The 288,358-nt window shown below is 41.1% G+C and overlaps 3 protein-coding genes and 1 long non-coding RNA gene across 13 annotated transcripts in view; 3 read left to right on the forward strand and 1 right to left on the reverse strand.

Annotated features, from left to right (window-relative positions):
- Nucleotides 1-2,747: 2,747 nt before the first annotated feature.
- Nucleotides 2,748-65,594, forward strand: ACSL6 (acyl-CoA synthetase long chain family member 6). Of its 9 annotated transcripts, XM_030927886.1 has the most exons (22): nt 3,140-3,290; nt 20,939-21,159; nt 24,219-24,333; nt 25,017-25,081; nt 25,663-25,764; nt 26,267-26,366; nt 26,925-27,103; nt 28,298-28,330; nt 29,687-29,738; nt 38,558-38,631; nt 40,296-40,373; nt 40,431-40,508; nt 41,864-41,998; nt 42,419-42,553; nt 43,631-43,726; nt 45,079-45,151; nt 47,256-47,344; nt 48,743-48,859; nt 52,596-52,739; nt 54,982-55,083; nt 55,998-56,069; nt 61,215-61,686. In XM_030927886.1, exons 1-22 carry the CDS (start codon nt 3,242-3,244, stop codon nt 61,350-61,352), a joined length of 2,247 nt encoding a protein of 748 aa, XP_030783746.1. In that variant the 5' UTR covers nt 3,140-3,241; the 3' UTR covers nt 61,353-61,686. The 9 variants fall into 9 exon arrangements, with proteins under 9 accessions (XP_010358318.1, XP_010358321.1, XP_010358319.1 ...); XM_010360016.2 differs by lacking the exons at nt 3,140-3,290; nt 40,431-40,508 and adding an exon at nt 2,748-2,902 and having other exon boundaries at nt 61,215-65,594; XM_010360017.2 differs by lacking the exons at nt 3,140-3,290; nt 40,296-40,373 and adding an exon at nt 2,998-3,035 and having other exon boundaries at nt 61,215-65,594.
- Nucleotides 7,785-11,236, reverse strand: LOC104659850. Its single transcript, XR_747642.1, has 2 exons — nt 11,017-11,236; nt 7,785-8,483 (listed from the first exon to the last, which is right to left on the reverse strand). It is a non-coding gene; the product is annotated as an uncharacterized LOC104659850 (long non-coding RNA).
- Nucleotides 65,595-69,972: 4,378 nt separating the features above from the next.
- MEIKIN (meiotic kinetochore factor) lies at nt 69,973-211,893 on the forward strand. The gene is made up of 13 exons (XM_030927588.1): nt 69,973-70,236; nt 70,387-70,480; nt 70,883-70,970; nt 72,933-72,993; nt 82,307-82,435; nt 93,725-93,844; nt 98,748-98,787; nt 104,067-104,131; nt 132,728-132,798; nt 157,405-157,485; nt 160,994-161,113; nt 200,575-200,701; nt 211,624-211,893. The coding sequence occupies exons 1-13, from the start codon at nt 70,131-70,133 to the stop codon at nt 211,644-211,646; spliced, it is 1,125 nt and encodes a 374-aa protein (XP_030783448.1). The 5' UTR covers nt 69,973-70,130; the 3' UTR covers nt 211,647-211,893.
- Nucleotides 211,894-229,329: 17,436 nt separating this feature from the next.
- The window catches only part of FNIP1 (folliculin interacting protein 1), a 161,491-nt gene continuing 102,462 nt past the window's right edge, over nt 229,330-288,358 (forward strand). For both annotated transcript variants that reach the window (XM_030926751.1, XM_030926752.1), the window contains exon 1: nt 229,330-229,606. In XM_030926751.1, the coding sequence (XP_030782611.1) occupies nt 229,515-229,606 (92 nt within the window). In that variant the 5' untranslated portion in view covers nt 229,330-229,514. The remainder of the gene's footprint in view (nt 229,607-288,358) is intronic.

The raw sequence follows: 288,358 nt of genomic DNA on the forward strand, positions 1-288,358 counted from the left end.
GGTTGTTAGAATACAGAGAAGCAAAGACCTGGCTCAGCTCACCCAGCCCCATCAGCCAGAGCTTCCACTAGGAGATGCAGTAATGGGGACGGAGGATGCATCATGCTGTGTGCCAGCCCCATAGCCACACCCTCTGGAGGGCAGGAAAGACCTTCAGCAGTGGGATGGTGAGTGGATCAGTTTGAGTTCTTGGCTCCAAACTGACTAAACAAAGTCTGGACTGACTATTTTAATCAGAAAAAGAGTACATTAAAGAATATGTTCACTTCTAAAAGGCTCAACTTTGGGGGCAGTTCAAGAAACAGGCTCAAATTTCAGTTTCTGAAATGACTCCCAGAATCATCTACCATCCATGGCTTCTGTTACCACCCTTGTGCCAGCAAGGTAGATGCCATGTGCATGACTTTCTCTCACTCATTTCTGGCTTTTATATCAAAGGCTCATGAGAGTGTTTCATTGGTACCGTCTGAGTCACTTATCCACTCCTAGCTGCAAAGGAAGCTGGAAAAGTGAGTTTTCTGGATTCTACCAGAGACACTTGCAACTTGGGAAACTATCAAAATGTAGGACAGAATGAATGAAAAATGAATAAATGGAAGTCAGGAACCCAGAACTGCTGTGTGACCTTAGACAGTTGTTCGCCTTTCCTGACATCAGTCTTCTGCTCTGTCAAATGGGATAATATCCTCTGCATTCTTTGGGCCAGACCCCGTGCCAGGGCTGCAAATAGATGATTAGGCTCCTATCTGCCAGCCCTCTCAGAGATGCTGGTCTGGGAGGAGATGTGTGTGAACATGGCTGGCCACTATGGTGGCTGGATTTGCTGTCTAAGGACTAAGAGGGATATCCAAGGGCTCCTCAGCCTGGCCTGGGCATTTCTGGGCCCTGGGTTCCATGGATGCCACACCCATGCAATCTAGGGCCTGAGTCACAGTGTCTACCCATGCCTGCAGATGGTTCACAGATGGAGACTCACAGAGAAGGAAGAAGACCTTGGGAACTCAGGACAGGAAAGAACAAGTCCCATTACTCAGTGGAAGCAATACGCCTAGAGAGGAGAGAGACCTGGCCATGATCCCACAACCAGGCTAGGGCCTTTCTGTCCCCATCCCTCAGGGGAAACCAAGCCATGCTCAGAGGAAAACAGAAAAATACTTGGCTAAGCTAGAATCAGTCACAGCTCCAGTACTGGTTTTTGAATTAAAATATTCACAAGTAGCAGAGACATCTGTAGGGAGAGTAACAGGATGCGACATCCTGCTGGAGGCCAAGCTAAATGTGTCCCATGACATCACTCTGAAGAGGAGGCTGCCAGAGCCGCATAGTGCCTGGAGTGCTCCTGCAGCTGAGTGCCGCAGAGGCCTGAGGCTTGCAGCCTGGCTCCTGGCCCCCTTCTCTGTGAAGAAATGCTCTGTTGGCCCCCTGGCCTATGGGGAAATTACCTGACCACCTCCCTAGGCCAATTTGGTCTGGGGAGATATGTTCTTTCTGCCCAGCCTTCTGGTTCCCCTGGGTCTCCTCCTCCGTACCAGCAGATCTCCAGTTACTCTGCTGCCAGTGGGAGTGCAGGGGTGGGGGGATTCTGAAAGCCATGTTACTTGCTGGGAGGAGTCCTGCCACACAGCCTCTGTCACACCCTCTTGGAGGAGCCCTGCCAAGCTTGAGATCCCAGCAAAGTCCCTGCCAGGCTATGGCTGAGTTCAAGCTGGAGCAGCTCTCCCAGGAGTCCAGATCCTGTGATGGAGAAGGTATAAGATCCTATTGTAAAGATTGGAAGTGACTCAGAGGCACATATCTGCACACTTGCACCACTACAAGGTACATACAGGCCTGGGCACATACATGCCATGTACTCGTACTACAGATACAGGCCCCCACACACTCACACCCAGCTGTTGAGCTGTGAGCAAACATGCACTCATGGCTGATGGTCTCTAGTGGGCCTGAAGAGATCTCGTGCTCTTCCACTCTCTGCTTCCTGACTTCTGCTCTCTGGTTTTCTATCCTCTTCTTCCTGGGCTGTGGCTTAGCCAGTTCCTGGCCTGGGAGGGCTGCATATAGAGAAGGCCGGGCTGCCTGAGCGCTGTCCTCGGTGCTGGAGTCCTGGTGGGCTCTGCATGCTTGAGGAAAACAAGCAAGGGCATTGGGAGGAGGTGATCTTGCATGGAGGTGTAGATGTTCATGGGGTGCCCACCAGGATGTCTACCCTTATTATTTCAGAAAATGTGCAACTGGGCTTCCTCCTTTAAATAGCAGACACTGAAACAGGTGTCCAAGCCCTCAGCCCAGCAGTGTGGCCATCTGTGGCTGTGTGTGGCTATATGGCCATTCATTGTGACTATGAGGGGCTTCTTGAGACCTCATGTGCCACATACAGTTGTGTATGAAGACCATGATCGTCTGTTTCCTTAGGAGACACCTGTGATTCCATGTGACTGCCTGTGACCATGTTACTACTGGTGAACACATATGGCAGCCTGTGACCACACTGAGTCTCCTGTGACCTTGTGTAGCCTCAGACCTGAACTCGTGCGTCCCCAGATGATCTGGGCACTATCTGGTCTAGCTGCCCGATTTGTCAGAGCCTAGATGAACCCTTGCCACTCCCTCTCCTCACTGGTTTGCAGAGGTTGCACCCGGAGGCTCCCCATGTCTGCAAACTCGGGTTCTAGGGGGCGTTGGTGTCAACGGGCACCGGCCCACAGGAGTGTGCACCTCCTAGGACAGGTAACCGCGACCCAGCTGCCATTCGAGCCTGCCCAGCCATAAAACCTAGGCTGCGAGTCGCGCGGGGGCAGGGTCGCTCGTTGATGGGGTGGGTGGCGGCGGGGTGGGCTCAATGTCACGCTCTAGCGCTCGTCGCCCGTGCTCCACCTTCCAGCCGGTTTCCCCAGAACGCCAGGTATTGACGTTGGGGCCGGAGAGGGCTGGTTCGCTCTGCGGCCGGGCCCCTCCCCCGCCCGGGAGCTCGGCGGTTCCGACACCGCGGTCAGCGCGGGGCAAGCCCCAGACCCGGCCCGGTTGCTGGGCAGGGAGTAAGGCTCGGGTGCGAGCGTGCGCCGCGCCCTCCCCCTTCAGCCGTCTCCGCAGCGGCGCGGGGAGGCGGGAGCTGCGGAGCCGGAGGGCGGGGGCTAAAAATACCCGGCAGCGGCGGCGGCGGCGCGGCTACTGCTGGGGCTGCTGGGCTGCGGGGCTGCGGGGCTGCGGGCCGGGGAGGCCGGGCCGGGCCCCGCTGACCGCCATGCTGACCTTCTTCCTCGTGTCGGGGGGCTCCCTCTGGCTGTTCGTAGGTAAGTGCCCGTCCTGTCCGCGTCCCGGACTCCCATCTCCCGCAGGCTATGAGGTCTTCGCCTGAGGTGGGGGTGTTACATCTCCGCGGCCGCCAAGTCCCCATCCCCGGCTGCTGAGCTGTCCCGTCAAGGTCCCCAGGGCCGCCTAGGTACACCCTCCACCCCCAGTTCTCGCGGGCTCCGGGTCGGGTTTGGGGAGCGCCTGGGTCTGCGGAGGGAGATAGGGGGCTTGCTCACTGCGACCCACTACAAACCCCCGCCAAGTTCTTGCGTCCCCCTTCCCTGATGGCAAGGACCATCCGCGGATCAGATTAGGCCCTGAGCCAAGGCCAGGGACAGACATTGCGTCCTTGTCCATCTCCTGGGACCAGGAACCGAGGGTATTGGTCCCCGAGGTCCCACAGCAGGTCAGCTGTGTAACCCGGACTGACCTGGGCTTCCTGATCCCAGCGAGGGGCTTCCTCACGACCCTTCCCTGCCCGTCCTTCAGCCAGAGTACAAGATTTCTGTAAAGTAGGATTCACCTGACTCCTCTGCTCTGCCCAGGGCTGCTGTGTCTCCACTGTTTCCAGACCCCTCCCCTCCACCTCACAGGAGTCAGCCTCATCACTGCACTTCTTAGGGGGCTAAGAGGAGCCCTGCTGGATCCCGCCTCCGCACTTACCTCCCCCAAACCCCCATACACCCACACCTGGAATCTCACCACAGGCCCTTTTATCTGCCAGTTCTACTACCCGCACCGGCTACTTCCCTTCTCTGAGCCTGGGGTCCTCCAGAATATAATACCACTAAAGGATCTCCACCTCCACCCCCACCTCCATGTGCAGATTCAGCCAGATAATTTATGTGCAGTGCTTGATCCTTAAATTGGCCTTAAACCTGTCCTAGGCCACAGCAAATGCTCTATGAATGTTAGTGTTTATTATGATCTCACATTCAAACAGCACCATCAGAAGTGGTAATAAAGCTCTTTATGAGCCAAGTAAGGGGAGGAAGTTGACCCTTTTGAAATCCTTACCTGAGACTTTGTACGTGTTATTTAATATTCACGGAAAATCCTAGGAGGTTGGTGGCACCATCCCTCTTTTTACCGAGTTCAGAGGTCAATTGACTTGCCTAATGTCACATGGATATCTGGCAGACTGGGATTCCATTCGAGATTTTAATTGATCAACCAATGCTAAGTGCTTGGCTGGCTCAGGCCTGAACCTGGAGGGTTGGTGGGCCAGGTAATCACTTCCTCCACCCCTACCATTGCCTTGAGTTAGGCCACAGGGACACTTCCTCTGAGCTGAGGGAGTGAGTGAAGCCTCCCTAATCCCCTCACCTCCCTAAGCTCCTTCTGTCTGCCAGTGTCTGTGACCGGCTGTGCAGGGGCACTCTGGTCCTGAGGCACATCCAGCAGGCAAGGACAGGGCTAGAGCTGGGGTTGGAGGTAAAGGGCAAGGATAATTAAAATAATGGTGATGGTGGTTATGACAGCCACCATTTAATGCCTGCGTGATAGATGGTCTCAGAACCTCTCCCCACTGCCAGGACCCCTTTGCCCTACTGTCAGGAAGCCCCCACTCAGCCATGGGTCCAAGGTCAGCTCTCTGAAGACTTGGTCTTCTGTGGCTGCAGGGAGGTGTCTAGGAGCTGCAGGACCACTTGTGACCGGGGTCATCAGCAGCCTGTGAGAAAAAGTCCCTCACTGTGTGGGGTCCTTGTCTGTGGGCAGGGTTAGCTGGCACTGACCCAAAGTGGAGTCCTGTTTCCTTGTGGAGCATTTCCTAAAGTGGTCAGCTGCCTCCTCTAATAGGAAACTGGGGGCTGCCTTGCTGAGAGACTATACAGGCCTCAGAACCGTGAAGCAGGAGTGATTCTTGGGGCAGGTAGTGGCTGCTTCCACAGAGGCCAAGCTTCTCAATGCAAAAAGCAAGAGGCTGAGGCTGGTCTATGGTGCTCATTGGATAAAATACCCCAGACAAACGCTGGGGCATTTTAAGTTATGTGTCCATCCTCCTTGAGACTTCACCTGGCCCCCAGCCTTTCTCTGGGGGCAGAAGAGACTCCTGAGTTAAGAGCCGTAGTTCTGTGAGCACACCTGAGAACATGCTCCGCCTTGTCATCTCCAGGGTCCCATGGTCCCATGGCAGCTGCCAGATCCCTTCCACTCAGCCAGTAACAGGAGGCAATGTCTCTCTTTAGTAGAGTTATGTGCTTTCTGCCACCTAACCTGGTCCCTAGGGAGATGAGGTAGGGCCAGGCAAGGGCTTCCCTCAAGGGCCCTCAGGGAGAGATGACATAAAGTTGGGGATGGGGGTGTGGCATGTACCAGGAGGAGGAGCTGATTGTCTGGGGGAGATAGCCATCTGTTCTGGGCTGTGTCTGTCCTGTTGCCTGCTAGAGAGGCCAGCAGAGTCCTGAGCCAGTCCAGATCTCACCTGTGTGCTGAATACTAAACAAGGAGACAAGTAAAATAAGTCCAGTATGAGTCAGATGCTAGGTCTGGTTTGGGGAAGCATGCCCTCAGTGCCATAAACACCTAGAGGACAATGGGAGCAGTGGATTGGAGCTTCTGCCTGCCTATACAGCACCTTCGTGCAAAGTAGAAAGAAGTCCCACTCTTGGTGGATAACTTTATAAAAGGGCACACCTTCCTCTAGGCTAAGGCAGTCCCATGCTGCAGGATCCAATCTGTTCCATCATATACCCAACCATCAGTGACCTCTGAGTGGGCTTCTGCAGTATTCAGGGGAATTTGTTAGAGATAGGGAGGCCAATTTCCTAGTGGAGGAAGCCAAACCAGCAGAGTTTGTGGAAAAACTGCAATGAGGGATGAGTCTTCAGGGTCTTGTGTCTGAGCAATGTGGGTTGTGGGAGAGGATTCTGGAGAAGGTTTTATTTGGGTGACAGAAGAGCCCTCCATTTAGCTGCTGAGTCAAGAGGAAGAGAGTGGAATCCAGGAGGATAGTAGGAGGTCATTATGATGTTATGGATAAGAATAGATGTGGCCCAAGGATGGCTTGAGTTGAGGCTGGGCTCCAGTAAGGAGAAGAGATAAGCCCCTACCCCTAGTCTTTGCCTTAGGAGAAGTGGGGCTGGCCCTGGTGGGGTGAGACAAGGTTGCCGGTCTAAAGAATGGTTTGGCATGCTCCTGGTTATAGATGCCTAGGACAAGCATAGACTTGCATACTTTGGCGTAGTTCAGGCCCATGAGATCCTTCCCTTACGCCTTTCTGGGCTCCCATTAGGGTAGAGAACTGACTTGAGGTCTAGGGCCACCCCAGGGGTTTGGAGATGGCAGTTATGAATTGGGACAGATGGTGGAGCTCCAGGCAGAACAGGTGGCTCTGTGGCCAGCTGGGGACATGCCTCACAAACGAAGCCTGAATTTGTACAGGGTGCACCAGCGTGGAGCAGGATTTTGCCCTCAGCACCTTCTCACAGCTCTCCAGCCTGTGTGGTAGGAGCATACTGACACCAGGGGGCAGCAGAACCCAGTCATTATGCTCTCTAGCTGGTGTTCTGCTCCTTATGATTATAAAGATTCACAGGTTGACCTTCAGAAGGCTGAATGTGGCTCGGCTACAGCCTCAGATGGGACTCAGGACTGTCCCATACATGGAGTGAGTGATCATGAGGCTCTGGCTTGTTTGTAAAACTGGGCAAAAGTTACAGGCTTTTGTATAACAGAAGCTACACTGTGTATCCAGCTAGCACTGGGCACATAGTAGGCACTCAAATACTCATTAAGTACTAGGTGTGTGTGGAGGGGTGTTTTTATGGGATTAACTGCTGCAAACAGGCTGACTTGGCTCCTGTTTCACTGAGCACCTACCATGTGTCAAGCACCCTGTCTATGATTCTCCGAGCTTTCCTTCCATCCTCCCACAACACTGTAGGCTGTTTTCCCCATTACCTAGGCGAGGCCCTGAGACTCAGAGAGGTTCAGTGGTGAAGCAACTTATAAAAGCTGTGAGTCAGGCCACATTCTCAGATTTTCAGTCCAGGAAGGGACCACCAGGCATGATCAGCCAGCCATGTTAGCTAAAATTATAATAACTTGTGTTAGGCTTTCCTTAAAGAGGGTCCAGGATTCTGACATCAGAAAGGGAGTAGGGAAAGAAAAGGCATTCCAGGCCAAGGGACCTGTGTAAGGGAAGATTGGAAATAGGAATCTGAATGAATCTGAATGAAGTTGAAGGACAAATTCTGCTCGGCCAGTGAGGTTGCCAGAGCTGGACTCTGTAGGCCTAGGATAACAGGCCAAGCAGCGTTGGCTGTATTCTGTGCAGTGGCTGTGTCAAGGAGGTATGGGTAGAACTGGGCATGTGGATGACCAAGGTGACACTATTCCTGTGCTCCACAAGCCTCCTTCACAAGTCCCATGGTCTCCTTGAGGGCAGGGCCAGGTGTCTCATGTCTATGTCCCCAACCCAGAGTTGGGCACACAGGGTACCTAAGTGTTTATTGCATAAACTAATGATATAAAGAATTCCCTGAGAGTAATTTATTTTAATAATGTGTTTTATAAGCTGTTTCATTACCACAAGTCAATCAGTGAACAACAGATTTTGAGTGTGCTCCTGCTAGGATGCTAGGCTTTGTGCCCAGCTGGGGGATGACGCTAATATGTTAGAAGCAGTAGGGAAAAGCAGGTGTAAACTCCTTGCAGTCAGGGCCAGGTTACCCTTCACTGGAGAACCCTGAGTGCTGAGAATCAGTGCAGCCTGGAACAGAAGGAGGTGCTCCAGAAGTGTTTACTGAATGAATGAATGAACTAGTGAACCCACAGCTTCTGGGTGACCGGTTTTGTGGAAGAGAGTCTTCTCTGAGGGCTATTGCTTCCTTAGAGCTCCAAGGTTCCAGTCTCCTGATAGATGGGGATCTTGAGCCACTCTGCCAAGCCTAGATGAGAGGAATTCCCAGTCAAGGTCCTCACCTCACTGGATGGTCTGGTGTGATGGCCCCATTCCTTGCATTGGCCTCGCCAGAGTTCCCACTAACCATCCACTGGGTCCCCGGATTGGTGGGGTTAGGGGAGTGCTGTGGATGAGATGCTGCTTTGAGCCCTTGGGGTTGTCCTTCAGGATGCCCAGGGGTGGTTCCTCATCATTTGCTCGGCTGCCCCAGGAGATCCGTGGTAGGCGTGGTTATTCCCGGGCCTACTTCCTTTGTGTAGCTCCTAATTCATGTGAATCTTGGGGCCTGGGACAGGCAGAAATGGGAAGATGGGAAGTGGATTGGAACAGAAATTCCAAGCCAAGCCGAGCTATCTATTCTGAGACCCAACCAATACTCTCAGAGCTGGAAGGATTTCAAATCCCAAGAAGTCCCACCTGACCCTATTTGCCAGCTCTTCCCAGAGACACGCTTCCTCTCCCCGCACCTAATCCAGGTATTTAGTAGGGGTTGTCCGGGGGAGTTGGGAATGGCTTCTGATTTGCCATCTGCCCATTTAAGCCTGTGTTCTGAGGTCACTGTCTCCTGGGAATTTAGAGCAGGAAGCCAGACCAGTGAGGGAACAATCAGCATCTTAGTATTCAGCCCCTGCTATAAGCAAATGTGGGCTGGCACCTATTAGGGCCAGGAAGAGACTTAGTAATTGATAGCTATTGGATAAATGAGTGAGTAGACAGGCCCAGGTTGACTGGGCAGCTCTGAGACAGACCCTATTGACCAGTGCCTGGGACCCACCTCACTCTCAGCATAGCCTGGCCTAGCAGTGCAGGATGTGGATTCCAAGTGACTGATCAAGACTCAGTCCTGCTACAAAGCCCTGCTTTTCCCTCCAACTCATGGACTATTGTAGGGGCTGAGACTCCCCTGTGGGACTCCTCCTGCCCACGCACCCCTGTGTCAGCCTTAGCTTTGCGGCAGACCATTCTAGACACTGACTGCGGATCCTGCTTGATAAATAGGCAGAAACGTCACTGGGAGAGACAGTGAGGTCAACCAGATATTGGATAGAAAGGGCAGCGGGAGGCTGCACAGCAAGGACAGTCAGAGCTGGGACAGAGAGCAGCAAGGTGGGATGTGAGCTGGCCAGTGAGATTGGACAGGGAGGTTGGCTGGAGGCTGGATGGCAAGGCCTTTTGGCCAGTGAGAGGAAGGCAACTGTCAGTATGGAGAAAGTGGACTCAGTGGAGACCCATCCAGGCCTGCAGTGACCCCTTTGCTTTGGAAGGGACAAAAGCTCTGGCCACTCTGCCCTGCCACTAGAGCTGATGCTGCATGAAGCCACCTAGACCCTAGGACCTGGCTTAGTGGCTGGAGAACTTTAGTGTTCATGGTGACTGTGCTTTCCAGCAGATGGGCTGGATGTAATTCTCTGGGGACACCTTCAACTCATGCATATATATATATATATATATATATAAACTTTTTTTTTGAGACAGAGTTTTGTTGTTGTTGCCCAGGCTGGAGTGCAATGGCGTGGTCGCGGCTCACTGCAACCTCTGCCTCCTGGGTACAAGTGATTCTTCTGCTTCAGCCTCCCATGTAGGTGGGATTACAGGTACCTGCCACCACGCCCGGTTAATTTTTTTGTATTTTTAGTAGAGACGGGGTTTCACCACATTGGCCAGGCTGTTCTCAAACTCCTGACCTCAGGTGATCTAAGTGATCCACCCACCTCAAAATCCCAGCCTCCCAAAGTGCTGGGATTACAAGTATGAGCCACCACGCCCAGCCAACTCATGCATATTCTACAGGCCAACTCCCCTAAGCCTAAGTCTGTCTGTGGTGGCAGGGAGGGTTTAGAGAAAAATGGAGGGTGGGCCTTCCCCCATCCAGTAGGCTGGTAGGGGATTTGGGTGCATGTGTCCCTGATCTCCTTGCTGCAGACCAGATATGGAAGGCTATGACCTGTGGGGCCAACTTTTCCAGATCACTCTGAAGTGTCCTGTCTCCTCTGCCTCCCGCTTCTGATCCCTGGACAGTTCCATGACCTCTCACAGAGACATGCCTGGCACCTTGGCTTCATGAAGATACTGTGTGGCCCAAAGGAATAGTAGTTGCCTTTGGCCCCAGAGGCTGACAAGACATATCTCCCTTGGATTTCAGGAGATCTATGGAGCATCCACCAACCCACCTATTGGAATTCAAAATCAATTCCAAAGTGGTTTTGTTCTAGATGTCCTCTCAGGCTCAATGGCCACATATGTGCTTGAGATCTTGCTGTGCTATTTCTCCTGATAGTGGGAGTCCGAGTGGCATCCATGCTCCACAGGGCACAAGGTCTGTGCTGTGGCTAATGGGCAACTCCTGGTGACCATGGGGTGTCACAGAAGCAGTGTTTTGTCTGCTGAAAGTCAGCCAAAAAAAGGAAAAGATTGAAGCCTGACCTTGGCTTGGAGCCTTGGTTGAAGAAGGAGCCCGAGCCCTGGAAGCTATTGATCACACACACGGGGCTCTGGGCCGCCCTCATCCCCACCCCCAGCTTGAGGGCACTTGCGGCAGCAGGACCGTGGGTACCAGGCAGAGGACACACGTGACCTCCATTCTTAAAAGTCCACTCTGTGCACTGCAGGGTCTTCTCATGTACCAGCACTTTTTTCTTCCCATTTCTTTCTCCATGTTTACCGTCAACACTGTGAGAATGACTGAAGTTTCCTTATACAAAAAAAACAGGTGCTACTTCAGACTCAGCCACTACTATTTCTGAAAAGCACAAAACCAACAGAGCCTCAGAGGGGGCTGACCCTCTTTCTGGATCCCACCTCCATCCCCCCGACCTTACATAGTGCTTTCCTCAGCAGCCACTGAGGCCCCCAGCTCCCTCTCCAAAGATGGTGGGTTCCTTCCAGTGGGTGCAAAGTGAGAGCCCCAGTGATGGGTGTTCACAGTGGGTCAGTGTGAACAACACCCGAGGACCTGCCTGGGCCAGCTGGGGCCTCGTTTTGCTTTGGTCTGAAAGACATTTTTGTTTTCTGGTGAGAACAGCCCCAGCCTGGCCAGGAGCCGGCCAGCGGCAGGAATACAAAGCCTTTCATGTGACAGACCCAAGTGGAGTGATGCCCTCCTGCCAGCAGCAGGCCCTCCCCTGCCGCTCCTGGGAGGTGGCCATTTGCATTTTTCCCATTCATCCTGGCCTTGAAAAGGAGGCCTGAGTTCCCAGTGCTCCCTGCCCACTGAGGGCTGGGCTGCTCCAGTCTAGTGTTAACTCTGTGGACACTGTAGGCTCTCACAGGCCAACAGCAGAACTTGACTGCTTGCTGCCAGAGGGAGGGCAGCTTAAGGCTGCAGCTGCTGTGCCGCCTGACCTCCAGAGCGGAGATTCAGGAGGTGGCAGATTCCTGTTGACCAGCACAGCCTTTTGCTAAACTGGAGAAAATTCAGATTTGTTTCTTCTTGTGGCATTCAGAAGAGGAATTTTGTCAGACTATGGGGATGCCAGAATATTCAGCTATTTACCAAATTTGCCAGAAAATGCACCCTTAACCAAAGGCAAAACTCTTTTTGGCTTGCTCACTTTCTAGTCTACAAAAACATTCAGTGACTCTTTAATGGTAGGTGAAGGAACCATGCCGGATCCCGGCTGCAGCAGCAATCCCTTTGCCAAGTGTGCCTGGGGCACTTTTGCATACCAAACCCCCAGGGCTGAGTGCCATTAGCTTATGGGCTGTGACTCTGAAGGCATGAGGCAGATATACAGTACCCATCACCATCTTTTTCCTTTCTCCCCACAGCTAAGTGCCATCCTGCCAGCCTCAGCTTCTTGGCCCCGTCCTCAATGCAGCCAGACCTCTGCCTCCTTCCCGCCACTGTGTGAGGGCTCCTGCCAGGGGCCCCAACATCTTACAGGCTCTTCCTGTGACTTACCAACACACTTCTGTCACTCTGCTATAGCCTGGTTCTCCTCCCTTTCCCAGCCAGCTCGGATCCTCTCCTTGCTCTCTCTCCCTGGCTAAGGATGACTCAGGTTCTATCTTTTGTGCATTTATCCCCTAGCACATGTCCACAGGAGACCAACAGGGCTCCTAAGTGAACAAGCAGGCAAGCAAATCCCTCTCTTTCTCCCCCCACCTCAGTGACCCCCAGCCATATCTTGGCAGGACCCTTCCTACTTCAAGGAGCTTCCCTCTAGCTGGAGGAGGTTGCATCCCATCCTGCTTGTACCCCAGCCAGCTGCAGTTGAGCTCTGAGTGCATGGCCTCGCCATGAGCAGCCCATATGCCCTTTACTGGTTCAGGCTTAGTTTGCAGTGTGTCCTAAGTTTGAGCCAGTGACAGAAATGGATCATTGCTCCTGAGGCCAGGACACCAGCAGTCCTAACGTGGACATGGCCGGGAAGGCAAAGGATCATGTTACAGCCACAGGACTTGGCTTCCTGCACAGAAGGACTTGGCCAGGGAGTGTTCCTCTGCCTGTGAGGTGATCGTGGCCTTGGTCAGTATTCATAGGGTCCTGCCTGCTGTCCCAGGGCTTGGAGTGGAAGGAACTGAACTCGTCCACACCATCAGTCCTGGTTGTCATACCCTGTAAATATTTCCAAAGGGACCACTGCTGTTGTTTTAGCTCCTGCTGTCCCTCTTTGTCCTGAGAACTTTGTCCTGCCTGATTCATAGTGAGGACAACCTTTATCTCAGAGCGTGTGAAAGACACTGTGTATCTGTTTGCTCCTCTGTTCTCAAGGCTATTCGTATTTTAAAGTTCCTGAAAGCATTGTTTGTGCCTGGCTTCCTGGTGTTAGCATCAGGAATGTGGACCCAGATTCCCTGAGCAGGGCTTAGCATAAGTGAGATTTTTGAGAGGTACTGTCATGAAGATGGGGAGGCCAGCAGGCGGTAGAGGCCGCTAAAGGGAGGCATGTTCATAGTGAGCTTGGGCTAGTTGCAACAGGTGGCTCTGTAAAATGCTCAGTCACAGCCAGCCTTAGTTGGGCCTTTCTACATTCAAGGGGCTTAATTGAACCATCAGAGCTATGATCAGGCTCCTTGGGGAGGCTTGACAGGTGATACACCATGTAACCTGGCAATCCCATATCGTATCCTGGACCTCTGTCTCATGGGGGATGCACAGTGGGTCTCACTTGGCAATTCCCAAGTCAGGGAGGCTCTTTGCTCTATTTCTGCCCTGGTCTTATGTGGTTCTGCGAATCTAATTAAAACCCAAGAGGAAAATGGAGAGCAAGCCCCTCTCTCACAGCAGAGACAAGCTTGAATCCCTGTGTGGAGAGGGTAGGTGTTAGGCAAGTGTGGGTTACTGTGTTTGCACCTCTGCAGGTCAGGGTTGCACATGTGTAACAGTGAAGGCTGTGCATTTCTTAACCTGGCAACTGGGCTGCACACTGCCTAGTGCAAAACTACTCCCTCAGCTCTATGCCTCTGGCACTCTGTGGGATTTCCCACCAACCACTGGATTTCCTGCCCCAGAGACTGCCTTGAGAAGCATTAAAGGAAGCTTTCATATTAAAAACATCTCTGAAGATATCTGGAGAAAAGTAAGGGTCCTGCCTAGAAGAAAGGGGAAGTGACTTTGTGGGCTGATCGGGGGTCCTCAGATATTTGTTCATTTTAATCGGGGTGGGTTGGGGGAAGCTAGGGCCAAGTTCCAGATGAGGGTGGCTGAGGCAGGAAGCTCTCCTCATGGCTCACCCAGATGGTAGGGTGAGTAGTAGAAGCCGTTATCAGCTCCAGGAAAGGTGTTGCAAGCCTGTGGGCTCCCAAGTTGCCAGGCAATTAGGCAAACAGCTTTCAAGAGGTAGCTCAGAGCACTGGGTCCTGTCCTGGGACATTCTTGCAGCAAGGGAGCAGGGTTAAATTTGGGTGGACAGTGGCCCAGTGCAGGCAGACTCATAATTGCCCAGAAGCACCTGATGTGAGTAGGGCCTGGGGGCAGTGGTAAGCTGGGTCCTGTGGCCTGGACTTGTCTTTTACTTATTAGCAGGTGCCACCATGAGTCTAGCTGTCTGTCTTATGATCAGAATGAATGTCCAATTCCAAATACGCAGTAATCATATTTGTGTGCTCAGCCGCATGTTAGCCATGGAAATAGTAGTGAAAATGCTATGGAAGTAGCCACCCACACCCGTAAGCCTCACAGATCTTGCAGTAGTGAGACCCCCAGGAGTCCCTGGGACCTCAGTCTCTCAGTCTGGCAGAGGTGCTGCAGGACTTCAGAGCTCAGCTTTGGTCCTAATAGGCAAGGGTGTGAGTTCTGGCTCCAGGGTGACCATTCCTGTGCAAGCCAGGCAACAATATTTCTTAGTGCAGGCCTCACAGCAGGGCTGGTGTGCTGCCCTGGGGTCTTGTGGTGGAGATCAGCCACTATCTTCCACCTGCTGGCTCTGATCCTTGGTCCAGAGTGTCCTCACTCCCCAGAGCATCCCTAAGCAGATGTTTTCTCTGAAACTGTGTTGTTTCTTTCCTCTTCCCAAGTAGGTTGGCTGTGACTGTGACCTTGTGGGGGTAGGGAGCAGAGGCAGCCCCTGGGAGCGGCTGGAGGCAGAATATCCCGGGTGGATGGTGCAGTCGCCCTCGGTGCCAGAGAGCTGGCATCCCCACCCCCTACTCCCCACTACTTCCTGTCACCCCCCCACCACCCCCTACACACATAAACTTATGCTCACTGCAGTCCCAAGACCATCGCAAAGGCCTGGCCCTAATCGTTGTCTCAAATGGATGTGTAAGGAGCCTTTGTTTTTAAGAAACCCGCTTGGCAAACTCCCTTTCAGAACTGCAAACAGGGTAAGGTGAGGGGAAAAACGGGGGTGCAAGCTGAGGCTCTGGCACACTGGCAGGGTGAGGGTTAAGGCTGGGTTGCTTGGCTCTGAGCTGATCTGAGCCAGCACCGCCCTGCATGCCGATGGAGGTGGGGCTGGCGGGGGCCTTGAGGGGCCAGCAACTCCTTACAGAACTGCTCTGTGCCCTGGTCCCTGCCAGACCTGCTCCCACAGCCACCAGGGAGCCTGCGCCACCACTGCTAGCGCCTCTACCACCACCCAGCTTCTCAGAGCAGGCGGCTGTTGCCATCGGCTGTCCCCAGGAGGGCAGACTCGGGGCAGGGCCTTCACCACTTTGTGCTTTGATCAAGATGTGGTAACTTCTTTCCCTGGGCCCCATAGGCCCTATAAAGGGAGGCTGGTTCTAGTGGGACGAGCTCAGCCGTCTCCCCAGTGCCAGGAGCCTGCTGGAAAGGTAGGGTGTGAATGCATCTACTTGTGCAAGTTGTCTTTGAGCCCCTTTGGCTTGCAAAGAGATGGAGTAACTGCTTCAGCTACTTACTATCTACTAAGTGTTTCCCTTACTACATTCCTGGCACTGCACTCTTGGTCCACAAGCTTGTTTGAGATGAGGCCCAGAGGGGCAAAGTGACCTGCCCAAGGCCACACAGCTATCAAGAGACTGAGTCAAGATTTGGACCCAGGTCAGTTCAGCACCGGAATACCCCCTTTGGGCCCTCTCCCAAGCTTGTTTGCTAGGGTCCCTGGGCCCTGGGAGAGGTTGTAGTTTTCTTTTAGAGTTCTTCACTTGGAGTTGAAGAGATTCTTAAATGATTTGGTGGCTGGGCTTGAGCTTCTCCACCCTTTTTGAAGACCTCAGAGGTTTTCAGAGGCCCAGAACTCCATAATATGAAGCCCTATTAGAGAGGCTGATACAGAGGAAGCTGGAGTGATTCTAAGGGGAGGGAAGAATCTGAGGATCATGGAGAGCCTCAGTGTGATCATTAGTTTGGACTCTGGTCCTAAGGCAATAGGAAGCCAGATAAGATTTTTGAGCAGTGGCATGACATGATCCTACCTACATATCAGGAAATAACTTTGGTAACAGCGCAAGCACCTGTTAGAGCAAGGAGACCTATGGAGAGGGTGGTATGGGAGAATGGGCTTTGCTTGGTGGTGGCTGTCAGGCCAGGGGCTATTGGGGTAGAGAGGAGCGGTTGGGTATCCAGCTAGACAGTGAAGCCTAGAGTATTGAGGTTAGGAGGCTGGACCAGCAGAGGGTTCTTGGAGCCACGCCAGGGTCCCCAGGGCCATTTCCACAGTGACTGTGCTCTGGGGCTTTGCTTCTGCCACCCCACCACCTTGCAACCAACATATTTCCCCCCGGGGCCCCTTTCTTCCTGTTCTCTCCCGTGCTGGATTGCCCTAAATCAGCAGAGGGCATGCTGAGGTGGGAGGAAGTTCCAGTTTCCTCAGCCTTAGATACTACTTGGTATTCTGAACTGGTCTGTGCTCAAGAAAAAGATGTCGGATATTCCAGGAAGAGAGGAGGAGGCGGCTAGTTCATGTCAAGTGGCTTGTTCATGCCTGGGTTCTCCTGCCAGGTGAATATTTACAAACACAGCCACTCATCTGGCAACACCAGCACCACTGATTCCCTTGAGTACTGTCCGCACTGCCCTTGCCCCCGACACACACACAATACACATCTCTGCTGCAGCCAAGAGAGTCTCTTGGGGTATGGAAGGAGGCAGCACAACTGGGACCCTAGAGACCACCAAGCCCTACCCCAGGTCAAAAGAGAGGTGTGGAGGTCAGAGGAGGCCAAGGCCCTGTGAAATAATGAGATGAGACCAGACTCCAAGTCTGAGGGTCTGCCCTCCCCATGCCAAAGGCTTGGTGGCTTGGGCTGACTGTGAGGCCCATGTCCTCAGGGGACCTGGACTCACAACTCTGCCTTGCAGTGGCTCACGGGTCTGAAGGGAACCTCAGTGTAAATGCAGGCAGTTCTGACTGACTGAGAGGATTGGTAAGCCTGAAAGAACGAGATCCTCTGGTTGCTGCCCAGCCAAGGAGGGGTGCCGGCCCAGCCTCAAGGCCAGAGGAGCTGCCACTGCTGCAAATACCTCCTTTGGGGTGAACACCTAAGTAGAAGTTGTAAGGAGGAGTGGGCAGCCAAACCCTTTGTGCACTGCCTTCCATCACCCCAGGTAGGAGGAGAAGGACTCAGCCAGGAGAAGTTGGTGAGTTCTTGATGTGAGACCAGGAAGAAGCCCACCCATGTGGGCTTGGCGAAAAATAGCAAATGACTGGCCTGACTGGCTTGTCCCCTCACACAGGCTCTGGTGGCCTTGCACTTCCCCCAGCCCCTGAACCTGGGCCTGGGTTCTTCCAAGCAGCTGGAGCTGGTTGTCTGTGGGCTCAGTGCCAATGCAAAGGAAAGGATGGATTGTGAGAGTGGGCCGAGTGTTGGCAGGGGCTGGGGTGGCCATACCACATGAGGGGCTGGCATTGAGACTGCAGTCTTGGGCTTGAGTCCATGCTCTACTACTTCTTTACTGTGTGCCTCGCTTGCTGAACAAGGTGGCTTCTCCAGTGGAGTCTCTGTGCTCCCACCTTAGAGGGAGTACCTGCAGCTGTCGTGAGGGTCAAACAGTACAGTGTGTAGGAAAGGGCTGCCCAGGCATCAGGAATTCAGGAATTTTAGGTCAAGTCCCCTTCTTCCTCCCACTGAGGACCATGGTAATATGGTGACTGCTGAAAGCTCAGCATATCCAAGAGGCCAGCCCCGCAGACTTGTAGCACTGATCTTTGCATGAGATTTTGTGGGCTCAGTGTTTTATTTTCTGCACAGAATATTCTGTTCCCTAAGTGTCCCATGTGTTCTTTCAACTCCAGCCTTTGTATATTTACTTTCCTCTGCCAGGCCACCCTTTCGTCTTTATCTTTCATTCTCAGGATCAATATCACTTCCTGCCAGAAGCCTGCCCTGACTCCCTCGTATCTGAGTCAGGCAGCTTTTCTGGCTCCCCATGTCTGATCATAAGCACTGCCCATTTCCTCATGTGTCCTCCCCATGGGACCGAGGGCAGGCCCAACTCTGAGCGAGATGACAACAGGGACCGTGTGAGGGTCTGCTAGATGGGTAGAAGGACAGATGGATGACTTGGCTAATCTGGGCTGTGCTCTGTAAAAACTCTAGCATTGCACCAAATGCCACAATACACAAAGCTTAGAGTCCGTGAGCAACTGCCAGGGACCAGGGACTGGTGGTAATGAGGTATCCTTCCAGAGTTCCCTTTAAAACTTTTGGGATATACAGCTGAGCCCTCGTGCTAGGCATGAGTTTTTTGGTTCTTGGCTTTTCAGATCATTGAGGCAGTTCATCTCCTTTAAGAAAAATGTCTATCAGCTCAGAACCCACCCTAAGAGCTGGCGAGCATGTCTGGATTTTCTACTAAGTAGTGAGTCATTTATCTGATAGGCCTGACTGTGATTTTATCTTCCCATCTGCAGCTTAGGGAAGTAAATGTCCCAAGAAGGCCAGCAGGTCACCTACCCAGAGTCTTCTCCAGAGTGATTTTCCCTGGTGAATCCACTGTGGTCCGTAGCTTGTCCTCTGCTTTATTATGCAGAAGCTGAATTGGATGGATATGCTAGGAGTGGGTTGTTCCTCCAGGATGGTCTCATAACTGACCCAGCTCAAGGAAGCTCCTATTAAAACTGGATTTCCAGCTCAGGAGCGCAGTGAAAATACCACACTTGGCTGGAGGCTCACCCAGAGCCTATGGGTGGCTGATAAGTGTTCCCAGGACTCAGCCTGCTGTGCCGTCTGCAGAGCATAAACTCCTTCTGTGGGGCCACAGTGTCCAGGCCAAATCACCTCTGCCCAGTGCTTGAACCAGTCCTGCTCCTGACCTCTTTTCATGTGTCCTGGGCTGAGCAGTCCTCTTGATTTGATGAGTATATTCTTTAGCCATCTCTTTAGTCCTCCGAACATGCCAGATGCAGTGCAAGAGGCTTTATATGTCTAAATTGTACTGCCCTCATTTTAAAGTTGGGGAAGTGGAAGTTCAGAGAGGAAGGATAGGCTCAGCTTTGCATTGCTCATAAGAGAAGGAGAAGGAATTATAACTGAAGAGTTTTTTGACTGTCTCTGCAATGACTTTGCACATCACTGACTTCATCTCTGGTGTTTTGATGTTATGGTTTAGCACAAATGCCATTTATTGGGAGTTTAGCAGATCTCCCCTCTCTCAGAGGTCAAGCAATTGTTTGACTCATATCCCACAGCGGCAGAGTAGCCGCTATTGCATTCTCCTTGTTTCCCTTCTTGGAAGCACAGCCATGCTTCCAAAGGCCAAGGGCCTGTGAGGAGGGTGCCTGTGGATGGTGCAGGGCAGCCTCAAGCCCATCCTGCCATCTCTGGGCTGGCAGACCTGTAGGTGCCTCTAGCCTCAGGTCCTACTAGGCAGTGACATGAGGGGGTCCCATTGGGGATGCCATTACCCATCACCTTGCCCACCCTTGATAGTTTCCTCAGTTCCAAGCAATGTGCAGAACCCTGAGCCAGGCTGGCTGTGTATTTGCTCTGCCAACACTGCCTCACTTTGTGGCTGAGAGGAGGATGCAGGAGGCCCCTGGGGCCTGCTTCTCTTTCAACCATTTGCCAGTGCTTCTCACACAGAGACCTTCCTTCTGTGTACCCTAAGGCATCTCCCATGTCTCCCTGATGGGCCCACTGTACCCGCTTGGGCTGTAGTGGGTGAGGGTGACTCCCTGGCCGCCATCTGTGACATGGCAGGAGATGTTGGTCCCCCGGGGAGCGCACACAGCACTCCGCTGAGCCATTTCGCTCTAAGCGGTGGTTTCTCTTCCTACCAGTTTAACACCTTCTCTCCTTTGCCACCTGCCTTGCTTCTGAACACTTGCTGATGGGATCAGGGAGGACAGCACAGGGCCCAGTTATGGTGGGGCCAGCTGTCCTCTTTTTTAATTTTTATTTATTTTTATTTATTTTTTTTAAATTTTATTTATTTATTTATTTGTTTATTTATTTATTTATTTTTGGAGATGGAGTCTCGCTCTGTCGCCCAGGCTGGAGTGCAGTGGCGCAATCTCAGCTCACTGCAACCTCTGCCTCCTGGGTTCATGCCATTCTCCTGCCTCAGCCTCCCAAGTAGCTGGGACTACAGGCGCCCGCCACCTCACCCGGCTAATTTTTTGTATTTTTTAGTAGAGATGGGGTTTCACCGTGTTAGCCAGGTTGGTCTTGATCTCCTGACCTTGTGATCCGCCCGTCTCAGCCTCCCAAAGTGCTGGGATTACAGGCTTGAGCCACCGTGCCTGGCAGCTGTCCTCTTGGTACTCGGTCAGGGACAGTGCAGAGCCATCGTGCTCATACAGTCAGATAGGTCTTCACTTTCACATCATGAGGGCTGGAGTATTTGTCAGGGCTGATCTGCAGTCTGCCCTGCCCCGCTTCAGTCTCAGTCTCGCTCAGGGTCATGGCCTGGAGTTGGGAGATTAGAAGTAGAGTGGGAGGAGCCTGGATTCCTTCACCCCTGGGCACTGTGCTGAGCACTTCTACTGCCCTTCCCTCTTCTCCACACCCCAGGAGCAAAGATAAGTAAAACGCTATGACAGCAGTCACACAGGAGAACAGAGCACCCAGGCCCTGAGGCCCGGGAGGCATCATTCCCAGAGCTGCCAGAGCAGTGGTCTTGGAAAATATGGAAGCAGCTGTCAGCCATGGCCCAGGGCCTGAGCATGTGGTTCTCAGGAAAACTGGGCAGGATGTGTGACGGCAGAAGGTTCTGGCCTCTTCCTGGGAAAAGCCCTTCTAGGTAGCCAGCTTCTGGGGTGCACTCTGTACATCCGAACTCCGCCAGGGCCTGCCCTGTGGTGTATCAGACCAGATATCAGGTCCTGTGACCCAGGACCGCTCCCTAACCTGCCCGTCAGGTCTGTTGCCTCATCTGACTCTTGTTTTCAACAGAGTTTGTCCTCTCACTTCTGGAGAAGATGCAGACACAGGAGATCCTGAGGATACTGCGACTGCCTGAGCTAGGCGACTTAGGCCAGTTTTTCCGCAGCCTCTCGGCCACCACCCTCGTGAGTATGGGTGCCCTGGCTGCCATCCTCGCCTACTGGTTCACTCACCGGCCAAAGGCCTTGCAGCCGCCATGCAACCTCCTGATGCAGTCAGAAGAAGTAGAGGTGAGCAGGGTAGGAGACGTTCCACGGCGGAAAGTAGGGGGCAGAAGACAGGCATCTTGGAAGTTGAAACCAGACTTGTGGCTTATTTGACCTCACATGGCCCAGAGAAGCTCTGTCTCTCCTGGCAGTCAGTCACCTAGCTCTGCAGCAGCCTTGGGCAGGGTCTCCTACCAAGCACTCCTTCTGCCTCTCCCAGCAACTGCCTCTGGGCAGAGCCTGACCTGGGCCTTCCACTGGGCCTCTGGTTTGCCTGCTTCTCGGGTAGGAGGGCCTTGGCTCTTTGGTATTGCAGTAGGAAGCCTAAGCAGGTTCATGAGGAGCTGCCTGGTAGATTCCCTCCCAGACTCTCCCGGTCTGGTACTGGGACCCAGGATTCAGCCTACCCCTGGCCCTGCTCTCCCTGAGCACGTGGACTCACACATGGTGCCACCAAGGGGAAGACGATACAGGGCCAGTGGACAAGGGTGTTCTAGGCTAAGCCTGGAAGGACTGGTGAGGTGTGTTTCATTATTAAGTTTATGGAATTTATTTTTGCCTTTTAAAAATTTGCTCCTCTTTAATTCTGTTCATTTGGAATAGATAATGTATTCACATAGTCCAAAAGAAACAAATGGAATGTACTGAAAAGCTTCTGTCTTCTTTCCTGCTCTCCCAGTTCTCTTTCCCTGAGGCAACCTGCTAATGCTGTGTCCTGGCCATGAGCAGATGTGTAGAGACACTCACCGTGTTTTTACTCATATCCACCACATACTCTGTTGTGCACCTTGCCTTTTGCTCTTGACAATGCACCTTGGCTATCATAAGCATATTTTGCCTTGTAGGGGAGAGTGCAGGTTGAGGTAGGGGCTGGGATCTTCAGGGCATTTTTCCAGCAGAAGAATGGTATGTGCAAAGGTGCAGGTGTGTGCTGAAGCACATGGGGCCTTTGTGTGGGATGCTGGGTAGAGGGGCTGGAGATGGACCGGCCGAGTGCTGTGGAGAATGGCTTTTGGTGACTGGCAGTCCTGGGTTTGAAGCCTGCCTATGCCTCTGAGTTGTATGGCCCTGGGCAGTTTCTTAACTCTCTGAGACTCAGGGCCCTCAGTTGTAAAGGGTGTAATAAAAAGAGCATCTGCTTTCTAAGGTGTGGTAAAGATAGGGTGTGATGACCCAGAGAAGTCACTAAGGACAGCTGTTTTTGGTTAAGCTTGTGATTGTATCACATCTGGAGAGGTCAGCAAGGACAGAGCTTTGTGAACTGTGCAGGGACCGGCAGGGGGAACAGCGTGGAGCTATTAGAGGTTTTCAGTAGGGAGAGACATGACCAGTTTGTGCCATAGAAGGGTGGGTGTGACAGGGGCAAGCGTAAGAAAGCAGCTGCAGGCACATGGGTTGGAGGTGACAGTGGTCTGGATGGTGTCAGAATGGTGAGATGGATGACCCTGGCTCATGTGTAGGGGCCACTGAGTGAGTCACCTTGTGGGTCTGGAAGACAGGATATGGGATGAAGCTAATGCCTCCCTTCCTGGAATGACTGTACCCTCCCTTGCCTCATCCCCCAGGAGCACAGAAAGCCAGAGTGGCTGCACCAGAGTAGGCAAAGGAGACAGTGGTAGGAAACGAGATGGGAGAGGCAAGAGGGGCCCAGATCAGACAAGGCCTGGCAGCATTGACTGTGCCTGCTATGTGGTGAGAAACAATTCAGATCATGTCACTCCCCCTGCCCTAAAACCTTCTCCTGGCTCCCCATTACCTCAACCTCAAGTCTATATTCTTTGCCTTGATCTGCAGCCTCTCTGGCCTCTTCCCCCTGATCATTGCCATCTGGAGCTCCATGAATTGCCTACAATTCCCCAAATGCACCTGTGCCTCTGCCGGTGCATTTGCATGTGATGCTGCCTATGCCCAGGTTGCTGTTCCTTCCTTCTCACTCTGCCTGGCAACCCCTGTGCATCCTTCGAAGCCCAGCTTGGCAGCTGATCGCTAACACACATGCCCAGTTGTTGAGCCTCTTCTGTCCCTGGCATACAGTCTTTCCTTGTACCATATCTATTGCCCAGGTGCCAACTGGGTCTGATTGGATGTGTCCCAGCTTCTCTTGCAGGTCTTAGGTGGGCTTGGTTCTTGAAAGCACTGGCCAAGCAGAACTTTCCGCTCCAAAACAGTCAAGAGCTCCCTGTGGTTTTGAGTTTGGCTGTTTGCTTTCTGGTTCTCACAGATGTTTTTTTCCTTAGACCTGCTGTTCCAAGAGGTGGCAGGTTCTGGCCCAGCCCAGGGTAGCTCAAATAGTGCTTGAAGGAGAGGTGGAGCTGTGATACTGGAGAGCTGTGAAACTCTCGCCCCTGGGGAGGGGTGACAGGGTGGAAGGGGAGGAGGCAGGAAAAGGCTGGCTCTTCGCCCTACTCACCAGCACAGAGGGGGTTTGCCACCTTCCCACTCTGCAGCCGTGCCTCTTTGGGCCCAGGAACTTGCTGCCTGCCTCTCCTCCCTCATTGCACATAAACATAATTCAGCCTGTCCTCCCTTCCTAGCCTCCTAGGCCTCTGTGTCTGGGACAGAACCTTCAGCACAGTCCTCTAACTCACATCATTAAGTGAATGATGGGTGGCAGCCTTCTTAGCTAACACCACACCCAACTGATCCTTAACTGTGGCATAGCAGTAGATGATGGGATGGGAGATACCTTGGCAGGTTGTTCCTGAATCCAGCCAATACTCCCCACTGTGTTGTATGAATGAGCCATGGGTGTGTATGAACAGTAACTGAAAACTCCAGACATTCTGTATATGCTGACCTGCTGTGTGAATGCTGTATGTGTGTGTGGAGTTTGTATGTAAGGACACTGGTATACCCGGCCTTCATGCATGAGCCAACTATGTTGGAGTGTGGCTACGTGCAGATCGAGTGTGTACAGTCCAGGTGTGTGTAGTCCATGTGTACGTGAGCACACAGATGCCACAGTGCTAACTGCATGCACGGGTTGTACATCTGAGCTGTGTACAGCCTTGTGCATGCTGCGGCCCTCTCCTGGCACCCCTACCTGCCTCAGCCAACTTCTCTGGCCGGTGCTTGGCTTGTAGGACAGTGGCGGGGCACGGCGATCTGTGATTGGGTCTGGCCCTCAGCTACTTACCCACTACTATGATGATGCCCGGACCATGTACCAGGTGTTCCGCCGTGGGCTTAGCATCTCAGGTGAGAAGGGTTGTGGGGGTGTGGAGGGGCTGTGTGACAGGGGTTGAGTGGGTGCGAGGATGGGTATGCAAGCATGATACCAGGGATGTGGCCAGTGAGCTATCCCCAGGTTCAGTGGAGAGAAGCTACTCCTGGCCTTCCTCCTACGAGTCAGAGAAGCAGCTGCATTATATGGCTAAAGGGCTGACCTCAGCTTTGTTCCAGCCCTTGGGACAGCTTGACCTTAGGCCATCTCTTGGCCCACACTCTACACTCCTGGGGAGCCTTGAGCTGTCAGGCCACTGGCTGGCATGGTTCTGAACCCGAACCTCTGAGATGTCTGGGTGCTCTCAGGGTAAGAAGCAAAGAGAGGCAGCCTACCACCTCTTCCCAGTGGCCCCTAGGTGTCTGTATCCTTTGGGTCTGTAACAGGAATCACCACACAAGTTATGGTGGGGACTGGGCACTGCATCATTCCCCATTTCAGACCTCCCTGATCCCTGGGGTGATGCCATACTTGTGTGCTTTAGGCCCTCTTGGGCTTCAGCAGATTAGACAGGTAGCTGGCAGTGCAGGAGGGAAGTTCACTTGGCCCGTGGACACACTACAGTATGGGATGTCCATCCAGGTTTCTGATGGGCGGATGCAGGTGGCACATCCACTCTGACCCCTCCCTGGCACAAGGCTTTCTTATCTCTCTGCAGGGAATGGGCCCTGTCTTGGTTTCAGGAAGCCCAACCAGCCTTACCAGTGGCTGTCCTACCAGGAGGTGAGTGATAGAGGACAGGCCCCACCCTGGCCACCCATACAGATCTGGCACTCAGGGCGGGTAGGGAGGGATGCGGGCACCTGCTGGGTCTCGGAGAGTCATTTATTTCCCTGGCCTGTCTGCCAAACTCCTGGCAACAGCCTTGAAGGGCTTCCAGCATACCTGGGTTGGGAGTCAGGGAGATCCCTCAGATCTATAAGAATCCTGGCCGGGCATGATGGCCCATGCCTGTAATCCTAGCACTTTGGGAGGCCAAGGCAGGTGGATTGCCGGAGCTCAGGAGTTTGAGACCAGCCTGGGCAATGCAGTGAAACCCCGTATCTACTAAAATATGAAGAATTAGCCAGGCGTGGTGGCATGCACCTGTAATCCCAGCTACTCGGGAGGCTGAGACAGGAGAATTGCTTGAACCCGGGAGGCAGAGGTTGCAGTGAGCAGAGATTGTGCTACTGCACTCCAGCCTGGGTGACAGATTGAGACTCCATTTCAAAAAAAAAAAAAAAAAAGAATGCCTCCTGGGGATCTCCTTCCCCTGTTGAGGAGTCCTTGTTTTCTCATCACTTCCCCACATCTGTGTGTAGGTGGCCGACCGGGCTGAATTTCTGGGGTCTGGACTTCTCCAGCACAATTGTAAAGCATGCACCGATCAGTTTATTGGTGTTTTTGCACAAAATCGGCCAGAGGTGAGCATCTACCTTGACTGGTTTAGAGGGATTCGTGGGGTAGGGCTTGGCTACCATGGAATAGTCCTGCTTTCACTGTTTGTAGGGCCCAGGACAAAAGAAAAAACAGAGACCCTTGGGCTATGCCACCACTCCTCTTCCCACCCTGGCTCTACCCCTCATCAGCACTGGCCACTCCAGTCACACTCCATCCACACCCCACCCAGCTCTACCAACAGCTGCCCCTTGAGCCAGTGGGGAGGAAAGACCTGAGGAATAGGCTCATGCGGGCCGTGGAGCTGTCCTTGGGGCAGTTTGGACATGAAATCCGGGAGTTAACAGAATTCCCTGGGACAGGCCTGATCCACAAGGCTGTGGGTAAGCAGACACAACCCATTAACCTCATGGATTCCTTGCCACAGGCATAGGGCTTAGAGCAGGGACCCTGGTTACCTGGGCCTAAGGGCAGGACAGCCCTCTAACTTCCCTCTTTCCCCACCCGCTGCCTTGTGTGTCTCCATAGTGGATCATTGCAGAGCTGGCCTGCTACACATATTCCATGGTGGTGGTCCCGCTCTATGACACCCTGGGCCCTGGAGCTATCCGCTACATCATCAATACAGGTAAGCCCACTGCCACCCCACCCTGCCACTGGCAGCTGGCCCCTAGCCTCCAGCTTCTCAGGTTATGCTGATTGTCTGACACTCGTAAGAGGCACTTTGCTCTCAAAAAATACTAGGGTCTTACACTGTGGGTCCTGAGTTGGCTTCCTGAGTCAAGCTGTCCCCAGTCAGACTTCACCTGTAGGTTCCTTCCACAGGGCTCAGCTGCCAAGAAGGAACCTCTGCAGCACCCTCCACACAGGGTACAACCCTCTGAAGTTCATGACAGCTTTGCACAGATGCAGGGGGGTGGTAAATATCTCAAGCAGACCTGGGATGATGGGGGCAGAACCTGGAACAAAGGGAAGCTTGGAATCTGCTTGAAGAGGTTCCCTAGACTTCTGCCCTTGGTTCCGCCTAGGGCCCATGGCACATTCCTCTGTACATGAGGTCTGTCTTATGTATGTGTTTACACATAAGCTGTGGGCACACAGCCCATGGAAGTGCTGCCTGGCACATGCTGCCTGCACTCATGGCCTGGGCCCACATGGTCTGACTCTCCTTGATGGCCCCCTGCAGCAGACATCAGCACCGTGATTGTGGACAAACCTCAGAAGGCTGTGCTTCTGTTAGAGCATGTGGAGAGGAAGGAGACTGCAGGCCTCAAGCTGATTATCCTCATGGACCCATTCGAAGAAGCCCTGAAAGAGAGAGGGCAGAAGTGCGGGGTGGTCATTAAGTCCATGCAGGCCGTGGAGGTGAGGGTCTGCTTCTGGGCTGTTTGCTGGGCTACTGCTGGCTGGTCACCAAGTCAGAACTTCTGGTTATCTGTCCCTCTAATGCCCTGGAGTGGCTGTTTTGGGCCCTCAGGGTATATCAGTGTCCAGACAGGGCAGGCTTTGCAAGGGCTGGTGGTGGGTGGTGGGGTTGGTGCCCACAGGCATCCTCTGGGAGATAGGCTCTATGGCTGGATCAGTTAATCCAGCCTGGCACTAGGTGCTGACTGGTGGACCATGGTGCCAGCTTACCTCAGAGGTACTCAGCAGCCCCTGGAGCTTCCTCATTTCCAGCTAGCCTCAGCCTGTCTGTGTCTGAGGACTAGAGACATAGGTCCAGGAGTCTGGGAGAGGTTCTTGCAAATGTGATCCAGACCCCCAGCGGCCAGCAGAATGGATGTTTCTGTGCCGGGCCTCCCCAGAGACATCAGGTTGGTGGCAGCTTGTGGTCTGCTGGAGTGACACAGGACATTCTGGCCTCCAAGGCCTCAGGCCCTGCCCAGCAGCTGCTGACCCCCCACTATGCCCTACTGGATCTAGGCCCCAGGCCCTCCTTCTCCTCCTGCCTCCCTGTGTGCTCCCCACTGTACTGGTAATGCCTATGCATTGTACCCCTCCCGGGCACTGGCAGCTGACCTACACTGGCAGCCCCCACCTGCCCTACCAGCACTGACTGCTCATCCAGAAGCCTAGTCCACCCAGCTGCTGCATCCTGAGCATGTGCCCGGCTGTGCCAAGAGCACTTTAAGCCCAACATGCTCACACCCAGATTGCCATCGCACAGTTGGCATGTGCACACTGCTTAGCCTCTCCCTGGGGCTCAGGCTCCCTGTCTGTAATGTGTGGGGTGGCCTAGAACCTCTAGTCACCCTCCCTGTCTCCCAGAAGCCTCAGGCTTAACGTTTGTCTGAGAAGAGGCCACTGAGGTCATGTCTGCCATGACCACCTCAGTGACCTCTTTGGAATCTTAAACTCTGGGCTTGGTGCAGGAGTGAGGCCTACTAAGCTGTTTATTCTGATTTTGTGTGTGTGTGGTGTGTGTGTGTGTATGTATGTGTGTGTGACAGAGACAGACAGAGACAGACAGAGGGACAGAGAGAGAGAGAGAGAGAGAGAGAGAGAGAGAGAGAGAGAGAGAACTTTTGAGCGTTTAAAAACAACATTTTCTTCTTTCAGGACTGTGGCCAAGAGAATCACCATGCTCCTGTGGTAAGCTAATCCGCCTTCAGGTCTTTACTGAGCAAGATGGTGTGCAGGGCTTGTCCTTACAGAGTCCCTCACTGTGCACAGACCAGCACCTCTGTGTTAATAAGCAACTCCTGTGTGCAAGCCAGGAAATGCCCACTTGGGTGTCCAGGACTTCTGTGGGCCAAGGACCCAGGGAAGGACCTGGAACAGGAGTCAGGTATTTGGGAGGGAGAAAAAAGAGCTGCCAATCCTGGCCACCCTTGGTTCTTCAAGTAACTTATTTGGGAAGTCTTATTTTCTCCCTATGAATATGGCAAACTCTCCAGAAGATGCAGTAGACAGAAGCAGCAACAGAACCAGAAATGGACTCTTGTGCCAAATGGCCTTGTGGCATCTGCTGTCTTTGTTCATCTTTGCTTCGTGAACTTTTCTGTGCGTCATCCCCATGTGATACTTCCTGGGGTTGAGCCACAGTGAGGACAGCTGCCCCTGGGATGGGCCATGTGGGGGTTTTCAACTTTCTAAAAGCCATCTGGCCTCCAGACCTCCCTCTAGCTCAATCCTTCCCTCTCCCTTCACACAGGCCTGAGCAGGTCACCCCAGGCTTCCCAGGGCACTGCATGGGTAGCCCCTGGTGTTTGCCCATCTCCCACACATCAGGGCTCAGTCTTAAGAGAACCACTCTCCCATCCCTCAGCACCCTTTGTCTCTTGTGCCTCTGCCTGTGCCCAGGCTGGTTCCTCTCCCCAAAACACCCACCCACACTTCATCTGGAGAAATCTTGCTTCCCTTCCATCTCAACTGTCACCTCCTCTGGGAAACCATCCTCTACGTGCAATCAGACTTGGTGGGCTCCTTCTGGTGACCCCAGACTGTGTGCCCAGTGCCAGGGCAAGGGCTGATGCAGAGCAGCCTTGGTGACACAGTGAGCAGCTCAGTGACTGAGCCACACGTGCTCCCAAGCTTAACCCCAGATACTTGGGAGAACATGGGAAGGAGGGAGAAAACTGGGTCACATCCACTAGAAAGGTCAGAGCTTTGATAGAGACTGAGATGTGGCTACTGCAACCCAATCCCACCTAGGATAATTCAGCCCAGACTGAAGTAGGGGAGGCAGTGGGACCAGATGTGAAGTTGGTGGGACAGATTAGTGTTCACACCCCAGTTAGGTTTCCTCAGCTTCTTTTTCTTTTTCCTGAGCGCTCACCTGCCCACCTTTCTGAGTGCAGCACACAGGAGCATGCAGGCATGACCAATACATGCTGACACCCACATACAGCATACACATGGGCCTGGCTGGTGGGGGAGCTCAGGCATCTTGGGCCCTGGCTGGCCACACTGGGTCTCCCTAACACACTCCTCTTCTCACCCCTGCAGCCCCCACAGCCTGATGACCTCTCCATTGTGTGTTTCACAAGCGGCACGACAGGTAAGCAGAGGCACGCAGATCCCCAGCCACGGCTACCTGCACCCTTCCCTGGTGGCCTAGCAGGTGACTGCTGGAGTCTTTGATGCCCTGTTTGAAATGGGCTGAGCCTTGTCTGGTGCCTGGCTCTAGACACTGGGTCCCTCCTGCACCTCCCAGTGCCCGGCATAAGAGTGGCCAGATGGACAGTGTGCATTGGGACGTCTAGTGTGAGAGCTTGGCACCTCCCAGAGCTGAGTCAGCAGAGTCATGGGCAGCTGGATCATGTGCTGAGGGAGGTCCTTTCTCACTGGGGTCATTTCTCTCTGGGAAACAGCTCTCACTCCCCTGCTTTCTGCCTCTACCTGGCCTTTGTGTTGGGGACTGGGGAGAGAGTATGAGGTTTGGCGTCTGAGAGCCTTGGTTTGAGTCCTACCTCTGCCGCTTGCTGGGGGACTGTGAGCCAGTCATTTAACTTCTCTGCCACCAGTGTCCCCAGTTTCTCATCTGCCATGAGGGTGGCTAAAGGTGCCAAGTGGGAGATGGGACAGTGTGTGAAAGGACACTACAGATACTCCACAGGCTAGAGCTGGTGTGCCATGAGCAAGGCTGTCAGGCAAAGCACACAAGCAGAAATGACACCCTCTGTGCTTGGAGTTGACAGAGGAGCACACACATCAACAGTGGCAGGAATAATCAAGGAAGGCTTCCTGGGGGAGGCAGAATGTGCAAGAGGGCACAGCACAGGCACAACCCTCTGCATTTCTATAGCATGCTATCCACCCTTTCTCTGCACCACTGTGGCCTCAGCACAGCCTGTGAGGTGAGCAGCATTGTCACCAAGCCTGCTTGCTCCAAGGGGACACCGTCAGCAAGTAGAAGCACCAAGACTTGTGCCCTGTTCTCATAATTCCCAGGCCAGGGCCCTTCCCAGTGCTGCCTTTCCATCTCATTTGATGACGTGGATGTCACTTGCCTTGCCCTGAATGGGCAGGAAGTCTCCAGCCTTCTTATTCCAAACTGAGGATTGGCCCATCTTGATGACAGCTCTCAGTGGGCAGTGAACCGGGGCTCTGCATGCCTTCTGCAGATGCAGCCTCTAAGGCATTTGGCAGATCTGTGACCAGCCCTATAACCAGGATTATTCATGTCAGTGGATCATGATAAACACGCTTTATTGAATATCGATTTTTACCGTTAACTCATATGGGTTCAAGGATTTCCACCATATTCTACTAAACTCTGTCAGAAAAATAACAACACAGCCCTTCCTCCCCAGAGGCTGACATCCAGAACCAACCCAGAATTCAAAAATGCCCTTCAGGTTTATGTTGCTTTTTAAATAGCACTTTCCAATGTCTTTTTGTCTTGAGTTTTACAATGTGAATTTTTGCTGACATGGTTTTGGGGAGCAGGTCACTGCTATGGCCTTATCTTTGGACCTGCCTTCAAAGTGTGCCTTCAGGCTTTTAACAGGTCACTTGGTCATAAACATCGCCCTTGGATCTGGAGAAAAACTTCATGATGCAGAAATGTGCTATTGCCTGGCTGGGGAGGGCAGACATCCTGTCCAGTGCTTTTCCAGACTGTAGGAAGCTAAGCCATCCTGCTCAAGCTCTGTGTGGCGGAAGCAGAATGTGTGGGCCTCGAAACACAGGCTGTGACTTACTTTCCCAGACTTCCCACTCCAAAGCTATGGCTGGTGCCTGGGCAGAGCTGGGGGAGTGAGCAGGGCTCTGGCCTGATAACACCCTGCCTGGCTGTGCACTTGGATTTCCTTGGCTTTAGGCTAAGCCTGTGCTGTGCCTCTTGTACTCATCCTCTTGTCGGGCACATCAGCCTTGTGTGTCCTCAGCGTCACAGCCCAGATACAGCTTCCCTTAAATGTAAGCTAAATGTCCTGGCTCCCAGCCTCATTAAGGGCCACATTGTTCTTTTCGTGGGGAAAGATGGAAAATACAATCTGAACCTGACACTTGGCCCGTGATTCTGGTGCAATCATTCCAGGAAGATTTCCTTCTTGGCATGCGGTGGAAAACTCTGTGGAGATTCCTAGAATAAGTCAGTACTTTGAAGTCCCTATTCAGGCCAAGAAGGTCTGGGAGGTGGAGAGAGCTTGTGGTCTTCCTGTACCCAGTGATGGCTGAGGGGTGGGCATGTGGTTTGCTATTCATTTCAAAATAACTGTTAGCTGAACTGAAATCTGAACCCACTCCCACATCTGAAAAAAAGACAATATGTGGGTGTAGCACAGCCCAGTTTGGGAAATTGTGTCCCTTGAATGATAGGATGTTTTATCCTTGTGAGCTCATATACCTTGTCTTCACAGCGAAGAAAATACAGTGTTTTTTAAAAACATAACTTCCAGTCTATGTGTTTTTAGCAGTCTTTTTCTAATTCATCTATATTTATTCATTCAGCTCATTTTTGTGAGTACCCACTATGCATCAGACCTAGCATTAGGGGCTGAGGGCATAGGGATGAAGAAGACATAGGTTTGCACCCATGAACTCCCAGCTTGTGTCATCAGGCAGTTACAATATGGTGTGGTCGCTGCCTTGAGGTCTGCATCCCTGGTGCATGGGGTACCTGGCCACCGAGAGGTGAGTAAGAGCAGGACAGAAAGGATTTTCAGAGCAAGTCAGTCTAAGCAGAGTCCTGAAGGATCGGTAGCTGTAGAAACCAGGGAAGGGCATTCCCGGCAGGAGAAAGAGCATGTGCGGAGGCATTGTGGTAGCACAGAACACGCTGCTTTGAGGGAGTTTTGAGAGGAAAAGAGAGGGCCCCAGGCAGGGCTTGAGGGCACGAGCATGAGGGAGATGATGGGACAGGAGTTCCCAATAGAGGTCAGGCAGGAGGGGTTGGAGAGGCTAGAGGAGAACAGGATCTGTCAGCATCATCTGTGGCTAAGTTGTAACTGGAGGATGTCACCATGAAATGACCTGCTGGTGCTCTTGACAAAGGTTGGTCCTCCCAGCACTTTGGGAGGCCAAGGTGGCTGGATCACGAGGTCAGGAGATCGAGCCCATCCTAATATGGTGAAACTCCATCTGTACTGAAAATACAAAAAATTAACTGAGTGTGGTGGCGGGCACCTGTAGTCCCAGCTACCCGGGAGCAGAGGCAGGAGAATCGCTTGAACCCGGGAGGTGGAGGTTGCAGTGAGCCGAAATTGCACCACTTCACTCCAGTCTGGGCAACAGAGCGAGACTCCATCTCAAAAAAAAAAAAAAAAAAGAGTGGTCCTGGGGCATGGGGTGGAGGACTTGGTTGCTGTGGACTAAGGACTGAGGAGTGAATGGGAAGTAAAGATATTGATTCAGTACAAGCATGTGTGCACTTCTTTCAAGAAGCTTGGCCATGCCACCAAAAGGCATGCTCCATCATGTTCATAGCAACACTATTTGTAACAGTCAAAATCTGGAAATAATTCAAATGCTTATTTGCTTACAGTAGAACATTATGTCACAATGTTGAGCAAAAGAAACCAGACACAAAAGATTGTATGATTTCTTTCATATAAAATTATAAAACATCATAAATTACCCTGTGGTTTTACAAATCAGGATAGGGGATGTCTTCTGGGATAATGGCACCCTGGAAGGGTGATACGGGAGCCTCTGGGACGCTGGTGATGTTCTATGTCTTGATCTGGGTGCTGGTTGTACAGCCAAGTTCACTTTGGAAAACTCCATTGACCTTTACACTTATTTGGGCACTTGTCCATGTGTGTATTATACTTGAGGAGAAAGTTGGTGGGGTTTTTTTTTAATAGTTGACTATGAAGATATGGCAGAGAGTGAGATTGGCAGCTGGTGGAGTCAAGGGCTTTGGGGGAGGTTTGTTGCTCCTCTGGAGATCCTGAAATTGTTTCTTATGGCTGAGAAGGGGCCACTGGAGACAGGAAAGGAAGAGGATGCTCAAGCACCAAAGTCCCCAAAGCTTTGGTGTGGGTTGGGAAGAGAGGAGGCCTCCAAGCACCAGGGAGGAGATGGCCCTGCTAGGAAGGAAGGGGTAAGAGCAGAGTCTGGGAGGCCAGGAAGATGTGGGGAATCCTCTGACGGCTTCTGCCTGCTTTGTGGAGTGGGAGTCAGAGTCCTGGCTGAGGGTGAGAGGAGTCTAAAGGGGGCATGTGTTGACAGTTTCTGGGAAGAGAGCACCTCTGGGACAGAGGCTATGAGCCTCAGGGGCTGTGCTGTGGAGGGAGCGGGAAGGTTGGCAGCTGGATTGACTTGGTGGGGTTTTCAGAATGGGATCCTTGGGGAGCCCCAAGAGCTGAAGCACTTGACGGGAGAGTGTCTGAAGGGAGGGACACGGGAGTTAGCGTGGGAGGAAGGGAGGAAGGGGTGAGAGGGAAGATAGGAGGGGAGGTGCCACAGGTCTGGAGTCATATGAAAGTGTCTCAAAGCATGAGGGATCCATTCTAAGCACTGGCTATGGGCCTGGGAGGCTGAGGGGGTGGAGGCCATTCAAATTGGGGCATCCCTTCTGTTCCGAGGATGTCCATGAAAGCCCAGGCATCTGCAGTCATTTAGCTGAGCATGTAAATGCCCATCAGCCCCAGAACTGTGGCTACTCAGAGGTGGGCTTTCTGGGGAAAATGTTCACCATGACCTATTCGTTTTGTGCTATTTGGTTCAAGACCTGTATGAATGTAGACATAAAATTACATTTCAGCACTCCTGCTGTATAGCTTTAGAATTACTCAACCTCTCTTAAGCTTGTTTTCTTGGGTATTAGATGAATACACTTAACTTACTGCGTAGAGTTGTTTCAAGAAATAACTGATTTACCATGTATGAAGTTCCCAGCACAGTGCCAACATTAGTGGGTGTTGAATACTTGGCTACTATTATAGTTATTATTTCTATTCTTACTAGCCCTCAAGTCTGATTTTTTAAAAATTGGTGGATATGGGATTGATAAAAGTAAGACTCAGACCTAAAGATTTGAGAGCCTTTAGCAGGAAGATGAACACTCTACCTGCATTATGAAACTTCCAGAGAATTTCAGTCACCAGTAACTATTATAACCCACCTTTGACTATTTAAAAGCAGAAACAAGCAGCCAGAATCCCCCAGCTGGGTGGCCCAGAACTGTCCCCAAACCCACTTCCACCCCTACGGGAGAAACCTTGAGCTCAACTCTATCTGCAGCTGCTGTCACTTGGAACCAACATCCAACCAGGGCAGATCGTCACCCAGCAAAATTCTTTTCTACATAATAGCCATGGGAGGCCTGCCCAGGAACACTGACCAAAGCCAAAATGTCATTGGCAGAATCTAACACTTGGAGAGTTTTTCTTCAGTGGCTAGAGAGAAAAATAAATACAAGAATGGTCAGCTTATGAGGGGATGATGGGAAATACAGTGGGTCTCATATTGCTGAGACATTGGTGGCCTGGATAGCCAGCATCTCTTACTGACATTGCACCAGAAAAAGAGAAAACCAGGGAAAATTCTGCAATTTGATTCTGCAGCCTTTCAGTCTTCCCCCACAATTTGTTGCCAACATTCACTTCTTCTTCATCCTTTGGGACCACATGTAGAGACAACTTAAAGAAATAATTTGGGCATGTCTGGGAATGTTTTAAAATTCTGCCGGGCGCGGTGGCTCAAGCCTGTAATCCCAGCACTTTGGGAGGCCGAGACGGGCGGATCACGAGGTCAGGAGATCGAGACCATCCTGGCTGACACTGTGAAACCCCGTCTCTACTAAAAAATACAAAAAACTAGCCGGGCGAGGTGGCGGGTGCCTGTAGTCCCAGCTACTCAGGAGGCTGAGGCAGGAGAATGGCGTAAACCCGGGAGGTGGAGCTTGCAGTGAGCTGAGATCCGGCCACTGCACTCCAGCCCGAGCGACAGAGCGAGACTCCGTCTCAAAAAAAAAAAAAAAAAAAAAAAAAAATTCTGTAGGCCATTAGACATGTATAAAATGGTATTCATATCCACAAGAAAACTAAAGGACATGAACTTTTCTCATCATGTTAGAGAAGAAAAGGGCTTATCTAACCAAGTGGAGTTGAATAACTACTGCTGTTATATGTGTTTTGGCTTGAACTGAATGGAGGCTTTAGGATATATTTTTTTTTTAATCAATGAAGACAGTTTTCCCTTGAGATTCTTATACCATTCACCCTGAGTTCTATCAAGCATGAACAAGTCAGCCAACCTTGCAAATCCAAAGCTCTGTAACACAGAACTCTATTTCATGACACTTACGATTTCATACCTAGTGTTTGGGAGATATTCTTTAGAAACTTCCAGATCCTAAGAGTCAATGGGAAGAAATTACTAGGTGACACTCGGAATACTCTGTGGGCCTAGGTACTCTGTGGGATTTGTATATGAGACAACTTGGATATTTCTTAATCTGGGCCTGGGTTTGAGGAAAGATGTTAGTATGAAAGAAGGATAGGCAGAGATAAAATTAGACCCCATGGCAATTTTTCTTTTCAAAAGGAAGATATTTTGACAGCTATTTATTAGAGAAATATAACTTTTTAAATCATGTCATAATCTTCTGTGTCCCCAGAATCACCTCTGTGATTTGCAATATGGGTGGAAGTGCCAGAGCATAGGTTAAAATCCCATCCACCATACATTTCAGTCAAACAGATGTGTCTTGTCTCTTGAATTCAAAGATTGGGCCATGCCTGATGCTCTTATCTCTGACAAATGGGTCACCAGTAAGTTGAACAAGTAGGCCTCCTGGGACATAATTATGAGAGCAACTTTATTTTTATCTCCATTCGTGCCTTTAAATTTGTGCCGTGGGGGTAGGTCTTTTTCTGCTCCTGGGCAAAAACTCAGGCATCTTGTGCCTTTTCTGGTCGCTCTCAGGTAATAAAAAGTCCTATGGACATTGCAAGTCACAAACGCAGTCTTAATTCAGAATTACAAGTGTCTGTCCAAAATAGGAATCAGTACACTTCACGGAGACTCCTTCCTCTCCCAAGCGAGGGCTGGCTGCAGGCTTGGTAAGGAGGGCACGGTCCTCCTCTCCTCTGTTCCTCTCTGATGTTTTTCCTTCTCCCCCAGCTTGCTAACAGAGGTTTCTGCCCTCTCTTACCAGGTTTGAAGTGGGGTAGCAGAATAAATAAGTGCAATATGAAAGTTGAAAGATGGTTTTGGGCAAATATCTAAAACTCCCTCTGCTTGATAGCTGCCTTCATAAGCACTCTTGATCTAGGCAGTGCCCTTCCTTGGGTTGTCTGCTGCCTTCTCCACTTCAGCTTCTGCCTCTGGTGTACTCTTGATTGTCTCCCCTCATGGGCGATGGTCCTTTTGCCCTGGCAAACTGGTCTCGTGGATAAGATTTATTGCACCCCACCATTCCCACCACTGCTCTCTGAGACTGATGTTCCTTCTGTAGACTCCATATCCAGACTCCCTGGGATTAATTTTTTTTTTTTTTTTTTTTTTTTACAACCACAGTCTTCTTCATCTTTCTCATTGGCCCCCCAGCTTCAGGGAGCACAATCAGGCACTTTGAGTGGTCCCATTAGGGGCTGAGTTAGCCTGGGTGTTAGGCTGGGATTGGGAGAGAGGACCCTTCATTCCTCCCCTTTTGATGGGCTATGACTCAGTGTAGCTGTCTCCAAAGATAAAAAATTCTCTCTCTCTCTCTCTCTCTCTGTCTGTCTGTCTCTCCCCCCACCCTCTCTTTGAGGCAAATTTCACATAGCATAAAATCAACCATTTTAAAGTGAGCAATTCAGGGGCATTGAGTACAACACTCTCTTAATCTCTACTCAGCCCTTTTATTGCCTCATTTAGGGTGAGGGTTGCAAAGTTAACATGTTGGCTTATTTGATGTTTCCTGGATAGATTCTGCATGTAGTCTGGCCCCTCACTTTCGTGTTTTGCAGCTATTGTATCTGCTGCCTCAGTGGAAACGTCTGATTTAACATCTTTGGCTGCCTCAGTGGAAACTAATTTAACATCTTTCATACCTAGATTATATCTTTAGATCTTATAGAAGCCTGTGAGGTTGGCATTACTGTCCCTATCTTACAGATAAGGAAACAGAGAGGAACAGTGGCTTGCCAGTGTTACGCTGGCAGTGAGTGGCAAGGCTAGGATTTGAGCCCTGTCAGATCTGTCCAGCAGGAACTTTGGGATTGTATCCACTCTGACAGGAAATGGTGGCCAAGCTGGCCACCCTTCCCAGCCTTCTGTGCCTGGGATCCCTAGCCACTTCTATCCTCTGAGTCATCCTAGCAGTCCCTGGCTTCCTCAAGGGCCCAGAGAACCAGGCCTTACGAGCAGTCGTGAAAGGTCATATCAAAACAAAGCAAGAATATTTGTGTCCCATTTCTGCCAAGGAGCAGGCAGGGAGGGCTGCCCAGCCCTCTGGATCTCCAGCCTGGCCTGAGCCTGGGGCCTTTTCAGGTGCCAAATGCAGCAGAGAAGTCCTCTGCCATCAGAGTTGGCTGCTGGACTCAGGAGATCAGCCCCGCTCAGGCCCAGGGAGTAGTACAGAGCCCCTGCTGTACATAAGGGGACTGGGGGCTGAGAGCCTCTTCTCCTGAAGGGAGACCGGAAAGGATAAGGCACAGACCACAAGCAGTTCACCCTTCAGGCCTTGAGGCACCCCACCTGTGCAGCCATGTCACCTGCCTCCTGGTCCCATGCTGCTGGGAGCCTAATGGTAGGCTATGTCTATAGGATGGCGGTCCCTGAAGCAGCATTCATCTGCCTGTAAGTCTAAAGGTAGCTGAAGACAAAGGCCAGAGGCTTGGGTGGACAGCCTGGGTGTCTGGGACTGCCAACTTGGGCACTGTTTTCAAGAAGTGGCCCTTGAGCTTCCAACTAATTTGACTTCTTGCTTTCTTTTTATAGGGAACCCAAAAGGTGCGATGCTCACCCATGGGAACGTGGTGGCTGATTTCTCAGGCTTTCTGAAAGTGACAGAGGTGAATAAAGTAGAATTACTGTTGCAGGTGTCTCTTGAGGACAACCTCAAGCCTCAGAGGATTTTTTTTATTTGTTTGTTTTCTTTTTATTTTTTTCGTGATGTAATCTGTGCTGCCATTCACAGGCAGGAGTTTCTGTTATTATTAGAGCAACCCCACTTTTACCATCACTTTTCACTCCAAACACTGAAATGATCCATATTTGATAAATATTCAGTTGATTTCTGGGAGTACTAAGATCCCAGAAAGAAAAGCATGCAAACCTATTTTTCCTTTCTAACTTCAAATAACTTAGAAAATTGATATAGCTATGGTTTTGTGTGTACCTTTATTTAGAAAGTAATCCTTAATAACTTGTTTTTCGAAGATCAGGGTTTAATTCAGTCATTTTGTGTTTAAGGACTACTAGAGTCTGAGAAACAACGGCAACTGCTAATTTATAAGGCTGTACTTAAAGGTAAATCTAAAATTAAAAAAGCTTTGATATCTTGGCCTGACTAAAACATGTTAGCATTTTATAACTGGCTAACAAAGGAGGACTTTTCCCACAAGTGGTGAGTATGTCCTGCAGTTTCCTTCAGCATAAAGGAGTGTATCTTTTCAAAAAAGTTTGGCTCTTTCTCCACTGTGGAGAAAGTCACTCTCCACGTTCATGGTAGATGACATTATGGAGTGTGTGCCCCAAACACTTAGTAGAAAACTGTGAAAGACAATTTATTTTAGTAGAAAACTGTGAGAGACAGTTGCTGGCTGAGCCCAGGTCGGGAGCAAGGTTTGCCCAAGCTGGCCCAAAAGCCAGCACAGGAGACTGAAGGCCTCTGCAAAGGGATGGAGAGCAGGGAAGTCCAGCAGAGGAGAGTGCCTGGAGGCACAGCCCACCCGGATCCCAAGCCTTGTGCAGGGCTCCCCTGGCTGGAGTAGCCCCTGTCCCTAGGGTCAGTCCCATCTGTGAGATGTGTCCTGGGCCCTGGCGGGGCACAGCAGGGCTCCCTGTCAGTATTCTCCTTTAAGGCCCTGGTTCCAGGGATGGCTTGTGAGGCCAGGCTCAGCCACTGTTTGGGGTTTGGCCTTGTCTCCTCTTCTGGCTGGGGCTCGTACCCCAGCCACAGTTGCATAGACTTGGGAGTCTCTGGGCCCCTTTCTCTGCAAGGACTAGAAAGTGCTGACTAGCCAAGACCTTCTGAATCCCTGCCCAGGTGTCCCAGGGAGCCTGGAGAAATGTGGTGTGGGGCAGGTCCTGCAGGTGTGGGGAGGAAGGGGAGAGAGCCGGGCTGGCATCAACTGACTGCAAGTGAGGGGCAGGCCCTCTGAGAGGAGACTTCCCTGAGGAGCCCATTCTGCTGGTTTCTGTGTGCTTCATTTGGCTCTTTGCTTCTGCAGATAACCTAGACCCACTGACGCTGCGACCTAATACTCCGCTTCCTATGCTGCCCTGTCTCTCTGTCTCTCTTCTTTCTGCACCTTCCCCCTCCCTCTCTCTCTCCCTCTCTCTCTCATTTCTTCTCTTTTTCATCTCACCTCTCTCTGTCCTCACCACTCCCATTCCCCTCCCCCTCTTCCTGTTTGCCCTCCAGGACCATTTTCTCTTTATTGTTTTATGGTTCTCTTGTCGTCTTCCTGTCAGTGTTTCTTTCCTTTCTGTCTCCCATGCCCGTCGCCTGCAGAAAGTGATCTTTCCGAGACAGGACGATGTGCTCATCTCCTTCCTGCCTCTGGCTCACATGTTTGAGAGAGTAATCCAGGTAAGACGCCCACCTGACTGACGGGGCCTTGCCTGGGCTCCTTCTTTTTTCTTACAGAGTCAGTGGGCTCCCACTTGTGCGGATGTGCACATTTCCTATTTGCCTTTAGCACACATGTTTGAGCGAATGGTGCAGGTAAGGCCCTGGCATCAGGGAGGCACACTCTGTGCCTAGAACCCATAACCCTAGCGGGTGTCACTTGTCACTGGTGGCATGAAGTAGGACCAAACTGCCCTGTCCTCAGAAGGTACCATAGGGGTCCGAGGGCTCAGAGGACCTTAGCCACCCCACCTGTCCCTCCTGGGAGCATTGTTCCAGGGAAGCCCCCAGGCCTGCCCTGTCTTACCCATGGACACACTCAGCTGAGAGACACCCCAGCTGATAGCATCTTCTCAGAGAGCACTGCAGCTTTGCAGAAGCGCTTTACCATTCAAGCTCTGTGCAGTACAGCTCCATTTATGACCAAAACACTTATGTTCCATAACTTTTACAATTCACAGACTCCTAAAAGAGAAAACAATAGAGTAAAGTTGGGGAATGAAACTGGCATGGCTCCTCAGGCTGCAGATGGGGACTGACCTGAGGCTGGCCCTGAGACAGGCCTTGTGGAAGTACAGAGGGAGCGGGAGGAGGAATCCATATGTGATTGTAGAGACAAGGAATTCTCCATATATGTGTCACTCAAGGGACCAGCGTATGAAAAAACTGTGTCTTCTAGGACTTTCCCATTTTGCCTTGGAAGAGATCTTATATAATAGTGCAGGTAAGGCCCTGGCATCTGGATAGCATGCTTTGCAGCTTTCCAGACCTGGATTCAATGCCAGCAATTACTGTAAATTAGTTTTGTGACCCTGGGCAAGTCATGTAACCTCTCTGAGCTTTGTGTTCCTCACCTGTAGAAATGCCACTTCCCTTATAGGGCTGTTGTGAGCATTAAAGAAAGGGGCATATATAAGGCTCCTGGCATACTCCTAGTCCCATTAGGAACCAGTCAGGGGCTCCCCCTTGGCCTCCCACTGAACAGCACCCACAGCCAACTTCAGCAGCATCTCCAGTACTCATGGGACCTACACACATTCACCTTCCCAGAATTCCCTGGAGAAATCCAACGCCTCTAAGACCTAGAGCAGACCCATTAGTAGGCTGTAGTTCATCTCAAAGACCTGAGTCTCCAGGGAGGCCCATGTCCAGGGTTTGGGAGTAGGTGAGGGGGCACATAACAGTGAGAATGGCTGCTTTGGCATCTCCCAGAGGCTCAGGATTCCTCTCCATCTTCTGCTTCAGCTCCCTGTGCCTGAGTGGGACTTAGTTGGAAGGTAGGGGGTGGGGGTCACCTCAGATAGCATTCTTCAGTGTCTCATGGCAGTGACCAGAGCTGGGTCAGGGGGTCATGGGTGCCCTCCATGTAGGGCAGCACTTTGGACAGCTTTGGACTATAGCCAGTAGTGACCACCCTAAGAGACTCCTCCCTTCCTGTCCTATCCTTCCAGTCTGTCGTCTATTGCCATGGAGGGCGCGTTGGCTTCTTCCAGGGAGACATCCGCCTCCTCTCAGATGACATGAAGGCTCTATGCCCCACCATCTTCCCTGTGGTCCCACGACTGCTGAACCGGATGTATGACAAGGTGAGCTCTGCAGGGAGTCTTCAGCCAGGCTGAGGGGCTGCATATGTGCTTGTTTGGACAGGGTCTGGAGCCCCAGGCAGGCTTTCAAAGCCTCCACCACCAGGTCCTAGAACTTGCTTCCTCTCTTGTAGTTCCTGACTCTTTCTCATTCTTCCTTCTCCTGTTTTCTTCCTATTCTCCAAAAACCCCTGTGGGAGAGATTTTTTTTTTTTTTTTTTTTTCAGGAACTTCCATCTTCACAGCATGCCTGGACCCTGGCAGTGTTAACCTTCAGCTCAATGTCACACATTCAGTGACCTCCTGCAGGGGCAAAATGGAACATAGCTTCTCTGCTGGCCAGTCTGGGCCTTATTCCTGGGGGATATGTGTAGAAGTGAGACATTCAGGCCCTGACAGCTGCTTCCAACTTGTGTTCCTCAGATCTTCAGCCAGGCAAACACACCGTTAAAGCGCTGGCTCCTGGAGTTTGCAGCAAAGCGTAAGCAGGCCGAGGTGCGGAGTGGAATCATCAGGAATGATAGTATCTGGGATGAACTCTTCTTTAATAAGATTCAGGTAAGAAAATGAACAAGTGATTGTAGAGGGCCACCTAAGTATCCAACGGGTGACTTTACAGGAGAACTGGAGAAGTTCATCCCAGTGCCCTGTAATCATGTGAAATAATAACTCATTTGCTCATGAAATCAAAGCTTAAGCTATGATTGAAATTTTAAACTTAAACATTTTTGATTTTTGGAGATACATTACATTTGAGATGAGCAAGAAGAAAACCTACTGTGGATAGTAGGTCCCTTGATCTCCACAGGCAACAATGTGGCTTTGCCGTTGGGTAGTCAGGTTAGTGCTCCACTGAGAAGCTCCTGGGCCCTGAAGGTTCTCTTGCCCCTCCCTGTAATCCTGGCCATGGTGGCTTTCCAGCAGCATGGTTCTAGCCAAATGGTTCAAAATCTTCTTTTTCTTTCCTGTGTTCTGTCCCTTTAATATCTCCCACACCAGACCAATCTTGAATTACTCATTTCTGTACCTCCTCAAAAGTTTTCAAGCTCTGCATTATCCAAGGAATCTGCAGTTAATTAGTAGCATTATTCATTTTTTATTGCTACTCTATTTTTAGTTTTGAAAATTAATATTTAAAATATCTTGGCTCAACTTACGTAAACAAAGTGTTTCAAGTATTCTGTGTCCTCAGCAGTACGTAGTAAATAAAGCATGGTATTGATTTATACGTGAAAAAAGGCAATGCCATTAAAATGGAAATTGGAAGAAATTGTCCTAAGTAATTGTTTTGGATTCTTGTCAATGATGGGAGAGTGAGGGAATAGCTGTGTATTTTAAGGAAGGGAGAAGAACCAATATTATAGAATGCCACCCAGACTAATGGTACTTATCTCAAAAGGCATAAAATATTGGTCATATGGTGGATTGAGTTACAGAGCTGATTGTGTTTATCATTAGGAAAGGGAAGGAATTTCCTCAGCTCATGTGTTGTACAACCTCAGGCCTTCTTTCTGATCCCAGCCCTAGCATCCAGGTAGGACCCAATTGTTGGATATTGACCTTGGATGAAACCCAAATGGACTGGACACCATCTCAGACATCACAAAATTTGGCAGCTCTTCTCTCTTCCCACAGGCCAGTCTTGGTGGGTGTGTGCGGATGATTGTTACTGGAGCAGCCCCAGCATCACCAACAGTTCTGGGATTTCTCCGGGCAGCTCTAGGGTGCCAGGTATTGTCATTGTATGTCCTCCCTTGGGAACAGCAGGAAGTACGTCAAGGCAGGAAAACTACTATACCCTCTACTGCTCAGAGAAAGAATGAACCAGGGGGCAAGATTTTTGTGCGACAAAAGCTCCCTCCTCTGAGGAGGAAAAAACTCAGAGCCAGTGAAAGCCAGGATGGCATTGCCATATTCTGGAAAGCCCAAGTTTATCCACTCTGGGAAATTCTTTTATCTGGACCTTTGGAAGTTTTTCACAAAGGGCAAAAGAGATTAGACAAACCATAGATAGATCATCAATGTGTTGGAGAATCTGTACCACACCTATGCTGCATCTCTACCTTCTTCAGCCCGCAAAATATCTTGCAACCCAGAAAAGGAGAACAAGGGAGAAAGCCCATTTATATGTTATTTGATCTGTTATGTTTTGTCATCTCTAAACATTTATTTTTTCATTTTCCATTCAACTTATATTTATTAAGTTTCTACATATGTAGCGTATCATAATGTGGTTGTGGCTGACAGATTTTAAGTAAAGTAGACCCATCTTTTTCATAATTGTGCATGCTTAAATTTTTCTGCTCTAGAAGCCTTAGTCTTTATTCACCGTACTCCTATTCCACATCAGCATGGCCTGACCACTTCTAAAGGCAGACACTTCCACATGGTGTATTCATGCAGACAGGTGGGGCTCTGGAGGGGAATAGCTTATGGAGCCAAAATAAAACACAGAGTAGATTTTAAAATGTTTATCTTTAATTCATTATTATCCAGATGAAAAGTAGATCCAGTGGTTGAAAATAGGTCAGAAATCTTTACCCTAAACTATATAACCTTATCTACTAAGTGTCTGTGATAAAAATGGCACTTCTCACGCCTGTAATCCCAGCACTTTGGGAGGCCGAGGTGGGTGGATCACGAGGTCAGGAGATTGAGACCATCCTGGCTAATACAATGAAATCCCATCTCTACTAAAAATACAAAAAATTAGCTGGGCATGGTGGTGGGTGCCCATAGTCCCAGTTACTCGGGAGGCTGAGGCAGGAGAATGGCATGAACCCGGGAGGCAGAGCTTATAGTGAGTCGAGATCGTGCCATTGCACTCCAGCCTGGGCGACAGAGTGAGACTCCATCTCAAAAGAAAAAAAAAAGAAAAATAGCACTTCTTCCAAGAGAATGTGGCCATGCTTCTTGTCTGGTTCACCTGGAGTTATCTACCGCCAGAGCACCTCCCTCCCTCCACCTCCCTGATCATGAAGCAGTCAGATGCTCTCAGTGGGAGGTTAGCTGTCTGAAAGGGGCGGCCAGTCAGCTCTTGGAGGGTGTGTGCCCACAGTGTGGCTTCTGTGTTTTGTTTGAAGGTTTATGAAGGTTATGGCCAAACTGAGTGCACAGCTGGATGTACCTTCACCACACCTGGCGACTGGACCTCAGGTAGGACAGGCTAGAGATGTGAGACTGGCTCGCAAGGCACTGCGGAGTAAAAGCAGCCAGCTCTAAAACTCCCTCATGGAAAGTAAATTTGCACGGGTACTTAGGAAAAAAGCAGAAGAGAGAGAAGAAAAACATTAATGGGGGTTATGTCTGGGTTGTGGCATTGTGAATCTGTAACCACTTTTGAGGTTTTTCCCTTTTTTATTCATCCTTAGCATACTAGAAGAATCTGGTGTAAATTTGGTGAGTAATCCATGGGCTACCCACTACAGCCATGCTTCCACTTGGCCCTGAAGGATGAATCTCCTCAGAATGAGGGCGTGGATGAGAACTGTTCCTTTTTGAGGTTGCCGCTACCTTTGAGACATTGATATCACAGGAGAACATAGGTTTCAAAGGGTCTCTAAAATAGCCCTTTAAGAAACAGTATCCTGGCCAATATGAACCTGCCTCTCCTTTACACCATGTCCAATTCATAGCCTGCTTCCTTCTTTCTAAAATACTGTAAGCAAGGCCATGTAGTATCTAGAATCTATAAAAATCCAATATACTGATATTATAAACATTTTTCCATCCAGAATTGTATCTTGTGATCTATTACTTCTTTTGTGCATGATTTCTATTTGTCTATAAAAGAAATAGGAAAATACTAAAACCTGTGACCAAAAAAAAAAAAAACAACAACAAAAAAACAATGATCTCCAAAGCTGGTTCCTGTGGGATCTGCCAGCAGCAAAATGATTAAATAATTTATTTACAAAATAGGTTTTATTCAACTACAATTTTAAAAGACAGGACTAAGGAAAAAATGCTTCTATACTTAGCTTGGCCAAATATGATTTCAGTTTAAAATCCACCTATCCGGTTTCTGCTGACTATCTCAAGGTACTCTGAAAATAATATTGCATTAAACAGCATATTTCTTTCACATGCACATCATCCTAAAATTTTCCAGTTTGTAGTTGAGCAAACTTAAGTACAAAGAGTGGCGCCAGTCTTGGAGAGGAAGTCAGTATCCTGAAGGATTCTTTTGCTGAGTGGTTTTCAGCAAAAGGGGAAGCAGGTCTGTAGTAGGCAGCCCATGGATTACCCACCAGATTTAGAGCAGATTCTTCCAGTATCTACCCTCATGTATCCCTTCCTTTTGGACATGTATCTCTTCCCTCTCAAGTCATCCTTTACATTTTCCTATGTAAACACTGCTGAGGTTTTTCCATTTTTCACTTGACTCTTACCATAAGACTTGAAAAGGCTTTTGTGTATGAGGATAGATATATTTGATTAGTATTGTCAAAGATTTGATAGCCTGTCTTTTAAAAGAGAAACCAAGGTGGTAAGTCTCATTTTTCATATAGGTGGCTCAATTTTCTTTCAGGACCTTGGCTAGCATCTGCTTAAAACCTCTCCAACTTGCCTGTGAATTATCTAACAACCACAGTCACTAGAAAAATGTCTTAGATGTAATTTTGTGATAAATTTGACCAAGAGAATTTGGAGTCTTATATTCATGGGGCAAGTTTCTTTATCCCAGCTTTCCATTCGTTTGTTATTCAACATGTGGTGTGGGACCAGCAGCAGCATCACCTTGGTGCCTGTAAGAAATGTTGAATCTCAGGTCCCATTCCAAACCCACTGAATCAGAATCCACAGCTTACAATTTCTAGATTTCCAGCACATTAATCAACACTCTGGTGGCTAGAGGAAAAGCAGTGATTGCTATATTTTATGATCCCCAAACCAAGACGTGTGATCTGACAATGGGGAAAATGATTTAATGTGGGCACTGTTGTCAAAAATCTTGACCCTGTGGTTGGTGCCTCCCTACCCCACCCAGGACCCTGTGCATGTTGGTGCTGGGCCAGGTGTGCCTGCTCTGCTCATTAAGAATCAGATGTAAAACAAATGCCTTTGTTTGCCTTTGCTTTCTCCAGAACTTTGTTTTATTACCAACGCTTGCCAGTAACAAATGCCCCTTTAAAGGTGTGTTATTTTCCATCCATAATTCCCCACTTTGGCCACTCAGAGATTTTAAGGGGCTTGGAACATCTTCAGTGCTAAAACGGATCTGAACACTAACAAATGCCATCTTGCTCCGGTGTTCCAGGGCACGTAGGGGCACCGCTTCCCTGCAATCATATCAAGCTCGTTGATGTTGAGGAACTGAACTATTGGGCCTGCAAAGCAGAGGGAGAGGTAAACAAGGATTTAGCCATTCATGCCTGTGGCTGCTACGTGTAGTGAGTAAAAACAAACAAGAACAGTAGGGATGGAATGATTTTCCTTTTGCCTTGTGTATAAAGTCATTTTAAACTACTGATTAATTTGACTCAGCTCAACTCAGTATCTCCTCTCCTGTTTATGAGGCAACCAAGAGCCAGTGCTGTGACTGAGCTGGTCTAAATCAAGATTTGGAATTCCCAGACTTTTAAATTAATTCATTTTTTTTTTTTTTTTTTGAGATGGAGTCTCGCTCTGTCGTCCAGGCTGGAGTGCAGTGGCGTGATCTCGGCTCACTGCAACCTCTGCCTCTTAGGTTCACGCCATTCTCCTGCCTCAGCCTCCTGAGTAGGTGGGACTACAGGCACCACCACCATGCCTGGCTATTTTTTTTCATATTTTTAGTAGAGACGGGGTTTCACTGTGTTAGCCAGGATGGTCTCCATCTCCTGACCTCGTGATCCACCCACCTCGGCCTCCCAAAGTGCTGGGATAATAGGCGCGAGCCACCGTGTCCGGCTCTTAATTAATTAATTTTTTAGTAGAGATGTCAGGCCTTGCTCTGTCACCCAGGCCGGAGCGCAGTGGTGTGGACATAGTCCACTGAACTCGAGACCATAACCTCAAACCCCTGGGCTCAAGCAACTCTCCTGCTTCAGTCTCTCAAGTAGCTAGGACCACAGGCATGTGTCACCATGCCAAGATAACTTTTTAATTTTTTTTGTAGAGACTGGGTCTTGCTGTGTTGCCCAGGCTGGTCTTAAACTCCTGGCCTCAAGCAATCCTTCCTGCCTCAGCTTCCCAAAGCACTGGGATTACAGGTGCTAGCCATCATGCCCAGCCCCAAACTTTTGTAAAAATTCATTTTTTCCCCCTAACTATGTCATGGCCTACTGCTGTGTGATCTGTCCCAGCAGAAATATGACCTTTTACAAATAGGCCAGATGGAGTAGATAGACCTGGCCTGTACTTGTTCATTCCATGGAAGTGAGTGGGAATGACTGCCTGCTAATGGAGCAGGGGGCTGAAGCATCCCTGGTAGAATCAGCCAGCCATCAATATCTGTGATGAGTCCCATCAAGTGTCACAGAGCAGCATGTGGCCAAGGCCAGAGGGCTCCTGAGGGAAAAGAGATGACAAAGGCCTAGGGTGGCCAGGGCAGCGGGGAAAGATGGGGAGGATGTTGCTTGACAGAAGGCAGGAGACAGTTCAGACAGCTGCAGGCTGTTCCTCGTCCTCTGTTTCCATCCCTGCCATATCCACAGTGGCTTTCCTGATGGATAGTGCACCTTATCTCCATATGCCTGGAGACAGCCTCCCATCTCCTCATTCCTCATGCTGTGGCTGAGAGAAGCCATGGTTTTTGTCCCATAGATATGTGTGAGAGGACCAAATGTGTTCAAAGGCTACTTGAAAGATCCAGACAGGACGAAGGAGGCCCTGGACAGCGATGGCTGGCTTCACACTGGAGACATCGGAAAATGGCTGCCGGTGTGTACGTTTGGAACCATGGAGCTCCAAACATTTTGGCGGTGGGAGGGTGTGTGGTCCAGGTCACTGAGACAGGAGTCTTCTCCAAATCCCTCCTGAAAATGAGTCGTTCAGGAGCACCTCTGGGACCTGCAGGGAGGCTCTTCCTTCCCTGAGCCCCAGAGCTTCTTTCTCTTCTCACTCCATCTCATGAAGGTGATGAGGGACCTGTGCAGGTAGGTGTGACTGAGGTCTTGGAGACTGAATTCCTATCCTTAATGGTTTCCAGAAAGACCTCTGACAGTGTGTGGAATCCGATGTGAAGTAGGAGGAACAGGGGGTACATGTCTCTGGGACGTCTGAGAAGGGCAAGGCCTGCAAACCCACCAATGCTGGCCCCCAGCCAAAAGGTGGCACTGAGGGAAGGGGAAAGCTTGGAGACAGGCGGGAGGATGCCTTAGTTCCTGTGGCTTTGCCAGCAGTTGCTCATGTAACCTTGAGCAGAGCCTCATCCCCATCTGTGGCTTCACCTGGACTCACTTATAGAACAGGAGAACAAGCCTTCATGGCATTCCTTGGCCATGGCCTCCAGCTTTTAGCCAAAACCACTTTGCCTAATTCTCTCATTTTTAAAATAGGTATCATAATGTTGCTTACCTCTGAAGTTATTGTTGTGTTGTGCAAGATCTGGACTTTATCCTTTATTATTTATTTATGAAATGGAGTCTCATTCTGTCACCCAGACTGGAGTGCAGTGACGAGATCTTGGCTCACTGCAACCTCCACCGCCCAGGTTCAAGCGATTTCTCCTGCCTCAGCCTCTCCAGTAGCTGGGACTACAGGTGCCCACCATCACATCTGGCTAACTTTTTGTATTTTTGGTAGAGATAGGGTTTCAACACGTTGGCCAGGCTGACCTCAAACCCCTGACCTCAAGTGATCTGCCCATCTCAGCCTCCCAAAGTGCTGGGATTACAGGCATGAGCCACTGCACCCAGCTTGGATTTTATCCTTTAAAAATGTTTTAATAAAAGAAAGAAAAATAAAGTTATTTTTGTGAGGAACAAATGAGATTATGCCTGCAAAGCACTTAGCACAATGCCGGGCACATAGGAGATGCTTAGATGAATTCTTTGACCAGAAAACGGCTGTCACTGACACTGAGAACCCTTGCCTGGTGCAGCCCACTCCAGGAACCTCTCCTGTGTCTTTGGGAAGTGCTAAGTTTGGGTGGACATTTTGAGGTGTTGAGTTAATCAAGCACATGAATGATGTTGAGCCCATGGGGGGCCGAGTGGGCTGGTGAATGGATCTGCCCCTGCTTGGGCCTGTGTACTTCCCTTTAAGAAACCCTCATGCCTGCCCCAGACAAAGATGTATCTCCAGTGAGTGCCCTGGCCCAGGGACTCTGCTTAGGGAAGATATGCATGATTAGACAGTTCCCAACCCAATGTGATGGGTATGAGCTGGGGGCACACTGGGGGCACACTCACCTTGGGAGAGGCAGAGGAGGACAGGCACCTACTGCATCCAAGTCTTAGGATATGAGTCATGTTCCAAGAAGAGGGAGTGGGAAGGACAATCAGGGCGTGATAGTAATATATGCTGAGTAGAGGCACTAGACATGTGAAGCAACTAATTCCAACTGAAGACCCACAGGTGTGGGAGAGAGAGGCTAGAGAGGTCAGCAGGCCCTAAACACCTGCAGAAGGTGGACTGTCCTGTCAGCTCAGGGAACTTAGGCTTCAAGCCCGCTCACTTGCATCAGCCCCTTCCAAGGCCCTGCACTTCATTTTACCTGGTTTTTCTTAAAGAGGGCCCTCAATATTGTAAAAGCTTGAAGTCTCAGAAATCCCTGGATCTGCTGCTGATGCCCTGTAACTTGAATGAAACCATCCACCATTTAGAGGGTAATATGAAGCAAATAAATGGATTCATGTAAAGCACTTAGTGTTGTGCTTGAGCACAGAGCCTAAAGTTGCAGGCAGGTAGTTCTGTGAGAGTCCATTATTTAAATTATTATTTTTAAATGATTTTTGAAATTTAATTAAAACTTATTGCAGTTATTGAGATACTTATTTTTCTATATTTCTCATGTAAAGCAAATCATGCATTCTTGACATAATTCAACTTAACCATGATGTGACTTTTAAAATAATATTTTTCCTAAAAATTGTGTTTGATCTTTCCATTTATATTCACAAATGAGATTGATCTGTAATTTTCCTTTTATATACATCCCTATTATGGTTTTGTTGTCAGCTTATTGAATGAGTTGGTAAGTGGGTTTTTTCCCTGTTTTTTAGAAGAGTATGTTCAAGCTTTGAATGATTCATTCTTGAAATTTAGGTAGAGATCATCTATAAAGACATTTGTGCTTTAAAAAATATTATTTTGAAATCATGTTAAATAGATCAAGGAATAAGCATAGTCTTCTGGTCCAGAAGGATCGGGATTCAAATCCTGTTCCCCTACCTCCTAGCTGTGTGGCTTTGGAGGATTTAACTAACCTTTTTGATCCTTATTTTCCTCATCTGTCAAACAGAGGGGACAACACTCAGCTTAATGGACCATGAGGACCAAATAAGCTGGGGTAGGGAAAGCGCCTGATGTCCAGCCCGGGTTTTGAGCAAAACAGAGTCTGCTCATTTTTTCCTTTTGGAGAGATTGCTCTGGCACTGGCAGATCAAGCAGATGGAGTGGAGACAGTGTGTGTGCCGAAGTCCAGTCAGGAAGTGGTTTTGCTGGGAGGAGTTGGATTTGAGATGAATTTGTGAGCAAGGACAGGTGAGCCTGACCGCTGGAGATCCCAGGAGAGGCAAACAACAAGGTCATCTCCAGGTTTGGGGCTTGGAGGCTGGGGCAGGCTTGAGAAGCTTGGTCATGAGTTTCATATAGGAGCATGTTACATCCTCTGAGACAAACAGCCTAGTTTTTGAAGCATTCCAAGGGTATTTGGGTTCTGGATCTGGAGCTCAGTGAAGAGCTGGAAGCTTGGATTGACTTGGGAGTGACCAATGAAAATAAAACGGTATTTACTCCAAGGTGCATTGTCAGTGGAGGTGAGGGGCAAGAGGCCCACCTAATCACCTTGGAAGCTCAAAAAGGTGGAGGAAAGTCAGGGAGGTGAGAACAGGTCCTGGAAGCCAGTGGCACCAGCACTCCCTGTCCAAGGAGGTAACCTGCCTGCTGCAGAAGTCCTGCAGGGGCCTGTGCACATAGTGCCATCTGGCATGTCAGGTGGGAGTCACAGGGGCTCTGTCAGGTCTGTGCTACATGCCAGGGGATGCAGAGGCTGCTCTTTAGGGGCGGAGACAGTAGCTGCGCAAGAGACCTGAGTTTGGTCTAAGGGAGTGAACCAAAGATGCTGGGAGAAAAAGGGCAGCTGGAGCGAGAGTGTGTGCAAGAAGGGTGCCCCGATGGAAGGGCGGTGGGCCTCCAAGAAGGAGGAGGTGAGGATACCCCCTGCTAGGCATGAGGATGGCAGTGGTGGGAGGACTGTGTGGGTGGCTAACTGCTGAGGGGAAAGGACAGTGGATGCTCATGGCCCAACAGAGCTTGGATGCCATCAACCTGCGGTGCACAGTGGTTCTCTCCAGGAGCCTTGCAGCTCCCTAAGAGCAGACACAACAGATGGAAAAGAAATTGGGGCAGGGTCTGCAGGGTGGGGTAGGGCAGAGGGTTACGGCACTGAGGAGCGAAGGCTTCAGGCTTGAGAGTGCCATGTTCTTATAAAGCCGTTTGTCCAACTCTACAGGCAGGAACTCTTAAAGTTATTGATCGGAAGAAGCACATATTTAAACTTGCTCAGGGAGAATATGTTGCACCCGAGAAGATTGAGAACATCTACATCCGGAGCCAACCTGTGGCGCAAATCTATGTCCATGGGGACAGCTTAAAGGTGAGGCCTCTGGGCTTCAGCCCTCCCACATATCCTGGGCATGCTGAAAAACCCAGATTAAACATTAATCTCCAATCAGACACCAGGATTCTCCTCTGCATTTTAAAACATGAGAGAAAACTCCTTTTTAAAGGAGAAATCTTACTTAAAGTTTGCTAAAATGTAATTAGGTCAAGTAAGTTGTCTGAAGTAGTACTAATGAACATTCCCATTCCTTTTCACTTATGCTCTACCTACTTCCAAGGATTTTTGAGATAAAATACTAGAGCAAGATTCAGGGTTTCTGCTGTTATTTTTTATTTTAAAAATTATTACTATTATTATTATTGAGACAGGGTCTCGCTCTTTCACCCAGGCTGGAGTGCAGTGGCATAATTATGGCTCACTGCAGCCTCAACCTCCCTCCTGGGCTCTAGCCATCTTCCCACCTCATCCCTTTCCCCCTCCTTCCCCATCCCCAATAGCTGGGACTACAGGTACACACCACTATGCCCAGCTGTTTTTTTTTTTTTTTTTTACATTTTCAGTAGAGACGAGGTCTCGCTATGTTGCCCAGGCTAGTCTCGAATTCCTGAGCTCGAGTGATTCTCCTCCTGCCTCAGCCTTCCAAAGTGCTGGGATTAAAGGCATGAACCATCACACTTGGCCTGTTTTGATTTTTTTAAATATGCAAATGAACTTTACAAATTAATGAATACTGCAAAAAAATGTACTAATGGTACTAGTCCTAATATAGGTTACTAGGATTCAGTTATTTGGAGGAGTTTTATACTTATTTTCCTTTCAATAGTATTTAGATTTAAAGTGAGAAAGATTATGAATAGGCCGGGCGCAGTGGTTCAAGCCTGTAATCCCAGCACTTTGGGAGGCTGAGACGGGCGGATCACGAGGTCAGGAGATCGAGACCATCCTGGCTAACACGGTGAAACCCCGTCTCTACTAAAAAAATACAAAAAACTAGCTGGGTGTGGTGGCGGGCCCTGTAGTCCCAGCTACTCGGGAGGCTGAGATAGGAGAATGGCGTAAACCCGGGAGGCGGAGCTTGCAGTGAGCTGAGATCTGGCCACTGCACTCCAGCCTAGGCGACAGAGTGAGACTCTGTGTCAAAAAAAAAAAAAAAGAATCATGAATATATTCTATGATATCTAAGATATCAAATATATTCGCTCCGTTACCCAGGCTGGAGTGCAGTGGCACAATCTCGGCTCACTGCAGCCTCTACACCCAGGGTTCAAGTGATTCCCTTGCCTCAGACTTCCGAGTAGCTGGGACTACAGGTGCCCACTACCATGCCTGGCTATTTTTTTGTTTTTGTTTTTTTTTTTGTATTTTTAGTAGAGACATGGTTTCACCATGTTGGCCAGGCTGGTCTTGAACTCCTGACCTCAAGTGATCTGCCCGCCTCGGCCTCCCAAAGTGCTGGGATTACAGGTGTGAGCCACCATGCCCCACCTGATATCAAATATATTCTATACTATCATTGCATTTCTATAAATATTATGAAATTATTTTCGAAGAAATGCTTTAAAAATTAAAATAGGCCTGGCATGGTGGTTCACGCCTGTAATCCCAGCACTTTGGGAGACCGAGGCAGGAGGATTGCTTGAGCCCACAAGTTCAAGACCAGCCTGGGTAATATGATGAAACCCTATCTCTACAAAAAATACAAAAATTAGCGTGCACCTGTAGTCCCAGGTACTCGGGAGGTTGAGATGGGAGGATCACTTGAGCTCAGGAGGTTGAGGCTGCAGTGAGCTATGATCATACCACTGAACTCCTGCCTAGGCAACAGAGTGAAACCTTGTCTCAAAAGAAAAAATAAACAAAATGAAGAAGTCTTTCATGAATGAAAATCGTATTAATGAAACCATTTCAACGTGGTTTGGTAATGCTGGGAAACATTTGGTTTTTGCTTCATAGAATTTGGATCAGAGAGTTGTTTGATCAGCCTCCTAAAGATGTGCTGATCTGAGATTTGCATGAGAATCAAAGGTACATATCAGTCTAACTTTACTGATTCTTAATGTCCTTAAACTTATTTTTTATATAAAACTAGGGGAATATATCAGAAAATGAGTAGTGTGATATATTGGCAGAAATGTTTTATGACATGAACAAATGTTTTATAAGCATATACTTAGTTTTTGAAAAAGGTGGAGTCTGAGAATTTTAATGCTGGACCACAAATAACCACTTTAAATGCGTTTATCATGCCCGTGTTCTCCTTTGGTGAGCACTACAGGCCTTTTTGGTAGGCATTGTTGTGCCTGACCCTGAAGTTATGCCCTCCTGGGCCCAGAAGAGAGGAATTGAAGGAACATATGCAGATCTCTGCACAAGTAAGGTTGGTATCTTGGGGCTGTCTCCTGAAAGGTTACTGAATGTTTTATGATACCACATAATGAGAAGACAGAAAAGCTGTAGAGCAGTGAAATTCAAGCTCGTACAGAATTTCTAACATTACTTTATACATGGTGGGGAGTCTAAACCAGAGATTTGTCTTTTTTTGTTACTGAAGAAACTCATATTTCTTCTTAGAAAGATTGACAAACGTTTGGATTTTAAGCCAGGAGACATCACAGAAAGCTTATCCAGCCCTGTTGCTTTGTGGCTTAGAGGAGAGTCCAGGGAGGGTGGTAACTTGCCCAAGGTCACACAGCTGGTTAGCAGCAGAGTCAGATGTGAACATAGGCTTTCTGACTCACCTACCATGCTCCTTCAGATGGAAGGTGGATTTTGTGTCTACTGGATATAGATAGCTAGTCATGGAATAGAAAATGTAGCACAATTCTTCCTGCTTAGAGTATTAGCTATTCACACCTTCCTGAAACCTTCTAATGGCACGTGTAGAACTCTGTGGAGGAGGTCACTGTGCTCTGACTCAGTGTAGCCCCTTGAGTCACACGGTCCATTTCTTAGCAGTAGCCATAGACCCTCCCTCTCCTACTGGTCCCTGGGCCTTGGGCTCATCTGGGGGTAGCAAGATTCACCAGGCTGACCAAAAGGCTGCTTTAAAAAAAATTGAGTGGTCCATTAGCCCATTCATGGTCACTCCTTTGGCCATTTCAGGTACTTACTTGCCCGATGAGAGGTGGTAATTGGAGTGCTGCCAGGGAGTATCAGCCTCTGTTGTGGGCTGTGGGTTAGCATATGTTGGCACAATCACAGTTGCACTTTACTCAAAAGTGTTGTTTCCTCTACCTCCATTTTGAAAAATGTGTTCTTGTCTTGTAATTTTTCTCATATGGTTTGATTCAGGATCTGAAGAAAGCCATTTTGGAAGATATGGTGAGGTTAGGAAAAGAAAGTGGACTCCATTCTTTTGAGCAGGTAACTGTTACCCTCCCCATACTTGTTACAGCCCTTTAGGCAGTGATGAAAATTAAATTAACCCATGGTGACCCTGACCTAGATTCCTGACTTTTCATGGTGTGGCCCGCCAGCAGGCTGTGCACCAATGGACCCCTGAAGGCCTGTTCCAAGCTGCCTCCTGAACCAAAATAGGCCACATGTCAAAAGAGATTGTACTCATCTTTATAATTACAAACTTTCTTAAGGCTAAAATAATACCCTAGCTATCACTAGTAAATCATATGTACATTATCTGTCTTACAAACTTCGTGCATTAACGAAGACGACAGTCCTATCTTATTTTTATTTTTATTTTTATGGGGACTGTTTTCTTGGCTTCAGCAGACAAGGTTACTTTTTAGGAGGACATTGGAAAGATTGGTCTCCTCGGGCCAGTGATCTGTCAGCCCAGAATGCCCTCTGAAAAGAGGAGGAAACAGAATGCTTTGGGAGAGGACACAGCAGTCCTCCAAGAATTTTTTTTTTTTGTCTGCAAGGTTGGGTTCTTATTGTAACTGAGCTCATAAGCATACTTAATCTGACTTACATATACCATTTATACATCCTCTTTTGTCAAAAATTCAAAGAGAAAAATGCTTCAAATGGAAAAATATTAATATACTGATTTTTAAAATTTCCTTATATTTAAAATAATTGTTTTTGATACAAGTTTGTATCCCCAAATTTAATGACAGGGGTCTTCAAGTTTGACAAGAATCTTTAAATTTTGTATATTCACTTAATAACCTAAAAACATTTAAAACCAGTTTAAAATATAAAACTCTTACAGTGCTTTAATTTTCAATTTAAAAAAATTTTCATGGATTAAAATTTTAATTTTTTAGTTTCAAACTAAGGAAATCTAAGCATAGTTTCAGGGTCTAAAAATACTGTTTTTCTTTTAAAATAGATATTTACATTAATCCATTTTGAGAAACACTGCTTTACCCTCATCTGTCAGTATGTTTTAGGGCAATTTAGGCCTGGGTAAATAAATATTTTTTAAAAGTATGGAATCTGAGGCATTCAGGCAAGTTATATTTATCTTTCTAAAAGATAAAGGTCAATTTTGGCATACTAATTATTTAAATTTCCAAATATGCTAGAACTGACTTCATTGCCCTTCCTCAGTGGTGAGTTATGTGATGGGATCCTCTGTGATCATGTAGACCAGGGATCACAAATGAGTGGTCATAAGCCTGGTTGGTCTGGGCCTGCGTGGATTTGAAGGGCTGGCTGCAGCCTAAGCTTCAGTTCCCGCCGACATCCTGGTGCATTCACAAGGCCTGCACGCCCCCTGCTGGTGTTTGGATGCGGGACCTGCCCCAGGGCACACAGAGTATATGACTCCCAGATTCCTCTTCATGGAAAAAAATACCAACTCTTAAGATTATGCTTAAAAGGGACCTTTGGTTAAGTTTCCAGTGTTAACCATTGCTCTGGTTAGAGCTTTCACTGAGAGGAGACATGTTCTTGACTTTCCACATGCCTTTCGTAGAGTTTCTGCTCTAATAATCTGCCCTCACCATGGTAACCTCAAATACAGGGAAGTCATGTGGGATCTCAGAGGCCTTTAGTTTTATTGCCAAGGCTGTGGGCTTTTGATTTTCTCTGTTCTCATTCTCCTCTTTGTTGGTCTATGGCATTCTCCCCACAACAGCCAGTGTGTGCCCTCAGCTGACCACAGGAAAGCAAAAACCAGGCCTCATGCCTGAGGAGGGTGTGCTCTCAGTTGTGATCCAAAGCCTAACATAAATTATTTCAGTTAATCCATAATCCATTGTCATCTTGTCCTTTTCCCTCTTCCTCAAAAATGAATGGCCAATTAAAGCATAATTCTAATTAAACACACACACACACACACACACAAATAACAAAAGTTAAGTCATTTACCAAAACTTTAGGAGTTCAGACTTACTGGACTTGGTTGATCTGAATTAAACTTTGAATTAGAAAAACAATTGATGTAATTTAATTTCCAAGAACAGACAATTCCTAGAACTAGGCCAACCATTATTAATTTATGGAGATCTTTGGAAGATATGTTTTAATGAGTAGACAGGTGGCTGGGAAGTATTTGAGCATACTTAACCATGATTAACCATTTGTTTGACATTGATATGCCTTATTAATTTGCATAGGCAATATAATGTGAACTTTGACACTTGATAGATTTTTTAATTTCTGACTAATTAAGCACTTACTAAAAATATTTTATTGTATTTCCTGTCATTGAAATGAACACTTACCTAACCAATTTGCCTTTAAATAAAAAATGAACATTTCCTTAACTCATGTAATTTTTTTTATTTTATCTCTCCTGTCCTAAATTATTCATTCTATATTTATTATCTATAAGCAGTATTGTGTTAAAGGATTTCATTAAGACCATTGAAAAACTTAAAACACTATGTCTTTCTAAAATTATGAAAGTTTGTGCTTTTATGAGTTGGCATAAATGGACAATTTTGAGAAATTTTATTCCAATGCCATATTTAAATGTTACAATATTTCTGAATTATTTTTAAAAATCCTGTAACATCTCTTGTCAGTGAAAAGAGTATGGTTTCAGGAAGGCAAGCTAACATTAGCCATCTCCTTTTTTCTTTTCCCAACAAAAACTTTGCTAATTAAAAAATGGAAATTCCAGTTGCATGAAGTGTTTGGCATAAAGAGAGAATAAGGACTCTCACACCTGTTTTTTACAAGTTCACAATTGGACAGTTTGGCTTTATGAGAAAATAATAATTATAAAAAATGAACATGTGCTTTATCATTGATTCACTTCTGAAAGAAACTATAGGTTTGTGGCCCATAGTTAAAGTCACTGTCAGTTAAACAACTGGCTGACTCATTTTTTTTCCACTTACTGCCTATAGTTTTTAGTCACTCAAGCAGGTCGTATAGGTATTTTCATAGAAGGATTTAAATAGTCCAAGGGCCGTAGGTCAGATCAGACCAGGGACTGGCAGCCTAGCAGCAGTGCCGCTCTGACCTGCTCACTAAGGGACTGAAAGGTGATCCTAGAGCAGGCTGCCATATTGCTTGATCTTCTGCAAGGCTGTATTTAATGATACAGCCTCTTCTCAGGCAGAACTAGTTTGCAGACAGCCACATGGAGCTGCAGATGTCCCACTCAGCCATTTAGGTTTGAAGAGGTAGCTGGCTCGGCAGATATTCCAAAGCTACCTGTTGATGCAGTTCTTTCTTCCAAAGATCATAATGTTTTCTTTTACATTTCTACTTAACCATATAAATGACATTATATACCTCTCCTTATGAAATCTATATTTCCAGTACTGTATTTTTTTAGTAGTTTCTGCTTGTCACTGCTGGCTTTTCAAAGATATTCACCCCAAGTTCTCATACTGAACATAGACTCTTGTCCCAATTACACAATGTTCTCCACATGCTGTTAGGAATGCAGACAAGCTGAAACCCAGGCTACAACACTGATAAATTATATCTTGGCATTTGTATCTCCTTTTTAAAAGCATAGTATTAATTTTAATAACAAAAGAAGTTGGATAGATGGTTTGCACTTACCAGAAGTCTTTGTGTGATAGTGCTTCTACAGAAAGAGAAATTTTTTTTTGAAAATTTAAGGATATTAGCACTGTCAATTTTTCAGTTTTTCATTTTGACAGTAAAGGTTAGTTACTACTACATTAAATCCCTGTAACTGAGATTAAATTTGATTTCGATTGTGTTAATGTTTTCTTTAGACTAATTAATTTTGTCATCAAATGGTGATTTCTAAACTAACTTAAGTAGAACTTAGATGACATCTTATATAAAAATTGAGCATGCACAAAACATAAGAGCAGTGCTACTCAGGTTGGTTTAGGGCTTGAGCCAGAGCTTCTACACACACACTCTTACTCCTAAGCACCTCACCTCATCCTCCCACCCTTCTCCATCTCCTTTCCACCCTTCCCTATCTAAACCCCACTTCACCATCCCCGGCAGTGGCCTCTGCAGATCACCTAGTTCTCAGCGCACTATGGTTTGAAAACGTCTCCCCTGGGATCTGTTTCCAATAAATATTGGGTCTCCTAGGATGGTTTATGTTTGGTAACAACAAATTCGGAAAAAAGTATATTCTATAGGATACAAAGAACAGCAGCCCTATTCCTTACTGAATCTGTGCTTCTTTGAATACCAAGCACACCGAGAGAGTTTTCAAACAAAACCCTTTTTACAATAACCATATCTGATTTTGAAACACTTGATGATACATATCTCTAGCCAAGATTTCCAACTATTTAAGGTGATACCTATCTTTAGCCATAGATGATACCATAAAGATGATGCCCATCTTTAGGCAAGATTTCCAGCTATTTAAATTGGATATCAAAGTAGAAATCCCCTCAAAAACAATCTTCCCATTTCTCTTGGAGAGATCTTTCCAAAATGTGTATTCAGTCATACCACTGCCCTAACTAAAAATCTTCAGTATCTTACTGTTGTATTTGGAATAAAATTTGAGCTCCTCCATAAATTGGCTCATCTACCACTTTAGCTTCATCCCTCACACTCTTTGCCTCTTATGTAACCAGAAACCACTTAGAGTTCCTTTTTCACACTCTGCCATTTCTCACTCCCATGGCTTTGTTTCGGGGTTGCCTCTGCCTATAATGCCCTTCTCCACCCACTTTTTCCCCTTTGCTGGTTAACTATAACCCATTATTTAACATCCATCTGATTTGGGAAGTCTTCCTTGACTGCCTCTCCCTCTCCCCTCCTATGCCTGAGATGGGTGCCCTTTATCCCATGCATACCATACTGATAATTGCCCAGTGTTTCTTTGTCTCCACTACTGAATGTGAATGTGCACTCCCTAAGGGCAGAGGCATTCATGGTTCCTCTTTGTATCCTCAGTGCCTGGCATAGAGTAAGCAACTAATTCATTTCTGTTGACTGGCTAAATGAATGAATAGGAAGGAAAAAAGTTGGCTTTTAGATACGTAAAATGGGTTGAAGTGTTCTCAACATAATTTTGACTTAGCATAATGTCTGTATGTCAATATATCTATTCTCATATGCCTGTTTGCTTTTTACCATGTATACTATAAATACAGTGTTCTATTCCTGTTAAAGATGTATTCTGCATTTGGTTTTTAGGTTAAAGCCATTCACATCCATTCTGACATGTTCTCAGTTCAAAATGGCTTGCTGACACCAACACTAAAAGCTAAGAGACCTGAGCTGAGAGAATACTTCAAAAAACAAATAGAAGAGCTTTACTCAATCTCCATGTGAAGTTCAAGGAAAGTTCTTCTCAGTATAATGGACTGTGTAGCAATATTATAGTTATTCTTGAAAGTAATGAGTCAAAATGACACATCTGAAAATGAATAAGCATCTGATTTTATGACTGAGCCTTTTCCTGTCCCAAGAGGTCTTTAACAATATTTTCTCTATCATCAATGAGTACACTTTATTTTTATTATTAAAATGATATTGTAGCGGGCTGCTAAAAATATCACAAATGGCAATGTAAAAATCAAGACATTGTCTCAAGAACTGTGTACCACTAAAAGTAATATATTCTCAATGTTCACAGAACTCCTATTAAACATAAAGGAAAAACGTAAGTGATATATTGTACTTAATTATTTGTGAAATAGTAACCAGATGCAGTAAATATCTAGGCAGTGTGGACTACCTCATTCAATAACTGATTGTCAAAATCACAATTAAATCAGACTTCAAAAATTAAAGCTAGGTGTACAGAATCATGCTAAAACAAAACATGATAACTCATAGTCTATGTAACTTCAGATTCTTTAAACATGACAATCCATATTGTCATATGTGAAAGTTTTCTCTCTGGTTTTTACTTTCATTCATTAAAAATGCAAATTCAGAAATTCTTTTTTTTTTTTCTTTTTGTTTTGAGACAGGGTCTGCTCTGTCTCAAAGGAGTGCAGTGGCTCAATCATGGCTCATTGCAGTCTCCATCTCCTGGGTTCAAGCAATCCTCCTGTCTCACCTCCCAAGTAGCTGAGACTACAGGTGCATGCCACCACACCTGGCTAATAGAAAATCTTTTTTTTAGAGATTTTGTTCAGGCTGGTCTCAAGCTCCTGAGCTCAAGGGATCCTCCCGCCTTGGCCTCCCTAAGTGCTAGGATTACAGGCATGAGCCACTGTTCACAGCCAAATTCAGATATTATTAAAACACATGTCATATTTATATAGTAACTTACAAAGACTTTTCAATACATTTTCTCATTTATTAAGCTCATTAAAATATTCAGGAACTATCTAGAAAAAATATAATGGAAAACTATTCAAGGATAGTATGTATATGTTCATGGACTTCTTATCATAATGAATTCTAAAAGACATCTGTTGACTCTACAATGAATGGATCCTTGAGGAAGACTTGGGAGAAGAAACTCAGAGTTATTTCTCAGGGTAGGCAGCAATTAATGTACCTATATTCCTTGCTGGGGTCTTCTAGTTTTCCATTCCCAATGTGCTCACGCTATGCCTGGAAACCCTATATGGTTGTAATTCTGAACAATTTCACTTTTTTCCAGTAAGAATATCAAGGCAGAAGGTGGGAAGGAGGGGATATTATTTCCAGGGAAAATAGTTTTTCAACAATATAACTTTGATAAACCTCTTTAAAATGCCCCAAGAAAACTTTTTAAGTCCATAGACAAAGAAATACCACCTAATGGCATAATTCCATTCTTAAAATCTTTAGAAGTGCCCAAGTTTACCCACTAAAACCTCCTTTCTTGCATTATGTATTTAGACCCACCCTGTATTGGGGTGTCAACAATTTCATATAACTAAAGTCCAGATATCATGGACAGCAATTAAGTTCCAAGCTATAGTTTGTGCCTCTGAAAAAGGAATGGATCCCAGGAAGGTGTTTTTCTTCTGTAGAGACAGGACTCTAACAGCATATGAACGATCCATATGCAATTCATATGTTAATTTAAAATATATGTGCTCAGTGTTTGTAGTCTAGAAGCTCCTTTCCCTTGGAACAGTGCCAAGCAGTTTGCAAAAATAAATGCTGTTAGTTAAAAACCACATAATCTCATGGGCCTATTGAATAAATATGCATCAGTGATTATATACTTCTATTTCAGTCTTGTCAAAAGTGAATCACAGTTTCATTTGATGTATTTACTCAGTCTTTTTATCCAGTCTTTCTTGGGCACATTCTCTCTGAAGACCCACTGTTGCACTTCTAAATTTGACATTTAAGAAATGAGCTAGTTCTATACACACTGATTTTTAAAGGCGTTTCTGAATAAGCTAATACTTAAAATGTCCAAAGTCACATCTGTATAGCATTAGATTTTTATATTTAATATATATTTGACTAATTAAAAGTGAAAATTGTTACCTGAACTGGATATTCATACTATTTTAAGGGCAAGTTGCTTACATTCCAATAACAAGAAAAAAAGAAGCTGTTTCTCATTGTCCTCCTACTCAACTAAAATTTCATAGTTGACTTTAAGCCCAAAAGAATTTTAGACAATGTGACATAAACAATTTAAAACTTATTTTGTTTTATTTATACTTTATAATAAATATGACTGATTATGGACAACTTAAGATTTCTTCTTTTTGGCCAGGCACAGTGGCTCACGCCTGTAATCCCAGCACTTTGGGAGGCCAAGGCGGGCAGATCACAAGGTCAGGAGATTGAGACCATCCTGGCTAACACGGTGAAACCCCGTCTCTACTAAAAAAATACAAAAATTAGCCAGTTGTGGTGGTAGGTGCCTGTAGTCCCAGCTACTCAGGAGGCTGAGGCAGGAGAATGGTGTGAACCCGGGAGGCGGAGCTTGCAGTAAGTCGAGATCGTGCCACTGCACTCCAGCCTGGGCCACAGAACGATACTCCATCTCAAAAAAAAAAAAAAAAAAAAAAGATTTCTTCTTTTTGCCACTTAAAAGACCTTATATTTCTAGATTTCCAGGTCTATGTGGAAATCATCACACTTGGGCCAATAAATGGGTTAGTTGAGATGTGCTGAGAAAAGTAAATAGTGTACCCTAAATATATTGCATGTACATTTATCTATTTCTCTGTTTAATGCCACTTAATTTTGTAAGAAATGAGAAATGAAACCCTATGTATCAATGGAAAAATCCTTCTTGCTTCAGATTTCCCAACTTTATTCTGGAGGAGAAAAAAATTTATATTTCTCATTAACAAAGATAGAAAAAGGTGTTGTACTTGTGATAGTCACATTCATATTGGGCATCGGATCCTATTTAAGCCAGAAGTATAATAGAGAATCAGTTCCTTAAGTGTAAATACGTTCTTAAATGTTTGGCCTTTTTATCTGTTATTTAAATGTATTAGTAATTCTCATATTATGCAAACAGATCTTTTTGTGTATATTATAAAATATATACCAAATCTGTTTTTCCTTTTGCTGTGGAAGATGTCTTTATATAATATTGAGACTTTCCTTGCAAATGGGAGAGGAGACTCTGGTCAGGTATAGTATGTAGGCCTAACCCCATGTATTAGGAACTCACAAACTCAGAAATCCAAGGATTAAACATTTTATGTCTCCTTCATTTACACAAGTCATGCTTTCATTCTAAATGTAGTTAAAACTACAAGTATGAGAAAAAAATAGAACTTTCCATTGGAATTTTTTACAATCAGATAATGTTTTAGCAATTTGAAATCAGCACTTAATTTGATTGTATTACCTATTAAAGAACCAATAACCTTTCCTTTTTCTGCAGTAAAGAAAATGAAATATCCTTTATTTTCCAAATGTATGAAGCACAAATGTGATATAGTTATTTAAAATATAAAATACTTTAAAATGAATGTAAAGAATGGGAAAATATATTTTTGCATGAAAACAGACTACTTACAAATGTGCTTAATATCTCAGGAAAAAAAAATAATGAATAACTATATATAAAATTGGTAAACTATAAATTGGCTGTATTTCCTTGCCAGTTTTAATTTTAAGGAAGCATTTACATGAAAAGAAAAAGGGATCCTAGTAGTCTGAATTTCCTCTCAAGTATGCTAGAAAACACTTTCTGTGAATTTACAATTAACTGCAATAAGAAGTGGGTTAGCATTCAAGTAAGGTCAGTACCCCAAATGAGAAACTCTTCAGTTAGAACACATTATTGGTTGTAACACAGAAGCAGTAGATAAATATTTGAAATATGAGCATTTCTAAACTTGGTCCCAAATGGAAAGGGTTTCATGTGGTGACAGTGGCTTTTAAACATTCATTTGACTGATTATTCTAATTTACCTTGTTAAATCACTGCAACAGTTGCATGGGGGAAAATGGATATTTTTTGAAGAATTACTTATTCTACTTTCAATTTTTAAAAATTGAGGGGATTAAAATATTACTTTTTAAATATGCATAAAAGTACCTTAACTGTAATTACATTTTCAGTTGCTTTGTTATAGCATGTATATTAAATATAAAATGCATTTATGAAAATTTTTGTAAAAAATAAAAGATTTTTCATTTCTCAAAGTTGCTTATAATTACTATTTTATATATTTATATAATATAATCCCCTTATGTGAATACATTTGGTAATTATCAATCACAGTTAGTGCTTATGATAAACATAGTATCAAGCTACATTACCAATCAGTATACTTTACATCCGTATTCTACGTCCTCTGTTAACATTCCACAAACTCCAAGAACTTATGGTCCATCCAGAGAAGAGCTCCTTTGCCCAAGCCACTGTTGGAATTTTTGCTATTGTCAGATATCGCCTGGATTTAAATCATTTTTATGAATACATAACAAATAACTGTCTTCAAATTTTCCATTATGGTGGCCTTTAAAATACCATTTCCATGTCTTTTACTCATATTCAGAATAATGGATACGATTTCTTAAAATGATGAATTCTGCTGTGTCCAAGATATGCAGATTCTGCCTTCTCCATATGTTTGCTATCATCCATTCCTCCCTATTGTCACAGCTATTAGTGTAGTTTGTGCCACCCTTATCTCTTGTCTGGAATATTACAATGCTTTATTAACTAGCCTTCATGTTTCCACTCCAGCATCCTCAAATTTCGCCATCCACATTTCAGCCAGGGCAATCTTTCTAAATTGAAAATCTAGTTATGCCACTTTCCTGCTTAATAGTCCTTCAGTGACTTCCCATAGTTTCCAGGATAAACTTCAAACTCGCTGGTTCAGCACACAAGGACTAGCATCTCTTCTATTCCCATCTCTTCTATTCCTTCTAAAATCTAGTTATGCCACTTTCCTGCTTAATAGTCCTTCAGTGACTTCCCATAGTTTCCAGGATAAACTTCAAACTCGCTGGTCCAGCACACAAGGACTAGCATCTCTTCTATTCCCTCGTCCATGGAGCCTCGGCTCCAATCATACTACTTTTTGTAGTTTCCTAAAAGCATCATACTTTCTTGTGCCTACATGCCTTTACACATATAGTCCCTTTCTCCTAGAATGCCCTTTCCTCTAAGTCCCCTAACTCCTACCACTCATCTTTTAAAACTCAGATTCCAGCATCCTTTGCTCTGAGAAGCTTTCCACGTGGTTGATTGGTTGATGGTCCTTTTGCCCCACCCCCCACTTAGACTGAGTTGCTTGAAGTTTTAGGCCCAGTGCAGCTCTGGCTGATAGCAGATGCTAAAGAAATGCGTATTGAAGGAAAATCCCCTTGGTCCTTTTTCATATGTTGCATAGCATTAAGACTGCAATACCTGAAGGTACATTTCCTCTATCACTGTAATTTATTCCATTCTTGTCATCCAAGCAAAAATAAACTCATTTGCAGTTGGACTCCCATAGTTCATGGATAGCACCATAAAGATGCTCAGTGGGTTACTCCATAAGAAAACATCATTCAAAAAGATTTCCTTGGGGCTCCGGGGAATCTCAAACCCACAAACTGGCTGTTTTCCCAAAAGATTTATTCAGAAATCTCTTTGACATTTGTTTTCCCATGGAAGTTAATATCTCCATGACTGTTCTAAGCCTAGTCACATCCACCATGTGTTGAACTGAAATGCTGATTACTGAGTTCTGGGTCTAGGTATGGAAGCAGTGCAATGGGGAAATGGAAGAAGTTTGAACACTCATGACTGAACGCTTGCACTGTGTTTGCAGCTTTGGAACTGGAGTAGGGGGAGATAGACAACTGAATTTGAGATATGTCTGCCCTACCTCATCCTTTTGTAGAAGACACGTTTCTTCCCCCTTTATAGTTTGACTCCAGGTGAAGTATCAAAGAGACCAAGTCTGTCTCTAGTTCCTTCACTTCCCCTTGCTACCAAGGAATTCAAGCTCCTGTCTTTGCTCCCCCTACTTTTCTCCTAGCCATGTGTTAGGAAGAACGGGAGTATGACAGGTGCAGCAGCCAGATGCCAGGAGAACCATGTTCCCTATGCCAATCATCTGTTTTAAATAGCTTCCCTACACTCTGGTTTCCTCAGTGGCAAAATGAGAGGGCATCTAGATCATCTCTAAGGACCCTTTTGGCTAAAGAAATCATATCAAAGTTTATTTCTGGTTTTGAAACCCGATATATTAATTCCCACAAACCTATGGGAATTACTTGATGACACATCAGTGAATGTAATTGAGTATAGTGAGACAGAGTTCTAGGGACCAGGACCACCAAATGGCAGACCAGCTTTTGGTTTAACCTATTTTCATTTTGCAATGTTTCTTCCATTTCTGGGCCTAAGGCACCCCAGACTCTAGACCTCCCAAATGTCATTTAAGAACTCTGAGTTTTTTCACAACAGCCCCCAAAGGGAGAGGGGGGAGCATAAAGGCCTGGCTTTAAACTAGAGACTGCCTGCCAGCATATTATGGACATGACTAAAGACAGGATGTTGAAAGACGATAATTGCTTTATACTGCAGCAAGGCTGTGAGATCCTTAACTGAAGGGCCATTTCTGATTCACTTCTGTATCTCCAGGACCTACCACAGTGCTTAATACAGATTAAGGTGTTCAGTAAATATTGATTCAGCAACTCAAAACACTAGGTAAAACCAGGAAAGAATGCCTACCATCTGTTCTTTAGAAAGCTAGATTTTGATTATTAATTATCTAGTAAATTGATTATCACAAATGTTTCTATGAGCAGATTTTAAATAAAATATTCGGAGTGATTATATTACAAAAATACTGTGGATATATATGTGCTTATATTTGCACATACAATATTGAGGTGTTACAGAAAAATCTTTGAGCTTTTCACAGTTTTATCTCTTCAAACTGCATTTTAAATGTTATGAAATATTTCCACTTTTTAGAGTAAAAAGATGGTTATTGTTACATGCATAGTATGCTCATCTGATGTTGCCAGATGGTTCAGCCTAGGGTATGGAGAGAAAGGGAGGTAATTCCAACATGTCTCTAATTGTCAGAGCAGAAGAGTTTGTTACCGAGCAATCAATGGGCTCATGGCCTGATGAATGTAGAGGCTAATACCATGGCACTGACTTTTGGGAAAAGAAAAGCTTTATTGCAAGTGGGTTGGCAAGGAGACAGGAGGAAATCCTCAAATCTGTCTTCCTAAGCTGGGGTTTGGGTTGGTTTTTATAAGCATAGGGTAATGAGACGTGATCTGATTGGATCTTGTAATGAGGTGATGCTGGGAGGCATGATCTGACTGGATCCTGCTATGCGATGAAGCCAGAGCTCAACCTGGTTGGATCCTGACATGGCATATCTGCTTCTTAATTCAGTCCCTCCTCCTTGATCTGAGCACTTGGTTTCCCCTGTGGCTGCATGCTTGGTTCATCTAGGCATGCTCAGGTTACATGACCTGAGGGTTCATGGCAACTGAAAAACAACTCACAATTTTGTTACATAAAAGTTGAACCAAGGCTGGGCAAGGTGGCTCACACCTGTAGTCCCAACACTTTGGGAGGCCAAGGCAGGAAGATCATGTGAGGCCAAGAGTTCAAGACCAGCTGGGATAACATAGCAAGATCCCATCTCTTCAAAAAAATTAAAAAATTAGCTGGGCATGGTGGCATGTGCCTGTAGTCTTAGCTACTCAGGAGACTGAGGTGGGAGGATCACTTGAGCCCAGAGTTTGAGGCTGCATTGAGCTGTGATTGTACCACTCCCTCCAGCCTGGGTGCCAAGCCAGACCCTGTCTCAAAAGAAAAAAAAAAAAAAAGAAGAAGAAGAAGAAACTGATTGGTCTGGTGCAGCAACAAGTTGAGGCCCAGGGCACAAGGAGGAGAGTCCCTATGGAATCTTCTACCTTAACAATAAGGATGCCCAAATGTCTAGAGATGGCTCCTGGACACAGGTTAAGGGACTCTGTCGTCCGGAAGCAGCCTCCTAGAGCCCGGGATCTTCAGAGGCTTGGTTAGACTCTTAATTACCACAGCCTCCCAGTAAGTTGGAGGCCCAGGGGACTGAAGTTGATACCTCGGGGAGAAGCTCCTCCTTACTTTAAGGTGCATTCAGTCCTCTTTGTGACCTTCCTGCACCGAGGCTGACCCCTCACAAGACTGCCTGTGCTGGCGGTCTAAAACTCCATTACTAAGGCCTTATGCAGTGGTGATAGGGAGAGTTCGCTCAGAGGAAGTGTTGGGCCCACCCAAAGGAGGGAAGGCCTTTACTCCTTCATGCCCAATTGAATTAAGCATGCAGCCACAGGGGAAACTTAAGTGCTCAGACCGAGGAGGGGCTGAATTAAACCTTTTTCAGGACGAGAAAGAAGTTTTTTTCAAAAAATTCCCGTTTCGCTAGAGTTCAGGGAGCCTGCGCCAGCGGCCCAGTAACCACGGCGCCCCTACAGGAGGGCTGGACGGCTGCCGCGTTCCTCCGTTTTCCCAGAAGCCTCTGCGCGGCCTCACAGAGCTAAAAAGGCGGGAGCGAGGCCCAGCGGCTCCAGCTCTGGGGCTTTTGCTTTCGCTGGGTTAGTTGCTGTGGGGCTGCTCTGCCGGCCTCGCCTGGACGCTGACTCCCTGCGACTTAGCCCTGATCCTCAGGAAGGCAGGCCATCGAGGGTCCAGAGGCACCCGAGGCCTGGGGGTAGGGTGGGATAGCAATGTGGCCGCTACGGGTCTATACCCGCAAAAAGCGGGCGGGTCAGAGGCTCAATCTCACCCCGACGCCAGACCTAGGCTCTCCCGCGAAGGCGGAGGCCCCACCAGGTACAGGCTCAAGGCTCGCCCACCGTAAGCTCAGCCAAGCTGCTCTGCGGGATGGTACCTGGGGCGGGCGGCGGTGCTAGGCCTCGGGCCCAGGACCCCCTCAAGACGGTGGGTGGGTGTCTTGCCCTGAAACGTGCCGCCCTCTCTCAGGTTCGACGAGAAAAGGCAAGGTGCACGGCTTGTCGAAGATTGCAGAGAAAGCAGAGTGGAGCAGGCAGGGAAGTAGTGGCTCTGGGCTGCCCAGGTATGTAGGCTCCAATAACAGCCCCACCCTCGCTGGCTGCCTCAGAAAACTTCCAGCCGGATTTTCTGCTAGTAGCCTTTTATTCTAACAGTCAATGAACAAAACAAATACAGTACTCTGATTTTGCTCTTCTAAGAACATGGACCCCAAAATTTGACTTCAGGAAGATTTATTTTTAAAAAGGGGAAGGCTCGCCAATTTACGTAAAAGGAAGTGAGATAAATTGGTCGCTGAGCTGTAAGATTATTACACTGCATTTGGGTTTTGGTGCAAGTCACCACTCTGGTCCTTACTTCTTCCTAAAGATGTCCCTGAAGAGCCTTTCAGATTCTAAATAGTCTGAACTGTTTAGATGTGGAGAGCCAAATCCAGACGGTGCAAACTAATTATGTTGTTTGTTAGCCCTCGCTTAAGAGTTACAGGAGAGAAAAGTCTGCAAGAAAATAGGTCTAGTGAAGACACCCAGGATGAGAAGATTGCACCGTTGAGTGTATGTATGTTTCTCTTTTATTCCTTGGATACACTTAGTGTAGAGACTATCAGTACCTGATGTTATCTCCGGATGAAATAATAAAATGGGCCTTGTTCAGTGGATGTTAGATAGCTCGCCAATATTTTTACAAACACTGATGTGTATTTAGACAGGGCCTTGAATTTCTGACTTGGGTAGATTCATAGTCATGCATTTTTGTTTTTCTCTTTCCCTTAACACGTTTTTGGAGAAACGTCCATAATTGGTGAATTTTCTGTATGACAAATACAAAATGTTACTTAATAACTCCTTTTTTTCATGTTTTCCATTTGATTTTCTGTTAACATCTGGAAACATTCATTACTAAGGGTTTAATATGTTACAGAGCATTCTAATGTTTATTCATTAGAATAGTTTATAACTTCTTGATATGCTGTATTTAATATGAATTCTGTACTATATTTTAAAGCTGTACAGCACTAATTTAGGGAAACTCAGATTTTAAAAATTGCTTGTAACTCATCTGACTTTAACATTAAACTTCATAGTCAAGTTCCTTTTTTTTTTCTGGAGACATAGTCTTGCTCTGTCACCCAGGCTGGAGTGCGGTGGCACAGTCTTGGCTCACTGACTGCAGCCTCCGCCTCTTGGGTTCAAGCGATTCTCCTGCTCCAACCTCCTGAGTAGCTGTGATTACAGGCGCGTATCACCACCCAGCTAATTTTTGTATAGAGGGGATTTCTCCAGGTTGGCCAGGCTGGTCTCAAACTCCTGACCTCAAGTGATCCACCCACCTAGGCCTCCCAGAGTGCTGGGATTACAGGCATGAGCCATCGCACCTGGCCAAGTTCTATTTTTTTTTTAACTTAATATTTCTTTATAACATGTTTTTGGGGGAAGGCAGTTTCAACACAAGACATTTTTTAAAAAGGCTTTTAGCCCATGTTTTAACAGTGTAAAGTAGTCCTTGTAGAGTATTTATACTATGAAAAAATAGAGCTTTGAAAGTTTCTTCAAATTGTTATATGTTTCTGTTCCTTTTTTTCCTGTGCTTGAAAAAAAATTACAAGTTGTCTTATTGTATATTCCCATACATTAGTCTTCAAAAATATGACTTTTAGTGTCTTCATAGTGTTTTGTCTTGTAGATAGATATACTGTAATTTGTATTACTGTTTCCCTGTGGTTGGGAAATTGAGATTGTTTCCTAGGTTTTGCTGTTATTGATATCCAGACATTCTGTTACAGAAATTTTTTGTGTACCTCACATTGTTACCCTAAGATAAATACTTTGTAGTGGATCACAGGAGATCATGCTTCAAGTTTTTTATTCATGTTGATAAATCAGCACCATCTTACCTGAGACTTTTATATATATGTGTGTGTGTATATGTGAAATAGATAGATAGATAGATGAAAAGTAACATGGTTTTTACTTTTCATTTCTTGAATGCTGGGGAAGTTGATACTTTTTTTCTCAAATTATTGGCCATTTGTACTTTTTTGTTAAATGTCCATTAAATATTAAAGATAGTTATTCTTTTCTACACACATATATAATCAGTGTTTCCATATTTGTTTACTTGCCTTTAATTTTATTTCTAGTATTTTAGACTTACTAGTCTTTTCTTTTGATTTATATATTTGCCTCTATAGATGGAAAAAAAGCCCCTCCCCACTAGGCAACCAGAAAAACATTCACCTCTGTCTTCTATTTGCTGTCATCCCACAGTAGTTAGTTGACTAGCGTATTGTTGATTACAAGATATGTTCATAGTATTATAGTTTAATATTTATTTTTAGGTTTAATATTAAATATCAGATTACATCTGAACAATAAACTGAATGAATGTATTATATATATGAAACAAATACAAAGTTGATGTTTTCATTTTTCTAAAATAAATCAATGTACAAGATTATAATATAGAAATGGTCAATCTCATAATTTTGCTATAGCTTTAATTCTTATTTCACTTAGGAATCAGTTACTGATGACCTCCAGGTTGATAGTAGTTCATCAAATAGTGAACTAGTATCAGGTAAGACTGTCAGATGTGAACTCCCTCAGCTTTCTGTCTTTCCTCCAAACATAAGCATCCATCTGTATCTGTCCTCATCTTCCCATCTCAGTGGAAGAGGTGTCTTTTTCCTACTCCAAAGTGAATCCTTCTCACTGTGCTATAGATCTCATCCTTAAAGCCTTTAAGCACATGCCAGTAAATGTGAAATTACTTGTGATAAGTACTATAAAAGGGATTGACTTGAGTGTGATTAATTTGAGTTTATTGAGAGAAATTAGGGAAGACTTCCATGAGGAAATGGTAATTGAATTGAGATCTGAAGGAGAGTAGAAATTAACTATGCAGAGATGAGTAGAGAGAAATTCAGGCAGAGGGAAGCTCTAACATGGGACTAAGCATTATGCATTGAGTAACTGAAGAAGGCCGGTATGACTGCAGTACAGAGAGTAGGAGGAAATGTGAGTATAAGACAGGATTAGACAACCAGTTTGAGGCCCTGAATAGCTTTGTCTTCCATATCAGATATATTAATGTTTATATTTGGAGCAGCAGAAAGTCATTGAAGTCATTTTAATAGAGAATGATATGATCACTTTAGCTGCAGTGTGGAAGAAGGACTGGAAAGAATCAGGAGTGTAGTTAATAGGCTGTTCAAGTAGTTTAGTGGAGAAATAATGGCGCCTTCTAGGGTGGTGACATTGGAGATGGAAAAAAGGGTGCTGATGTGATGACTATTTGAGGTAATGAGACAGGATTTGGCAAATGAAGAGTGAAGGAGATGGAGGTGTCAAAGATGACTACTATTTCTGGCTTGTATAACTGGATACAAGGTAGTGTCATTCACTGAAAGAAAAACTGGTTTGAGGAAAAGACTAAAAATTCAGTTTTTAGTATATTAAGTTATGAGTGCATTTAAGATGGCTAAGTAGCAATATCCACCAGGTAGTTGGATATGGAGGGCTGGAGATAGAAATTGGTGAGCCATCTACATCTTGGCATAATCAAAGTTATTTTGAAAACAAGGATGCCACCAGCACATTGGAAATACAGAGGAATTCTTAAAAGCAAATGAGACAAAATTGATGAACATATCAAGAGCAAAAAAATAAAATAAAATAAAAAAACACTGCAGAGATAAAAGTATCCTAGAAATACTCTAAATCCTTGATCAGTAAATACAAAAGACTGTAATAAAAGAGATCTTGGCCAGGCGCCGTGGCTCACGCCTGTAATCCCAGCACTTTGAGAGGCCGAGGCAGGTGGATGACTTGAGGTCAGGAGTTCTACACCAGCCTGGCCAAAATGTTGAAACCCCGTCTCTACTAATAATACAAAAATTAGCTGGGCATGGTGGCAGGCGCCTGTAATCCCAGCTACTTGGGAGGCTGAGACAAGATAATCACTTGAACCCGGGAGGCGGAGGTTACAGTGAGCCAAGATTGTGCCATTGCACTCCAGCCTGGGGGACAAGAGCGAGACTTCGTCTCAAAAAAAAACAAAAAGAGAGATCTTGAAGGAATTGTCAAGGTGATGGATTAAGAACTACATTTGAAATATCTGGTCCCTTTGTCATTGTCCCCTTCTTATACTGGAAACTCTGGCAGCTACCAGTGCCTGCTGCCAGGAGAAAACCCTGAGAATTACTCCTAAGCAAAGTGAACTATCAGGGGGGCTGGCTCTTAAGAGTCAAATGTTGGGGCAGAGTTGATAAACAGAGGAGAGTCTGAAGTAACTGCATATTGCCACAAGGATAGCAGAGGAAGAAAAAAGTAAAACAGGTAGTCAGTTCTTCTGTTTGTTAACTCCATAATAAAGTTAGTATGGCTCTCTGAACCATGAGACTTCTGATACAGCAGACTTCCACTGTGGACACTGGCCAGACAGGGCAGTGCCCCCATGTAACCTACAGTATGTAAAAAATACAGGACATCCCTACCTAGAACACAAGTTCCCAGAATGTCTCATCACTCTTCCGAAATCTCCAGAAGCAAGCCACTGTTTCAGAATTTTTACTTACTGCCATATAAACAGATTCTCAGAGACATGAATAAGGCAACCAGGAATATCCAGACTTTTGAAGAAAACCAGTTCCATGGAAAAGAGGCAACAAATGCAACAAACAGAACTAACATTTGAGGAAATGGCACAAAACTAAGTATCTCTAGATACAAGAGGCCACTGAATCCATAATATAGCAGGCTGCTATGAAAAAAATTATAGTCCCTGGGAACAAAAATATTATCAAATTAAAAACTTAACCAAGGAGTCTAATTGGAATTAATTCAACTAAAATTAGTGAGCTAGAAAATAGACTAGAGGAATATTTCCTAGAATGCAGTGCAAAAGAACATAGGAGGTGCTCAGGAAATGCTTTTCTCTCCTTCTTCCTCTCCCTTCTTTGCCTTATTAACTTTTTCAAAAATAAATTCAAGAGCCATTTCTCCTGGGAAGCCTCTTCTGACTTCTCTTTTTCTAGGTGACTTGTTCTATCCTGGTAGTTCTGTGGCACTCTGTATACTTCTGTCAAAAGACTCAAAACCACAGTGTAATTGTTTTTGTCTGTCTTTAACTCTTGAAAAAGAGGAAAATGACTCTAAAGCCATTGAAAATTAGCACTATCTTTTATCTTCCTCTCTCATGCTTGGAATACAGTTTCAAAGATAATACAGGTTCAAATAATTGTTGAATGTCTCAAATGCTTGTTGGATGGGTTTTGTACTCTATTTAGAGAAAATACCATTTAACCATAATCAGCATTTTCTAAAATCATAGTTTAAATATATGAGAAATGTCCTTGATTACTAGGTTTATCAAGTTGACATGTGAAAGGTATAAGGAAATAGAAAATAAATTGTCTCTAACTTACAAACTGCTTGTATTCTAAAAGTTCATTTGCTGATATTTGAAATTTGAAATACTTTTTCCCATAATAAAACACTGTGATGGGCCAAGTTTTGAGCAGCCCACAGAATTCTAGTTAACCTATGATTTGTTGTTTTAATTCTACCTTGGAATCTAGTAACTTTATAACACATTGAAAAATTAATTATGGACTTTATATTTAATGTTGAAGATTGAATACACATTTCTCTTTTCTGAAACCCTACTAAAATATTAATAAAGGCATAAAAATGTTGTAAAGCCATAGGTTCAAAGAAGAGACCTCAGCTGCCAAGAGATAATTAATGAAAGTTTGGAATCTGGAAGGTAGATTAATGAATTATAATTGACCTAACAGATCTTAAAAAAAAAAAAAAAAAAAAAAAAAGCTGAAAACTAGGTGTCTAGAGACAAACCAAGAAACAAACTAATTCAGGCTAAAGGTTCAGGAATTAGAGGTATTACATATTCCTGGAGGAAATATGTAAAATAAGATGTTTTGGAATCTTCAAAAGTAACAGTTAGATGCTTTCTTTGACCCTTTCCTTAACACACTGTGGCCAGGAAACTGCTTCTTCCCACCCTGGTAGTCTAAGACATTGAAGCAGAGGGTCTGGATTCAAGGATACTGTACTGAAAACTATCAGTGGCCGGGGAGGAAAGGGAATTAAGTGAAAGTCTGTATATTTTGATGTGAAATCCCCAGACCCATTATGCATTCAGGCAAATACACTCCAACTAGAAGATTAAAGGATTCCTCTTTTGGAAACTTCTGTGCCCAGGAGAAGACTGTGGAATCTGCGTTCTGTTAGTATGGCCTGGTCCCCGTCTAAATACTCTTCAGTGAAATCCACTTCTTCCTATGCCCCAGTTATGATGCCATTTTGGTACCTCATTCTTGAACATTCAAGAATTACCAGACATTTTAAGTAAACATTTAAAGTAATAGATACTAAATAAAAGAAACTTGAAGGGCAACAATACAAGAAAAAGAAATCTTTTAAAAAGCCAGTTTCATTAATATCCTCAGGATGATGAAAAAATATTGTGTCCATGAAACAAGTGCAGTCTCCTATAAAAAGCATTCAGAACAAAAAATTCATTAAAAAATAAAAATATGAAATCAGAAAACATTCTGTAGAATTGGATGATAAATTTAAGGAAATATTCCAAAAAGTTGAACAAACATGAAAGAGAAGATAAAGGATAGAAATAGTGTCAGTCGGGACACAACTCCATAAGTCTACAAAAAAACCCACTGATTGTACACTTTAAAAGGGTACGTTTTTGCCAGGCACGGTGGCTTGTGCCTGTAATCCTAGCACTTTGGGAGGCCGAGGTGGGTGGATTGCCTAAGCCTAAGAGATCGAGACCAGCCTGGGCAACATGGTGAAACCCTGTCTCTACTAAAATACAAAAAATTAGCCGGGCTTGGTGGTGTGCACCTCTAATCCCAGCTACTCGGAATTTTTGAGGCAGGAGAATTGCTTGAACCTGGGAGGCAGAGGCTGTAGTGAGCCAAGATCGCACTATTGCACTCTAGCCTAGGCGAGAGAACGAGACTCCGTCTCAAAAAAAAAAGGGGGTGAGTTTTATGGCATGTGAATTATATCTCAATAAAGTTGTTATTTTAACAAGAAAAATAATTAGAAGATGAGTCCAATGATTCTAACATCTAAAAAACAGTAGTTCAGACATTATAAACAGAAGGAAAATTATTAAACACACAAAGCTAGAAATTTTCCTGGAATTAAAAATGTTCATGAGTATATTTACTGAAAGAGCCATTCAAATTCTGAATATGAACAGAGATACTGAGAGCCAAATTTGGACAGTGCAAACTGCGCTCACCCCAATAAATGAAAAAAAACCACACCAAGTTACAACATTATATAATTTTTAAATCCTCAAGATAGAGAAATTTATTAGTTTTCCAGAGAAAAAAAATCAGTTGCAATAAGCAATCAAGAATATCAATGGCATTGGACTTCTGAAGAACAACTACAGAAGGTAGAATGTGGTGGGGAGAAAAATATATTCAGAATTCTGGAGAACACTGATTTTGCAGAGTCAAAATGGACTCCCATTCAAGAGTTGTCCTGGGTTTCAACACTGATTATGCCATCCACGTACCAAGAAGGTATGGAAAGGTATATTACTCATATTACTCATATATTACTCATATAAAGTCATCTTTCTCCCGCCTTTCTCGGGAGAAAGATGACTCCAAGCAGGACTGCAAATGACTTGAGAATGAAGGGGAAGGAGACCTGGCCTGGAGTTTTCATGATGTTTAGAGGATTGGACCAGGTTGAGGTTTCCTGTGCATGGTTTGAACTTGCTACCATTGCCAAAAGATGGACCACCAAGGCTCTCTTGTCACCCAGATGTGAGGTGGGAAGGGGAAGAGGGAACAGTGAGATTTAAAAGCTGTCACACATCAAAAAAATTGAATCAGTCTCTTAAATATACTAACCTAGAATTCTTACCCAGCCAAACTGTCACTCAAGTGTTAGGATAAAGGAATTTTTAGACACATCTTCTTTGTACCTTTTCTCGGAAATGAAGCAGATGTTCCAAGAAAACCAGGAAATAAATCAATAAAGAAGAAATCATGGGATCTAGGAATCAAAGGCTCTTATCTAATACAGGAAATATGTGAATTTCTTAGGATAATGGTAAAGGGAAATCCTAAGAAGACAACTGTGTAGGATGTATAGAGGACTAACAGTCCAAATTTGAGCAAATGGATTGAGATCTCCAATAGCTATACTTTTTTAAAAAAGAAGAAAAGAAAGAAGAGGGAGAGAGGGAGGAAAATAAAAAATAGATAACCTGGCGTTTTCTTTTTTTTAAGTATTTTAAAGTATTTTTAAAGTATTGAAATTTAAACTCTTGGAAAAAGTTGGAACAAGGCCGGTTGCCGTGGTTCACGCCTGTAATCCCAGTACTTTGGGAGGCCAAGGTGGGTGGATTACTTGAGGTCAGGAGTTCCAGACCAGCCTGGCCAACATGACAAAATCCCATCTGTACTAAAAGTACAAAAAATTAGCCAGGCTTAGCAGCTTAGCAGTAGTAATCCCAGCTACTCAGGAGGCTGAGGTGGGAGGATCAGTTGAGCTTGGGAGGCAGAGGTTGCGGTGACCCAAGATCCTGCCACTATACTCCAGCCTGAGTGACAGAGTGAGACTCTGTCTCAAAAAGAAATAAAAAAAAAGTTGGAACAAAATAGTACTTAGTATTAATAATAAAGTACTTAGAAAACAAATTTTAAAATTAGGTAACAACTCAAAAGAAAAGAAATTGTAGGAAAAAGGTGATGAATGTGGCTCACGGTATAGGGCTTGGCTACAAGTATATTTGAATAGTCATAATAATAGAAACATTGAATGCATTTAATTTAGAAATGTAAAGGAGGTGCCTATCAAAAGAAACCATTAATAGAGTTGAAAGGAATTGTCTCTAGAGGGTAGAAAATTATGATGGGGTGATATGAGACAAGAGATTGCAGTTTTTGCTATAAGCTTTGTAGAACTATTTGTCAGTTTGACAATGAACAATTTGATAAAAATATATTTTTAAATCGCATTTACATTTCTAACTTGTGACACCAGGGACAGCCTCCCACTGATACAACATTAACATTTATTATTTTTTCTACTCAACTACCTAGATGGTGGGCTTTCCTTATTTCTGAGCCCAGCTTGAGTTCTGGGGCTTAGTGTTAAGGATAGCTCAGCTATGAGGGGTATTCATTAAATTTTGAGGAATGGAAGGCAGGATAGATATAACATGTGGATGGGAAGGATGAAGACAGTGTGAGAAGGATAAAAGCTAGGACAGGGACAGGACACTCTAGGGCAGTTGGAGAAGGGAAAGCAAAGGATGCTCAGAGAGACAGCCTACTACTCTTGACAGTGGAGGATATGGAGAAGGATGGTAGATTGAGTCAGTCAATTTAAGTGTTGCAGTGGCAGCTGGAAAAGATGTCCAGGTAGAAAACAGTTCTCATTTTTAACAAGGGAGTTGGCATAGGAGAAAAAGTTGCAGTGAGGTCTTGGGAGGAAGGACAAAGAGTTAGTTGTCTGAGGTAGGTAATGGATGAGCAGAGATAGGTGTAAGTTAGTTCCAGGGCAGGAAATAATAGGTTTTCAGAACAATGCTCCCGTTTGATCTCTTATTCACCACCCCTGACCCCCACAACTAGTTTCTATCAGTGTTGATCTCTATCTTGTCATATTGGAAATGTTTAATAAATGCAGAGCACATTTTCCCTTTTCTTACCAAATCTCTGGTTCTCCTCAACTTTTAGTACTATGTTCTGTCACCATCATTTGTTGGACAGTTCTTCATTCTAGTCCACTCCCATAGGAATGACTTTAAGACCTCTGAGTCTGGGAAGATTCTCTGTTCAAATATATTGTTCATTTTCTTATTGAGGATTTGTTTTCTTATTGAGTTTTCACAGTTCTTTATATTCTGGTTTTTCATGTTTTTTTTTTTTTTTTTTTTTTTTTGTAGAGACAGGGTTCCACTGTGTTGTTCAGGCTGGTCTCAAAACTCCTGGGCTCATATGATCTTCTCACCTTGGCATACCAAAGTGCTGTCTTTACAGGCATGAGCCACTGTGCCGAGCCAGTTCTTTACATTCTGGATTTCAGTCCATTTGCAAATGTTTTCTCCCTATCTGTAGCTTGTCTTTTTTTTTTTTTTTTTGAGACGGAGTCTCACTCTGTCGCCAGGCTGGAGTTCAGTGGCCAATCTTGATCTTGGTTCACTGCAACCTCCACCTTCTGGGTTCAAACGGTTCCCCTGCCTCAGGCTCCCAAGTAGCTGAGACTACAGGCACATGACACCACGCCCAGCTAATTTTTGTATTTTTGGTAGAGATGGGATTTCACCATGTTGGCCAGGATGGTCTCTATCTCTTGACCTCGTGATCTGCCTGCCTCGGTCTCCCAAAGTGCTGAGATTACAGGCATGAGCCACTGCACCCAGCCTATAGCTTGTCTTTTAATAGTTTCTTTTGAAGGGAAGTTTTAAATGTTGCTAAAGTCCAAATTATCGGTGCTATTGTTTTATGAATCTTTTTTAGTGTTAAATAAAAAAATTCTTCACATAACTCGGTGTTACAATTTTCTCCTTTTTTTTTTTTGAGATGGAGTTTCACTCTGTCACCAAGGCTGGAGTGCAATGGTGCAATCTGGCTCACTGCAAGCTCCGCCTCCCGGGTTCATGCCATTCTCCTGCCTCAGCCTCCTGAGTAGCTGGGACTAAAGGCACCCGCCACCACACCCGACTAATTTCTTTTTGTATTTTTACTAGAGATGGGGTTTCACCATGTTAGCCAGGATGGTCTCGATCTCCTGACTTCACGATCCACCCGCCTCAGCCTCCCAAAGTGCTGGGATTACAGGCTTGAGCCACTGCACCCGGCTTCTCCCTTTTTTTTTTTTAAAGAAGTTTTAGAGTTTTAGGAGTTACATTTAGATCTATGATGCATTTAGAGTTAATTTCTTTCCATGATGGAAGGTATGAGTGCAAGTTTTATTTTTTTGTTTTTTTCATACGGGTACCTAATTGTTCCAGCACATTTTGTTTAAAAGACTATCCTTTGTCCACTGAATTGCCTTTACATATTGGTCAAAAATCAGTTGCTTATCTATGTGTGAGTCTATTTCCATGCTCTCTTATTAAATTATTTTAATCTATTTGTGTATGTGTAGGCTCATTGTTTTTTAGATGAAATAACTAGAATCACACTTTCCTCGGCTAGTTAGCTTACAATTAATTAGTGGGTTGCTTATATATAAAACTTAAATTTTGCCTGGGCATGGTGGCTCATGCCTGTAATCCTAGCACTTTGGGAGGCCGAGGCAGGTGGATCATGAAGTCAGGAGTTCAAGACCAGCCTGGCCAACATGGTGAAACCCCATCTCTACTAAAAATACAAAAAAAAAAAAGAAAAAAAATTAGCCAGAATGGTGGCACATTCCTGTAATCCCAGCTACTTGGGAGGCTGAGGCAGGAGAATTGCTTGAACCAGGACCCAGGAGGCGGAGGTTTCAGTGAGCCGAGATCACACTACTGCACTCCAGCCTCGGCTATAGAGTGAGACTTGGTCTCAAAAAAAAAAAAAAAAAACTTAAATTTTTGAACCAAAAATCACAACTGACCCCAAAGTAGAGAAAAGGAGTAAGTTGTAAAACTTTGAAAAACAACAAAAGAGGATTATAACAAATTTATCACCATCAAAAATAGAATGATTGTCCAAGATCAAATTAAAATAGTTAAAAATATTATGCCTTTTTAGTGGTATGTAGAAGCAGTTTTATGTTCTAGTAATAATATATAACTAAGTATGTACATTTCCATACATTTCAATTTTTAGGATTCACATCTGTTTTGTATCAAAACATTTATCCATTTTGTTTGTTCCTTTATTCTACAGGATTAAGTTTGCACCATGGTATGGCCAGTTCTCCTCTGAGCTATTCAGTAACAGACTCTTATGCAGAATACAAGAGTTTTGAAGAGAGCTTTCCATCACCTGAACTGTTCAGAAAATCAGATTATTTAGGTGAGAAAGTAATTCCAACCTTAAATTGCTCTACTATAGAAATTACTCCTTTGTCCACAAATCCTCCAATGAATAAACGTCCCTTTCGAGAAGGCATACTCCTCTTCCTCACCAACACCTCACTTCCCTGACCATTACCCGTTGTGTTTCATTCCTAGTCACATATGACTAATACAGCAAAAGCCCTCAGATCAAGGAAGAATGAAGAAATGTCATTTAGCATTTATATGTAATGCACATCCAATTATTAATCAATTTTGCACCTAATGAATGTATACTTATTCCCTTGAACCATATGTTATCTTTTTTTTCCTGTTCTTATCTTACTTTTCAGCAAATAACTTAAGTGTTAGCTAGGCCAAGTCCCTGCTTGAATTTTGTCCACAAATTAAGAGTTATTTACATTTATTATACATATAAATATAGCCTTTGGTTAATGATGGCAGATCAAATACATGCCTTACTGTACAATCTTACAATGGCAGAAAACAGCTTTTTCTTTAAAGTAATACATTCATAAGGACAAAGATAATTGGAAAAAAGAAAAGTACGAAGTTTGGAAGGTTAATCAGATGGTCTGATACAGCAGACCTAAGAAGGCGGAGTCCTAAACCAACAATGTGAATACCCCAGAAACAAGCCAATTTGCACTATAGTGTCACAGAAAAGCTCATAATTTGATTGTGCCAAATACTTGTAAATAGATGTCAAAAACATGAAAGATGTGGTTAACTGCTCCTTTCCTGCTCAAAGGGAGCCTGTAGAGTTATACTTTAGAATATTTTGAAACAGGGACTCCAGACTGGAGAATACTAGGTACTGTTAATAGCAGGGATACTGTGGTATTTTGAAATGTCAGTCCCAATTATTCATTTCTCTGTAGTATTATATTTATACCCTCATAATGGGTGGAGTGTACTTTTCTACTCTCTGGCTTTGGGATTGGCCATGTCACTTGCTTTCTGCAACAAACACAATTTAAGAAAAGCTTTCAAATTGCTTAAGTGGTTGGGCTTGTCTTCTTGCACTTTTGCCATTATCATGAGAATGTATCCTAATTAGCTTCTGCCTCTCTCGTGGAACCCCAGAATGAGAATTACAGAGTGGAACAGCCCAGGCAACCAACTCACTTTAGAGAGCTGCCCCAGCTGATCTGCAGACTTGTAATCTGAGTTACCTGAGCCAACTAATAGACATGGAAACAAAAAATAAATGCTTTTCATTTTGTGCCACTGAGATTTTGTGGTTGTTTATTAAACAGCCAAAGCTGACTGCTGCAGATAATGTACTGGATTTGGAAGAGGAAATTAAGTAAAAGTGTACATCCTAAATTATGGGATCTGCTCACCCAATGCTTATTTCCACCCTACCCCAGCAGCCCATTTTTCTTGTCAGCTTCCCAGACTTGAACCTTCTGTTGAGAAAATGACCGATTATTTTCTCAGGAACTGAGTACCCCAGAAGAAAATATCTAAAGATACTGACCTCAGGAGTCCTCAGTGAAACTGACCAGGCAGAAGACCCTACAGTGAAGCCAACTACGTGACAAGCCCCCCCTAGGCCATAGGGATACCACTTAGCCTTTTAGGACCCACTTTTAAATATGAACAGAGAGCCAAGGATCACCAGACTTCTGAGTAAAGCCTCTAACATTAAAAAGAGATATCAAAACAAAACAAAGTGTGAGAATGCTGTTGGCAAGATGTTGAAACAGGAAGCCATGGCTCTGCCTACTCCTTATGGGCACACCAACAGCAGTATATGGACCAGTTTCCTTTGTGAAAAATTCAGAAAACAGTAGACAGGCGCCTGCATCCTGGCAAGCATGGGGCCAGCCACATCAAAGCCAGTAGGACAATTTGAGACATCCTCACCATAATTCCTACTCCTAGCACAACATTATACAATTGAGAGGAAACCCATACCACAGTTTTCAGCTTCTCCCTGAGGGGAAGAGCAAGATAAGGGACTTGACAATACATCCAGTGTTCTGAATTCTCTGAGGAATGCCTGAGGGAACTGACTTCTGTCTTGCCTGTCTCAGAGTGCTGATAGGACCCAGCATACCCAAGGTGACTGGTGACTGCTGAGAATAAAGATGACAATTTGCTCTAGGACACAAACATTTGCCACATGCCCTCCACCTGGCTTAGTGCAGAGTGAGTTGGGGGGTGGGGGGAACAGATTCTGGCTTCTCCCTCGGGAGAGGAGTTGGACTGTGTGTCCATTGCAGCTTTTCAAGGGATGTTCTTGGGACTAGCTTCTGTCACACCTGTCTTAAAATGTTGACAGGATCTGACATATTCTAAATGCCTGGAGGCTGATAACAACAAAGATGGTGGTTTGGACTAGCACAAAGATTTGAGAGATCTCTGGGTAGGTTTATTTATAAGGGTCTTCTGTACAATGCCAGTCTGCAAGATTGGGAGAAGTGGATGTTTTTTCTAATGTATAGATGCTGATACCAAGAGTCAAGGAAAATTAAGAAGCAGGGAAACATGGTCCAAACAAAGGAACAAGATAAATCCCCAGAAACTGACCCTAATGAAATGGAGATATACAAATTTTCTGACAACTAGTTCAAAATAATCATTATGAAGATGCTCAACAAGCTGAGAAGAACAATACATGAACAAAATAAGAATTTCAACAAAAAGAAAGTTTTAAAAAGAACAAAATAGGTAATTTTGGTGCTGAATAATACTATCACTGAACTGAGGCCAGGCACAGTGGCTCATGCCTATAATCCCAATGCTTTAGGAGGCTGAGGTGGGAGGATCATTTGAGCCAAGGAGTTTGACGTTACAGTGAGCTGTGATTATGCTACTGTACTCCAGCCTGGGTGACAGAGCAAGACAGCTCTAAAAAAAAAATAAAAGAAAAATTCAGTAGAGCAATATAACAGCACACTAGCTCAAGAAGAATAAAGAATGAGTGAGCTTGAGGACAGGTCATTTTTAAAGACTCCAAAAGCAATTGCAAGAAAACAAAAATTGACAAATGGGACCTAATTAAACTGAAGAGCTTCTGCACAGCAAAATAAACTATCAACACAGTAAACAGACAACCTACAGAATGGGAGAAAATATTTGCAAACTATGCATCCAATAAAGATCTAATATCCAGAATCTATAAAGAATTTAAATCAGCAAGCAAAAACCAATCCTATTAAAAAATGGGCAGAGGGCATGAATATAAAGAAGACTAAAGAAGTATGTCTTCTTCTCATTAGAGAAATGCAAATCAAAACCACAATGAGATACCATCTCATACCAGTCAAGGTGGCTATTATTAAAAAGTCAACAAATAACATGTTTGTGAGATTGTAGAGAAAAGGGAAAGCTTATACACTGCTGGTACACAGAGGGAATGGGAATGTAAATTAGTTTAGCCAATATGGAAAGAAGTTTGCAGATTTCTCAAAGAACCTAGAACTATCATTTGACCCAGCAATCCTATTACTGGATATATTTCCAAAGGAATCATTCTATAAAGACACATGAACACATATGTTTGTTGCAACACTTTTCACAATAGCAGAGACATGGAATCAACCTAAATGCCCATCAGTGGTAGACTGGATAAAGAAAGTATAGTACATGTACACCATGGAATACTACACAGACATAAAAAAGAATGAAATCATATATTTTGCATCAACATGGATGCAGCTGCAGACTGTTATCCTAAGCAAATTAATGCAGGAACAGAAAACCAAATACGGTGTGTTCTAATTTATAAGTGGGAGCTAAACATTGAGTACACATGGACACAAAGAAGGGAACAGTAGACACTCGGGCTTACTTGAGGTTGGAGGGTGGAAAGAGGGTGAAGATTGAAAAACTACCTATTGAATACTGTGCTCACTATCTGGGTGACAAATCATTTGTACACCAAGCCCCAGTGACACACAGTTTACCCATGTAACAAACCTGCATGTGTACCTCCTATATCTAAAGTAAAATTTGGAAGAAAAATAAAGGTCATTTAGTATTATGCCATTAGTGAAGAAAAAAGAATGAAAAGATTGAAGAAATCCTAAGAGACTTGTGAGCCACTATCAATTAGACCAACATTTGCAATACGGGAGTCCCAGAGAAGAAGAGAGAAAGGACTTGAAAGTGTAATCAAAGAAATAGTGGCTAAAATCATCCCAAATCTGGGGAATTAAATGGACGTTTAGATCCAGGAAGCCCAAGGGATCCAAGTAGAAGGAATCCAAGAAATCCACACTGAGAAACATTATAATTGAATTGTCAAAAGCCATATACAAAGAAAAATTTGAAAGCAGCAAGTAAAAAGTGACTTGACATGTACAGGGGAGCCGCCATAAAACTATGAGTGGATTTCTCAGCAGAAACTTTACAGATCAGAGAGAATGGGATGATATATTCAAAGTGCTGAAAGAAAAATCAACCAAGAACAGTACACCCAGGAAAACAGTCTTTCAAAAATGGAGAGACAAGGAGTTTCCCAGACAAACAAAAGCTGAGGGAATTTACTACGACTAGACCTGCCTTACGAGAAATGCTGAAAGGAGTTATTTAAGTTGAAACTCAAGGATGCTAAACAGTAACATGAAAGTATAAAACTCATTGGTAAAGGTTAATATATAGATAAATACAGAATACAGTAATATTGTAATAGTAGTTTACTATTAAGCTCTTCAATTTAATTAGGTCCCATTTGTCAATTTTTGTTTTTGTTGCAATTGCTTTTAGAGTCTTAAAAAATGACCTGTCCTCAAGCTCACTAATTCTTTATAGTAGTTTACTATTACAATAGTAATGTAATAGTAATTGTAATACTGTACAGAATACAGTAATATTGTTATAGTAGTATACCAGAATTAAATCACTTTTAGTTCTAATATACGAGTTAAAAGATAAAAATGTCAAAAACTAACTGAAAATGTTAATAATACAACTAAAATATATAAATTGTGACATGAATAAAGTGCGGGAGAGGGAGAAGTATAAGTGTAGTTTTTGTATGCAATTGAAATTAAGTTATCAGCTTAGACAGTTACTATATAAGATTTTACATAAGCCCCATGGTCAACACAAACAGAATTCCTATGGAAGAATCATAAAAGAAGAAAAAGAAAACCTTTATCGATATATACAAAAAGCAATGGAACACAAAGGAAGACAGCACTAAAGGAAAAAGGGACAAAAGAATTACAAGACAGAAACAATTAGTGAATGACAATAGTTAAGTCTCTACCTACCAATAATTACTTTAAATAAGTTAAACTTCCCAATCAAAACACAGAGTGACTGAATGGATAAAAGAACAAGATCTAATGATGTGATGTCTACAGATGACCCTCTTTAGATTTGAGGATACATACACTAAAAATGGAGAGATGGAAAAAGATATTCCATACAAATGGTAACCAAAAGAGAGCAGGGGTGGCTATATTTGTGTCAGACAAGATAGACTTCAAATCAAAAACAGTCATGAGAGACAAAGAAGAACAAAAATAATAATAAAAAGGTCAATTCACCAGGAAGATGTACAGTTATAAATATGTATGCACCCAACATCAGCATCTAAATATATAAAACAGACATTGACAGAACTGAAGGGAAAAATAGTAATACAATAATCGTGGGATAATTCAATATAACCCACTTTTAGCAATGGATAGAACATTCAGACAGAAAACAGGTAAGCAAACGGCAGACTTGAACAGCGCTATAGACAACATGGACCTAATATGTATACAAAGCATTCTACCCAACAGTGGCAGAATATATATTTCTCTCATGCACAGATAGGACAGTCTCCATAATAGATCATGTTATGTCACAAAACAAGTCTTAACAAATGGATGATTGAAAACATACCAAGTATCTTTTCTGACCACAATGGAACAAAACTAGAAATCAGTAGTAGAAGGAATACTGGAAAATTCACAAATATGTGGAAATTTAACATACTCTTGAATAACCAGTGAGTCAAAGAAGAAATCAAAAGGGAAATTAGAAAATATCTTTGGACAAAAGCACAATATATTAAAACGTGGAATATAGCAAAAGCAGTACTGAGGGAATTTTATAGCAATAACTACATTTAAAAAGAAACATTTCAAATAAGCTAATGTTACACCTCAAGGAACTAGAAAAAAGAATGAACAGCCAAAAATTATCAGAAGGAAATAAAGTTTAGAGCAGAAATAAATGGAACAGAGAATCGAAAAAAATAGAAATCAGTGGAACTAAGAGTTGGTTTGTTGAAAGGACAAATTTGACAAACCTTTAGTTAGATTAAGAAAAAAAGAAGACTCAATAAAATTCAAAGTGCAAGATGAAACTTTATACCTGATGCCACAGAAACAAAAATAATCATGAGACTACCATGCCCAATTATAGGACAATAAATTGAATAACCTAGAAGGAAAGAAGAAATTCCTAGAAACATATAACCTATTAAGACTGAGTCACGAAGAAATATAAAATCTGGGCAGACCTATAACTAGTAAGGAGATTGAACAAGCAATCAAAAACCTTCCAACAAAGACAAGTTCAGGACCAGATGGCTTCACTGGTGAATTCTACCAAACATTTAAAGAATATTTAATTCCAGTTCTTATATATGGTCTTTATTAAACTATTCTTAAACTTAAACTCTTCTTAAAAATTAAAGAGGAGAAAACACTTTCAAACTAATTCTTTGAGGCCAGCATTACCCTCATATTAAAGTGAGGTAAATACTACAAGCAAAGACAATTATAAGACAATATCCCTGATAAACATAGATGTAAAAATCCTCAACAAAATACTAGCAATTCAAATTCATCTCTACATTAAAAGGATCATACACCATGACCAAGTGGCATTTATCCCTGGAATGGAAGGATGGTTCCAAATACAAAAATCAACTAAAGTGTAACACTACTTTAACAGAACAAAGGGTAACAATTACACAGTAATTTCAATAGATACAGTGAAAGGATTTGACAAAATTTAACATCTTTTATGATGAAAACTCTCAAACTAGGAACAGAAGGCAATTACCTCAACATAATAAAGACAGTATATGAGAAGCCCATAGCTAACATCATACTCAGTAGTAAAAAACTGAAAGCTGTTCCTCTAAGATCAGGAAGTATGCTGAATACTTTTATTCAGCATAGTCCTAGTCACAGCAATTAGGCAACAAAAAAATAAAAAGCGTCTAAATTGAAGTAAAATAATCTGTTTGTGCAGATGACATGATCTTATATGTAAAACACTCTAAAGACACCACAAGGCCGGATGTGGTGGCTCACACCTGTAATTCCAGCAGTTTAGGAGGCCGAGGCGGGCAGATCACATGAGATCAGGAGTTCAAGACCAGCCTGGCCAACATGGTGAAACCCCTTCTATACTAAAAATACAAAAATGAGCTGGGCGTGGTGGCAGGCGCCTGTAGTCCCAGCTACTCAGGAGGTTGAGGCAGGAGAATTGCTTTAATCAGGAGGTGGAGGTTGCAGTGGACCGGGTTCATGCCACTGCACTCCAGCCTGGGTGACAGAGCGAGACTCTGTCTAAAACACACACACACACACACACACACACACACACGCACACACACACACACATATTTGAATGATTAAATTAATTCAGTAAAATTGTAGATTATAAAATCAACATACGAAAATCAGTTGTGTTTCTATATACTAGCAATAAACTACCTGAAAAGGAAATAATCTCATTTACAATATCATCAAAAAGTATAAAATATTTACGAATAAACTTAAGAAGTAGAAGATATATATGCTGAAAAACAATGATGAATAAAATTTAAAAAGAAACGGACACACATCCCATGTTTATGAGTTGGAAGACTTAATATTGTTAAAATATCCATACACCCAAAGCAGTCTACAAATTGGATGCAATCTTTATCAAAATCTCAATGGCATTTTTTAATAGAAATAGTAAAGCAACCCTGAAGTGTATATGGAACTACAAAGAAGCTCAAATAGCCAAAATAATCTTGAGAAGAACAAAGTAGGAACATCATACTTCCTGATTTCAAAATACATTGTGATGCTATAGTAATTCAAACAGTATGGTACTGTCATAAGATAAATGAATCCATACGTATATGGCCAACTTATCTTTGACAGGATAGAGTGCCAAGAATACAAAATGAGGAAAGGATACTTTCTTCAACAAATGCTGTTGGGAAAACTGAATATCCACATACAAAGTAATGAAATTGGACATTGACACCTATACACAAGAATTAATTCAAAATGAATTAAATACTTAAATATAAAACTCCTAGAAGAAAACATAGGGGAAAAGCTTCATAACATTAGTCTTAGCAGTGATTTCATGGATATGATACCAAAAGTGTAGGCAACAACAACAGTAACAAGTGAGACATCATCACTTCTGCACAGCAAAAGCTTCTGAACAGCAAAAGAAACAATCAACAGAGTAAAGAGACAACATACCAAAATGGAAGAAAATATTTGTAAATCATATATCTGATAAAGGAGTAAATAACTAAAATGCATAAGGAACTCAAAACTGAATAGCAAAACTAAACAAAAAAGACAACCTGATTTAAAAAATAGACAAATAACTTGAATAGATATTTCTCCAAAGCAGCAGCAGCAATAGCCAACAAGTATATGCAAAAATGCTCAACATCATTAATCATCAGGAACAGGCAAATCAAAACCACAGTATCACCTCACACTTGTTAAAAGGGCTATTACCAAAAAACAAAAACAAAAGATAACAAATGTTGGCAAGGGTGTGGATAATTTAGAACCCTTGTACACTGTTGGTGGGAATGTAAAATGGCACAGCAGCTATAGAAACAGTATGGAGGTGTCTCTAAAAATTGAAAACAGAATGACCATGTGTTCCGTCAGTCCCTGTGTGAATATCCAAAATAATTAAAATCAGGATCTCAAAGAGATATTCGCACTCCCTTATTCACTGCAGCATTATTCATAGTAGCTGAGATGTGGAAAAAACCTTAATGTTTGTTGATAGATGAATGGATAAAGAAAATGTGATGTATAAATGCAATGGAATATTATTCAGCCTTAAGAAAGAAATCCTGCAATTTGTGATAGCACAGATGAACCTTGAGGACGTTATGTTAAATGAAATAAGCCAGTCACAGAAGGTCGAATACTTGATATTTCCACTTATATAAATTATCTAAAATAGCCAAACTCATAGAAGCAGAGAGTAGGATGATGTTTGACAGGATCTGGCAGGAAGGGAAAATTGGGAGTTGCTATCAATCCGTATTAAGTTTCACTTACACATGTAGGAGTGAGCTCTAGAGAGCTGCTATAGAATGCTGTGCCTTTAGTTAACAACACTGGATTGTACACTTAAAAGTTGGAGTGTAGATCTCATGTTAACTGCTCTAACTGTAAAAGGAATTTTAAAAATTAAAATGTTTAAACTTTTAAAATTTAAAAATCTCGAAACAAGGAAATTAAGTAGGAGGAAAAAGAATCAAAGAGAAATAGGAACAAGGAGAGGAAAATATTTTTTAAAATCTTCATTGAGATAAGAAAATATATATTTTATCCATTAAATAAGAATAGGATGCTATAAAAAAAGAGGCTGTTCTAAGAACAATGAAATGCAATAGCAGAATGGAAAACTCAGTAAAAGGATTAAAATATTAAGTTGAGATATACCAGAAAAAAAAATCGTAAGAAAAAAAGGAGGGAAAAAGAGGAGAAAATAAAGAAAAAAAGATTAAAATTTAGAGAAAAAAATATAAGAACAGTATATGAAATCCAACATCAAATAATAGGAGATCCAGGAAAAGATAATGGAAAAAAGGGAAGAAAATTATCAACAAATATTCAAGAACATTTTTTGAGCTATAAATTGTGAGTTTCTGGGTTAAAAGGACCATAGTGTGCCTAGTACAGTAGATGAAAAACACCAAGGCACAGCATTATGAAATTCTAAAACACCAGGGAGTGGAATAAATGGAATGGATTTATGCAATTTGGTAGTGTTTGAGATTAAATAGATTAAAAAATGTATACAGACCAGGAGTGGTGGCACACGCCTGTAATCAGCACTTTGGGAGGCTGAGGCGGGCGAATCACTTGAGGTCAGGAGTGTGAGACAAGCCTGGCCAACATGGCGAAACTCTGTCTCTACAAAAATACAAAAATTAGCCGGGCATGGTGGTGGGTGCCTGTAATCCCAGCTACTCAGGTGTCTGAGGCAGGAGAATCACTTGAACCTAGGAGGCGGAGGTTGCAATGAGCCGAGATCACACCACTGCACTCTAGCCTGGGCGACAGAGCAAGACTCTGTCTCAAAAGAGTGTGTGTGTGTATGTGTGTGTGTATGTATAAAACTAAACAGATGAGGAAAGGGACTTGTATTGACTCCAGGAAAAACAAAAGGTGGTTTTGATATACCACCAGAGTAAACAGCATTTTTATAACATTTTATCATCATATGTCTATATGAATATTGTTCTAACTTAATATATGATATAACACTATAGAGACAATGGGAGGGGTAGGAAAGGTGGGGATGGGCGAATATACAGGGAATAGTCTTATTGTTCCATAGTGGGAAATCACTAGAAAGCTTAAAACTGATATTAAGTAATAGCAGCTTATGTACAGTTTGTCCCTTGGTATCCATGGAGGTTGGTTCTAAAACCTCCCTTGGATACCAAAATCTGTGGATGCTGAAGTCCCTGATATAAAATGGCATGGTATTTACATGTAACCTATGCACATGCTGCTATATAGTTTAAATAATCTTTAGATTACTTATAATAATACAATGTAAATGCTATGTAAATAGTTGCTATACTGTATTGTTTAGAGAATAATGACAAGAAAAAAAAAGACTGTGTATGTTGAGTATGGATGCAATTTTTTCCTGAATATTTTCAGTCCATGGTTGGTTGAATCCACAAATGTGGAACTCATAGATACAAAGGGCTGACTGTATGTTATTTAGTGATGTGATTTTTAATGGTACATAGGTATAACATATATAAAACATAACAGGCAGCTCACATGTGTGCTACCTGTCTCTTAGATCAATAATCCTTATGGTGGAAAAGTCTAGAAAGGAAGGCAGGGTAAGAGAACCAGAATAAACCATAGATTATTTAGTATATTGATCTGTCAAAGCTTATTTTTTTTCTGTCTCATCCAAAACCTTCAGTTATAGTACCATCATTTGGTATGGGCTGGGGACCTAAGGTGGGGTAGGAAGGAACCTATCATTTGTAGGCTGTTGTTCAAAGTCTTACGCTATTTCTTCTCTGCTGTTTTAGACTGGGAGTGTCCTAACTTGGAAGAACACATGCAGTGGAAGAATTCTACTCTTCTGGATACCAGTAAAGCAGTAGCGATAGAGAAGGCAACACAGTTTTCAAATGTCTCTGCAATTTTAAGTGAGTTGCACACATGGGGGAACATTTCTTATCTATGTTGGAAAAGCAAAGGATTTTTTCTCTTGAATGATTTCTAAGCTAAGTTTCTCAGTTGGATTGCTTTTGGCTACAGATAATATCTAATAATAGCAGAAGTATGTTTAGTTTACTTTTTAAATTTATTTATTTTGAGACAGAATCTCACTGTTTTGCCCAGGCTGGAGTGCAGTGGCACAATTTAGGCTCACTGCAACCTCTGTCTCCCAGGTTCAAGCAATTCTCCTGCCTCAGCCTCCCTAGTAGCTAGGGTTACAGGTGCGTGCCACCACACCCAGTATATTTTTGTATTTTTGTAGAGATGGGGTTTTACCATGTTGGCCAGGCTGGTCTTGAACTCCTGACCTCAGGTGATCTGCCTGCCTTGGCTTCCCAAAGTGCTGGGATTACAGGTGTGAGCCACTGCTCCCAGGCACAAGTAATTTAAACAATTTTTTGTAGAGATGGAATCTCGCTATGTTGCCCAGGCTGGTCTCAAACTCCTGGCCTCAAGCAATTCTTCTACCTTGGCCTTCCAAAGTGCTGAGATAATAGGCATGAGCCATTGCACTTTTAGACTTTTCATTTAGTCTTTCCTTTTTTCTGTTTCATGATCCATCCTGGATCCCATGTCACATTTAATTGTTACTTCTCCCTAGTCTCCTGCAGTTTGTAATAGTTCCTCAGTCTTTCAGATTACTGATGAGTTATTTTGTAGAATGTCCCTTGGTTGGGATTTGTCTTGATGTTTCTTCATGATAGGAATGAAGTTATGGCTGGGTGCAGTGGCTGACACCTGTAATCCCAGCACTTTGGGAGACTGAGGTGGGAGGACTGCTTGAGGCCAGGAGTTCGAGACCAGCCTGGGCAACATAGTGAGACCTCTATCTCTACAAAAAATAAAAAATGAACCAGATGTGGTGGTGCACGCCTGTAGTCCCAGCTACTCAGGAGGCTGAGGTGGGAGAATGAGAGGATCGCTTGAGCACAGGAGGTCAAGGCTATAGTGAACCATGTTTATACCACTGAACTTCTGCCTGGGTGACAGAATATGGATCTTCTGAAAAAAACAAACAAACAAAAAAAAAAAAACAAAGGAATGAAGTTATGCAATTTTTGGTAAGAGTACCACAGAAATTATGTTGTGCCTTTGCAGTGTATCATATCATATCAAAGGGTTCATGCTGTCCTCTCATTTTTATTTGAAGAATATTATGTCTTATTACTGGTGATGTTAAATTTCATCATTTGGTTAAGGTGGTATCTGATGAATTTCTCCAATTAAAAATTGCTGTTTTCTCTTTGTAATTTTTGAATATCTACAAAAAGATAGTTTGAGACTGTAAACTCTCTTTCTTCTGAAACAGTATTTCACTAATTTTAGCAGCCATCAGAGGAGCCAGTTGACTTCAACCTTTATTACTGTGGTGTTTGTCCAATGGTGATTTTTTATTCTATTCTTGACTACTACTTTTATTAATTGGAATTCTACTATAAAAGAAGAACTTTCTCTTTTCTGCCATTTGTTTATTTATTTGATTACTAATTCAGTGTAGACTCATGGATATTTATTCTATGGTTTGAAATCCAATACTTTCATCATACATTCATTCATTTATTTATTTATTTGTATATTTATTTATTTATTTATTTCTAGTATATATAGAGTAGTTTCAGAAGTGTTAACCCAGGCCCCTGTAATAAATACATTTAAGTAAATAAATTACAGCATTTGCATACAGTTCTTTTTGTCTTTAGCATTACAGCATCTAGTCAAAATACTAATTTTCCAAAGTTATGTAAGTTCATTTTCTCCCCACCTCCCTTAGCATATGAGAAGTTATTCACTTGTAATACTTATAGCTATACTCATTTGTTATTGATTCACTTTTGCACTCGCCTGTCCTGTTTGGTTTTGTGTATGTATTTAGGAATATGAAATATTATTATGGTTTTAGAGTCATAGCTATATAAAAAGATATTCTCAGAAAATTATCACTTTCACCTTCTTCCAGCTACCATTCTTCTCTTCTTTCTACCCCTTTCTCACTTACCCACTGTGGGTAACTGGTCTTTTTAGTTTTTGACTTATCCTTCCTGTGTTTCTTTTGTACAAATGAGGAGATATCAATGTATTTCTTTATATCCTCTTCTTTGTTACATGAAGGGTACCGTGCTATATAGCTACTCTTCTTTCACTTTGATTTTTCCACCTAACATTATGTACTAGAAATCACTCCACATCAGTTTACATAGAGATCTTCCTCTTATTTTTTACAGCTGCATAGTACTCCACTCTGTGGATGTACTTTTGTTTATTCAAAAATACCTATATATTGGGTATTTAGGTTTTTCCCCAATATTTTGCCATTATAAACAACACACAATGAATAAACTTATGATATATATTTTCATGTTATTGGCAGTATGTCTTCAAGGTAGATTTTCAGAGGTAGGATAGCTGGGTCAGAAGGTTATCATTTTATTGGATATTGCCAAATTTTCCTCCAGAAGGATTATAACAGTTTGCATTCCAAACAGCAGTGTGTTAAAGTGCTGGTCTCCCCATATCCTTACCAACAGAATGTGCTGTCATTTCTTTTTAAATTTTGCTACTCTCAAAGGTGACAAATAGTATCTCTGTGCTATTTTAACTTGCATTTCCATAATTATATGTGAGTTTGAACATTTTTCATATGTTTAAGGGCCATTTTTATTTGAAGAATATTGGCCTTTTGTCTGTGGTATATATTATGAATATTTTGTCCCAGTTTTTTGGTTGTCTTTTTGTTCATGGTATTTTTTGTCATGCAAAAATTTTTAAATTTATATTGGGTTTATGTTTCTCCCATACCAGCCCAGAGCTATGTAGCAACTCACTAATATCATCAAGATCATAGGGTCTTATGTCAACATACAGCCAAGTGTGTTGGTTTGTTACCCCATAGTTGCAAGGTGGTTGCTAAACTCTAGGTGTCACAGCCATGTTCCTGGTAGAAAGAATGAGAGAGGGCTGAGTAGCACCACATGCATCCTTTTATTGAAAGAAGAAAAGCTTTCCTAGAAATTCCCAGCTGACTTCTACTTTGGTCTATTGGCCAGAACTGGGTCATGCATTTATCTACCACCAGGCAGGCTGAGAAACCAAGTATTTTGCTTTCCTATCCTCTATTGTGGTAGAAGGCAAGGAAAATGAAGAAGGGGAGTAGGAATGGATATTGGCAGCCCATCTATTAGAGCCTGCCACTAAGAAAGGGTCATATTAGTCAAAGAACATTGAGTTAGGGGTCTTTTATTGGAAAGTTGATAGCTGTCTAGATGGCAGTATTTCTAGTGTTTGAAGGCCTTGTCTTCTGTTTTATGTTTAGTTTGGCAACTCCTTTGCTGAAATAAAGTTCTCAAAGAAGCAGCCTGTCTCTTTAGCAAATGTTTTGGTTAGGATTCTTGTCCATTGCAAATGTCAAAAAACTAACAGTATTAGGTTAAAAAGGGAATTTGTTACCACATGTACCTGAAAAATTCAGCAATAAATCAGGTACATAGGCAGTTTGATCCAGGGTTTCAAATGATATCGGTAGGATCCAATTCCTCTCTATCCCTTGGCTCAGGATCCCTCTATGTCAGTTATGCTCTGAGACAAGTCTCTTCTTGGAGCAACTTTTGCTGGCTCTGGGCTTACATACTCACAGCCTCAAATACATTGAAAAAAGTGCTTCTCTTTCCCAACAATTTGAACTGAAGTCCTGGACCTTACACATGGGCTTCATTAGTTTATATGCCTTTCCCTGATCCAGTCACTTTGTCCAGGGAGATGCAGGGCTCTCACAGTATTGAGTTATAGGCTATGCCTGGACCATCAGGGAAAAAAAACGAGGCGACTCTTACCAGCAAAAACAGAATAGATGCTAGATGATAAGGGTCCCCTGTATATGTTTTGAGAACCTCCCTTTGAGGAAATGCTTAAAGGCATCATTTACTTTGTCTCCTCTTTAATTTGTGAGATTTGAAAATCCTAATCTAACATAAGCAAAGTACCAAAGCCACTAAAGGTTTTAATTTCTTTAGATAACTATACCCATGATTCTTTATATTCCTATTAACATCTTAATGTACCTGAGGCAGCAAATGTTGGCTGGCAGAAATTCTCTTGACTAATCAATTTACTAGTATGCATTTCTATATATTTGGTATTGGACTAGTATTTGACTATCAGTTTTCTACTTTTTTATTTTTTTGAGACAGAGGATCACTCTGTTGCCCAGGCTGGAGTGCAGTGGCGCAGTCTCGGCTCACTGCAGCCTCCACTTCCTGGGTTCAAGCAATTCTGGAGCCTCAGCCTCCCAAATAGCTGGGATTACAGGCGTGTGCCACCACAGCCAGCTAATTTTTGTATTTTTAGTAGAGACGGGGTTTCACCTTGTTGCCCAGGCTGGTCTTGAACGCCTGACCTCAGGTGATCCACCTGCCTTGGCTCCCCAAAGTGTTGGAATTACAGGCGTGAGCCACTGTACCCAGCCTAGTTTTGTAATCCAACCAGTTGTTTTTTCTTATATGTAAAATGGGGATAATAAATTGATATATTTACCTGACAGGATTGTTGTAAGAATCCAGTAAGATAATACATGTAAAAAGACTTCAAAAATTATAAAGAACTATTCAAATACAAGGGAGAGATTCCTGTATCTGATAACATTTTGCAACATTTTTTTACTTTGATATTTTGAAAATATTTTTACCTAATTTAAGTGGCAGACAAAAAAAAAACAATATTTAAAAAGTTATAAAAATAAACTGCACTTGGGGGAAAATACTCATTTTAACCTAATTTTAGCCTCTGGTTTGTCTTCGAATTATATTTCTAATAGATTGTTTTTATTTTCTTTCCTAGGTACCTCTTCAGAAGACTATCAGAAATGCCACAGAGAAACGTAAGAATTAAAATTTTAAAATTGTTGAGCTTCTGAAACCCTGTGTTATAATAGTTATATAGCAAATACGATTGTTAGTCCACAAACTCAGGTGTTCATTTATTATTTGTTGAGGACTCACTATGTGTCAGGACTGTTGTAATTGCTAGAGATATAGTAGTGAACAAAATTGATTACAAACAAAATCTCTGCCCTCAGCAATGATAGCAAAAAGGAAAATTTTGAGAAAAATTCAAGAGAGATAGTCAATAGTTTTTAATGACAGATTGGAAGAAGTCGAAATCCAAGTTGGCCCTCAGCCCTCTAACTTAGGAAATTGGATGAAAATTTATTCACTAGGTGAGGGAACACAAATGAAAAAGCAGGAGTGGGTTGGGGTAACACTGAGGTACCGACAGCACTTTGAAGTGGAGGTGTCCAACAATGAGTTGGATGGCCCAGCCCAGAGAGCAAGGGAAAAGTCCTGGACTGAAGGCATAGTTGTCTCCTTGGGAAATGTATGTAGCGTGAGAAGAGAGTAGCGTTAGTATGATAGCCTCTTTATAAATATTCCTGTATCTAAATGGTGAGAATTTTCTGAAGAAAATAAAATCTCTTACTGTTGTTTTTGGGTGAATTGTCCTTCAGTAAATGACAGTGAAAATTGTAAATATAAATGACTAAGGTCACCAGAGATGATGATGGAGTCACTTAAAAAAATTCCTTGCACAATTTATAATATAATATATTCTTAAGGAGGATAGAATGGTATTTGGATAATAATAATACCAGATTTGAGCGGCTATTGTCTACTAGACATCTGGTATTCTCTTTATTTAAGTAGCACATTCACAAAGTAAAACCCCTACAACTTTGACATAGTAGCTAATGGAGAAAGGGGGTTTTATTTATGTTGCTATAACTTCTTTGTAGATCTACTTTAATGACTGTTGTCTATGTATTGAAATGGAGCAAATGTAATAAAACACTTGATTATGTGTATCTGAGACTATTTCCTGTCTCACCTAAATACTGACCTCTCTTTGAAAAATAAAACCTACCACTTATATGTGCAAAGAAAATATAGCTTCATTTATTTTTTTATTTTTTATTTTTTTATTTTATTATTATTTTTTTTTGAGACAGAGTCTCGAGCTGTCGCCCGGGCTGGAGTGCAGTGGCCGGATCTCAGCTCACTGCAAGCTCCGCCTCGCGGGTTTACGCCATTCTCCTGCCTCAGCCTCCCGAGTAGCTGGGACTACAGGCGCCAGCCACCTCGCCCGGCTAGCTTTTTTTTTGTATTTTTTAGTAGAGACGGGGTTTCACCATGTTAGCCAGGATGGTCTCGAACTCCTGACCTCGTGATCCACCCGTCTCGGCCTCCCAAAGTGCTGGTATTACAGGCTTGAGCCACCTCGCCCGGCCAGCTTCATTTATTTTTTAAAATAACTCATCTAAACTTCTCTTAAACCCTCATCACCCTTCTCTACTATTTAGCTGGGAAATAATGAGTTAAACTTACTTCTGGTTAGAAGTCCTTTTTGGGTGAATGCTGAATCTTAGATGTTCTCCCCATTCCATAGTCCTAAGAATGGCATATTGGTAGGCGATCATATCCCTTTATCTGCCTGGGCAGTCTCAGTATATGCCTGTTTTTCTGACATATTTCTTAATAGAGTACCTTGTACTCTCAGAAATGTTCCAGTTTGGAAAAATAGTCACCCTAAATGTAAGTGTGTAGGAATAGGGGCAGACCTTACGTAGCCTTGTAGCAGTGCTGGGGAAAGGGTAAGGTTAGGATCTGAGGGTATCTGGAATCCCATAACTGTCTCTGGATTTTTACTGATTCTTGCTTCAAGGCTTTTAGACTGGTTCTATACCAGGTCTGGACTCCACTGAAAAAATCATTGGCTCATAAACTTAAGGCCTTATTTAGGACCTGAGGTCCTCCATTGCTGATTTTACCTCACCTTGGTTTTTGTTGCTCTCCCAAACCCTTTGAGTCTCATTGAAGTCCTGTATCCAGACTTTGACTAGGTGGCTTTCTACAACCTTTGTAGTAGAGTCACTTCACCACAGCACTCCTATGCCAGGTGTTTTGGCTGTGAATTTGGCCACTTTCTTGATTGCTCTTGGTGTACGGAATCTTGAGAACTTGTTCTCAATGCCCAGGAATTAAGAGAATCTCAGGAGAGCTAACTGATGCCCCCTCTCTGCCTAAACATCCCCAGCTCTTCTTGTTATGTTGTTTCCACCCTGTGTGGACATCTCCTAGAGTTCTAAACAGAGAGTTAGTACATACCCCCTCTCCTTTTGGCTTTCTCTTCACCTCTTCTAACGTCATCCTCCCATTTATTACCCCTGTCTCCATATTTGGGCCTTGAGGAGAAAAGTCAGCTCCCATTGTCTGCTTGTTTCCTAAGTCTTTGCCCCACTTCTCTTTGGAATAATGCTGTCGACTGGAAGGTGTGGAGGAGAGATCTTTGTTAACTTCCTTAGCTTTTTCTGTATCATATGGTTGTCTTAGTCTGTTTTCTGTTGCTTATTACAAAATACCTGAAACTGGGTAATTTATAAAGAAAAAGAATTTCTTTCCTTTCATTTCCTTCCCCTTCCCCTTCCCCCACCACCTTCCTTTTTCTTTTTCTTTTTTCTTCTCTTTCTCTTTCTTTCTCTCTCTCTCCGCCTCCCTCCCTCCCTCTCTCTTTCCTTCCATCTGTCTGTCCATCCTTCTTCCTCCCTTCCTTCTTTCCTTTCTTTCTTCTTTCTTTCTTTTTTTTTTTTTTAGAAACAGAGTCTTACTCTGTTGCCCAGGCTGGAGTGCAGTGGCACCATCATAGCTCACTGTAACCTTAAACTCCTGGGTTCAAGTGATCTTCCAGCCTCAGTCAGCCTCCTGAGTAAATAGGACTACAAGCATGTGCCACCATGCCTGGCTATGAATTTATTTCTTACAGTTATGGAGGCTAAGAATTCTAAGGTCAAGGGGCTGCAGTTAGTGAGGGCCTTCTTGCTGGTGGGGACTCTCTGCAGAGTCCCGAAGTGGCACAGGGCATCACATAGCAAAGGGACTGAACGACTGAACATAGTAGCTCAGGTGTCTCTTTTTCCTCTTGTAAAGCCAATCCTACCATTCCCATGATAACATATTAATCCATTACTTCATTAATCCATGAATGGCTTAATCCATTTATGAAGGCAGAGCACTCATGATCCAGTCACCTCTTAAAGTCCCTGTCTCTCAATACTGCCACATTGGGGATTAAATTTCAACACGAATTTTGGAGGAGACAAACATTCAAACCATAGCAATGGCTAATAGTAGAATTCTGTAGTTGTGTTTTAACTTACATATGTTAATAGGAACTTGAGGAATGTAGCAAAATGTTAAATGTGGTTTTCATGTTTTCTTAGAATTTGGACAATTGCCTTACTGATGAAAACAAATCATTGACAAGTACCCCCATTCCTTATTCTGTGTAGAATTATCTATGTGGAGTTTGTAAAAGGTGAGGTCAAAACCCAATTCTACCAGCATTAGCTTATTACTCATCTCCAAACTAAGAAAAGGCTAAGAAAAAGATGAAAAGTTCAAGAATACATATTTCTTTGATAAGAGCTATTATTGGTGTCATATGGAGCGAGGAGACTTCTCCCTCACCTCAATACAAGAAAGGAAGCTCTAAGAGAACCATTTGGAAGGTTCAACATATGTCCCTGGGAGTTTCTGACTCATACCTGAAAAGTCTAAAGGCAAGAGGGTCTGTTAGGTGCTTTGGAATGGCAGAATAAAGAGGAAGCTAGATATACTTTCAGAGTTTGACATGACAAAGATTTGTGCATAATGCCAATAGGCCAAATATGGATTCCATAGAACGGGACTAATTATGGATCATCTTGAAAGAGATTATGCCCAATATGACTTCCTGCAAAGGATGAAGTAACCTCACTCAAAAGCAGTTGGAGGTTCTATCATCAAAGGCAAAAGCTGAGGAGACGATAAAAAGCAGCAAGTGAGAGAGCTCCAGTGATAGGTAGAGCTCCAGTGACAGGTAAACCTCCAAAGAACCCTTCAGAATACTTCAGGTTTGAAAGAGTCAACATTTGATTACCTGTCATATCCCAGAGATACCAATGGCACATAACTGTTCGGTCAAGATTGAAAAAGACCTTTCCTGTACATTTCTAAAACTCCTTTCCTATAATTCACTGCCAGGGGAAACCAAAGTGTAGTTTCCAAATAGGCAAGGGAAAAGAACAAGAAACAGAGACAAAACTGATAGTGGTTGCTCTTCCCACAGCATATTCTGAGTCTAAATCATGCCCAAGCTGAGAAAAGGAAAAAAATTAAATTGCATAAGAAGAGTTTGGATTTGTAATATTACACTGAACTTTGTGTTACCTAAAAATAGCTACTTATTACAAGAGAATGCCAGAAAGGCATTAGTAAAAAGAAATCTACCTGGAAGTTCATTCAGAGCAAGAAAGTACTATTTTGACAGGATACGTTTAAAGGGAAATATGAAAGAATAAAATTGTTTCTGTTCACTGAGTTCAACTACTCAATTAATCAGTATAGAAATTTAGAATATCCCCTTCTCACATTTGGTTTTCAACTGCATTTTCTTGCTAGGGACTCAGAAATCCCATTTTTGTGGTCAAAGGCTGAGTTTTGATCCTTTGGTATTTATTCCTTTTGTGATAGCTAGTCCTTTCCTACACATTTAGATAGAATTGGGGGTGGTCTAGTTTGTAGAAGTACAAAAAAAACCCAGGATATTAATTTCAAAAAAATCTTTTACTGCAGTCTACCCTGGGTAACAGAGCAAGACCCTCTTTCAATAATAATAATAATAATAATAGTAATATCATCATCATCATCATGATCATCATCAATCTGTCATGTGTCTTAAATTTCTTTCCATAAGAATGTTAGGAAACAGGATTGCTATCCCTTTTGCATAAATAAGATAACCAAGACTCAAGACAGGCTACGTAGCTTTCCAAAGGCCACTCAAGTGTGAGTAGTGGAACTGGGGTTTAAAGCAGGGTCTGTCTTATTCTAAACACTATGCTCTGTCCTCTACACATATTGCTTCACACTCATATATGTATAAATATGTTGCCTTTTTATTAACCTATTTGTTCATATAAATACTGTAACATTTTTTCTCAGCAACTATATATTTTCCCACAGGATAATCACAAATAAATATCTTTATTTTAAATATTATTTGAGGATTTTTGAAAGTTACTGAAAGATTTAGAAAATACCACTAACTAGTTTGTTCTTGTTATAGAGGGATGACAGTAGCAAATCAAAATGTGTCTCCAAAAGCAAAGTGTGCTTCAAATTCAGAATCAGGTATGAAACTAATTATTTTCTGTAGTAATTGTAATACTTCTGTTAAAATACATGATTCTGTATTTATTTTTGCTACCTGCAACATGTATTATTAACAAAGTTAGTAGCCCAGTGAACTGAATACTTTTTAGCTTGGTTGTATTTAAGAAATGAAGATATGTGGGATCAGAAAGTGGGTCTTAACTATCCCCACAGCATCAATCATTTATTCATTTAATAAACATTTAATGAATATGAACTCCATACTAGACATTGTTATGTATACTAGTGGAAGTGATACACTTTTTCTCCCCTTGTAGATTTCAGTTGTAGGAGAGAACAATAAGTAAACATATATTGTAGTTATGCATAATGATTGAAAAATAAAGGGATCAGCAAAGTGTCTTGCATATTATTAACCCTTATGTAGTTTACAATTAGGATAAATTTAGCAAGACATTTACATCCTTATTAACCTCTGCTGTATCTCAGATTTTTCTGTGTTTCCTGCATCAAGTTTTATAGCATCCATTTGAGAGTAAACTTGAAGAATTGCTGATTTTGCTGTTGATGGTTGTAAATGTTTGTATGAATATATATTTGCATAATCTTCATTTTAAGAAGTTATCTTAATGAGCATTTACTAAATGCCACACATTAAGTTAGGAACTGTATGTATAAAACAATTAATATACTTTCTGTTCTAAGCAAAATTAGTCTAGTGATGAAAACCAATCTTGTAAAAGCACAAAATCCTTGGAAGGAGCAATACCTTCTACCCCGAGGGTTAGCATTGGAAGAAGGATTTGTTTTACATATCAAAGAATAAGGGAATGTGTGAATAACAGATGAGCACTAATTAAAAAGAAAGTGGTAAGTGTACCAAAAACTACCATGATTTTACCTAGGTTTTGCCCAATAAAAAGTGTCGCTTTAGCTGTGGAAAATATTTACAAAGCTTGGTGGTAGGGCAGAATAGGGATTCTTGAATTCTGTATGTTTTTGTGTCCTTACTTTTATATGGTAACTTAAAATTTAAAATTAAATAAGCCACTTCTGACTCTAGAGATTTCTTTACACATTTCTTTTTAAAATTATTTTATTAACATTCGTGGATACATAGATGGTATATATGTTTATGGCTTACATGAGATATTTTAATACAGGTATGCAATACATAATAATCATATTATGGTTAAGTAGGGTATGCATGCCCTCAAGCATTTATCCTTTGTGTTACAAATAATACAGTTATACTCTTAGTTATTTTTAAATGTATAATTAAATTATTTTTGACTACAGTCACCCTGTTGTGCTAGCAAATACTAGGTCTTATTCATTCTTTCTAACTATTTTTTTTGTACCCGTTAACCATCCCCACCTTCCCTACAAACCACTCCCCCTCCCCAACTATCCTTCCCAGCCTCTGGTAACCATCCTTCTATTCTCTGTCTCCATGAGTTCAATTGTTTTGATTTTAGATCCCACAAATATGTGAGAACAAGCGATGTTTGTCCTTCTGTGCCTGGTTTATTTCACTTATCATAATGACCTTCAGTTTCAGTCATGTTATTGTAAATGACAAGATCTCATTCTTTTTTATGGCTGAATAGTACTCCATTGTGTTTATGTACCACATTTTCTTTATCCATTCATCTGTTGATGGACACTTAGGTTGTTTCTAAATCTTGGCTGTTGTGAATAGTGCTGAAACAAATGTGGGAGTGCAGATACCTCTTTGATATAATGATTTCCTTTCGTTTGCCTATATACTCAGCAGTAGGATCGCTGGATCATATGATATCTCTGTTTTTATGTTTTTGAGGAACCTCCCAACAGTTATCCATAGTGGTTATATTAATTTACATTCCCACCAACAGTATACAAGGGTTCCCTTTTCTCCACATCCTCACCAGCATCTGTTATTGCCTGACTTTTGGATAAAAGCCATTTTAACTGGGGTAAGATGATATGACATTGTAGTTTTGATTTGCATTTCTCTGATGATCAATGATGTTGAGCACCTTTTCATACACCTGTTTGCCACTTGTATGTCTTCTTTTGAGAAATGTCTGTTTAGGTCTTTTGCTCATTTTTAATTGAATTATTAGATTTTTGTTTTTCCTGTAGAGTTGTGTGAGCTCCTTATATATTCTGGTTATTAATCCCTAATTAGGTGAAGTAGTTTGCAAGTATTTTCCCCCATTCTATGGGCTGTCTCTTCACTTTATTGATTGTTTCCTTTGCTGTGCAGAAGCATTTTAATTTGATACAATCTCATTTGTCATTTTGCTTTGGTTGCCTGTGTTTGCGGGATATTACTCAAGATATCATTGCCCAGCCCAATGTCCTAGAGACTTTCCCCAATTTTTTTTTTTTTTGTAGTAGTTTCATAGTTTGAGGTCTTAAAGTTTTTAATCCATTTTAATTTGATTTTTCATATGGCAACAGACAAGGGTCTAGTTTCATTCTTTTCCATGTAGCTATCCAGTTTTCCAAGCACCATATTAAAGAAACTGGCCCTTCCCCAAAGAATGTCCTTGGCACCTTTGTAAAAAAATGAGTTCAGTGTAGATGTACAGATTTATCTATGGGTTCCCTTTTCTGATTCCTTGGTCTATGTGTCTGTTTTTTATGTCAGTACCATGCTGTTTGGGTTACTGTAGTGCCATAGTATAATTTAAAGTCAAGTAATGTGATTTCTCAGTTTTGTTATTTTTGCTCAGGACAGCTTTGACTATTCTGGGTCTTTTGTGTTCCATATAAATTTTAGTACTTTGTTTTATTTGTGGGAAGAATTTCATTGGTATTTTGATAGGGATTGCATTAAACCTACAGATTGCTTTGGGTTGTGTGGCCATATTAACAATATTGATTCTTTCAGTCCATGAACATGGAATATCTTTCCAATTTTTTGCTGTCTTCTTCCATTTCTTGTGTCAGTGTTTCATAGTTTTCATTGTAGAGATCTTTCAGATTTTTGGTTAAGCCCTAGATATTTTAGTTTATTTGTTGCTCTTGTAAATGGTGTTACTTTCTTGATTTCTTTTTCGGATTGTTCACAGTTGGCATATGAAAATGCCACTGATTTTTGTATGTTGATTTCGTATCAGTAACTTTCCTAATGTATATATCAGATCTACTAGTTTTTTGATGGAATCTTTAGTTTTTCTTTTGATTATAAGATCATGTCATCTGCAAACAAAGATAATTTGACTTCTTCCTTTACAATTTGGATGCCCTTTATTTCTTTCTCTTGTCTGACTGCTCTAGCTAAGACTTCCGATACTATGTTGAATAATAATGGTGAAAGTGAGCATCGTGTCTTATTCCAGATTTACAAAGAAAGGCTTTCAGTTTTTCCCCATTTAGTATGATACTAGCTGTAGGTCTGTCATATATTGGCTTTTATTATATTGAGGTATGTTCCTTCTGTACCTAGTGTTTTGAGAATTTTTATCATGAAGGGATGTTGAATTTTATCACATGATTTTCTAGCATAATTTGAATGAGCATATGGTTTTTTCCTTTATTCTGTTGATATGATGTATCATATTGATTGATTTGCATATGTTGAATCATCCTTGCATCCTTGGGGTAAATCCCACTTGGTCTTGAAGAATGATCTGTTTAATAAGTTGTTGAATTCAGTTTGATATTATTTTGTTGAGGAATTTTACATCAATATTCATCAGAGACATTGGCCTATAGTTTTCTTTTTTTGATATGTCTTTGTTTGGTGTTCATATCAGGGTAATACTGATTGCATTGAATGAGTTTGGCAGTACTCCCTCATCCTCTATTTTTTGGAACAGTTTGAGTAGGATTAGTATTAGGTCTTCTTTAAATATTTGGTAGAGTTCAACAGTGAAGCCACTAGGTCCTGGACTTTTCTTTACCAGGAGGCTTTTTATTATAGCTTCAATCTTGTTACTTTTATTGTCCTGTTCAGGTTTTGGATTTATTTTATTTATTTATTTATTTTGAGACGGAGTCTCACTCTGTTGCCCAGGCTGGAATGCAATGGCTCAATCTCAGTTCACTGCAACCTCTGACTCCCGGATTCAAGTGATTCTCTTGCCTCAGCGTCCTGAGAAGCTGAGATTACAGGCGCACGCCACCACATCCGGCTAATTTTTGTATTTTTAGTAGAGACAGGGTTTCACCATGTTGGTCAGGCTGGTCTCGAACTCCTGACTTCGTGATCCGCCCACCTCATCCTCCCAAAGTGCTGGGATTACAGGTGTAAGCCACCTGCCCAGCCCAAGGTTTTGGATTGCTTCATGGTTCAGTCACACTAGATTGCTTATGTCTACTGGATGTAGTTGCTTATAGTAGATACTAATGATCCTTTGAATGTCTGCGGTATCAGTTGTAATGTCTCCCTTTTAATCTCTGACTTTGTTTAATTGGGTTTTCTCTCTTGTTTCTTAGTCTGGCTACAGGTTTGTCAGTTTTTTTACAAGAAACCAGTTTTTTGTTTCATTGCTTTTTTGTATTGTTTTCAAATTCATTTCTTTCTGCTCTGATCTTTTTTATTTCTTCTACTAATTTTGGGTTTGGTTTGCTCTTTTTTAGTTCTTTAAGATGCATTGTTAGGTTGTTTATTTGATGTTTTTATTATTTTTGATGTAAACATTTATAACTGTAAATTTCCCTGTTAGTACTGCTTTCATTGTATCCCGTAGGTTTTGGTATGTTGTATTTCCATTATGATTTGTTTCAAGAATATTTTCAGTTTCCATCTTAATTCTTCATTGACTCACTAGTCATTCAGGAGCATATTGTTTAATTTTCATGTGTTTGTTAGTTTCTAAAATTCCTCATTATTTTTTATCTTTTATTTTAGATTCAGGTATACACGTATCTCATTTGTTACATAGATAAATTATGTGTCACAGTGGTTTGGTGAGCAGATTATTTCATCGTCTATGTAATAAGCATAGTACCTGATAGGTATTTTTTCAATAGTCACCCTCCTCTCACCCTCAAGTAGGCCCCAGTGTCTGTTGTTCCTTCTTTCTGTCCATATATACCCAATGTTTAGGTCCCACTTATAAGTGAGACTGTGCAGTATTTGGTTTTCTGTTCCTGTATTAGTTTGCTTAGGATAATGGCCTCCAGATGTATCTGTGTTGCTGCTGAGGATATATTCTTTTGTATGGCTGCGTAGCATTCCATGGTGTATATGTACCACATTTTTTTCTCCAGTCTACCATTGATGAACATTTAGGTTGATTCCATGTCGTTGCTATTGTGAATAGTGCTATGATAAATATATGCTTGTATGTGTCTTTATGGTAGAATAAGTTATATTCCTTTGGGTAAATACCTAATAATGGAATTTCTGGGTCAAATGGTAGTTCTGTTTTTAGCTGTTTGAGGAATTACCCACACTGCTTTCCACAATGTTTGAAATAATTTACACTCCCACTAACAGTATGTAAGCATTCTGTTTTCTCTGCAACTTTGTCAGTATCTGTTGGTTTTTTGTTTTTTTTTTTTTTACTTTTTAATAATAGTCATTCTGATTTTTGCACATTGATTTTGTATCCTGAGACTTTGCTGAAGTTACTTATCAGCTTAAGGAGATTTTGGGCTGAGACAATGGGGTTTTCCAAATATACAATCATGTCATCTGCAAACAGGGACAATTTGACTTCTTCTTTTCCTAACTGACTACCCTTTATTTATTTCTCTTGCCTGATTGCCCGAGCCAGAACTTCCAACACTATGTTGAATAGGAGTGGTGAGAGAGGGCATCCCGGTCTTGTGCCAGTTTTCAAAGGGAATGCTTCCAGTTTTTGCCCATTCAGTATGATATTGGCTGTGGATTTGTCATAAATAGCTCTTATTATTTTGAGATACGTTCCACCAATACCGAATTTATTGAGCATTTTTAGCATGAAGGGCTGTTGAATTTTGTCAAAGGCCTTTTCTGCATCTATTGAGATAATCATGTGGTTTTTGTCTTTGGTTCTGTTTATATGTTGGATTATGTTTATTGATTTGCATATGTTGAACCAACCTTGCATCCCAGGGATGAAGCCCACTTGATCATGGTGGATAAGCTTTTTGATTGGCTGCTGGATTAGGTTTGCCAGTATTTTATTGAGGATTTTCACATGAATGTTCATCAGGGATATTGGTCTAAAATTCTCTTTTTTTGTTGTGTCTCTGCCAGGCTTTGGTATCAGGATGATGTTGGCCTCATAAAATGAGTTAGGGAGGATTCCCTCTTTTTCTATTGATTGGAATAATTTCAGAAGGAATGGTACCAGCTCCTCCTTGTACCTCTGGTAGAATTCAGCTGTGAATCTGTCTGGTCCTGGACTTTTCTTTGGTTGGTAGGCTATTAATTATTGCCTCAATTTCAGAGCCTGCTATTGGTCTATTCAGGGATTCAATTTCTTCCTGGTTTAGTCTTGGGACCAGTAACAGACAAACAGAGAGCCAAATAATGAATGAACTTCCATTCACAATTGCTTCAAAGAGAATAAAATACCTAGGAATCCAACTTACAAGGGATGTAAAGGACCTCTTCAAGGAGAACTACAAACCACTGTTCAGTGAAATAAAAGAGGACACAAACAAATGGAAGAACATACCATGCTCATGGATAGGAAGAATCAATATTGTGAAAATGGCCATACTGCCCAAGGTGATTTATAGATTCAGTGTCATCCCCATTAAGGTACTAATGACTTTCTTCACAGAATTGGAAAAAACTGCTTTAAAGTTCATATGGAACCAAAAAAGACCCCACATTGCCAAGACAATCCTAAGCCAAAAGAACAAAGCTGGAGGCATCACGCTACCTGGCTTCAAACTATACTACAAGCCTACAGTAACCAAAACAGCATGGTACTGGTACCAAAACAGAGATATAGATCAATGGAACAGAACAGAGCCCTCAGAAATAATACCACACATCTGCACCCATCTGATCTTTGACAAACAGGACAAAAAAAAAGAAATGGGGAAAAGATTCCCTAATTAATAAATGGTGCTGGGAAAATTGGCTAGCCATAAGTAAAAAGCTGTAAATGGATCCTTTCCTTACTCCTTATACAAAAATTAATTCAAGATGGATTAGAAACTTAAATGTTAGACCTAAAACCATAGAAACCCTAGAAGAAAACCTAGGCTATACCATTCAGGACATAGGCATGGGCAAGGACTTCATGTCTAAAACACCAAAAGCAACAGCAACAAAAGCCACAATTGACAAATGGGATCTAATTAAACTAAAGAGCTTCTGCACAGCAAAAGAAACTACCATCAGAATGAACAGGCAACATACAGAATGGGAGAAAATTTTTGCAATCAACTCATCTGACAAAGGGCTAATATCCAGAACCTACAAATAACTCAAACAAATTTACAAGAAAAAACAAACAACCCCATCAAAAAATGGACAAAGGATATGAACAGACACTTCTCAAAAGAAGACATTCATACAGCCAACAGACACATGAAAAAATGCTCATCATCAGTCGCCATCAGAGAAATGCAAATCAAAACCACAATGAGATACCATCTCACACCAGTTAGAATGGCAATCATTAAAAAATCAGGAAACAACAGGTGCTGGAGAGGATGTGGAGAAATAGGAACACTTTTACACTGTTGGTGGGACTGTAAACTAGTTCCACCATTGTGGAAAACAGTGTGGCGATTCCTCAAGGATCTAGAACTAGAAATACCATTTGACCCAGCCATCCCATTACTGGGTATATACCCAAAGGATTATAAATCATGCTGCTCTAAAGACACATGCACATGTATGTTTATTGCAGCACTATTCACAATAGCAAAGATTTGGAATCAACCCAAATGTCCATCTGTGACAGACTCGATTAAGAAAATGTGGCACATATACACCATGGAATACTATGCAGCCATAAAAAGGATGAGTTCATGTCCTTTGTAGGGACATGGATGCAGCTGGAAACCATCATTCTCAGCAAACTGTCGCAAGAATAGAAAACCAAACACCGCATGTTCCACTCATAGGTGGGAATTGAACAATGAGATCACTTGGACACAGGAAGGGGAACATCACATATGGGGGCCTATTGGGAGAGGGGAGAGGGGAGGGATAGCATTAGGAGATATACCTAATGTAAATGACGAGTTAATGGGTGCAGCACACCAGCATGGCACATGTATACATGTGTAACAAACTTGCACGTTGTGCACATGTACCCTAGAACTTAAAGTATAATAAAAATAATAATAATAATAGTCATTCTGACTTGTATGAGATGGTATCATTGTGGTTTTGATTTGCATTTCTCTAATGATAGTGATGTTGAGCATTTTTGCATGTTTGTCTGTTGTGTGTATGTCTTCTTTTGAAGAGTGTCTGTTCATGTCCTTTGCCCACTTTTTAATGGACTGGTTTTTGCTTATAAATTTCTTTAAATTCCTTACAGATTCTGATATTAGACCTTTGTCGGATGCATAGTTAGCAAATATTTTCTCCCATTCTATAGATTGTTTATTCTGTTGATAGTTTCTTTTGCTGTGCAGAAGCTCTTTAGGTTAATTAGGTCCCATTTGTCATTTTTGCTCTTGTTGCAATTTCTTTTGGCATCATTGTTATGAAGTCATTGCCATCTTCTTTGTCCAGAGTGGTATTTCCTGGGTTATTTTCCAGGGTTTTGATAGTTTTGACTCTTAGATATAAGTCTTTAGTCCATTTTGAGTTAATTTTTGTTTATGGTGTAAGGAAGGGGTCTCCAGTTTCAGTCTTCTGCATATGGCTGGCCAGTTATCCCAGCACCATTTATTGAATAGGGAGTCCTTTCCCCATTGATTCTTTTGGTAGATTTGTCAAAGATCTGGTTATGTCTCGTCTCTCTGTTTTGTTTCTCTATTGGTCTGTGTGTTTATCCCTTTCTTCTAGGTGTTCTAGCTTGTGTGCATAGAGGTGTTTATAATAGTCTCTGAGGGTTTTTTGTATTTCTGTGGGGTCAGTGGTAATGTCTCCTTTGTTATTTCTAATCGTGTTTATTCGGCTCTTCTCTTTGTTTTCTTTATTAATCTAGCTAGTGGTCTATCAGATTAATTCTTTTAGAGAAGTAGCCCCTGATTCATTGATCTTTTGTATGGTTTTTTTCATCTTAGTTTCCTTTAGTCTGATTTTGATTATTTATTGTCTTCTCTTAGCTTTGGGTTTTTCTCTTGTTTTTCGAGTTCCCCTAGTTGTGATATTGGTTGTTAATTTGAGATATTTCTGACTTTTTTTTTTTTATTTATTTCTGACTTTTTGATGTGAGCATTTAGTGCTATAAACTTCCCTCTTACATTGCTTTGGCTGTGTCCCAGAGAGTCTGGTATGTTTTATCTTTTTCCTCATTAGTTTCAAAAAAGTTATTGATTTGTGCCTTAATTTCATTATTTACCCAGAAGTCATTCAGGAGCAGGTTTTTAAAATTTCCATTTAATTGTATGTTTTTGTTTTCACTTTTTTAAAAATTATACTTTAAGTTCTGGGATACATGTACAGAACATGCAGGTTTGTTACATAGGTATACACATGGTGGTTTGCTGCACATATCAACCCTTCATCTACATTAGGTATTTCTCCTAATGCTATTCCTCCCCTAGCCCCCCACCCCCGACAGGCCCCGGTGTGTGATGTTCCCCTCCCTGTATCCATGTGTTCTCATTGTTCACCTCCCACTTATAAATGAGAACATGTGGTGTTTGGTTTTCTGTTTCTGTGTTAGTTTGCTGAGAATAATGGTTTCCAGCTTTATCCATGTCCCTGCAAAGGACATGAACTCATCCTTTATTATGGCTGCATAGTATTCCATGGTGTATATGTGCCACATTTTCTTAATCCAATCTATCATTGATGGGCATTTGGGTTGGTTCCAAGTCTTTGCTATTGTGAACAGTGCTGCAATAAACATACATGTGCATGTGTCTTTATAGTAGAATGATTTATAATCCTTTGGGTATATACCCAGTAATGGGATTGCTGGGTCAAATAGCAGTTCTGATTCTAGATCCTTGAGGAATTGCCACACTGTCTTTAATGCTTTTACACTATTGGTGGGAGTATAAATTAGTTAAATAGTGGTATTTTTTTGAGCAATTTTCTTAGCAGTTATTTCTATTTTTATTGCCCTGTGGTCTGAGAGAGTGGTTGGTATGATTTCATTTTTTTTTTTGAAATTTGCTGAAGATTCTTTTGTACCTGACTTTGTGATCAGTATTTGCCATGTGCATATAAGGATAATGTATATTCTGTTTTTCTGGGGTGGAGAGTTCTGTAGATGTCTATTAGGTCCATTTGGTCAAGTGTTGTATTAAGGTTCTGAATATCTTTGTTAGTTTTCTCCCTTGACAATCTGTCTGATACTGTCAGTGGGTGTTTAAATGTCCCATTATTATTCTGTCGTTTTCTAAATTTCTTCATAGGTCTCTTAAGAACTTGATTTATGAATCTGAGTGCTCCTGTGTTACGTGCATATATATTTAGGAAAGATAGGTCTTCTTGTTTAATTGAGCCCCATAATGCCCTTCTTTCACTATGTAATACACTTCTTTGTCTTTTTTTGATCTTGGTTAAAGTCTGTTTTGTCTAAAATTAGAATAGCAGCATCTGCTTTTTTTCAGTTTTTGTTTGTTTTTTAATTGGCTTGGTAGATTTTTCTTCATCCCTTTACTTTGAGCGTATGAGTGTCATTGTATGTGAGATGGATCTCTTGAAGACAGCATACTGTTGGGTTTTATTTCTTTATCTAACTTGCCACTCTGTGCCTTTTAATTGGGAGTATTTAGCTCATTTACATTCAAGGCTAGTATTGATATGTGTGGATTTGGTCCTTTCATCATGTTGTTAGCTGGTTATTATGCATACTTGTTTGTGTGGTTGCTTTATAGTGTCACTTGTGTATGTACTTAAGTGTGTTTTTTGTAGTGGCTGGTAATGGTCTTTCTTTTCTATATTTAGCACTCCCTTCAGGACCTGTTGTAAGGCAGGTCTTGTGTTAACAAATTCCCTTAACATTTGTTTGTCTGAAAAGGATCTTATTTCTCCTTTGCTTGTGAAGCTTGGTTTGGCTGGATATGAAATTCTTGGTTGAAAATTCTTTTCTTTCATAATGCTGAATATAGGCCCCCATTGTCTTCTGGCTTATAGGGTTTCTGCTGATAGGTCTGCTGTTAGCCTAATGGACTTCCTTTGTAGGTGACCTGCCCTTTCACTATAGCTGACTTTAACATTTTTTCTTTCATTTTGACCTTGAGAATCTGATGACTGTGTGTCTTGAGGATGGCCTTCTTATGTAGTATTTTGCAGGGGTTCTCTGCATTTCCTGAATTTGAATGTTGGCCTCTCTAGCGAGGTTGGGGAAATTTTCATGGATGATATCTTGAAATGTTTTCCAAGTTACTTGGTTTCTTTCCTTCTCTTTTAGGCATACCAATGACTCGTAGATTAGGCCTCTTTACATAGTCATATATTTTTTGGAGGTTTTGTTCATTCTTTTTCATTGTTGCTTTATTTTTATCTGAGTTCTTTTGTACAGCCAGGCTTCAACCTCTGAGATTCTTTCCTCAGCGTGGTCAGTTCTACTCTTAATACTTGCAATTGCATTATGAAATTCTCATAGTGTATTTTTTAGCTCTGTTGCATCAGTTCAGTTCTTTCTTATAATGGCCATTTTGTCTATCAGCTCCTGTATCATTTTATTGTAATCCTTAGATTCCTTGGATTGGGTTTCAACTTTCTCCTGTATGTGGATTATCCTTGTTCCTATCCATATTCTGATTCCTGTTTCTGTCATTTCAGCCATCTCAGCATGGTTAACAACCATTGCTGGGAAACTAGTGAGGTTGTTGGGATGTAAGAAGACACTCTGGCTTTTTGAATTGCCAGAGTTTTTGCACTGGTTCATTCCCATCTTTGTGGGCTGATGTTTCTTCAGTCTTTGCTATCTGTATTATTCATTCTTGCATTGCTATAAAGAAATATCTGAGACTGGGTTTTTATAAAGAAAAGAGGCTTAATTGGCTCATGGTTCTACAGTCTGTACAGGAAGCCTGATGCTGACATCTTCCCGGTTTCTGGGGAGGCCACAGGAAACTTCTTCTTTTTTTTTTTTTTTAATTGAGACAGATCTCAATCTGTCACCCAGGCCGGAGTGCAGTGGCACCATCTTGGCTTATCACAACCTCCACCTCCCAGGCTCAAGTGATCCTCCCACTTCAGCCTCCTGAGTAGCTGGGACCACAGGTGTGCACCACCATACCCAGCTAATTTTTTCTGTATTTTAGTAGAGACAGGGTTTCACCGTGTTGCTCAGGCTGGTCTCGAACTCCTGAGCTCAGGTGATCCACTTGCCTCAGCTTCCCAAAGTTCTAGGATTGCAGGCATGAGCCACTGTGCCCAGCCATCTCAGGAAACTTACAATCATGGCAGAAGGCAAAGAGGGAGCTGGCACTTCACATGGCTGGAGCAGGATAAGAGAGAGAGGGAGAGGGAGGAGGTGCTATATACTTTTAAAGGACCAGATCTCATGAGAACTCACTATCATGATAACAGCTCCAAGAGGATGGTACTAAAGCACTTTTGAGAAACTACCCCCATGATGTAATCACCTTTCACCAGGCCCTACCTCCAACATTGGGGATCACAGTTAGACATGAGATTTGGTCAGGAACACAAATCCAAATCATATCACTGCCCTTTGGATTTTTTTTTTTGTTTTTGTTTGCCCCATTTGGTATCCTTGGGGGTTTTCTTGTTGTATAAGTTGGGTTCAGTCAACTGGCTTTGTTTCTGGAAGATTTTGTGGGGGTTCAAGGCTCAGCTGAGGACCTCTGGATTGTGTGCTCCAATTCTGTGGGGCCTGTTTCAGGCCCCTGGCTTTGTTCTCTGGCCCTTGAGGTGAGAAACCTGCTCACCAAGGGCCAAGGTATTTCCAGACTGCTGGTCACAGCACTCTGATGAGTGGTGCCAGCCAAAGTGCTTCACAGGGCAAAAGCAGTGGGATTTGTACATGCCAGCAGCAGTGGCAGTGCAGCAGGGTGCATTCTCATTGATTATGGCAGGGTGCTGGCAATTGTAGGGGTACCAGTGTCCATGCAGGTATTCACAGTGGTGGGGATGGCAGCATGGCACAGGGGGGAACATTCCCCACTGGGGTCTGTGTGCACATTCACGCTGGTGGTGATGTTAGGACGAGGTGGGTGCTGGCAGGTGTGGGACTCTGTGTGCCATCTGTATAGGCATCCATGCAGACAGCAGTGGCTGCTCAGGGTAGGGGCGAGTCTGCTGGTCTCCCTATATAGCTTTGTGCCAGTGACAGTGTCAGCACAGGGACAGAGCATTGGCAGGTGTGCGACTGACACCATCTGTGCGTGCATTCATTTGAGTGACAGTGGCCTTGCAGGGTGTGGGGTAGGTCTGCTGGTCACCACGTGCAGTTTCACACCAATGGTAGTGTCAGCACAAGGACAGGGCACTGGCAGGCATAGGGCTAACAGTCGTCGTGCCTGCAAATGCTTCGACAGCAATGAAAGCATAGTAGGTGAGTGGGTGGGGTGCACAGCAAGGTCCATCCATGCACACATGTGCCAGCAAAGCGATCTAGGTGTTGGCCATGGGCAAACGTGTGCAGGCAAAGCAGCATGAGGGAGGCTGCAGCAGGGGGAGGGCATGGGTGGGCTGGTGTACATCCATGGTGTCTGCTCTCCTGGAACTCTGTACCAGTCAGGAGCAGTCTGCCAGCACAGGAGCTATGCTGCTGCTTCCCCAGGAGGCACCCCACTGGGCATCTGAGGCTACATTCAAGCAAGTGCCACCAGGCTGGATACCCGGGATAGGCAAGCCAACCAAGTGGTGCCCAGGTAGACCAACCCGGTCTCATGGGCAAGACTACCCTGTGCTGTTCAGGTCCAACAGTTCCCTTAGGGCTAAAGTCTCCTAGAGGAGTGAGGCAAGCCTTGGGGGATGGGCGTCCCTGGCTGTGCTCCACTACACATGGCTCCAACACCAGACTCTGGGATCTGCACCAGCTGGAGTTCTGCCCCTACAAAACAAGTGTCTGTGGGGGTTATGAGGTCTCCTCCTGCCACGATTCCAGAGGCCCCTGGCGAGGGTGGGTTGCTAATTGCCTGCTAAACTCACCCCTTCCCCAGGAGTCACTAGGGGCCAGGAATGAGTCCCAGTGTGCAGTAGCCCTGTGCAGGTTTCCCAGCTTCTTTTTCCTTTAGTCTAGCATCTATGTCTTCCTTCCATTCACTCTCAATGCCTTCCCTCTGAAAATCTGCTGGGAATGCACCAGTCTTCCCAATGTTCCATTCCCTCAGTGACAGATGTTCCTGCTGGCTGTGTCTAGTCAGCCATCTTACCTCCCTCTTCCCTCTTGTTATTGACTTGCAGTTTTATTTCATTGTGGTCAGAGAAGATGTTTGATATTATTTTAGTTTTTTGGAATGTTTTAAGACTTGTTTTGTGACCTAATTGAGAATGATCCATGTGGTGAGGAGAAAAATGTATATTCTGAACCCATTGGATATAATTTTCTGTAAATATCTATAAGGTTTATTTGTTCTAAATAATTGAAGACAAATGAATAAGTGAAGATTAAGTCCAGTGTTTCTTTGTTGACTTCCTGTCTGGAAGATCTGTCCAGTGCTGAAAGTGGAGTGTTGAAATCTCCAGCAATTTTTGTATTAGGGCCTATTTTTCTCTTTAGCTCTAATGATGTTTGCTTTATATATCTGGATGACCCAGTGTTAGGTGCATATATATTGCAAATTATTACATCTTCTTGCTGAATCGACCCCTTTATCATTATATATAACCTTCTTTGTCTTGAAATCTATTTTCTCTGATATAAGTATAGCTACTTGTGCTCTTTTTTGACTTCCATTGGCATGGAATGTTTCTTTGCATCCCTTTATTTACAGTCTATGTGTGTCTTTATAGGTGAAGTGTGTTTCTTGCAGGCAACAGATCACTGGACCTTGTATTTTTTTTTTTTTTTAATCCATTCAGCAACTCTGGGTCTTTTGCTTGGACAGTGTAGCCCATTTACATTCAGTGTTACTATTGATAAATAGAGACTTACTCCTGACATTTTGGTATTTCTGGCTGTTTTGTGGCCTTCCTTCTTTCCTTTTTGTGTTCCTATTAATGAAGGTGATTTACTCTGGTAGTATAGTTTAATTTCTTTTTATTTTTTGTGTATCTGTTGTATGTTTTTTGATTTGAGGTTACCATGAGGCTTGCAAATACTATCTTATAATCCATTATTTTAAGCTGATGACAACTTAATGTTGTTTGCATAAACAAACAAGTGAAAGGAAAACTAATAAAACTCTACATCTTAGCTTCATCTCCCCACTTTTTAACTTTTTGCTGTTTTTATTTATATCTTATTGCATTATGTCTTGTAAAGTTATTTTAGTTATTATTTTTGGCTAGTACATCATTTAGTCTTTCTAATTGAGATAAGAGTAGAGGTTTGTTCCAAGATGGCTGAACAGGAACAGCCTCGGTCTGCAGCTCCCAGCGTGATCGACACAGAAGATGGGTGATTTCTGCATTTCTAACTGATGTGACTGGTTCATCTCACTGGGACTGGTTGGACAGTGGGTGCAGCCCCACGGAAGGCAAGCTGAAGCAGGGCGGGGCATTGACTCACCTGGGAAGGACAAAGGGTTGGGGGATTTCCCTTTCCTAGCTAAGGGAAGCCATGACAGACTGTACCTGGAAAAATGGGACACTCCTGCCCAAATACTGTGCTTTTCCCACTGTCTTAGCAACCAGCAGACCAGGAGATTCTCTCCCGTGCCTCGCTCGTGGGGGTCCCATGCCCATGAAGTTTTGCTCATTGCTAGTGCAGCAGCCTGAGATTGACTTGTGAGGCTGCAGTCTGGTATGGGGAGGGGCTTCCGCCATTGCTGAGGCTTGAGTTGGTAAACAAAGCTGGGAAGCTCGAACTAGGCAGAGCCCACCGCAACTCAGCAAAGCCTAGTGCCTCTATAGACTCCACCTCTGTGGGCAGGGCATAGCTGAACAAAAGGCAGCAGTAACTTCTGCAGACTTAAAAGTCCCTGTCTGACAGCTCTGAAGAGAGCAGCGTTTCTACCAGCACTGCATTTGAGCTCTGAGAATGGAAAGACTGCCTCCTCAAGAGGGTCCCTGACTAACTGGGAGACGCCTCCCAGTAGGGGCCAACAGACACCTCATATAGGTGGCTGCCTCTCTGGGACGAAGCTTCCAGAGGAAGGATCAGGCAGCAATATTTGTTGTTCTGCAATATTTGCTGTTCTGCAGCCTCTGCTGGTGATACCCAGGCAAACAAGGTCTGAAGTGGACCTCCAGCAAACTCCAACAGACTTGCAGCTCAGGGACCTGACTGTTAGAAGGTAAACTAACAAATGGAAAGGAATAGCATCAACATCAACAAAAAGGACATCCATGCCAACACCCCATCTGTAGGGCACCAATATCAAAAACTGAAGGTGGATAAAACCACAAAGATAGGAGGAAACCAGAGCAGAAAACCAGAAAATTCTAAAAACCAGAGCACTTCTTCTCCTCCAGAGGGTTGCAGCTCCTCGCCAGCAATGGAACCAAGCTGGACAGAGAATGACTTTGATGAGTTGACAGAAGTAGGCTTCAGAAGGTCGGTAATAACAGAGTTCTCTGAGCTTAAGGAGCATGTTCTAATCCATTGCAAGGAAGCTAAAAACCTTGAAAAAAGGTTAGATGAATGGCTAACTAGAATAAACAGTGTAGAGAAGACCTTAAATGACCTGATGGAGCTGAAAACCATGGCACGAAAACTTCGTGATGCATGCACAAGCTTCAATAGCCGATTTGATCAAGTGGAAGAAAGGATATCAGTGATTGAAGATCAAATTAATGAAATAAAGTGAGAAGACAAGATTAGAGGAAAAGGAATGAAAAGGAATGAACAAAGCCTCCAATAAATATGGGACTATGTGAAAAGACCAAATCTACATTTGATTGGTGTACCTGAAAGTGATGTGGAGAATGGAACCAAGTAGGAAAACACTCTTCAGGGTATTATCCAGGAGAATTTCCCCAAACTAGCAAGGCAGGCCAACATTCAAATTTAGGAAATACAGAGAACACCACAATGATACTCCTCAAGGAGAGCAACCCTAAGATACATAATTGTCAGATTCACCAAGGTTGAAACTAAGGAAAAAAGGTTAAGAGCAGCCAGAGAGAAAGGTCGAGTTACATACAAAGGGAAGCCCATCAGACTAACAGTGGATCTCTTGGCAGAAACCCTACAAGCCAGAAGAGAGTGAGGGCTAATATTCAACATTCTTAATGAAAAGAATTTTCAACCCAGAATTTCATATCCAGTCAAACTAAGCCTCATAAGTGAAGGGGAAATAAAATCCTTTCCAGACAAGCAAATGCTGAGAGATTTTTGTCACCACCAGGCCTGCCTTACAAGAGACCCTGAAGGAAGCACTAAACATGGAAAGGAACAACCAGTACCAGCCACTGCAAAACCACGCCAAATTGTAAAGACCACTGATGCTAGGAAGAAACTGCATTAATTAACGGGTACAGTAACCAGCTAATATCATAATGACAGGATCAAATTCACATATAACAATATTAACCTTAAATGTAAATGGGCTAAGTGCCCCAATTAAAAGACACAGACTGGCAAATGGGATAAAGAGTCAAGACCCATCAGTGTGCTGTATTCAGGAGACCCATCTCACATGTAGAGACACACACAGGCTCAAAATAAAGGGATGGAGGAAGACCTACCAAGCAAATGGAAAGCAAGAAAAAGCAGGGGTTGCAATCCTAGTCTCTGATAAAACAGACTTCAAACCATCAAAGATCAAAAGAGACAAAGAAGGGCATTACATAATGGTAAAGGGATCAATTCATCAGGAAGAGCTAACCCTCCTAAATATATATGCACCCAATACAGGAACACCCAGATTCATAAAGCAAGTCCTTAGAGACCTACAAAGTGACTTAGACACCCACAAAATAATAGTGGGAGAGTTTAACACCCCACTGTCAATATTAGATCAATGAGACAGAAGGTTAACAAGGATATCCAGGACTTGAACTCAGCTCTGCACCAAGCAGACCTAATAGACATCTACAGAACTCTCCACCACAGATCAACAGAATATACATTCTTCTCAGCACCACACTGCACTTCTTCTAAAATTGACCACATAATTGGAAGTAAAGCACTCCTCAGCAAATGTAAAAGAACAGAAATCACACAAACGGTCTCTCAGACCACAGTGCAATCAAATTAGAACTTAGGATTAAGAAACTCACTCAAAACCATACAACTACATGGAAACTGAACAACCTGCTCCTGAATGACTACTGGGTACATAACGAAATGAAGGCAGAAATAAAGATGTTCTTTGAAACTAATGAGAACAAAGATACAACGTACCAGAATCTCTGGGACACAGCTAAAGCAGTATGTAGAGGGCAATTTATAGTACTAAATGCCCACAAAAGGAAGCGGGAAAGATCCAAAACTGACACCCTAACATCACAATTTAAAGAACCAGAGAAGCAAGAGCAAGCAAATTCAAAAGCTAGCAGAAGGCAAGAAATAACTAAGATCAGAGCAGAACTGAAGGAGATAGAGACACAAAAACCCTTCAAAAATCAATGAATCCAGGAGCTGCTTTTTGAAAAGATCAACAAAATTGATAGACCGCTAGCAAGACTAATAAAGTAGAAAAGAGAGAAGAATCAAATAGATGCAATAAAAAATGATAAAGGGGATATCACTACCAATTCCACAGAAATACAAACTACCATCAGAGAATACTATAAACACCTCTATGCAAATAAACTAGAAGATCTAGAAGAAATGGATAAATTCCTGGACACATACACCCTCCCAAGACTAAACCAGGAAGAAGTTGAATCTCTGAATAGACTAATAACAGGCTCTGAAATTGAGGCAATAATTAATATCCTACCAACCAAAAAATGCCCAGGACCAGAGAGATTCACAGCAAAATTCTACCCAGAGGTACAAAGAGGAGCTGGTACCATTCCTTCTGAAACTATTCCAATCAATAGAAAAAGAGGGAATCCTCCTCACTCATTTTATGAGGCCAGCATCATCCTGATACCAAAGCCTGGCAGAGACACAACGAAAAAAGATTTGTAGACCAATATCCATGATGAACGTTGATGTGAAAATCCTTAGTAAAATACTGACAAACCAAATCCAGCAGCACATCAAAAAGTTTATTCAGCATGATCAAGTCGGCTTCATCCCTGGAATGCAAGCCTGGTTCAACATATGCAAATCAATAAACGTAATCTATCACATAAACAGAACCAATGACAAAAACCATATGATTATCTCAATAGATGTAGAAGAGGCCTTCGACAAAATTCAACAACCCTTCATGCAAAAAACTCTCAATAAACTAGGTATTCATGGAACGTACTTCAAAATTTATGACAAACCCACAGCCAATATCATACTGAATGGGCAAATTTGGAAGCATTCCCTTTGAAAACCGGCCCAAGACAAGGATGCCCTCTCTCACCACTCCTATTCAACATAGTGTTGGAAGTTCTGGCCAGGGTAACCAGGCGAGAGAAAGAAATAAAGGGTATTCAGTTAGGAAAAGAGGAAATCAAATTGTCCCTGTTTGTACATGCGTGATTGTATATTTAGAAAACCCCATTGTCTCAGCCCAAAATCTCCTTAAGCTGATAAGCAACTTCAGCAAAGTCTCAAGATACAAAATCAATGTGCAAAAATCACAAGCATTCCTATACACCAATAATAGACAAACAGAGAGCCAAATCATGAGTGAACTCCCATTCCCAATTGCTACACAGAGAATGCAACACCTAGGAATCCAACTTACAATGGATGCAAATGACCTCTTCAAGGAGAACTACAAACCACTGCTCAACGAAATAAAAGACACAAACAAATAGAAGAAAATTCCATGCTCATGGTTAGGATGAATCAATATCATGAAAATGGCCATACTGCTCAAGGTGATTTATAGATTCAATGCCATCCCCTTCAAGCTACCAATGACTTTCTTCACAGAATTGGAAAAAACTGAAGTTCATGTGGAACCAGAAAAGCCCACATAGCCAAGACAATCCTAAGCAAAAAGAACAAAGCTGGAGGCATCATGCTACCTGACTTCAAACTATACTACAAGGCTACAGTAACCAAAACAGTGTGGTACTGGTACCAAAACAGATACATAGACCAATGGAACAGAACAGAGGCCTCAGAAATAACACCACACATCTACAACCATCTGATCTTTGACAAACCTGACAAAAACAAGAAATGGGGAAAGGATTCCCTATTTAATAAATGGTGCTGGTAAAACTGGCTAGCCATATGTAGAAAGCTGAAACTGGATCCCTTCCTTCCACCTTATACAAAAATTATTTCAAAATGGATTAAAGACTTATATGTTAGACCTAAAACCATAAGAACCTTAGAAGAAAACCTGGGCAATACCATTCATGACACAGACATGAGCAAAGACTTCATGACTAAGACACCAAAAGCAATGGCAACAAAAGCCAAGATAGACAAATGGGATCTAATTAAACTAAAGAGCTTCTGCACAGCAAAAGAAACTACCATCAGAGTCAGCAGGCAATCTACAGAATGGGAGAAAATGTTTGCAATCTACCCATCTGACAAAGGGCTAATATCCAGAATCTATAAGGAACTTAAATAAATTTACAAGAAAAAAAAAACCATCAAAAAATGGGCAAAGGATATGAACAGACACTTCCCAAAAGAAGACCTTTATGCAACCAACAGACACATGAAATAATGCTTATCATCACTGGTCATCAGAGAAATGCAAATCAAAACCACAATGAGATACCATCTCACTCCAGTTAGAATGGTGATCATTAAAAAGTCAGGAAGCAACAGATGCTAGAGAGGATGCGGAGAAATAGGAATGCTTTTACACTGTTGGTGGGAGTGTAAATTAGTTCAACCATTGTGAAGACAGTGTGGCAATTCCTCAAGGATCTAGAACTAGAAATACCATTTGACCCAGTGATCCCATTACTGGATATATACTCAAAGGATTATAAATCATGCTACCATAAAGACACATGCACACGTATGTTTATTGCAGCACTTTTCACAATAACAAAGACTTGGAACAAGCCCAAATGTTCATCAGTGATAGACTGGATTAAGAAAATGTGGCACATATATACCATGGAATACTATGCAGCCATGAAAAAGGATGAGTTCATGTCTTTTGCAGGAAGATGGATGAAGCTGAAAACCATCATTCTCAGCAAACTATCACAAGGAGAGAAAACCAGATACCATATGTTCTCACCCATAGGTGGGAACTGAACAATGATAACGCATGTACACATGGGGAACATCACAAGGAGAGAAAACCAGATACCACATGTTCTCATCCATAGGTGGGAATTGAACAATGAGAATGCATGGACACATGGGGAACAACATACACTGGGGCTTGTCAGGGGGTGGGGAGCTGGGGGAGGGATAGCATTAGGAGAAATACCTAATGTAAATGATGAGTTAATAGGTGCAGCAAACCAACATGGCACATGCACACCTATGTAACAAACCTGCATGTTGTGCATATGTACCCTAGAACTTAAAGTATAATAAAAAAATAAAAAATAAAAAAGAGTTTACACACCACAATTACACTGTTATAGTACTTTGTGTTTTTCTTTGAACTTATTACCTATCAGTTTTGTACCTTCACATGATTTCTTATTGCTCATTAATGTCCTTTTCTTTGTAAATGAAGTACCCCCTTTAAAATTTCTTATAGGACAGGTCTGGCACTCATGAAATCCCTCAGTTTTTGTTTGTCTGGGAAGGTCTTTGTTTCTCCTTGGTGCTTAAAGGATATTTTTTGCCTGATATACTATTGTAGGGTAAAAGTTGTTTTCCTTCAGCACTTTAAATATGTCATGCTATTCTCCCCTGGAGTGTAAGTTTTCCACTGAAAAGTCTGCTCCTAGTGAAGCTCCATTGTATGTTGTGTTTCTTTTTTTTTTTTTTTTGCTGCTCTTAAGATCTTTTCTTTATCCCTGAACTTTCAGAGTTTAATTATTAAATGCCTTGAAGTAGTCTTTGGGTTAAATATTCTTGGTGTTCTATAACCTTCTTGTACTTGATATTGATACCTTTCTCTAGATTTGGGAAATTTGGTGTTGTTATCCCTTTGAATAAACTTTCTACCCCTGTCTTTTTCTCTACCTCCTCTTTAAGGCCAAAAACCCTTAGATTTGCCCTTTTGAAGCTATTTTCTAGATCTTGTAAACATGCTTCATTGTTTTTTATTCTTTTTTCTTTGGTCTTCTCTATATATTTTTAAATAACCTGTCTTCAAGCTCACTAATGCTTTCTTCTGCCAGATCAATTCTGCCATTAAAAGGCTCTGATGGATTCTTCAACGTGTCAATTGCATTTTTCAACTCCATTACTTCTTATTTCTTTTTAGTTATTTAAATTTCTTTGTTACATTTACAAGACAGAATTCTTCTCTGTGTTATTTTAAATTTCTTTGAATTTCCTCAAAACAGCTATTTTGAATTCTCTGTCTAAAAGGTCATATATCTCTGTTTCTCCAGGATTGGTCCCTGGTGCTTTACTTGGTTCATTCAGTGAACCTCGTTGGTGCGCTACCCCTCTGTGACTGAGGTGTCATGTTTTCCTGGATAGTACTGATGCTGGGTACATGTTTGTTGGTGTCTGGACACTGAGGAGTTAGCTATTTCTTGTAATTTTTACATTCTGGGCTTGTTTGTACTTGTCCTTCTTAGGAAGGCTTTCCAGGTATTTGAAAGGACTTGGGTGTTGTGATCTAAACCGTATCTTCATTAGGGGGCACCCAAAGCCCAGTAACACTGTAGTTCTTGAAGACTTATGGAGGTACCACCTTGGTGGTCTTGGATAGCATCTGGAAGAATTATCTGGATTACCAGGCAGAGACTCTTTCCTTCCTTCCTTCCTTCCTTCCTTCCTTCCTTCCTTCCTTCCTTCCTTCCTTCCTTCCTTCCTTCCTTCCTTCCTTCCTTCCTTCCTCTCTTTCTCTCTTTCTCTCTTTCTCTTTCTCTTTCTCTTTTTCTCTCTTTCTCTCTTTCTCTCTCTCTCTCTCTCTCTCTCTCTCTCTCTCTCTCTCTCTCTCTCTCTCACTCTCACTCTCTCTCTCTTTCTCTCTTTCTCTCTCTCAGTTCTGAGCTGCCTGCAGCTGGGGATGGGGTAACACAAGCACCTCTGTGGCCTCCAATTCCCAATACTGGAACTGCACTTGGTCAGAACTAAAGCCAGCATAGCCCTGGTTCTCACCCAAGGCTCATTGTAACTAATACCTGGCTATTGCTGATGAAAGGGGTCTCTTTTGGAGCCATGAGCTGTGCAGCCTGGGGTTGTGAGAGGGGTGGCATAAGCACTCCTTTAGCTGCCCTGGCTAGTGTCTCAGTAGGTCACATCCCCTCCCCCCGCCCACCCCGCCTCCCCAAGTCCACTGGCTCTGAGCCCAGTTCAGCACTAGGATTCGCCTGGGAGTTGCAGTCATTGTAGCCTAGCTTTTCAAGTTTATTTAGGGCCCCAGAGCATTTTATTCCATAGTGGCAAGGCTTGCTGGAACTCAAGTTCTGACTATTGGAATGGGCGATTTCCCTTTGGCTAGGTCTGGGTGGGCACCAGCTGAGTTCAGCCAGGTTTGCCTTCCGCTTGACAGGGCAGCATTAAGTTCAGTGCAATGTCTCACAATCCCTGTACTCTCCTTCCAAATGCACAGATTCTCTATACACGCCACAGGGCTGCTGCCGGGGGATGAAGGAGGTGTGGTGTTGGTGATTTAAGACTGTCTTTCTTAACCTTTTCCAGTGCCTCTTTAGCAACATGAAGTTAAAACCAGATACTATGAGTGCTCACCTGAATTTTGGTTCTTATGAAGGTGCTTTTTGTGTGTAGTTGTAAAATTGGTGTCCTTGTAGGGGCAATGATCAGTGGAGTCTTCTATTCAGCCATCTTGCTTTGTTCTTCCTTACACATTTCTTAATTCAACAAATCCAGCTGTGTTTCAGTTGTGTGCCAGGCTCTTCTATTAAGTGTTAAGAAATTCAGAAATGGCTATTTTCTTGCTGTCACGGATTGTATAGTCTAGTGATAAATAAATAAACAAGAAAGTACTTCTCAAGCAACTCCTGTTCAGACTTGCAATCTTAATTGCCAACATCAGTCATTAAATGTGGGAGTTTTTCAAAGTTAGTTCCTAGATTCTAATCTCTTTTTATCTTCTGCCTGATATGTATAGGTGTCATGTAATAGGCAGGATTTCCAGGTTTTCTCTTAACCTAGACTTTCCTCTTCCGAGGTTAAGACCATTATATGCAGCTGCCTTCTAGATATCTCCTCTTGGATATTTTAGAGGCATCTCAATTTAGTGTTCATTAATTTAGTTCATTCAGCAAATATTTATTAAACACCTAAGTATGACACTAACTGTTTTAGTTACTGGGAAACATGACGGTATCCTTGCCCTAATAGAACAAATGTTACATAGTGGAAAAAAAGATAATAAACAGATACATATATAATGTCAAGTAGAAATAACAGTAACTAAGGAATATAAGGTAGGTTAAAGAGGTGTAACCAAGCATGCTATTTTAGATAGAGCAATCAGGATAGGCCTCTTTGAGGAGGTGAGAGCCTGAATAAAGTTAGAGAGTCAGACTTGTGGAAACCTGGGAGGCAGAGCATGCCAGGCAAAGGGAACAATACATGAAAAGACCATGAGATGGGAATGTGCTTGGCATGTTTGAGGAAGAGGAAAGAGGTCATTGTGGCTGGAGCACAGTGAGTAGGAAGATGAATGGTTGAAATTGTGGTCAGAGAGCTAACCAGGTTGTATAAAGTAGAGCCTTGTATACTATTGTAAGGACTATGGATTTTATTCTAAATGTACTGAGAAATACATCTTAGATCATCTTAGAGCAGAGGGATGACATGATCAGATATATATTTTTTATTTCACATTTATTTCATTTTAAATGAATTTAAATAATCCCATAGGTCAGTAGCTACAACACTTGACATTACCATTTTAGGATATTCATATATGTTGTGGCAAGATGGAAAATAATCTAAATATAAATCTGAGAAACTACTGTGTTTCACCTATTCTTTCTGCTTTATCCATCACTCCAGAGGAGCAAGCTCTAAACTGGAGAAACTCCAAGCTTCCAAGAGCCCTTGAGTTCTTTGTGTCTGGGTCCAGTGCATCTGTGGTCCTAAGGTTCTAAGAGGTGGTAGTTTCTATGTTCCAAAGACTCAGATTATATATTTTAGAATTATCATTTTGGCTGTTATGTGCAGAATAGACTACGAGGGCAAGAGTGGAAGCAAGGAGACCTTATTAAACTATTACGGTGATCAGATAATAGTGTTTTAAACCATGATAGTAGCAGTGGTCTGATTTGGAGTATATTTTAAAGGCAGATATATCAGGAATCTGTGATTATCCTGGATATTAGGTAAGAGAAAAAATAGAAGTCAAGGATGAGTATTAAATTCTTGAGAAATCAGATGAATGATGATACCATTTATTAAGATGGGAGCACTGTAGGGCAGACCAAGTTGGGAGAATGGTTAAGAGAATTTTTTTGGACATATTAAATTTGATCTGTCAGCCCATACACATAATGTTTTGTGAAAGAACACTGACAGAACATGTATATACTATATAATTTCATATATATAAAGTTCAAGAACAGGCAAGACTATTCTGGGTGGTATGTCAAAACAGTGGTAGTCTTTGGAAAAAGGGTGCCAACAAGGAAAGAAAACATAGAAAACTTCTCAGGTGCTGGAAATATTTTGTATCTTGATCTGAGTGGTAGATACATGGATGAATACATATATACCAAGATTGTGACTGCTATTATATATGTGGTATACTTCAATAAAATATTTTAAAACTGAAAGGCTTATTAGCTTTCAAGTGGAGATGTCATGAAGGCAGTTTATGATGCAGGAGTCTGGAGAACTCCAGACCAGAGGCTAGGGCTATGGATACATACTTGGAACCAGCAAAGAGATGTTTTGAACCCATAGGATTAAATGAAATCATGTAGGAGGTAAAAATAATTTTTAAAAAGCATACACAGTGAATGGAAATGGGACACTCCAACATTTAGAGGTAGGGAAAGGGAGAAATACCCAGCAAAAAAAAAAAAAAAAAAAAACTGAGACCTAAAGGCTCGTGCTGTAGTAGGAAAACCAGGAAAGAATGATGAAGCCAGGAGAGGAGAGTGTTTTAAGGAAGGAATAATCCCAGCTATGACAAAAGTTATCAAGATTATGAAATCAAATGAGGATTGAGGACTAAGAATTGTCACAGCCAACACCTAACCTGGTCCTACATTATTGTCCTCCAGGTTGGTTAACAGATGTGGTTTAGCAAACCAGAAACCTGAGGGTCATCCTTAACGCTTCCTTTTTTGTCATTTCTCAGGCTAATATCTAGTCTATTTCCAAATCTTGGTATTAGTTTTATTTCCTACAGAGCTCTCAAACCTACCTGCTGCTTCTTACCCTCAAAGATCCATACAGCAGGAGTGATTAGTCTCTAGCATTAACAGATTTTGCAAATAAAGTTACAGAATACCCAGTTAAATTTGAATTCTAATAAACAGCAAATAATTTTTAAGATAAGTATGTCCTAAATGTTGCTCATGCTTGTGCTATTAAATGTGATATACTAAAATATTATTCAGTGTTAATTTGAAATTCACATTTAACTGGGCATAGTGTATTTTATCTGGCAACCCTATTAGCCTCGGTAGTGAGGCTGAGGAATACATAAGAAATACACAGATCATAAAAAGAAGGACTTTGTAATGGTAAATTAAGGAGCTTGGGTTTAACTTGGGGGCAGTGGAAAGGCTTTGAAGAGTTTTAGGCAAACAATATTTACATTTTAAGTATAAAAGGATAATGGACTGCTGAGGGAGGTGAATTGAAATGCTATTGAAACCTAAAGAAAATCTTTTGGTGCCTTAATTCAAGGTAGTATTGTTAAGAATAAAGAAAAGCTGAACTGGGCATGGTGGTTTACACCTGTAATCCCAGTACTTTGGGAGGCTGAGGTAGGCAGATCACTTGAGGTCAGGAGTTCGAGACCAGCCTGGCCAACATGGTGAGAGCCCGTGTGTACTTAAAAAAAAAAAAAAAAAAAAAAAATAGGCCAGGCGTAGTGGCTCACGCCTGTAATCCCAACACTTTGGGAGGTTGAGGCGGGCAGATCACCTGAGGTCAGGAGTTTGAGACCAGCCTGGCCAACATGGTGAAACCCTGTCTCTACTAAAAAAATTAAAAAATAAAAAAAATAGCCGGCCATGGTGGCAGGCACCTATAATCCCAGCTACTCGGGAGGCTGAGACAGGAGAATCACTTGAACCCGGGAGGTGGAGGTTGCAGTGAGCCTAGATCATGACACTGTACTCCAGCCTGGGCCACAAAGAGCAAAACTCTGTCTCAAAAAAAAATTATATATATATAAGCTGGGTGTGGTGGTGTGTGCCTATAATCTCAGCTACTTGGGAGGATGAGGCAGGAGAATTGCTTGACCTGAGAGGTGGAGTTTGCAGTGAGCACAGATCGCACCACTGCCCTCCAGCATGAGGAACAGAGTGAGATTCCATCTCAAGAAAAAGGAAAAGAAAAGCTGAATATGCAACTTTAAATGCATATGATAGGCAAAATTGGCACATAGCAGACACTCAATAAATATTTGTTGCTTGGATTGAGTCCAGAGAGGGGAAAAGGGAAGACTCAAGACTGAAGAAGAGACATAAAAAGGAGCCAGGTTAGAAGTGTTCCAGCCTGTTGTAGTAAGGTCCAGTGAGGTAGGACAGGAAAGGTCTCTGCTGATATTGGTGGAAGTGCAACTGGATACTTTGGATTTGGAAGTAAATAGGAGGAGAGGAAATAAAGTTAGTATACATGGAAGATCTTTTAAGCAATTTGCCTGTGGGCAAGAAGAGATATAGGGGCTGTAGCAGGAGGTGGATATGAGGTACAAGGAAAGTTTTTGATGAGAGAGGCTTGAGAATGTTTAAAATGCTGATAGAAAAGTTGCAGTAAACAGGTACACTAAAAGCCGAGACTTCGCCACTGTACAATTTTTTCATATAACCAAAAACCACTTGTACCCCTAAAGCTATTGAAATTTAAAAAAAGAAAAAAGAAAAAATTGTAGTAGAAAAAGAGCTTGAAAATGTGGAGAGTGGAAATGGTAGGATAATGAATGAAGAATTATAATCACATGCAACTTTCCCTACTAACTGAAAAGAAAATATTTTATATATATTTTATTTGCTTCTGTGAAACCTAGAGCTCTTAAGATAAGGATGTTTTTATTATTCAACATACATTCATTTTTCTTGTTTAATTGTTGACAAAGGTGCAGTCATTAAAATCAGGGGTTTTTAAAATATTGTTTTGTCAAATTTGAATTCTCTTGTCCTTTGGACTCATAGTTAATGATAGATGAAATAAGTAGAATACTAAACTATGTTTTTATTTATAGATAATGCAGCTTGTGAGATTTTACTTGCTGAGAAAACTTGCCCTTCAATCCCTGATAAAACAAAGAAAAAAGCAAGTATTGAAGCAGAATAACTGCATAAATCGTAATAAATTTCATTAATAAATAATTTACTTTTAACTAACAGTTTAAATTTACTTTTTTCTTTTTTTAAAGAAATGGGGTCTTGGCCGGGCATGGTGGCTCATGCCTGTGATCCCAGCACTTTGGCAGGCTGAGGCGGGAGGATCACGAGGTCAGGAGATCGAGACCATCCTGGCTAACATGGTGAAACCCCGTCTCTACTAAAAATACAAAAAATTAGCTGGGCGTGGTGGTGGGTGCCTGCAGTCCTAGCTACTCGGGAGACTGAGGCAGGAGAATGGCATGAACCCAGGAGGCGGAGCTTGCAGTGAGCCGAGATGGCGCCACTGCACTCCAGTCTGGGCGACAGAGTGAGACTCCGTCTCCAAAAACAAAAAAAGAAAAGAAATGGGGTCTCATTCTGTCACCCAGGTTGGAGTTCAGTGCTGCAATCATAGCTCACTACAGCCTTGAACTTCTGGCCTCAAGCTGTTCTCCTGCTTCAGCCTTCCAAGTAACTGGAACTACAGGCATGCATGCACTACAATGCCCAGCTAATTTTTAAATTTTTTTGTAGAGATGGGGTATCACTTGTTGTCCAGGCTAGTCTCAGACTCCAGGCCTCAAGCGATCCTACCACCTCAGCCTCTCAAAGTGCTGGAATTACAGGCATGAGCCACTGTACCCAGCCTTAACCAATACTGTTTTTTTTTTTTTTTTTGAGACAGAGTCTCACTCTGTCGCCCAGGCTGGAGTACAGTGGCATGGTCTCAGCTCACTGCAAGCTCTGCCTCCAGGGTTCACGCAATTCTCCTGTGTCAGCCTCCTGAAAAGCTGGGACTACAGGTGCCCACCACCACGCCTGGATAATTTTTTGTATTTTTAGTAGAGACAGGGTTTCACTGTGTTAGCCAGGATGGTCTCGATCTCCTGACCTCATGATCTGCCCGCCTCGGCCTCCCAAAGTGTTGGGATTACAGGCGTGAGCCACTGCGCCTGGCCAACCAATACTTTTATAGGAATTCTTTTTCAGCTATTTAAATCAATAATTAAAAGCATTTTGGAAGTTTATCAAACAGATTATTCAATTTTGTGAAAAAGCTATGCAGCTTATAAATAAGTATATACTGTATATCAGTTTAATGAAAGAGAATGAAAATGTATAGTAGTCCCCCCTTATCTGTGAGGGATACATCCCAAGACCCCCAGTGGATGTGGATAGTACTGAACCCTATGTATACTACATGTGTTTGATCTGATAACTGAGACAGCTACTGAGTAACTAATGAGCGGGTAGTATGTCTATCATGGATATGCTGGATAAAGGGATGATTGATCCTGGAGTGGACTGGACTGAGGGGGATGGCACACAATTTCTTCATGCTACTCAGAATGGTGTGCAATTTAAAACTTACAAATTGTTTATTTCTAGAACTTTCCATCTTATATTTTGGATTGTGGTTGACCACAGGTAGCTGAAACTGTGGTAGACAAAACTGTGGATGGGTGATGGGGGAGACCAGTGTACTTTACATTTTTTATAACTTCTCTTTGAATAATGCTGAAGATTACTTATGAATCATTATGTTAGGCATGGAATCTGGATCTTTTTTTTTTTTTTTTTTTTGAGACAGGGTCTTGCCTTGTCACCCAGGCTAGAGTGTAGTGGCTCGCTTACCACTCACTGTAACCTTGACCTCCTCGGACTCAAATGGTTCTCTTGCCTTAGCCTACCTAGTAGCTGGAACTACAGGCACACACTGCCACAAATGGCTAATTTTCGTATTTTTGGTAGAGATAGGGTTTCACCACGTTGCTCAGGCTGGCCTTGAACTCCTGGGCTCAAGCAATACACCCACCTCAACCTTCCAAAGTGTTGGGATTACAGGTGTGAGCCATCATGCCCAGCTGGAATCTGGAGGTCTCTGGGGAAAATTTTGGACTTTATTTTGTATGTAGCAAGAGCTACTTTTTGAGTGACTTTTCATTAATTGTATATTTTCTTTACATCATTCCAGGCAGGTTAGTAGTTAGTTTTTGTTTGTTTGCTTGTTTGTTTTACTTATTTTATAGCTGAGAAAACTGAGGTTTAGATTTTCACCAGTTTTTTGAGGAGGTTGTGGCGGGTCTTTCCGGATCTAAAGCCTATACTCTTTCTACTACACTAGATTGTCACTGTAAGGAATTAGGGAACAAATAGAAAAGGGGCAAGAGGGTGAATAGGGAGACCCATTAGTAGGGAGTTACAAAGTTACAAAGATTTTTGGTGAAAGATAGTGGTGACTTTGACTAGAGTGTTTGATAGGAGAGATCAAGAAATACCCATGTATTCAAGATAATTTTGCCTGTAGAGTTGACAGATTGGATACAAATGATGAAGGAATAAGAAATGTTAAGAAAGACTTCTAGGTTTCCGTTTTGAGCTTCTTTAGTGGATAAAGACGCTAATTACTGTGATAGGAAAGACAGGAGTTCTGAGGATGCATGAAGATGTAAATGTTGAGAAGGCCATTGGCTATAAATCTGGAGGTCAGGGGAACAGATGTACTATATTATAAATTTTTTTAAAGTTATGGTAATGGGTGACATCTCCTAGGAAATAGTATCTATAGAGTAAGGAAGAGAAGTGGACCTAGGTCAATCCCTGGAAAACTTCATAGTCAGGTACAAAAGGAAGAGTGGTGGAGAAGAGGAGAAAAATAAACAGAATGTAGTATCACAGAAATCAAGAGAGGAAATCACTTCACCCACAAAAGGGGGAATGATCAACAGTGTTGAATGCTGTTTGAAGGTGCAGTATTATAAAGAATTTTTTTGGCCGGGCGCGGTGGCTCAAGCCTGTAATCCCAGCACTTTGGGAGGCCGAGGCGGGTGGATCACGAGGTCAGGAGATCGAGACCCTCCTGGCTAACACGGTGAAACCCCGTCTCTACTAAAAATACAAAAAACTAGCCGGGCGCGGTGGCGGGCGTAGTCCCAGCTACTCGGAGGCTGAGGCGGGAGAATGGCGGAAACCCGGGAGGCGGAGCTTGCAGTGAGCCGAGATCGCGCCACTGCACTCCAGCCTGGGCGACACAGCGAGACTCCGTCTCAAAAAAAAAAAAAAAAAAAAAAAAAAGAATTTTTTTTTTTGTTTTTTGTGTCTATGTTATTTTGATTATTTACATTAAAATAGTTATTATGAGTACATAATAACTGTATGTCTTTATGGGGTACATGTGATGTTTTGATAAAGACACACAATGCATAATAATCAAATCAGAGTAAATGGGATATCCACTATCTCAAGAATTTATTGTTTCTTGTGTTAGGAAGGAATTTAAAAGTCAGTTGTAGGACTTCCACTTTCCAGTGCAGCAATGTAAGAATCTTAGAAGTTGTCACTTTGTCCTAACAACAAGTAAAGTGCTGAACAAATTGAAAAGTCACCAGTTTTTCTTGGATCTGTCAGAGAAGTAAGGTCATAGAGAAAACTGCTGCACCAAATACTAGAGAGACAGACAGGAGGATACAGAGAATCACAACCTACCAAAACAGAAACCCATGAACAGAAACCTCCATGGGAACCATTGCCAGGATAGAAAAACCTAAACAGTGTTGATGAATTGCTAGAGGCTCAATATGGACAAATCTGAGAGTCCTAGGTGGTCCCCCTGCCACTTTTGTGAGTTTTACTTCCAGGAGCTCTACCATCAGGTCTTCACAGTAAATGTTAGAGTAAAATCCTCTCATGCTTCTAGCAGTGGGAGGAGAAAGGAACTGTTTGAAACATAATGCTAGAACATTCAGGTTTTTGGTTTTTTGGTTTTTTTGTTTTTTTGTAAGAAGGCCTGGCCTCAGGAGAAAGTATTTTTCCAGAACCTAACCTGCTGGGGGACCTATGTGGCAGACAAACTGGTTCTAAAGTTTATATAGAGAGGGAAAAGATACAGAATAGCCAACTCAATATTGAAGGAGAAAAAGTCAAAGGACTGATACTACCTGTGTTTAAGACTACTGTAAAGCTATAGTGATCAAGACAGTGTGGGTTTGGTAAAAGAATAAACAAACATCAATGGAACAGAATAGAGAGAGAACCCAGAAATAGACCCATATAAATATAGTCAACTGATCTTTGACAAAGGAGCAAAGGCAATATAATGGAAAAAAAGTTGGTATTTTCTACAAATGGTGCTTGAATAACTGGACCCCCAAATGCAAAAACATGAACCTAGACACAGACTTTATACCCTTCACAAGAATTAATCAAAATGGGTCATAGACCTAAATGTAAAGTGCAAAACTATAAAACTTCTAGAAAATAACATAGGATAAAATCTAGGTGACCTTGAGTATGGTGATGACTTTTTAGATAGAATACTAAAGGCACAATTATAAAAGAAATAATTGATAACCTGGACTTAATTAAAATAAAAAACTTCTGCTGTATGAAGGACAATGTCAAGATAATGAGATAACAAGCCACAGACTGGGAGACAGTATTTGCAAAAGACATATCTGATAAATGATTTTCAACCAACATAGACAAGCCTTAAAACTCAACAATAAGGGCCAGGCATGGTGGCTCATGCCTGTAATCCTGGCACTTTGGGAGGCCAAGGCAGGCAGATCGTTTGAGCCCACGAATTTGAGACAAGCCTGGACAACATTTTGTATTTTTTTATAGAGACAGAATCCCTGTCAGGAGGCTGAGATGGGAGGATCACATGAGCCTGGGAGGTTAAGGCTGCAGTGAGCCCTGACCACACCTCTGCACACTGCTGCCTGGGTAACAGAGTGATATCCTGTCTCAAAAAACAAAAACAACAACAAAAAAACCCAATCAAGCAAAAACCCTCAAGAATAAGAAAAAGGAAAACCCAATGAAAAATGGGCCAAAGACTTGAACAGATACCTCACAAAGGAAGATATACAAATGGCAATAGTTTATGAAAAGTTGTTCAACATCTTATGTCATTAGGCAATTGCAATTGCAAATTAAAACAACAGTGAGTGGCTGGGTGCTGTGACTCATGCCTGTAATCCCAACATTTTGGGGGACTGAGGCAAGTGGATTGCTTGAGCCCAGGATTGAAGACCAGCCTGGGCAACATGGCAAAACCCTGTCTCTACAAAAAATACAAAAAAAAAAAAAAAAGGCGTGGCATGGTGGTGCAGGCCTGTAGTCATAACTACTTTGGAAGTAAAGGTAGGAGGATCACCTGAACTTGGGAGGTCGAAGCTGCAGTGAGCTGTGATCATGCCACTGCACTCCAGCCTGGGCAACAGAGTGATACTCTGTTTCAAAAAAACCAAAAACAGCAACAGCGAGTTATTACCACACACCTATTAGAATGGTCAAAATCCAAAACACTGACAACACCAAATGCTGGTGAGGATGTGAAGCAACAGGAAATCTCATTCTTTGCTGCTGAGAATGCAAAATGATACAGTCACTTTGGAAAATGGTTTGGTGATTTTTAAAAACTAAACATACTCTTATATATGATCCAGCAATTACATTCCTTAGTGTTTATGCAAATGAATTGAAAAATTATATCCACACAAAAAATGCACCTGAACATTTATAGCAACTGCATTCATAATTGCCAAAACTTGGAAGCAATGAAAATGTTCTTCAGTAGGTGAATGCATAAATAAACTGTGGTATATCAAGACAATGGAATATTATTTAGCACTAAAAAGGAATTAGGTATCCAGCAATTAAAAGACATGGAGGAAACTTAAATTAATATTACTAAGTGAAAGAAGTGACTTTGAAAAGGCTACATACTGTGTGATTCCAACTATATGATGTTCTGGAAAAGCAAAACTATGTTGACAATAACAAGATTGGTGGTTGCCAGAGGTTAGGAGGAAGGGATGAATGAATAGGCAGATTACAGAGGAATTTTAAGACTGGGAAACTACTTTGTGTGATATTAGAATGGTGGGTACATCTCATTATACGTTTGTGAAAACCCACAGAATATATAACACCAAGACTGAACCCAACCCTCAGGTAAACTGTGGCCTTTTAAGATAATGATGTGTTAGTGTAGGTTCATCGATTATAGTAAATATACCACTATTGTATAGGATCTTGATAGCAGGGGAGGTTTTACATGTGTGGCGACTGGGGATATATGAGAAGTCTATACTTTCTACTCAAGTTTGCTGTGAACCCAAAACTGACCTAAAAGATAAAATTCATTAATTTTTTTAAAAAGTCAGTTGAATTTGGAATCATGAAGGAAACTGGTGACTTTGGTAGGAAAAAGTTTAGCAGACTAAAGAGAGGCAAACCAGATTAGAATAGGTTGAAGACCATGGAAAGTGAGGAAGTAACAGTTATTTATAGAGCTTGACTCTGAAGGGAAATAGAGAAAAATAATGGTAACTGGATGAATATGCAGGGTTATAGGAAGCTTTTTCTTTTAAGATGAGATATACTGTGTCATTGTTGAGGACTAATGGGAATGAAGGAAGGGAGGAAGACAGCATAGTTAAATTTAACTCAATAGGCAACTAGATAGAGATCTAATTGAACTTGGCCTGAATTTCACTTTTTTAGCCAAAAGCAATAAAAAATATTCCCCATCCTTTCTACATTTTCTTTTCTTCACTTCCTCATGATTACCTGTCCTTCTCCTGCTTCCATGCATACTGTCAGTTCCATGAATTCTCCCCCACTCTCTCACCTTCCCTCCCTCCTGGGGCTGAAGAGGCAGCCACAGACAGCAATCCTATTCCCTCACCCCCACAGAGGGGCAACTGTGCATTCTCACACACTCCAAAGACAAATTCCACTGCCTCCTCTAGGCCAAGGCTCAGATGAAGCCCATCCCTTTCAGTTTCCTGCCTATGACTATTCCCAGGGGAAGCAACTCCACTCTTCCCAGTTGCAGGGCCATAGCACAGCTGCTGCTGTCTCCACCTGAGCATTCTGCCAATGATCACAGGGTCATTCTGCCCCTGCATGCCACAGCCAGCATCTTTACACACCATGAGGGGGCCTAAGGGCACAACCTAGCTTGGCTCTACCTCCCCTAGTACCCAAGGACGCTATCCAGAGGTCTAAGGATCACCCAGACCAGTACACCATTGGTTGCACCTAAGCACTCTTCCCAGGGTCTGAGATCAGGTCCAATCAACCTGCCACTACCATCACAGCTGGCATTCACCAGCATGTGCCACTTACAGATCTGGAAACCAGCCTGCCCAACCCATCGTAGCCATGCCAACACCAACACAGTTGACTGAGTTCCAGTGGATTTTCCTATCACTGCTACTGCCATTGACCATGCCATGCACACTCCACAAGGACTCTAGAATTCACCCACCTACACAGCCTACTGCTGCCATTCCTGGCACACAAGCAAGCCACCTAGAGGCCCAAGAATTGGCTACCTGGATCCACTAACACCAATGCCAGGGTATGCTGCCTTGGGGCCCAAGGACAGGCATGCTTAACATACCACTGCCACCATTGAGACCTGAAGACCAGTCTACTTGGCATCCCAGGACCCAGCAAAACTTCATCATAGCCTCCACTAACAACCACATGCTAAGCCACCAAGGAAATCACAGATACCACTGATGCTGTTTACAGCCAAAGAAACCACACAAAGACAATAATACTGCACATGCCCAGAATCAGAGCAAATGTGCTCTAGCCTACCAACACCATATACACATCTTCAGAAAAATGTGCCCCTGATGAAAGCAAATTCAAAAAAATTGGAAAAAGCAGCTGTGACACCAGCTGTGCACCAGATGCACAGATATCAGTGTAAGGACACAGGAAACATGAAAAAGCAAGGAAATATGAACCTGCAAAGGTACCCAATAATTTCTCCAGCAACAGATCCTAATGCAAAAGAAATTCATGGCTGGGCACAGTGGCTCATGGCTGTAATCCTAGCACTTTGGGAGGCTGAGGCAGGCAGGTCACGAGGTCAGGAGATCGAGACCATCCTGGCTAACATGGTGAAACCCCATCTCGACTAAAAATACAAAAAATTAGCCAGGCGTGGTGGCAGGTGCCTGTAGTCCCAGCTACTCAGGAGGCTGAGGCAGGAGAATAGCATGAACCCAGCAGGCGGAGCTTGCAGTGAACGGAGATTGTGCCACTGCACTGCAGGCTGGGCATCAGAGCGAGACTCTGTCTAAAAAAAAAAAAAAAAATCACAAAATCCCAGGAAAAAGAATTCCAAATTTTGAATTTTGATACTAAAGAAGCCTGGTGAGATGCAAGAGAATTCCAAAAATCAATACAAAGAAATCAGAAACAAAATTCAGGATACAAATGAGAAATTTACCAAAGAGATGGATATTATTGAAAAAAGAACCAAACAGAAATTCTGGAACCGAAGATTTCATTGAATGAAATACAAAATACACTCAAAAGATTCAACAACAGACTAAATCAAACAGAGGAAAGAATCTCAAAACTTGAAGACAGTTCTTTTGGCATAACCCAGTTAGGCAAAAATAAAGAAGAAATTAGCAAGAATGAGCAATGCCTTTGTGACTATGGAACATTATCAAGTGGCCAAATATTTGAAATATCGATATCCCTGAGGGCAAAGAGAAAATGAATGGGTTTGCAAACCTATGTAATGAAATAATAGATGAAAAATTCCCAAGTCTAACGAGATTTAGGCATCCAGATACAGGAGGCTCAGTGATTTCCCAAAAGATACAACATAAAAATGTCTTATCCATGGCATATTGTAGTCCAACTGTCTAAGTGAAAGACAGAGAATTCTAAAAGCAGCAGGAGAAAAGTATCTAGTTACAAAAGAAACCCCATTAGACTAACAGCAGACTCTCTCAGCAGAAGCCTTACAGGCCAGGAAAGAATGATATGATATATTCAAAGTGCTGAAAGAACAAATCTGCCAGCCAAGGATACTATATACAGCAAAACTGTTCTTCATCGATGAAGGAGAAATAAAATATTTCCCAGACAATCAAATACCAAGAGAATTCATTACTGCTAAACTCAAGGGAGTCCTATAACTGGGAGTGAAATGATGATAGTTACTATCATGAAAACACATGAAACTATAAAACTCCCAAGTAAAGCAATCACACAAAGGAGGAGGAGAAAGGACTCAAATGATTCCACTACAGAAAACCACCAAAACACAATGACAAACAAGAGAAAAATAAAGGAACAAAGATTATACAGAACAATCAGAAAACAATTAAGAATGTAAGAGGGAATTAAGATTATCCGGAGGCGGAGCAAGATGACCGAATAGGAACAGCTCCAGTCTCCAACTCCCAGTGCGAGCGACACAGAAGACCGGTGATTTCTGCATTTTCAACTGAGGTACTGGGGTCATCTCACTAGGGAGTGCCGGACAATCCATGCTGGTTAGCTGTTGCAGCCCGACCAGCGAGAGCTGAAGCAGGGCGAGGCATCGCCTCACCTGGGAAGCACAAGGGGGAAGGGAATCCCTTTTCCTAGCCAGGGGAACTGAGACACACAACACCTGGAAAATCGGGTAACTCCCACCCCAATACTGCGCTTTAAGCAAACGGGCACACCAGGAGAATATATCCCACACTTGGCCGGGAGGGTCCCATGCCCACGGAGCCTCCCTCGTTGCTAACACAGCAGTCTGCGATCTAACTGCAAGGCAGCAGCGAGGCTGGGGGAGGGGCGCCCGCCATTGCTGAGGCTTAAGTAGGTAAACAAAGCCCGCTGGGAAGCTCAAACTGGGTGGAGCTCACAGCAGCTCAAGGAAACCTGCCTGTCTCTGTAGACTCCACCTCTGGGGACAGGGCACAGCTAAACAACAACAACAAAAAAGCAGCAGAACCTCTGCAGACGCAAACGACTCTGTCTGACAGCTTTGAAGAGAGCAGTGGATCTCCCAACATGGAGGTTGAGATCTGAGAAGGGACAGACTGCCTGCTCAAGTGGGTCACTGACCCCTGAGTAGCCTAACTGGGAGACATCCCCCACTAGGGGCAGTCTGACACCCCACACCTCACAGGGTGGAGTACACCCCTGAGAGGAAGCTTCCAAAGTAAGAATCAGACAGGTACACTCGCTGTTCAGCAATATTCTATCTTCTGCAAGCTCTGCTGCTGATACCCAGGCAAACAGGGGCTGGAGTGGACCTCAAGCAATCTCCAATAGACCTATAGCTGAGGGTCCTGACTGTCAGAAGGAAAACTATCAAACAGGAAGGACACCTATACTAAAACCCCATCAGTACGTCACCATCATCAAAGACCAGAGGCAGATAAAACCACAAAGATGGGGGAAAAGCAGGGCAGAAAAGCTGGAAATTCAAAAAATAAGAGCGCATCTCCCCCTGCAAAGGAGCGCAGCCCATCGCCAGCAACGGATCAAAGCTGGTCAGAGAATGACTTTGACGAGATGAGAGAAGAAGGCTTCAGTCGATCAAACTTCTCCGAGCTAAAGGAGGAATTACGTACCCAGCACAAAGAAACTAAAAATCTTGAAAAAAGAGTGGAAGAATTGACAGCTAGAATAATTAATGCAGAGAAGGTCATACACGAAATGACAGAGAGGAACACCATGACACGAGAAATACGTGACAAATGCACAAGCTTCAGTAACTGACTCGATCAACTGGAAGAAAGAGTATCAGCGATTGAGGATCAAATGAATGAAATGAAGCGAGAAGAGAAACCAAAAGAAAAAAGAAAAAGAAATGAACAAAGCCTACAAGAAGTATGGGATTATGTAAAAAGACCAAATCTACGTCTGATTGGGGTGCCTGAAAGTGAGGGGGAAAATGGAACCAAGTTGGAAAACACTCTTCAGGATATCATCCAGGAGAACTTCCCCAACCTAGTAGGGCAGGCCAACATTCAAATTCAGGAAATACAGAGAACGCCACAAAGATACTCCTCGAGAAGAGCAACTCCAAGACACATAATTGCCAGATTCACCAAAGTTGAAATGAAGGAAAAAATCTTAAGGGCAGCCAGAGAGAAAGGTCGGGTTACCCACAAAGGGAAGCCCATCAGACTAACAGCAGATCTCTCGGCAGAAACTCTACAAGCCAGAAGAGAGTGGGGGCCAATATTCAACGTTCTTAAAGAAAAGAATTTTAAACCCAGAATTTCATATCCAGCCAAACTAAGTTTCATCAGTGAAGGAGAAATAAAATCCTTTACAGATAAGCAAATGCTTAGAGATTTTGTCACCACCAGGCCTGCCTTACAAGAGACCCTGAAGGAAGCCCTAAACATGGAAAGGAACAACTGGTACTAGCCATTGCAAAAACATGCCAAAATGTAAAGACCATCGAGGCTACGAAGAAACTGCATCAACTAATGAGCAAAATAACCAGTTAATATCATAATGGCAGGATCAAGTTCACACATAACAATATTAACCTGAAATGTAAATGGACTAAATGCTCCAATTAAAAGACACACACTGGCAAACTGGATAAAGAGTCAAGACCCATCAGTCTGCTGTATTCAGGAGACCCATCTCACATGCAGAGACATACATAGGCTCAAAATAAAGGGATGGAGGAAGATCTACCAAGCAAATGGAGAACAAAAAAAAGCAGGGGTTGCAATCCTAGTCTCTGATAAAACAGACTTTAAACCATCAAAGATCAAAAGAGACAAGGCCATTACATAATGGTAAAGGGATCAATTCAACAGGAAGAGCTAACTCTCCTAAATATATATGCACCCAATACAGGAGCACCCAGATTCATAAAGCAAGTCCTTAGAGACTTACAAAGAGACTTAGACTCCCATACAATAATAATGGGAGACTTCAACACTCCACTGTCAACATTTGACAGATCAATGAGACAGAAAGTTAACAAGGATATCCAGGAATTGAACTCATCTCTGCACCAAGCAGACCTAATAGACATCTATAGAACTCTCCACCCCAAATCAACAGAATATACATTCTTCTCAGCACCACATCGCACTTATTCCAAAATTGACCACATAATTGGAAGTAAAGCACTCCTCAGCAAATGTAAAAGAACAGAAATTATAACAAACTGTCTCTCAGACCACAGTGCCATCAAACTAGAACTCAGGACTAAGACACTCAATCAAAATCGCTCAACTACATGGAAACTGAACAACCTGCTCCTGAATGACTACTGGGTACATAACGAAATGAAAGCAGAAATAAAGATGTTCTTTGAAACCAATGAGAACAAAGATACAACATACCAGAATCTCTGGGACACATTTAAAGCAGTGTGTAGAGGGAAATTTATAGCACTAAATGCCCACAAGAGAAAGCTGGAAAGATCTAAAATTGACACTCTAACATCACAATTAAAAGAACTAGAGAGGCAAGAGCAAACACATTCAAAAGCTAGCAGAAGGCAAGAAATAACTAAGATCAGAGCAGAACTGAAGGACATAGAGACACAAAAAACCGTCCAAAAAATCAATGAATCCAGGAGTTGGTTTTTTGAAAAGATCAACAAAATTGACGGAACGCTAGCAAGACTGATAAAGAAGAAAAGAGAGAGACATCAAATAGACGCAATAAAAAATGATAAAGCGGATATCACCACCGACCCTACAGAAATACAAACTACCGTCAGAGAATACTATAAACACCTCTATGCAAATCAACTAGAAAATCTAGAAGAAATGGATAATTTCCTGGACACTTACACTCTTCCAAGACTAAACCAGGAAGAAGTTGAATCCCTGAATAGACCAATAGCAGGCTCTGAAATTGAGGCAACAATTAATAGCCTACCCACCAAAAAAAGTCCAGGACCAGATGGATTCACAGCTGAATTCTACCAGAGGTACAAGGAGGAGCTGGTACCATTCCTTCTGAAACTATTCCAATCAATAGAAAAAGAGGGAATCCTCCCTAACTCATTTTAGGAGGCCAACATCATCCTGATACCAAAGCCTGGCAGAGACACAACAAAAAAAGAGAATTTTAGACCAATATCCCTGATGAACATTGATGCAAAAATCCTCAATAAAATACTGGCAAACCGGATTCAGCAGCACATCAAAAAGCTTATCCATCATGATCAAGTGGGCTTCATCCCTGGGATGCAAGGCTGGTTCAACATTCGCAAATCAATAAACATAATCCAGCATATAAACAGAACCAAAGACAAGAACCACATGATTATCTCAATAGATGCAGAAAAGGCTTTTGACAAAATTCAACAGCCCTTCATGCTAAAAACTCTCAATAAATTCAGTATTGATGGAACGTACCTCAAAATAATAAGAGCTATTTATGACAAACCCACAGCTAATATCATACTGAATGGGCAAAAACTGGAAAAACTCCCTTTGAAAACTGGCACAAGACAGGGATGCCCTCTCTCACCACTCCTATTCAACATAGTGTTGGAAGTTCTGGCTAGTGCAATCAGGCAAGAGAAAGAAATCAAGGGTATTCAGTTAGGAAAAGAAGAAGTCAAATTGTCCCTGTTTGCAGATGACATGATTGTATATTTAGAAAACCCCATTGTCTCAGCCCAAAATCTCCTTAAGCTGATAAGCAACTTCAGCAAAGTCTCAGGATACAAAATTAATGTGCAAAAATCACAAGCATTCTTATACACCAGTAACAGACAAGCAGAGAGCCAAGTCAGGAATGAACTTCCATTCACAATTGCTTCAAAGAGAATAAAATACCTAGGAATCCAACTTACAAGGGATGTAAAGGACCTCTTCAAGGAGAACTACAAACCACTGTTCAGTGAAATCAAAGAGGACACAAACAAATGGAAGAACATACCATGCTCATGGATAGGAAGAATCAATATCGTGAAAATGGCCATACTGCCCAAGGTAATTTATAGATTCAGTGCCATCCCCATCAAGCTACCAATGACTCTCTTCACAGAATTGGAAAAAACTGCTTTAAAGTTCATATGGAACCAAAAAAGAGCCCACATTGCCAAGACAATCCTAAGTCAAAAGGACAAAGCTGGAGGCGTCACGCTACCTGACTTCAAACTATACTACAAGGCTACAGTAACCAAAACAGCATGGTACTGGTACCAAAACAGAGATATAGACCAATGGAACAGAACAGAGTCCTCAGAAATAATACCACACATCTACAGCCATCTGATCTTTGACAAACCTGAGAGAAACAAGAAATGGGGAAAGGATTCCCTATTTAATAAATGGTGCTGGGAAAATTGGCTAGCCATAAGTAGAAAGCTGAAACTGGATCCTTTCCTTACTCCTTATACGAAGATTAATTCAAGATGGATTAGAGACTTAAATGTTAGACCTAATACCATAAAAACCCTAGAAGAAAACCTAGGTAATACCATTCAGGACATAGGCATGGGCAAGGACTTCACGTCTAAAACACCAAAAGCAATGGCAGCAAAAGCCAAAATTGACAAATGGGATCTAATTAAAGAGCTTCTGCACAGCAAAAGAAACTGCCATCAGAGTGAACAGGCAACCTATAGAATGGGAGAAAATTTTTGCCATCTACTCATCTGACAAAGGGCTAATGTCCAGAATCTACAAAGAACTCAAACAAATATACAAGGAAAAAACAAACAACCCCATCAAAAAGTGGGCAAAGGATATGAACTGACATTTCTCAAAAGAAGACATTCATACAGCCAACAGACACATGAAAAAATGCTCATCATCACTCTCCATCAGAGAAATGCAAATCAAAACCACAATGAGATACCATCTCACACCAGTTAGAATGGCAATCATTAAAAAGTCAGGAAACAACAGGTGTTGGAGAGGATGTGGAGAAATAGGAACACTTTTACACTGTTGGTGGGATTGTAAACTAGTTCAACCATTATGGAAAACAGTATGGCAATTCAAGTATCTAGAACTGGAAGTACCATATGACCCAGCCATCCCACTACTGGGTATATACCCAAAGGATTATAAATCATGCTGCTATAAAGACACATGCACACGTATGTTTATTGCGGCACTATTCACAATAGCAAAGACTTGGAATCAACCCAAATGTCCATCTGTGACAGACTGGATTAAGAAAATATGGCACATATACAGCATGGAATACTATGCAGCCATAAAAAAGGATGAGTTTGTGTCCTTTGTAGGGACATGGATGCAGGTGGAAACCATCATTCTTAGCAAACTATCACAAGAACAGAAAACCAAACACCGCACGTTCTCACTCATAGTGGGAACTGAACAATGAGATCACTTGGACTCAGGAAGGGGAACATCACACACTGGGGCCTATCATGGGGAGGGGGGAGGGAGAAGGGATTGCATTGGGAGTTATACATGATATAAATGATGAATTGATGGGTGCTGACGAGTTGATGGGTGCAGCTCACCAACATGGCACAAGTATACATATGTAACAAACCTGCACGTTATGCACATGTACCCTAGAACTTAAAGTATAATAAAAAATAAATTTAAAAAAATGTAACAGGAAGAAAGCATTACATATCAATAATAAACCTGAATGTAAGTGGATGAAATTCTCTATTTAAAAGATATAGACTGGCTAAATGATTAAAAAAGCATGATTCAACTATATGCTGCCTATAAGAAATGCACTTTATCTGTAAAGAAAAATAGAGACTCAAAGTAAAGGAATGGTGAATTACTCCATTTTCACGTTGCTGATAAAAACATACCTGAGATTAGGAAGAAGAAAAGGTTTAATGGACTTACAGTTCCACATGACTGGGGAGGCCTCACAATCATTGCAAAAGGCGAGGAGGGGCAAGTCACATCTTACATAGATGGTGGCAGGCAGAGAGAGCTTGTGCAGGCAAACTTTCATTTTTAAAACCATCAGATCTCATGAGACATATTCACTGTCACAAGAATGGCATGGGAAAGACCTGCACCCATGATTAAGTTATCTCCCAGTGGGTCCCTCCCATAACATGTGAAAATTAGGGAAGCTACAAGATGGAATTTGGGTAGGGACACAGAACCAAACTGTATCAGATGGAAAAAGATATTCCATGTAAGCAGAAACCAAAACTGAGCAGGAGTAGTTATACTTAGCTAAAAGAGACTTTAAGTCAAAAACAGGAAAAAAAAAAAAAAAGACAAAGATCATTATATAATGATAAAAGGATCAATCTAGAAGAGAGTATAACAATACTAAATACATATGCACCCAACAGTACTGCACTCAGATGTATAAAGCAAATATTGCTAGATCTAAAGAGAGACAGAATCCAATACAGTAATGGGGGAGACTTCAATACCCTACTCACTCAGCACTCAACAGATCATCTAGACAGAAAATCAACACATAAATGTTGGATTTAAAATGGACTTTAGACCAAGTGGACCTCACAGACATAACAGAACCTTTTAGTCAACAACTGCAGAATACATACTAACATTCTTCTCATTTACATATGGGACATTCTCCAGGATAGATCATATGTTAGGCCACAAAACAAGTCTCAACAAACTTGAAAAAATTGAGATCATATCAAGTATCTTCTCAGGCCACAATGGAATAAAATTAGAAATCAATACCAAAAGGAAGTTTGGAAACTATACAATACTTGAAAACTTAGTAAGATGCCTCTGAATGATCATTGGATCAATGAAGAAATTAAGATGGAAATTAAAAAATTCTTGAAATAAGGACAGGAACAATGGCTCATGCTTGTAATCCCAGCACTTTGGGAGGCTGCAGTGGGAGGATCACTTGAGGCCAGGAGTTTGAGACCAGCCTGGGCAACATACTGAAACCCCGTTGTCTCCTAAAAAATTTAAAAATTAGCCAGGCATGATGGTGCATGACTGTAGTCCTAACTACTCAGGAGTCTGACGCAGGAGGATCACTTGAACCCAAAAGTTTGAGACTGCAGCGTGCCACAATAGTGCCACTGCACTCTAGCCTGGGTGACAAAGTAAGACCTTGTCTCTTAAAAATAAAATTCTTGAAATAAATAAAAATTGAAACACAAAACACCAAAACATATGGAATATCATAAAAGCAGTGCTTAGAGGGAACTTTATAGGAATAAATACCTACATCAAAAAAGTAGTATGTGCTTATGTAAATTTAATGTTATGTAAGAAAAAAAGTAGAATGATTTCCAATAAAGAATTTAATTATGCACTTTAAGGAATTAGAGAAGCAAGAACAAACAAAACCCAAAATTAGCAGAAGGAAATAGTAATGATCAGAGCAGAAAGAAACAAAATAGAGACTAAAAAAATAAAAAGTATCAATGAAATGAAAAGTTTGTTGTTCAAAAAGATAAAATTTATAAATCACTAGCTAGATTAACCAAGGAAAGAAGAGAGGAGACCCCAATAAACAAAATCAGGAATGAAAAAGGAGACATTACTACTGATACCACAGAAATAGAAAACATCAGCCGAGACTTTTACGAATAACCATATACTAACTAGAAAACTTAGAGAGACCGGTAAACTCCTGGAAACATACAACATACTAAGATTGAATGAGGAAGAAATAGAAAACCTGAAGAGACCAATAATAAGTAGTGAGATTGAATCAATAATAAAAAGTCTCCCAATAAAGAAAAGCCCAGGATTAGATGGATTCACTGCCAAATTCGACCAAACATATAAAGAAAAACTAATACCAATCTTCCTCATACTATTTCAAAAAGTTGAAGAGGAGGGAATCCTCCCTAACTCATTCTTTGAGGTTAGCATTCCCCTGATTCCAAAACTAGACAAGGAACACAACAACAACAGCACAGAGAAAACTGCAGGCATGATGAACATAGACACAAAAATCCTCAACAAAATACTAGCAAACTAAATCCAACAGCACATCAAAAAGATAAAACACCTTGATTAAGTGGGTTTTATACCAGGGATGCAAGAATGGTTTAACCTGTGCAAATCAATAAATTTGATACATCACATTAACAGAACCAAGAACAAAAACTTTATGATTATTTTTATAGATGCAGAAAAAGCATTTGATAAAATTGAACATCCCTTCATGAAAAAAACTCTCAGCAAACTAGGCATAGAAAGAATATACCTTAAAATAATAAAGGCAATATATGACAAAACCCACAGCTAACATCAGACTGAAGGGGGAAAAGTTAAAAGCCTTTCCTCTAAGAACAAGACAAAGATGCCCACCTTCCCCATGCCCATTAAACATTGTACTGGAAGTTGCAGCCAGAGCAGTCAGCCAAGAAAAAAGGAATAAAAGGCATCCAAATTGGAAAAGAGGAACTCTAATTGACCCTCTCTTTGGGGATTACATTATTCTTTTTTTTTTTTTTTTTTTTTTTTTTTTTTTTTTTTTTTTTTTTTGGAGACAGAGTCTCTCTCTGTCGCCCAGGCTGGAGTGCAGTGGTGCGATCTTGGCTCACTGCATCCTCCACCGCCTGGGTTTAAGCAGTTCTCCTACCTCAGCCTCCCAAGTAACTGGGACTACAGGCATGTTTGTATTTTTAGTAGAAACAGGGTTTTACCATGTTGGCCAGGATGGTCTCGATCTCTTGACCTCGTGATCCACCTGCTTCAGCCTCCCAGAGTGCTGGGATTACAGGCATTAACCACTGCACTTGGCCTATGCTTATTTCTAGAAAACCAAAATACTCCATCAAAAAACTCTTAGGGCTGGGCACAGTGGCTCATGCCTGTAATGCCAGAACTTTGGGAGGCCAAGGCAGGCAATCGCTTGAGGCCAAGGGTTGGAGACCAGCCTGGCCAACATGGCAAAGCCCCATGTCTGCTAAAAAATACAAAAATTAGTTGGGCATGGTGGCGCATGCCTGTAATCCCAGCTACTCTGGAGGCTGAGGCATCAGAATCACTTGAGCCCAGGAGGTAGAGGTTGCAGTGAGCCAAGATCGTACCACTGCATTCCAGCCTGAGTGACAGAGCAAGACTCCCTCTCAAAAAAAAAAAAAAAAAAAGCCAAACAGGCTGGGCATGGTGGCTCATGCCTGTAATCCCAGCACTTTGGGAGGCTGAGGTGGGTGGATCACGAAGTGAAGAGTTTAAGGCCAGGCTGGCCAAGATGGTGAAACCTCATCTCTACTAAAAATACAAAAAAAAATTATCCATGCATGGTGGCAGGTGCCTGTAATCCCAGCTGCTTGGGAGGCTGAGGCAGAGAATTGCTTGAACCCAGGAGGCAGAGGTGGCAGTGAGCGGAGATCACACCACTGAACTCCAGTCGGAGCAACAGAGCAAGACTTTCTCAAAAAACAAACAAACAAAAAACTCTTAGAACTGAACCAAATTCAGTGAAGCCGCAGGATACAAACAAGCAAAAGTCAGCATTTCTATACACCAATAATAAAATATCTGAAAAAAAAAATCAAGAAGACAATCACATTTACAACAATGGCAAAACAAACCAACAAAAACAACAACAACAAAAAACCTAGGAATAAATTTAGCCAAGAAATGAAAGATCTCTACAAGGAAATTACAAAACACTGATGAAAGAAATTGAAGAAGAGAAAAGACATCCCATTCTCATCGATCAGAAGAATTCATACCATTAAAAATGACCATACTACCTAAAGCAATCTGTAGATTCAATGCAATCTCTAACTACATAGCTATGTAGTTTTTCACATGACTAGAAAACACAATGCTAAAATTCATATGGAACCAAAAAAGATCCAGAATAGTCAAAGCAGTCCTAAACAAAAGGAACAAACTCAAGGCACTACACCACCTGACTTCAAAATATATTACAAGCCTGTACTAAGCCAAACAACATGATATTGGTAGAAAAATAGACACACAGAACAAAGGAAAAGAATAGAGAACCCAGGAATGAATCCACATATTTACAGCTAACTGATCTTCAACAAAGCCATCAAGAACATACACTGGGGAAAGGACAGTCTCTCCAGTAAACGATGCTCAGAAAACTGGATATCCCCATGCAGAAGAATGAAACTAGACCCCTATTTCTCCCCTTTATTAGGCTGTTCTTGTGTTGTGATAAAAAAAAAAAAATACCTAAGACTGGGTAATTTATAAGAAAAGAGATTTAATTGACTCACAGTTTTGCAGGCTGTACAGGAAGCCTGGCAGCATCTGCTTCTGGGGAGGCCTCAGGGAGCTTTTACTCATGGTGGAAGGCAAAGCAGGAACAGGCGCTTCATATGGCAAAAGCAGGAATGAGAGAGAGGGGTTGGGGGAGGTGCTATACTTTTAAACAACCATATCTTGTAAGAACTCACTCTATCAAGAGAACAGCACTAAGGGGATGGTGCTAAGCCATTCCAGAGAAATCTATCCCCATTATCCAATAACCTCCCACCAGGCCCCACCTCCATCATTGGGGATTGCAATTCAACATGAGATTTGGATGGGAACACATATTCACACTGCATCATCACTATCTACCAAAATCAACTCACAATGGATTAAAGACTTAAGCATACTGAAACTGGACTCCTTCCTTACACCTGCATAGTATTCCATGGTATATATTTACATTTTCTTTATCCAGTCTACCACTGATGGGCATTTAGATTGATTCCATGTCTTTGCTATGTGCATAGTGCTGCAGTGAACATATGGTTGCAGGTCTCTTTATGGTAGAATGATTTATATTCCTTTGAGTATATACCCAATAATGGGATTGCTGAGTCAAATGGTACTTCTGCGTTGAGTTCTTTGAGAAATCACCAAATTGCTTTCCACAGTGGCTGAACTAATTTACATTCCCACCAGCAGTGGATAAGCATTCCCCTTTTCTCCACAATCTTGCCAGCATCTATTAGGTTTTGACTTTTTAATAAGTCATTCTGACTGGTGTGAGATGGTATTTCATTGTGGTTTTGATTTGCATTTATCTAATGATTAGCGATGAGCATTTTTTCATACACTTGTTGGCCATGCATATATCTTCTTTTGATAATGTCTGTTTATGCCTTTGCCCACTTTTTAATGGAGTCAAGTTCCTTATAGATCCTGGATATTAGACCTTTGTCGGATGCAGAGTTTGCAAATATTTTCTCCCATTTTGTAGGTTGTCTATTTACTGTCTTGATAGTTTTATTTGCTGTGCAGAAGCTCTTTTGTTTAATTAGGTCTCATTTGTCAATTTTTGTTTTTGTTGCAATTGCTTTTGGCATCTTAGTCATGAAATCTTTGCCAGGGTCCATGTTCAGAATGGTATTTTGTTGGTTTTCTCCTAGAGTTTTCATAGTTGTAGGTCTTACATTTAAGTGTTTAGTCCATCTTGATTTTTGTATATGGTATAAGGAAGGAGTTCAGTTTCAGTCTTCTGAATATGGCTGGCCAGTTGTCCCAGCACCATTTCTTGAATAAAACAGTCCTTTCCCCATTGCTTGTTTTTGTCAACTTTGTCGAAGATCAGATGGTTGTAGGTGTGCAAGCTTTATTTCTGGGCTCTCTATTCTATTCCATTGGTCTATGTGTCTGTTAAGTTTGTTTCCAGATGATTTTAGAGGGCCAAAGCGGCAGCTTAGTATTCCTAGTTTTCCTGCTCTAACTCTTAAGGGTGCTGGTACCAAGCCCCCAGCTTTATTCTCTAGTCTCAGGAGCTTAGGAACTGGCTGCACTGGAGGGGCCCGGTGTTCCTGCTCTGCTGGCCACAGCATTCTGATGGGGAGTGCTGGCCAGTGCCTTTCCTCAGGCGGTGGCATAGCATAGCAGCATCTATATTAGCTTGAGTGTGGCAGCAGAAGTGGTGGTGGGGCAGGGTGGCCAGTTGCTGGTGGGAGTGAGGCACTGGATTCTGTACACACCCTCATGCAGGCCACATTGGGAGGGCAGAGTGCCGCACATTAGTGGTGGCAGGGTGTGCTCACACCAGCAGTGGTGAAGAGGCAGGGTACATGTACACACATATGCCAGTGGGAGAGAGTAAGTATGGTCACCCACGCTTGCAGGCCAGCAAAGCAGTGGAGAGGACCTTGGGCGAGTGCAAGACAGCAAAGTGAGGTGGGGAAGGCCTGTAAGGGAGTGGAAGCTGTAGGTAGGCAGATGCACATCCATGGTGGCTGGTCAGTGGGAGCTCTCTGACGGTGAGGCATGGTCTGCTGGTGAAGGAGCTATGAGAAGGGCCCCAAGGAAGCACCCTGGTTGGGCATGCGAGGCTGTGGGCAAGTGGGCACGCCAGGCTGGGGCCCCAGGAGAGGCTGGCAGATGAGGACACTCAGATCGAACTGGGCACATCCCCATGGACAAGACTGCCCTACTCTGTCCAGGTGCTACAGTTACCCAAGGGCTAAAGCCACCTAGAAGAGTATGGCGAGCCTTGGAGGATGGGCATCACTGTCCATCCTGCTCCAGCTGTATTTCAAACTATTTTGTCTTTCAGCAGATTTTTTAACTTAAATGTATGACATGTCATTTTTTTCCAGAAAATAATTTAAGTTTAAATCTTTTTTCAAGTTGAAATAATAGGACATGTGAGAAGCCCTGGAAATGTTTTTATAGCACTATAAAATGTATTTCTTGATTATGAATTTGTTTCAGCCTGGAAAAGATTCTGAACATAGAGATACAAATTTTCAGTTAAACTCTCATTATCTAAAAGTCAAGGTTCCATCTTCCCACTATAGGTCTGCTTTTGAAAGCAATTCAGGTAGAACCATTTAGTTCTGACTCAGTCCCCAAACCTGCATTGATAAGAACTAGTCTTATATTAACTAATATTTTTTGAAAAGACTATAAATATGTACTGATTGGGAATGTTTAGAAATATATATATATAAACAAATCTAGGAAAAAATGTAGGGAAGCTATATACTTATAGCTACATACAAGCTGATGTTTTAAAATTGGACTGATAGTTGACAATTACATCAAATGAGACCCCTGGGAAGCAGATATTCAGACAGTATAAAGAGTTCAAACATCAGGGGGTAGTGACTAAGAAAGGAAGGCAGGGAAGAAGCAGGATTATGCAAGGATAGCCTCAGTCTTCAATGCAGATCTGACAGAAGCTCTCAACAATGGGGAGTTCTGGAGCAAAGACTGCCTATTACAAAAGTTTTGTGTTGGGCTGTTATGCCCAGACATTGGCTGGGGGCTGCTTGAAAAGATGGTGGCCTCAGCATGAAAGCTGAAGCATATTCTGAAGATGATGTTGTAGTTGGGGGCTATCAGCTAACTACACTCCTTGCACTGGGACAGCTGGTTCTTTGAAGAAACCTGAGCAGAGGACCTGCAGGACTGCCACAATGATGATGATAGTAGTTATCATTGAGTAGCTCCTACTCTCCAGACACCATAGGTTCTCTTTACATATATTATTTGTAACCCTTGCATCACAGTCCCTATATATAAGAATAACCTTCATTGTTCAAATGAGAAAATTAAATATAGCTAGTAAGTTGGAGGCTGATGTGTTCAGTTTATTGTAAATATGCCCATAAACATTTCTGACAAAAATTTTCCTAATAAATTATTCCAGATTATGTCTTGTACCAACAATCAGTTTAAGAGCTTTTAAGCCAGAAGGGAAAGAAAGAGTGAAAGTAAGATTCCAGACTTGACATCTTACAAGACATACCTATTGAAAAAGAGCATTTATCAGAAGGACATGGTTGCTTCATGGAGTCTAAAGGCTGAAAAGGCAACTGATTTCTAGAAATAAAGCTGCCTGTCTCTGTTTGATTGTCTATCACTCTTACGTTCTACTCTACCTTTCTACCCATTTCTTTGCTTTTGCTATCCTAGATGTTCTCTCTCTCTCAGTCTTAAGCTCTGTCTCTTTTCCTTGGTCTCTCTTTCTCTCTCTCTCTCTCTCTCTCTCTCTCTCTCTCTCTCTCTCTCTCTCTCTCTCTCGCTGTTCACAATCTGGGTTGGTCTCTGTCTTCTCTTTCTCTTTTTTCCTCTCTCCTTCTCTTGGTCTTCCTCTTTTTCTCTCCTTCTCTGTCTTTTGCTTTTCATTCTTCCTCTCCTACCTCCTCTCCTCTTCTCTACCTCTTCCTTCATCTCCTCTCCATTCCCCTCTTCTCCCTTCCTCCCTCTCTCTCTTTTGGCCGTCCCATCCTCACTTTCTGTCACTTTCTTTAGGTCTTGTATCTTGTCTGTTTCCTGACTCTGTCTTTCACTCTTTCTTGCTTTGTCTACCTGTCTGTCTGCCTCTTTGTATCTTCAAGAAGTAAAAAATGAGCCTACATCCTACTTTATAATTTCTTTAACTTTGATGTTCCATAAGTGAAAGTATCTATATACATTTAAAGTTATATTTAAACCAATTATCCTTGCTACATATATTTTCACAGCTTCAGAAATAACTTATAATCTCTTTCCACAAAAAGTACAATAATATACTAAGAATTAAATGCTGAAAGCAAAATACCTTTCTTAGCAGTTAACAAAGATAACTGAAGCACCATTTCCTAACTCAACACTCTAATTAGCTTTTCTTTCTAAATTAGTAGTAATTTCAACCAAGGTATTCATTTCAACAAAGGTATTCTCATATAGTTGCTATGCCATATAGAGTTTTCTTGGACGTTGTTTGATCTAGCTCAAGTGAGAAAATTCTTTAGTTTCCTGTGAAGTGGTTTAAAATTTAATGAACAGATTAAGGATTTTCTTAGTATCATATATTAGGATCTAGTCAACTAACTTTAAATTGTAGTTTTACTATACTAAAATATTTTATTTCTTTCTGCTGTTCAATCCCTATTTTATAAAAACATTTATAGAAAGCAAATTTCAGTACTCCTGGTAAGAAAAACAGAGGCCTTTTAACAAGTACTCCATCTTCAGAGACAGCTGGTTTTGTGGTAAGTATTAGCATTTGACACTTGTAGTATCTGTTTTCTGGCTCCTCCTCTCCCCATTCTTCTATTTTTCTTATATCAGGGGAATATTGCGTATGGAGAATAATATCTGTGTTTTCCTGTTGCTTAAGCACACTTTCAATGGAAGTACTCTATATAGTGCTAAGAGAAGGAAAAACTAGAGTATTGCAGCAACAACCAGGATTCTTACCTTTTTTTCCCTTCAATTTTAAAAATTGTAGTGAAATATATATAACATAAAATTTATAATTTTAACCATTTTTAAGTGTACAGTTGAAGTATATTCATTCACATCATTATGCAACCATCACCACTATTCATCTCTAGAACTTTTTTCATCTTGCAAAACTGAAATTCTGTATGCATTAAACAGTAACTTCCTGCTCCTCCCTACCCGAGCCCCTGGAAACCACCATTTTACTTTCTGTTTCTATTAATTTGACTACTCTAGATACCTCATATAAGTGGAACCATACAGTATATGTCCTTTGTGACTAGTTTATGTCACTTAGCATGGCATCTTCAGATTCATCTATGTTACAGCATGCATCAGAATTTTATTTTTAAGGATGAACTGATACTCCATTGTATGAATATGAAACATTTTGTTTATCCATTCATCTGTTGATGGACAATTGGGTTGCTTCTACCTTTTGACAATTGCGAATAATGCTGCTATGAACATGGGTGTACAAATGTATGTTTGAGTCTCTGCTTTCAATTCTTTTGAGTATGTATCTAGAAGTGGAATTGCTAGAGCATATGGTAGTTCTATTTTTAACGTTTTGAGGAACCACCACACTATTTTCCATAGTAGCTGTACCATTTTACATTTCCACTAGCAAAATGCACAAGGGTTCCAGTTTATCTACTTCCTTACCAGTGCTTGTTATTTTCTTTTTTGTAATAGTCGTTCTTATGGATGTGAGGTGATATCTCATTGTGGTTTTGATTTGTATTTCCCTAATAAGGATGACATTGAGCATCTTTTAATGTGTTAATTAGCTATTCATATATCTTCTTTGGGAAAATATATATTCAAGTCCTTTGTTTATTTTTGAATTTTTAATTGCTGAGTCGTAGGAGTTCCTCATATATCTGGGATATTAACCCATTACCCAACATATGATTTACAAATAATTTGCCCCCTTCCATGGGTTGCCTTTTCACTCTGTTGATAGTGTCCTTTGATGCACAAATGTTTTTTATTTTGTCATAGTAAAATTTATTTTTCTTTTCTCACCTGTTCTTTTGGTGTCATATCTAAGAAATCATTATCAAATCCAATCTCATCAAGTCTTCAGTCAAACATCCAATGTTCCTCTTCAGTGTGAGCAATCCTCACAGAGGTCCATGCAGCAGCTTACATGGCAGTGTGGGGACTGCTCAGGCACAAGGAGATGAAATCCAGTATTTTTTGTAACAACACTTAGGCATAACGTCCATGGTCTCCACAAAGGACATGTGTAATTACAATGTCCCTGCACTCAGGGAAACCCAAAGTATTTTATATAGTGCAGTATTTATTTATTTATAGTGCATTTATAGTTTTTCCTAGAGATACAATTTTCCAATCAGACATTATTTTTACCATAAGCAACGTTGCCTAGTAACACAGCTGACATTCTTACACTTATCAGGTTCCTAGGGAAAAGGAGTTACAGATTTAACCAAGAGATGCTCATGATGGAAGAAAGGGTTTTGTTAATACTCTGCTCACAGTCTTTCCAGTGGCCCCAAAATCAATACTTTTTCCAGAAAAGGAGTATCTCATTTTTTATTGATTCTTGGTTGATATTTGGAGTTAAAATGTATTGATGAATAACAAATGTATCAAAATGATTTTTTCATGGCAAAACTAATTTAGTGACTATTTTACAAGTATCAACATTTTTAAAATTGAGGTACCATTTACATTTTCTAAAACTCAGTTTACTAAAGTGTATAATTCAGTGGTTTTTAGCGTACTTACAAATTGTGCAGCTATCATCACAATCCTATTTAAGAACATTTTCATCACCCCATTCATTAATAGTCAGTCCTCATTCCCCCATCCCACCCTCTAGTCCCAAGAAACTACTGATTTAGTTTCTGTCTCTGTAGGTTTGCTCTTTCTGAGTATTTCATATAAATGAGATCATATAACATGGCGTTTTGTGCCTGGTTTCTTTCACTTAGCATAATGTTTTAAAAATTCATCTATATTATAGCAGGTATCGGTACTGCATTCCTTTTTTATGACCAATGTATTAGTCTGTTTCCACACTGCTATAAAGACATACCCAAGACTGGATAATTTATAAAGAAAAGAGGTTTAATTGGCTCACAGTTCTGCATGGCTGGGGAGGCCTCAGGAAACTTACAATCATGGTGGAAGGGGAAGAGGCATGTCTTACATGGCAACAGGTGAGAGAGAGCATGGAAGAGCAGGGAAATCTACCTTATAAAACTATCAGATTTGAGGAGAACTCACTATCATCAGAACAGTATGGGGAAAACCACCCCCATGATTCAATCACCTCCCACCAGGTCCCTCACTCGACCTGTGGGGATTATGGGGATTACAATTCAAGATGATATTTGGGTGGAGACGCAGCCAAACCATATCAACTGAATTATATTCCATTATATAGATATACTGTATTTTGTTTATCAATTCAGTTTATGGGCATTTATTTCCATTTATTATCTATTATGAATAATACTGTTATGAACATTTGTTGACAAGTTTTTGTTAAACATGTGTTTTCAGTTGTCTTAACTATATACAGTCATCCCTCAGTATCCATAAGGAATTGGTTCCAGGACTTCTCAAAGATACCAAAATATGTGGATGCTAAAGTTCCTGATATAAAATGGCATAGTATTTTTTTGTGTGTGTATAACCTATGTGCATCCTGCATACCTTAAATCATCTCTAAATCAAACAGTCATTTTTTTGGAAATTTTTAATTTGGTACAGAAATATGTGGTGATTTCAGTAACCTGATAGAAAAATGGATATGGCAGTTAGGAGACAGTTCTATGTTAGAGATAGTGATGTAAAAATCTCTGGTGTTCAAATGGTAGGCAAGAAGATAAGAGAAGAATGCTGGGAAGTTTACATTTAAAGGAAGGGCAGGGGAAATTATTATAGGAGGTATGGTTGCTGAGTAGATAAATTTCATTTAGTAGGCATTTGAAAATGTTTGGATGACTGAATAGAAAAAATGTATCATAGCAAACAAAAATTGCTAATTAAAAAATAACTTTAAAGTCAAAGAATGTTATAACCCATTTTACAGATTGATTTGTCTCTAAACATGCATCTTTTGAAGAGTTATTTCCAAATGTCAGTAATTACATGTATTCAGATGAAATTGTTCCTGTGTCAAGTTTACAGGAAAATGCTTCCAATGAGATGGTATTTTTCAGCTTTTCTTTAATTACTTAAAAATCATTGCTTTTGCAATGTTTAACTTCTACAAAAGAATAATGTGTTCTTTTATAGATTGATTTGTCCTCAGTGCAAAAAGCATCTTTTGAAGAACTATTTCCAAATGTCAGCAATTATGTTAATTCAAATGAAATTGTTCCTGTGTCAAGTTTGCAGGAAAATTCTTCAAATGAGGTAGTATTTTCCATTTTTCCTTCAATTACTAAAGGAAATAATTACTGGTGCATTAGATATTTTGTATATGAGGTGCTTTAAGAAATCTCTTAACATATCAGAAACATAATTTGCAAATATTTTATCCTATTCTGCGGGTTGCCTTTTTACACTTTGGTTAGGGTCTTTGATGCAAAAAATTTTTTATTTTTTATGAAGTACAATTTGTCTATTTTTTTCTTTTGTTGCCTATTCCTTTGGTGTCCTGTGCAAGAAATCATAGCCAAATCAAATGTCTGAAGCTTTTTGCCTTTCCTTTCCTTTCCTTTCCTTTTTTCTTTCTTCCTTCCCTTACTTCCCTTTCTTTCTTCTTCTCTTTCTTTCTTTGACAGAGTCTCACTCTGTCCTCCATGCTGGAGTGCCAGGGTGCAATCAAGGCTCACAGACTCACGATAGGCTTGACTTCAGGGTTTAGATGATTCTTCCACCTCAGCCTCTCGAGTAGCTAGGACTGCAGGCGTACACCACGATGCCCAGCTAATTTTTTGTATTTTTTGTAGAGACAAGGTTTTGTTATGGTGCTCCGGCTATTGCCCTGTATTTTCTTCAAATGTTTTTTTTTGTTTTAGGTCTTGCATTTAGGTCATTGATCCATTTTGAGTTAATTTTTGTGTATAGTATTAGGTAAGGGTCCAACTTCATTCTTTTGCATGTAGATATCCAGTTTTCTCAGCATCATTTGTTGAAGAGACCATCCATTCCCCCATTGAATGGTCTGGCCCCCTTGCCAAAAATGATTTAAGCATATATTTGAGGGTTTATCCCTGGGCTGTCTATTCCATTGATCTATATGCCTGTCTTTATGTTAGTACCATATGGCTCTGATTACTGTAGCTTTGTACATTTTGAAATCAGGAAGTGTGAGTCCTCCAACTTGTTCTTCTTTTAAATTATTGCTTTTACTATTCAGGATCCCTTGAGATTCCATGTGAATTTTAAAATGGGTTTTTCTGTTTCTGCAAAAAAACATCATTGGGGTTTTGATAGAGATTGAATGGAATCTGTAGATCACCCTAGGTAGTAATGGCATCTTAACAGTATTACATCTTCCAATCCATAAACATGGGATGTGTTTTCATTTATTTATGTTTTCTTTATTTCACCACTGTTTTGTAGTTTTCATTGTGTAGGTCTTTAACTTATTTGGTTAATTCCTAAATATTCTTTTGGATGCTATTATGAATTGAATCGTAATTTCTTTTCTAATTGCTTATTGTTAGTGTGTAGAAGTTCACCTGATTTTTGTGTGTTGACTTGTGTCCTGTTAATTTGCTGAATTCATTTATTCTAATAATTTTAATTCAATCTTTAGGGTTTTGCACAATGATACCATGTTATCTGTGAACAGAGATAATTTTACTTCTTGCTTTACAATTTGGATGCCTTTTATTTCTTTTCCTTGCGTAATTGCTCTGGCTAGAACTATCAGTAGTATGTTGAAAATGCAGACATCTTTGCCTTTTTCTTCATCTTAGAGGAAAAGCTTTCTGTCTTTCACCATTGAATGTGATGTTTACTGTGAATTTTCATATATGGCTGTATTAGTTCATTTTCACATTGCTATAAAGAAATACCTGAGACTGGGTAATTTACAAAGAAAAGAGGTTTCTTTATATATAGAAAAGAGGTTGCTTATGGCTCCTCAAGCTGTATAGGAAACATGATTCTGGCACCTGCTTCTGGAGAGGCCTCAAGAAGCTTCTAATTATGGTGAAAGGCAAAAGTGGAGCAAGGCATCTTACATGGCCAGAGCAGGAGGAAGAGAGAAAATGGGGAGGTGCCACACACTTTTAAACAAGATCTCACAATAACTCCCTCACTAGAACAGCAACAAGGGCATGGTGCTAAACAATTGAGGACCACCCCCATGAAGTACCACTCCCATCATCCAGTCACCTCCCACAAGGGCCCACCTCCAACATTGGGGATTACAATTTAACATGAGATTTGGGCAGGGACACAAATCCAAACCATATCAATGACTTTTATTTTGTTGAAGTAGTTTCCTTCAATTCCTAGTTTATTGTTTTTATCACAAAATGGTACTGAATTTTGTCAAATGCTTTTTTGGCATCAATGGAGAAGGTCACATGTTTTTTCCTTTCATTCTACTATATGTGATATATGACAGTGATTGATTTAAGTTTTGCCAAATTAAGCAGAAACATTGATTGATTTTTGTATGTTGAACCATCCTTGCATTCCAGGAATAAAACCCATTTGGTTGTGGCCTATCATCCTTTTAATATGCTGCTGAATTTGGTTTACTAGTAATTTGTTGAGGATTTTTGCTTCAATGTTCATAATGGATATTGGCTTGTAGTTTTCTTTTCTTGTAGTGTCCAGAAAAGACACTTTGTTTGACTTCGGGTAATGTTCATCTCAAAGAATGAGTTATGAATCATTTCTTTCTCTTCTTGGAAGGTTAGAGAAGTGTTGGTATTAGTTCTTTAAATGTTTGCTAGAATTCACCAGGGAAGCCAACAGAATCAGGGCTTTTTCTTGTTGGGAGTTTTTTCATTAGTGATTCAGTCTCCCTACTAGTTCTGTAGGTATATTCCGGTTTTCTATTTCTGCATGATTTAGTATTGAGATGCTTTGTGTTTATAGGTATTTGTTTATTTCATCTAGGTTATGAAATTTGTTACTATGCAATTGTTCATAATACTCTCTTTGTAATTCTTTTCTTGGTAGAATTGGTAGTAATGTCACCACTTTCATTTCCAACTTTAGTAATTTAAGTCTTCTTTCCCCTTTTATTAGTATTTTTCATTAAAGGTTTGTCAGTTTTGTTGCTGTTTTCAAAGAACCAATTTTTGGTTTGATTGATTTTCTTTATTTTTTTATTATTATACTTTAAGTTCTAGGGTACATGTGCATAACGTGCAGGTTTGTTACATATGTATACTTGTGCCATGTTGGTGTGCTGCACCCATCAACTCGTCAGCACCCATCAATTCGTCATTTATATCAGGTATAACACCCAATGCAATCCCTCCCCCTTTCCCCCTCCCCATGATAGGCCTCGATGTGTGATGTTCCCCTTCCTGAGTCCAAGTGATCTCATTGTTCAGTTCCCACCTATGAGTGAGAACATGCGGTGTTTGGTTTTCTGTTCTTGTGATAGTTTCCTAAGAATGATGGTTTCCAGCTGCATCCATGTCCCTACAAAGGACGCAAACTCATCCTTTTTTATGGCTGCATAATATTCCATGGTGTATATGTGCCACATTTTCTTAATCCAGTCTGTCACAGATGGACATTTGGGTTGATTCCAAGTCTTTGCTATTGTGAATAGTGCCACAATAAACATGGGTGTGCATGTGTCTTTATAGCAGCATGATTTATAATCCTTTGGGTATATACCCAGTAGTGGGATGGCTGGGTCGTATGGTACATCTAGTTCTAGATCCTTGAGGGATCGCCATACTGTTTTCCATAATGGTTGAACTAGTTTACAATCCCACCAACAGTGTAAAAGTGTTCCTATTTCTCCACATCCTCTCCAGCACCTGTTGTTTCCTGACTTTTTAATGATTGCCATTCTAACTGGTGTGAGATGGTATCTCATTGTGGTTTTGATTTACATTTCTCTGATGGCGAGTGATGATGAGCATTTTTTCATGTGTCTGTTGGCTGTATGAATGTCTTCTTTTGAGAAATGTCGGTTCATATCCTTTGCCCACTTTTTGATGAGGTTGTTTGTTTCTTTCTTGTAAATTTTTTTGAGTTCTTTGTAGTTCTGGATATTATCCCTTTGTCAGATGAGTAGATTGCAAAAATTTTCTCCCATTCTGTAGGTTGCCTGTTCACTCTGATGGTAGTTTCTTTTGCTGTGCAGAAGCTCTTTAGTTGAATTAGATCCCATTTGTCAATTTTGGCTTTTGCTGCCATTGCTTTTGGTGTTTTAGACATGAAGTCCTTGCCCGTGCCTATGTCCTGAATGGTATTACCTAGGTTTGCTTCTAGGGTTTTTATGGTATTAGGTCTAACATTTAAGTCTCTAATCCATCTTGAATTAATTTTCGTATAAGGTGTAAGGAAAGGATCCAGTTTCAGCTTTCTACTTATGGCTAGCCAATTTTCCCAACACCATTTATTAAATAGGGAATCCTTTCCCCATTTCTTGTTTCTCTCAGGTTTGTCAAAGATCAGATGGCTGTAGATGTGTGGTATTATTTCTGAGGACTCTGTTCTGTTCCATTGGTCTATATCTCTGTTTTGGTACCAGTACCATGCTGTTTTGGTTACTGTGGCCTTGTAGTATAGTTTGAAGTCAGGTAGCGTGAGGCCTCCAGCTTTGTTCTTATGACTTAGGATTGTCTTGGCAATGCGGGCTCTTTTTTGGTTCCATATGAACTTTAAAGCCGTTTTTTCCAATTCTGTGAAGCAACTCATTGGTAGCTTGATGGGGATGGCATTGAATCTATAAATAACCTTGGGCAATATGGCCATTTTCACGATATTAATTCTTCCTATCCATGACCATGGTATGTTCTTCCATTTGTTAGTGTCCTCTTTTATTTCACTGAGCAGTGGTTTGTAGTTCTCCTTGAAGAGGTCCTTTACATCCCTTGTAAGTTGGATTCCTAGGTATTTTATTCTCTTTGACGCAATTGTGAATGGAAGTTCATTCATTATTTGGCTCTCTGTTTGTTACTGGTGTATAAGAATGCTTGTGATTTTTGCACATTAATTTTGTATCCTGAGACTTTGCTGAAGTTGCTTATCAGCTTAAGGAGATTTTGGGCTGAGACAATGGGGTTTTCTAAATATACAATCATGTCATCTGCAAACAGGGACAATTTGACTTCTTCTTTTCCTAACTGGATACCCTTGATTTCTTTCTCTTGCCTGATTGCCCTAGCCAGAACTTCCAACACTATGTTGAATAGGAGTGGTGAGAGAGGGCATACCTGTCTTGTGCCAGTTTTCAAAGGGAATTTTTCCAGTTTTTGCCCATTCAGTATGATATTGGCTGTGGGTTTGTCATAAATAGCTCTTATTATTTTGAGGTACGTTCCATCAATACCGAATTTATTGAGCATTTTTAGCATGAAGCCCTGTTGAATTTTGTCAAAAGCCTTTTCTGCATCTATTGAGATAATCATGTGGTTCTTGTCTTTGGTTCTGTTTCTATGCTGGATTACGTTTATTGATTTGCGAATGTTCAACCAGCCTTGCATCCCAGGGATGAAGCCCACTTGATCATGGTGGATAAGCTTTTTGATGTGCTGCTGAATCCGGTTTGCCAGTATTTTACTGAGGATTTTTGCATCGATGTTCATCAGGGATATTGGTCTAAAATTCTTTTTTTGTTGTGTCTCTGCCAGGCTTTGGTATCAGGATGATGTTGGCCTCATACAATGAGTTAGGGAGGATTCCCTCTTTTTCTATTGATTGGAATAGTTTCAGAAGGAATGGTACCAGCTCCTCCTTGTACCTCTGGTAGAATTCAGCTGTGAATCCATCTGGTCCTGGACTTTTTCTGGTGGGTAGGCTATTAATTATTGCCTCAATTTCAGAGGCTGCTATTGGTTTATTCAGGGATTCAACTTCTTCCTGGTTTAGTCTTGGGAGAGTGTAAGTGTCCAGGAAATTATCCATTTCTTCTAGATTTTCTAGTTGATTTACATAGAGGTGTTTATAGTATTCTCTGATGGTAGTTTGTATTTCTGTGGGGTCCATGGTGATATCCCCTTTACCATTTTTTATTGCGTCTATTTGATTCTTCTCTCTTTTCATCTTTATTAGTCTTGCTAGCGGTCTGTCAATTTTGTTGATCTTTTCAAAAAACCAACTCCTGGATTCATTGATTTTTTGGAGGGTTCTTTGTGTCTCTATCTCCTTCAGTTCTGCTCTGATCTTAGTTATTTCTTGCCTTCTGCTAGCTTTTCAATGTGTTTGCTCTTGCTTCTCCAGTTCTTTTAATTGTGATGTTAGAGTGTCAATTTTAGATCTTTCCAGCTTTCTCTTGTGGGCATTTAGTGCTATAAATTTCCCTCTACACACTGCTTTAAATGTGTCCCAGAGATTCTGGTATGTTGTATCTTTGTTCTCATTGGTTTCAAAGAACATCTTTATTTCTGCTTTCATTTTGTTATGTACCCAGTAGTCATTCAGGAGCAGGTTGTTCAGTTTCCATGTAGTTGAGCGGTTTTGATTGAGTTTCTTAGTCCTGAGTTCTAGTTTGATTGCACTGTGGTCTGAGAGACAGTTTGTTATAATTTCTGTTCTTTTACATTTGCTGAGGAGTGCTTTACTTCCAATTATGTGGTCAATTTTGGAATAAGTGCGATGTGGTGCTGACAAGAATGTATATTCTGTTGATTTGGGGTGGAGAGTTCTATAGATGTCTATTAGGTCCGCTTGGTGCAGAGATGAGTTCAATTCCTGGATATCCTTGTTAACTTTCTGTCTCGTTGATCTGTCTAATGTTGACAGTGGAGTGTTGAAGTCTCCCATTATTATTGTATGGGAGTCTAAGTCTCTTTGTAAGTCTCTAAGGACTTGCTTTATGAATCTGGGTGCTCCTGTATTGGGTGCATATATATTTAGGAGAGTTAGCTCTTCCTGTTGAATTGATCCCTTTACCATTATGTAATGGCCTTGTCTCTTTTGATCTTTGATGGTTTAAAGTCTGTTTTATCAGAGACTAGGATTGCAACCCCTGCTTTTTTTTGTTCTCCATTTGCTTGGTAGATCTTCCTCCATCCCTTTATTTTGAGCCTATGTATGTCTCTGCATGTGAGATGGGTCTCCTGAATACAGCAGACTGATGGGTCTTGACTCTTTATCCAGTTTGCCAGTCTGTGTCTTTTAATTGGAACATTTAGTCCATTTACATTTCAGGTTAATATTGTTATGTGTGAACTTGATCCTGCCATTATGATATTAACTGGTTATTTTGCTCATTAGTTGATGCAGTTTCTTCCTAGCCTCGATGGTCTTTACATTTTGGCATGTTTTTGCAATGGCTGGTACTGGTTGTTCCTTTCCGTGTTTAGGGCTTCCTTCAGGGTCTCTTGTAAGGCAGGCCTGGTGGTGACAAAATCCCTAAGCATTTGCTTATCTGTAAAGGATTTTATTTCTCCTTCACTTATGAAACTTAGTTTGGCTGGATATGAAATTCTGGGTTTAAAATTCTTTTCTTTAAGAACGTTGAATATTGGCCCCCACTCTCTTCTGGCTTGTAGTTTCTGCCGAGAGATCTGCTGTTAGTCTGATGGGCTTCCCTTTGTGGGTAACCCGACCTTTCTCTCTGGCTGCCCTTAAGATTTTTTCCTTCATTTCAACTTTGGTGAATCTGGCAATTATGTGTCTTGGAGTTGCTCTTCTGGAGGAGTATCTTTGTGGTGTTCTCTGTATTTCCTGAATTTGAATGTTGGCCTGCCCTACTAGGTTGGGGAAGTTCTCCTGGATGATATCCTGAAGAGTGTTTTCCAACTTGGTTCCATTTTCCCCCTCACTCTCAGGCACCCCAATCAGATGTACATTTGGTCATTTTACATAATCCCATACTTCTTATAGGCTTTGTTCATTTCTTTTTCTTCTTTTTTCTTTTGGTTTCTCTTCTCGCTTCATTTCATTCATTTGATCCTCAATCGCTGATACTCTTTTTTCCAGTTGATCGAGTCGGTTACTGAAGCTTGTGGATTTGTCACGTATTTCTCGTGTCATGGTTTTCATCTCTGTCATTTCATTTATGACCTTCTCTGCATTAATTATTCTAGCTATCAATTCTTCCACTCTTTTTTCAAGTTTAGTTTCTTTGCGCTGGGTACGTAATTCCTCCTTTAGCTCTCAGAAGTTTGATGGACTGAAGGCTTCTTCTCTCACCTCGTCAAAGTCATTCTCTGACCAGCTTTGATCCGTTGCTGGCGATGAACTGCGCTCCTTTGCAAGGGGAGATGCGCTCTTATTTCTTGAATTTCCAGCTTTTCTGCCCTGCTTCTTCCCCATCTTCGTGGTTTTATCTGCCTCTGGTCTTTGATGATGGTGACGTACTGATGGGGTTTTGGTATAGGTGTTCTTCCTGTTTGATAGTTTTCCTTCTAATAGTCAGGACCCTCAGCTGTAGGTCTGTTGGAGATTGCTTGAGGTCCACTCCAGACCCTGTTTGCCTGGGTATCAGCAGCAGAGGTTGCAGAAGATAGAATATTGCTGAACAGTGAGTGTACCTGTCTGATTCTTACTTTGGAAGCTTCCTCTCAGGAGTGTACTCCACCCTATGAGGTGTGGGGTGTCAGACTGCCCCTAGTGGGGGATGTCTCCCAGTTAGGCTACTCAGGGGTCAGGGACCCACTTAAGCAGGCAGTCTGTCCCTTCTCAGATCTCAACCTCCATGTTGGGAGATCCACTGCTCTCTTCAAAGCTGTCAGACAGAGTCGTTCGCGTCTGCACAGGCCTCTGCTGCTTCCCCTTTTGTTGTTTAGCTGTGCCCTGTCCCCAGAGGTGGAGTCTACAGAGACAGGCAGGTTTCCTTGAGCTGCTGTGAGCTCCACCCAGTTCGAGCTTCCCAGCGGCTTTGTTTACCTACTTAAGCCTCAGCAATGGCAGGCGCCCCTCCACCAGCCTCACTGCTGCCGTTTCGGTTAGATCGCAGACTGCTGTGCTAGCAATGAGGGAGGTTCCGTGGCCATGGGACCCTCCCGGCCAGGTGTGGGTATAATCTCCTGGTGTGCCCGTTTGCTTAAAGCGCAGTATTGGGGTGGGAATTACCTGATTTTCCAGGTGTTGTGTGTCTCAGTTCCCCTGGCTAGGAAAAGGGATTCCCTTCCCCCTTGCGCTTCCCAGGTGAGGCGATGCCTCACCCTGCTTCAGCTCTCGCTGGTCGGGCTGCAGCAGATGACCAGTACCAATTGTCCGGCACTCCCCAGTCAGATGACCCTAGTACCTCAATTGAAAATGCAGAAATCACCGGTCTTCTGTGTCGCTCGCACTGGGAGTTGGAGACTGGAGCTGTTCCTATTCGGCCATCTTGCTCCGCCCCTTGATTGATTTTCTTTATGTTTTTTTCTATTCTCTATTTTGTTTATGTCTGCTCTAATCTTTATTATTTCCATCCTTCTGCTAAACCTAGTTTAGTTTGGGTTTAGATTGTTCTTCTTTTCTAGTTCCTTAAGTTGTAAAGTTAGGTTGTTGATTTGAGACATTTCTTGTTTTTCAATTTTAGCATTTATAGCCATAAATTTCCCTCTTAGCACTGCTTTGGCTGAATTCTGTAAATTTGGATATGTTGTGTTTTTGTTTTCATTTGTCTCTAAGTATTTTCTAATTTCCCTTGTGATTTCTACTTTGGCCCATTGGTGTTTAAGAGCATGTTGTTTAACTTTCACAGTTTGTTGAATTTTTCAGTTTTACAAACTCTGTTTTTTTTTATGACTTCATTCTATTTTGGTCAGACAAAATACTTTGTATGATATCTATCTTTTAAAATATATTGAGACTTAATTTATGGCCTGATACATGGTCTATCCTGTAAAATATGCCATGTGCCCTTGAGAAGTATATATATGCTGTTACTTGAAAGATTGTTCTGTATATATTTTACATATAATTGATTTATTGTATTAAGTCCTCTATTTTCTTATTCTCTTCTCTCTGGTTATTCTATCAATTATTGAGAGGGAGGTATTGAAGTCTTCAACTATTATTGTAGAACTGTCTATTTTCCCCTGCAGTTCTGTCAGTTTTTACTTCATATATTTTGATGGTCTGTCATTCAGTATATAAATGCTTATAATTGTTATATGTTTTTGTTATCTTGAGTCTTTTATTAATATATAATGTTCATCTTTGTCTCTTATAACCTTTTGATTGAAACTTTATCTGATATTATGATAGCTGCCCCTGCTCTCTTTTGTTACTATTTACATGGAGTAGCTTTTCCTATTCTTTCACTTTCAATTTATTTATATCTTTGAATCTAAAGTGAGTCTCTTATAAACAACATGTAGCATATGCTTTTTATCCATTTTGCCAATCCCAGTTTTTCTATAGGAGAATTTAATTCATTTATTTAAAATACTGATAAGGACAGACTTATTTTTGTCATTTTGCTCATTGTTTCCTATATGCCTTTATATTTTTTTGTCCTTCACTTTCTACATTACTGTCTTCTTTTGTGGTTAATTGATTTTTTTGTAGTGAAATATTTGAATTTATTTCTTATTTCCTTTTGTGTATATTCTATAGCTATTTTCTTTGTGGTTACCAGAGGGATTACCTTTAGCAGTCTAAAGTTATGGTACTCTAATTTGAATTTATTTAGCAGTCTAGAGTTATGATACTCTAATTAGAATTTATGGTTTACTTCAATGACATACAAAAACTTTGCCCCTTTACATCTCTGCCCCCACCCCTTTCGGGTGATGATGTTAACATTTTTATACATCATGTCCCTTAAAACATAAATTAATATATTTTTTTGAGATGGAAACTCACTCTATTACCCAGGCTGGAGTGCAGTGGCACGATCAGGACTCACTGCAACCTCCACCTCCCAGGCTCAAGCAATCCTCCCAGTTTGGCTTCCTGAGTAGGTGGGACTACAGGCATGCACCACCATGTCCAGCTAATTTTTGTATTTTTTGTAGAGACAGGGTTTTGTCATGTTTGTCAGGCTGGCCTCCAATTCCTGGGCTTAAGCAATCTGCCTGCAGCTTGAGATTACAGGTGTCAGTGACCATGCCCAGCCAATAATACTTTTAAACACTTTAGTCTTTTAAATTATGAAAATAAAAATGTGAGTTACAAACCAATGTCACAATAATACTAGCTTTTATGCCAATAATTATTTTTAAAATTTATTAGTCTCTTAAATGATATAGAAAACAAGAAGTAGAGTTATAAATTGTTGTTGTAATAATAATAGCTTTTATAATTGCTCCTTCTATTTGCCTTTATTTAGATGTTCATTTCTTCATACAGATTCAAGGTACTGTCTAGTGTCCTTTCATTTCACGTTACAGGACTCCCTTAAACATTTCTTGCAGGGCAAATCTAGTGGTAACTACTTCCCTCAGCTTTGTTTATCTGGGAATGTCTTAATTTCTCCCTCATTTTTGAAGGACTGTTTTACTGGATGTAGGATATTTGGTTCACAGATAATTTTCTTTTATCACTTTGAATCTGTCAGCCCACTGCCTTCTGGTAGCCAACGTTTCTGATGAGAAATCTGTTTATTATCTTATAAAGATCCCTTGTATGCGACAAGTCACTTCTCTTGCTGCTTTCAGGAGCCTTTCTTTGTCTTTCTTTCTAAAGTTTGATTATAATAAGTGGGTGTCTTTCAGTTCATCTTACTTGGAGTTTGTTGAGCTTCTTAGATGTTTATGTCTTTTATCAAATTTGGAAAATTTCACTCATTATTTCTTCTAATATTCTCTCTTCCCCCTTTTCTCATTCTTTTCCTTCTGGGACTTTCACAATGTATATGTAGGTCTGCTTGATGGTGTCCCACAGGTCCATTTTTCTTCAATTTTTAAATTTATTTTCTTCAGACTGAATGAATTAATTGTCCTGTTTTCAAGTTTATAGATTCTTCTGCCTGCTTAAATATGGCCTTGGATCTTTCTAGTGAATTTTTCCTTTCAGTTATTGTGTTTTTAAGCTCTAGGTTTTTTGGTTTTTTTTTTTTTTTTTTTTTCTTCTTTTGAGGTTTTCTCTTTTTATTGATATTTTAATTTTGTTTATACATAGTTTTCTTGACTTTTTTTTCACATCTTCCTTTAGTTCTTTGAGCATCTTTTAAAGAGAATTGTTTTAAAGTTTTTGAATAGATATATAATCAGTTCCTTTTTAGAGGCAGTTTCTGCTGATTTTGTTTCCATTTGAATGTACCATACTTTTCTGTTTCTTTTATGCCTTTTAATTTTTTAAAACAAATCTGGATGTTTGAATATAATAATGTAGTAAATGTGGAAATGAGTCTCTCCACACTTCTTAAACCTTGCCATCTTTTTTTTTTTTTTTTTTTTAAAGATGGAGTCTCCTCACTCTATCATCCAGGCTGGAGTGCAGTGGTGCCATCTCAGCTCACTGCAAACTCCACCTCCCAGGTTCATGCCATTCTCCTGCCTCAGCCTCTGGAGTAGCTGGGACTACAGGTGCCCACCACCATGCCTGGCTAATTTTTAGTGATTTTAGTAGAGACGGAGTTTCACTGTGTTAGCCAGGATGGTCTCAATCTCCTGACCTTGTGATCTGCCTTCCTCAGCCTCCCAAAGTGCTGGGATTACAGGTGTGAGCCACTGCACCTGGCCAACTTTGCCGTCTTTTGTAATTGTTTTTGTTTTCATTGTCATAGGCTACTTATATGCCAAGGATCAGCTTGAGGTGTAAACTTAAGGTCTTCTTAGGTCTTTTCTGAGGTTTGCATATTTCTCTAGACATGCACAGTTACTGTTTAGCTTTCCTTGTATATGCAGTTGTTTTTTAATGTCCAAGTCATTATTGTGTAGCTCCTAAAAGGAGAAAAGAAAAAAATTGAGGAAAAAAGGGTTCTTGCCTGTTAAATCTTCAGGTACTGTTCCCAATATTGTGTCAGCATTAGCACTATTTCTGCTAATCTTTTCAGATAGTTCTTTTACTGGCCTCAGATAGTTTCTTCATAAGCATGTACTGATCAGTACTCTACTGCGTAGTGAACAGAATGCATATTGCTGGGGTTCTCTCTGTGTGTAGCTCTCTCCTCTCTGGTATTCTGCCCTATAAACTCAGTCATTTTGGTTTCCCTAGACACTCAGCTGCATCTCCTCAAGTCAGGCAGTCTCCTGGGTACTGCTTAGTTTTCCCTCCCTGTACTGCAGGCTAGAAATTCTCTCAAAAGCAATAAGTTGGGGAAATTGTAAGATTCATATGGTTTGTTTTCCATGTCTTGGAGATTACTGTCCTTCAATGTCTGATGGCTGGTGTCTTGAAAACTGTTGTTTCATGTATTTTTTTCTGATTTATTTTTGTTTTAGGCAAAAGGGTAAATCTGGAATGATATAGATTGGCTTTGTGTCCCCTCCCAAATCTCTTGTTGAATTGTAATTCCCAATGTTGGGGAAGGGACCTCATGGGAGGTGATTGGATCATGGGGGTAGTTTCCCTCTTGCTGTTTTTGTGACAGTGAGTGAGTTCTCGCGAGATCTAGTTGTTTGAAAGTGTGTGGCACTTCTCCCTTTTCTCTTTCTCCTGTTACCATGTGAAGATAGGCTTGCTACCACCTCACATTCTGCCATAACCATGTTTCCTGAGGCCTCCCCAGCTGTGCCTCCTGTACAGCCTGTGGAACTGTGAGTTAATTAAACCTCTTCTCTTTATAAACTACCCAGTCTCAGGTAGTTATTTATAGCAATGTGAGAACAGACTAATACAGAAAATTCATATCAGAGAAATGGGGCATTGCTATAAAGATACCTGAAAATATGATAGTAACTTTGGAACTGAGTAATGGGCAGAGATTGAAACAGTTTGGAGGGCTCAGAAGAAGACAGGAACACAAGGGAAGGTTTGGAACTTCTGGAGACTTGTTGAATGGTTTTGACCAAAATGCTGATAGTGATGTGGACAGAGATGGCCAGGCTGATGAGGTCCCAGATGGAGCTGAGGAACTTATTGGGAACTGGAGTAAAGGTTACTCTTGCTGTGCTTTAGTAAAGATACTGGAAGCATTGTGCTCCTGCTCTAAAGATCTGTGGAACTTCGAACTTGAGATAAATAATTTAAGGCATCTGGTGGGAGAAATTTTTAAGCAAAGCATTCAAGATGTGGCTTGGCTGCTTCTAGCAGACTGTGTTTATATGTGTTCACAAAGAGGTGGTCTGAATTGCAACTTACATTTAAAAGGGAAGAAGAGAATAAAAGTATGGAAAATTTGCAGCCTGACCAGGTGGTAGAAAAGAAAAGCCCATTTTCTGGGGAGAAATTCAAGCCAGGTGCAGAAATTTGTGTTAAGTAAAGAGGAGCTGTGTTAATAGCCAAGACAATGGGATAAATACCTACAGAGAATTTCGGAGACCTTCACAACAGCCCCTCCCATCACAGGCCTGGAGGCCTAGGAAGAGAAAATGGTTTTGTAAGCCAGGCCCAGGGCCTTGCTGCTCTGTGCAGTCTTGGGACATGGTACAACTCCATCCATGGCCAAAAGGGGCCAAGGTACAGCTCAAGTTATTGCTTAAGAGGGTGAGCCCCAAACCTTGGTGGTTCCCACATGATGTTGGGCCTGCAGGTGCACAGAAGGCAAGAGCTGAGGTTTGGGAGCTTCCGCCTAGATTTCAGAGGCTGTATGGAATCACCTGGACATCCAGGCAGAAGTCTGCTGCAGGGGCAGAGCCTTCATGGAGAACCTCTACTAGGGCAGTATGGAGGGGAAATGTGGAGTTGGAGCTACCATCATTTGTTAAAGATTACACAAAATAAAAAGATGTTGTAAAGCATGATATCTAAAGCATAAAATGTGGAAGGGTAGAGTAAAAGTATAGTGTATGTGATTGAAGTTGTTATCAGCTTAAAATAGAATGTTCTAACTACAAGATGTTTTATGTGAGCCCTATGGTAACCACAAAGAACAAACCTTTAGTAAATATACAAAAGATAAATAGAAAGGAATGAACATACACTATGGCAAAAAAAAAAAAAAATCAACAAAGCACAATGAAAAACATCAAGAGAAGAAAAACATATTATCATTGCAATCAATGCATAAAAACCATTGACAAAATCCAACATTTTTAATGATAAAAACTCTCAATAAATTAGGTGTAGATGGAATGTACGTCAACACAATAAAGGCCATTAATGATAAGCCCACAACTAATATACTCAATGATAAAAAGCTGAAAGTTTCTTCTAAGATGAACAAGACCTGAGTACCCATTCTTGCTACTTCTATTCAACATAGTACTAGAAGTCCAAGCCAGAGCAATTAGGCAATGAAAATAAATGAAAAGCATCCACACTGAAAAAGAAGAAGTTGGCTGGGCATGGTGGCTCACACCTGTAATCCCAGCACTTTGGGAGGCCGAGGCAGGCAGATCACAAGGTCAAGAGATCAAGATCATCCTGGCCAACATGGTGAAACCCTGTCTCTACTAAAAATACAAACATTAGTTGGGCATGGTGGCATGCGCCTGTAGTCCCAGCTGCTGGGGAGGCTGAGGCAGGAGAATTGCTTGAACCTGGGAGGTGGAGGTTGCAGTGAGCCGAGATTGTGCCACTGCACTCCAGCCTGGCAACAGAGCAAGACTGTCTCAAAAAACAAAAAAAGAAGTTAAATTATCTCTGTAGATGACATGATCTCATATGAAAGAAAAACTAAAGACTTCAATGAAAACTGTTAGAACTAATAAACAATATCATATTACAGGATACAAAGTCAATATACAAATATACAAAAATAAGTTGTCTTTTTTCACTAACAATGAGCTTCCAAAAAAGAGATTAAGAAAATAATATCCTTAGGATCAAATACAACCAAGGAGGCAAAAGAGTTATATACTAAAAATTATAAGACATTAATTAAAGAAATTGAAGGCACAAATAAATGTAATGACATACCATTTCATTGATTGGAGGAATTAATATTGTTAAAATGTCCATATGTCAAAGTGATCTACAGATTAATTACAATCATTATCCAGATTCCCATGTAATTTTTCACAGAAGTAGAAAAAACAATCCTAAAATTCATATGGACCCACAAAAAATTTCAGATAGCCAAAGCAATCTTTAGAAACAACAAAGCTGGAGGCATCACACCTCCTAATTTCAAGCTATATTTGAAAACAATAGTAATCTATACCTGTATAACAGTATGGTACTGGCATAGAAACAGACATATACCCCTGCCTGCTTGAATGCGCACAAAGGGTACACTCAGACCTGCACCCACTAGTGTCCCACCCCTGTGCTAACACCACCACTAGCACAACTGTGCACACAGTTGCCAGTGGAAACTTCCCAGCCGCTAGAGCTGTGCTGCCTCTACTGCTGCTGTAAATGCCCAGAGGGTGGCAGGTACCCTAGGATCCACTAGCACCCTGTTGTAGCTGTGTGCCCCACCACACTGCTGCTACTGCTGGCACATAAGAATGAGAATGGATCCCATTGCCACCAACCTGTGAAATGCTTTGGCTGGCACCACCCATTGGATTGTAGAGACCAGTAGTCTGGGAGCACCTCACCCCCCCCAACTACTCTCACCTAGTGCAGTAGGTTTCTAACCTTGAGGAGCCAGAGAACAAAGCTGGCGCCCAATACAAGTTCCTCAGAGTTAGAGCACGCAGTTCAGGAGCTGGGAGCTAAGCCTTGGCCCCCTAAAATCTCCCAGAAACAAAGCCAGTCAACTGAATTCACCTTATATCACAATCAAACCTTCAAGGCCATCAAATAAGATAAAAGAAAAAAAACCTATCTGAAGAACAGCAACTTCAAAGACTGAAGGAATATGAACCCACAAAGATGAGAAAGAACCAGCACAAGAAAACTGATAAATCAAAAAGCCAGAGTGCCTTTATTCCTCCAGACAATAGCACTACCTCTCCACAAAGCATTCTGCATGTGGCTGAGATGGCTGAAATGGCAGAAATAGAATTCAGAATATGGATAAGAATGAAGATCATTGAGATGCAGGAGTACGTTAAAAGCCAATCCAAGGAAGCTAAGTATCACAGTAAAATGATACAGGAGCTAACAGATAAAAAGCCAGTATAGAAAAGAATGTAATTGACCTGATAGAACTGAGAAACACACTATAAGAATTTCATAATGCAATCACAAGTGTTAATAGCAGAATAGACCAGGCTGAGGAAAGAATCTCAGAGCTTAAGACTAGCTTTCTGAAGTAAGACAGATAAGAATAGAGAAAAAAGAATGAAAAGGAATGAACAAAACCTCCATAGAGGGCAAATCTATGACACATTGGTGTCCTTGATAGAGGAGAATGGAAGCAAGTTGGAAAACATATTTTAGGATATCTTTCACGATAACTTCCCCAAGCTAGCTAGAGAGGCCAACATTTTAATTCAGGAAATGCAGAGAACCTTACTAAGATACTTAATAAGGAAGGTCATCCCTGAGATCCATAATCATCAGATTCTCCAAAGTTGAAATGAAAGAAAAAAGATTAAATGCAGCTGGAGAAAAAGGTCAGGTCACCCACAAAGGGAAGGCCGTCAGTCTAACAATGAAACTCTCAGCACAAACCCTAAAAGGCAGAAGAGATTGGGGGCCAATATTCTACATTCTTAAGGAAAATAAATTCCAAACAAGAATTTCATATCAGGCCAAACTAAGATTCATAAGTGAAGGAGAAATAATATCTTTTTCAGACAAGCAATTTGTTTTCACCAGAGGGAATTCATCACCAGATGTGACTTGAAGGAGGCAAGCGCTTCTGAAGGAAGCACTAAATATGGAAAGTAAAAGACTGTTACCAGCCACTACAAAAACACACTGAAGTACACAGACCAGTGACACTATAAAACAACTACACAAACAAGTCTAAATAATAACCAGCTAACATCATGATGACAGGATCAAAGCCATACATTTCAATATGAACTTTGAATGTAAACAGGCTAACTGCCTGAATTAAAAGGCACATAATGGCAAGCTGGATAGAGAAGCAAGATCCAACAGTATGCTGTCTTCAAGAGACCCATCTCACATGCAATGACATACATAGGCTGCAAACAAAGGGGTGGAGGAAAATCTACCAAGCAAATGGAAAACAGAAAAAAGTGCAGGTTGCAATCCAAGTTTCTGACAAAACAGATGTTAAACCAATAAAGATCAAAAAAGACAAGGGCATTACATAATGGTAAAGTGTTCAATTCAACAAGAAGATCCAACTATTCTAAATATATATGCACCCAACAGAGGAGCACTCAGATTCATAAGGCAAGTTGTTAGAGACCTTCAAAGAGAAATAGACTTTCACACAATAATAGTCAGAGACTTCAACACCCCATTGACAGTATTGGACAGATCATCCAGGCAAAAAAATAATAAAGATATTCAGGACCTGAACTCAGCACTGGATCAAATGGACCTGACAGGTATCTACAGAACGCTCCACCCCAAAACAACAAAACATACATTCTTCTCATCACTACATGTCACATACTCTAAAATTGATCACATAATCTAAAGTAAAGTACTCCTTAGCAAATGCAAAAGAACTGAAATCATAACAATCATTTGGACTACAGCACAATTAAAATAGGATTCATGGCAAAGAAAATAGTTCAAAACCATACAATTACATGGAAATTGAATAACTTGCTCCTGAATGACATTTGGGTAAATAATGAAATAAACTCAGAAATCAAGAAGTTCTTTGAAACTAATGAGAACAAAGATAAAACATGCCAGAATCTCGAGGACACGGCTAAGGCAATGTTAAGAGGGAAATTTATAGCACTGAATGAACACATTAAAAAGTTAGAAAGATTTCAAATTAACAACTTAACATCACAACTAAAAGACAACCAAGAGGAAACCAACCCCAAAGTTAGCAGAGGACAAGAAACAACCAGAATCAAAGCTGAACTGAAGGAGATTGAGTCATGATAAACCATTCAGAAGATCAACAAATCCAGGGGTTGGTTTTTGGAAAAACAATACAATGCATAGACTGCTAGCTAGACTAATATAGAGAAAAGAGAGAAGAGCCAAATAAACACAATTAGAAGCAACAAAAGGGATATTAACACTGGTCCCACAGAAAAGCAAATAACCATCAGATAATATTATGAAAACCTCTATGTACACAAACTAGAAATTCTGGAATAAATGGATAAATTCCTGTACACATGCACCCTCCCACATACACCTTCCTGAACCAGGAAGAAATTGAATCTCTGAACAGACCAATAATGAGTTCCAAAATTGAATCACTTGGACACAGGAAGGGGAACATCACACACCGGGGCCTGTCGTGGGGTGGGGTGAGGGGGGAGGGATAGCATTAGGAGATATACCTAATGTAAATGACAAGTGAATGGGTGCAGCACACCAACATGGCACTTGTATACATATGTAACAAACCTACATGTTGTGCATATGTACCCTAGAACTTAAAGTATAAAAAAATAAAAATAAAAATAAAAAATAAAAGCCTACCAACCAGAAAAAGCCCAGGACCAGGATTCTCAACTAAATTCTGCCAGAAGTATAAAGAACATCTAATACCATTTCTACTTAAACTATTCCCAAAAATTGAAAATGAAGGACTCCCCTCTAACGTATTCTATGAGGCCAGTATCATCCTTGTACCAAAACCTGGCAGAAACACGACAAAAAAAAGAAAACTTCAGACCAATATCCTTGATGAACATTGATGCAAAAATCCTCAACAAAATATGGGCAAACTGAATTCTAGCAGCACATCAAAAAGCTAATTCACCACAGTTAAGTAGGCTTTATCCTGGGATGCAAGGTTGAGTCAGTATACACAAATCAATGTGATTCATCACATAAACAGAACTAAAGACAAAAGCCACGTTATTATCTCAATAGATGCAGAAGAGGTGTTTGATAAAATTCAACACCACCTCATGTTAAAAATTACCAATAAACTAGATATTGAAGGAATATACCTCAAAATAAAAAAAGACATCCAAGACAAACCAACAGCCAACATCATACTGAATAGGCAAAAACAGAAGTACTACCCTTGAAAACCAGCACAAGAGAGACAAGAATGCCCTCTGTCACCATTCCTCTTTAATATAGTATTAGGAATCTTGGCCAGAGCAATCAGGTAAGAGAAGGAAATAAAACGCATAGAAATAGGAAGAGAGGATGTCAAACTATTCGTGTTTGCAGGCTACGTGATCATATATCTAGAAAACTCCATATTCTTGGCCCAAAAGCTCCTTAAGCTAATAAACAATTTCAGCAAATTCTAAGGATACAAAATCAATGTACAAAAATAACTAACATTCCTATACACCAATTACAGTTAAGCCAAGAACCAAATCAGAAACACAATCCTATTCAGAATTGCCAGAAAAAGAATAAAATACTTAGGAATACAGCTAACTAGGGAGGTGAAAGATCTCAACAAAGAGAACTACAAACCATGGCTGAAAGAAATTAGAGATGACACAAACAAATGGAAAAACATCCCATGCTTATGAATAGAAAGAATCAACATCGTTAACATGGCCATACTACCCAAAGCAATTTATAGATTCAATGCTATTCCTATCAAAGTACCAGTGATATTCTTCACAGAACTAGAAGCTATTTTAAAATCTGTATGAAATCTTAAAAGATCCTGAATAGCCAAGGCAATTCTAAGCAAGAAGAAGTATCACATTACCTTCAAACTATGCTACAGGGCCATAGTGACCAAAACAGCATGGTACTGGCACAAATAGACAAAAGGAACAGAATAGAGAGCTCAGAAATAAGGCCATACACCTACAATCATCTGATCTTGGACGAAGCTGAGAAAAGCAAGCAAAGGAAAAAGGACTCCCTATTCAATAAATGGTGCTTGGATAACTGATTAGCCATATACAGAAGATTGAAAATGAACCCCTTCCTTACACCATGTGTAAAAATCAACTCGAGATGGATTGAAGGCCTAAATGTAAAACCCAAAACTATGAAAATCCTGGAGACATAGGAACAGGCAAAGATTTCATGACAAAGATGCCAAAAGCAATTGCAACAAAGCAAAAATTGACAAGTGGGATCTAATGAAACTAAAGACTTTCTCCATGGCAAAATAAACTATCAATAGAGTAAACAGACAACCTATAGAATGGGAGAAAATCTCCCCAAACTATGCATCTAACGAAGGTCTAATATCCAGCATCTACAAGGGACTGAAACAGATTTACAAGAAAAAAAAAAAAAACATTAAAAACTGGTCAAAGGACATGCACAGACACTTTTCAGAAGATGACATACATGTGGCCAAACAAGCATGTAAAAAAAAGCTCAACATCACTGATGGTTAGAGAAATGCTAATCAAAACCACAATGAGATATCATCTCACACCAGTTAGAATGGCAATTATTAAAAAGTAAAAAAATAGATGCTGATGAGGTTGTGGAGAAAAAGGAACAGTCATACACTGTTAGTGTGAGTGTAAATTAGTTCAACCATTGTGGAAAGCAGTATGGCAATTCCTGGAACAGCTAAAAACAGAACTACCATTCAACCCAGCAATTTCATTATTGGGTATATACCCAAAGGAATATAAATTGTTCTACCATAAAGACACATGTGTGTGTGTGTTCACTGCAGCACTGTTCACAATAGCAAGGACATGGAGTCAACCTAAATGCCCATCAGTGGTAGACTGGACAAAGAAAATGTGGTACATATGCACCATGGAATACTATGCAGCCATGAAAAAAGAATGAGATCATGTCTTTTGCAGGAACATGAATGCAGCTGGAGGCCATTATCCTTAGCAACCTAACACAGGAACAGAAAACCAAATATGGCATATTCTCACTTATAAATGAGAGCTAAATGATAAGAACACATGGACACATACAGGGGAACAACACAGGGGCCTTTTAAAGGGTGGAGAGTGGGAGGAGGGAGAGGAACAGGAAAAATAACTAATGGGTACTATGCTTAATACCTGGATGACAAAATAATCTGTACAACAAACCCCCATGACACGGGTTTACCTAATAACAAATCTCTACATGTACCCCTGAACTTAAAAGTTAAAAAAAGACAGACATATACACCAATGAAACAGAGCAGAGTGCCCAGAAGTGCAGCATATATAAAAATTAACTCAAAATGGATTAAAGACTTAAATGTAAGACCTGAAATCATAATAAAACTCCCAAAACAAAACATAGGGAAAAATCCTGTTGGTATTGGTCTTAGCAGTGCATTTCTTGGATATGACACCAAAAGCACAGGCAACAAAAGCAAATATAAACATTCTGGACTGCATCTAATAAAAAAGCTTCAGTACAACAAAGAAAACGACATGATGAATAGACACCTAGGGAATGTTAGAAAATATTTGCAAACCATATATCTGATAAGGAGTTGGTATTATATATATATGATATCCAAATATCATATATTTGGAGAGAGAGATATATATATGGAACACAAAACTCAATAGCAAAAAACCAAATAGCTGTATTCAAAATGCTCAAAGGACCTGAATTGCCATTTCTCCAAAAAAGACATACAAATGGCCAACACTTACATGAAGAGCTCAATGTCACTAATCAGGGAAATTCAAATCAAAACTACAATGAGAGATCACCTCATACCTGTTAGAATTGCTTATTTTAAAAACAACAGATTAAAAAGTATAGGCAAGAGTGTAGGGAAGTGGAACCCTTATACACTGCTGATGGGAATGTAAATTGGTATCATTATTATGGAAAAAAGGATGGGGGTTCCTCAAAAAATTAAAAATATAGGTTCCAGTAATTTCAACTTTGTGTATATATTCAAAGGAAATGAAATCAGTATCTCAAAGAGATATCTGTACTACCATGTTTATTGCAGCAATATTTACAATAGTCAAGATGTGGGAACAACACGAGTGTCCATTGACAGATTAATGGATAAAGAAAATGTGGCATACATTTGCCAATCAGCCATTAGAAAAGAAGAAAGGTGACATGTATGAACCTGGATGACAGTATACTAAGTGAAATAAGCCAGATATAAAATGACAAATATGTATGATCTCACTTATATGTGGGATCTAAAAATTCTACTCTCAGATGCAGAGAGTAGAATGGTGGTTGACAGGGGCTAGGGCTGGGGGAAATGGAGAGATGCTGGTCAAAGGGTACAACTTTCAGTTATAAAATGTGTATGTTCTGGGAATCTAATGTACAGCATGGTAACTATAGTTAATAACAGTGAATTGTTTACTTGAAATATAATAAGAGAGCAGATTTGAAATGTTCTTACCATATACAAAAAGGGGAAGCTGTGTGTTGATGGATGTGTTAATTTGATTGTGGTACTTCTTACACAATGTATGTGTATATCAAATCATGTACACTTTGAATATATGCAATTTTTATTTGTCAATTATACTTGAGAAAAGCTGGAAAAAATAAAATGGTGATTATAAATAAAATACAGTGTACACTTAGTACACGTCTCCTTCCAAACCAAAATATAACATATAAAACGGTTTGTTTTAGTATCCACTACCAGTTATCTTTCATCATAGCGCTCTCATTTTTTTAGTTGTTGACTTTTATTTATTTCTTAGGTAGGTAGAGTGTCTGAAGACAAGGTTTTCATGAAGAATGCAGTGATTTATTTTTGAAGTTTTTATTATCTGAGAATATCTTTGTATAGAAACAAAGGAAAGATAAACATTTTATAAACATTTTCTTCTTAGAACTTGGTAGACATTAATTTATTATTAATTTATTATATTTCAGAGGTTTCTTTGGTTACTGATATGGTTTGGCTGTGTCCGCACTCAAATCTCAACTTGAGTTGTATGTCCCAGAATTCCCATATGTTGTCTGGGAGGGACTCAGTGGGAAGTAATTGAATCATGGGGGCTGGTCTTTGCCATGCTATTCTCATGTTAGTGAATAAGCCTCACAAGATCCGATGGGTTTATCAGGGGTTTCCACTTTTGCTTCTTCCTCATTTTCTCTTGCTGCCACCATGTAAGAAGTGCCTTTTGCCTCCTGCCATGATTCTGAGACCTCCCAAGCCATGTGGAACTGTTAGTCCAATTAAACCAAAAATGTGGAAGCAACTTTGGAACTGGGTATCAGGCAGAGGTTGGAACAGTTTGGAGGGCTCAGAAGAAGACAGGAAAATGCGGGAAAGTTTACAACCTCCTAGAGACTTGTTGAATGGCTTTGACAAAAATGCTGATCACAATATAAACAATAAGGTCCAGGCTGAGGTGGTCTCAGATGGAGATGAGGAACTTGTTGGGAACTAGAGCAAAGGTGACTCTTCTTATGTTTTAGCAAATTAGCAAGGAGACTGGCAGCATTTTGCCCTTACCCTAGAGATTTATGGAACTATGAACTTGAGAGAGATGATTTAGGGTATCTGGGAGAAGAAATTTCTAAGCAACAAAGCATTCAGGAGGTGACTTGGGTGCTATTAAAAGCGTTCTGTTTTAAAAGAGAAACAGGGCATAAAAGTTTGAAAAATTTGCAGCCTTACAATGTGATAGAAAGGAAAATCCCCTTCTCTGAGGAGAAATTCAAGCTGGCTGCAGAAATTTGCATAAGTAATGAGGAGCCAAATGTTAATCCCCAAGACAATGGGGAAAATGTTTCCAGGGCATGTCAGAGGTCTTCATGGCAGCCCCTGCCATCACAGGCCTGGAGGCCTAGGAGGAAAAAGTGATTTTCTGGGCCAGGCCCAGGATCCCTGTGCTGTGTGCAGCCTAGAGACGTGGTGCTCTGTATCCTAGCCGCTCTAGCTCTGGCTGAAAGGGGCAAATGCAGAGCTTGGGCCATGGCTTCAGATGATGAAGTCAAGAACTGAGGTTTGGGAACCTCCTCTTAGATTTCAAAGGATATATGGAAATGCCTGGATGCCCAGGTAGAATTTTGCTGCAAGGGTGGGGTTCTCACTGGTAGAGCAGTGCAGAAGAGAAATGTGGGGTTGGAGTCCCCACAGAAAGTCCCTGCTGAGGCACTGCCTACTGGAGCTGTGAGAAATAGGCCACTGTCCTCCCGACCTCAGAACGGTAGCTCCACCAACAGCTTGCAGCGTGCACCTGGAAAAGCCACAGACACTCAACACCAGCCCATGAAAGCAGCCAGGAGGGAGGTTGTACCCTGCAAAGCCACAGGGGTGGAGCTGCCCAAGACCATGGGAACCCACGTTTTGCATCAGTGTGTCCTGGATGTGAGACCTGGAGTCAAAAAAAGATCATCTTGGAGCTTTAAAATTTGACTGCCCTGCTGGATTTCAGACTTGCATGGGCCCTGTAACCCCTTTGTTTTGTTTTGGCCAATTTCTCCTATTTGGAATGGCTGTATTTACCCAATACCTGTACCCCCGTTGTATCTAGGAAGTAACTAGCTTGCTTTTGATTTTACAGGCTCATAGGCAGAAGGGACTTGCCTTGTCTCAGATGAGACTTTGGACTGTGGACTTTTGGCTGAAATGAGTTAAGACTTTGGGAGACTGTTGGGAAGCCATGATTGGCTTTGAAATGTGAGGACATGAGATTTGGAGGTGCGAAGGGTAGAATGATATGGTTTGGCTGTGTCCCCACCTAAATCTTGAATTATATCTCCCATAATTCCTGTGTATTGTGGGAGGGACCCAGGGAAGGTAATTGAATCATGGGGACCAGTCTTTCCTATGCTGTTCTTGTGATAGTGAATAAGCCTCATGAGATCTGATGGGCTTATCAGGGGTTTCCGCATTTGTTTTCTTCCTTATTTTCTTTTGCTGTCACCATGTAAGAAACGCCTTTCACCTCCTGCCATGATTCTGAGGCCTCCCCAGCCATGTGGCACTGTAAGTCCAGTTAAACCTCTTTTTCTTCCCAGTCTCTGGTGTGTCTTTGTCAGCAGCGTGAAAACAGACTCATACAGTAACAATCACAAAAAAACTCAAATAGCGTAAGCCAAAAATAAAAAGTGTAGAAGGAGGATTTATTGACTTCCTGATTGATTGATTGATTGATTGAGACACAGTCTTGCTCTGTCATCCAGGCTGGAATACAGTGGTGTGATACAGTTCACTGTAATCTCAAACTCCTGGGCTTAAGCAGTCCTCCCACTTCAGCCTTCTGAGTAGCTAGGACTACAAGCATGTGGCACCATGACTGGCTAATTCTTAATTTTTTTTTTTTTTTTGAAACAGTGGTCTTACTTTGTTGCCCAGACTGGTCTCAAACTCCTGACCTCAAGCAGTCCTACTGCCTTGGCCTCCCAAAGTGTTGGAATTAGAGGTGTGAGCCACCATGCCTGGCCAAAAGGAGATTTATTGACTCATGTAAATGGGAAGGAGAGTGTTGAATCCAAACTTTAGTGCATTTTGTTAGAAAGTCCTCTTCAATTCACACCTGTAATCCCAGCACTTTCGGAGGCCAAGGCAGGCGGATCACCAGAGATCAAGAGTTCAAGACCAGCCTGGCCAACATGGCGAAACCCTGACTCTTCTAAAAATACAAAAATTAGCTGGCTACAATGGCGCATGCCTATAGTCCCAGCTACACGGGAGGCTTAGGCAGGAGAATCACTTGAACCCAGGGGGCAGAGGTTGCAGTGAGCTGAGATCGCGCCATTGCACTCCAGCCTGGGTGACGTAGTGAGACTCTGTCTAAAAAAAATAAAAATAAAAAAGTTAAAAAACCGAAGTCCTCCTCAGGTCTTGTAGGTTTTGTTTGTTCTTGTTATTAAAATGTTAACCTATCTTTGATTGGCTTCATTTTCTTGGGCTTCCACCCAAGAAACAGACTTCCACCCATCTCTTGTGGCTTACTTTATCATAGTCTAAATTGAAGGGGAGAGGTTTCTTTCTAGGTGTGTTTGTTTTTCAGTCCTGGTTAAGGGCTCCAGTTAGCTTTGACTGTTCCACATGCCTATATTTTGGACCAATTACAATTGCCAGGGAAATGGTAAACTATAATTGGCTAATCCTGGGTCACTTGCTTACTTCTGTGGTCAGGTGACAAAGTTTATAACCAAAAGGAAGATGAGAATTTTGCTGAGCAGATGTTTTTCTTTTGAAAATGTGTTAAACTCATTTTCTGTTATATTTCCAATCATTGCCTCATTTAATTTACTTTCTTTTGTAATGTAAATAGGCTTTAAGGTTTTTTGTTTGTTTGTTTGTTTTGTTTTCTGTTTCATAAATCTTTTTCTTTCAGACAGGATCTCACTCTGTTGCCTAGACTGGAGTGCAGTGGCATGATAATGGTTCACTGTAGCCTTGACCTCCCAGGCTCAATTGATCCTCCCACCTCAGCCTCCCAAGTAACTGGGACTACAGGCATGTGTCAACACACCTGGATAATCTTTGTATTTTTTATTTTTTTATTTTTTTTTAGTAGAGATGGGGTTTCACCACATTGCCTAGGCTGATCTCAAACTCTTGCAATCAAGCGACCTGCCCACCTCAGCCTCCCAAAGTGCTGGTATTACAGGCATGAGTCACTGTGCCCAGTCTCATAAATCTTAAAATCAGTGGAGATTCTACCCAATTTATGGCAGATGGTAAACTGTGACCACTTTTTTGTGTGTTTCTCCTAGAGTAAATTATTAACTTGTTTACTTCTTACATTAATGCCTTAAAGATGCTGTAACAAAGAACCACAAACTAGGTGGCTTCTTAAAACAACAGAAATCTATTCTCTCATTTCCTGAGGCCAGAAGTCTGAAATCAAGGTGTTGGCAGGGCCATGCTTCCTCCACAGCCGTGAGGGGAGGCACTTTCTTCTATCTTCTGTTAAACTCAGGCATTTCTTGGCTTGTGGCAGCATAACTCCAATATCTACCTCCCATCTTCACATGACTGTCTTCCCCCTTTGTCTTTGTGATCTTAACTTGATTAAGTCTGCAGAGGCCTTATTTCCAAACAAGGTCACCTTCACAAGTACTGGGGGTTAGGACTTTAACATATGTTTTGGGAGGAGAACACAATTCAACCCATAACGCTTGCTTTTTTATTTTTCTGTTTAGTCCATCCTAAACTCTTTGCCAATTGCCTGTATTGCCTCTCTAGAGCTTCAGATTCACCAAATTTGCCACAAATTTCAGTTTACTAAGGAAGTCTCTCCTAGAGCATTCTGACCTGTTCTCCCATATGTTGCTATTGCCCTCTGTGCCCCATCCTAGGATTTCCTCGTACCATCATCCTGGGAACTCACTTTGCCAGTCTTCTGTTTTCCCCATCCCATGGCTTTCTCTTTTTGCCTTAGTCTAGAAGCTAATCTTCCATTGGTTTCCTATGAAAGGGTGCATGTTACAGAAATTGTTTGAGACTTTTCGTGACCGAAAATGTTTTTATTTCATCTTCATATTTGATTGATTATTTAAGTTGGCTAGAATTTTAGGTGGAAATAATTTTCTTTATAATTTTTTCAGCATAACTTTATTATAGTTCTAGCTTCCAGTGTTGCTTTGAGAAGCCATGTTGATCTCTACTCCTTTATTAATGATCAACTATTTCTCTATGGAAGCCAGAAGATCTTCTCCTTGTCCCTTATATTCTGAAATTTTATGATGATGTGCTTCAGTGGTTTCTGCTTTTATCTTTATTGACTTTTTCCTTCTATTTTCTTTCAGCTTATTTTATACATTGCTTAGTACTGGTTTAGCTTTATCCAACAAGTTTGATAGGTTATAATTTCAGTATTATTTGGGTTTATGTAGTTTTACATTCCATTTTGACTTTTCGTTTGACCGAGGAGTTCCTTAGAAATGTGGATTTTAGAAATTCTGAGCCCATTAAGACTTTTAACATATATTTGTTATTCACTTTCAACTTAATTACATCATGGTCAGAGAAGTGTTGCATACCTGGTATGGATTCTTTGAAATGTGCTTTAGTATGAGTGTTTTTCTATGTAATGTGTTAGAACATGGTAGATTCTTTTAATTTGGAAAAATAAGCACCTTGCTTTGGGGAAATTTTAAAAATTATTTTATTGATAATCTCTACTTCTTTCTTTTTTGAGCATCTATTATATGGAGATTGGGCTTCCTATATTGGCCTTCTCATCTTCCTATCTTCTTCTAAAAACCTTTTGTCGTTTTGTTCTACTCTCTGGAAGATTTCCTCAATTTTTTCTTCCAAATCTTATATTAGGCCAGGCACAGTGGCTCACGCCTATAATCCCAGAACTTTGGAAGGCCAAAGGCAGCAAATCACTTAAGCTCAGGAGTTCAAGACCAGCCTAGACAACATGGTGAAATCCCCTCTCTAAAAAAAATACAAAAATTAGCAGGGCATGATGGTGTGTGCCTGTAGTCCCAGCTACTCAGGAGGCTGAAGTGGGAGGATGACTTGAGCCCGGGGGGCAGAGATTGCGGTGAACTAAGATTGTGAGATCATGCCACTGCATTCCTGCCTGGGCGACAGAACCAGACCTGTCTCAAAACAAATCTTATATTTAAGCTTTTGTACTATGTAATCATATTTTTAATGTACAGCAGCTTTTTTTTTTGTTCTCTGGGTACTTCACTATTTCATGGTTACTTTATCTTCTAACCTTAATTAATTAATTAATTTAATTTTTTTTTTGAGACAGGGTCTTGCTCTGTCACCCAGGCTGGAGTGCAGTGGCATGTTCATGGCCTCAAACTCCTGGGCTCAAGTGATCCTCCCACTTTAGCCTCCTGAGTAGATGGGACCATGGTCGTGCACTACCATGCCTGGCAAATTCTTTTGAAATATATTGATAGATGCCTTACAGCCTAATACATGGTCAATTTTTATTAAATGTTGCATGTGTTTGAAAGTAATGTTTATTCTGTAACTGTTGGTAGGTAAATTCTCCATATGTGAATTAAATAAAACTTGTTAATTCTGTTTTTCAATATTTCTCTATCTTTCCTAATAGCTTATCATTTAAGCCATCAATAACATAGAGGAATGTGTTGAAATTAGCCACTATTATGATGGTAGATTCATTACTTTCTTCCTATAGATCTATAAAGTTTTGCTTTATGTATTTTGAAGCTCTTTTATTTATTCCATGCATGTTTATGATTGTTATGTTTTTCTGGTGAACTGAACCAGTTTTCATTCTTTAGCAAGCCTTTCTGTTTCTAATAATGTTTTCTTTTGTCTTGAATTCTGTTTTGTCTGCTATATAGTTATTGGCTAGCCATAAGTAGAAAGCTGAAACTGGATCCTTTCCTTACTCCTTATACGAAGATTAATTCAAGATGGATTAGAGACTTAAATGTTAGACCTAATACCATAAAAACCCTAGAAGAAAATCTAGGTAGTACCATTCAGGACATAGGCATGGGCAAGGACTTCATGTCTAAAACACCAAAAGCAACGGCAACAAAAGCCAAAATTGACAAATGGGATCTAATTCAACTAAAGAGCTTCTGCACAGCAAAAGAAACTACCATCAGAGTGAACAGGCAACCTACAGAATGGGAGAAAATTTTTGCAACCTACTCATCTGACAAAGGGCTAATGTCCAGAATCTACAAAGAACTCAAACAAATATACAAGAAAAAAACAAACAACCCCATCAAAAAGTGGGCAAAGGATATGAACAGACATTTCTCAAAAGAAGACATTCATACAGCCAACAGACACATGAAAAAATGCTCATCATCACTCGCCATCAGAGAAATGCAAATCAAAACCACAATGAGATACCATCTCACACCAGTTAGAATGGCAATCATTAAAAAGTGAGGAAACAACAGTTGTTGGAGAGGATGTGGAGAAATAGGAACACTTTTACACTGTTGGTGGGATTGTAAACTAGTTCAACCATTATGGAAAACAGTATGGCAATTCCTCAAGGATCTAGACCTAGATGTACCATATGACCCAGCCATCCCACTACTGGGTATATACGCAAAGGATTATAAATTATTCTACTACAAAGACACATGCACACGTATGTTTATTGTGGCACTATTCACAATAGCAAAGACTTGGAATCAACCCAAATGTCCATCTGTGACAGACTGGATTAAGAAAATGTGGCACATATACACCATGGAATACTATGCAGCCATAAAAAAGGATGAGTTTGCGTCCTTTGTAGGGACATGGATGCAGCTGGAAACCATCATTCTTAGCAAACTATCACAAGAAGAGAAAAGCAAACACTGCATGTTCTCACTCATAGGTGGGAACTGAACAATGAGGAAACTTGGACTTGGGAAGGGGAACATCACACACCGGGGCCTATCATGGGGAGGGGGGAGGGGGAGGGATTGCATTGGGGAGTTATACATGATATAAATGATGAATTGATGGGTGCTGACGAGTTGATGGGTGCAGCACACCAGCATGGCACAGGTATACATATGTAACAAACCTGCACGTTATGCACATGTACCCTAGAACTTAAAGTATAATAAAAATAATTAAAAAAAAAAAAGTTTATTTAAAGGGATAATAACAGAGAACTTCCCAGTCATAGAGAAAGATATCAATATCCAAGGACAAGAAGTTCGTAGAACACCAAGCAGATTTAATCCGAAGACTACCTCAAGGCATTTAATAATCAGACTCTGAAAGGTCAAGGATATAGTAAAGATCCTAAAAGCAGCAAGGAAAAAAAAAGAAACAACATAAAATGAAGCTCTAATACATCCAGCAGCAGACTTTACAGTAGAAACCTTACAGGCCAGGAGAGAGTGGCATGACATATTTGAAGTGCTGAAGGAAAACAACTTTTACTCTCGAATAGTATATCTGTCAAAAAAATCCTTTAAGCATGAAGGAGAAATAGAGATCTCCATTGACAAACAAAAGCTGAGGGATTTCGTCAACACCGGATTTGTCCTACAGAAAATGCTAAAGGGATTTCTTCATTCTGAAAGAAAAGGATGTTAATAAACAATAAGAAATCATTTAAAGGTAGAAAACTCACTGGTAATAGTAAGCACAGAGAAAAACAGAATAGTATCACATTGTTATCACAGTGTATAAACTTCTCTTGACTTAAGGAGAATAAACAGTGAACCAGTAAATCATAACTACAACTTTTCAAGACATAGACAGTACAATAAGACATAAAGAGAAAAAACAAAAAGTTAAAAGGCAAGGGGACAAAGTTATAGAGTTTTAATATTATTTTTGCATGTTTATGAAATCAGTGTTGTCATCAGTTTAACATAGTTATAATATTTGCAAGCCTCATGGTAACCTCAAATCAAAAAACATACAACGGATACACAAAACATAAAAAGCAAGAAATTGAAGTGTACTGCAAGAGCAAATCATCTTCACTAAAAGGAAGACAGGAAGGAAGGGAAAAAGAAAGAGAAGACCGTCAGTCAACAGAAAACAAATAATAAAATGGCAGCAGTAGGTCCCTAACTATCAATAACAACATTGAATGCAAATGGACTAAACTCTCCAATGAAAAGACATAGAGTGGCTGAATGGATTAAAAAAAAAAAAAAAAGAAAACAAGACTAAATTATCTGTTGCCTACAAGAAGCACACTTCAGCTATAAAGATACAAACTGAAAATAAAGGGATGGAAAAAGATATTTTATCCCAATAGAAACCAAAAAAAAAAAAAAAAAAAAAAATAGCAGTAGCTATACATAGACAAAACAGATTTAAAGGCAAAAGCTGTAAGAAAAGACAAAGCAGGTTATTACATACAGATAAAGGGGTCAGTTCAGTAAGAGCATATTGTGAATACATATGCACCTAACACTGGAGCACCCAGATATATAAAGCAAATATTAGTAGAGCTAAAGAGAGAGGCTGGGCGTGGTGGCTCATGCCTGTAGTCTCAGCACTTTGGGAGGCCAAAGTGGGAGGATCACTTGAGCCCAGGAGTTTGAGACCAGCCTGGGTAACAAAGTGAGACCCCATGTCTCCAAAAAAAAAAAAAAAAAAAAAAAAAGCCAGGCATGGTGGTACCAGCTATACATGAGGCTGAAGTGGAAGGACTGCTTGATTCCAGGAGGTTGAGGCTGCAGTGAGCTGTGTTTGGATCACTGCATTCTACCCTGGGCAAAAGAGTAAATCTTGTCTCACAAAAAAAAAAAAAAAAAAAAAAAAAAAAAAAGGCAGAACTCAATATAACAACAGCTAGAGACTTAAACAGCCCATTTTCAGCATTGGACAGATCTCCCAGACAGAAAATCAACAAAGAAACATCAGACTTAATCTGCACTGTAGAACAAATGGACCTAATATATATTTATAGAACATTTTATCCAGTGGCTTCAGAATACACATTTTTCTCCTCAGTGCATGAATCATTCTCAAAGGACAGGCCATGTATTGAGTCACAAAATGAGTCTTAAAACACTCAAAAAATTGAAACAATATCAAGCATCTATCCTGACCACAATGGAGTAAAACTTCAAATCAATAATGAGGAATTTTGGAAATTATACAAACACCTGGCATTTAAACAGTATGCTCCTGAATGACCAGTGGTCAATGACAAATTAAGAAGGAAATTGAAAATATTGTTGAAACAAATAATAATGGAGACACAACATTCCAAGACCTATGGGATACAGCAAAAGCAGTACTAATGGAAATTTAGAGCTGTAAGTACCTACATCAGAAAAGAGGAAAACCTTCAAATAAGCAACTTAACGACACATCTTAAAGAACTAGAAAAAGCAGGAGTAAAGCAAACCCAAAATTAGTAAAAGAAAAGAAATAATAAAGATCAGCACAGAAATAAATGAATTTGAAGAAACATACAAAAGATCAAAAAAACAAAATGTTGGTATTTTGAAAAGATAAACAAAATTGTCAAACCATTAGCCAGACTAAGAAAAAAAGAAGACTCAAGTAAATAAAATCAGAGATGAAGAAGGAACATTACAATGAATACTACAGAAATTCAAAGGATCATTAGTGGCCACTGTGAGCAACTATATGCCAATAATTTGGAAAATTTAAAAGAAATGGAGAAATTTTGAGACACAGAGAACCTACAAAGATTGAACCATCAATCAAAAACCTGTATAGACCAATAGCAAGTAATGTGATTGAAGCCATAATAGTCTGCCAGTAAAGAAAAGCCCAGGACCTCATGGCTTTGCTGCTGAATTCTACCAAACATTTGAAGAAGAACTAATACCAATCCTACTCAAACTGTTCTGAAAAATGGAGGAGGGAATACTTCCAAATTCATTCTATGAGACCAGAATTACCCTGATACCAAAACTAGAGAAAGACGCCTCAAAAAAAGAAAATTATAGGCCAATGTCTCTGATGAATATTGATGGAAAAATCCTCAACAAAATAGTAGCAAACCAAATTCAACAATACATTTAAAAGATCATTTATGAGCCAGGCACAGTGGTTCACGTCTGTAATCCCAGCACTTTTGGGAGGCTGAGGCAGGCAGATCACCTGAGGTCAGGAGTTGGAGACCAGCCTGGCCAACATGCTGAAACCCTGTCTCTACTAAAAATACAAAAAAATTAGCCAGGCATGGTGGTGCACACCTGTAATCCCAGCTACTCAGGAGGCTGAGGCAGGGGAGTCACTTGAACCTGGGAGGCAGAGGTTGCAGTGAGCTGAGAACACACCACTGTACCCCAGCCTGGGTGACAGAGTGAGACTCCATCTCAAAATTAAATAAATAAATAAATAAATAAATAAATAAAAACCATTTACCATGACAAAGTAGGTTTTATCCCAGGGATGCAAGGATGGTTAAGCATATGCAAATCAATCAACATGATACTTTGTGTCAACAGAATGAAGGGCAAAATCCATATGATCAATTGATGCTGAAAAGCATGTGATAAAGTTTAATACCCCTTCATGATAAAAACACTCAAAAAACTGGGCATAGAAGGAACATATCTCAACATTGTAAGAATTAAAGAAAGGAAAGAAACAAGAAAGGTAGCTTTCCAGTCAAGGCAGGTTTGTCTTAGAGAAAACAAACCTGAGAGGAGCCTTCTGGCCGAGTTAGGTCAGAGGCACACTGTCTTATAGACTAAGAGTTTTTAAGGATTCAGAGTGGGAGAGTTTATTAGAAGCTTGGATTGCTTCTGTGTCTTTCTGTTGTGCTTTTTTTTTTTTTTTTTTTTTTTTTTTTTTTTTTTTTTTTAGATGGAGTCTAGCTTTTAGCTCTGTCACCCAGGCTGGAAGTGAACCTCCACCTCAGGAGTTCAAGAAATTCTCTTGCCTCAGCCTCCAGAGTAGCTGGGATTACAGGCATGCACCACCATGCCTGGCTAATTTTTGTATTTTTGGTAGAGTTGGGGTTTCACCATGTTGGCTAGGCTGGTCTTGAACTCCTGACGTCAACTGATCCTCCCATCTTGGCCTCTCAAAAGTGCTGGGATAACAGGCATGAGCCACCATGCCTGGTCTGTTGTGCTTATCTGGGAGGGAGAGTTGTGTGTGTGTTCCCATACATCTTTCTGCATCTGCAGGCATAACTCCCCACTACCAACGCCCCCAGTCTGCTTTTAGCTTCCCTATCTTAGTGCACCTGCAGGGAAAGGAATGTGCCTATTAAGGCCCACTGTTTAACTGGGGCCCATTGTATGAGGGTGAAGTTTGGCAGTTACCCAAGAGACTTTCCCCCCATCTCCCTCTGTGTGGGAGCTGTCTTATCTGTGTTTTACTGTCTGCTCTTTCTGGCTGCTTATAGGTAGAAGAGAAATGATTTCCTTGAAATGCATGAGGCTAGAAAGGGAGCTGGAACTTAAAGTGGCGGTATTTGTCTGAGATGACGGTGCTTCTGCTCTGTCAAACATAATAAAAGCCATACATAATAGATGCACAGCTAGTATCATACTGAATGAGAAAAAATTGAAAGCCTATTTTTTTTAAAACCTGGAACAAGACAAGGATGCTCACTTTCACCAGTTATTCAACATAGTATTGGAAGTCCTACCTAGAGGAGTCAGACAAGAGAAAGAAATAAAGGGCATCTGAATTGGAAAGGAAGAAGTTATCTTTGTTTGCAGATAATATGATCTTATACTTGAAAAAACCTAAAGATTCCACCAAAAAGTTATTAGAATTGATAAATAAATTCAGGAAAGTTGCAAGATACAAAATCAACATACCAAAATCAGTAGCATTTCTATATGCCAACAGTGAACAATCTGAAAAAGAAATTTAAAAAGTAATCCCTTTTACAATAGCCGTAGGTAAAATAAATACCTAGGAATTTACTTAACCAAAAAAGTGAAAGATTTGTACAATGAATAAAACATGAAGGAAATTGGAGAGGACACCAAAAAAATGGAAATATATTTCATGTTCATAGATTGGAAGAGTCAATATCACAAAAATATCCATACTACTCAATGCAATGTACAAATTTAATGGAATTTCTATGAAAATACCAATGACATTCTTCACAGAAACAGGAAAAACAATTCTAAAACTTACATGCAGTCACAAAAGATCCAGAATAGCCAAAGCTATTGATACAGTTGGTCTCTGTGTTCCCACGCAAATCTCACCTTGAATTGTAGTAATCCCCATGTGTCAAAGGTGGGACAAGGTGGAGGTAATTGAATCATGGGGGCAGTTTCCCTCATGCTGTTCTCATGATAGTGAGTTTTCACAAGATCCGATGGTTTTATAAGGGGCCCCTTCACTTGGCACTTATTCTGTCTTCTGCCATCCTGTGAAGAGGTGTGCCTTTCACCATAATTGTAACTTTCCCGAGGCTATCCCAGCCATGTAGAACTGTGAGTCAATTAAACCTCCTTCCTTACTAAATTACCTAATTTGGGGTATTTTTTTCATAGCAGTGTGAGAACGGACTAATAGAGCTATCCTGAGCAAAAAGAACAAAACTGGAAGAATGGTATTACTTCAAGTTATACTACAGAGCTATGAAAACAACATGGTACTGGCATAAAAAGAGACACACAGACTAATGGAACCGAATAGGGAACCCAGAGAGAAATCTGTACATCTAAAGCGAGCTCATTTTCCATAATGGTAGCAAGGACATACATTGGGGAAAGACAGTCTTTTCAGTAAATTATACTGGGAAAACTGAATATTCACATGGGGAAGAATGAAAGTTGATCCTTACCTGTTAACCTTATAGAAAAATTAAAGTGGATTAAATACCTTAAGACCTCAAACTATGACACTACTACAAGGAAACATTGAGGAAACACTCTAGGACATTGGGCAAATATTTATTGAATAATACCCCATTAGCACGGGCAACCAAAGCAAAAATAGGCAAATAGGATCACATCATGTTAAAATGCTTCTGCACAACAAAGGAAACAATCAACAATGTGAAGAGACAACCCACAGAATGGGAGAAAATATTTGCAAACTACCCATCTGGCAAGGGATTAATAACCAGGAGCTCAAACAATTCTGCAGGGAAAAGGGGCTCAAATATCTCTGTAGGAAAAAAAATCTAATAATCTGATTCAAAAATGGGGAAAAGATTTGAAAAGACATTTCTCAAAAGGAGACATACAAATTACAAAAAGGTATATGAAAAAGTGTTCAACATCACTGATCATCAGAGAAATGCAAATCAAAAGTACAGTAAGATATTATGTCACCCCAGTTAAAATGGCTTTTATCCAAAACTCAGGCAATAACAGTTGCTAGTGAGGATGTGGAGAAGGGGAACCCTTATTAACTGTTGGTGGGAATGTCAATTAGTACAACCTCTATGGAGAACTGTTTGGAGGTTCCTCAAAAAAACTAAAAATAGGCTAGGCGTGGTGACTCATGCCTGTAATCCCAGCATTTTGGGAGGTCAAGGTGGGCAGATCACGAGGTCAGGAGTTCGAGACCAGCCTGGCCAACATAGTGAAACCCAGTCTGTACTGAAACTACAAAAATTAGCCAAGCATGGTGGTGCGCATCTGTAATCCCAGCTGCTTGGTAGGCTGAGGCAGGAGAATTGCTTGAACCTGGTAGGTAGAGTTTGCAGTGAACCAAGATCATGCCACTGCACTCCAGCCTGGGCAACAGAGTGAAACACTATCTCGGGAAAACAAACAAACAAACAAAAACAAATAGAGCTACCAATCCAGCAATCCCACTGCTGGGTATATACCCAAAAGAAAGGAAACCAGTATATCGGAGAGATATCTGCACTCCCATGTTTGTTGCAGCACTGTTCACGATAGCCAAGATTTGAAAGCAACCTAAGTGTCCATCAACAGATGAATGGATAAATAAAATGTGATACTTATACACAATGGAGTACTATTCAGCCATGAAAAGGAATGAGATCCTGTCATTTGCAGCAACATAGATGGAACTGGGGGTCATTATGTTAAGGGAAATAAGCCATGCACAGAAAGACAAACATCATTTGTTCTCACTTATTTGTGGGATCTAAAAATCAAAACAATTGAACTCATGGAGATAGAGAATAGAAGGATGGTTACCAGACACTGGGAAGGATAGCTGGGTCCTGGGGGTGGGGATTGGTGGGGGTAGGTGGGGATGGTTAATGGGTACAAAACAACAGAAAGAATGAATAAGACTAGTATTTGCTGGCCCTATAGGAAACTGCCTTAGGTACACAGGAAATTCAGTTATGAATTATATTCTGAGTTCTTGCACAAAGTGGAAATGGTAAAATTATAAAAGTCTGGTATTTAAAATTGTACATTTAAAAATAACGAATTGGATTGTTTATAATGCAAAGGATAAATGCTTGAGGGGATGGATACCTGATTTTCCATAGATGTGATTATTATGCATTGCATGTCTGCACCAAAACATATCATGTACTGCATAAATATATACCTACTATGTACTTACAAAACTTAAAAAATATATTTTTTAATTTACATAAGAAGTTTCTGGTCGGGCATGGTGGCTGACTCTGTAATCCCAGCACTTTGGGAGGCCGAGGTGGGCAGATCACCTGAGGTCAGAAATTAGAGACCAGCCTGGCCAACATGGTGAAATGCCATCTCTACTAAAAACAAAAAAATTAGCCGGATGTAGTGGCGCATGCCTGTACTTTCAGCTACTTGGAGTCTGAGGTATGAAAATCACTTAACTTGGGAGGCAGAGGTTGCTTTAAGCCGAGATCACACCACTGCATTCCAGCCTGGGCAAAAGAAAGAGACCCTGTCTCAAAAAAAAAAGAAAAAAAAGAAAATTACATAAGTTTCTATATAGGCTTTATTTAAAATAACAGAAGCCCTGGATAAATACATCTCTGCTTCTGAATTCTAAAAAACAAGATACGTCACTTCTGAAAGATAGGGCATTTCTTTCCTTTCTTTCCCCCTTCCCACTCCCTCTCCCTCCCCCTCCCCCTCTGCCTCCGCTTCAGCCTCTGCCTCTGCCTCAAGGAATCCTCCTGCATTGGTCTCCCAAAGTATTGGAATTACGGGCATGAATCACTGTGCCCAGCCGGTATTTTTTTATTCCAGAGACTATCTGCCTGATGGGAAATTGTCAGAATTACCTGAGGTAAAAAATTAAGGAATTTAGTGTTTAACTCAGTTAAATTTAAATTTGTGTTTTAACTCAATAAATCATGCAAACTTTCTCTCCTACTTCAGCATGCTTGAATCTCAACTCTACCATTACTTGCTCCCTATCCTTAAGTAAGTCAATCTCTCCAAAACTGTTTTCTCATTTATAAAATGGAGATAATATAATCTGCCTTGCTTGGTTTTGTGAATATTAAATGAACATATGTTTTAAAACCAATTACTGTTAGGAGTGGAGTAAGCATTTAATAAATGCTTGCTATTATTATCTAAGAAATACAGATATTAAGACTAGTTGCATCTGAAATAAAGCAACATACAAATGTAATATTTGGAGGAATTATGTAATATCTGCTTTTTTTCTTTTCCAGTTTCCTGCAAATGCATCAGAAATATGCTGTATTATTAGAGCATCACCAGGAGGAGCTAGACAAGTGAAAAATAAAGGTGTTATTGTAAAGAAGAAGAAATATTCTCTTCCTAAGGATATCCCTCAAGGTACTGTAGTATGAATGCAGAGCATACTTTTTGGATGATAGAAAACTTCTTTTTCATTAAAAATGCCTTATGTACACAGGAAATTCAGATATAAATTGTATTCTAAGAGTTCTTACACAAAGTGGAAATGGTAAAATTATAAAAGCCTGGTCAGGGGTGGACTCAGTGGCTCATGCCTATAATCCTAGCACTTTGGATAGCTGAGGCAGGAGGATCAGTTGAGCCTAGGAGTTCAAGGTTATGGTGAGCTATCATCAGGTCACTACTAGAGGCTGAGTGACAGAGGGAGACACTGTCTGTCTCTTCATTTAAAAAAAAAAAAAAAAAAAAAAAGGCTGGTCAGATTTCAGAACCAGAACCAGAGTAAAATAATTTTTTTAAAGACAGATACTTTATCTTTTGAAAAATTAGCATATGACACTGATGTAAAATCTATTTATCCAGGATACTTCCTCTTATAATTATGTGAAATTTAGTATTGTTTTGGTTTCAATTTTAGTAGCATTCTCTTTAGAGATGTGGAGATGTTTTTGCATTCACCTCATATTGGTTGATTACTTCCTCTGTGAAAGGCACTGTGCTAAGAACCTTATATTTCATTTATTTCTCATTATGACTTTATAATAGATGAGATGTGTACTGTTATTCCCATTTTATGTATTAAGGCTCTGAGATTTAAAGTAGTATGGAATTTGTCCAAGATCATACTTTTTCCAAGTGGTAGAGAGGAATTCAGTCTTTTAAGCTTTCTAAACTCCAAATGCAGTGTTTGTTATGTTTTCTTTTCTTTTTTTTTTAGTTTAGAAGGCTTAACATCTCCCCTCACGATGCTTCAGCCAGAACGTCTAATTACTCAGTGGCACTTTGGAATTTTTATGAATAAACAGCCAATGAAGCAATTGAAATTTAGTTAGATATATACAGCTTCAATTCAACCAAGATGTCCACTCTTAATTCTCGTACTTATTTCCTCCACAGTACCTGCCCTGAGCATTCTCTAAGTCTATAGAGATCTCTCTTTTTCACAAGTTCCTTGAATACTCAATTCAGTGCTACTCATTTGATACTTAATAATTGTATTTGTCAGGGTTCTCCAGAAAAACAGAACCTAAAGGAGATAGAGATATATGAGAGGGGATTTTTTTTTTTTTTTGACAGTGTCCTGCTGTGTCACCCAGGCTGGAGTGCAGTGGCGCGATCTCAGCTCACTGCAAGCTCCACCTCCCGGGTTCACACCATTCTCCAGCCTTAGCCTCCCAAGTAGCTGGGACTACAGGCACCCACCACCATGCCTGGCTAATTTTTTTTTTTTTTTTTTTTTTGTATTTTCAGTAGATATGCAGTTTCACTGTGTTAGCCAGGATGGTCTCTATCTCGTGACCTCGTGATCCACCCGCCTCAGCCTCCCAAAGTGCTGGGATTACAGGTGTGAACCACCGCGCCCAGCCAGTGAGGGGGATTTTTAATGAAAATTGGCTAATATGGTTATGGAGGCTGAAAAGTTCCATGACGTGCCATGTGCCAGCTGGAGAACCAGAGAAGCCAGTGGCATCACTAAGTCCAAGTCCAAGGGACTTAGAACTTGGGGAGTTGCAATGCAACTCCCAGAATCCATAGGCCAGGGAACCTGGAGTTCTAAGGTCCAAGGGCAAGAGAAAATGGATGTCCTCGCTCCAGAAGAGACAGTAAATCTGCCTTTCCTCTGCCTTTTCTATTCTGGTCCTCAACCAGTTGAATGGTACCTGACCACTTTGGGTGAGGGCAGATCTTCTTTATTCAGTCCACTGATTCAAATGCCAGTCTCTTCTGGAACCATCCTCACAGAAACAGATCTACTCAGAAATAATGCCTTACCAGCTTTCTGAGTATCCCTTATTCCAGCCAAACTGATATCTAAAATTGACCATCACAATACTATATTGCTACCCGACCTAATTTACGGTGCTGACTTTTCATATTTCATATTCCTTAGGTTATGAAGTTTTCAAGGAGAAAGCACATAATTGACTTCTTTCTATCTCTATCTCTGATAACATCAGCATAGTGGTAGGGAATAGCAAGATCCTGTATTTGTCAGGATCCTACCAAAGAAAAAGAGCCAATTATATATATATATGAAAAATATTAAAGAGAGGTTGAAAGTTATAGAGGATAGAATAAGGCCTAATGTATGCTAATTACCATTCTAGAGAGAATAAAACAAGGAATTGACTTATACAATTATGGAGCTGTATAAGTATAGCTGGGCAAGTTTGAAACTGTATGGCAGGCTGGAAACTCTTGGGCAGGAGCCGATGATGCAGTCTACAGATAGATTTCTTCTTGTTCAGATAAACTTCAGTTTTGCTCTTAAGGCCTTTCAACTGATTGAATGAGGCCCACCTATATTATCAGGGATAATCTCCTTAAAGGTTATATAAAGTCTATTATAGATATTAGCCACTTCTACAAAATACCTTCACAGCAACACTTAGATTAGTATTTAACTGAATAATTGTGTAATACATCCTAGGCAAGTTGTCATATACAACTAACCATCACAGCGCATTCCTTATCAACTACGCATCCATTTGCATCTCCTTAAACCATATTTAGTCTCTAAATAAAGACAATAATAAAGTCATACTTTTGCCTAACATGCTACAACTGTCCTGCATAAAACTGAAAATGTGCTAACCCTTTCCCCATTAGAGGATACAAAGTTTCAGGCAATGTTCACCCTTCTTCTTGCTATCCTGTAACTTAAAAACTGGGATATAAAGTTAACTGTTATTAATACATTGCACATTATATGATAAAGAAATAAGAGAGAGAAGAAAACAAAGATACTTGTCTAACTAACCAGGTGATCATGACAGATATTTATAACCACCTTCTTCCATTACCCATGCCATATTCCTTCTGCCTTCAGCAAGCACTTCAGATGGTCATGGTTCTTTACCTGGTGGGTGACACAAACTTTCTGATGGGTCTGGGCCATTGGTAGTCCTGCCTGGATTGGGTTGTTGTAGTTTTCCATTAACCTTAATCATAGGGTATGATAAAATTAACAGATACCCTAAGAGATCCCCTGTATTCCAGACATATTCTTCCTTACCACATTATGGAGTAGTAGTTCAGATTCCCCTTGGTAGTCCAGATCAGTCGCTCCAGTCAACACCATAAGTCCCTTCTTAGCCTGTCGACTGCACAGTGACTGGGGGCAGTCTTAACTTCCAGTTTAATGGAATTAGTCTCCTGGTAGAGGAATTTCTCCCTTTGGAACTAAGACCTCTAAGCCAGTGGAGCATAAAATTATGAGAACAGGAAGAATAAATCTTGCTAGTGGATCACCAGGGTTAATAATGCATGGTGCCACTTTTGTTTCTACCACTTGATTCCTGACTATGGAGGGAAAAAAGTACCATTTATTGGATGCTGATTCAGAGCATATATATATAGCCCTCTGGAGATCTCTGCCCTACCTGCAAGTTGTTGCCACCTAGCTGGTGCTATAACTGAATCTTCAAAGGGCCATCCCATCATCCTATTAGGCCAGCTGCTTTAGCATGATAGGGAACATAGGCCAGTGAATTCCAGGAGCAGTGACTCATACTGCAATTATTTTGCTGTGACGTTCCTTGATCAGAAGCAATGTTGTATGGAATATCATGACAATGGGTAAAGCATTCCGTGAGACCATGGATGGCAATTTTGGCAGAATTTTGTATGGGGAAGGCAAATCTGTATCGAATGTCTGTTCTAGTAAGAACAAAATGCTACCCCTTCCATGATGGAAGTAGTTCAATGTACTCAACTACAAAGCTGACTGAGCACCCAGAGGAATAGTGCCATACTTGGAGTCAGTGTTGTTGTCTGCTGCTGACTGGGCACTCAGCAGTGGCATCCAGGTTGGCCTTGGATAGTGGAAATCCATATTGCTGAGCCTATGTATGACCTTCATTCTTGCCACCATGGCCACTTTGTTCCTGAGCCATGAGCAAAGAGGATACCAATTAGCCTCTTTCCCCAGCCCTGTTCTGATAGACGTGGCTGGAATAGAGACTGACTGGTTTCCACAGACTTGATTATCCTATATTCTCTTCATTATTAAAATCCTCCTCTGCTAAGACCACCTTTGGTGAGAATTTTACGGGATACATCCTTCTTTTCTTTTCTTCTTCTTTTCTTTTTTTTTTCCCATTGAGAGAGGTCTGTCCTGGCCGGGTGTGATAGCTCATGCCTGTAATCCCACCACTTTCGGAGGTTGAAGCAAGTGGATCGCTTGAGCCCAAGAGTTTGAGACCAGCTTGGGCAATATTGTGAAACCATCTCTTCAAAAAAATACAAAAATTAGCCAGGTGTGGTGGTGCACTCCTGTAAGTCCAGCTACTTGGGAGGCTGAGGTGGGAGGATCACCTGAGCCCAAGGAGGTGGAGGCTGCAGTAAGCTGTAATCACACCACTGCACTTCAGCCTGAGCAATAGAGTGAGATCCTGTCTCAAAAAAAAAGGTCCGTCCAATGCCTCCTCTCAAATTTTTCAGTCCACTTATGATGGATTACTGAGTATCAACTTCATTGGATTAAAGGATGCAAAGTATTGTTCCTGGGTGTGTCTGTGAGGGTATTGCCAAAGGAGATTAACATTTGAGTCAGTGGACTGGGAGAGGCAGACTCACCCTCAGTTTGGTGGGCACCATCTATTTACTCAGCTGCCAGCATGCCTGAATAAAAAGCAGGCAGAAGAATGTGAAAAGATTAGACTGGCTTAGCCTCCCAGCCTACATCTTTCTCTCATGCTGGATGCTTCCTGCCCTGTAACATTGAACTCCAAGTTCTTCAGCTTTGGGACTTGGACTGGCTTCCTTGCTCCTCAGCTTGCCGATGGCCTGTCGTGGGCCTCCGTGATCATGTGAGTTAATACTCCTTAATAAACTCCCCTTTATATATATATTATATACATATATCCTATTTTATATATATATCCTATTAGTTCTGTCCTTCAGAGAACCCTGACTAATACAATGTTCTTTCCAAGTCCCTGACCATACAGCCAAATCATTGGCTACCACTCTAGAATATAGTTAAACATCAGCCAGGTGTGGTGGCTCAAGCCTGTAATCCCAGCACTTTGGGAGGCTGAGATGGGCGGATCACGAGGTCAGGAGATCGGGACCATCCTGGCTAACACGGTGAAACCCCGTCTCTACTAAAACTACAAAACAATTAGCCAGGCATGGTGGCGGGTGCCTGTAGTCTTAGCTACTCAGGAGCCTGAGGTGGGAGAATGGCGTGAACCTGGGAGATGGAGCTTGCAGTGAGCTGAGATCGGGCCACTGCACTCCAGCCTGGGTGACAGAGAAAGACTCCATCAGAAAGATTCAACTGCAGAGACCTGCCAAAGGCTCTGAACAGCGTCTCTATCTGCCACTAACACTTCAAGCACCATTGGTCTGCTGGATCATTTGGCACAATTGTCAGAGCAGCTCCACAGCAACCTCGACCTGTTGCGATCATTCTTTTGTTCTGGGCCTCCCTTCAAATCTAGCAGCTTTTTAGGTCACTTAGTGAGTGGGCTGAAGTGGCACACCTAAATGAGAAAATATGTTAACTCCAAAATCCAAAAAAGCTGACCAGGCATTGTGTCTCCCTTTTGGTTATAGGAGGTGCCAGATGCAATACCTCATTCTTCATCTTAATAGGGATGACCCTTATACTACTTGACCCCTGGAAATTACAAAGGTGGAAAGCCTTTGGAGACCCACCAATTTCAGTTGTAGGAATATACCCAACTGTAATGTATATATGTGTCACCAAAAAATATTTACTGGAATATTAATAGCATCAGTGTTCATGATAGCCTCAAGCTGGATACTATCCAAATGCCCATTAAGCAAAATGGATAAACTATGGTATATTCATTCATTAGAGTGCTATATAGCAGTGAAAATCAACAATATAAAGTTATATGCAACTGTTAAATATTACATGTTATATACACAATTACACACATAATGATGCATTTAACAAAGGGTGCCAAACCCAGTAGAGTATATTTAATGTTATTCACATACAGTATAAAACCTGGCAAAACTAAATTATAATGGAAATCACAATAGTGGATGCCCTTGTTGGAGTGGGGGCATTACTTGGAAGAGATTACAAGGGGGAATTCTAGGGTGCCAGTAATGTTGTGTTTTGTTATCTCAGTGCTGTTTACACAGGTATGTTGTGTTTGTGAAAACCTATCAAGCTGTACATATGTGTACATTTCTGTGTATTTGTTATACTTTAAGAAGAAGTTGGCTGGGCCAGGCGTGGTGGCTCATGCCTGTAATCCTAGCACTTTGGGAGGCCGAGGTGGGTAGATCATGAGGAGGTCAGGAGATCAAGACCATCCTGGCTAACACGGTGAAACACCCTCTCTACTAAAACTACAAAAAATTAGCCAGACGTGGTGGCGGGCACCTGTAGTCCCAGCTACTCGGGAGGCTGAGGCAGGAGAATGGCATGAACCCGGGAGGCAGAGCTTGCAGTGAGCCGAGATCGCACCACTGCACTCCAGCCTGGGCAACAGAGCGAGACTCTGTCTCAAAAAAAAGAAGTTGGCCAGGCGTGGTGGCTCATGCCTGTAATCCGAGCACTTTGGGAGACTGAGGTGGGTGGATCACCTGAGGTCAGGAGTTCGAGAACAGCCTAGCCAACATGGTGAAACCCTGTCTGTACTGAAAATACAAAAATTAGCTGGGCGTTGTGGCGGGTGCTGGGGGCAGAGGTTGCAGTGAGCCGAGATCGCAGCACTGCATACCAGCCTGGGCGACAGAGTGAGACTCCGTCTCAAAAATTAAAAAAAAGGAAAGAAAAAGTTTACAAATAACACTAAAAACACTTTTAATTTGATCTTTTTGGCCTGTCATATTAGTTTCTGACATTAGATACTGTCAAAATTCTGGACTTAAGTATGCAACAAATCAGAACCAAAGTGTGTCTGGGAGGTTCTTTTGAGTGTTCAGACTGAAGTTTTTCAGTTTAATTTACAGAGGTAACTGCCCTCACTTCCCCTCCCCATTAATGTTGAAGTAATGAACTAATGGTGCCATCTCCTGGCCTCTTTCAAGGCTCTCATCATAACAGCTGCTTCCTGTTTCCCTTTCAACCTCTGGCCACTTGTCTCTCTCCTTTAGTAAAAATAGCAAAGCGCCAAGCTAACTAGTGATCATGTTATTTTAAACATGCAGCAGCCTATTTTTAGTCCTGGCATTTAAAGTTTTAGCTATTTTGGCAGTAATCTAATCAGGACTACAGGGTGAAATTCCTTTGAATTTCAGTCTAGGACTGTGATCAGTATGCTTTTTGTTCATTAATAACTGGCACTATGCTGATTAAAGAAAAAACAATGGTGAAAGTGAACCAAAGAGATGTGATAGAGGAGGTGGTGTGGGTAAGTCGTTGGAATAGTGACAGCCAGATAAAGGAGGCTGTAGAAAACATCTAGTCTAAGGTTTCTCAAAGCGTGGTCCTTCTGACCACCTCCACCAGAATAACTACAGACCTGGTAAGCTACAGTCTCTAGAGATGGCACAGGAACCTGCGTTTTGAAAGTGATTCCAGTAAGCACAAACATTTGAGAACCATTTCATTAGTTTATTTTACTCATTTTACATATAACAAAAATGACGTGGCCAGGTTAAGTGACTTGCCCAAGTTCATAGAGCTTATTACTTGTGGAATCAGAACTAGAACAAGACACTGTAGGAACCCGAGAGGACACTTTTAACTTTGAGGTGTTAGAGAAGTCTAATAATACCTTTTGGTTAATCAGACAAAACCTGTAGCTATCCTTATAGTAAATTAAAAAAATTTTTTTATTTTATTTTGAGCTCTAGAAGAGACGATAAATTATGTGTTATGAATTAATCTCTCAGGCTAGTACTGTAGAATCACAGCCTTTAACTGGATGCATATGTTATCTTTAGTGAGAAGTTTGATTTTCTAGATAATAATAGCAGGCAGAAGATTCACACAGATATATGACAAATGAAGTGGAAACATATTAATTCGAGTATCTGAAAGATGGTAGTAGAAATCACTTAAGAATAGGACATCCCTAAGTTCAAATTCTAACGATTACATAAGCAAATTCCTTAAACTTTCTGAATTTTAGCCTCCTATCTTGGTAAAATAGTAGTTCTTACCTCAAAGAATTGTTGTGAGGACTAAGATAATCTTTGTAAAGAGTGTGACATATAATAGTCACTCATTATACAATAATTTGTTTCTATAGGTTAGGTTAATTTCTCAAGTTTAGCCTTCTTCATCTCCCTTTTGAAAACTGTTCTTTGGTTGTATTTTTGTTTTGTTTTGTTTTGTTTTGTTTTTTTGTTTGTTTTTTGAGACGGAGTCTCATTCTGTTGCCAGGCTGGAGTGCAGTGGCAGCTCACTGCAACCTCCGACTCCCTGGTTCAAGCGATTCTCCTGCCTCAGCCTCCCGAGTAGCTGGGATTACAGGCACGTACCATCACGTCCAGCTAATTTTTGTATTTGTAGTAGAGACAGGGTTTCACCGTGTTGGCCAGGAATGTCTTGATCTCCTGACATCATGATCTACCTGCCTCGGCCTCCCAAAGTGCTGGGATTACAGGCATGAGCCACTGCACCCAGCCTGTTCTTTGGTTTTTATCAAATTGCAGAAAGCCTAAAATATGCTGACTGGTTAGTGTCATTGTTGGTAAATTTGGTTATCCCACCTCATGTAAAGCACATGTCAGGTAAGTGTGTATAGTCTGACACAGAACCATTGTTCTAGTGAAAATACAGAGATGAAGTATGCCAGCCAGTGCCTTGGGGATAAAGAAATCAAACTAGTTCAACATCCTGGAGGCCTTTTAAGTCTCTTGTTTTAGTGTCATGTGGTTATAGAATGAAAAGATGAAGTTCTCCAGTTATTTTGTTCACTCATTCGCAAACATTTGTTGAGTCTGGATGTCATATGCTAGAAATAATTGCTGGTGATACTGATATAAAGACATAGTTGTCTTTATAAAGTTTGTAGTCTCATAGAGGAAGTCAGATATGTAAAACAAGCCCAATGGAGGCATATATGTGTTTTTGTTTGTTTGTTTGTTTGAGACAGAGTCTTGCTCTCTCACCCATGCTGGAATGCAGTGGTGTGATCGCAGCTCACTGCAGCCTCGACCCTCCAGGCTCCAGTGATTCTGCCAAGTAGCTGGGACTACAGGCAGTTGCTACCATGCCTTCCTAATTTTTATGTATTTTGTAGAGACTGGGTTTCACCATGATGCCCAGGCTGATCTCGTACTCCTGGGCTCAAGCAATCTGCTCACCTTGGCCTCCCAGAGTGCTGGGATTCCAAGCATGAGCCACCACACCTGGCCCAAATTTACTTTTTATTTGCTCATTCTCACAGGAAGTATAGGGGTGATTTGAGAAGAAATGACCCTAAAAACAAAAAGGCCAAGTGGGAGTTTTGCAAAAGTTCCAGTGAGCAAAGTTGAAAAAATAAGTATCTGAGCTAGTGTATCTCAAAGTGTGGTGCTCACACCACCAGAGGAACTTATAAATAATGCAGATTCCCAGGTCATCGCCTCAGGCATCTGATTTAGGATTTCTGTAGGATTTAGGAGAACCAGTCTAAACTAGAAATTTTTTATTGGTATAATTGACAAGACTTAGTGACTAACATAGGTAGTGGTGCAGGGTAGTAAGAAAGAATAGTAGTTAGAGATGACTTTGGTGTCTATAGTATTGTGAAATGTCTGAAATTATGCACTGTAGGTGATGGCAAGGGAAAATATAGGTCATGGCCTTGGATGTGTATTTGAAGACTGAGAAGTTGAAGGGTAGGTGAGACAAGATAGTTGGATGGGCTGATTACCCACTTGGGAAGTTACTCAGAAGTTCATGTGGAGAGGATGACTGTGAACCATTTCCAAAGTCTTCAATGAGTGAGCAGTGTCTGAGGTCAGTACACAGGGAGTAGTAAAGAGTAGTATAGTATAGCCAGCACTTCCCAAACTTCAATGTACTTGTGAATTGCTTGAGGATCTCATTCAAATGGAGACTTTGATTCAGTACATTTAGAATGGGACTGCTGATTCTACATTTCTCACAACCTTTTAGGTGATGCTGACGTAACTGGTCCATGGACCCCACTTTGAATAGCAAAGATACAGGTGTCTGGTTCTCAACTTAGCTGCACATCATACCTTCCTGGTTGTCTGATATTTGGGTCCCTGATCTAATTGGTATGGAAGATGGCCTAGATATCAGGATTTTAAAATCCTAGATAGTTTTAGATGCAACAGAATTTCAGAGCCATTGATATAGGCTGATTTGGCCAGAGATGAGGTATATCATAGTATGAAAGTGGCAATGTTAACTAGGTAAAGCTGGTTCCACTCTGGATCTCTTGGCACAAGATGTGGGGGCAAAGGCACCAGAAGCAGTCCTGTCTTCAGGATGGAACCTGGGTTCAACTGAAATAAAGGGTAGGAAAATGCAAAGGAAGGGTGGGCAAGAGAATATGAGAGGCTTCTTCCTCGGTGGTGGCTGAGGACAGGGATGAAAAGAACAACTGGATCAAGTGCTCCAGGTTACAAAGCTGGGGTTGAAGGCCCTGTGATGGCCACTGACAGCAATTTTTGCTGGGCTTTCAACCAGAATGTTGTTGAGCAGATTTCCTTGCTTCTCCAAAGAGAACATGTCCTCAGCATGCCCCAGAAGGGATGAGGGATGTGCCAAATTTTCCTTTTTTTTTTTTTTTTTTTTTTTAGTGGCCTCTGGATTTGTTTCCTAAGGCTTGATGGGCTGAAACTAGAGTGACCTGGGCGTCAAGTGCTCTCTCCCCTGCAGACTGGTTATTAATAAGTATTGGACACCTGCTTGTGTACAAAGTAATCTATTGTTATATTTTTTTCTCCAGATATCATAATAAAAATGGCATGAAAAAACAGCTGTGGCTGAATTTTCACTACTTTGAAGACAGGAATGTGAAGTCAAAGTCTATAAAGCAGAATGTCTGCCTGAAATTATATGAAATTAATAATAAAAAATTCTCCAGTTATTTGTGATATATCTCTGTGTTGAAATTCTACTGAGGTTCTTGTCATTTACTTTTAATCAGTTAAGAAAAAATAATTATTCCATATGCTTCTTAAATATATGTATTTATATTACAAGATAAAGAACCAAATCATTGGTATTAGAAGACTGTACACTAAAATAGATGGTTTGAGCTATTCATAAAGAACCTTCATCCCTGAGAGGTCTGAGAAGGAAAAAAAAAAAAAAAAAGACAATGCCAGGGTACAATGTAACTTCCTTTGATTGTTTTTTTTCCTTCAAAGTTTATCGCTAGTACGATTAAAAGTAGTAAATCTTTCTCTCAAGCAATGTAGAGAAAAACAAAAACAAAAAACAAAACAAAAAAGTAGTGAAGTTATTGAAGTACTAAAAATGAAAATGCTTATATTACGAGCTATTTTTAACAGAACTTAATTGAAACCACATGAGTGAGAGACCTAATTTCAGGTCTGACTGAAAGAAACTCTATACTCAAGGTTTGCTGAAGTAGGGAATGTATAATATGTATAATCAGTCCTACACTGTTTAATACATTACCTTATCCCAACAAAAACCTTTAGCTAATACTATCTGTAGGATTTTTTAAAATTTGGTAATATAACTTACAGTATCTCAAAAATTCCCTTCTTAAAAAGCAATAATCCTGTACAGTGAACAGAGTCCAGTTGTATAACTTGGAGAGATTTAAACTTGATTAGTCCTTGATGCTAAAGGGCTTTACTAATATTATACATTCATAAGAGTCAAATTTTGAAAACTTCAGGATTAAGAAAGATTGTAACATCTATGAGTTATTTTGCAGTTAAATAATCTGTATAGTATTCATTTTTAACAAGGCATTCCTATGAAGATACTCTTATAATGATTTGACAAGGCTTTAAGCCACTAACAAAGCTATTTGTGATTTTGTGATTTCACCTGAAGATGAAATATGGAAAAGTTGTGAAGAAACATAGATGAAAACGTTAACGATGGAGGCTAGCATAAAATTGAGCCCTGTGTTCTAAATTAATACTCAACTAAGTCAGCAACTCTTGTGGTGGTTTTAAAAGAAGAAATGTGATAAACAGTGGGGAAGTAAGGAATGAAATAGAAGCCCTCTTCTCTGCCTTCAAGCAGTTTATATATCAAGTAGGATGAGAGAGAATGAGAATGAATTATTTGCTAGTTTCTAATCAGGTGGTAGGCTCCTGTGAGAAAGAATAATACTTGATTCATGGATTGGGCCTGGTGGGGTTGGAAGAAATAAACATTTGATAGTTTCACATTGCGGATGAAGAAAATATAGGTAGCTCTGAGAGGTAAATGTTTGGCCAGGGATATGTAATTTAGGAAGTGATAGAGCCAAGATATGGGGCAGGAGTATTTGAGTATAATATTTTTTTTCTTCTCCCCAGAAAAGGCACATTCAATATTTTTGTTTTATAGATTAGAGCACAAGGAAAGGTCGGAGGGAGGAAGGAATTGGAATTGGCATTGGCATTCAAGGCTTAGGAGTGGAGGATATAACAACTTCAATTATGATTAAGAGCAAGGAAAGGCTGGGTGCGGTGGCTCACACCTGTAATCCCAGCACTTTGGGAGGCCAAGGCAGGTGGATCACGAGGTCAGGAGATCGAGACCATCCTGGCTAACATGGTGAAACCCCGTCTCTACTAAAAATACAGAAAATCAGTTGGGTGTGTTGGTGGGCGCCTGTAGTCCCAGCTACTCCGGAGGCTGAGGCAGGAGAACCCGGGAGGCAGAGCTGGCAGTGAGCCAAGACTGCTCCAGTACACTCCAGCCTGGGTGACAGAGTGAGACTCTGTCTCAGAAAAAAAAAAAAAAAGGAAAGCAGAAGAAGCCTGCTGGCTGGTCACATGAGAAATCCAAAGAAGAATCCTATTGGCAAGTCCTTGGAAAAGGTTGTGTGCTTAATCTTATATCTGTTCCAGGCCTCAGAGGTCTTTCAGTGAATCTCCCTGGAAGAATATGAAAAAAGAATATGGGGTGAGGGGTTCATGGTTCATAGTTTTCATCTATTTTCAGTGTAGGCTGCGATCTAAAAAAGGTTAATGAAACAACCCTTTTTACTTCAGCATGTAACTAAACTTTATTTTTGAGCATTTAAAATTGTATCTTAAAATTTTATCTCATTAAAAACAAATCTCAGGTCATAAGTACCCCAAAAGTTCAGTTAAAATTGTGTGAAAGAGCCAGGTACAGTGATTCATGCCTATAATCCCAGCACTTTGGGAGGCTGAAACAAGCAGATCACTTGAGCCCAGGAGTTTGAGACCAGGCTGGGCAATGTAGGGAGACTCCATCTCTACAAGAAAAGTACAAACATTAGCTGGGAATGGTGGTGCTTGCCTGTAGTCTTAGCCACTCAGGAGTCTGAGGTGGGAGAATTGCTTGAGCCTGGGAGGCAGGATTGCAGTGAGCCATGGTCATGTCACTGCACTCCTGCCTGGGTGACAGAGTGACACCCTATCTCAAAAAAAAAAAAAAAAGTACATGAAAGTTGATGTCATTTCCATTCTTAAATTTTTAACTAGAATGGTATTTTTTCCCACCTCTCCAAGATGTCATTCATCATGGTTTGTTCAGTTATGAATAGCCTTTTATGTTGTATATGTAGCATATGTGTTTATATAAAGGGTGTGATGCCCAAATTTTCCAGATAAAACTTATCTTCAACCTCTACTGCTCTACTCTTATTTTCTAACCTGAATTTTAAACTGTTTCATCATCTTACATGTTAAATCCTACCTTGACTCCATATGTTCTTCTAGCTAACCCATCATTCTTCATCCGTTTGCATTCATGTTTCTTAAAGAGCGTGCTTTCTATGTTGTCACAGACCCCTCACCTTTTACCCTTCCTAAACATACCCAAACACACATAATTTGGCCTTAGCTTTGTTTCTTCACTGACATTGTTCCCCTTAAGGCTCCCAGCAACCTTCTTGATGCTAATCTAAGAGGTATTTTTTTTTTTTTTTTTTACTATACTTTAAGTTCTAGGGTACATGTGCATAACGTGCAGGTTTGTTACATATGTATATTTGTGCCATGTTGGTGTGCTGCGCCCATCAACTCGTCAGCACCCATCAATTCATCATTTATATCATGTAATAACTCCCCAATGCAATCCCTCCCCCCTCCCCCCTCCCCATGATAGGCCCCGGTGTGTGATGTTCCCCTTCCCGAGTCCAAGTGATCTCATTGTTCAGTTCCCACCTATGAGTGAAAACATGCGGTGTTTGGTTTTCTCTTCTTGTGACAGTTTGCTAAGAATGATGGTTTCCAGCTGCATCCATGTCCCTACAAAGGACGCAAACTCATCCTTTTTTATGGCTGCATAGTATTCCATGGTGTATATGTGCCACATTTTCTTAATCCAGTCTGTCACAGATGGACATTTGGGTTGATTCCAAGTCTTTGCTATTGTGAATAGTGCCACAATAAACATACGTGTGCATGTGTCTTTGTAGTAGAATAATTTATAATCCTTTGGGTATATACCCAGTAGTGGGATGGCTGGGTCATATGGTACATCTAGTTCTAGATCCTTGAGGAATTGCCATACGGTTTTCCATAATGGTTGAACTAGTTTACAATCCCACCAACAGTGTAAAAGTGTTCCTATTTCTCCACATCCTCTCCAACAACTGTTGTTTCCTGATTTTTTAATGATTGCCATTCTAGCTGGTGTGAGATGGTATCTCATTGTGGTTTTGATTTGCATTTCTCTGATGGCAAGTGATGATGAGCATTTTTTCATGTGTCTGTTGGCTGTATGAAATGTCTTCTTTTGAGAAATGTCAGTTCATATCCGTTGCCCACTTTTTGATGGGGTTGTTTGTTTTTTTCTTGTATATTTGTTTGAGTTCTTTGTAGATTCTGGACATTAGCCCTTTGTCAGATGAGTAGGTTGCAAAAATTTTCTCCCATTCTGTAGGTTGCCTGTTCACTCTGATGGTAGTTTCTTTTGCTGTGCAGAAGCTCTTTAGTTTAATTAGATCCCATTTGTCAATTTTGGCTTTTGTTGCCGTTGCTTTTGGTGTTTTAGACATGAAGTCCTTGCCCATGCCTATGTCCTGAATGGTACTACCTAGATTTTCTTCTAGGGTTTTTATGGTATTAGGTCTAACATTTAAGTCTCTAATCCATCTTGAATTAATCTTCGTATAAGGAGTAAGGAAAGGATCCAGTTTCAGCTTTCTACTTATGGCTAGCCAATTTTCCCAGCACCATTTATTAAATAGGGAATCCTTTCCCCATTTCTTGTTTCTCTCAGGTTTGTCAAAGATCAGATGGCTGTAGATGTGTGGTATTATTTCTGAGGACTCTGTTCTGTTCCATTGGTCTATATCTCTGTTTTGGTACCAGTATCATGCTGTTTTGGTTACTGTAGCCTTGTAGTATAGTTTGAAGTCAGGTAGCGTGACGCCTCCAGCTTTGTCCTTTTGACTTAGGATTGTCTTGGCAATGCGGGCTCTTTTTTGGTTCCATATGAACTTTAAAGCGGTTTTTCCAATTCTGTGAAGAAACTCATTGGTAGCTTGATGGGGATGGCATTGAATCTATAAATAACCTTGGGCAGTATGGCCATTTTCACGATATTGATTCTTCCTATCCATGAGCATGGTATGTTCTTTCATTTGTTTGTGTCCTCTTTGATTTCACTGAGCAGTGGTTTGTAGTTCTCCTTGAAGAGGTCCTTTACATCCCTTGTAAGTTGGATTCCTAGGTATTTTATTCTCTTTGAAGCAATTGTGAATGGAAGTTCATTCCTGACTTGGCTCTCTGCTTGTCTGTTACTGGTGTATAAGAATGCTTGTGATTTTTGCACATTAATTTTGTATCCTGAGACTTTGCTGAAGTTGCTTATCAGCTTAAGGAGATTTTGGGCTGAGACAATGGGGTTTTCTAAATATACAATCATGTCATCTGCAAACAGGGACAATTTGACTTCTTCTTTTCCTAACTGAATACCCTTGATTTCTCTTGCCTGATTGCCCTAGCCAGAACTTCCAACACTATGTTGAATAGGAGTGGTGAGAGAGGGCATCCCTGTCTTGTGCCAGTTTTCAAAGGGAATTTTTCCTGTTTTTGCCCATTCAGTATGATATTAGCAGTGGGTTTGTCATAAATAGCTTTTATTATTTTGAGGCACGTTCCATCAATACCGAATTTATTGAGCGTTTTTAGCATGAAGGGCTGTAGAATTTTTGTCCAAAGCCTTTTCTGCATCTATTGAGATAATCATGTGGTTCTTGACTTTGGTTCTGTCTATATGCTGGATTATGTTTATTGATTTGCGAATGTTGAACCAGCCTTGCATCCCAGGGATGAAGCCCACTTGATCATGGTGGATAAGCTTTTTGATGTGCTGCTGAATCCGGTTTGCCAGTATTTTATTGAGGATTTTTGCATCGATGTTCATCAGGGATATTGGTCTAAAATTCTCTTTTTTTGTTGTGTCTCTGCCAGGCTTTGGTATCAGGATGATGTTGGCCTCCTAAAATGAGTTAGGGAGGATTCCCTCTTTTTCTATTGATTGGAATAGTTTCAGAAGGAATGGTACCAGCTCCTCCTTGTACCTCTGGTAGAATTCAGCTGTGAATCCATCTGGTCCTGGACTTTTTTTGGTGGGTAGGCTATTAATTGTTGCCTCAATTTCAGAGCCTGCTATTGGTCTATTCAGGGATTCAACTTCTTCCTGGTTTAGTCTTGGGAGAGTGTAAGTGTCCAGGAAATTATCCATTTCTTCTAGATTTTCTAGTTGATTTGCATAGAGGTGTTTATAGTATTCTCTGATGGTAGTTTGTATTTCTGTGGGGTCAGTGGTGATATCCCCTTTATCATTTTTTATTGCATCTATTTGATTCTTCTCTCTTTTCTTCTTTATTAGTCTTGCTAGCGGTCTGTCAATTTTGTTGATCTTTTCAAAAAACCAACTCCTGGATTCATTGATTTTTTGGAGGGTTTTTTGTGTCTCTATCTCCTTCAGTTCTGCTCTGATCTTAGTTATTTCTTGCCTTCTGCTAGCTTTTGAATGTGTTTGCTCTTGCTTCTCTAGTTCTTTTAATTGTGATGTTAGAGTGTCAATTTTAGATCTTTCCTGCTTTCTCTTGTGGGCATTTAGTGCTATAAATTTCCCTCTACACACTGCTTTCAATGTGTCCCAGAGATTCTGGTATGTTGTATCTTTGTTCTCATTGGTTTCAAAGAACACCTTTATTTCTGCCTTCATTGCATTGTGGGCATTTAGTGCTATAAATTTCCCTCTACACACTGCTTTAAATGTGTCCCAGAGATTCTGGTATGTTGTATTTGTTGTCATTGGTTTCAAAGAACATCTTTATTTCTGCCTTCATTTCATTATGTACCCAGTAGTTATTCAGGAGCAGGTTGTTCAGTTTCCATGTAGTTGAGTGGTTTTGATTGAGTTTCTTAGTCCTGAGTTCTAGTTTGATTGCACTGTGGTCTGAGAGACAGTTTGTTATAATTTGTTCTTTTACATTTGCTGAGGAGTGCTTTACTTCCAATTATGTGGTCAATTTTGGAATAAGTGTGATGTGGTGCTGAGAAGAATGTATATTCTGTTGATTTGGGGTGGAGAGTTCTACAGATGTCTATTAGGTCCGCTTGGTGCAGAGATGAGTTCAATTCCTGGATATCCTTGTTAACTTTCTGTCTCGTTGATCTGTCTAATGTTGACAGTGGAGTGTTGAGGTCTCCCATTATTATTGTATGGGAGTCTAAGTCTCTTTGTAGGTCTCTAAGGACTTGCTTTATGTATCTGGGTGCTCCTGTATTGGGTGCATATATATTTAGGATAGTTAGCTCTTCCTGTTGAATTGATCCCTTTCCCATTATGTAATGGCCTTCTTTGTCTCTTTTGATCTTTGATGGTTTAAAGTCTGTTTTATCAGAGAGTAGGATTGCAACCCCTGCTTTTTGTTGTTCTCCATTTGCTTGGTAGATCTTCCTCCATCCCTTTATTTTGAGCCTATGTATGTCTCTGCATGTCAGATGGGTCTCTTGAATACAGCACACTGATGGGTCTTGACTCTTTATCCAGTTTGCCAGTCTGTGTCTTTTAATTGGAGCATTTAGTCCATTTACATTTCAGGTTAATATTGTTATGTGTGAACTTGATCCTGCCATTATGATATTAACTGGTTATTTTGCTCATTAGTTGATGCAGTTTCTTCCTAGCCTCGATGGTCTTTACATTTTGGCATGTTTTTGCAATGGCTGGTACCGGTTGTTCCTTTCCATGTTTAGGGCTTCCTTCAGGGTCTCTTGTAAGGCAGGCCTGGTGGTGACAAAATCTCTAAGCATTTGCTTATCTGTAAAGGATTTTATTTCTCCTTCACTTATGAAACTTAGTTTGGCTGGATATGAAATTCTGGGTTTAAAATTCTTTTCTTTAAGAACGTTGAATATTGGCCCCCACTCTCTTCTGGCTTGTAGAGTTTCTGCCAAGAGATCTGCCGTTAGTGTGATGGGCTTCCCTTTGTGGGTAACCCGACCTTTCTCTCTGGCTGCCCTTAAGATTTTTTCCTTCATTTCAACTTTGGTGAATCTGGCAATTATGTGTCTTGGAGTTGCTCTTCTGGAGGAGTATCTTTGTGGCGTTCTCTGTATTTCCTGAATTTGAATGTTGGCCTGCCCTACTAGGTTGGGGAAGTTCTCCTGGATGATATCCTGAAGAGTGTTTTCCAACTTGGTTCCATTTTCCCCCTCACTTTCAGGCACCCCAATCAGACGCAGATGTGGTCTTTTTACATAATCCCATACTTCTTGTAGGCTTTGTTCATTTCTTTTTCTTCTTTTTTCTTTTGGTTTCTCTTCTCGCTTCATTTCATTCATTTGATCCTCAATCGCTGATACTCTTTCTTCCAGTTGATCGAGTCGGTTACTGAAGCTTGTGCATTTTTCACATATTTCTTGTGTCATGGTTTTCATCTCTGTCATTTCTTTTATGACCTTCTCTGCATTAATTGTTCTAGCTGTCAATTCTTCCACTCTTTTTTCAAGATTTTTAGTTTCTTTGCGCTGGGTACGTAATTCCTCCTTTAGCTCTGAGAAGTTTGATGGACTGAAGCCTTCTTCTCTCATCTCGTCAAAGTCATTCTCTGACCAGCTTCGATCCGTTGCTGGCGATGGGCTGCGCTCCTCTGCAGGGGGAGATGCGCTCTTATTTTTTGAATTTCCAGCCTTTCTGCCCTGCTTTTTCCCCATCTTTGTGGTTTTATCTGTCTCTGGCCTTTGGTGATGGTGACGTACTGATGGGGTTTTGGTATAGGTGTCCTTCCTGTTTGATAGTTTTCCTTCTGACAGTCAGGACCCTCAGCTATAGGTCTGTTGGAGATTGCTTGAGGTCCACTCCAGACCCTGTTTGCCTGGGTATCAGCAGCAGAGGTTGCAGAAGATAGAATATTGCTGAGCAGCAAGTGTACCTGATTCTTACTTTGGAAGCTTCCTCTCAGGGGTGTACTCCACCCTATGAGGTGTGGGGTGTCAGACTGCCCCTAGTGGGGGATGTCTCCCAGTGAGGCTACTCAGGGGTCAGGGACCCACTTGAGCAGGCAGTCTGTCCGTTCTCAGATCTCAACCTCTGTGTTGGGAGATCCACTGCTCTCTTCAAAGCTGTCAGACAGAGACGTTCTCGTCTGCTCAGGCCTCTGTTGCTTCCCCTGTTGTTTTTTTAGCTGAGCCCTGCCCCCAGAGGTGGAGTCTATAGAGACAGGCAGGTTTCCTTGAGCTGCTGTGAGCTCCACCCAGTTCGAGCTTCCCAGCGGCTTTGTTTAACTACTTAAGCCTCAGCAATTGCGGGCGCCCCTACCCCAGCCTCGCTGCTGCCTGGCGTTTAGATCGCCACAGACTGCTGTGTTAACAATGAGGGAGGCTCCGTGGGCGTGGGACCCTCCTGGCCAGGTGAGGGATATATTCTTCTGGTGTGCCCGTTTGCTTAGAGCGCGGTATTGGGGTGGGAGTTACCCGATTTTCCAGGTGTTGTGTGTCTCAGTTCCCCTGGCTAGGAAAAGGGATACCCTTCCCCCTTGCACTTCCCAGGTGAGTCGATGCCTCGCCCTGCTTCAGCTCTCGCTGGTCAGGCTGCAGCAACTGACCAGCACCGATTGTCCGGCACTCCCTAGTGAGATGACCCCAGTACCTCAGTTGAAGATGCAGAAATCACCGGTCTTCTGTGTCACTCGCGCTGGGAGTTGGAGACTGGAGCTGTTCCTATTCAGTCATCTTGCTCTGCCCCAGGGATATTTTTCAGTTCTGATCCTACCCAACTTATTCCAGCTAATGATGTTATATAGACTAGTACTTTCTTCCTAAAAGCCTCTAGAAAAGAATGACTTCTCTGAAACATTCTGTGAAAGCCTCCAGGCCCTCATCTCATCTCTAGCTCAGTCTTCCATTTCTTACAAAGACTCCTTTTTTTCTGCCCAATCTTTAAGTTTTGGTGTTTCCTGGGGGGTCTGTCCTGGTTCTTCTCATGCAACACTTGTACTGGGTGATCTCATATACTCATGGCTTTAGTTACCATGTCTGTGCAGCTGATCCCAAGTTTTTGTCTCTGTTATGGATATTGGTAGTGGACATGTGTCGTGACTTCCCCTGCATCTATCCATTTTCCTTCTAACTTTATCCTAAGTGGATTTTACATTTCTAAGCCATATGGTTTAGGTTGGATTGATCCCACCCATAGTTCCAGGGGTAGGCTTTTCATGGCATAAGCCAATTCATGTTAGCCCTCTCAACTCTGGCACAGTAATTGCTTCAGTGATGGGTCCAAGGCCTAAACTGATCCTATTGGGATTAAATATCAGAGGTTTTTTTCTTGGAATGCTGGGACAGACTTTTCTTTTTTTCTTGGACTTTTGTCTGAAAGGATATATCCTGGAAGCTCCTGGCAGCCGACTTATGTCCACAATTGGCAACACTGCCTGGGAATAGAGTCTGCACAGAAAAATTAGAGATGGGAAAAAGAAACTGAATTCTCAATACCATTGATGCAGTCTTTGGATAAAGCTGTGCCTGAACTGTTCATCTGCACTACATCCAGTTATGAGAGCTAATCAATTTCATTCTTTGCTTATGCTAGTTTTGTTTGGGTTTTCTATCATGTGCAATGTAGAACATCCTGACTAATGGACTCAATCAAAATCTAGAGTTTCCCACATCATAGCATTTATCAAAATGTAGTATAATTGCCTGCCAATTTTTTATTTTTATTTTTATTTTTGTAACACAGCCTTGCTGTTTGTCACCCAGGCTGGAGTGCAGTGGCATGATCTAGGCTCACTGCAAGCTCTGCCTCCTGGGTTCAAGCGATTCTCTTGCCTCAACCTCATGAGTAGTAGCTCGTACTACTACTACTACTACTACTACTACTACTACTACTACTACTAGCTATGCACCATCATGCCAGGCTAATTTTTCTATTTTTAGTACAGACAAGGGTTTTGCCATATTGGCCAGGCACATCTTGAACTCCTGACCTCAAGTGATCCACCTGCCTTGACCACCCAAAGTGTTGGGATTACAGGCGTGAGCCACCACACCCAGCCTGTCAATTGTTTTTTCTCCCTAGACTGTAAAGTCCTTGAACACAGAAACTATGTCTTGTTCTTTATTGTATTGCTGGATTCTAGCACAGACACATATTAAGCATATTAAATGTTTGAAAAATATTTGTTGAAATAATTTTTGTCATAGTTTTGTGTACTTGAAATATAATTCAAGATGAGGATTTCAAGCAAATTTATATTTGAAGGAAAAGTTTGATTCCCTAAAATAACTTATCACAATCTGTAATAGGTTTTTCATTATTTAGTTTCTTAAGGGCAGGGCCTGTATCCATCTTGTTCCTATTGTATTCCTAGCACTTGGAACATAGTAGGTGCTTATCTTCACCATCCCTATTAGGTTGTTTCTGTTGTATACACAATTCTCTAATATCTTCTATCTTAAAAGAAAACCAGTTGTCCCTTTCCATCTCCTCTCTGCTCCCCATCTCAGCAAAAAAGAGGAGTTGTCTGCATTTGCTTTACCACTTCCTTTTTGCCCCCTTTATCTTTTGGAACCTGGTTCAGGCTTTCACTCACTCCACTGAAACTGTTCTTGTCAGGATATCCATATTGACAAATCTAAAGAACACTTGAATTTTCAGCACCATTCAACACAGCTGACTCATTTCTCTTTTTAGAGATGTTTTCTTCTCTTGTCTTACTGCTGCTCCTTCTCATTCTTCTATGTTGGATCTTTCTCTTCCAGATCTGTAAGTGTTATCCTCTTTGGGTCTTAGTTCTGAATGCTCTTCTTTGTTTTTTTTTTTTTTTTTTTTTGAGATGGAGTCTCGCTCTGTCGCCTGGGCTGGAGTGCAGTGGCCGGATCTCAGCTCACTGCAAGCTCCGCCTCCCAGGTTTACGCCATTCTCCTGCCTCAGCCTCCCGAGTAGCTGGGACTGCAGGCGCCCGCCACCTCGCCCGGCTAGTTTTTTGTATTTTTTAGTAGAGACGGGGTTTCACCGTGTTAGCCAGGATGGTCTTGATCTCCTAACCTCGTGATTCGCCCGTCTCGGCCTCCCAAAGTGCTGGGATTACAGGCTTGAGCCACCGCACCTGGCCTGAACGCTCTTCTTTATATACACACTCCCTTCATGTAAAGTCATCCATTCCATTATTTTAAATTCTGTCGGCTGGGTGCTATTGGGTGAACCCCACCCCCGATATTCAACATGGGTTCTTTTCTATTTCCCTAAGTGTCGGCTGATCTGAGAAACAAAGGGAAAGAGTACAAAAGAGAGAAATTTTAAAGCTGGGTGTCCGGGGGAGACATCACATGTCAGCAGGTTCCGTGATGCTTCCTGAGCTGTAAAACCAGCAAGTTATTAGCGATTTTCAAAAGGGGAGGGAGTGTATGAATAGGGTGTGGGTCACAGAGATCACATGCTTCACAAGGTAATAAAATATCACAAAGCAGTTGGAGGCAGGGCGACACCACAGGAAAGGGTGAAATTAAAATTGTTAATGAAGTTTCAGGCATGCATTGTCATTGATAACATCTTATCAGGAGACAGGTTTTGAGAGCACACAACTGGTCTGACCAAAATTTATCAGGTGGGAATTTCCTCATCCTAATAAGCCTGGGAGCACTACGGGAGACCGGGGCTTATTTCAGCCCTTTGTCTTCAACCATAAAAGACAGCCATCCCCAAAGCGGCCATTTTAGAGGCCTACCCTCAGGGATGCATTCTCTTTCTCAGGGATGTTCCTTGCTGAGAAAAAGAATTCAGCGATATTTCTCCTATTTGCTTTTGAAAGAAGAGAAATATGGCTTTGTTCTGCCTGGCTCTCCGGCAGTCAGAGTTTAAAGTTATCTCCCTTGTTCCCTGAACATTGCTGTTATCCTGTTCTTTTATCAAGGTGCCCAGATTTCATATTGTTCAAACACACATGCTCTACAAACAATTTGTGCAGTTAACGCAATCATCACAGGGTCCTGAGGCGACATACATCCACCTCAGTTTACACAGATGACAGGATTAAGAGATTAACGATAGGCATAGGAAATCACAAGGGTATTGACTGGGGAAGTGATAAGTGTCCATGAAATCTTAACAATTTATGTTCAGAGATTGCAGTAAAGACAGGTGTAAGAAATTATAAAAGTATTAATTTGGGGAACTAATAAATGTCCATGAAATCTTCACAATTATGTTCTTCTGCTATGGTTTCAGCCAGTCCCTCCATTCAGGGTCCTGGACTTCCTGCAACAGGGCATGGCGGCTCATGCCTGTAATCCCAGCACTTTGGGAGGCTGAGGTGGGCAGATCACAAGGTCAGGAGATGGAGACCATCCTGGCTAACACAGTGAAACCCCATCTTTACTAAAAATACAAAAAAAAAAAAAAAAAAAATTAGCTGGGCCTGGTGGCGGGCACCTGTAGTCCCAGCTACTTGTAAGGCTGAGGCAGGAGAATGGCGTGAACCTGGGAGGCAGAGTTTGCAGTGAGCTGAGATCGTGCCACTGTACTCCAGCCTGGGAGACAGAGTGAGACTCTTTCTCAAACATACATACATACATACATACATATAAATTTTGTCTAGAAGCTGACACCTCCCAAATTTCTCTCACTAATCCTAGCTTCTTCCCATATATTCTACTCAATATCTCCACGTGGATGTCTAATAGGCAATTCAAACTTAATACATCCAAACTTAACATGCTTAGTTTTCCTCTTAAAATCCATGTGTTCCCTGGTCTTTTAATCAGGAAGTAACTTCCACTTAGTTGCTCACAGCAGAAACCTAGGAGTCATATTTTTCTTTTCTTTATTCCTAACAGAAGTGTGTATCTCCAAAATAACTTGCTCGCCACCATCAATTCTCTCCTAAAATACAGGTAGTCGCGTATTTCATTTCTCTGGTTCCATTCTTCCTCTTTTAAAATTCCTTCTCCACAGAACAGCCGCAGTAGAATCATAAATTGTGTCATGTCCCTCTCCTGTTTCAAACTTCTCTGATAGCTCCCATCACACTCAGTCTAACCTCCTTTCCATAATTTACAAGGTCCTACGTAATCTGGCCCCTCATACCTTTCTAACCATTTCAAACCATCTCCCATTCTCAGAGTATATTTTAGTTCTTCTGACCTCCTTTCTCCTCTTCAAACAGGCCAAAACCATTTCTCTCTTAGAGCCTTTGTACTTTTTCTTCTGTTTGCCAGAATATTCTTCACCACCTTCTTCCTATGGCTGGTTCCTTTTCATTCTTTACATCTTAGATAAAATCACACATCTTTGGATAGGCCTTCCCTGACCACCCTGTCTAAATTTGGTCTCCATCAGTTGCTTGCTATCCATGCTTTCTTTCCTGGCTCCTAGCACAACTTGCAAACATCTTGTTTATTTTGTCTCTTCCCACAAAAAAAACAAAATTTCTAAGAATAAGGACTCCCTTGTTCAATACCATACTCCCAGTGCCTAGAATAGAGTCTGAGATGTTGGAGGGACTCAAGAAATGTTTGTTGAATAAATAACTGTTTATGTTTTCTGGTGCTTCAGAATGCTGCCATTTCCTTATTATATAGCAATAAATGGTCAGCTGGTTTAAGAGTTTTTAAAAGCGGGGTAACTTGAGCCCATCTAAATGTTTTTCAGGCAGGTCTACTTCATCTTAATTTTGAATGTCTTGTTCTGAGATGTTATCAATGAAATTATAATTTGTTTCATGATAATTCAGCATAATTGAGACTATTCTTATTAACATGGTGGTTGAGGAAGATTTTAGTTTTATTGCCACCTTTTCCTATATGTAGTAACCAGCAAATGCCTAAAGAATACCTGTCTTTTATGCTATTAGGAGGGAATATTTGAAGCAGGGAGACTGAATCTTCTACCCCTGAATGAGAGTGTAGGCTTTATGTCTAATCTTTGTAACCCAGTAGTTCCACATTGATATAACATAGCATGAATGAGTAGATAATCATTTTCTTTCTCACATTTCCTCTTTGCTGACTTGTTAAACTTACAAAGGCTGCCTGTAAGACACCTCAGCTTCTCTGTGATAGGACGTAGTACTAAGTAAAAGGAAAAATAAAAGACAATATTCACTGATACTAAAACTGAAATATTTAAAATTTAATCTGAATAATTATGTATAGTTGTGTCCTCTTTTATTACAAACTTGTATCATTTCAGCACTCTGATTCTGTGACTTTAGTATTACACTGCAGTGTAGGAGAAATGTGATGAATGATAGGAAATAAATCTAGTTTTTTTCTGTACCTTTCAAGTACAAGACTAAATAAGACTATAGAAATAAAATCATTACATGGTTAGATAATACTGAAAGTGTCTCTTATGCAAGCAGTTATATTCTTTTTCCTTACTATTAATATCTATAATTACCCATGAAGCAATTTTTTCCCACGACGAAAGCACACAAGGTTATTGTATTTGGAAAGTTCCTTCTGAGGGGACCTGGAACTACTCTTTTCTGTGCCAGTCATGGACAGCCATTAGTCCTTAGTGTCTTTGGTCCTTTATAGACAGACTTTAGCCTGTTTCCACTTGTACTCATTTAGTTTAACTAGTGTAAAAACAAAACTTCCCCAAATGATTGCACCAGTAATTGACAGATAGGATCTACACTTCTGTTTATTTTTTAAAAATTGCATTGACTTTTTTTTTTACAAAAATTTCATTCTACATTCAAATGTTTTGTGAGAAAAATATACACAGCTTATTTTACTCTGTTAGAAATCTTTCAGCATTTGATGCCAGAGGATTATCTGAAATGTCTAAGTGAAATAGTACTGCTGTTTTGATCCTGTATTGCCCAGTAGCTTCTGAACCTTGGGTAATATACAGAGAAACTGAATGATTTTCAATCTAAGCACCTCAAATGTTACCTCCTCAGACTTTGCTGACACCCTCATTTCATTGCTTAGTTCTTACCAACTTTACAACAGTAGTCACTACCTGAAATAACTTTAAATACTTAATTTACTGTCTCCTCACCTAGAAATCTAGCTCTTTTTTACTTTAGATCCCCACTGCCTAGAATGTAAATGATTGTGGAATGAATATGTCAATATCTTAGTCATCAATAAATAGCGCTTTAAAAAAGTCTTGGAACATTGAAACTCAGTATTTTGGTTGTTGACAAATTCTCAAAGAGATATAAATTCTGCCTATTACATTTTCTTTTCTAAATATCTTCAGACCCTTATTTAGAGCATAAACTCTAGCTGCAAATCAGTGGGAATTGGTAGCCACTTAAAGAAAATAAAATTTGATTTGTATACCTAATTAAATGAAATTCTCAAAAAGTATTTTTTTGTTTTTTGAGATAAGGCCCCCCTCTGTTGCCCAGGCTGAAGTGCAAGTGGCACTCACTGCAGCATTGACTTCCCACACTCAAGATACCCTCCCACCTCAGCCACCCAAGTAGCTGGTACCACAGGTGTGTGCTGTGACCACACCTGGCTAATTTTTGTTTGCTATTTTTTTTTGAGACAGTGTTTCGCTCTTATTGCCCAGGTTGGAGTGCAATGGCACAATCTTGGCTCACTGCAACCTCTGCCTACTGGGTTCAAGCAATTCTCCTGCCCCAGCCTCCCAAGTAGTTGGGATTACAGGCATGCGCCACCACACCGGCTAATTTTTTGGAGATGGGGTTTCACCATGTTGGTCAGGCTGGTTGGGAACTCCTGACCTCAGGTGATCCACTCGCCATGGCCTCCCAAAGTGCTGTGATTACAGGCGTGAGCCACAGCGCCCGGCCACACCTGGCTAATTAAAAATTTTTTTCTGTAGAGATAGGGTCTTACTGTTGACCAAGCTGGTCTGGAACTACTGAGCTCAAGCGATCTGCCTGCCTCCGCCTTGCAGTGTTGGGATTACAGACGTGAGCTACCACGCCTGCCCAAAGTATTTTTATCCAGCCTTCCAACCATATACAAGTTATTTCCTACATTTCTCTGAGGATTGCATCCCATTGTACAAGCTCCGTTATCCTGGAGGGGGAGTGAGTGAATGGATGGGGGTGCTGAAAATTTATAAGATTAGTTTGCTCCAAACTCTGGTATATTTTGGTTCCATGGGTTAAATAAGACTGTGAGGTCACATGTGAGCAACGTTTTTCTTTTTTTAGAAAGCGATTCTTCCCTGTAACTTGGTTAAAATTCCACAGTTCCTCCCTTCTTCACACCTAACCATTAAGATAGATTTATTAAAAATCTAAATAATTAGCGTAAAAGTTTAGATAATCTGTACATACATGTCTTTAGGCTTCCTGACTTCGTTGGTTTCACCTGATTTTGTTGGTTACCAAGGAAACAGCCTAACTCCCGAGCCTCCAATCGCTAGCTCTTCCACGAGACTAATTCCTGATGTCAGGGTTCCAGGCACTAGTACAAACTCTGCCCGCAGTCCCTGCCCGAGGTCATCTTTGCGGGGAGCCATGGCTGTGGCAGGGGTCCCGGCAGGTTCCTCCACCAGTCCCTGTGAGCCAGCCCCCGCGCTGTCCAGATCCCAGACCTCTCGCGGGCCGGAGCGGCCTTCTAAGGACGGGCCTGGGGTCCTGGGCTCAAAGTCCAGCCTTGGCCGAGGCCCCAAGGGTACGCTCGTGCGCCTTCCGTGCTCCAGGGGCCGCCAGACTCGGCCCGGCGCGGAATGGAGGTGTGAAGCCGCAGAAGCTAAGGAGGGGCTGACAAGGGAGAGTCGGTTGGACCGTGGTTCCCTACGCAACTCTGTGGGTGCGGGGAGTCGAAGGCTTCTGCACTCCAAGGCTCCTGGCATCGTCCCCGCGCCACCCTGGCGCACCCTATGATGGTAGATGACAGCCTCGCGGGGGAGGATCGAGACTGAACCTGCTCCCCCTACACATCCCTCGACACCTTCCAGTCCTGTCCTCTCGGCACACGCCCCGCCCCGTGAGCTGCCACGTGACGGGAAACGCCAGCGAGCCTAATGGAGGTAGCTCCGCCCCACGCCCCCGCCTTGCCCCCTGCTCCGCGCGCCGCCACGTGATGCGGCCCACCTCCAGCCAATGAGTGCCGGCCTTGCATCGCGCCCCGCCCCGCGCGCCGTGGCCGTTTGAAGTGACTAATTTCTGTCATATGACTGAGGCGCCCATGGGGGTGGCGGGGCGGCTCTAGAAGCAGGGGCCTACCAAGCGCCCAGCGGAGCGACCCCTGCCTGGCCGTGGGTAGCATGGCCCCTACGCTGTTCCAGAAGCTCTTCAGCAAGAGGACCGGGCTGGGCGCGCCCGGCCGCGACGCCCGGGACCCAGATTGCGGGTTCAGGTAGGGCGCTGTGGGGCGGGGGTCGCGGAGCCGATGGCCTTGTGGACTCCGGGCTCCAGGGGTGTTGGGGCCTTCGGTGTTCCGACCCAAGCGGAAGCGCCGCGCCGAGACCAGCATCTGGTCCTCTGTGGGGTGGAGCCGGCTGCGGGCTCGCGCTGAAGGGTTGGAGCGAGGTCCTGTTCTCTTACCCCACCCGCCTCGCCGTTGCCCCTTCCCCCTTCTCCCGTCGGTTTGTTTACTACCTGCCCCCAGCCACGCGCGACTCTGCTCCTCTGGACCTAGCACCGCGGCCTGAGACTTTGGGTCCACACGCCTTCCTGGCACCAAGTAGAGTTGGGCGCGGGCTGGATTGGACCTCAGCTGCCGTACTCCGGGCCGCGAAGTTCTCCCCTCCTCCCCGTGACCAGTTGTCCTCCGGGCGCTGCGTTCCAGCTCCGTTGGCGTTGTGGAGAGAGCGGCACGTTTGGCCAAGCTTCTGAGTTGAGAGAAGGCTGGAGGAGCAAGTAGGCAAGGTGCCGTTCTTTCAGGTTTCTTGGACGCTAAAATTGGAGGTGTGCAGTAACCGGACCGAGCGACCTTAATGTTATCGAAGGAGAAATGTGAAACTTGAGTTTAGAGTTACTACTGAAGCAAGACAACATTAAATGAAATCTGGCCTTGGAATTGGCCATAGATTCTTTCTCTTTAGAACTGTTACTGAAAAGGAGTCTTAAAAATTGAAAATGTTAGCAGAGCATTTTGTGGTGTTACAGGCTTTGTTAATTTTTCGTTGTAGTACCTGTTGCTGGCAGAGTAACTTTTCAGAATTGTAAGATTTGATATAAACCTGAATTCAAGGTAAAATTTAGTCGTTAAACGGCACCTGAGGAGATTATGTCCAAACAGCCTTTGTAAGTATTGCAGTGTGGAAACTTGCAAATATAACTAGGCTAAATGTCAAATACCACACAAACTTGGTAGGATAGCAAAGAGCCCAGTTGTACAACAGTAGTAGAAACAACAAAAAAAGAATCTGTCAAATTTTGGAACAGGCAAAGTTGAAATGATTGTGCCACACTGGTTTAAGAAATTTTGCTATTCTTAAAATTATTCACTCTCTCTTGCTAATGCAGATCTCATCAGGAAACATTCAGTAAATGCATATGGAATTGAAGACATTTTTCTACGTATCTGTCTTTTCCCCTGAAAAATAAATGTGTCATGCTCATCTGTCTCTCTTTAAACATTTCTTTAGTGTTTTTCCTTTAAAAAAAGAAAGTGCAGCTTAGATAATACTACATTCAGCCATCTGCTAACTCAAGCGACAGTAGGAAACAGGTTTGGATAGGATATTTAAAAGGTGGCATTTGAATAGACAACTGCTTTCTATTTCTGGGCAAAGATTGACTTTGGGTACCTAGGTTTACAAGGGTCTCAAGTCGCTCCTATGAAAAAACATTTTCACGTCTGTTTTTCAAAAATGTAAAGTCTGCTATATAGTTGCGTAATACTATTTTACAGTTACCAAAGAACTTTCTCATTAGTTATCTTATTTGATGTTCCACAACAATCTGACGAGATAGAGCAAGTAGCAGTGCAGATAACTATATATTTCTGCCAGTGGAAGTAAGAATTATCTGTAAGCCCAATAACTGCAGTACATTATAGAATCGCTCACTTTAAAAATAAAACGTGTGATTGTGAGAAATGAAAACTGATGAAACAGAATAGGCATATCTGAAGGAAAAAAAATTCTGGTTAATGTCACATAGCTAATAACTTACAGATCTAATCAACCCAGGGTTTTTAAAACTATTTCATTGAGCTATAATTTGTACACAATAAAGTATAATACATTTTAAGCATACATTGTATACAGTTGTATACCCCCCACCCCTATGAAGTTTTAGAACACTTTCATTACCCAAAAAGTACCCTCATGCTCTGTTGCAGCCTAATCCCTCCCCACCCAGGGCAGTCACTGATACTTTCTGTCATAGTCTTGTGTCTGGCTTGTTTGTTGCATTTATTAGTTCCTTTTCTTTTTTTCTTTTTTTTTTTTTTTGAGACAGGGTCTCACTCTGTCAACAGGCTGGAGTGTGGTGGCGCAACCCCGCCTAAAGCACCGTCAACCTCCTGGGCTCAAGGGATCCTCTCACCTTGGCCTCCCAGAGTTCTGGGCTTACAGGGATGAGCCACCACACCCAGCTAGTTCATTCGATTTTATCACTGAATGGTATTCCATTGTATGGCTATACCATGATTTGTTTATTCACTCACTAGTTGGAGGACATTTGGTTTGGTTTTTTTTTTCCAGATTTGGGCTATTATAAATAATGCTGCTGTTAATGTTTGTGTGTAAGTCTTTATGTGGACATATGTTTTCATTTCTTTTGGGTAGATACCTAGGAGTAGAGTTGCAGAGTCATATGCTAAGTGTTGTGTTTAACATAAAAAATTGTCAAACTTTTCCAAAATAGTTTTACATTTTGTGTTCTCAGTAGCAATGCATGAAGATTACAGTTTCTTCACAATATCTTCAATATTGATAACATTTTTTAATTAAAAATTTTTATTGTAAAAACCATATAAAATTTACTTTTTTTTTTTTTTTGAGATAGGGTCTCACTTGTTGCTCAGGCTACAGTGCCATGATACAATCAAGGCTCATTGCAGCCTTGGCCTCCTGGGCTCAAGTGATCCTCCCACCTCAGCCTCCTGAGTAGCCTCCTAAATATCCTCCCACCTTGGCCTCCCAAAGTGCTGTAATTACAGGCATGGGTCACCATGCCTGGCTGAAATTTACTGTCTTAATAGTTTTTTTATTCTTTTGATTATAGCCATTCTAGTGGTATCTTGTGGTTTTAATTTGCGTTTCCCAAAGATCATATTCAGCATCTTTTTATGTAACCCAGGTTTTTGAGTAGACATTTAGTTTTCATTCTAGTATACCATGCTTTCCTTGTTGGAATCCTTTTTTGGGTGTTTTGTTTTGTTGTAGTCAGCCTAACGCCTAAGTTGTTAAATCAGGCTTGGGTGTAGTTAGCCATTGGCAACTAACTGTAGCTCAGTTCCTAAGAGGAGGTTCCTAGAGTAACCAGTATACAAAGCCCAGTAATTGTAAGCTACAGTAGGGCTCTAGAATAGGAGAGACTTCTGATAAAGAAGCTTTAGGAACCTTTCTGTATTGTCTTCTGTGGTTACCCCATTGGCAGAGATGGCCAGGGAATACCCACTTCCCTTGTCTTCACTCTAAGGTCTCTTACCATATAGATTTCTATGTGCTTATCTAAGATTCTTGAACTGGAGATGAGTTTGAAAAATATTATGGGGAGGGTATTTTTTTCAGTCGTTTAGAGAATTGAGACAGTAATGTGTTTTCTCCATTTAAAGAATTTGGGAAAAAAGGCACTTTATAGGAGAAGATATTGCTTTATGTTTTCTCCATTTTCTTCCAGTGGAAGTAAGAAATATAAACCCAATAACTATAATACATATAGAAATTCTTGTTTTGGGCTGGGTGTTGTGGCTTATACTTGTAATTCCAGCACTTTGGGAGGCCATGGTGGGAGGAGTGCTTGAGCCCAGGAGTTCAAGACCAGCCAGGGCAACATGGCAAAACCCCTGTTTCTACAAAAATTACAAAAAATTAGCCAGGTGTGGCAGCGTGTGCCTGTAGTCCTAGCTACTCAGAATGCTGAGGTGGGAGGTTGCCTAGCCTGGGAGGTTAAGGCTGCAGTGATGAGCCATGATTGCGCCACTGCACCCTAGCCTGGGTGACAGAGTGAAATCCTTTGTCAAAAAAAAGATTGTTTTAAATAAAATTCCTGAAAACTACTTTGGCAAGGAAGGTTGGTTTTGAAGTGAAATGTTTGTAGGACATAACTAATGTTTGGTTAAATAATACCTGGATTTTTGTTACACAGGTTGAGTGTCCTTTACCTGAAATGCCTGGGACTAGAAGTGTTTTGGATTGTGGAATTTTTCAGATTTTTGAATACTTGCGTATACATAATGTGTTTTTCAGAGGTGGGACCTAAGTCTGAATATATACCTCATACACATAGCACATAATTTATATGATACTTTTTAATGATTTTTGTGCACAAAGTGTCGACTGCATTTTGACTCCTCACATGAAGTCAGGTGTGAAGTTTTCCACTGTGGTGTCTTGTCAGTGATCAAAATAATTTTGGATTAGAAATGCTCATCCTGTATTCCAAATATATGAACATTTATTCTGATTCTGTATATCAGGGATTCTTAATGTACTCAGCCTTTTCATTGGTCTTTCTGTGATCCCTCTTGCCTTTTTCCAAACTACCCTCAATATGTCATACATTTTAAAAAGTGCCATTGTGACTGGGCATGGTGGCTCACGCCTGTAATCCCAGCACTTTGGGAGGCCGAGGCAGGTGGATCACCTGAGGTCAGGAGTTCGAGACCAGCCTGGCCAATGTGGTGAAACCCTGTCTCTACTAAAAATACAAAAATCAGCTGGGCGTGGTGGCGGGTGCCTGTAATCCCAGCTACTCAGGAGGCTGAGGCAGGAGAATTGCTTGAACCTGGGAGGCGGAGGTTGCAGTGAGCTGAGATCACGCCGTTGCACTCCAGCCTGGGTAACAAGAATGAAACTCCATCTCAAAAAGAAAAAAACAAAAAGAAAAAAAAAACTGCCAGTTGTGATCATGAACAGCAGACAAAATGAGACAAAAGGATGTATAGAATTTAATATCTTCATAAGTTTTATTTTAAGGATTCAGAGATAAGTCATGTAAAGAACTTAATGTGGTGCTTAGCACATGGCTTTCAGGAACCAGAAGTAGTTGTTACTGTTACGATATCAGTCTTGTGTAAAAACCACTTAGTTTGGGCCCAGACTTGTTAAAGAATGTCTTTTGCCTATTCTGCATAGTGTGGCTTTTGCCAATTCGCTAGCCTTTTTTTTTTCTGTCCAAATGACATTTTTAAAAAAGCCACTATAGTATTATTGTTAATAGAATTAACAGAAATTATTTAATAAAAGCCATTCTTAGTCCATATTCCAATTTTCTGTTATCTCAATATGTCTTTTTATGGTAAGTTTGTTTGAATCAGTCTTAAGAGTCTGTATATTGTTGCATTTGCAGTTAGGCAGCTTAAGTAAGTTTTATTCTATAACAGCCCTCCCCCCCTTAAATGTGAAATTTCCCACATTCTGTGTTTGGCTTTTGCAGTCGTATGGTTTCCCAGCAATATGTGGTTTAGAAAGCCCCCTCCAGGCAATTCTGATGCTCAGGTTTGCTGTAAGTTTGCTATAACCTATTCCTCTATTTCTTGTCTTTCCTGAAAGTTTGAAGTTAGATTTAGATATTTTATCATATTTAGGTTCCCTTTTTTTTCAATAAAATTATTTTGTAGATGTTGTGTACTTCCTCTTCATCAAAGTTACATACCTGGTTGCCTCACTTGTAGTGGTTTCAGGTGGTATCAGCCTTATTCTTCTATTACATAATATCCCCTTTAACTAATGATTTTAGCATTCTTTGTTGATGATTGCCTGAATTCATTATTTTGTTATTTTGCAAACTGTATATTTTGCAAAATGGTGATACCCTGATTCTCTAATTTTTTGTGCATTTATTTGCTGGAATAACTTTTATCAACTATTTGGTTACTCCTTGCTACAGAAAAGGGAGCATAAAAGATGATTTCCCTTTGTGATTTTCCAAAGTAATTGGTAATGAGTTGCTCACTGAAGGTTTTTTGTTGTAATTATCATCTTAAAAGATTATCATGAGCTGTTGGATTTTAGTGTGTTTTAATTCACTCCTGTCAAATTGTCTCATATTTGGCCAATGGAAGCCTTTTTAGGTTGGCTTTTGTTTCTTTTTGACATGACCTCATTAATCTTTGTTAACTTCTTGCTTTCTTCTGGCCTGTGTCTTAATCTACACTCCTCCTTCTAAGATTTTATCACCTTGGATTTATTTTGATTCTGGGATATGCCAAGCTGTACTGCTCCCTATTCTTGACATAGTCCCTTATACCTTTTTGTTTGGCTTTTTGTAGTGATCATCTGGGCTTATTCTAATTACTCCTTGCTCCAGGAAGCCTTTTCTGATTTCTTCCAGACTAGAGTAGGTCTGACTGTAACTTTGTTTCATAGCTTATTGCATGTCCTTCTGTGACATCTGTCACAGTTGTCATTGTCCACGTCTCTCTTTGCTTATTTGAGCCCTCTCTTCAGTGTTAAGCATCAAGATTTATTTTGTAGTCAGAACTCTGTAAATTCGCCTAATGGATTGTGTGTGGGGAATAGATGCCTAGGTTTTTGACTGGAGCAACTAAGTAGATGCCTTTTTTCTTTGAGACAGGTTCTTGCTCTGTCGCCCAGGCTGGAGGGAAGGTGCGATCTTGGCTCATTGCAACCTCTACCTCCTGGGCTTAAGTGATCTCCCCACCTTAGCCTCCCGAGTAGCTGCTGGGACTACAAGGTGTGGGCCATCATGCCTGGCTAATTTTGTATTTTTTGTAGACACGGGGTTTTGCCATATTGCCAGGCTGGTATAGAGGCTGATCTTAAACATGCTATCAAAAATAGCCACCTTCTCCCCATTTTCTGTCGGAACACACACTTTATATCCATTATAGCTCTTTTAATATTTTATTATAATCTGTCTCCCCCAAGTTCACATTGTTGTGCCAGTGGACAACACTGCCTGAGCGTATGCTGAGGAAATATTTGTAGAATGAATAAATAAAGTAACAATTTTAAGGGCAGAGGGAGAAGGTCAAAAGTTCTGTTTTGGATATTTGGTCTAGTTTTAATTGCCATTGAGATATGACACGTAGAGATGACAGTTAAAGTCAATCTGGAGTTCACAGTAGAGACTGGGATTGGAGATACGAGTTTGTGTGTATGGTTATTATTGAAACTACAGAATGGATGAGATCATCTAGGAAAAGGGTATAGATAGAGAAGGGGAAAGGACTGAGGGCTTTGCCCTGAGGATGTGTGAAAATACACAGATCTGAGAGAGGAAGATATACAAAGAAGATAGATAGGGAAAAGCCAGGGATCTGTGGTGTTAGGGAAGCCAAGACAAGGAAGTGTTTAAAAAATGATTGAGTGATAAATTGTTTGTATACTGGTTGCTGACAGGTCTTGTGAGATGAGAAACAGAAAAGTGTCCATTCGTCAAGATGGAGGTAATTGGTGACCTTGATGGTTTTTTGGTAGGGAGGATAAATGTTTGGGGGGAAAAGTGAGATAGATGTGGAGTAAATGTGAGGAAATGGCCCCACTACTTAACTTTCTATTTATTATTTCTATAGGAGAAATAATCTGTAGTGCTGAGTTATTTTTTCACTTTCAGCATTCTGATTTTATGTCACATTTTGAGCTTCTGAAGTTCTTAAAAGCTAGCTTCATAATATTACCAACACTTTTAAGAATCATTTTTCAGAAGTTTTGTTTTTTAAATGGGATTTAAAAAAATTTGTCATAACCAAAAGAATTTTTATTTTACTTAATTTATTTTAAATATATGTATTTTTAATTGATTGGATACACTTCCCAGCCTCTTGTAACCACTATTCTACTCTACTTCTATGAGATCAACTTTTTTAGTTTCTACATGTGAATGAGGACATGTGGTATTTGTCTTTCTGTGTCTGACTAATTTCGTTAGCACCATGTCCTCCAGGCTCATCCGTATTGCCTCAGATAACAGAATTTTATTCTTTTTAATGACTGAATAATATTCCATTATATATATATACGACATTTTCTTTATCCATTCATCTGTTGATGGACACTTACGTTGATTGCATATCTTGGCTAGTGTAACTACTGCTGCAGTAAATATGAGTGTGCAGATATTTTTTTCGACATACTAATTTTCTTTCTTGTGGATATATATTCAATAGATTGCTGGATCATATGGTAGTTTAATTTCATAGTAAGAAGTGCAAATATTATAATTTTGGTTGTTAATTTGATCTGCTTTTTCATCCCTAAGTAGTGGAATTAGATTTGTTTTTTAAACTAGGTTTATTGAAAAAAAAGAGAAAAATACAGCTTTAAAATGTCGTTTATGAAACTTGGATATCATTTCTTTCTTTTTTTTTTTTTTTGAGACAGAGTCTGTCACCTAGGTGCAGTAGCACAATCCCGGCTCACTGCAACCTCTGCCTCCCGGGTTCAAGCAATTCTTGTGCCTCAGCCTCCCAAGTAGCTGGGATTACAGGCACGTGCTACCACACCGGAAAATTTTTGTATTTGTATTTATTTATTTATTTATTTTAATTTTTGTATTTTTAGTAGAGATGGGGGTTTCACCATGTTGGCCAGGCTGGGCTCGAACTCCTGACCTCAGGTAATCCGCCGTTCTTGGCCTCCCAAAGTGCTGGGATTACAGGCGTGAGCTATTGCACCCAGCCTTGGATCTCACTTCTTACTAATGTAATAATTATCTTAAATCCTATTGATTTTAAACTTGCTTAAAATAACTTCCCATGTAAAACACAAGATAACCTCTTTTATTTTAAAGGAGTCCTAATCTACCCTCTCCTGATTTTGTTTCTGTTTCTGGGACCACCATTCTTAGTCTACCAAGTTGAAAATCAGAGATCATTGTTTATTCCTCCTAGTCTTTGATTGCCACATTTGCTCATTTGTTAAGTCCTGTTGATTCACATTCTTCAGTATGCTTTTATTTTCCACTGTCATCACCTTATACAAACCGTTGATGCCTTTCTTAAAACATTGCTGTTACTTTCCCACTTTTCCCCTCCACACCATACTACTTCTTTTCTCAGCAGGGAGACAGGGTCTCACTGTGTCACCCAGTCTTGAGTTGGAGTTCAGTGGCGCAATCCTAGCTCACTGCAGCCTCAAACTCTTCACCTCAAGCAGTGGTCCCACCTTGGCCTCTCAAAGTGTTGGGATTATAGGTGTGAGCTGCTGCACCTGGCCCCACACTGTTCTTCTGAATTGATTTTCCTAGGTCATAATTCTAATCAAAACACTCAGAAATCTTGGCTCCTTATTGCTTAATAGATTGATCTGCACTGCTCACTGTTTTATGTGCTTTACACCTATTAACTCATTTAAATCTCACAGTAGCTTTATAAAGAGTTCTGATTATCCCTGTTTCATTGATGAGGAAACAGGCACAGAGAAATTAAGTATCTTGCCCCATGTCACATGATTACTAAGTGACAAAATTAAGATTTGAACTTAGATGTTTAAGTTCTAGAGACTTTGTTCTTAACAAAGTTCAAAGTCCTCAGTTTGGCTTATCAGCCTTTTATAGAGTTGTAGCTAGTGTGATCGACTTGATGAGTTCAGATCCATGCCCCAGTACTGCAGGGTGTCTGTGTGTGTGCTTGCATCTCTTAGTTCTGAAATCAGACCACTTGGTTTTCAAACTGGCATTCTCACACTTAATTGCTGAGTCCTCAGGCTTCATTCTCTTTTGTCATTAGGTAATGCTAGAAGCAGTGCTTCTTGCTCTGTTATCTCATACCACTCTACCTAGGAGACAAGACTCTGTACTCCAAGATTTTCAGCAAAAGTCCTAAACTCGGTACTGTTTATATCACCATTGAACTTATTCATGGTCATCATGACCTGATTGGCTTAGGCATAGACTACCTATTTTGGTTACTGTGGCAAGGGGAGTGGAGTTGCTCTGATTGTGGTAGTACATCTGGAGCTAGTAGTGAGGTCAGTCTCCCACAAAATGCTGGTTGAAGAGGGGGAAGTAGATACTGAAGAGATAGTCTTAGTATTTATTATACCTACCTTCTGATAGTTGTTTTGAGGATTAAATGGCATAGTAGGTACTCAGATGTTAGAATTTCTTCCCACATCCCCTGCTTTAGTTCAGTATGTGCTGTTATAACAGAATACCCACAGACTGAGTAATGTATAAAGAAAAGAAATTTATTAGGCTCATAGTTCTGGAGGCTAGAAAGTCCAAGAGCGTGGTGCTTGCTGGCAGCTGGTGAGGACTGTCTTACTGCATCATCCTGTGGAAAAAGGCATTACATGGGCAAGAGAGAGTACAGGAGAGAGCAAGAGGGGGCTGAACTCACTTTTACAACAAACCTACTTTCGAGATAATGATCTTAATTCATTCCTGAGGGCAGAGCCCTCATGACCTAATACTGCTTAATAGTCTCACCTCTCAGAATTGTTGCATTGAGGATTCAGTTTCTGACATGTGAACTTTGGGGGACACATTCAAACTACAGCACTCTAATCCCCCAGTTTCTCCTTCCCAGTCATTTTAGTTTGTCCTCTAGTTGTGGGCTCTAATTAGGACCATTTAATGTTTCTTGAGAATAATCTGTTTCGTGTGTTTGCAAACTACTTGGAATACTTTGGATGTGACATATTTTACAGGTCCAATAGAACCCACGTTTTTCCTGTATTTCTTCATTGTGGCAGATATTTGCTTGTGTTTTAATTGCATTTTAATATATCTATATTAATACTTCACTAGATTGTAAGTTCTGCAAGGGCACAGCCTTTGTCTAACTTAGTGCTGTACTTCTGGTGTCCAACTCAAAGAATGCATTCAATAAATATTTGATGAATGAACAAATGAATAAAAATAGTCACTGAACTGAAAAAGTTCTAATTCATTTAACAAAGATGCTTCTGTTTTGAGTTGCTTGCCTAAAGTTATTCATTCAATGAGCAATTTAAGCAGATTTTTCTTTGACATCATTGTTTGTCAATTTAAAGGAAGATTTTATTTATTTTGATTTTTTTAAACATTGCAAGGGTGGCCTCATTTTCCAGAATAAGTTTCCAGAATAAGTTTTGGAATTGGTTATGACTCCCATAAATATGAATTTTGTATTAATTTTGATTAATTTCTAGTTACTTTAGAATATAAAATACAAACTGCATATTTGTAAATAATAGACATTATTTGTGAATAATTTAAATATTAAAAAATAAATCTTTTTGAAAAAACAATGTCTCAGTTTGTTGCCTAGGCTGGGCTTGAACCCCTGGCTCAAGCGATCTTCTTGTCTCAGCCTCCGAAGTAGCTGGGACTACAAGTGTATGCCACTGCAACCGACTGATATTTAAAATTTTTATTAACGAAATGCCTGAACATTTTTTAAAGGTTACATAGTAAAGCCACATGTTAAGGTACCAGCTGTGACACTATCAGTTCCAGTCATGGAACTCTTGACTGGCTAGATGGCGAAGCTCATTACTTGTTAATTTTTTTTTTTTTTTGATACAGTGTCTCTGTTGCCCACGCTGGAGTGCAGTGTCGCAATCTTGGCTCACTGCAACCTTGCCTCCCAGGTTCAAGTGATTCTCCTGCCTCAGCCTCCTGAGTAGCTTGGGATTATAGGCGCCTGCCACCACACCCGGCCAATTTTTGTATTTTTAGTAGTGATGGAGTTTCACCATGTTGGGCAGGCTGGTCTTGGAACTCCTGACCTCAAGCAGTCCACCTGCTTCAACCTACCAGAGTGCTGGGATTACAGGTGTGAGCTACCATGCCCGGCCTACTTGTTAAAATCTGACTCAAAATATTATGTGTTGAATTTTGCCCTGCCCAACAGCATTATAGCAGAAATTTACTTATGATAGTAGTTCCTTGTCCCACTGTGCCTCAAACCCTGTCCTTATCTTAGAGGCAAACTGCTTTTTCAATTACTTTGCTGTTTTTTTTGAGTATTTACTTTAATATTTTAATTATTATTATTATTTTTTTGAGAGACCGTCTCACTTTGTCACCCAGGCTGGAGTGCAGTGGCATGGTCATGGCTCAGTGCAGCTTCAATCTTGCGGGCTCAAGTGATCTTCCCATCCCAGCCTCCCAAGTAGCTGAGACCACAGGCAAGAGCTACCATGCCCAGCTAATTTTTATTTTTTGTAAAGATGGGGGTCTTACTTTGTTGCCCAGGTTGGTCTTGAACTCCTGGGCTCAAACAGTCCTCCCATCTTGGCCTCCCAAAGTGCTGAAATTACGGGTGTGAGCCAGTGCACCCGGCCTTCTTTTATAGTTTCAAACAAATTGAATATATAGTTTATTATTGATTTATTCATTATTTCCTGATAATTAAAGATTTAGGTCTTTAACACATACATATATACCCTTCTTCATTCTTTCAGTATTAGAATTTTTGGTTAAATGATCAAAATTAATTATATTGTTGTATTGTAAATGTCTGTTCACTGATGAGCTAAATGTATTTTATGTTTTCTTTCCTTTTTCTTGAAGGTAATTGCTGAATTTTTGTATGTTTTGTTTTCTTTGAAATCGTTAGTATTTCTATATCCTTGAACAGCTCCATAAAACCTCTAAAAAGAATTTATCTTTTAGTAAATTATCTGACAGATAATTGATCAATTCATATTGTTTCCTCCTGGATATGTCATTTTTTGGAACCTTCCGCCTTCTCTGGCTCCAGTCTGGACTGCTGGCCCTGTAGGTATGCTCCCTAGTGTTGTCAGGAGGCTTCCTTTGTCTTTGTCTCAGGAATTACTCTGCCCTTTTGTTGTTGCTACTGCTGCTGCTGCTTCTGCTGCTGCTTCTTCTGCTTCTTCTTCTTCTGCTTCTTCTTCCTTCTTCCTTCTTCTTCCTCCTCCCTTCGTCTTCCTCCCTTCTCCCTCCTCCCTCCTTCCTCCTCCTTCCTCCTCCTCCTTCCTCCTTCCTTCTCTTCTTCCTCCTCCTCCCTTCTTCCTCCTCCCTTCCTCCTCCCTCCTTCCTCCTCCCTCCTTCCTCCTCCCTCCTTCCTCCTCCCTCCCTCCTTTCTCCTCCCTCCTTCCTCCTCCTCCTTCCTCCTTCTTCTTTTCTTCTTCCTCCTCCTCCTTCCTCCCGCCTCCCTCCTTCTTCCTTTTTGTTTCTTCTTCTTCTTCTTCTTTTTTTTGTTGGGGCCAGATTACCCATTGACTGGCTTCCATGGCTTCTTCCTCTTTGGATTATTCCTGTGTTTCAGTGGACCATACCAATCCAGGAGTGAATGGGTGGGAGATAAATTTTTGAGACTGCAAGTCTGAAAATGTCTCAGTTCTATCTTTATGCTTGGTTGGCAGTCTGCTAAGTACACAATTCTAGATTGAGATTCATTTTAAGTCAGTAATTTGAAGGCATTGTCCTATTGTCTTGAGATTCCAGTATTGCAGCTGAGAAGTCAAAAGCCACAACTGACCCCAAGAAGCTTTTTGGGGGTTTTCTTGATTTTTCTCTTTATCTTCATTCTGAAATTTCAGTGATGTACCTCATGATTTTGTTTATTTTTGTTTTTTAATTCATTTGCTGATATTTGATGGGGCTTTTAATCTGGAGACATTTTAGTTCTGGGGATTTTCTTACATGTCTCCTGTATTGATCTTTCAAATTTCTTGTTTTTTTTTTTTTTTTTTTTTTTTTCCTCTCCTAATTTCTGACTTAGCTTTCTATTCCATTTCTAGGAGATTTCATTTTTGGGGGGGTAAAGTGTCTATTTTTATGTCAGTTATCATGTTTTTAGTTTCCAAGAGCTCATTCTTAATTCCTTTTCATAATTCTCTGTTTTCAGATCTGTTTCTCAACCTCTTTCTCTGAAGTCCTAATGACCATGAGTCTGGTATTTCTTTGACAGTTTCTGAAGAGAATACACCTCTGTTCTGTGTAAAGGATGGGGCTAGGAAAAGGAACTTCACAGTGTATAAGCATACATAGGTGATATTGCATGTTCAATTCTAGGCCAGTAAATATTGCCAAAAAGTAAGCTGCACAAATTTTTTTGTTTCCTAGTGCATATAAAAGTTACATTTACACTACACTGTAGTCTGTTAAGTGTGTAGTAGCATTATGTCTTAAAAATAAAATGTGTACCTAACCTTACTTTAGAAATAAGAAACAGGCCAGGTGCGGAGGCTCACCCCTGTAATCCCAGCACATTGGGAGGCTGAGGCGGACGGATCACTTGAGGTCAGGAGTTCAAGACCAGCCTGGCCAACATGGTGAAACCACTGCACCTGGCCTAGCCTCCACTTCTAATTCTAATTCTCTTGCTATTTCCATCACATCTGCAGTTACTTCCTTCACTGCAGTGTTGAACCCCTCAAAGTCATTCATGATGGTTGACTTTCTTCCAAACTCCTATTAATATTGGTATTTTGACCCCTTCCCATGAATCATGAATATTTTTAAATGGCATCTGGAATGATGAATCCTTTCCATAAGCCAGCCAGCCTGCCTGCCTGCCTCCCTCCCTCCCTTCTTTTTCTTTCTTCATTGAGACAGCGTCTAGCTCTGTTGTTCAGGTTGGAGTGCTGTGGCATGATTTTGGCTCACTGCAACGTCTGCCTCGCAGGCTCAAGCCTCCCATCTCAGCCTCCTGAGTAACTGAGACTACAGGTACTGCCACACCCGGCCAATTTTTGTGCATGTGTAGTTTTTTTTTTGGTAGGGTCGAGGTTTCACTGTGTTGCCAAGGTTGGTCTCAAACTCCTGGGCTCAAGTGATCCTCCCGTCTCAGCCTCCCAAAGTACTGGGATTACAGGTGTGAGCCACAGTGTCAGGCCTCCAGAAGGTTTTCAATTTTATTTTGCCAGATGTATCAGAAGAATCACTTATTTGTGGCAGCTGTAGCCTTACAGAATATATTTCTTTTCCTTCTTTTTATTTTTATTTTTTTAAGAGACAGAGTCTTCCTATGTCGCCTAGATTGGAATGCCATGGTGTGATCCTAGCTTATTGCAGCCTTGAACTCCTGGGCTTAAGTGATCCTCCCACCTCAACTTTCCAAGTATCTAGTACTATAGGTGTTTGCCACCATGCCTGGCTAATTTTTTTTTTGATTTATGTAGAGAGAGTCTTGCTATGTTGTGGAGGCTGGTCTTGAACTCCTGGCCTCAAGCAGTCTTCCCACCTTGGCCTCCCAAAGTGTTGGGATTTACAGTCATGAGCCACCACACCTGGCCCTAAAATGTATTTCTTTTTTTCTTTTTCCTAAAATGTATTTCTTAATTAGTAAGACTTCAAAGTCAGAATTACCCTTTGATCCATAGGCTGCAGAATGGATGTTGTGTTAGCAGGCATGATAACAACGTTAATCTCCTTGTACATCACCATTGGAGCTCTTTGGTGACAAGATGCATTGTCAATGAGTAGTAATATTTTGAAAGGAATCTTTTTTTCTGAGCAGTAGGTCTCAACAGTGGGCTTAAAATATTTGGTAAACTATGCTGTCAGTAGATGTGCTGTCATCCAGACTTTGTTGTTCATCTATAGAGAATAGGCAAAGTAAATTTAGCATCATTCTTAAGGGCTCTAGGATTTCCAGAATGGCAGATGAGCTTTGGCTTCAACCTAAAGTCACTAGCTGCATTAGCCCCTAACAAGAGAGTCAGCCTGTCCCTTAAAGCTTGGAAGCCAGGCATTGATTTCTCCTGTCTGGCTATGGAAATCCTAGATGGCATCTTCTTCTGAGATAAATAGGCTGTTTTGTCTACACTGATAATCTGTTAGTTAGTGTAGCCACTGTCATCAGTTATCTTAGCTAGATCTTCTGGGTAATTTGCTTTTTTACCTTGTAATTTTATGCTGATGGAGACGGCTTCTTTCCTTAAACCTCACGAACTAACCTATGCTCCTTTCAAACTTCTTACCTCTCTCAGACTTCATAGAGTTGAGAGAGTTAGGGCCTTGCTCTGGATTAGGCTTTGGCTTAAGGAACTATTGTGGCTGGTTTGATCTTCCATCCAGACCATTCAGATTTTCTCCCTATCAGCAATAAGGCTGTTTCACTTTCTTACCATTTTTTTATTCACTGGAGTAGCACTTCTGATTTCCTTTAAAAACTTTTACTTTGCATTCACAACATGGCTAACTGGTGCAAGAGGCCTGTCTTTTGGCCTGTCTCAGCCTTCCTCACTACGCTTTATCATTTCTAGCTTTTGATTTACAGTGACAGATGTGTAACTCTTTCTTTCACTGGAACACTTAGAGGCCATTGTGGGGTTATTAATTGGCCTAATTTCCATATGGTGCGTCTCAGAATCGGGAGGCTCCAGAAAAAGGGGAGAGATGGGAAACGGTTGATGGAGCAGTCAGAACGCACACAACATTTACCAATTAAGTTTGCTGTCTTATATGGGCGCAGTTCCTGGTGCCTCAAAAACAATTACAATAGTAACATCAAAGATCACTGATCACAGATCACCATAATAGGTAAAATAATAATGAAAAAGTTTGAAATCTTTTTAGAATTACCAACATGTGACACAGAGACAAAAAGTGGCATGTTCTGTTGGAAAATGGAACCAACACAGAGTTGCCAAAAACCTTCAATTTGTAAAAAAAAAGACAAAAAAAAAAAACCAAAAAAAAACAGTGATAATCTAAAAAGTACAATAAAGCAGAGCTCAATAAAATGAGATGCCTACATAGACTTTTGTTCTGTGCCTTTTTCCTCCATCCTTGAAGGTATCTTATACTTCCAGGGACTTTGCTTCTCTGGGTTCTGAGATGAATCCTTTGGTTGCTCATTGACAGTACCATATGTAGATATTTAGGATATAGTTGCTTGTGTTTTTGAAAATTCATTTGCTAGATTTGCTAGTTTTCATGTTTAAACTATTTATTGAAGTCTCTACATTTGATATTTTCCTGTCGTAGTTTCTTTGTCTTATACATACATATATTTCATTTACTGTCATTTTAGTGGGATTTGAATGTGTCAGTGTCCCTTGCTTACATGGATTTCCTGAAAATTTTTAAAGCTTTTATTATTATTATTACTGTTTTTTTTGCTAGAGACAGCGTTTCACCATATTGCCCAGGCTGGTCTCAAAACTGCTGGGCTCAGGGGATCCACTCACCTCAGCCTCCCAAAGTACTGGGATTATACACGTGAGCCACTGCACCCATCCTTAAAGCTTTTCATTACGAAAAATTTCTAACAAAAATGTAAAGAGCATGCTCTAACATCTACCATTACCCAGATTTCACATTTATCAACGTTTTTGTTTTTTTGTTTCATTTTTCCCCCACCTTATTTTAAATATTAATACTATTACTGTTTTTTTTTTTGGTTGTTACTGTATTTTAAAACATATTGTAGACATCCTATCATTTCTTTTTCTTTTTTTTTTTTGAGACAGAGTCTCATTCTGTTGCCTAGGCTGGAGTGCAGTGGTGCGATCTCGACTCACTGCAACCTCAGCCTCCTGGGTTCAAGCGATTCTTCTGCCTCAGCCACCTGAGTAGCTGGGACTACAGGTGCACGCTGCCATGCCTGGCTAATTTTTGCATTTTTTTTTTTTTTTTTAACTAGAGACGGGATTTCACCATGTTGGCCAGGATGGTCTCAATCTCCTGACCTTCTGATCCACCCGCCTTGGACTCCCAAAGTGCTGGGATTACAAGCGTAAGCCTCTGTGCCCAACCACATCCTATGATTTCATGTATACATCCTTGAATATGAATCTTGAAACAATTACTAATAGATCTAAAAATGAGCAATGACTCTGATTTTTTTTTTTTTTTTTTTTTTGAGATGGAGTCTCACTCTGTTGCCCAGGCTGGAGTGCAGTGGTGCTATCTCGGCTCACTGCAAGCTCCGTCTCCCGGGTTCACACCATTCTCCTGCCTCTGCCTCCTGAGTCGCTGGGACTGCAGGCGCCCACCAACACGCCTGGCTAATTTTTTTTGTATTTTTAGTAGAGACGGAGTTTCACCGTATTAGCCAGGATGGTCTCGATTTCCTGACCTCATGATCCATCCTCCTCGGCATCCCAAAGTGCTGGGATTACAGGCGTAAGCCACCGCGCCCAGCCAATTCTTTGATATTTAATACTCTATCTATGTTGAGTTTTCCTTGATTGTCTCAGAAATGATTTTTTTTTTTTTTTGAAACGGAGTTTCGCTCTGTTGCCCAGGCTGGAGTGCAGTGGTGTGATGTAGGCTCACTGCAAACTCCACCTCCTGGGTTCACGCCATTCTCCTGCCTCAGCCTCCCCAGTAGCTGGGACTACAGGTGCCCGCCACCACACCGGCTAATTTTTTTGTATTTTTAGTAGAGACAGAGTTTCACTGTGTTAGCCCGATGGTCTCAATCTCCTGACCTCATGATCCACCCACCTCGGCCTCCCAAAGTGCTGGGATTACAGGTGTGAGCCACCAAGAAATGGCTTTTTAGAGTTGGATGTTTGAAATAGGATCCCAAGGTTCACATACTCATTTGTCTATAGAATGTTCCATATTTTGGATTTGGGTCTGATTTCTTCCCGACAGTATACTTTACCTTGTTCCTCTCTCTACATTATTTTCTTTAAATTGGGAGTTAGGTCTAGAGGCTTGATTAGATTCAGAGTCAGGTTTTGTTTGTTTGTTTCCCAAGACAATGTCATAGGTGGTGGTATGTTGTTTTTTTGTTTTTGTTTTTGAGAGGGGGGTCTTGCTTTGTTGCCCAGGCTAATCTTAAACTCCCAGGCTCAAGCAGTCCTGCAGCCTGGGCCTCCCAAAATGTTGGGATTACAAGCATGAACCAAAAAAACAGAAAGCACCAGAAAGCACAGAACCTCTGGTTGTCCCATTTCTAGTGGTGCTAAGATGGATCAGTAGGTTTATGGGGTGTCATCCTGATCCCTCCATTATAGGGTTGCCTATCAACCATTCACCTGATGGTTTTAGCATCCACTGATGCTTATTACAATAATAATTATTTCAGTGATGCTCAAATTTTAGCATTCATCAGAATCACCTGGAGGGCTAGTAAAAACTTAGAATGTTGGGCCCCACCCCCAGGAATTTGTATTTCTAGCAAGTTTCTAATTAGTGCTAATGTTGTTAGTGTAGGGACCACACTTTGAGAACCACAATATGATATCATTAGTGGTTACAAAATAATGATTTGATAGTTTGCATTTCTTCTGAAATAAGTTTTTTCAGTAAAGATAGCATACATGTTTTATTTACCAATTTTCAAAATAATCATTCAGTGTTCTAGCAACTTTCAAAGGTGATCAGTAAACTTTTTTTGGTTGATATTTCCCTTTTTTTTTTTTAGGATTTGATTCAATCTGTTGCAGTCATGATACGTTTTTGTGACTCATCTTTGGCCAGTGGGAGCCTTTTAGATTGGCACCTATTTTCTTCTCACATTAACTTAGTAGTTTTTTTCGGTTACCGAAGTGTGCTATTCCAAGCATGTTTTTACGACAGGACCATTTTTCCCAGCGATCCCAGTTCCTTTTGGTAGGAACAGCATTTAGTGATCACACTGTATTCTAGAGATCTCCGTTTTCACTGGTCATCATTATTTCTAGGTGTTTTCAGAGGACAAAACAGAGATACAAAATTTCTCTTGTTCAAAAAAAAAAAGTTAACTCTTAAAGTTCCAATTCAACTTAAATTTTGTTTTAATGTTTAAAATGTTATATTTCTTTTATGTTGAAATTTCTGTTTTCTAACAGTCTTACTATATTTAGTTTATTTTATAACATATATATATATTTAGTAGCTTCAGAATAATAATAGTGCACCACCATGCCCTGCTAATATATCTTAGACAATTTTTTTAGTAGAGACAGAGTCTCGATATGTTGCTTTGACTGGTCTTGAACTCTGCAGCTCAAGCGATCCTCCCACCTCATCCTCCCAGAGTGCTGGGATTATAGACATGAGCCATGCACCTGGCCTAAAGTACAATTTTTTGAAGTATAACATGTATTCGGAAAAATGCGTGGATCATAAATATACACCTCAGTACAGTTTCTCAAAGTGAACCACTTTGTATGATAAGCACTCACATGCAGAAGCGAACTGTTACTAGTGTCCTGGAACCTACTTCATTTGCCCTTCTAGTTACTCTCCCTCATCTTTGCCTGGGGTAACCACTATCCTGACTTCTAACAGTATAAATTAGTTTTGTCTGTTTAACTCTGTGTAAATGGAATTATGTTCCAATTTTAGTATATGTACTGTGGAAGCAAGCCCAGTGGAATCATACTGTAATCACATACTACTATGTTAGGCTTGTTTTCAAGGTATTTCAGATTTATTCATATTGTCACATGTAACGGTTACTGCTGTTTTAGTATTTTGTTGTGCGAAGATGCAATTTACCCAGTCTATTGGTGGAGAATTGTTTTTCAGTCAAAGGGTTATTTCTAATTTTTGACTATTAAGAATAGTGCTGCTATGGATATTTTTGTATATGTCTTTTGCTGGATAGATGCTGAATACTTTGATAGTTTCTCTTCAGCATTTCTGTGTTTGGAATATATGTTATATGACAGTTCCAAAGTTACACACATTGCATTCCTAAATGTGTTGCACATGTGTCAGAATTATATGTTTAACCCCAATGTGATTATGCATGTAGAGGATATAGATAAAACTACACCTTACCACGTAAAATATGCAGAAGTACACCAGTGACGTCAATTTTGCTATAGTTGCAGTAAGCAGTGCAGTTCTACAAATTTACCATTTTAAAAGCATTTTGTCAAACTTTCTGGATGCAAATATGCTGCCAAGGAACTCACAGCCTAATACATGAGTTAAGATGTGAACATAGCATACATTATTTTGCATTGCGCTGAAGTCATTTAAGTATCAGAAGGAATGTGTGAAGTGCTGTAGTAGATAAAAAATGTGGTGTATCTATAGATAAACAGATTAAACAGAATAAAAAGGTAAGAGAATGTAACTTATAGCAAAATATTTATTTATTGCTTATGTGTCAGGCAGAATTTTAAGGACTTTAGATATATTAATTCATTTAATCCTCAAAACAACTCTACAGGGCTGGGCTAGGTGGCTTCTGCCTCTAATTCCAGCACTTTGTGAGGCCGAGGCGGGCGGATCATCTGAGGTGAGGAGTTCGAAACCAGCCTGGCTAACATGGTGAAACCCCATCTCTACTAAAAATACAAAAATTAGCCGGATGTGGTGGCGGACGCTTATAATCCAGGGTACTCAGGAGGCTGAAGCAGGAGAATTGCTTGAACCCAGGGGGCGGAGGTTGCAGTGATCCGAGATTGCGCCACTTCACTCCAGTCTAGACGAAAGAGCTAAACTCCTTCTCAAAAAAAAAAATTATACATACTTATATATATATATATTTTATAAATTCAATATGGAATTATTAGATAATTGATACATATTTTAAAATGAACTGTTTTATTATCCTTACTGTTATATTTGTGTATAAAAGATGCTTTGGGATTTTACTTTTTTTCAGTACATGCATACTGATAAATGTTTACATGTTAATTTAAAAAGCTCGGAGGAAAGATTATTCAACTTTCTGAAAACATAGCATACACAATAAATAACTGTTTGCCAGGGGGCAAAAAAAGCCCTGTTGTCTTCTAGTACCAGTTGGTATTACGTAGGTTTGTTTGCTGTCTCATATCTTATTTATAGTAGTTTGGAACTGGAAACTAGATACTAAACAAACAGTAATGTTCCACTGTAGTTTAACTATGCATTAGAATCCTCCTTTGATCATAAGTATTTTTATTTAAGCATATGCTTCTGTGAAGCTAACAACTTCTGAGAAACTGGCGACTTACTTGGATCAAATCAATTTTTACATACCTTAATACTGAAACAATATGTAGCACACCTAAATGTACTGAGTTGTTTAGATAATATTTATAAAAGCTTTGTAACATTACTAATAAGTTATAAGTTAATAGAAGATACCATTACTGTTAGAGAGCATGAGGAAACATTTATGGTATCATATGTCTGACTTTAGAAGCTTCGCAGACTCCTTCCTCTCAAGAAAAGAGCTTCTGTTGGGAGAAATTTCAAATCCCATGACTGTGTTTATTAAAATATTTCAGATATATACTAAATATTCTAGGGCTCTCAGAATTTGCAAGTGTTTAAAAATCATACTAGTGGATAATTTTAGTTGTGTGTTTATTCTTTTATTGATCTTTAGCAGCTGTCTAACCTTGCTTTCCTCCTTGAACATGGAGACCAAAGCATTGGGATGACTTCATTTTATGCTAGAAGTTACCTTTATTAGTTTGTCTGATTACTCTTCTATAATAACAGAGAACCTTTGTGAATGAATTTTTCAAAATCTTACAGAACATATGGGAGGGTGTGAAATGAACGATAGATATGTGACTTTCAAAAGTTAATCTGAAGGAGCTCTTAAAAATCTAAGACTTGTTTGATGTTACTTTTTTAGAGGTAACATAAGATGTTATATCCGATATACCGCCTTTACACTATTTGGAAAATAAAGACTATTTTGGCTTTGTTTTAAAAATGCAAAGGAGGCCAGGCACAGTGGCTCATGCGTGTAATCTTAGCAATTTGGGAGGCCAAGTTGGGAGGATGGATTGAGGCCAAGAGTTCAAGACCAGCCTGGGCAACAAAGTGTGACCCCTTGTCTCTACAAAATATAAAACAATTAGCTGGACGTGGTGGCACCCACATGCAGTCCCAGCTACTTCAGAGGCTGAGGCTGGAGAATTACTTGAGCCCAGGAGTTCAGGGTTGCTATGAGCTATGATCATGTAACTGCACTCCAGCTTGTTAACAGAATGAGACTCTGTCTCAAAATGCAAAGGACTTAAACAGTTGACTTCAAACATAATTGTTTCATTCGTTTGGTAAGCACATGTTGGGCACCTCCTCCCCCTGCTCCCTCTTTTTAATGCCGGCCACTGTACTGGGCCTTCATAGAAGAATGAGATCCTGTAGAGAATGAGATTTAAGAATGATTAATGATTCTTAATCATTTTTCCTGCCAAATACCCCTTTGGCAGCCTGGTAAAACCTATACACAAACCTCTCAGAAAAATGTTTAGAAACACTTAAAATGAAATACATAAAGGATTATAAAGGAAACATATTGAAATAGTTGTCAGAATATTAAATTTCTAATGTAGTAGCACATACTATATTATTAACTCGTGAAATAACAAGACCTAGCAGTGGATCTAATAAGTATTGTAATTTTGAATAATGATGAGCATAAACACATTTTTCTAGGTATCTACATCAGCTGTAGAATGATGAAACTATCTATGATTCCTATTGGTGATCAAAGTTACAGGAACCTCAATACCTCTGACGTTTGTTGCCTGCATTTTAATAGAAGGAAATGCTAAATGGTAGTTAGAGATTGGTGGAAATCTCTAACTGCAATTCATTCCCCATCCAAGTTGACTGGCACACCAAACCACAGATCTGCGTGGGTCAGCATATTGCACGTTAAGAATCCCTGCTCTAGGAGCTTTAGCTTAAGCTGTGAGACTGACACTTCAGTGGGTAGTTATATAATAATTGAACTCTGAGCAGGGATTTTGTCTCATTTATCTTTACATTTTTATAATCTCACAGTGTCCAGTAAACATTAAACAGATGATTATTAATAGAGCTAGATAAATAATTTGGAGGTATATATGGGAAATTACTTCTGTTAGAAGAGGTAGCATTGAGCTGTGTTCTAAATTGAGTATATGTTGGAATTTTCAGGTTGGGTGAAGTAAGGAAGAGGTACTCAGAATTGAGGCATGCTCACAGGAATAGCATCAGGAAAGGGTGTGACAGGTTTGATGATTATTGAGAGTCAAGATACACGTTTAAGAGAATGGGAAGAGATGAGAGGTTGAGATAATGCTGGGACTCAGATTATAAGGAGAGTTTTGTGTATAGTAGGCACCTGGTAACTTACAATGATATACAATCAGCTTTGTGTTTTAGGAAGTTATCTCAGTTGGCGTTGTGACAGAAAAATGGGGGACAGAGTGGGAAGAGATTAGAAGCAGAGGACAGTAAAGCACTGTTGCAGTTATTACAGGTTAGAGAGGGCAGAGTCATGATGGTAGCACAGAGATGGGAAACAAAGATCCGTATCTGGGAGAAGAGGATTCTGTGCTTGACTGAATATGGGATGTGAAGGAGAAGTAGTTGTGGCCTCAGTCTACCCTGTTGGGAGACTGGGGCATGGGCCATGGTAGTGCCAAAACGTAGAGCTGTTAAACAAGGTGAGGAATGCAGGAGGGAAGAGTAGACATGGTAGAAAAGATAGAGAAATTTAGTTGTACTTAGTAAGTTTGAGGTAGGCTGAGATTCAGGTAACAGTTTTCTTAGTAGGCAATTGGGGTGAGAGATTTTGAAATTTTACTCTTTAGATCAATCACCTTTAGATCATTACAGTTATCTGTAATGAGTTTTTTTGGTTTGAATTTGTTTTATTCAGATATAGTTTACATGCAGTAAAATTTATTCTTTTTTAGGTTTGCAGTTTGATGAGTCTGACAATGTATAGTCATATAACCAACACTACAGTTGAGATATGGAATATTACCCCAGAAAGTTCCCTGTACCTTTTAGTGATTCTCTTCTCCCCCACATCGAGCCCCTGGCAAGAACTGATGTGATTTTTATCCCTACAGTTTGGCCTTTTCCAGGATGTCTTATAAATGATGTCGTACATTGAGTAGCCTTTTGTATCATGTTCTTTCACTTAGTATAAATGCCTTTGACATTCCTCTATGCATGTTATTCCTCCATGTATCAGTAGTGTATTTTTGTTGCAAAGTAGTATTGCTTTGTATGTGTGAAGGTTTTAAGAAACACACCTACCTGGGCTCCAAACCCCAATATATCTGAATTCAGAAGGATAGCCAGGAAATGGTAATTTCTTGGAAATGGTATGAGATGATGGGAGTAGAGTGCAAGGAGGTCATAATGTCAAATGTGTGTAGGTGGAATGGAACATAAGAGGCTGTGCTTAGGACTGTTTTTCATGTTTGGTTTAGAAGGGAAGGTGAATGTGGCAGTAACATAACATAAAACTTTTTAAAGATAAATAGCTGAAAGAAACAAATCAGAGGTATAAGAAATAGGTAAGATTTAACAGGAGACTAGAAGGGATGGATCAACTCTGTAGACGTGGAGAGGGAGAGGAACATCTTTCTCTTTAAGGTAAAAGGAGAACTAGTATAATTGGGAGCTGTTGTAAGTGAATTGAGGGGACTTGCAGATTTTTTATCTGAGCATCTGGATGAATAGACTTGTAGGTTGACTGTAGAGAAATAAACTTCTAATTAATTCAACTACTGGTTTTCCTGTTTTGGAACATTTTCCTTTTTCTTCCATTGTTTCTTAGTTTTATGACACTTTGCTGGTTTTCAGGCTAGTGGGCATCAAGCTTTTCTCTGGCCAGTTCTTTCCTATCCTGAAACCCTTCAGTGGAAAAACAACTCATGTTCTACCTTAAGAGTATGATGGTTATTAAGCTATTTTGTATTCCTTGGAGCAAAGAATATGCAATCCTGGGGATTCAAAGAAGTGCTTCTTGAAATGAATGTGAAGTTTTATTATCAGACTAGAGGTACAGACGATCATAATGTAAAAAGCATAAATGCTTCCCTTTCTCCAATTCCATTTTCTTTTCCTTGGGGTTTTATCTTTCAATAGTTAATTCTGAGTTAACTGGTTAGAATTTATGTCTTTGTATTGTTTCTAATTCATTTTTCTTGAAAATGTTTGGTGCACATACAAACAAACCGATACGTTTGTTTGCCTCTATACTGATGGTATACATACAGTTTTCAACCTTGCTTTTCTTCACGTAATAATCACTTCGGAGATCTTGATGTGTGTGATGCACAGTCTAAGGGTTGAAGAGAGAAACGTTATCCCTGTACCAATCTTAGGGGTAGTCTTACTTTATAGACAAGTAATTGAGGATTAGAGAAGTTAAGGCACTTCCCTACAATCACAGTGAATCAGTATGTGCCAGAGTTGGAATTTAAATCTAAATTTGACTGATTCAGAGCCCATTCTTCTGTTTTTGGCATGTTGGGTGTGAGGAATGATTCTTGGTCTCAGCATATTGTCTGATACTTATAGATTAATAGCCCATTGTATTATGGCATTTCTGTTACTGAATTAGTCCTATCGGGATACATACGCAGATGTATCCCTTGGTTTTTCTAAAAGAACATGCTAATACATATTAAAATACAAACCCACTGAAAGACAGTGCTTGTAAAGCATTCTAAAATGTCTCTATTTCATGAACCAGCTACTTAATGTATTACAATGTGGTAGTCTTATTGAGGTTTATAAATTAAAAGGCAGTATTTTCTGCTAGACTTGTCTACTTGAACTCAATGCAGGAGTTCAGATTAGTGAGCCAGTTTACATACTGACCAATCTGGGCCCTGTCATCATTATGGCCTGCTTTTCAACTTGCTTGTCAGCTGGGTAGAATACAAGCTTGCTATGGCTTCCAATAATGTGTATGTGGCCTTGTCTGAAATAGCAGAGTTAGGACATACAGAAGTTGAGAAAGGAACTATTTTGTGTTTTCTTGTTTACTAGATGAACCTCAGTTTCTTATAGATATGGATTGTTGGAAGACCTGGGTCCTAAGCCATGGTTGCCTGAGCACTCTTACTCTGGACCAGACCTTGTTTAGTTAAAGCATGCTTAAAAAATACATACATTGGCATTCCTGGTCTGCACTAGCTGCCAGGACAGCACTTACTTTACAGAATACTTAGATTGATTTTCTCTTAGTCATGTACATATAGTAGAAGAGATAAAGGAATTGAAAAGCAGTTGCGATTGCTTCTGTAAAAATCCCAGACTCTACAGTGAAACAAAAAAGCAGGATGTTACTTGTGAAATGGTGGGTCTGGATAGATGGAGATTTTTGCAGAAAGATTTTGTCATGGGCAACAGATTTCTTAAAGGCTCCCAGTCCCTCATGGTTCCATTACTAGGATTAAGCCTTTTTGCATTGCAGCATGGAGAGCCTTTTATTTGAGTTAAATTCAGACGTCTTGGTATGTCACCTGACAGTCTTGTGGTTTCAGATAAATATGGTTCATTGCTATTATTAACCTGGGTTGACAGTTGTGCATGACTGGAGTTTTTAGGGATTTTGAAAAGTGGAACTGCTTAAGAGAAATAGGATGCTGCTAATGTAGAGCTTAACTTAATGTGATGTTCAAGTGTGTTAACATCAAAATAATCCAAATCTAGTTATAAATTTGGTGATATATTTGCTTTAAAATACTGAAAATTTTAAATGCCAAGATTTTAGATAGACTTATTTTATTGAAAGTTAATTTAAATTATGATAATAACCTTAATTATTAGAATGACTTCTTGAAAATGTTTTAAGGAAGTGTTATTGTCTTAAAATATATAATTCATAAATACTATACAGTATGTTAGTCCTTGGTTTATGTATATTTTATGATTCTCTTTCTGCCATTCGTTGCTCTTCTTTGTTGGTATGTTTACATGGGAACCTTCACTGCAGATTTTTGGAAAGCAGTGTGCTTTTGTGTTTGTATCCCACATACATATTTATAAGTAAAATGTAAATTAAAAGCTTGACATTGTATTAGTGTATTAATCACAATTAGTTTTTTCATAGTTAATGGTATTCTCTAATTTTACTGACATGGACCTGAATTTATTTAGAATTATTTTTGATGCTTTGTGAACACCTTAAATGTGTGTCCCCACTTAGTCATTTGAGTTAAATAATTTGAATTAGTAATGGCCTTATACTAATTCAGGTACATTGTTTTTATTTTATTTTATTTTATTATTAGTTTTTGAGACGGAGTCTCGCTGTCTCGCCCAGGCTGGAGTGCAGTGGAGTGATCTTGGCTCACTGCAACCTCTGCCTTCTGGGTTCAAGCAATTATCCTGCCTCAGGCTCTCGAGTAGCTGGGATTACACTACCCGTGGCTAATTTTTGTATTTGTGGTAGAGATGGAGTTTCACCATGCCGGCCAGGCTGGTCTTCAACTCCTGACCTCAGGTGGTCCAACCGCCTCAGCCTTCTAAAGTGCTGGGATTACAGGCATGAGCCACCGTGCCGGCCTGTTTTTTATTTTAAATAAGTCCCTTATACAAGTTCCTTTGAAAAAAAAAAAAGAAAAACAAAACTATGTATGACCCAGTTGAACAACTTGGATACTGGGTCTCAGTTGTTTTAGCTCATTTAACATCCTTCCAGTGTTTTGCTGTAGTTTTTAAGTTCACGGGTTTATAGAGTTAATGTCAGAAAGTTAAACCACATAGGCCAGGTACATTTCAGTTAGGTGTATGTATTGCTGAAAAATACTAAGTAAATATGATAGCATATTATGATACATGATAGCCCCTTATGGTATAGAAATCTACTATTTGCCAATATGCCATTTTTACCAAGAATTCATGTCAGTGAATTTTTTGTGCATATAATTTTATGCATGTAAAATTGTACAATAAATATAAATGAATTTTAGAACTTTAATGCTGGTAATAGTTTATATTTTTGTTATGGCATTTTTTTCACATCTAATTTGATTAAACGATGATAGTAATCCTATGACCAAGCAGCTGACTATACCTGTCATTGAAATGTAAATTACAGTCACTAGAATTTCATTAATACCCTGAGTATAGTTGAATTTATTATGACAAAATGAGTCTAAAGATTAGTGTTCTTACAACATTTAGTATATTAAGATGTAGTTAGAGAAAAATAATTGGATATAAACAGCCTATATAAATATTAATCAAGATTTTGTGATACAAATAAGTCCTAAATTGATAACTAAATTCTTAGGAACTGAGATTAGCAAATCAATCATGAAATTATTTTCCTGTCAGATTAGAGAATTATAATTCCTTTGATAGAGAAATGATTACTATACATACAGGCTTCCAGCATTAACATGGTATTTCTTGAAATAGGCATTTACTCACTTGTTAGCAAAGTAGCTGAAGTTTTTCTACATTCATTATCTCTCATAGCTTCTTCCTATGGTATTTAGGTTAATTTGTGATTAACCAGTTGTCAATCTGGAAGGAATTTCCACTGCTTACAAAATCAATTTGAATTATATAGAAACTGGTACAAAATGATGTCACTGATGGTCATACCTGCTTAAGAAAATTTCTTTCTTTTTTTTTTTTTTTTTTTTGAGACAGAGTCTCTGTCACCAGGCTAGAGTGCAGTGGCACAATCTTGGCTCATTGCAACCTCTGCCTTCTGGGTTCAAGCGATTCTCCCACCTCAGCCTCCTGAGTAGCTGGGACTACAGGTGCACGCCACGCCGAGCTAATTTCTGTATTTTTAGTAGAGACGGGGTTTCACCATGTTGGCCAGGATGGTCTTGATCTCTTGACCTCGTGATCTGCCCACCACAGCCTCCCAAAGTGCTGGGATTACAGGCGTGAGCCACTGCGCCTGGCCAAGAAAATTTCTTTTAAGCCTGGTAGTAGGAGATACTTTCAAGTGCAGTGCAGTAGAGTTACAGTGATATAAGCTGTGGTGGTTAATGTTAGGTGTCAGCCTGACTGGATTATGGAATGCCTAGAAATTGGAAGAGCGTTGTTTCCGAGTGTGTCTGTGAAGGGTGTTTCCCGAGGAGATTTGGTGTGCGAGTCTGTGGACAGAGTGCAGATCAGCTCTCAACATAGGCAGGCACCATCCAGTTGTCTGGGGGCCTAGATAGAACAAAAAAAGGCAGAGGAAATGGGATTTCCTCTGTCTTTCTTCTGGAGCTGGAACATTGTCCTAACTTTGGACATCAGAACTCCAAGCTGTCTGACCTTTGGACTCAAAGACCTATACCCCTATACCAGTGGCTCACTGGGTTCTTAGGCCTTTGGCCTTAGGTTGGGAATTACACCATTGGTTTCCTTGGTTCTGAGGTGTTTGGATTTGGACTGAGCCAGGCTGCTTGCATCCCGGGTCTCCACCTTGCAGATGGCCTGTCATGGGACTTCTCAGCCTCTATAATCTCATGATCCAATTTTCCTAATAAATCCCCTTTCATATATCTGTGTGTGTGTGTGTGTGTGTGTGTGTATGTATATATATATTCTGTTTTTTTCCACCTCTCTGGAGAACCCTGACCAGTACAGAAACCTTCTAGACTATGACATTTGGGCTTGACTGCTTCCTGGCTACATAATTTAGAAGGAGATTTAATCAGCATTCAACTGAGTTATAGATTGGGACTGGGGGAATTTAAACATTTTAGATTGGAGAAGTCTCTTCTTGTTAAAGATAAGTAGGGGCAGGGCTTTAAAAACTACAAGCCATCTGCAGTGGCTGATGCCTGTAATCTCAGCACTTTGGGAAGCCAAGGCAGGAGGATTGATTGAGACCAGGAGTTCGAGACCAGTCTGGGGCACGTAGCAAGACCCTTTCTGTAGTCCTCACTACTTGGAGGCTGAGACAGAAGGATCACTTGTGCCCAGGAGTTCAAGGTTACACTATGCCAGCCTGAGTGACAGAGTGAGACCCTGTCTAGCAAAAAAAAAAAGAAAAAGAAAAAGAAAAAGAATAGAAAGAACAGTAACACTTCGGAATAGAGGAAAGGGAATGTTAATCTGCAGACTTAGAAAAAGATCAGATTTCTGAAACTTACTAGTTGGAATCAAAATTTGTAATCAAATAATTTGGCATCCTCAATAGGATGCAAGAAAGAATGTTTTCTGAAACAGGAGCAGAGCATGAGAAGAAGATACTTGGCAAAGAAGATGCAAGATTACAATGAAAAGGGAGATGGAGAACATAAAGATTGCACAGAAATGAAAACTTCTGTGACAAAATTAGGTTTTATAGGGCTGTTAATAAAAAGTAAAGTTGATAAATGGGGTATTTAGTGTCATGAAGGTCAAATATGAAATTCTGCTGAAATACAGAGGAAAAGTAAAAGGTGAAGAAAGTATCAGCTGTTATGTGCTTTATAGTTAGGTACTATAAAGATAAACCATTGGAACAGAAGCCAGTATCAGATACTTAGAGTGAAGACATAAGAATAGAAGAAAGGATATTTATATGCAGATTAAAAGGATTTAACGTTCTTTAAAATGTGGATTAAAATAGTTTTTAAGGAAAGCACACTTACATTTGCCTTTTATTGATTGATTTCTCAACTCATTCTAATAGGTATTAATGGATAAAGAGACGTGTTCTAACATATTCTCATGGTTTTGCCTAAAGAGGTGATTTTCCATCACTTTCCAAACACTTCCATTCACTGAAAGAAAACAGTTTATGATACATCTGAGAGAAAGCATGCTTACATTTGCCTTTTATAGCTGAATCTATAAACCCATGTAATATGAATCAATGGAGAAGGAAACATGTCTTAGAAAGGTGTTTCTTCCTCACACACTTCCATTCACTGAAAGAAAAATTTTTATGATGCTTTTTTTCCCCCCCAGACAGTGTCTCCCTCTGTCATCCAGGCTGGAGTGCAGTAACATTGTCACAGCTCACTGCAATCTGGACCTCCTGGGCTCAAGTGATCCTCTTACCTCAGCCTCCCAAGTAGCTGGGACTACAGGCATGCACTAGCATACTTGGCTAATTTTTCATTTTTTGTAGAGGCAGGGGCTCACTTTGTTGCCCAGGCTGGTCTTGAACTCCTGGCCATAAGCAGTCCTCCTGTCTCAACCTCCCAAATTGCTGGAATTATAGGTGTGAGCCACTATACCCAGCCGTATGGTGCATCTTAAAGAAAGCATGCTTTTACTTGCCTTTAAGAAAGTTTTAATTTCACCAAGTATAGTGTCATAGAGCAGTATAACAGCCATTTTGATGCCTGAAAATGGCAAAATTTTGATCTCTGAGTGAGGATAGTTATTGGATCTAGTCCTTGGCTCTACAAAAATATTGAGTACTATCTGTAAACAGTAAATAATTGATGCATGTGTAGTTCTGGTTCTCAAATGTGTATAGATGTTCTTTTCAGTAGTGCTATACTAAATTCGTAGTATCTTTCAGTCATATTTTGTTAGTTACTGTGTACTTAATTTTTAAAAATTATTAAATAGGTATGACCAGGTGCGGAGGCTAACACTCCTAATCCCAGCACTTTGGGAGGCTGAGGTGGACAGACTGTTTGAGCCCATGAGTTTGAGATGAGTCTGGGCAACGTGGTGAAACCTCATCCGTACTAAAGAAACAAAAATTAGCCAGGTGTGGTGGTGGACACCTGTGGTCCCATCGACTGAGGTGGAAGGATCACTTGAGCCCAGGAGGTCGAGGTTGCAGTGAGCCATGAATGCATCACTATACTCCAGCCTAGGTGACAAAGTGAGAACCTGTCTCAAAAAAAAAAACAAAAAAAAAAAGGTGTATTAGGCCATTCTTGTATTGCTATAAAGAAATATCTGAGATTTGATGATTTATAAAGACAAGAGGTTTAATTGCCTCATGGTTCTGTAGGCTGTGCAAGAAGCATAATGCTGGCATCTACTTGGCTTCTGGAGAGGCCTCAGGAAACTTGCAGTCATGGCAGAAGATGAATGAGGAGCAGGCACTTCACATGACTAGAGCAGGAGCAAAAAAAGGCGAGGGAGATACCACACACTTTTAAACAACCAGATCTTGAGAGAGCTCTCTCATGCAAGGACAGCATCGAGGGGGTGGTGCTAAAGCATTCATGAGAAACTCATCCCCATCATCCAGTCACCTCCCTCCAGGCTCCATCTCCAATACTGGGGATTACTTTCAACATGAGATTTTGGCAGGGACACAGATCCAAACTATATCAAAAAGTGTGTTACTGGAAATGGTTAGGAATTACTGATAACAGTACCATATGCTCACAATTGTGTTAATGCATAGTAAACATATCAAAAGGAAAATTAAAAGCCCTCTTATCTGATGCAATGGAGGCTTGCATATTAATGGAAAGGTCAACTGAAGTGAGGAATTTAAAAATTATACATTGTAACATTTTGTTTTTAGCTTAAAACATGTAAATATTGATATGGTTTGAATCTGTGTCCCTGCCCAAATCTCATGTTAAAGTGTAATCATCAGTGTTGGAGGTAGGGCTTGTTGGGAGGTGATTGGATGGATCATGGGGGTGGAGTTCTCATGAGATCTGGTTGTTGAAAACTGTGTAGCACCTCCCCACTTTCTTTCTTCCTCCTGCTCTGGCCATGAGGTGCCTCCTTCTCCTTCCCCTTCCTCCACGAATGTAAGTTTTCCTGAGGCTTCCCCAGAATCCCAGCAGATGCCAGTATCATGTTTCCCGTACAGCCTACAGAACTGTGAGCCATTTAAAACTCTTTTCTTTAATTACCCAGTCTCAGGTATTTCTTTACAGCAGTGTAAGAAGGGACCAAATAATACGCATTCATTTGCCAGTCTTTTGCTGGCCAGTGTAGTCGTGTGTGTGTGTGTGTGTGTGTGTATGTGTGTGTGTGTGTATGTATTTGCATTTGCAGAGTATGTGAGATATTTTAATACAGGCATGCAGTGTGTAATAATCACATCAAAGTAAATGGGGTTATCTGTCTTCTCAAGCATTTATTCTTTCTTTGTGTTACACACAATCCAATTATACTTTTAGTTATTTTAAAATGTACAATAAATTCTTGTTGACTGTAGTCACCCTGTTGTGCTATCAAACGCTAGACCTTATTCATTTTACTGAACTATATTTTTGTATCCATTAACCATCGTCACTCCCCCTGCCACTACCCTTCTCAGCCTATGGTAACCATCATTCTACTCTGTCTCCACGAGTTCAGTTGTTTTAATTTTTAGCTCCCACAAATAAGTGAGAAGATGCAGTTTGTCTTTCTGTGCCTGGCTTATTTCACCATAATGACCTCCATGTTGTTGCAAATGACAGGATCTCATTCCTTTTTATGACTGAATAATACTCCATTGTGTATGAGTACCACATTTTCTTTATCTGTCTGTTGATGGACACTTAGGTTGCTTCCCACTGATTTCCTTTTTTTTGGGTATATGCTTAGCAGTGGGATTGCTGTATCATACGGTAATTCTATTTTTAGTGTTTTTGAGGAACCTCCAAACTGTTCTCCATAGTGGTGGTACTAACTAACATTCCTACCAACACTATATGATGGTTCCCTTTTCTTTACATCCTTACCAGCATTTATTATTGCTTGTATTTTGGATAAAAGCCATTTTAACTGGGGTGAGATGATATTGCATGGTAGTTTTGATTTGCATTTCTCTGATGATCAGTGATGTTGAGCACCTTTACATATACCTGTTTGCCATTTGTATGTCTTCTTTTGAGAAATGTCTATTCAAGTCTTTTTCCCATATTTAATTGGACTATTAGATTTTTTTCCTGTATAGTTGTTTGAGCTTATACATTCTGGTTATTAATCCCTCATCAGATGGGTGGTTTGCAAATATTTTCTCCCATTCTATGGGTTTTCTCTTCACTTCGTTGATTGTTTCCCTTACTGTGCAGAAACTTTTTATAACTTGCTGTGATCCCATTTGTCTGTTTTCACTTTAATTACCTGTGTTTTTCAGAATATCTTTGCCTAGTTCAATATCCTGGAGAGTTCTCCCAATGTTTTCTTTTAGCAGTTTCGTAGTTTGAGGTCCTAGATTTAAGTCTTTAATCCATTTTGATTTAATTTTTGTATATGGTGAGAGATAGGGGTCTGGTTTTGTTCTTTTGTATATGGATATCCAGTTTTCTCAGGGCCTTATATTAAGATACTGTCCTTTCTCAAAGGTATGTTCTTGGCAGCTTTGTTGGAAAATGAATTCACTGTAGGATTTGTTTCTGGGTTCTGTATTCTCTTCCATTGGTCTTTGTGTCTGTTTTTATGCCAGTATCATGCTGATTTGGTTAGTGTAGCACTGTAGTATAATTTAAAGTCAGGTAATGTGATTCCGCTGGTTGTGTTCTTTTTCCTTAGGATAGCTTTGGCTAGTCTGGATCTTTTGTGGTTCCATATGCATTTAAGGATTTATTTTTTCTATTCCTGTGAAGAATGTCATTGGTATTTTGAAAGGGATTACATTGAATCTGCGGATTACTTTGGGTAGTGTGGACATTTTCACAATATTTATTCTTCCAATCTATGAACATTCAATATGTTTCCATTTTTTAATGTCCTCATTAATTTCTTTCATCACTGTTTCATAATTTTTATTGTAGAGATCTTTCACTTCTTTGGTGAAGTTCCTGGATGTTTTATTTGTAGTTACTGTAATTGGTATTACTTTAAAAAACTTTTTTTCAGATTGGTCACTGGTGGCATATAGAAATGCTACCGATTTTTGTATGTTGATTTTGTATCCTGCAACTGTACTGAATTTACCAGTTCTGATAGTTTTTTTCATAGAGTCTTTAGGTTTTTCCAAACGTAAGATGATGTCTCTGCAGACAAGCTTAATTTGACTTCTTCCTTTCCAATTTGTATGCCCTCTTTTTCTTTCTCCTGTTGGATTGCTCCAGCTAGGACTTCCTGGTCAGTGTGTTTTACAGAGGGAATGATGAATGCTATTTCTTTGTTGTAGGACCAAAAAATTAAATGTTGTGTAAAGTAATCGAGCGTTATATGACCATATGCTTGGCTGCCAGGAGACATATTTAAAAGTTGGTCAGTTAGCACATTTCTTTAAAGTAAAATCTATTCAGAGGTTTTTAAAAACTCAGAAAACTTTAACCAGTGTTCAGAAAATATTTCTTCAATTGGCTGTGGTGATTTTGGATTCTGATGGTGGCCAGTTTTTGGCATGTTGTTACATCGGGAATGTTTTGGGCTTGGCTCTTGCCGCCCAATTTAGCATACTTCCCTCCTTCCCTCCCTCCCTCCCTCCCTCCCTCCCTCCCTCACTCCTTCCTTCTCTGCTTCCCTTTTTCCCTCCTGTCGTCAAACTCAGAAAGTTTTTCACTGCTTGGTGGTGGTGGTGAATCCCTAATTCTACATGCATAGCTTTTGAAAGTTGGCTCCTCTTTTTCCCCGTTTCATGTAGGAGCATAGGATGTTAATGGTTTCTTAGAATGGTCTGTATCATCTTCTGTGTTTTCAGTGAGAAATAACAATGATGGATAAGGCTTAGGAAAGAACAACTAACATAGTGCAGGACACATAATAGGCACTGTACAAATAATTACCCAATTCATGAACTAAAAAAATTCATGTTTGATAAGTATACTGTATATAGTAAGACCCTCTGATGCTAACTAGAGGTGAAAATATATGGATGGTCAAATGGAAGTAAGGGTAGAGAAAGAGAAGAGATTAATTGGTATTTATTTACAGGTTCATGAAATTCAATTTTAAAATGATTGATAAGAGAGTTGATCACATAGAAACACAAGTGAATCATTTTAGTATTTTCCTTACAGGTGACAATTTTTAATGTATTGAGATACAAACTAGTGTTTAGCCCAGTATTTCTCAATGCTTTTTTTTCACTTATGTTCCCCCAAGGAGCCTTTTTAAAAATTAACACCCTGATTTCTTTTTTTTTTTAATTTCAACTTTTATTTTAGATACAGGGTGTACATATGCAGGTTTGTTACATGGGCATATTATGTGATGCTCAGGTTTGGAGTATGGATTCCATCACCCAGGTAGTGAGCACAGTACTCAATAGGTAGTTTTCCACCCATGCTTTTTCCCTGTCCCCTCTAGTAGTCCACAGTGTCTATTTTTCCCATGTTTTGGCCAGTGTGTGCTCAATGTTTAGCTCCCACTTATAAGTGAGAACATGTGGTATTTGGTTTTCTGTTCCTGTGTTAATTCACTTAGGATTATGGCCTCCAACCGCCTCCACGTTGCTGCAAAGGACATGATTTCATTCTTTTTTATGGCTGCATATTACTCCATGGTGTATTTGTACCACATTTTCTTTATTCAGTCCACCATTGATGAGCCCCTAGGTTTATTCCATGTCCCATGTCTTTATTATCATGAATAGCATGGTGATGAACATATGAATGCTTGTGTCCTTTTGTATAGCTATTTATTTTCCTTTGGATATGTACCCAGTAGTGAATTGCTGGATCAAATGTTAGCTCGTTTAAAGTTCTTTGAGAAATTTCCAAACTGCTTTCCACAGTGGCTAAACTACCTTCCCACTAACAAGGTATAAGTGTTCCTTTTTCTCCACAGCCTCACCAGCATCTGTTATTTTTTGACTTTTTGACAGTAGCCAGTCTGATTGGTGTAAGATGGTATCTCATTGTGGTTTTGATTTGTCTCTCTCTCTGATGATTAGTAATGATGAGCATTTTTTCGTGTTTGTTGGCTACTTAGATGTCATCTTTTGAGAAGTGTGAGTTCATGTCCTTTGTCCATTTTTTAATGGGGTTGTTTTTTGCTTGTTGGTTTGTGTAAGTTTCTTATAGATTCTGGATATTAGACCTTTGTTAGATGCACAGTTTGTGAATGTGTTCTCCCATTCTGTTGGTTGTCTGTTTTATCTGTTTATAATTTCCTTTGCTGTGCAGAAGCTCTTTAGTTTAATTAGGTCCCACTTGTCAATTTTTGTTTTTGTTGCAATTGCTTTTGGGGACTTAGTCAAAAATTCTTTGCCAAGGCCAGTGTCGAGAAGGATGTTTTCTAGGTTTTCTTCTAGGATTTTAATAGTTTGAGATCTTACTTTTAAATCTTTACTCCATCTTGAGTTAATTTTTTTATATGGTTAAAAAGTAAGGATCCAGGTAAGGCTAGCCAGTTATCTCAGCACCTTTTATTTAATAGGGATTAACACCCTTTTTTGTTAAGCATCATTCCCCCTCCATGAAATTTTAACACCACGGATATGCTGTGTATTTGCCCATGTACTGTGACCCTTTTGAGGGCTACATCTCACTTAATATCTATGTATTTTTCTCTTCCCTTCCCCACCAAGAACCAGTTTGCTCTCTTGGAAGTGATCTTGCCTGCATTGAGAATGCATGGCTTAGTCCTATTTTAGTTGTTAGTAATGTGTGTTACTGGAGTTCACATGGTCTTCTGAGGTGCAGTGTCAATGTGTAAAGGAGAGTGTCTATTCCAGCATGTTTATTTTCTATTAGCATTCTTTGAAGGTGTCAGATAAAAAAACATGCAGAGCAGATAAGTTGACACACTATAAATAAACATCTGGGTAAAGTCTTAAAATAGCTTGTGGTTCATCACCCAATCGTTTTCTTACCAATGTTTAAATATGCTAAATACAATTGCTTAGTAGTAATTACTAAGGAAAGTTTTTCTATAGCATATAAATTTGTGTGAATGGTGGTGTTATACTTAACACTGTTAGTGATTTGGCTTACATTTGTCTTCAGTTAAATTTTGATTAAAAAAAAAGAAGCAACGTGAAGTGAAAGGCAGTATCAGAAAACTTAGGTTCTGGTAAAATGAGAGATCATTCTAAACACTTGAGTGCTAAACATAAACAAATACCAGTGAAGATAGAGTAGGGCTACAGGTGAAAAGGAAGGGGCACCAGCCAGCACTATCCAGAACAGCAACTTTAGGTAGGTCAGTTTTGCTTCTCCTTCACTTCTTTCACTTGATGAAATGAATAAATTTAGAATGACTATTACCATTTAAACTTATTTGCCTATTAAAAGAGTCACTCTGTTGTGATTGTTTGTTTAATATCATACTCTTCTAGTTTCAGGCAATTAATTTGTCAGGCACCTTTTTGGTAATAAGTTTATTTAGTTAATTTCATATGTCTAGAGATTTCCATGTCACAACTTCTTTCTATTATAAGGTAAAGGGAATCAGAGCTTTATTAGTAACCCTTCACCATTTCAGAGACATACCCTGCAGAAGTACACATGTCTTCCCAGATGATTTTGACCAGCATTTTGTTTTCATTTTTTGTTTATGACTCTAGGGATGTCTGATCTAGACTAAAACAGCTTCACCAAGATTTCCATTTAAACATAAAGCTATATTATTTTCATCTCTGCTTTAGACATTCCTATGCTATTCAGATATGACCCAAAATAAATAAGCCCTTCTATAAAGTGAGCTTTCATGTTTTACTCCATCCTTCCCTCCTCTATCTAATAATGCCTACGCTGCCTTTTCTTTGCATCATTTAGAACTCCTTCCTTGTGTCCCCACTTTCTTCCCAATTTGTCCACCTTTTTTTTTTTTTTTTTTTTTTTTTTTTTGCCTTCAGAGGCCAGAGGCCATAATTCTTCCTTTTGCCCTTCCAGTAGGGAGTGTTTATTTTGCCACACACTACCCAACTTTGGGCCTAGTAACTTGGCCCTGTCACTATTGCCTGGAGACTATTCTTGTCCTCTCATGAAAACCTGTTCTTTATGAGGCCTATGACATTGTACCACACTTTACCGTATTTTGCTATTGGCATCCATGGCTGACATGTACCAGATGGTTACCCACTATTCATCAAGAACTTTGACACTTGGCTGATAGTCCTTCTTTCTAGATCACTTTGTGCCATCATTTTGAGCAGCCCACACATCTAACATTCTGGCCTTCCAGTTCCTTTTTTTTTTTTTTTTTTTTTTTTTTTTTGAGGCGGAGTCTCGCTCTGTCGCCCGGACTGGAGTGCAGTGGCCGGATCTCAGCTCACTGCAAGCTCTGCCTCCCGGGTTCACGCCATTCTCCTGCCTCAGCCTCCCGAGTAGCTGGGACTACAGGCGCCCGCCACCTCGCCCGGCTAGTTTTTTTGTATTTTTAGTAGAGACGGGGTTTCACGGTGTTAGCCAGGATGGTCTCGATCTCCTGACCTCGTGATCCGCCCGTCTCGGCCTCCCAAAGTGCTGGGATTACAGGCTTGAGCCACCGCGCCCGGCCCAGTTCCTTTTTTTATTCTCTACCTTTTTATGTTCTTGGCTGTACCTTGAGCCTTGTTAGCCAACTGACTCTCCTCTCTTTCTGAGATCTTCCCATTCTGACCACAACTTCATATCCTTTGATCTCTCATATCCTTATTCAGACTTGTGCTTTAACTTCATTGAGACCACTGTATGTGATTTTTATTAATATTATTATACTTTAAGTTCTAGGGTACATGTGCACAATGTGCAGGTTTGTTACATATGTATACATGTGCCATGTTGGTGTGTTGCACCCATTAACTCGTCATTTACATTAGGTATGTCTCCTAATGCTATCCCTCCCCCCACCCCACAACAGGCCCCGGTGTGTGATGTTCCCCTTCCTGTGTCAAGTGTTCTTATTGTTCAGTTCCCACCTATGAGTGAGAACATGTGGTGTTTGGTTTTTTGTCCTCATGATAGTTTGCTGAGAATGATGGTTTCCAACTTCATCCATGTCTCTACAAAGGACATGAATTCATCCTTTGCTGCATAGTATTCCATGGTGTATATGTGCCATATTTTCTTAATCCAGTCTATCATTGATGGACATTTGGGTTGGTTCCAAGTCTTTGCTATTGTGAATAGTGTCACAATAAACGTACGTGTGCATGTGTCTTTATAGCAGCATGATTTATAATCCTTTGGGTATATACCCAGTAATGGGATGGCTGGGTCAAATGGTATTTGTAGTTTTAGATCCTTGAGGAATCGCCACACTGTCTTCCACAGTGGTTGAACTAGTTTACAGTCCCACCAACAGTGTAAAAGTGTTCCCATGTCTCCACATTATACTTCCTTTTCTCCTATCAGCTCCATTCTGGCCACATTTCCTCAGTCAGTCAGTCCTGACTTATCTTTCTCACTGTCACTCTTAACCGCCTTGCTCCTTTTCATTGTGGCTGCTCAGAAAATCTATTAAATCCATTGTCTACTTTTGGCCCTTTCACACCTGGACTCTTCTGTGGTAGTACAGAAAATTGGTCCTATCACAGATTTAAGGCTTCCAACTCGGCTGGGCCCTCAAATATGGTTTGATAGTCCTTTTGCTTTTCTTAGGCTAGCACCTTTCCCTATTTTCTTTGATGACTATGTTGGACTTTTATATCTCAAATCCTATACCCCAATTCAGGCCACCCACGTCACATATGCTTGTAAATATGCTTGATCCCTGCTTTTTAGAAAAAAACAAATGATCAGATATAAATGCTCTATTTCATCTCTCCAGTTTGCATACTTACCTGCAGTAATTTTCACCTGTGGGTCATTTACCTTACCTCATTAAGTGTATTCTGCTGTTCATTAGGGTACACTTGCCCAGGATGCTGTGTCTTAACTTCTGTGGGATCTTAATCCAAAAATTCTCTCTGATTACCTTTAAATTCTTTTTCTGATTCCTTCCCCTCAACTTGGAAATATTAGAAAGAAAATAGATGCCTTTTTTCCTCTATATATACACCTGTGTATTTCATACACATACACCTTTTTTCCTTCTTTAAAAGAAGGGCTCTTGTAGCCTCACTTCTTTACCTGACTGAGTGACCATGCATCTTGGTGATTCAAGATAATTTCAGTTTATTTCTATCTGTTTAGGATCCCTTTTTAGTTTTAAAACTGCAGCTTAGATGGTGGGTTATATGGTCACACTATTCCTCGCTGTTCCTTTTTTACATGGAATATTATATATTACCTTTCTCAGCTCTTTCTCTTCAATCAATAGTTACATGGTTATTCCTTCCCCTCTGCCTCCACTGAAACTGTTCCAGCAAGAGTACCAAAGACATCAAATTGCTAACTTCCATGAACACTTTTACTCTTCATAAATTTGGGTCTTTCTGCAACATTTGCATTGTGCGTGATTCCTTTCTTTTCATCTTCCTTACCCTTTTTTTTTTTTTTTTTTGAGACAATCTCTCTGTCACCCAGCTGGAGTAGAGTGGTGCAGTCTTGGCTCACTGCAACCTCTGCTTCCGAGGTTCAAGCGATTCTCCTGCTTCAGCCTCCCGAGTAGCTAGGACTACAGACAAGTGCCACTATGCCTGACTAATTTTTGTATTTTTAGTAGAGATGAGGGTTCACTATGTTGACCAGGCTGGTCTCGAACTCCTGACCTCAGGTGATCCATCCGCCTCGGCCTCCCAAAGTGCTGGGATTACAGACATGAGGCACCGTGCCTGGCCCATCTTCCTTAACTTCTGTAACTTTGCTTTACCATGAGTTTTCTTTTCCTCTCTAGTAGTCTTGTCTTTACTAATCTTCCCTGGCTTCTCTGCTTTTCTTCTCTCTGTTCTTAAAATAGTGATATATTCTAAAATTCTAGTTTATTAGTTCTTCACATTCTTTTCTGTTTTCAATTAATATGTTCTCCCTGAAGATTTCACTACCAATTGTGTGTCAGTAACTCCTGTGTCTGGAACTCTATTCCCGGCCATTCTCCTGAGCTCCAGACCATTCTTCTTTTTCTTTTGGAGATAAAGTCTTGCTCTGTCACTCGGGCTTGAGTGCAGTGGTGCAATCTTGGCTCACTGTGACTTCTGCCTCCCAGGTTCAAGTGGTTCTCCTGCCCCAGCCTCCCAAGTAGCTGGAATTACAGGTGCCCACCATCATGCCCGGCTAATTTTTGTATTTTTAGTAGAGATGGCGTTTTGCCATGTTGGCCAGGCTGGTCTCACACTCCTGATCTCAGGAGATCCACCCACCCTGGCCTCCCAGAGTGCTGGGATTAGAGGCATGAGCCACTGTGCCTGGCCACCAGACCGTTTTTCATCAATCTGTTGCACATCTTTTCTTCAGCTGTCTCACAGCCCCCTTGAACTCAATCTGGCAACACCCTTATCCCAACTTACTCCCCCTCCCAAGATATTCTTTATGTTGGTTAATGGTATCTCGTGTCATCAAATCTGAAACCTGAGAGTCAGCCATTTTCATCCTTTATTCCCCGTATACTCTTCCAGTTCCTATCTCTGCCTTCTAAATAAGATCTAGCTCTATCACTTTTTATTTTCAGTGCTATTCCTTAGTTCAGGGTATAACATTCTTTTCTCCAGGATTCTCTCTGTCTTATCAGTTCTTCAAGTTTCTGTCTGATTTTCTAAAATGCACAAGTGATCTTGTTAGCTATTGTTTAAAACCTTTGTTTACTCATTGCCTGGATGAAGAAGTCCATATGTGTGTGCTGAACTGGTTATGTCTGTTCATCTGATGCTCCAGCCCGCCCTTATAGCTCTGCCTGTTACTTCAGTGCACACTCCTGAGCTAGGGTCACTAAGAATTACAGCAGATGCTATTTTCTTCTTCCAGAGAAGAGAATGCCCTTCTCCCCTGCCCATCACTTGAAGTTGAAACTTGAAGTATCACTTCCTACTCAAGAGGCCAAGGCCATACAGAATGATTTAGATAATGGACTGAAAGACTGCCTGGAATCTAAACCCAGCTTTGATACATTTACTAGCTAGCTGTGTTATTTTGGGCAGGTTGTTTAATCTCTCTATGCCTTAAATTTCCTTAACTATAAAATAGGAGTAATTGTAGTACCGGCCACGTAGAGTTGTGGTAAAGATCAAATGAATTGCTATTGTGAAAATTAAATGAATTAAAAGATGTAATGCACCTAGAACAGTAGCTGGCATACAATAGATGTGGTGTGTTAGTTACTATTTGTTATTTATTGTATATCATTTATGGTTTTTCTTCAGTAAACTCTTACCTGACCTGCCTATGCACACCTCTTATCTAGATTGTAAGTTTGCTTCAGGCATATCATGTATCACATTGATAAAATCATTTGTCTATCTTTTCTGTTAGACTGAGCGTTTCATGGTATGGCCATCTTTTTCTTTTCATGCTGAATGAACGCTTTTAAGTCAGTGAATGAATACATAAAGAATGTGACAAGAGAAATATTCCCAGTACCTGGCATTATGTTGTGAGTGTGGTAAATGTTTAATATGTCTGTTTTAGGCTGGACGCGGTGGCTCATGCCTATAATCCCACCACTTTGGGAGGCCAAGGCAGGCACATCATGAGGTCAAGAGATCGAGACCATCCTGGCCAATATGGTGAAACCCTGTCTCTACTAAAAATACAAAAATTAGCTGGACATGGTGACGCACACCTGTAGTCCCAGCTACTCGGGAGGCTGAGGCAGGAGAATTGCTTGAACCTGGGAGGTGGAGATTGCAGTGAGCCGAGATTGCGCCACCACACTCCAGCCTGGCGACAGAGTGAGACTCTGTCTCAAGAAAAAAAAAATCTCTGTTTTAATGAGATGTCTATAATGTAATGTAACTTGATTAATATAGTTTTACTTTTTTTAGTCTTTCTCTTTTAAAAATTGAGCTATAATTTACATGTAATAAAATGCACATATTTTAAATGTATAATTTATTTTGAAAAATATGTGCATCTATTTAACCACAATGGCAATAAAGATAAAAAACATTTTGATCACTCTGGAAAGTTTCTTAGTACACATTTCTACTTCATTCCTCTCACTCCCTACCTGTGATCACTGCTTTGATTTCTATCATTGTCCGTTAGTTTTACCTCTTCTACATATGAATAGAATTATCAGTATGTGCCCCATTGTGTCTGGGTTCTTTCAGGCAACAGTAGTTTTTGGGTTCATCTTTGTTACCGTGTGATCAGTAATTCATTCCTTGGTATTTCTGAGTAGTATTTCAGTGTAGAAATATATCATAGTTTGTTTATCCATTCTCTGTGGCATTTGGGGTTAAATAAAACTGTGGTGAACATTTCTGTGAAAGTATTTGTGAACATTTATTTTCATTTTTATTGGATAAATTCCTGTGAGAGGAACTGCTGAATCATAGCTGCCAAGAAATACTCTAAAAATGGTTGTACATTTTTACACTCCTACTAACAATGTATGGGAGTTTCAAGGGCTTCGTATTATTGCCAACCACTGCTGTTATTAGTTGTGTCAGTTTTAGCCATTTTGATGATTATGGCCATTTTTTTTGTTGTTTATTTTTGTCTTTGTTTTGTTTTGAAACGATGCTTCGCTCTTGTTGCCCAGGCTGGAGTGCAATGATGCAATCGTGGCTCACCACAACCTCCACCTCCCAGGTTCAAGCGATTCTGCTGCCTCACCCTCCCAAGCAGCTTGGATTACAGGCATGCACCACCATACCTGGCTAATTTTATGTGTTTTTTTAGTAGAGATGGGGTTTCTTCATGTTGGTCAGACTGGTCTCGAACTCCCAACCTCAGGTGACCTACCTGCCTTGGCCTCCCAAAGTGCTGTGATTACAGGTGTGAGCCACCGTGCCCGGCCATGGCCATGTTTTAATTTGCATTTCTCTGATGATTAACACTGTTAATTATCATTTCCACATACTGATTATCCATTTATATATATCCTTTTGTGAAATGCCCAAGTTGTACCTGTACCCTTTTAAAATTGGATTGTTTATTGCTTACTGCTTTGTGGGAGTTGTCTTGGCTATTTATAAGTGCTTAATCAGATATATGCATTGCAAATATTATCATCCAATCTCTGGGTTGGCCTTTTTTTTTTAGCTCTTTTTTTTGATGTTCAGGTTTAAAATTTGTATAAAGTCCAACTTACCAATTTTTTATTTTATGCGTAGTATTTTTTGTATTTGGTTTAAGAAATCTTTGTCTAACCTAAGGTGGCATAATCACCTGTATTTCTTTATAGAAGCTTTATAGTTTTACCTTTTTCATAAAGTCCTATTTTAAATTAGCAAAGAATACAAATTCACAAATAAGTTTGGTAATAAAGCCTTTTTTATTACTGCTGAGATATACTTCACATTCTATAAAATTTACTCTTCAGAAGTGTGTGATTCAGTGTTTTAGGTTCGTTTGGTTGTTGTTGTTTTGTTGTTGTTTTTGTTTGTGGTACATTTACAAAGTTTTTTCATGACCATCACCACTGTCTAATTCTAAAACATTTCATTTCCCCAGAAAGAAACCCCATACACATTGCAGTCATTATGGATTTCCCTATTCTGGACAAGTCATATAAATGGAATCATCATACGTAGCCTTTTTGTGTTTGGCTTTTTTCCCTTAACTTAATGTTTTCAAGGTTCATCCATGTAGTATGCATTCTTTTTTTTTTTTTTTTTTTTATACTTTAAGTTCTAGGGTACATGTGCATAACGTGCAGGTTTGTTACATATGTATACTTATGCCATGTTGGTGTGCTGCACCCATCAACTCGTCAGCACCCATCAATTCATCATTTATATCATGTATAACTCCCCAATGCAATCCCTCCCTCCTCCCCCCTCCCCATGATAGGCCCCAGTGTGTGATGTTCCCCTTCCCGAGTCCAAGTGATCTCATTGTTCAGTTCCCACCTATGAGTGAGAACATGCGGTGTTTGGTTTTCTCTTCTTGTGATAGTTTGCTAAGAATGATGGTTTCCAGCTGCATCCATGTCCCTACAAAGGACGCAAACTCATCCTTTTTTATGGCTGCATAGTATTCCATGGTGTATATGTGCCACATTTTCTTAATCCAGTCTGTCACAGATGGACATTTGGGTTGATTCCAAGTCTTTGCTATTGTGAATAGTGCCGCAGTAAACATACGTGTGCATGTGTCTTTGTAGCAGAATAATTTATAATCCTTTGGGTATATACCCAGTAGTGGGATGGCTGGGTCATATGGTACATCTAGTTCTAGATCCTTGAGGAATTGCCATACTGTTTTCCATAATGGTTGAACTAGTTTACAATCCCACCAACAGTGTAAAAGTGTTCCTATTTCTCCACATCCTCTCCAGCACCTGTTGTTTCCTGACTTCTTAATGATTGCCATTCTAACTGGTGTGAGATGGTATCTCATTGTGGTTTTGATTTGCATTTCTCTGATGGCGAGTGAGGATGAGCATTTTTTCATGTGTCTGTTGGCTGTATGAATGTCTTCTTTTGAGAAATGTCTGTTCATATCCCTTCCCCACTTTTTGATGGGGTTGTTTGTTTTTTTCTTGTATATTTGTTTGAGTTCTTTGTAGATTCTGGATATTAGCCATTTGTCAGATGAGTAGGTTGCAAAAATTTTCTCCCATTCTGTAGGTTGCCTGTTCACTCTGATGGTAGTTTCTCTTGCTGTGCAGAAGCTCTTTAGTATCCCATTTGTCAATTTTGGCTTTTGCTGCCGTTGCTTTTGGTGTTTTAGACATGAAGTCCTTGCCCATGCCTGTGTCCTGAATGGTACTACCTAGATTTTCTTCTAGGGTTTTTATGGTATTAGGTCTAACATTTAAGTCTCTAATCCATCTTGAATTAATCTTCGTATAAGGGGTAAGGAAAGGATCCAGTTTCAGCTTTGTACTTATGGCTAGCCAATTTTCCCAGCACCATTTATTAAATAGAGAATCCTTTCCCCATTTCTTGTTTCTCTCAGGTTTGTCAAAGATCAGATGGCTGTAGATGTGTGGTATTATTTCTGAGGACTCTGTTCTGTTCCATTGGTCTATATCTCTGTTTTGGTACCAGTACCATGCTGTTTTGGTTACTGTAGCCTTGTAGTATAGTTTGAAGTCAGGTAGCGTGACGCCTCCAGCTTTGTCCTTTTGACTTAGGACTGTCTTGGCAATGCGGGCTCTTTTTTGGTTCCATATGAACTTTAAAGCAGTTTTTTCCAATTCTGTGAAGAAACTCATTGGTAGCTTGATGGGGATGGCATTGAATCTATAAATAACCTTGGGCAGTATGGCCATTTTCACGATATTGATTCTTCCTATCCATGAGCATGGTATGTTCTTCCATTTGTTTGTGTCCTCTTTGATTTCACTGAGCAGTGGTTTGTAGTTCTCCTTGAAGAGGTCCTTTACATCCCTTGTAAGCTGGATTCCTAGGTATTTTATTCTCTTTGAAGCAATTGTGAATGGAAGTTCATTCATGATTTGGCTCTCTGCTTGTCTGTTACTGGTGTATAAGAATGCTTGTGATTTTTGCACATTAATTTTGTATCCTGAGACTTTGCTGAAGTTGCTTATCAGCTTAAGGAGATTTTGGGCTGAGAAGATGGGGTTTTCTAAATATACAATCATGTCATCTGCAAACAGGGACAATTTGACTTCTTCTTTTCCTAACTGGATACCCTTGATTTCTTTCTCTTGCCTGATTGCCCTAGCCAGAACTTCCAACACTATGTTGAATAGGAGTGGTGAGAGAGGGCATCCCTGTCTTGTGCCAGTTTTCAAAGGGAATTTTTCCAGTTTTTGCCCATTCAGTATGATATTAGCTGTGGGTTTGTCATAAATAGCTCTTATTATTTTGAGGCACATTCCATCAGTACCGAATTTATTGAGCGTTTTTAGCATGAAGGGCTGTTGAATTTTGTCAAAAGCCTTTTCTGCATCTATTGAGATAATCATGTGGTTCTTGTCTTTGGTTCTGTTTCTATGCTGGATTACGTTTATTGATTTGCGAATGTTGAACCAGCCTTGCATCCCAGGGATGAAGCCCACTTGATCATGGTGGATAAGCTTTTTGATGTGCTGCTGAATCCGGTTTGCCAGTATTTTATTGAGCATTTTTGCATCGATGTTCATCAGGGATATTGGTCTAAAATTCTCTTTTTTTGTTGTGTCTTTGCCGGGCTTTGGTATCAGGATGATGTTGGCCTCCTAAAATGAGTTAGGGAGGATTCCCTCTTTTTCAATTGATTGGAATAGTTTCAGAAGGAATGGTACCAGCTCCTCCTTGTACCTCTGGTAGAATTCAGCTGTGAATCCATCTGGTCCTGGACTTTTTTTGGTGGGTAGGCTGTTAATTGTTGCCTCAATTTCAGAGCCTGCTATTGGTCTATTCAGGGATTCAACTTCTTCCTGGTTTAGTCTTGGGAGAGTGTAAGTGTCCAGGAAATTATCCATTTCTTCTAGATTTTCTAGTTGATTTGCATAGAGGTGTTTATAGTATTCTCTGATGGTAGTTTGTATTTCTATGGGGTCGGTGGTGATATCCCCTTTATCATTTTTTATTGCATCTATTTGATTCCTCTCTCTTTTCTTCTTTATTAGTCTTGCTAGCGGTCTGTCAATTTTGTTGATCTTTTCAAAAAACCAACTCCTGGATTCATTGATTTTTTGGAGGGTTTTTTGTGTCTCTATCTCCTTCAGTTCTGCTCTGATCTTAGTTATTTCTTGCCTTCTGCTAGCTTTTGAATGTGTTTGCTCTTGCCTCTCTAGTTCTTTTAATTGTGATGTTAGAGTGTCAATTTTAGATCTTTCCTGCTTTCTCTTGTGGGCATTTAGTGCTATAAATTTCCCTCTACACACTGCTTTCAATGTGTCCCAGAGATTCTGGTATGTTGTATCTTTGTTCTCATTGGTTTCAAAGAACATCTTTATTTCTGCCTTCATTTCATTATGTACCCAGTAGTCATTCAGGAGCAGGTTGTTCAGTTCCCATGTAGTTGAGCAGTTTTGATTGAGTTTCTTAGTCCTGAGTTCTAGTTAGATTGCACTGTGGTCTGAGAGACAGTTTGTTATAATTTCTGTTCTTTTACATTTGCTGAGGAGTGCTTTACTTCCAATTATGTGGTCAATTTTGGAATAAGTGCGATGTGGTGCTGAGAAGAATGTATATTCTGTTGATTTGGGGTGGAGAGTTCTATAGATGTCTATTAGGTCCACTTGGTGCAGAGATGAGTTCAATTCCTGGATATCCTTGTTAACTTTCTGTCTCGTTGATCTGTCTAATGTTGACAGTGGAGTGTTGAGGTCTCCCATTATTATTGTATGGGAGTCTAAGTCTCTTTGTAAGTCTCTAAGGACTTGCTTTATGAATCTGGGTGCTCCTGTATTGGGTGCATATATATTTAGGAGAGTTAGCTCTTCCTGTTGAATTGATCCCTTTACCATTATGTAATGGCCTTCTTTGTCTCTTTTGATCTTTGACAGTTTAAAGTCTGTTTTATCAGAGACTAGGATTGCAACCCCTGCTTTTTTTTGTTCTCCATTTGCTTGGTAGATCTTCCTCCATCCCTTTATTTTGAGCCTATGTATGTCTCTGCATGTGAGATGGGTCTCCTGAATACAGCAGACTGATGGATCTTGACTCTTTATCCAGTTTGCCAGTGTGTGTCTTTTAATTGGAGCATTTAGTCCATTTACATTTCAGGTTAATATTGTTATGTGTGAACTTGATCCTGCCATTATGATATTAACTGGTTATTTTGCTCATTAGTTGATGCAGTTTCTTCCTAGCCTCGATGGTCTTTACATTTTGGCATGTTTTTGCAATGGCTGGTACCGGTTTTTCCTTTCCATGTTTAGGGCTTCCTTCAGGGTCTCTTGTAAGGCAGGCCTGGTGGTGACAAAATCTCTAAGCATTTGCTTATCTGTAAAGGATTTTATTTCTCCTTCACTTATGAAACTTAGTTTGGCTGGATATGAAATTCTGGGTTTAAAATTCTTTTCTTTAAGAACGTTGAATATTGGCCCCCACTCTCTTCTGGCTTGTAGAGTTTCTGCCGAGAGATCTGCCGTTAGTGTGATGGGCTTCCCTTTGTGGGTAACCCGACCTTTCTCTCTGGCTGCCCTTAAGATTTTTTCCTTCATTTCAACTTTGGTGATTCTGGCAATTATGTGTCTTGGAGTTGCTCTTCTGGAGGAGTATCTTTGTGGCGTTCTCTGTATTTCCTGAATTTGAATGTTGGCCTGCCCTACTAGGTTGGGGAAGTTCTCCTGGATGATATCCTGAAGAGTGTTTTCCAACTTGGTTCCATTTTCCCCCTCACTTTCAGGCACCCCAATCAGACGTAGATTTGGTCTTTTTACATAATCCCATACTTCTTGTAGGCTTTGTTCATTTCTTTTTCTTCTTTTTTCTTTTGGTTTCTCTTCTCGCTTCATTTCATTCATTTGATCTTCAGTCGCTGATACTCTTTCTTCCAGTTGATCGAGTCGGTTACTGAAGCTTGTGCATTTGTCATGTATTTCTTGTGTCATGGTTTTCATCTCTGTCATTTCATTTATGATCTTCTCTGCATTAATTAGTCTAGCTGTCAATTATTCCACTCTGTTTTCAAGATTTTTAGTTTCTTTGTGCTGGGTACGTAATTCCTCCTTTAGCTCTGAGAAGTTTGATGGACTGAAGCCTTCTTCTCTCATCTCGTCAAAGTCATTCTCTGGCCAGCTTTGATCCGTTGCTGGCGATGGGCTGCGCTCCTTTGCAGGGGGAGATGCGCTCTTATTTTTTGAATTTCCAGCTTTTCTGCCCTGCTTCTTTCCCATCTTTGTGGTTTTATCTGTCTCTGGTCTTTGATGATGGTGACGTACTGATGGGGATTTAGTATAGGTGTCCTTCCTGTTTGATAGTTTTCCTTCTGACAGTCAGAAGGACTGTCTGTTGGTCTGTTGGAGGTTGCTTGAGGTCCACTCCAGACCCTGTTTTCCTGGGTATCAGCAGCAGAGGTTGCCGAAGATAGAATATTGCTGAACAGCGAGTGTACCTGTCTGATTCTTCCTTTGGAAGTTTCCTCTCAGGGGTGTCCTCCACCCTGTGAGGTGTGGGGTGTCAGACTGCCCCTAGTGGGGGATGTCTCCCAGCTAGGCTACTCAGGGGTCAGGGACCCACCTGAGCAGGCAGTCTGTCCATTCTCAGATCTCAACCTCCGCGTTGGGAGATCCACTGCTCTCCCCAAAGCTGTCAGACTATCGTTAGCGTCAGCACCGGCCCCCGCTGCTCCCCCGTTGGTCTTCAGCTGTGCGCTGTCCCCAGAGGTGGAGTCTACAGAGACAGGCAGGCTTCCTTGAGCTGCTGTGAGCTCCACCCAGTTCGAGCTTCCCAGCGTCTTTGTTTACCTACTTAAGCCTCAGCAATGGCGGGCGCCCCTCCCCCAGCCTCGCTGCTGCCTTGTGGATAGATCACCGCAGACTGCTGTGTTAGCAGTGAGGGAGGCTCCGTGGGCGTGGGACCCTCCCGGCCAGGTGTGGGATATATTCTCCTGGTGTGCCTGTTTGCTTAAAGCGCAGTATTGGGGTGGGAGTTACCCGATTTTCCAGGTGTTGTGTGTCTCAGGTCCCCTGGCTAGGAAAACGGATTCCCTTCCCCCTTACGCTTCCAGGTGAGGTGATGCCTCGCCCTGCTTCAGCTCTGGGTGGTCAGGCTGCAGCAGCTGACCAGCACCGATTGTCCGGCACTCCCTAGTGAGATGACCCCAGTACCTCAGTTGAAAATGCAGAAATCACTGGTCTTCTGTGTCGCTCGTGCTGGGAGTTGGAGACTGGAGCTGTTCCTATTCGCGTATGCATTCTTTTTATGTCCAGATAGTTCATTGTATTGACATACCACAAATGTTTATTCATGAGTTGATGGACATGCCTTTTAACTTTTTAAAGAAAGCGCATTTGTTTTTTCTTTTTTTTTTTTCCAGATTGTGGAATCCATTCACTCCTGAAATATTTAGTGCCTATGATATTACATTTACTTGGGGATATGTAGTTTTACTCGTTTATGAAGCTTGGGACTGGAAATTGAAAGATGAATAAAATCTTCCCTCAGGGAGCTTTTTTTCCTAGTGGAAGAAACAGGCATGTGAACAGATAAATTACAGGACAATCTGATGAAGATACTGTTAGATTTATAATCTAAGGTAAAATGTAATCCCAAAAGTCAGTGGCTAACTCTGCTTGGAGGAATGAATAAGAACTTTTTAGAAGAGGTGACATTTAGAGCTAGATCTTTAAGAATAAATAAATAAGAATTTGCCAGAGAGAGTGAGAATATTTCAGGTAGAAGACATGGCTTGTACAAAGGCATGGACTTGATATATCTTGGCACCTTTGAGAAGATCAGTATGATGATAATTATGGGTAACATGAAAGGAGTCCGGAAAAGCAGATCTGGGCCAGCCCATGAAGAGCTTTACATCTGAGCAAAGGAACTTGGATTTTTTTCTTTGGGTGTTTGGGAGACCAAAGGAGTTTGGCTAAATGAGATGGCATCATTGCTTATATAAGGTCTATTAGAAGACCTCATATCTAGCGAAGCCCAGCTTTTTATTTTTTCCAGAAAATTTTGTCCATATTAGGCACCTTTTAAAAAATGAATATACTGGCCAGGTATGGTAGCTCGTGCTGCCTGTAATCCCAGCAGATTACTTGAGGCCAGTAGTTTGAGACCAGCCTGACCAACATGGCAAAACATGTCTCTACTAAAAATACAAAAATTAACTGTGTGTGGTGGCACATACCTGTAATTTCAGCTAATTGGGAGGCTGGGGCAGAAGAATCTCTTAAACTCAGGAGGCAGAAGTTGCAGTAAGCTGAGATCATGCTACTGCACCCAGCCTAGGAGACAGAGCGAGACTCTGTGTCAAAAACAAAACAAAACAAAACACAAAAAGAAAGAATATACCTCCCCCCAACACAAACCATTCTCTCACTACCACCTTCTATCATAGTTTATTGACTTACCTGAAATTATCAAGTTAATTTATTTCTTTGCTTAACTACTGTTGTATCTTTCTTCCAGAGCAGGTTCTTTCTTGTCTTGCCCTAACCACTGCTTGACACATAGTAGTTACATATCTGTATTTAATGAATAAATGAACTATTCTACCTCTAATATCTTAAACTCTAGGATCCTGCCCTGTGAATTATAGCCTCCTATTCCTTGTACTCTCTGTCTTGCATTCCCCTTCTTTGCGTTTTTTTCATCTCTTTGAACCTACTGCCTCCATTTTCTTCTGTTATCCTTGTTCCATCACTGTGTTCCCTAACTAGCTTAGATCAATTCAGCTGTATTCTTGTCAGTCTTCTACTCCATTTCCATAGCCTTTCTTTTCTTTTGTTCCGTATACCTGTCAAAACCCTTACCTTGGCACAGTCTGATCCAAATTCAAGCCCATGAGGTCCTACTGGAGAAAATCACCTAACTGTAGTTTGCAGCCAGTACATTGTCCTAGGTCGTAGTCTTCAACGTTATGTAGATGTACAGCGTTGCCTGGAAATCTTATGTTTTGTATTCAACATACACTCATGCACTAGTGAATGATGGGGCTCTGTTCTGAGGAATGCATTTTTAGTAATTTTGTTGTTGCACAAACATCAGAGAGTGTACTTACACACACCTAGATGGATGGTATAGTCTGCTACACACCTAGGCTGTATGGTAATAGCCTTTTGCTCTTAGGCTACAAATTTGTACAGCATATTGCTGTGCTGAACACTGTAGACAGTTGTAACAAAATGGTAAGTATTTGTGTATCTAAACATATCCAAACATAGAAAAGGTACAGCAAAAATATGATATAAAAGATAAAAAGTCGGTCGGGCACAGTGGCTCACACCTGTAATCCCAGCACTTTTGGAGGTTGAGGTAGGCGGATCACCTGAGGTCAGGAGTTTGAGATCAGCCTGACCAACATGGTGGAACCACATGTCTACTAAAAATATAAAAATTAGCCAGGCATGATGGCATGATGGCACACGCCTGTAAACCCAGCTACTGGGGAGGCTGAGGCAAGAGATTCACTTGAACCCAGGAAGCGGAAGTTGTAGTGAGCCGAAATCGCACCACTGCACTCCAGCCTGGGCTACAGACTGAGACTGCATCTCCAAAAAAAAAACAAAAAAGATAAAAAGTGGTACACCTATATAGGGCACTTAGCGTGAATGGATCTTGTGAGACTGGAAGTTACTGGGTGAGTCAGTGAGTAAGTAGTCAGTGACTATGAAAGCCTAGAATATTGTTGTACACTACTGTAGGTTTTATAAATAAGTACTGTATACTTAGGCTATATTAAATTTATTAAAAAATGTTTTTCTTCAATAATAAAATTAACCTTCGCTTATTGTAACTTACTTATAAACTTCTTAATTTTAAAATCTTTTGAACTGTTTTGTAGTAACACTGCTTAAGACACAACCACATTGTACAGCTGTACAAACATATTTTCTTTCTTTATGTCCTTACTCTAAGCTTTTTTCAGTTAAAATTTTTCAAGCTTTTTGTTCAAAACTGAGACACAAACACACCATTAATCTAGGCCTACATAGAGTCAGGATTATCAGTATCACTATCTTCCATCTCCACATCTTGTCCCACTGTAAAGTCTTTAGAGGCAATAACACACATGGAACTGTCAGCTCTTACGCTAATAATGCCCTTTTCTGGAATACCTCTTGAAGGATCTGCCTGAGGCTGTTTCACAGTTAATTTTTTTATAAGTAGGAGTACACTTTAAAATAATGTTAAAAAGTGTAGTAAATTCATAAACCAGTAACATAGTCTTTTTTTTTCAGTCTGTTGCCCAGGCTGGAGTGCAGTGGCACAGTCTCGGCTCACTGCAACCTCTGCTTCCCGGGTTCAAGCGATTCTGCTGCCTCAGCCTCCCGAGTAGCTGGGACTACAGGTGCATGCCACCATGCCTGGCTAATTTTTTTTCTTTTTGTACTTTTAGTAGAGACGGGGTTTCACCATGTTAGCCAGGATGGTCTCGATCTCCTGACCTTGTAATCTGCCCACCTCGGCCTCCCAAAGTGCTGGGGTTACAGGCGTGAGCCACTGCACCCAGCCAATGTAGTCTTTTATTATCAAGTATTGTGTATTTACATAATTGTATCTATAATACCTTCATATGACTGGCAGTGCAATAGGTTTGTTTACATGAGCATCATCACAAACATGTGAGTAATATTTTGTGCTATCATGTGATGACAGCTACAGTGTTACTAGGCAATGGAAGTTTTTGAACTGTGTTATAATCTTATGAGACCACCATCATATATACAGTTTGTTGTTGACCAAAACGTATGACTGTATTTTATTTCCCAACAACCGCTATTATCTTTTTTACTCTCTACTATCCCCACGTCTTACTGCCTTTCCCTTACTTCCGTTCACCTGCTTGACAAGGAAAATGGATCTCTTAGCTATGGATTCCCTCCGCACCTTACCTTCATATCTGCAAATCTTTCTGCACCCATGTACGTCTTTATCTCCCTTCTTTCCCTCCTAGTGTGAGAGTTATTTTCTTTGAGCTAATCCTTTCTCTTGTGCTCTATATCCTGTTCTCTACTTCCTCAGAGGTGTTGTGTTTCTCCTCGACCTCAGATTCTGTCATCAACATATATGTAAACGTGTTCATGCCATGGTATTTCTTTTTCTTTTCTAAAATATTCTTTTTCATTGGTTTCCATGAGACCCCTTTCCCTATTTTCATCCTTTGTCAGTCTGTTCCTTTACAGTTTCCTTTGCATAGTGTGAAAGCACAATTTAGTAGAAACAGTTGAGTGTGATGCAAGTCATTGTGGTTTAAGGAGGAGTCTCTGGTTTAGCCTGGATGTCTAGGTATGTCTTTATCATTTACTAGCACACAGACATTTGCTGATTAGACAGAAGAAAACTAAAATTATATTTTCTGTCAAGAATTTGGGATGAAGATGTTTTATGTTGCCAGTTATACATAGTTTCACATACATTGACAGAGTTAGGGTTAAGGCTCTCTTAAGGAAGTGAAGAATTGTGTCTGGTGGACAACCCACACAATGGCCAAAAATATTCACAAACTGTACATCTGACAAAAGTCTGATATACACAATCTATAAGGAATTTAAACAATTTAACAAGCAAAAAACAACCCCTATAAAAAGTGAGCAAAGCTATGAACAGACATTTCTCAAAAGAAGACATCCAGGCTGCCAACAAACATGAAAAAATGTTCATCATCACTAATCATCAGAGAAAGACAAATCAGAACCACAATGAGATACCATCTCACACCAGTCAGATTGGCTATTATTAAAAAGTCAAAAAATAACAGGTGCTGGTGAGGCTGTGGGGCAAAGGGAATGCTTATACACCATTGATGGGAATGTAAAGTAGTTTAGCCACTGTGGAAAGCAGTTTGAAGATTTGTCAAGCAACTTTGAAAGAGAACTACCATTCAACTCAGCGATCTCATTACTGAGTATCCAAAAGAAAACAAATTTACCAAAAAGACACATGCACTTGTATGTTCATTGCAGCATTGTTCACAATAGCAAAGGCATGGAATCAACCTAGGGGCCCATCAGTGGTGGATTGGATAAAGAAAATGTGGTACATATGTACTGTGGAATACTACACACAATTGCTTCAAAGAGAATAAAATACCTAGGAATCCAGCTTACAAGGGATGTGAAGGACCTCTTCAAGGAGAACTACAAACCACTGCTCAGTGAAATAAAAGAGGACACACACAAATGGAATAACATTCCATGCTCATGGATAGGAAGAATCAATATCGTGAAAATGGCCATACTGCCCAAGGTAATTTATGGATTCAGTGCCATCCCCATTAAGCTACCAATGACTTTCTTCACAGAATTGGAAAAAACTGCGTTAAAGTTCATATGGAACCAAGAAAGAGCCCCGATTGCCAAGACAATCCTAAGCCAAAAGAGCAAAGCTGGAGGCATCACGCTACCTGACTTCAAACTATACTACAAGGCTACAGTAACCAAAACAGCATGGTACTGGTACCAAAACAGAGATATAGACCAATGGAACAGAACAGAGCCCTCAGAAATAATACCACACATCTACAACCATCTGATCTTTGACAAACCTGAGAGAAACAAGAAATGGGGAAAGGATTCCCTATTTAATAAATGGTGCTGGGAAAACTGTCTACCCTTAAGTACAAAGCTGAAACTGGATCTCTTCCTTACACCTTATACAAAAATTAATTCAAGATGGATTAGAGACTTAAATGTTAGACCTAAAACCGTAAAAACCCTAGAAGAAAAGCTAGGTAATACCATTCAGGACATAGGCATGGGCAAGGACTTCATGTCTAAAACACTAAAAGCAATGGCAACAAAAACCACAAATGACAGATGGGATCTAATTAAACTAAAGAGCTTCTGCACAGCAAAAGAAACTACCATCAGAGTGAACAGGCAGCCTACAGAATGGGAGAAATTTTTGCAATCTGCTCAGCTGACAAAGAGCTAGTATCCAGAACTACGAAGAACTCAAACAAATTTACAAGAAAAAACCAACCCCATCAAAAAGTGGGCAAAGGATATGAACAGACGCTTCTCAAAAGAAGACATTTATGCAGCCAATGGACACATGAAAAAATGCTCATCATCACTCACCATCAGAGAAATGCAAATCAAAACCACAATGAGATACCATCTCACACCAGTTAGAATGGCAATCATTAAAAAGTCAGGAAACAACAGGTGCTGGAGAGAATGTGGAGAAATAGGAACACTTTTACACTGTTGGTGGGACTGTAAACTAGTTCAACCATTGTGGAAGACCGTGGCAATTCCTCAAGGAACTAAAACTACAAATACCATTTGACCCAGCCACCCCATTACTGGGTATATACCCAAAGGAGTATAAATCATGCTGCTATAAAGACACATGCACACGTATGTTTATTGTGGCACTATTCACAATAGCAAAGACTTGGAACCAACCCAAATGTGCATTAATGATAGACTGGATTAAGAAAATGTGGCACATATACACCATGGAATACTATGCAGCCATAAAAAAGGATGAGTTCATGTCCTTTGTGGGGACATGAATGCAGCTGGAAACCATCATTCTGAGCAAACTATCACAAGGACAGAAAACCAAACACCGCATGTTGTCACTCATAGGTAGGAATTGAACAACGAGAGCACTTGGACTCAGAAAGGGGAACATCACACACCAGGGCCTGTTGTGGGGTGGGGGGAGGGGAGAGGGATAGCATTAGGAGATATACCTAATGTAAATGACGAGTTAATGGATGCAGCACACCAACACGGCACATGTATACATATGTAACAAACCTGCACGTTGTGCACATGTACCCTAGAACATAAAGTATAAAAAAATTAAATATAAAAGACAAAAAACTGATTCATATTTTAGTTCCCCTGTTAAAAAGGTAAACCCTAAAGGAGCAGTTTCACTCATACAGAGACCCTTGTGAAATTTTACTATTTACTGTCCTAACTTATTGTTTGTTCCAAATTAATTAGATAACTGGTCTAACTAGTCTATGTCTGAATCAGTAAATGTCTGTATTCATTTTCAAGGCTTATATCTAGTTAGCATAATCATTTTCTTATTTTACAAAATGCCTTAGAACATAAAATCAGGTATTTTTCTCAAAAATTGACTAAATGATATTTTGTTCCTTCGTTATTCATCTGAATAGTTATAAATGCAAGATAATATAGTGACCCTTTTAATTGTCTTAAACTTTTTTTGTATTTTGTGGTT

This window comes from Rhinopithecus roxellana, chromosome 3 (assembly GCF_007565055.1).
Source record: "Rhinopithecus roxellana isolate Shanxi Qingling chromosome 3, ASM756505v1, whole genome shotgun sequence".
Taxonomy (NCBI): Eukaryota; Metazoa; Chordata; class Mammalia; order Primates; family Cercopithecidae; genus Rhinopithecus; species Rhinopithecus roxellana.

Excerpts from the sequence above, each read along its gene's own strand:
- ACSL6 (XM_030927886.1), top strand. The coding sequence starts at position 3,242 with ATGCTGACCTTCTTCCTCGTGTCGGGGGGCTCCCTCTGGCTGTTCGTA. Across the intron at positions 3,291-20,938 it reads CTCCCTCTGGCTGTTCGTAG|AGTTTGTCCTCTCACTTCTG; the intron begins GTAAGTGCCCGT and ends TGTTTTCAACAG. Across the intron at positions 52,740-54,981 it reads TCCATGGGGACAGCTTAAAG|GCCTTTTTGGTAGGCATTGT; the intron begins GTGAGGCCTCTG and ends TGAGCACTACAG.
- MEIKIN (XM_030927588.1), top strand. The coding sequence starts at position 70,131 with ATGTGGCCGCTACGGGTCTATACCCGCAAAAAGCGGGCGGGTCAGAGG. Across the intron at positions 70,481-70,882 it reads AGTGGCTCTGGGCTGCCCAG|CCCTCGCTTAAGAGTTACAG; the intron begins GTATGTAGGCTC and ends GTTGTTTGTTAG. Across the intron at positions 200,702-211,623 it reads TCCTAAGGATATCCCTCAAG|ATATCATAATAAAAATGGCA; the intron begins GTACTGTAGTAT and ends TTTTTTCTCCAG.